This window comes from Rhinolophus ferrumequinum, chromosome 25, assembly GCF_004115265.2.
Source record: "Rhinolophus ferrumequinum isolate MPI-CBG mRhiFer1 chromosome 25, mRhiFer1_v1.p, whole genome shotgun sequence".
Taxonomy (NCBI): domain Eukaryota; kingdom Metazoa; phylum Chordata; class Mammalia; order Chiroptera; family Rhinolophidae; genus Rhinolophus; species Rhinolophus ferrumequinum.
Genome location: NC_046308.1, coordinates 7,063,810 through 7,302,780, shown reverse-complemented (window position 1 = coordinate 7,302,780; position 238,971 = coordinate 7,063,810). Strand labels below are relative to the sequence as shown.

Genomic DNA, 238,971 nt, shown 5'->3' with positions numbered 1-238,971 from the left:
TCCACATCCTGGCCAACACTTGTTTGTTGACTTCTTGATGATAGCCATTCTGACAGGTGTGAGGTGGTATCTCATGGTTTTCATTTGCATTTCCCTGATGATTCGTGATGTGGACCATCTTTTCATATGTCTATTGGCCATGTGTATGTTCTTTGCCCATTTTTTAATCAGATTTTTTTTGGGTGTTACGTTGTATGAGTTATATATATATTTTGGATATTAATCCCTTATCAAATGTATCATTGGTGGTTATCTTCCATTCAGTAGGTTGTCTTTTGGCTTTGTTGATGGTTTCCTCCACTGTGTAAAACCTTCGTAGTTTGATGTAGTCCTGTTTATTTTTTCTTGTTTGCCCTGCCCGTGGAGACATAGCCAAAAAAAAAATAGTACTAAGAGGAATGTCAAAGTTTACTGCCAATGTTTTTTTCTAGTTTTGTGGTTTGAAGTCTTACATTTTAAGTCTTCAATCCATTTGAATTTATTCTTGTATATGGTGTAACAAAGTGGTCCAATTTCCCAACACCACTTATTGAAGGCACTCACTTTACCCCATTATATATTCTTGCCTCCTTTGTCACAGATTAATTGACCATATAGGTGTGGGTTTATTTCTGTGCTCTCTAGTCTGTTCCATTGATCCGTGTATGTGTCTGTTTTCATGCCAGTACCATGCTGTTTTGTCACTTAAGGCAACTGTTTCCTTGTTTATTTTCTGTCTGGATGAACTGTCCATTGTTGTCAATGGGTTGTTCAAGTCCCCTACTATTACTGTATGACTGTCGATCTCTCCCTTTGTGTCCATCATTTGCTTTATGTGTTTAGGTGCTCCTACATTGGGTGCATAAATGTTTACAAGAGTTATATCCTCTTGTTGGATTGATGCCCTTACCATAATGAAATACCCTTGTCTCGTTACAGCCTTTGTTTTAAAGCCTATTTTATATAAGTATTGCTACCCCAGCTTTTTTTTTCATTGCCATTCTCATGAAATATCTTTTCCCATCCCTTTTTTAGTCTGTGTGTCTTTCAATCTGAAGAGGGTCTCTTGTAGGCAGCATATATACAGGTCTTGTTTATCCATTCAGCCACCTGTGGCTTTTGATTGGGGCATTTAGTCCATTTATATTTAATGTAATTATTGATAGGTATGCAGTTATTGCCATTTTATTTTCTGATTGATTTCGTAGTTCTGCTCCTTTCTTATTCTCTTGCTCTCTTGTATGGTAACTTTCTAGTGTTGTGTTTGGATTCCTTTCCCCTTATTTGTTGTATATCTCATAGATTTTTGGTTTGTGCCACATTTTAATGTTAAATGTTAAATTTTCTTTACATGCCAGTATTGTAAATAGTTTTCCCCACAGGGAATCACTGATTATAAAAAGACAACATACCACAAGCGTTCTTATTTTAATTGAAAAGCTAACAAACTGTCTAGTTATATTTCCCCCTAAATCACAAACTATATATATATATATATTTAAAGATGATGGTCACTTAAGTTTGAACACAGTCTGAAATTACAATTTTTACTCACCCCATCATGTTTTATTTCTTTCGTGAATATTTGTGTGTATCCTTTAATTTACATTGGTCTTCCTACTTTTGCCTTTTAACCTTTGTACTAGCATTATCGTTGGTTGATCCAGTGCTTTTACTGTTTGTCTTTGTCATAATTTTCTTTCCTATATTTTCTAATTCATATTTTTTATTTTCTTATAGAAGTCCCATTAATATTTCTTGTAATACTGATTTAGTGATGATGGACTCCTTTAGCTTTTTCTTATCTGGGAAACTATTTCTTCTTCAATTTTAAATGATAAGTTTGCTGGGTAGAGTAATCTTGGTTATAGATCTCTGCTTTTCATCACTTTGAATATTCTGTCACAATCCCTTCTGTCCTGCAAAGTTTCTGTGGAGAAATCAGGTGACAGTCTTATGGGGGCTTCCTTGTAGGTAACTAGTTGCCTTTTTCTTGCTGCTTTTAAGATTCTGTCTTCGTATTTAACCTTTGGCATTTTTACTATGACATGTCTTGGTGTGGGCTCTTCTTATTTGGGACTCTGCACTTCTTGGGCTTGTATATCTATTTCCTTTGCCAAGTTAGGGAAGTTTTCCATCATTATTTCTTCAAATGGGTTTTAAATTCCAAATAGGTTTGCTCTTTCTCTTCTCCTGGTACCCCTATGATGCAAGTGTTGGTATGCTTGATGTCCCAGAGGTCCCTATTCTTTAAAAAAAGCTTTTTTTCTTTTCACTGTTCTGATTGGGTGTTTTCTACTACCCTATCTTCCAGATCACTGATTTGATCTTGTGCTTCCTCCAATCTGCTGTTGATTCCCTCTCATGTATTCTTCATTTCAGTTATTGAATTCTTCATTTCGGACTTGTTCTTTTTTGTTTTCTACCTCTTTGTTGAAGTTCTCACTGAGTTCATTTATTGAAGAATAAACTCACTGAGCATCCTTATAACCAGTGTTTTGAACTCTGTATCTGGTAGATTGCTTGTCTCTCTTTCATTTAGTTCTTTTTCTGAAGTTTTGTCCTGTTTCATTTGTGCCACGTTTGTCTCCTCATTTCAGCTGACTCCCAGTGTGTGTCTCCCAGTCTTGGCAGAGTGGCCTGTGGGCCCAGTCTTCCTGTCACCTGAGCTGGGTGCTCCAGGTGTGTCCCTTTGTGAGTTGTATATGCTCTCCCATTGTAGTTGAGCCACGATTGTTGTTGGCATATCAGTGGGTGGGACTGCCCCTCAAGCTGACTGGCTGTGACTACAGGGGACAACTCTTGTGCAGGGACTGACCCCAGCAATAGGAGTTACTTCAGCAGGCTCTGGTGCCTGCCAAGTCCACCCCTCAGTTGTGTTGTTTGTGGAGTTGGGTGGGTGGTGCTCTGATGTTATCTGAAGCTGGTCACCCAGGTGTGTTGATTCTGAAATCTCTTACGAGGGGCTCCAGTGCAGGACAAGGTCAAATGCAGTTTGAGTCCAGTGTGGGGCCGCCTGGTAGGAGTTGATTGCCACTTTTGCCGAGCTGGGTGGCGCTTGGGAGAGGCTATGCTGTGAACCGAGGCTGGCTGCCACTGTGCTGGGCTTGGGACTCTTTGGTGAGCACCACGACGTAAGCTGAAACCAGCTGCCACTTGTGTCAGGTTTGTGGCCACGTAGTTGAAACTACATTCCCAGTCAAGACTAACCACTGTTTGTGCCAGGCTTGGAGCCACTTAGCAAGAGGTACAGAGCACACTGAGGCCAGCCACTGCTTGTTTGAGGTTTGTGGACCTCTGAGAGATTTTAGGAAAGTCCACAGCACAAGCCATTGCAGCCCGCTTCTGTATAAAAGCCACTGGAAGAAATACAGCCAGGCATACAAATTGGGACAGGGTCGTAGTTATCTACTCTTGTTGAGGAGAGTCAAAGGCCGGTATGCTTGAATGGCTGATACTTAAGCGCCTCCAAGTGGCTAGGAATTAAAGTATAATTATGGTCTGTTGGCACTTGACGTGATTCTTACCCCCTTATGCTCATAAACTACACATTCCCCCAACTCGACCCCTTGAGTCTGTGGTTTTCATATAGAACGTATGATTGAACAGCTGGAAATCCAAGGTCAAAGCTAAACCGAAGCCTGCACGTTCTGCCCGCTCCTTGCCCTGGAGCCAGTCTATGCTTTTGTGCTGGTGTGAGATTTTCCTCAAGTGGACTGTTGCACTGGAAGTCTGGGCCCTCCTTAGACTACATATGCTCCTGTAGAACTATGGCTGACCCTGGAACAATGCAAGTCTGACATGTGGAGATCCACTTGTGTGTGGATTTGCTTTTTCAATTGACCAGTTCAAGCCTACTCAAGGGTCAACTGGCAGTTAGGGATCCTAGTGTCCCGAGGGCTGACTTAAGTTATATGCATTTGTCACTGCACAGGCGGCTGGCACCCCTCACCCCCAAGTTATTCAAGAGTCAACTGTATTTTGTGCAAGAGGGAAACGCAGGGAAGAGGTAAACACTTAGCTCAGCACCACCTTCCGAGATCGACCTCTGTCCTCTTCCGGCACAGCTGTCCCCACCCAGGGTGCCCTGTGGGCTTCACTGAGGGGAATCCAGTCTCCTCGACTCACTTCTCCTCCTGCTCCACAGGAGTCCTCACCCAGACCCACTTAATTCTCATTCTCTGAACTCTGTCTTTCTTGTACTTAGTGGAAGCGTCCCACATATGTCTTTATTGTAGAAAGAGCAAGAAGCCTCTCAGGTGAGGACCAAGCAGCTCTCCTTCTCCTGTTGCTACAAAGTACTGGAAACGGAGCAAAACCACCACTCACTGAAAAGAGCTTGGTCAGACATGAGGGGCTAGGGCGTCAGATGCCTCAGCCCTCTGCCCAGCTGAGCACAGCAAGGATTCTCCTGCTTGCCAGGATGGTTGAGGCCATCTAGAGTTGCCTCTTAAAAAAATAAGTATATTCAAAATTACACCAACTGGGGGCGGCCGCTTGGCTCAGTTGTTTAGAGCGCAGTGCTCATAACACAAGGTCGCCAGTTGAATTCCCACATGGGCCAGTGAGCTGCGCCCTCCACAACTAGATTGAAAAAAAAAAAAAGCTCATGGATCCTGGAAAAACACACTGTTCCCCAATATTCCCCAATTTAAAAAAAATTACACCAACCAAAACTAAAATTACAGCGAGATACTACACCAGCACCAAATAGGGCTAGAAAGACAATACCATGGTTGGGGAAGATGTGGAGCCAACAGAACTGCATCATACGTGCTGTAGGGACTGTAAGCTACAGCTACTTTGGAAATCTGGTACTTCTGTTACCCCGAAAAGAAGACCGAGCCGGACCACCACTTATAGTATAAGTAAAATAGTAAAATAAGACCAGGTCTTATATAAGACTGGGTTTTACATTAATTTTTGCTCCCAAAGACACATTAGAGCTGGTGGTCCGGCTCAGTCTTCTTTTCAGGTAAAAACGGTACATATTCCCCAAAAGACATATACGAGAATGCTCACAGCAGCAATAATAAACAGTAACAGCCAAAACTAGACCCAAGTTGAAGATTCCTCAACAACAGACTAAATGACGGCACACGATGGAACACTAAGGAAGGAAAACAAATCGCTACATGCAACAACATGGGTGACTCATAAACACCGTGATCAGCAAAAGGAACCAGGCAAAAAAAGAGGACTTAATGGTATGAGTTCGTTTAAATGTTCAAAAGTCAAAACTAAGTCGTAAAAAGAAGGTGGTTATTTGGGCCCCAGAGCGAGTGCAGTGGCTAAGAGGGAGCAAGACGGGTGTTCCAGTGTCTTGATACTGTGTTTGGATCTGGGTGGTGGTGACTGATACATGTCCACACCGAGCTGTACACAGCCACGCACTTTTCTGTAGAGAGGTTATACCATATGGATACACGTTTCTTACAAGTACACCAAAATGAGGAAATCAAGAAATGCACACATTCAGTATTCATGAAACCAAAAGACATCTATCATTTCAAAACAAGAGGACAGCTGATGCGGAGCGCATCATGGGCAGCAAGCTTATCTGCCTTCACTTTAAAAAAATAACCAAAACACACTGTAAAGCGAAGGAACTGGCGGTCCCAGGTGTCAGGGAAGAAAAACAAGGACTGGAAATTCATATAAGAAGCAGAAGTTCAAGTCTCCACCACCCTATAAAAGGCCAGAAGTTACATTCTGGAGAAACCACCCAAAAAGCTCATGATTCCAGCCCCACCCTAGGTTTATACAGAAGGCTCGAAGACCCTTCTCTGAACTAACCCAGAGAAAAGACCCACATGATGCGGACACCTGGGGCTCTCCAGTGAGAATGCCAGCCAGCCTACTGTCCTACCGTGAAATTGGACAGTTTAAAAAGCATGTCTGATCACCTTTGGTGCTCCACTCTTAAACATATAGACAAGCCAAGAAACATCTGAAGTTTGAGGAAATAAAATATCAAAACAAAAATAACTCCCAGGAAATAGACAATGGAGAGAGTAGAACAAGATATCCATCCAAGAAACAACTATGGCACAAAGTATAAGAAAAAGTATGACATCCATTAAGTTAGGGGGGGACGGGCTGTGAGAGGATAAAAGACAAAGGTTTTAGAAACTAATTATCAAAGAACTACAAAGATGAAAGGATATCAAAGAAATATAAAGAGGAAAGGATAAAGTTGAGAGATCTCCCATAAGTAGGGCAAAAAAAATATGAAAGAAAATAAAAAATGATCAGCCTAAAAGGAACAACATCCAACTATCACTGGAACTGTGCAAAGAAATAAGAGAAACCTGGAGAGAAATTACCAAAATACTATAAATTCTGAAAAACTCAAGGGGACATGAGTTTCCAGAAAGTGCTCACTAAGTGTCTAAACTATTTAAATGGAAAAAGAATCCACACCAACATACAACATGGGAAAATTTCAAAATACCAGAGATAGACATTCTACAAGGCCTCAAAGGAAAAAATGAGTCACGTGCAAATCAGAATGGCATCAAGACTTTATAACAATCTAGAAAGTAAAAGTAATGCTTTCAGGACACTTCTAATTCTAACCTAACAAATGGTTCTCAAGGCACTGGACATCGGCAATGAAGGACAGAGACCTGAGAGGACTGTGCTGGGCCCTAACATGGCCTGGATAGTTTTCAGACAGCAGCAAGGGAAGGGGACACTCAAGGTGCAACCCAACGGTCTTCCTGGGTTGGGAAGACAAGGCATCTAAGGCAGCTAGTTGGCAGAGCAGAGGACCAGAGAGAGAATTCTAGATCTGGGAGTCCCACTCGAGTACCCAGGTGAGTACCGAGAAGCTCACGCATGCAAGGAAACTGCCAGAGGCTGGGGACTGACCAGCCAAAAGAATTAGAACTGGCAAAGAACGGGAAATAGTTCCTGTTCCCATGAGCCAGTGTGGAAAACTGTATGGGGCATCAATTTTGCCTGAGCAGTGGAACAAAATCAGCCCCAGGCTAATCATGCTCAGGTCCTGATAAAAGCTTAAAAGTTTTATCCAAAAGGATCAAACTGTTTCCAAGGAACCAAGTATGAGAACAAAGTTCAAGAATATTTATAGGAATACAAAAATACCCAGTACCCAAACTGGTAAAATTCAGAACGTCTGGCATCCAATCAAAAACCACCAGGCATGCAAAGAAGCCACAAAATAGGACCTAGAAAAATCTGTCTAAACTGACCCAGAAATTACACAAGTGATACAACTAGCAGTCATACAACTGGATTCTACGTGTTTAAGCAGCTTCTTCTCTGCCGCAGCTGGGGAAAAGGATCCTTCCTCCGGATCCGTGAAGTCGTAGGGGGATTTGTGACGCCAGCAGTGGCCCAAGCTCAGTCAGTCCCGGCCTCGCACCTGAGCCGACCGCTGGCGGGTTTGATTGAGACATAACTGACATACAATCAAGTATGTAAACCTACAGTACATATTCTTTTTTGGTCCAGCTTTTCTTTCTCTTAGTGTAATTCAGACTTGGATTTGAGTCCTGGCTCTGCCATGAATTAGCTGCACGGCCTTATGCAAGTCAATCCTTCCTCTGAAATGGGCCGATTCTGCCTCCCTTCTTAACCCCCCTAGGTTGTTGGGAGAAAAACAAACGAGCTCACAATGACCTAAGGTGCTAGATGGTCCTGTTCAAACTGTGAGGTGCTGAGGGTGAGTGGATAATTCTGCTAGGGCTCAACTCCTCTCAGGATGGAGGCTTTGGGCGAGTCTGCCTTTCTCTACTGAGTCCGAGAAAGCTCCTGCCGCAAACCATCATCAGAGCTGCAGCAACCTGTCCGTTTCCTCCAAGTCCAACAGAAAACTATACGTTGAGTGTCTGGCACTGAGGCGCTCACTGTGGATCTGCCGGCTTCCAGGAAGCACAGAGGAAGCGTGGACCTGCGCACCTTCCCCCACCCGGCAGGCCTGACGCAGCCCCCTCCGGCCGCCCCGAGGTCTCCACAGAGTGCACAGAAGGAAGCACGAGACTCAGCTGAACTCAAGTACAAACTTTATTTCTATTACAAGGGTGTTAGTAGTTATAATAATAATAAAATTAAAAGAGGGAGATGGGGGCTCCGATACTTGGTTTTCAGAGCAAGCCTCGGAGCTCAAGCCTCCGTCCTGATCAGGGCAGTGCCCTTCATGACCCTGGCGGGGATAGGGAGCCCCCCGCCTTCTCCATCAGAAGGCAGTGAAGACAAAGGAGCCATGCTCCCCACCAGAAACAGAAGGCAACGATGCCAGATGCCAAAGAAGCAGACTGTTTTAATCCACTCAACTCTAACTCATCTCATCTCCAAAAGCCTTGTTCCTAACATATATTGCAACTGGCCTGAACACCTGACCCGACTCCTCGACACACACCAGAGGCCCAAATCCTACAGTAGGGAGGGACAGTACACAGGGGAGGATACCCGAAAGGTCCCAAATTTAGGCCCCTGAAGGGAAGAGAGTGACCTCACTGGTGGGTACCAGGTTTCCAGAACCCTCTCCTCTTTCCACCAGGACCACACAGCACCAAGAAGCAGTGAAGACAGTATGTCAAAAGATGGCGCCCTGGTAGGCGGAGAGGCCACACTTACATTTCTGTGTTGCCAAAAGGCAGCAGCTAAAGCTGAAACATTGCTCAACAGCCTCCCTGCTAACCCTCCCTCCAACCCCCAAACTCCCACAGCACAATCTCAAAAGACACAAAATGGCCATAACCTAGAAGAAGTTAACATCCGTACAAGCTCCCCGCCCAGAGCCCGAGAGGCGGGGCCTGAACTGCGGCGAGCGTGGCTGTGCAGAGAAGATGGAACCAAAGTGCGGTTCTCTGCAGACACCATTACTCTTCCTCCTCCTCTGCATCCCCAGCTCCCTGCTGCTTGGGCGGGGTTGCCTGTTGGACAACAGAACACAAACGAAGGAGAGAGTGAAAAGGCAGTACTTCCTTTCAAGCCCTGAAAATGTCCTGCCTCTACAGAAACCACCTCAACAAAAGCCAGAAGAACAGTCCTTCGGCCACAGGCGCCCGATGCCCTGCTCCCCTCTGCCCTGCCCACGTCCGACTCCTCACTGAGCACCTGCGGCTGGATCCCCGCTTACCTTTGCAGTTCTATTGCGATAGCTGGCGGCTGCAGGGGTGCCCCGAGAGTTCCTGCCACCTTCACTCCTACCACTGAAAGAGAAGCATTGGAAACTAGTTCCTGAGATGCCCGGAGCAAAAGTCAGAAAACTCAGAGGGTACAAAAACAGCTGGAAGCAGCTAGAGCAAAGCAGCTCTCTGCGAGCAGACAAAACCAACCAACAGAATAAAACCCACGGAGAGTAAAAGAACATTTTGGAAACAGGCCACAGGACAAGCCAACTCCATACGCCCATGTTCAGAGCTGCTCAAAACCCCTCTCCTGGGCCACGGGTCTTACCTTGCTCCGAATCTCCCTGCAGGCCCACGGGGGAAAGAGGGCACAAGATTTTCTGGGTAGAGATTTCGCACAGGGTGAATCACGGGAACATGCCCAGTGGCCACGGCCCCATTATGGCTGTTGCGACTCCGCCCCCGGATGTCCTGGCCGTCTAAGTTGTTGAGCTTCATTACCCCAGGGGGGCTGGGCTGGCAACCAGGTCTGGAGCCTGACGTGGACATTGACAGTCGGTTATAGGCAGCCATCATATTGTTGATGGGTTTGCTAGGGGGAAGAGGGTAGGTGGGCCCTTTAGCCGTTTCCTGCTTGATATCATCCATGTATCCAGAAGACAGGTCTCCTATGAAGAGAAGAGAGCACCAACTTTAGGGAAAAGACTGCTCTTGCTACCAGTGCTAGATTCAGGGCAGGAACAAAAAGACAGAAAAGGACAGCAGACAGCTGCCTCACTCACATCTAAAGGCTGCTGAAACCCACGTCTCCAGAACTGGGGTGGAAACACTTTGTCTACTAGACACCTGTTACTCAATCCACAAACACAGCCTCCTAACTATTCAACAACAGTGTGCAAGCAAACCTTGAAAAGTAAGTTCTAACTGGCTTTGTAGTGGTTGGGTTTCAAAGGCCATTTACGTGCCCAGGCACGAGGCTCTTTAACAATAATAACGGGGATGGTGATGACTGAGGACCCTAAGCAGATTTCCACCCAAAGCAGAGGCCCAGGGCAGCCACAGGAAGGTCTAAAAATTATCTCCAAACAACCCACTAAGTACACAGACAGGAGTCCCACGCTGAATAAGCACTGAGTACTACGCATGTTTCATGGCTATCCCCACGGCCATCCCCCCAGAAACCTCCGCTCGAGACCGCTAAGTACCACAGGACCACAACTAGCCCAGTGAGAGCCTCCTGTGCGTGGTACTTGGGGATTCTGGTAACCCCCATGCGACAGTGGCCGATGAGAAGTGGGAAAGGGGCCCGAGTCAGCAGCAGACCTGTGGCTTGGCCCAGCCCTGGCCAATACCCTGGTGTCTGACACGCCTCTTGGGTAGCTCTGGTGAGGTCTCTTGAGGCTGGAAATCCTGTCTAGGAATCCCCTCCGTCACATGGTTGTTTGCTGTGGCTGGGCGTTGGTCACACTGGTCCTAACAAGAAAAACCAAAATTAGTACCTCTGGACTGAGTCATTCCTAGGAGAGGAGCAGGGGTAGGAAAGGAAGGAACAGCTGGTTGGGTGAATACACCTTATGGGGGGACTCGGACAACACCAAGAGGAAGGGCCTGGCACTAAGAGAAAACACACTGGGCACTGCGGCCATCCCATCACACCCACGGGACTGAAGTGGCACTCTCTGATTTGCGCAGGGATCAAGGAAGGGCTGGTCTTGCCAGCCCCGAAACGCATGTCTGTATTTTGACTGTAGAGTATTTGCATGGTTGCTTATTTCATAGTCTCCCCTAGGAGACTACAAGCAGTAATCTCTCTACTGCTTGATCCAAAAGCAGAAGTCTTTATTACAGGAATGAAATGTGTGGTGGTCTAGCAACAGCTACATGGCATCAACTGCAGAAATGACCCTGAATAACCCCTACAGTGTGAGCTTCCCCAACAAACAAGATGGGGCAGAAAATGGACTTTCCACTAACAAACTGGAATCCTAGATTGCAAAAGCTGAAAAAGAACTTCAGATTGTCTACTCTAATTCCTTCATTTACCAATGTCTCCAGTGAGGGGATAGGACCTACCCAAGGTCAACCATAAGGGCAAAGCCAGAACTAGATGCCCAGGTTCTCGTGGAATCCAAGCCTCAGACGCCACAACAGGAAGAACCTGCCTGGTCAAAAGCAGAATGTGTTCGTGACTGGGACCTCAGGGAAGCTCTCACCTAAACCCCTCTGGCAAGTGTTCCCTTCCTGCTTAATGGAGTCCTGGCTCCTTGGTCCTCAACTAGCGACATAATGGTTTCAGATGCCAGAAGGCAGAGAAAGTCTGAAGGCCTGAGGTACTGTCAACTTCAGAAAGCTCACAACACCTATGCATGCAGCTGGAAGGCTGAAGAAGCTTTCTCAGCTCTGAAAGCCTCAGGTTCACTCACAGAGGGTCAGCATAGAGTGAAATGGACGGGTCCATCCGGGCCTCTTACCTGGTGATGGAATAGCACCTCCTCTTCCAGCTGTACCCCACAGAATTCACATGGGATGATGATGCTGTCCTCCACAGGGGGTGAAGTACTCAGGCCCATCAAAGAGTCTAGCTGGTTGCTTGTCGCCTGCTGCACAAACTTCTGGAAGAGGACATCAGGGTCCTCCATCACTTTAGGGGAAGTGCTGCCCATATTGAACGAAGGTAAGGCACATGAAGAGTTACAGCTTGTCTGTCTCATAAAACAAAGGATTAAAAAAAAAAAACAGAGGTTAAGGACAAAACATTCCTAAAACATTTTCTAGAAGTCACAAAATTTTAGTAATGCTTACTACTGGGGAGAAGAACTAGAAAGGATCAGGGAATGCAAACAGAACACTCACTTTACTCTTATTTTAAACATTTCTGTGCTTTTATCTTTTACTGTGTTCATGTCACTATTCTTTTTAAATTAATCTGAAGATTCAAGATTCTTCCCATAGCTATACAGTAAAAGACATTTTCTTTGTCATCTGTTAATGAATTTTCTTATGCTGCCCCCAAACCAAAAACTAGGGGTATATTCAAATACTATATTACTCCACTTATGAGGTAATATATATTTCACCCAGAGCAAAGGGATACTTAACAATTTTAGAAATGCCAGACTAGGCCAAACCAGATCAGAGAGAACTAGAGCATTGAGGGAAAAAGTAGTTCCCTTCACGGGGCCATCCTCAAACGCAAAGGCTATTCTCTAATATTTCCTAGATGGCTCAAGAACTTTCAATCATTCAATAAATATCCAACACCTTTCATATACCAGGTTTCAGAAACTAGGAAAACCCAGAACCTGTCCTCAAGGAACTCGGCCTAGTGGTACAGATGGCCTAGTGGTTTGCTTCCAGCAAACCATCTTGAGTGATGCTCTGAAAGCGAGGTCTGACGTCCCACCTGTGTGTGCCCCAAAAGTCCTGTGCCCACTTATTTTTCAGCCTATCACACTCTGATGTGGTGTCTTGATGCCATCATCTGCACCACTAAGCCAAGTTTCCTGAGGACAGGTTCTTGGTTTTCCGAGTTTCTGAATCTCAGTACCTGGTATATGAAAGGTGATGGATATTTATTGAATGATTGAAAAGTTCTTGAGCCATCTAGGAATGATGAGAGAATAGCCTTTATGTTTGAGGATTGCTGAGTGAAGGGAACTTTTTTCCCTTAATACCCTTGGTCTCTCTGATCTGGTTTGGCCTAGTCTGGAATTTCTGAACCAAGTCAAGGAATAAGGGGTCTGTGTATTGGGTGTGTTAAGGAGGCAATGGGGGAAAGCCACACAGCTTCTAGGCAGAAAAAGTCAAGTGCAAAAAGGACCCCTGACCCTTCCAGGGAACTGCAAGTACTTCAGGACAGGTCCAATAATCAAAGTGTGGCATGAGATGAGACCAGATTATAAGATAGTCAGCAGAGATGCACACTAGTCACCACAGTGTGGAGGAAGCAAACAGGGCCTGCTGGAATGAACATTACTTTTTCCAAGAGGGAAAAGGCTGAGTTTACATGCCCCTGTGCCAGTCACACCATAATGAACACGCAGGCATATTCCAGTAGTGTGCTCCAGACCTCACGTGGCCTACACCGCCAGCGAAGGCCTGCACACGTCCCTCCCAGAGCCCAAGTAATTCACAACCCACCTGATGGTCGATCAGCAGCTCCTCTGGGTAGAGCTCCTCACAAAATTCACAAGGCAACATGGTTTCGTCAGCTGCACCTACATATCAGAGGCCACAGTCAGACTCAAAATGAACAAAAACAAACTTGATTTTTTTGTTTTATATAAAAGTCTGACTTCCTTTGGCATTTCAGAGATGTAGCAGTTTGTGGGGCTGTATATGCTCAAAGGGAAACTATCTGAGAGACCAAACCCTAGGTAAAAAATTTGCCACTATGGAAAAAGAGACTTGTCACCATTCCCTGAGTAGTAGTAAAGTAGTAACTTACCCACTAGTCTCACTAAGAAAGAAATTTAAATGTGTAACAACCTGAGGCACTAACCTAAAAGCCCTCTGTGCATTATTTCAATCCTCAGGAAAGACTTATGAAGTAGATCCTACATTATCCTCATTTTACAGATGGAGAAACTGAGGCTTCTATATTACTGGCAGGCAAATAACATGAAAAATCTTCCCAGTACAAAATATCAAAAAAAGATGCTGAAAAAAAGTAACTTAAGTGAGTAAATAAGAGCCATATTAAACTCAGGATTCTTAAAACACAACAGCCTCAGTCAGACTGCTCTGCTCAACAAATGGAGGGTGAACAATGAGAAGAGGGAAGGAAATGTGCCTAACTACGTTTTGGCTCTGGGTAGGAGACACAAAAGTCTCTAATAAAGAACAGTAACTAAAAAAAAAAATAAATAAAAAAATAGAAAAAAGAACAGTAACTAGAGTTTGGCCTTTACATACATGGGTTTGAATCCAGAACCTACATTTCTGTTTTTACATAAATTTACATTTATGATTTTAAAAAGCCCAGGCCAAAAGCTCAATTTAAAATGATCCTAGTTGGTAGTATCCGTAAACACCTAAATAATTTACATATGCATCTAGGGTCCAGAGGAATACAGAAGACTAATGCTAAGAATAAAGAAGACTTAATGCTAATACATACCACAAACATACACACACACACACACACACACACACTCACACAGAGGAAGGCAGCAAGCCACCATGAGTGAGAGACAGCAGAAATAGCAAATAGCAAAAAAAAAACTTTAGCTATACTTCAAACATAATAGAAAAATAAGTATATTTAACATCATTAAGATATGTTACAAAGGGAATTGCAATATGACTACGTATGGTATAAAAGATTATTTTTAAACTGATGACACATTGAAGAAAAAAGAATCAAACAGAATTCAAATAGTACAAATGAAAAATATATTATCACTGAAGTGGAAACTTCAATGAACATATTAAACAATGGATAAGAAGATAGATAAGAAATTACCCTGGATGCAGCACAGGACAAAGAAATGGAAAATATAAATTAAAAAACATGGAGGATAGAGTTCAGGAAGAGACTGCAGGGAATGAAAGACAGGCAATAATCAAAAAAATAGTGGATGACAATTTTCCATATAGATGAAAAATACTAAACTTTTGAATCAGGAAGGCCAGCCAATCCCAAGAAATTTAAAGCCAGAGAAATCTTCAGGAAACTGCAGAATCCCCAAGACAAAAAGGTCTTAAAATCAGCCGGACAGAAAAGAGAGTACCTATAGAGAAATCACAACTAACACTAACAGATGACTTCTCTGCAGCCAACAACGGAAGCCAAGAAATAGAGTAATATCTTCAAAGAACTAAGATAAAATAATTGACAATCTGGAATTTTATGACCAGAGAAACTAGAAAATATTAAGATATTTTCAGACAAGCCAAAATAGAGAATTTACAATCAACAGACACTTTGAATAGAATTTCTAAAGAATGTACCTCAGGAAGAAATTTATTCTAGAAGGCAGTTGTGAGAAACAAGGAAGAATAGGAGAGAAAAGAAAATGGTAAGCACATAATAAAATGATAAATACAAAGAAAACAAGAGAATACTTTCTTAAGTCATAAAGGGATGATCCGAATTCTAAGGTATTATAAAAACTGGAACAAGCGTAGTGTTAATTAAATTTAGTCTTTGTTAAGTTAAATAAACGTGTTGAAATTTCCAGGGCAACCACTATAAGAACAGACAGAGAATATAAAGTCCAAACCAGTAGAAAGGAAAATGGAATGAAATAAACAAACAAAAATCAATAAAGCAAATCTAAGAAATGACCAAAAAAGGAGAAAATAAAGGAAACTACTCTGAAACCACAGTCTTCACTTGTCGGTACTATGCTATCGTAATTTTACTTTCTTCGGCACCAATCTAAATGTTCTGATGAAGTTAATCTGAAAGGCCAATAAGGAGACATTAAATGATGCTGCTCAGAGACTGGAAAACACTGTCTTTGGAACTAGGGCATTTTCCTAAGGGAAAGAAGCAGCAGCTATTAGGTTAAAAAAACAAACAAACAACAGAATAGATCAAAGGTAACAAAAGGGAGAACGTGAGTATCGACATCCCATAAAAGACCACCAAACTCTTAGAAGTGGGAAAACATCCAAAGCCAAACACTGAAAAGCCTTCTTCTGCTCCCAAAAGTTCACAAAGTCTCCCTAATAAGATCAGCTTTTAAACAATCCCAATTATACATTCACATCCTTTAATATACAAAGAACACAAGGTTACCCAAAACCTGTTGGAAGTGGTGACCTCTGGGGAGAACTAGACTATTAGTGGGTGAAGAAGAGACTTACGTTTCTTTTTATTCTCTCTGTCTTAATTTCTTTTAATGATTCTTACCTGTTTTTTCTTTAACAGCTTTATTGGGATATAATTTACATACCATTACAATTCACCCATTTAATGTGCACACAATCGTTTTTATTACATATGCAAATTATCTATTTCTAAAAACCCTCTACAATATAAAAGACATTATTTTTAAGGAAGAAAATACAGCCTAAAACAATTGTTTTTCAACCAATGGGGACATAACCCTCTCAGGAACCATGGACTCATCTTATGCACTCTTTTAATCTACATGTTAACCAACCACTGTCTAGTGTAGATCGTGGAAACAAAATATTTCACGTATATATTTACATTTTTCAAATTAATAGAATTATAGAAATACAAAAATAGTTTAAAAAGAAAAATATGCCATTGTCTATCGAAGTTCCCATTAACACTCCTTTACCAGGAGTGTTATACCTCCTTTAAGCAGGCCACATGAGACCCAAACTGGGTCCAGGACCAGTTCCTGTTTTATCTAAATCAACAAAATGTTAAGAGTTAATCCTACTGTTCTTGGAGTCATTATTCATATAGTGACATGAAGCAAAACCACAGCTGAGGGGGCGGCCGGTTAGCTCAGTTGATTAGAGCCAGTGCTCTTACATGGTGCTCTTAATTAACAACAAAGGTTGCCAGTTCGATCCCCACATGGGCCACTGTGAGCCGTGCCCTCCACAACTAGATTGAAACAACTACTTGACTTGGAGATGATGGGTCCTGGAAAAACACACTTAAAATAAATAAAAGTTTAAAAAAAAAAGAACCACAGCTGAGAGCTGCTTAATTTTCAGGTCCCTACAATCTCTTACACCTTGAGTGTTTTAAATATGATGTGCACCTCTCAAACATATCGTTCTCTAAACAAGAGACCCGAAGAGTGGTTCTCTGCTCATAATCCAACTTTTATTTTTAAAAACTGAGTTTTAATCTATGAGTCCAATACTATTAAGAAAAAAAAGAATTGTTTTTAAATACGGGCAGGGATGAAACAAAGTTCCTTATAAAACAATGACGACTAGTAAATATAGAACAAAAGATAGAAACAGAAAAGTTACCATTTTACAAATCACCATAGTAATACTTGATTCAAGCAAAAACATCAATGAATACTAAAACTGCCAAAGAATGTATGAATATCCTGTTCCCCAATCATCTCAAAATAACATCCTGCATCTAGCTATTATAAGTTATAAACTGTATCCTATACAGTGGAGGTATCTGACAGATCCCACTTTAATGAATAACAGAACAAACTGACACCTTGAGAAGAACACAACAGTGTAGCATTCCTGCTAAAACTGTAACCTGAATCTAAACATGGAAAAACAATGAGACAAATCTAAACTGAGAAAGAAATATTCTACCAAAAAACTGGCCTGGACTCTTCAAAAGTGGTGATGTCCTAAAAGAAGTGAGAGAGAAAGAACGAGAGAGAGAGAGAGAAACTACCACCATAACCTAAAAAGAACTCAACACAATGCATAATCCTGGATTTTGAAAACAAAAAACTCTAACAGCCATTATGTATGAGCAGGACACTTACGTTAAATTTCCTGAGAGTGACATTTACCTGGGAGAATGCCCTTGTTAAGAGATACATGCTAAAGTATGTAGAGATAAAATGTTATGTCTGCAACTTATTCTCAAGTGGTTCAGGGCGAAAAAATTATATATATAAAGATAATAGAAAAATACTAAAATTGGTGCATATAGACGAGTATATACATATCCACTGTTAGTATTCTGACAATTTTTAAACATAAAAGGTGGGAAAAGCGGTGAACAAACAAAAGAGGCAAATTCTATCTCATGAAAAACTTTCAATTTTATATGAATTGTATAGTTTAAGACTTTTTAAAAAATGTAAAGACAGAGGCTAGTGCAGAATAAACAAACCTACCTTTTATGTCATTCAGAGTGTTGGGACCTTCACGGGCCTGGTCTGCCTCACATATGGCCCTCCAGAAGTCCTGCTCTGCCATGCTGGGGGCCTGGCCTTCGTTTTGGAGACTTAGGGCCAACATAAAGTCCAAGTTCGTACTGTCTTCACCACCCTCTTTGGGGGATTGTCGGCTTCTATTCCTTTCCTGCCTTTCTTGTTCTTCCACTGGAAAAAAAAACAAACAGTCCTCAAGATACATTAGAGATGTTGCCATCCTTTAGCTCAAATCCATGCCCAACAAATATTCAGCGTATAGGCATCTATGAAGGAACAAGAGGCCCAGCCCTCCAGTTCTCATAAGACTCCAAATATGAAGATTGCCAAGAGGCTCCATTACTATTCTATTTTATAAATAAGCACTATTATTGAGCTGTAACTATTGAGACAGGCATTGTGTTCAACATTTTACATATATTTTCTGCATTAAAGCAGAATGGTTTAAAGCATGGGGTCGGAGTCCCTGAATTCAAATCCCAGCTCTACCACTTACCTACCCTCATAAGACTGTTGTGAGAATTAAATGAGTTAACAATACATGCAAAGCACTTTGCAAATGCCTGAAGCACATGGGTATACTCAGTAAATGTTAGCCGTTCACAGCACTGGAATCACCACCAACCCTTCTAACTCTAATCCAATGGCAATCCAACAGCAAAGAGATTCTGTTACTCCCATCTGTAGGAAAGTTAGGTATTCTTCCTAATGTTACCTAGCTACAGTCAGGTTTCTAGAACAAAGATCTATTTGGCCCCAAAGCCCTGTTCCCATTTGCCCTGAGATTTTGACACCATTTGTTTTCTAATCCCAAACACAACTCACCTAGATTATTCTGAACTGGAAACTGGGTTGTCATGTTCCTTTGGTTGGTAGTCCTACTCTGGAAAAGATCTGCATCAAAGGCTCTCAGGGGCCTTCGGAGAAGTCTCGTGGGTGCATCTAGAGACTGAATTTGTCTGAGCTGGGATGCAATCCAGATTTCATCTTGACCCCAAAACTCATCATATGCATTAGTTGGCATGGCCATCTCATCTCTCTTTTCCTCCCCATCTTTCCCACAAACTTCAGGGTGAGTCTTCAGATCTTTCACCAGGACATTGCGCCCACAACTGCCACATAACTCCGTCCGGGCACCACAGTAATCTTCATGGTCCTTCAGTTTGAGAACAGAAAGTTCCAAATCACAGTGCTGGCAAAGGGCAAGCCGTAGAGGACACTCAGTCTCCTGCAACACAGAGTAATGAAACCGTTAATATACAAATCTAAGAGAGGCCATGTTTTAACACAGGGCAAGGAAAGCAAAAGGTATTTACTTCAATATTCTCTCCCAACCCAAGCTTCGCCTGCCTGCCATGTTTTTCTATGTATTTAAGAGTCACAGTTTCCCTCTCTGACCCTGCCACCAGATTCTACAAAGGGAAGGAAATTCTTAGAAGGAATCTACTCACTCAGCCACCCTGACTTATCAACATTTTCTGCACCGATTACAAAGTAACTTAAAATCAGCCAGAGAAGCCCAGGAGCAAACGGCAGAAGCATAGCAAATCAGATGTTTGTCAAAACTCCACCAGCCCAATTGCTCCTTACTACTCCTGGTAATAAGGAAAAGAGACTGCCCTTTAGAAAGACACTGAGATTTCTAATCTGCACATCTGTATATAGCACTGGCTTTAAATTGACCAAATAAGCCAGGAATCGCCAGTGAAAATGACCCAAGAGTATAAATGTACTCAGCAGAGGAAGGACAAAACTGTTGTACTTAATTTGAAATTGTCACTAAAGCACTAAAAATATTAAAAAGATATAAATAAATATGTTACTGTGATATTTCCAAAACTTGAGAACTTAAGCTCAGAACTTTAATGTAACATCATTTCAAAAGTTTAGATGCTTTACAACCACTGTGCCAAAGAGCAAGTTTCTTTTCATACAAATTAAACCCAAGTTCTATTCCAAATGCTACTTCAAACATTTTTAGTAATGCTTGTATGTGCTCTTGTAGAAATGCAAGAAACTGATAAAGTGGACCCAAGAATAAGCATGGAAGAGAAACAATTTTTAAATCTATGTTTTTGTGGCTTTAAAATAACCTACCAGGTATTTAACACCAATTCAGAAAGATGTTTTTTAAAAAAAGCTTTATTAGAAAAATGTCACTGATTTAAGTTACTCAGCAGCAAAAAAGCAAGTAATTGTCAACACATACTAAATAATATATATAGTAAGTGCTTTAACAACCCTAAAAGGTGCTAGAAACTCACCACAACAGCGAATAATGTATAAACTTTTTTTTTAAGGAAGATTTTTAAAAACTCTTTAATCTCTAGTCTACAACTGTCATATTATGACTTGCACGAATGTTAGGAAATACTCTGTCCTTGTATCTTTGTAATGACTGGTACATTACCATGTTCATTACTCCCAGAAATATCTGGGGGAGAAGTTAGAAGAGGGGACAAGTGATTGGAGGCTGTTTTATACAGCAGGTAGATGTCAGAACCGGAGAAACACACATTAGCATTAATGAGACCTCAATCATAAACCCCCTTGCTGGTAAGGCCTAGTAAAACACAGGTCAAATGCTTAGAAAAAATAACGAAGGTAAAAGTGCCAAAGTACTTATGAGACGTTTATCTCCGAGCTGTGAGGTTGAGTGATGCTTGTTTTCTTTCTGTATTTTCCCATTTTTTTTCACTGAATATGAATCACCTTTTAAAATTATAAATGAATAAATTGCTCTTTTTTTTTTAAGTACATAGAATGAAACGCACAAATCTTAAGTGCATTCCTTGGTGAATTTTTACATAAATATACACAGTCCTCTGTGATCATCAACTAAATAGTTGTTGGGATTTTTTACCTGACTCGTTCTTTAGCTAACTCGTTCAAAATTTACATATATATGTATGTATGTGTGTGTGTGTATATATATATATATATATATATATATATATACACACACACACACATGCATGGACAGTTTTATCTCAACTAGGGACCAAATGATACTATGTTCTTTCTCACCAAATGCTCTCTGAAGTCCTTCTTTAGTGTAAACAGCATGCTAACCAAGTGATCAAGAAGTCAAAGTGAAATTACAAGATGTAAGTAAGGCAGGCTGTGTGCTAAGGGGGTCATACCACACGGGCTAGCCCAGACTTGGCTTTGCACTCAGTGAGGCTGCCAACAGCCGAACTCCAGCATGACAGATTCAGTTCCAAGGGCAAGGTTCTGCGGCCTGAGCATGAGGCATAACAGCCATGCAGCTGAAATCTGGCAGCAAACAGCCGAAGGCTCAATAGGCTTTGGGAGGCGGTGTGCATGGAGCTGATAGAGAACAAAGACTCAACCAGACTGGCTTTCTGCTCTGCATGTGGCTCTGTAACCTCAGTAGGGTTGACCCCCTGGTAACTCACTCCCTTCACGTTGCAGGTAAACTAACCTCATGATTCTTTAACTGCCTCTTCTCCAACTTCTTGTTACATTTGCAGGTCACCTAGGGTAAGAAGTGAGAACCAATAAATGGGCTTTGTGGCAACATGTCCACTTGCTCCTGCACAACAGCAAGCATAATACATTGATGAACGTTTGAGTACTTGGTGGTTCACCTGACAGTGTTCTGTAGCCATGTGAGTCTCCATGTCGGACTTGGGAAATGGTTCCTTGCAGATAGGACACATACCAATGTTCCTTTGACAGTGGATCTCATGGATGGTAAAATTATACACAGGAATTTCCTTTTTGCTACAGAAATAGATACAAGAAAAAGGCAAGCATTACTGACGGATCTACTCAGTTGTATCACATGGAAATCTGTCCTGTACAAACTTAAGTCTCCATTATTCCTTTAGTGAATATCTCGACTATAAACTCATGCATATTACTACCCCTGCTTTTCAAGAATTAACAATGAAAGTTTTGAATCTTCTGTGCAACCCTAGGAGTTATCAGTGCTGTGCACTTCCTCTAAAAGCTCAGCCTCACGTTCTAGACATCAGTGCTGATCACAACCAACAACATGAAGAGCTAGGCTTTTCCAAAACCATCCCTGCCCCAAACCACAATGGTATGCCCCAGATTAAAAAAAAAAAAAAAAAAAGCCGACAATTTATTTTCACTCTCAGTCTAAGGCAGGTTTAATCTCATTGGCTTTTATTCTACTAAAAGTCAAACCAGGCTGTTGGAGCTACTGCCACCTCTGCGTCTGATCATTTGCAATGTCAGGCTTTGACAACTCAAACACAGCTTTCTACCAGACAACTTATAGCATCAATGACCAATCACAGCAGTCCTATGATTGTGGAGGAAGTGGAAGGCCCTCCAGCAAACAATATGCTGGCTATGATTACTCGCAGCAAGGCCAATTTGTCCCTCCACAATAGCCATACAGTGGGCAGATTTCCCAGTCAACTCAGACATACAAGCCAACTGCATCTCAGCCATCCTATGGAAACAACTTTGAGGAGGAGCCACCTTTATTCTGACCACATCTGGCAAAAAGCACTAACAGTGTTATATCCAAAGTAGTAGATGGCAGCATCATGAATGAGACTGATCTGGCAAGGGCCTTGCTTTTGGAGCCACATTGTTACTGGCTGGAAAAATCCATATGGATGACATCAGTGCAATTGGATGTCGAGGAATGTTTTGTTTATTAAACTTAGGGTATTTTATTTGGATGTGTGGCAAGTGTCTTTGGATATTGTCTTCTTCTTCTCATGATCCTAACTTCCAGCTTTGCAGTGATATTTTCTTGGCAGAATGGTTCAGAAATCATTCTCACTGCTAGAATTATTAGATGGTGTATTTTTTCTGCTTCCAAAATTTTTATTTCTGTATGAGCTAGGGAAGGACAGCAACTTCTGGAAGCATATTGCTGTGCTTTGTTATATGGAATCTTGGCCCTAATTTCCGTTTTTTTTTTTTTAACTGAATTTACCTGGGATGTGGACATTATTGGGCCAACACAAAGAACTTTGGAACTCTTAAATCAGACCAGTAAACTGCTACAGTGCAACTGTTACGCAAACCTAATATTTGACTGTTGGAGCAATGGAAGTAAATATGCATCTTTTCTTCATTTTTATAGAACTTTTGAATACCATACTGAATTTACCTGCATTATGACCATCTTTAAGTGTTTGTGCTCATATAAATAAGTACTATTTCTTTCCTGTTCCTGCAGCCTTTGAAAAACAACTTTTTTCTTGGCAAATTATGTCTTTGATAGATTTTTATCAACTGTGGGAAACTAACGACAGAGCTGATAATTTTTCTTAAAAACAACCCAGTATAGTAAAAAAGACCCAAGATTTATTGCAGAAATATTTTCCCAAGGAATTGGGAAAGAAAAATTGCCTGTATTCTCAAGTCAGAAGCACTTAAAACAAAAAAAGTGATCCCAATGTAGAGTTCTATGAGTTTGCACTGCAAAAATGTGACATTCCTCTAAATTAGCTCATGGAATTTTTGCTAAAATTCAGCTGTACAAGAAGTTCCCAGTCTACCTTATTTAGACAGGAAACGTGGACACCTGTTTAGGTATCAGCATTAATAAACCACAGTGACTTAGACTGGCCACATTAATGCTCATAGTTGTGGGCAAACATGAAATCTTCATGTTTCCCAGGAAAAAGAAAATCTCTAACCTTCTTTGAGAAAAAAATATTTTAAATGTCAGTTTCAGTATTGCAGTTATCAATGTAAACTGCATTTGATGGCTATTAATTAAAATTTATCAATTAAAAATATAAAAATAAAAGTCAAACCAGAAAGAGCAGATGCCAGCTTTGGGATAGCCAGCAGGGTCGGGAAATTGCCTCCTTGATGAACCGCATGCTTTTCAAAGCAGGCTGCACGCTAGTCCGGACCATTTGCTCTGGCTGGGTTGGTATAAACTACACGGTACAACTATACCAAAATGAAGTCCTGCACCCCTTTCCCCAGGCCTGTCTCCTCACTCACTTTTTGCCATTCTCCTTTAGTTTAAGGGATCCAATATCTAAGTTACAGAAAAGGGAGAATGACAATCTGAAGTGAAAAAATAAGACCATTTAAATTTAATAAGAGTGGACTATAGTCATTAATATCGTAATAACTATGCACAGATGGTTACTAGACTTGTAGTGATCACTTCGTAAGGTACATAAATGTTGAATTACTATGTTGTATACCTGAAACTAATATATTTTATGTCAACTATAATTTAAAAATAAAAATAAATTTAATAAGAGTACATATACACTCAAACTAGAGGCACACAGCATTCAAAAGCCTAACTTTTTACTCATTTAGATATGACCACTGGTAAACTCCAATTTCACAGTCCAGCTAAGACTGCATTAAAAGAATGTGCCTATAAGTATGTCACCTAGAATAAAATTTCAGAAAAATAAAATCCCTAACAGGATACATTTATACAACAAATCTTTAATAACCGACTTTGCCTCTGAAGCTGAATACTACAGGAACCCTTCCTCCATGCTAAGTTGTAGGTAGTTTATTTCTTTTACAGTTTTAATCTTCATACAGTCTAAGAAACATTTCAAAGTAGGATGACTGATGTGCCTCCAGCTATAGTTATACTCCCCATATGAAAGTCCAAGACACCAAATAAATTCAGTTTCATCCAATGATGGAACTATCAAGGAAGCTGTCATCATAGCAAAGCCAAAAGGTGACACAGAAGAATAACAGCTGTGAGAAATGGGAAGAAAACGCAAAATACTAAAAAGGGAAACTACCAATGTCTTGACAGATTTAACTTCCCCTATTGCTCCAAAATCCCTAGCTTTCTAAGGAAACCACTGGTTCTAAATTAATTCAGTTTAAATTTCTTAAAACTGTAGAATATTAAAATATGTAGTGGAATAAACTATATACCAGTTATCATCTAAACCTATTAACAAAAATTAAAATTAGTGAATTCCACTACAGCCATAACTCATTTATTGCAATTTGCAGATGTTGCATTTTTACGGACTGAAGGCAAGACCTCTACCAGCAAAAAGATTATGACTCGCTTTATTGCCGTGGTCTAGAACTGAACTTACGATACCTCTGAGGTGTCAATGATGTTGTGAAACTAGATTTTAACACATTACTAATGGTAGTATAAACTGCTTAAATGTAGCCTGAAAATGCATTTCCTGGAGCACAAAATGATATACTCTTTAACCCAGTAATCCCACTCTTGGGATTAGGAAGATTTTCAGCAGTGTCATAAAAATGGTAAAAAAAATGAAAATCATTAAAAATGTTTCAACAATAAGAAACAGCTAAGTTAAATATGGTACACCAACAAAGTGAAAGCAGAGCTATATCATTATTGTAAACCATATGTGCACAAATGCCACGAAAAATTAAAGCCAGTAATTACTGTTTAGGGTGTTGAGAGTCTGGGTTTTTTTTTCATAATTTTGACAATGTTAACAGCAAATATCAAGAAAATAAATGTCGACAGTTTTTATTTTATAGGGCTATTCAGGACAACCTATTGACACAGAGCATTCTATATGTACAAGGCTACTTAAATTTTAGAGTTAAAGCAAAATGTTAAGGACCACATAACCATAAGAAAAAATCAAAGCACTTGTCAGGTATGACTACAGAGCATTTACTATCACACATTTTCACCTCTTGGGAAACCTTGAAAGAAAAAGATAAAAGATATTTGCAATGATTACATGAAACAGTTGTCTGCTGGTTTTGTTTTCTTTTTCAAATGAACTGCCAACATAATCCCACCAAACATTTCAACCAGACAAAATACTAATACAGTCACTTCCTACTTACAGATAAAACCAAGATGTTTTAAGTGAGAACACAATTCCATATAGATAAAACTGCTAGAATGCCAAAGAACTAGCAAGTTAAAAATGAAATTTCATTTTAGATAGAAATGACTGAAACGCAAACCAAGACTTCCAGAAAAATTCCCAGCAGCTTTCCAAATAATACACAAACAAGCCAGAAGTCAATTATTTAACACACACAAAAATAAAAAGCTGAATGAGTTTGTTTTCTAGAACTACATTCTCCCTCTAATCAGAGGATACTGTAAGAAAGAGATAACATGCAAAAACATCTTCAATCACAACAAACTATTCTTTTTACTGGACCAGTGGGTCTAATCGCAGTTCATATTTTGACGAGTACCTTAACTTCTCTTAGAGAACAATAGGAATATAGCTCTAAAGACAAAATTTTAAAACTTGGAATTTAAACAGGGCTACTTAGATGAGAGGTCTGTGCTGGCTTAGTCAGCCTTCCTTGCTAATCTGCTCTTTTCTTTAAACAAATTGTTTTGGCTTTGAATAACCTTGTTTTCATTAGCTTTCCATTAACTTACCCTTTTTAAAAATTCTCTTGGCATAGTTATTTATATATTGTCCTAGGCTTCAGATTCCTTCAGATTGGAGTGGACTGTTATAAGAGGATCTTAACTGATGCTAAACCAATGTTTGTTCTTATAAAATCAGAATAATATTTTCTTGTGATTATTTGTATTATTGATTACTTTGTATCAGTACCAGTACATATTAAACCCAAACAAAGCTAAAATGGTGTTTTAACTGGCAGAAAGTGATAGTGGCATATAGAAGGAAAAACATACCCTGTAAGGCAAGACACCCTCACAGAAATGAAATCTTAACTCCATGCAGAAAAAGAATATTGTGACCAGCAGTTGCTCTGATTATATCCTCATTCTACCAAAAGGCTGAGCAAAAAAAGGCAATTAAAAAAAAAATTGTTATCTGGCCCAAACATTTCATTAATCTGCATCAAACGATTTCCCTTATTCAACTTCTCTTTCCTTCTACCACAATCTGTTAAATTACACATAAACACAGAGTGCTGATTTGTTTTCTTTAGCTTTTAGTAAGAGCACTCGTATTAGCAACTAAAATACCAAGTTCCTGAGAAATCCCCACCAGGAATCAGATGATTAGTAGCTGCACTCCTAAGTTTCATTTTACCAAGAGTTGCTGTTTCTTGTCTCTCACGTGGATTAAAAACACCAAAATAGGAAGCTAAACATTCAAGACTGTGCCCAGTCTTCACTAACAGTTCTGGAATCAGAAAATGATAATGATTAATCTGGACTGCCAGAAGACCATAGACTTTTAATTTTTTCTAAAGCAGTGGAACATTCCTTCAGCAAAATCCTTTATAAAAACAGTTCAGCAGCTCTGGTTGAACTGCTCTCATTACTAGATGGAGAGCCAAGCTCACTAAACCTTGTTCCCAATCAACCCCAAGACAACCAGCCACTGTAGCCACTCAGGGAAATCCCTGCAACACACTTGGAAAAACATTAATCTAGTCCATATATTTTCAGTATCTTTTTTGAAATGTATGATGACATTTTTCAGAAAGACAAAAAATAAATTCCTTTATTTATAGGTCAGAAAAGTGAGACTCCAAAGCAAACAAGTAACTTGCCAAAAGCCATTAGCTAATTAAAGGCAAGAGCCAAAGCCCTGACTCCCACTTTCATCCTATCACTCCAGTCACTACACTATGACACCTAAACCAACCATCTTGTCAAATTACTAAAAAGGCAATTTTATCCAAAAGTGTTAAAAAGGCTTGTCCCATATACTTGCACGACATATTATATGGCTCCAATTTTAACCTGCCAATAAATAACCTAACTGTTTACAGAAACTAGTTTGTCCTCATTCCAGTAACATTTCTTAGATTTAATTTCTTACCAGTTGTCACACAGTCTAATGTCCTGGTCATCTAGAAAGTCAGCCATCTTTAGCTCTTCCTGAAAACTACAGAGAAAGAAGTGACAATTTTCAATTTCATGTCTGCTTTAAGAGTGACAAGCAAAACAGAAAAAGTAGAGCACAGAAAATGGGCATTTAAAGCAATTTATTTAAGACCCAACACATGGGTTTTACCTTATTTTTTAATTTTCATTTTAAAATAATTTGACTTGCAAAATCAGCACAAAGAACTCCTACATACTCCTTACCCAAAACATCATAAATAACCATAGTAAGATTATCAAATGTAGAGAAAACTTAATACTAATACAATACTAGTATCTAATCTATAGATCTCTATTTCACAAATCATCCCACTAATGGGTCAGGATCAAATCCAGAGTCACACACTGCATTTAGTTATTTCTCCTTAATCTTCTTTGATCTGGGATATTTCTTCAGTCTTTCTTCATCTTTCATAACCTTGTCAAGTGTACTGGCTATTTTGTAGACTGTTCTTCCACTTGGGTTTGTTTGATGTCTTCTCATGATTAATATATATTCAGCAAGAATATCACAGAAGTGATGTTGTGTTCATCTCGGTGAACATATCAGGAAGTATATGATGTCAACAGGCTCATAATTCCAGGCGATGCTAACTTTCATCACTTAGTGAAGATAGTGTCTGCCAGGGTTTCTCCACTGTGAAGTTTTTCCTTCTTTTTAAGCAAGGTATCAATGCAGAAAGCAAAGTGCCGGCAACTTTATTACCAATATGTAATCTATTCCTTTCCATGAAGCAAAAATGGTCTTAAAAACTGCTCCCTAATAGGGCTCTTTAATGGTTTTGACATCACCAAACTTTTCAAAACACGTATTCATTCATTCCTTCAACATGTTAATTAAGACCTTAGGGCCAGACAACTGTGCCCTGGCACTAAGAATACTTTGCAAATTAAAAAAATAGTGTCTGACTCAACTGATCAATTTAGTAAAAAAGAAAAATAAGCAAAGTAATACATACACCTTCAGGTGAGCATTTTGATGGAACAGTAGCCAGACAAATGAAGAAGGGAGTGGAGGTAATCTACTTTAGGTAAGGATGGTGAGCAAAGAACTTTCTTACGAGATGACATTTAAACTAAGACCTGAAGTTCGAAAAAGCCAGCCAGCAAAGAGAAAGTAAGATAGCAGATGGGAGTGGGGAAAGACCTATCCAGGCAGTGGGCCTAAAAGGTAATGAAGGAGAATGCAAACAGAGATCTGAAAGAGCGTAATGAAAAAGGGAACGATTCAAGAAGCCTTACTATGTAGGACAGAAAGAATACTGGATTCTATTCCAAACTCAATGGTAAACCACAGAGGGATTTTAAACTAAGAAGTGACATGATTCAAGAGAACCACTCTGATATGAAATGTGAACTAGGGATGGGAAGCACCTAGCTATGAAAATAAATCACGTTCCTAAAAGGGGGAAGCACAGGTACGGTTCTCAGGCCTGACTGATTCTAGGTGTGATCTAGTCCAGCCCATTAAACCCAGGCCAGAGCCTCGGATGAGGAAATAACGGGTTTTCTAGCTGTAAGGGGTTTAGGGATGGAACGCAGGGCTCAGAGTTGGCCACTCTGAGAGTCAAATTCTGCTTCTGCCACTCAGGAGGTACGTGATTTAACCTCTCTGGGCCTCCGATTCCTCACGCAGACAACTGACAATACTTCAACGGCCGTTGTGAGAAGTGAATGCGCGAATGCACGGAAGTGCTTTGCTACAGTAAGTCTTCAGCGGTAGGAGCCCACCCCCACAACCCCCCCAGGGACTTCGGGGCAGCTCCTCAGCCCGAAGGGGCGGAGCTACCACTTCAGGAACCAGACCCAGGAGGCGATTTCCAACGCCCCTCCCCCAGGGAGGTCCGGGTAGAGTGTGGAGAGAGCACCGAGCTTCGCGAAGAGCAGCCGTTAACACTTACGGTGCTTTTATTGTTTGCGGAATGCTTTCCACGGCAATCTTTTAACCCTACCAGGTGAAAGTCAGTATTCCCATTTTAGAGACCGCGAAAGCGGACGTCCAGGAAGACAGTTACCGGCCCCACAGTTGGTCAAAGTGGGGACTCGAACCCGGATCTTTCTGTCAAGAGCCCGTGACCCCTCACGCCGGCAGCTTGAGGATCGGCCCCAGCCCCGAGGTGCTCGGGACGACACCCGCCTCCCATCCGCTAGGGACCAAGACCCGGCAGGGGCCGTGGCGCCGCCGGGGGCTGTTGAGGCTCCGGTTCCCAAAGGAGAAAGCGCGGCCTGCCCCACTGGCCGGGGGAGACGCTGAGACACAGGCATCTTTCTCCTCGCGGCCGCGACCCCCAGGCCTAGAGCCCCCTAGCCCACACCCCGCCCTCGGGATATCGGCCTTTCCCCGAACTAGAGGCTGCTGGAGGTTCCCCAGGCGCGGGCCTCCGCTACACTCACCCCGGATGAGAAGAAGGACGTCAAGCCGAGCCGCTAGCCACGGATACTGAGCCCCCTCAGTCAGCCCCCGCACTGAACAACGGCCCCTAGAGTCGCCTCACCACTTCCGACCGTCGCGAAGGAGCGCGGCCATTGGCCAGGGGCGGTCCAGTTGTCGGCCCATTGGATAGCATCGTTGTCGCTCCTAGGGCCCCGCCTTCTGCGCGCCAATTGGCTCCTCAGAGCTCCACGGGGGCGTGTCCCTGGAAGTCCAGCCCCTAAACATCTGGAATGAGGAGCAGAGATTCAGCTGTGATCCTGGTCTAGGCCCAGCCCCTGCCCATGACACAGGTTAATAATATTTGCATGAATAATACTGTATCAACATTACTAATACACCTAATATATTAAGAAATGAATGTCATTTGTTCTCATGTCATGAGCTATTAATACTTATTAGTCATTCTTGTTGCTATTACAATGCCCTCCTGCAGGACATCTGCAGGGCTCTGCCCATATTTGAGCGCTTTGCTCTTTGTGGTAGACGAGGGAGAGGCTGAGACATAGGTTTGAAGTCCCAGGATCTTCATTTGCTACCTATTGGATTCGCTGAACTCCTCTTCCCTCACGAATTAAAAACAAAAATAGAATATTTAAATATAACCGAGAACATACTTAACAAACTTACAATATGGAAATTTAAAATCATGATTTTATTGTAGATGATTGCAAAATGTTCATGATATAATGCTAAGTAAGAAAAGCAGGTTACAAAGCATTATTTATTTGTAACAGGATAGAATATTTAGTTTAAATAGACAGTATATTCTGTGTAATTCCAAAGATATGAAATTCAAAAACAGCCAAACTTGAGGCCACCTGGTGGCTCAGGTGGTTGGAGCGCCATGCTCCTAACACCAAGGTCATGGGTTAGAGTCCCACATGGGACAGTGAGCTGCATCCTCTATAGCTAAGATTGTGAACAATGGCTCTCCCTGGAGCTGAGCTGGCGTGAGCTGGCGTGGGCTATCGTGGGCTGCCAGGAGCAGCCAGTGACCAGCATGAGTGGCCGGCAGCCAGTGTGGGCTACCGTGGACTGCTGTGTGCTGCCAGGTGCGACCAGTGGCCAGCAGAGCGCAAGGCTCATAATACCAGCGTGGGCCAGGGAGCTGTGTCCTACACAACTAGACTGAGAAGCAAAGGCTTGAACCTGAGGGGGGGCGGGGGAGGTGGAAGAAGGGGAAAAAAAACAGGCAAAAGTAATCTAAAATGAGTGAAATCAGAATAATGGTTCCATTTGGAGGGTATGGACTGCAAGGGAATATGACAAAGATTTCCAAGTCCTGGCAATGTTCTATATCTCGATCTGCAAAGTGGTAAACACAGATGTATTAGTTAATAGTCACTAAGCTGTACACTTAAGATTTAAACACTTTACATTGTATGTTAAAGAAAACATACCATTCAATACTGTTCTGCACCTTGACTTTTTTTAAGTTGACAGTATCAATGTTTCTTTGTTTGTTTGTTTTTAAACTTTTATTTTATTATTTTAAGTGTGTTTTTCCAGGACACTGGCCATGCAGGGAGGGGTCTGGATTTGAGCTCAGTCTCGTAAGCATGTGACCCATGATTTAATCAATCGTGCCTAAGGTAATGAAACTCCTATGAAAACTCCAGACACTTAGGCTCCAGGAGAGCTTCTGGTTGAACACATTGATGTGCCAGGAGCATGACACACAGCAGCAAGCAGGTACAAAAGTTTTGCATTGCCCCTCAGAAGACACCCTAGGTGTCTCTTCACCTGACTGTTCCTGATCTACATCCTTTATAATAAATCTGTAACTTTAAGTACCAGCATGCCTCATTTTATGGTGCCTTGCTTTATTGCGTTTCACAGGTGTTACATATTTTTTTTTTACAAATTGAAGGGAAGACCTTCTACCAACAAAAGATTGCAACTCGCTTTATTGCGATACTCACTTCATGATGGTGGTCTGGAACCCAAACTGCAACATCTCCGAGGTATGTCTGTATAATGCCTGGGTTCTGTGGGTCATTCTAGTGAATTATCAAACCTGAAGGAGTCATGGGAAACCATGCATTTATAGCCAGTTGCTTAGAAGATAGTTGGCCTGGGGACCCGCAAAGGAGGACTCCTAAGATCTGTTTTTCACTCACAACAGTTCACTTCTGACAACAAATGTGTAGTTTTTCCTCATACCAACAACCAATCCTCTAACTCTGGACTTCAGCTGGATATCCTACAATTTAATTGAGTTCTGACACTACCTGAGGAGTTAGCATCCACTCCAAGTTAAGGGCTCAGTCCCACAACACTGCTCCCCACCGCCAGTCAGAAGTCCAGTTTGTCACCTGTGCTTCTGACCGATCCACTCTAAACCCAAGGTTCCCACAACCCCCTCCTCGGGTTTGATTATTTGTTACAACGGCTCATAGAACTCACGGAAACACTTTACTTACACGTTTACTGGTTTATTGTAAACAGTATTATAAAGGATATAGATGAACAGCCAGATGAAGAGGTACATAGGGTAAGGTCTGGATGGGTCCTGAGCACAACAGCTTCTGTCCCAGTGGAGTTGGAATGCGTCACCGTCCTGCTACATGGATGGGTTCCCTAACCCAGAAGCCATCAAATGAATACCATCATTTAGGGGTTTTTATAGAGGTTTCATTACACAGGCATGATTAATTAAATCATTGGCCATTGGGGATTAATTCAATCTTCAGCCCTTATCCCCTCCTTATGTAGAAGGCAGTGGGGTGGGGCTGAAATTTCCAATCTTCTCATCATATGGTTGGTTCTTCTGGCAACCAGCCCCAATCCTGTAGCTATGTAGGAGTCCACCAAGAGTCACTTCATTGATATAACCTCAGGTATGATTGAAAGGAGCTTGCAATATATAACACAAATACTTTCTCACCTTTAACACTCAGGGAATCCCAAGGGTTTTAGAAGTGTTTGGGCCAGGAACTAGAACAAAGACCAAATATATACTTATATCACCGTATCACAACAACTGAACCCTTAAACCTGTGGAGTCGTGGAGTCAGGTGCTAACTTAGGTTGGTCAGCATCAGAATTGAATTAGTATACCCAGCTGGAGTGAAACGGACCACGTGCTTGCGTGGAGAAGCCCTGTTGAGGTATATAACCACACAACCCACAGTGATGTTACTTGAAAGAGAGAAGTCACAGTCCTAAAAATGGCATCACTCATGCTAAAAGTCCATGATACCAAAACTAGATTTAATGCCTGATCTAATTGGAATTTCAACTTCTCCCAGAAACATAATCTAATTCCACCAGTCTGGAATGCTCTGGTCAACACCAATGAGGTAATCTGTTATGGGTGGGGGAGGCTTTCTCCATCCCCACCCCCTAGAAAGAAGAGGCAATCTGCATGATTACAAATCCTTCCCAGTTCTCTTCCCCCAAAGAAGAGGTCTGAGCCCAAAAATAATCCTTTCTTTTCTTTTGTGAATACCTCCCTTGTTCCAAACTTATTCCTATAAAAACCTTCCATTTTGTACAGCCCCTCAGAGGGCCCTTCTATCGTGTTTCCCCAAAAATAAGACCTAGCCGGACAATCAGCTTTAATGCATCTTTTGGAGCAAAAATTAATATAAGACCCAGTTTATATTATATTATAAGACCGGGTCTTATTTTAATTTTTAATTTAGAAATAAAAACGTGTCTTCCCAAAAGATGTGTACAGAACGTTCAAAGCAGCCTTATCCATCTTAGCCAAAAACAGGAAAATTTTTTTTTCCAGTGAAAGTCATTTATTAAACAATTATTATATAAGGTCAGTCAGTAATTAAATTAAATTATCTTTCATATTTTTATGAGTTTGAATTATTAGAGCCCATAGGCTTACACTAACTTTTCAGTTGTGTTTTATGAAGCTATATTATCAAGCAAGTTTGTTAACCTTTAAATATTTAGACAGATAATTCTGACTTGGTGGTGGGAAGACTCATTTTTCCCTGAATCTTCCTTCTTTTATTTCCTCTCTTTATATTCTTTATTATGGCTACATCAAATATACTTTATCTTGAATGTTGTAAACACCCAGTAAGTACATGTGTTTTGACATATTATAAGTGTGACTACAATCAAGATATAGACGAATTTTATCCCTCTTCTGTCAATCCCTGGCCGCCCCTAATATACTTTCTATTACTGCAGAGTGGAGTTCCATATACGTGGAACCATATGGTGTGTGCACTTCTGTGTCAGGTTTCTTTCACCCGGCGTGATATTTTTGAGGTTCATCTGTGCTATTGATAAAATCAATAATTGAGTCCCTTTTACTGCCTAGTAGCGTTCCATACTATGGATATACCACAATTTATGTTGACAGACATTAGAGTTGATTCCAGTTTTTGCTAAGATGGATAAGGCTGCTTTGAACGTTCTGTACACATCTTTTGGGAAGACACGTTTTTATTTCTCCTAGATAAATACTTAGAAGTGGAATTGCTGGATCACATGGTACGTCTATGTTTTAATTTTACAAGAAAGTGCCAAACTGTTTTTCTGAAGTGATTGTACCATTTAACAGTCCTACCAGCAGAATGAGAGTTCCAGTTGTTCCATACACTTGCCAACTTGGTATAAATACATTTTGAATAAATAAACAGACGAATAGTGATCCTGTCTCCCGGGAACAACTAACGTTTTTCTCTTGCATGAGTGACCCAGAAGTTCTCCTGAATGCAGAATTTACAGGGGGAGACAACTTTGTTCAAGGTTGCAAGGAACAAACTTAACCCCCGGGGTGCCTTATTTTTATTGGCCTATATCCAGCAGCAGAAATAAAAAAGATTTACCAACATTTTATTTCTGACCGAAAGAGGCCAGCAGGGCGTGGTGCTTATAGCAGCAGCAGGAAGGATTTAGGTTAGACTTGAGGAAGAACTGCTTCCTGGTTTACTAGGAGGACCATCTGTGAAAAAGAATCAGATGCAGTTCCCCTTAGGCGGTGTTTCTCCAACTAGAGTTAAGGAAACACCGCCACACACACACACACACACACACGCACACACACATACACCTCCCACCTCCTAGTACCGGAATCATTTGAGAGCTTGTTAAAATTTTTAATTACTGGTCCTGGACACCCCACCATCCCTCATACCTGCAAATACAATCCAAATTTACTGAGTCTAAATTTGGGGAGCACAGCCTGAACTTCCTGTCTTGGCTCAGGCAGATTCAGAGTTGACTTAAGTGGGATGTTGATAAAGCCCTGGGAATAGGTGTTGCCCTGTCCTTCCCTGCTCTGCCAAACTCAAGTCCTGTGCAGGATGGGGGAGGGGAATCCCGCTCTTGGCCAAAGTTGTCACTACTCTAAGAAGCCAGCATGGACTTCACTCTCCCCTACACTTCCCCACAACCCCAGTTCTCTCTCTCTCTCTCTCTCTCTCTCTCTCTCTCTCTCTCTCTCTCTCTCTCTCTCTCTCACACACTCTCTCTCTCTCTCTCTCTCTCTCTCTCTCTCTCTCTCTCTCTCTCTCTCTCTCTCTCTCCCCCAGCATCAGCTCCAGGGATTTTCCCTAACTGAATATCTACTGAATGCAGCTTTTCCTTTCGTCGTTAGCGCCAAGCTCTTCCCTTCCTCCCACGTTTACTTCCCAGCAGTGGCCTAGAGTCACATATTCCTGGCTTGATTCCTAGCACAGACTCAGACACGTAGAAGGCAGTCAATTCCTACTTACAGAATGACACCAAGGCGTTCCTAATGGTTACCTCTGGATTGTAGTAGTTGATGGTTTTCTTTATATACTGCTTCATAATAAACATGAAAAAGTAGTTTTTTGTTTAACCAACACCAAATTTGTTTTCAACAACTGGATCTTATTTTCCTTTCTGTCATCCCATCCTTGGCAATTCCCTCAGCCTTTCCCCAGCTCCATCTGTCTTTTAGTTCCCTGGTCCCACCCTTCCATGCTTGATCTTCCTGGCACTTTTTTTGGGTGCAGCAAGGAGCGGGCAACTCTGCCAGTGAATGAGTCCCTGGCTCCCTGCCATTCTGCAAACCCCCACTCCAAATACTGTCTTCCTCTCTACTCATCTTAAATACCTCTGAAGAAAAGGACTACTTTTGTTTTGGTTTGGTTTTTGTTTTAATTTGTATTGAGCTATAATGACACATGATAAAGTACAGAAATCTTAAGTGTATCATGATCATGCCATGAATTTTTTAGAACAGCTTTATTGAGATAGAATTCACCCATTTAAACTGTTTATTGGTTTTTAGTATATTCACAGAGTTGTGCAATAACTCTAGAATATTTTTGGAAGAGTCACTTCCTTTTTCTCGCTTGTCTCCACTCCAGGCCTAGCAGCCACTAATCTACTTTCTCTCTTCATGGATTTGCCTATTCTGGACATTTTATATGAATGGAATCATGTAAAATGCGGTCTTTTGTGGCTGGTTTCTTTCACTTTGCATGATATTTTCAAGGTTCAGCCATGTTGCAGCATATCTCAGTGCTTCATTTCTTTTTACGGCTGAATAATATGCCATTATAATGGATAGACCACATTTTGTTTTTCCATTCGTTAGTCAATGGACATTTGGGTTTGTTATGAGATGAACTGTGTCCTACAAAAATTATTGAAGTCCTAACTCCCAGTACCCCAGACTGTGACTGTATTTGGAGATAAGGTCTTTAAAAAGGAAATTAAGTAAAATGAGGTCAGTAAGGTAGGCTCTAATCCAATATGACTAGTGTCCTTAGAACAAGAGGATATTAGAAGGTAGACACACAGAGAGAAGACCACGTGAAGACACAGGGAGAAGACGGCCATTAACAAGCCAATAAGAGAAGCCTCGGAAGAAACCAACTCTGCTGACACTTTCACCTTGGATTTCCAGCCTCCAGAACTGTAGGAATATAAATTTCTGATGTTTAACCAGGCTGTGGTACTTTGTTATGGCACCCTGGCAAACTAATCAAGGGTTGTTTTCACCTTTTGTCAGTTTTAAATAATGCTGCTATGGCCATTTGTATACAAGTTTTTGTGTAGATGTATGTTTTCATTTTGCTACGGGAAATTCCACCTAAAAGTAGAGTTTTCACAATCAATTTTTACATGTTTATTCACTGATGGATGTTACCACCATCCAGATCAAGAAATAGAATATTTCCAGGTCCACAAAGTTCCTTTAGGCTCCTTCTCTATCTCTCTAACACCACAGAGTAACCAGTCTTCTGACTTCTATTATTTAAGAATAGTTTGTGCCTGTTCCTGAACATGATGTAAATAGAATGATCCAGTATATATTCTTTTATGTCTGACTTCTTTCATGTAATATATATATTTTAATTTGATTGGGGAATATTGGGGAACATTGTGTTTCTCCAGGGCCCATCAGTTCCAAGTCGCTGTCTTCAATCTAGTTGTGGAGGGCGCAGCTCACTAGCCCATGTGGGAATAGAACCGGCAACCCTGTTGTTCAGAGCTTGCGCTCTAACCAACTGAGCCATCCGGCTGCCCCTCATGCAATATTTTGATTGTTATATTCACCCATGTTCTCACATGTAGTGTTAGTTTGTTCATTTTCATCGCTGTATAGTGTTCCAAGTAAATTGTGAGTCTTTCCCTATGCATTAACCCATTCTACTGTTGATGAACACTTGGCTTGTTTCTATTTTGCCAAGAATGAGTAGCCTTGTTCTTGGTTAGATATAACATTCATTTCTGTTAGGTGTACAACCATGAGTGGAATTGCTGGGCTGGACTGTAGGTATACATTTATTATCTTTTGGTTATTAAAAGTTCCAGACACCCAAGTGTACATAAATATCTCCAGCTCTCATGAGCCGGTGATTAACAAGTATTTACAGTTAGTCCCAGATTCCCCCGTCCCCGTTGGCCTATGAATTTCCACAACAAGCTTTGGGGTTCCATCTTCTTAACTTTCTCATTGTCTCTAGGGGGTGACTCAGGCATGCATCTGTTAGCTGGGTACCTGGTGATTACCTAGAGGGGCTTAAAAAATTGACAAGCTGGGAAGGGGAGCTAGGCCTGTACCAGGGAGTAAGGGGTGGGGTAGCTATCAGGGAGGCAACCAACAGTGTCTGCCACAGGTGGGGCACTGACCACACCCACTAACACTGTCAATAGAGATAGGGCTTTCAGAGCAAGCGCTACTCATCCATTTTGTTTGATATTTTGTATAGTCACAAGTATATTCCTCTATTACTGGAGAAATACCTGTGAAACCACTTCTAGAAAACAGGTTCCTCGTAGAGGTGGCAGGCCCTAAAACATGCTGTGGGTGTGTCCCCAGGGGCCAAAATGTTTACACTATTTTGTCAGTTGAGAAGCAGGGGTATAGGAAACTCAGCTGATGTCTGAGGACTCCTTATATATTCATAAGGAACATGGAGATTGGACCAGCGTCCTTAGAGCGTGCTGGGAAAATTTCCAAACTGCCTGGTTACTAGGCAGAGTTCCCAAGAACAGCTACTCCCTTTTCCTGGGGGCTTCCTCATCCCTCAGATGCTTGCACAGAGCCTTTCTTGTGTCCAGAGGAGGAGACTTCTTAGAATCACTTGCATTGCAGTCTGGTTCTCCAGAAAAGCTCTCCATACTCTCACCTCTATGCCACCTAAGAAAGTACTTCCCCTTTCTCAGGGGGAAGAAACTTGATGCTTAATCAGTGTTTTTCAGAAGGTGGTTTGAGGACTGGCAGGATTAGCATCATTTGGAGAGGGGGTAGCGCTTATTAAAATGCAGATTCTCAGGCTTGCTCCCTATCTACTGGCCGCAAATTTTTGTGATGGGGTACCAGAATATTCGTTTTAGAAGTACGTCAGTGATTCCTGTGCTCAGTGAAGTTGGGGAAACCTCTGGCTTGACTGATCAATTAAAGGAAAATTAATGACACAGACATATTCTTGAAACTATATTCAGTCCCACCCACATGCTTCCACCAAATTACATTTCTTGCAGTTCTACCCTCCCACCTCTGTCCCTGCTAGGACTTCGCAAACACTCTTCCTTTCTGCTACAACCTGTCTGACTTTCCTTATCCTTCAAGTCTAGGTTTGGATGTCACATATTCCAAGAAGCCTTCCCAGAATGCTGGGTAGGGTGCCCCTCCTCTGGCTCCCATTGCCTCCTGTTATTAACCCAGAGCTCCTAGAAAGCTGCAGTATTGTCGCCTGAGTAGTTGCCTGTCTGTCTCATTAACCTAAACCAGCTCCTGGAAGGCCGGACTGACATTTTTTTTTTTTTTTTTTCTGGATGGCCATGTCTGGAACCTAGCATAGGATGGGGCACCCAGTAGGCATTCAATAAATGTTGAAAAAAGGGAAGAATGATCTATTATGACTAATGCTTTTTGTGCCCAGTTCATAAATCTTTGTCTACCCTAAGGTCACAAAGATATTCTTCTATATTTTCTTGTAGAAGCCTTATTGATTTCCTTTTTATATTTAGGTCTATGACCCATCTTGAATTAATATTTGTGTATGGTGTGAGGTAGGGGTAAAGGGCTTTTTTGTTTTTTAAGAGATATGCTATTGCTCCATTTACTGGGGTGGAGGGGATTCTTTCTTCCATTGAATTGCATTTGGGCCTTTGTCTTAAATCCAAATGACCATACATGTAGGAGTCAATTTGTGGACTCTTCTACTAATCTGTCGATGAGTATTTGATGCCAATACCACACTATCTTAACAACTGTAAGTCTTGAAATCTGGCAATGTAAGTCCTCCTACTCTGTTCCTCTTTTTCAAGATTATCTTGGCTATTCTAGGTCATTTACATTTGCATATCAATTTTTAGAATCAGTTTGTGAACTTCCTGCCTGGTTCTAATCTCTTATAGGCTTTTTCTTATCAGAGAACTGACCACACAGCAATACTACCTCCCAGAGGCTCCTTCATTCTAAAATCAAAGGCCTGTTTTTGGCATCTAGCAGCTAAATGCAACGGCAAGGCTCTCCCCAGAGTTTAACAGCTTGGAGGCTGTCTAGAAAAAGTCAAGTTTCAGAACACATCCAGCCAGCTTTGAAGACTTCTGATTTATGGCCGCCAGCTTTGACTTGACCTTGAACGGAGCCTGTAAACTGTTCCATGACTAGAAAGAAATATGGAAATTTAGTATATGATAACGATGGCATTGTGTGCTTTGTAAAAAAAATAGGTTATTTGATAAATAGATTTTGAAGCAACTGGAAAAGATAAAATAAAACTGGAACCCTACCTTATTATTCACGTTGAAATAAATTCTGAATAGACCAAAGATTTAAATATTAAAAATGAAACAATAAAAATACAAGGAGAATTCATAAAGTAATTTAAAAATAATATTGGGGTGGGGAAAGGCGCAAGAAACCCCAACATATTTCTTCATTGCAAAAAAACCCCCATATCCTCCAAATCAAAAGGCAAGTAATACACTGCAAAAAAATATTTGAAATGCCTATTTATGGTATAAGGCTAATTTCCTTAATATATAAAGGGTGAATCTAAGTTAGTAAGAAAAGACTAACAACCTGAAAAAAAAATGGCCACAGGACATGATCAGATTGATAAAAGAAAATAAATTATAAATTGGTCTTAAACAGATGAAAATATGCTAAATATCATTCATAACCTAAGCCACATGCATTAGAATTATACTGAAATATAATTTTTCACTGTGAGATAGTCAAAAATACAAAAATTCAAGAGCACACTGTGTTGGCAAGGGAAACTGGCATTTTTACACACTAGCTGTGAGAGTGCAAATTGGGATAACCTTTATGAGATGCAATTAGGAAATATTTACTCAAATATGAGGTGAAATGAGCAACTTACAGAAGTATATCAACAGTATGATAACATTTACAGAGATTTGAAAGGAAACAAAATTATCATATATTGTTTATGGATACATACATATGCAATAAAATGTTAAAACATGGAAGGAAAACGTTAAAACAACCCTGGAGGGACAGGGAGGTGGGGAGATGAAGAAATGTGCATGCAGTATCAAGTCTATGCTTGCAAAATGTTAACATTTGTTAGATCTGTGTGATATGTATATGTGGGTATTATTCTCTTTATTTTTACAGATTTTGAAACATTTCATAATTTTTTTTTCACTTTTTGCAATTATTTTATTCCTGGTGTGACTGCATATATTTTGGGTTTAAATGCCTTTTACTTCACTGTAAATTGTGGCAGTTCTTTACACAGTTTATATAATGAGAGATGAATTCTTATTGTGGTTTTGGATTCCATACTTTCAGACAAAAATTAAAGTCTTTTCACCAGAGTTTTTTACAATTTGACAGTGAATTATTTTACATATAGAGGGTGCCAAAAAAATGTATACACATTCCAAGAAAGGCAAAAACTATTAAAATTGTAACACAGCGAATGACACTAGCATTTATTTGATTAATGCCGTCTTTTGAGTGAACATCATACTACACATTGTTATCGTAATTCAATTCAACTTCGAAAAGTAATACGTAGATGACATCTCTTAAAATGTGTACATTTTTTGGCACCCCTAGTAGGTATGGATGTATTTGGGTGGGATGTATGAAAATTTATAAATTATCTGTGGTGAAACATTTCATAATTTTTTAAAAAATTTTTCTTTAGTTTACATATTATTTTTTAAAAAATTTATTGGGGTGACAATTAGTAAAATTACATAGATTTCAGGTGTACAATTCTGTATTACATCACATTTCATAATTTTTAAAATGACAGCTTACAGAGGGATGTTATTCGGGGTATGGAACTGTTCTAAAATTGGATTATTGAGGTTGCCCAACTCAATAAACTATACTAAAAATCATTAAATTGTGCCCTTAAAGTGGGTGAAATTTATGATATGTAAATCACACTCAATAAATTTGAGTATAAAAATTATAAATAGATAGCTTACAAATATTTCGTATTTGCTGTGTTTTATTAAAAAATAATTTACATGAGATCCATCCTTTCTGATTTGGAAAGTGGCCTGGGCAATTTGGCATTCATATGCCCCCTGGTGGACAAAATTGAAAGTGCTGGGGTGGACAAAAGCTGCACAGGGGCGATTGAGAGAGGTAGAGGGGAACTCAGACCCACCTTCTGTTTTCCTGATGGGAAAAATGAGGCCCAAGATCACATCAGGAATTATTGGCCAAATCAAGACCATAACCCCGGTTCTCCCAAACTCTTAGCTCCCACTTCTGTGTTTCTTTGCCTTGATTTCTGTCTCCCTTTGATTCTGTACTTCGTCCTTTTGGCCTTCTTTATGCTAAGTATTGTGGGAAAGTCCAAGATATTACTCCTACCAGGGGACATGTCAGATGGGGACAATTCCTTTCCTGGTGTCTCAAAGTATCAGGAGATGATTTCTGCAATTTTAAAAGAGGGGAGTCATAACGTTATTATTAATATTAAAGATAGTAATAATACATGACGATTGTTGCTTTCTTTCAGCCTGTTTCTTTACATGGACCGGAGCATTTATTCCTCACGTCAACCCTATGGGGTAGGTCCTTTAAGTATCATAATTTTACAAATGCAGAAACGGAGGTTCGGAGATGTTCAGTCACTTGCTTAGGTTCACACAGTTGATAAATGTCAGAGACCAGACTTGGACCCACGCCCGTTTGATTTCGGAGCCAGGGTTGCTTTTATCCTACTGTCAAAAGTACAGGAAATCAATTATGAACACTATGAAATATGTCACTGTTCTGTTTATTCTGTGAAGGATTAGGATTAGGTATTAGAACATATCTACAAGATGGAAAAGAAAAACTAGAAAAGTCATCGGGTGGAGATACCCACAACCACAACTTGCAGGTAATGCAGCCCCCGCCCTGTGTTCCCCAGCTATTCAGGCACAATGCACCCGTGTGTGTCACTGCACTTGAGTGACTGGGTTTCTCACCAGAGCACATCTCCCATCAAACAGGAGAAGAATGAAGGGCGTACTCCCTAATTCTAAATCAAGAAAATGGAAACCATCATTGAATGAGCCAATGATTTTCCCATGTCCGCTCTTATACATCAGAGTTCTGAATTGTACAGCAAGAAAAATGGGCTTTTGGCTCCCTTGGGGGTCATCTCATTTGTTACCTGAAATGATACATGCCTGCCAAAGGGTGTGGATGGAAGCTGCCTCCCAGGGAGCAGGTAAGGACAGGCCCGGAGCCAGGTCACTGCTTCAGCCTTAGGCTCTGAGGACAACGGGTAGGAATGGGACAAGAGAAAGGCCAATTCATCCTACTTGGATGCCAAACAGGGTTTCAGCGTAGAGGAAAACATTCCACCTGGAACAGTGACTCAAGGATCTAGAGGCCTCTGTTAGGTAAGGTCCATATGCTCTGGTCCGGCCAAGTTCATGGATTGGGGTGCGGAGCCTGTCAACATTCCTCTGGGGCCAGTCCAACAAAGGGAACCTAAGAACCTAGCTAAGTAACCACAGTCTTGGCCAGGAGCCTCCTCTGTGCCCCCTTGAAGGTGCTGTATTTTTCCATTCTGGGAAATTCTTGAAACTCAGGTGACTCACCAGCTCTTTCATTAGTGCCAAAGATGAACAAATGTTATTCCTCTAAGCCCAACCTGAGTTCTGGTCTCCTCCCTCGTCTCCCCTTTACCAGCCTAACCTGAGCCCAGTCATACCTGGCCACGCCATCTCAGAGTGATCCTGGGGTCAGCTTACCTGGGCTCCTGACTTGCATTCTTGCTGGTTAGGCTGATTTCGGGAGCACGGAGATCTCGTTGGGACAGGGTTGCCAGATTTAGCAAATAAAAATACAGGACACCTGGTTAAATGTGAATTTCAGATAAACAATATCATCTTAGTATGCGTACATCCCAAATACCACATTCTTTTTTACCTGAAAACTCTATCCTGGGAGTATTTAAGTGCCTTCAATCCATTGTCCTAGAGCAGGAGTTGGCAGACTTTTTCTGTTAAGGGCCAGATAGTAAATATTTTAGCCTTTCTGGGCCACATGGTCTCTGCTTCAATTGCTCAATGCTGCCATTGTGCCAGCAAAACAGCCATAGACAATGCGTAAATGAATAGGCATAGCTGTGTGCTACAAAATTTTACTTATGGACACTGACCTTTGAATTTTATATAATTTTCATATGTCATGAAATATTGTGGGGACAGAGCCCCAAAAAGCAGTTTCCAGGCTCTCGGCCTCACATAGAAAGGTGCTGGCTCAGGTAGTAAATGGCCATCGACTGTGATCAAATGGCCATCAGCTGTGGCTAGTTGGCCATCAGCTGTAACCAGTGAGCCATTGGCCACTAATATAACTGCTGTGGCTACGCTAGCAGAATATGGGGGCTAGCAAGAAGATGGTGGCTGAGTCTGCAAGTGGAGCAGTGAGGGTTGAGAATTGTGTGGCTCCTGTTTCCTGTGTCTCCAACCCAGCCACCAGCGAGAATATAGTGGTGTGACTCCCCTACCTATGGCTCCGTGGGTGTTCCTTTTTGGCCTCACCATGTCCTGCATTCTTATGTGGGGAGCAGGACCAGAGACCCCACAGATCCTGCCGGGCACCCCGCACGACAAATATTCTTCTTTTTTTGACTCTCACAACCATTTAAAAGTGTAAAAGCCATTCTTAGCTGACAGGCTGTATAAAAACAGGTAGTAAGCTACATTTGGCCCATGGGTCGTAGTTTGCCCACCTCTGACCCAAAGCAGAAGAATCAAATTTCTGTCTGAATGCAAATCACCAGAGGATTTGTACAAATACACGTTGCTGAGCCCCACTCCCAGAGTTTCTGGGCGGTGTCTAAGGATTTGCATGTATAAGGAGTGATCAGGTGATGCTGATTTTGCTGATTGGGCATCACACTTAGAGACCTCTGCCCCACCCCCCAACCTTTCTATCTGGGGTATTTTAAAGCCTCCTCAGCCATAGGAATAATTTTTCAAGAATTACAGATTATATCTTTATTGAAGGGAACTTGTTCTCAACAAGACTTTCTCTGTGCACTTGCTACTAGAATTTTCTTTTAGTTAGCCTTGGGACAGAGCTGGGATGAAAGTTTGTAGTGCATTTGGTTTTTTAAAAATAGCCCTCTCCCCGATTATTAAAAATGGTGTATTTAAAAATCTTTTATTTTGGAATAATTTGAGATTTACAGAAAAGTTGAAAAGAGGGTATAGAAAGTTTCCATGTATTCCTCACCCAGTTTTCCTTAATGTTAATGTCCTATATTACATTTGTTAAAATAAGAAACCAACATTAGCACAATATGTTCAAACAATAAGGACAAGTTGAAAGAATGAAGTAAATAGGCCCCTAAATTCCATCATTAAGAGATGAGGAAGCTTAACATTTGTTAACTATCCTTTCAGACCTCTCACTAGATGCATATGACATCTGTCTATGCTAGCTAGATAGCTACCGGTCCATATATTTTTTTTTCATGCTATACATACTCTTCTATAACTTGCTTTATAAACTCAATATGTCATGGGCATCTTTCCATATCCATGAATGAAGCTCTACTTCATTAATTGTAACGGCTGGCTTTTTTCCATTTCATGGTGTATCATAATTTATTTCACCAGTCCCTATTGATGGACAGCTAGGACCTTAGGCTTTTTAGGAAACAATCTCTAGTTTATGTTTTTTTTGCACTCTGTTGATTATCTCTTTGGAATAAAAGGATTTTATTTTGGACTAAAAGCCTTCACATTGTTTACCTTCTTGTGTGTGTGATATTTTTGTAAATACAAATTTTAAAACTTTTTGAAAATTAAAAATGTAATAATGCTCATTGTAAACAAATCAGACAGTGCAGATGTATATGAAGTAAAAAGAGAAAACATCTGCCGTCCTAAGTGGTAACCACTGTAACACTTTGGTGTAATTGCTAAGAGTGTGGATTTGGGATTGAGACCACCACAGATGTCACTACAGACTGCACTACGATCTTGGGCAAATGACCTAACATCTCTATGCTTCAAAATTCTCATTTTAAAATGAGGATCACAAAAGTACCTTTTCCACTACTTTATGAGAATGAAATGATATGACGTATGTACAAGAGTCTTAGCGCAGTTTCTGGCACATAATAAGTGCTCAATAAACTTAATACTAATACTATTATTGTTACTATTACCATTACAGTTTTTTTCTAGGTATGCATATTTAAAATTTTGATGACAATGGCTAACTTGCTCTTCCGGTGGATTTTAAAGACTTTTGGTCTAGATCCCTTAATTAGTAATTTTCACAGAGTGGTCTTCAGATTGAATCCGAATGTCTGGGGGTAGAATCCAGGAAACTCATGTTTATCAAGTTCCCCAAGGGATTCTGACATTCACTAAAGTTGGAGAATCATTTTCTTGGACACTAAGAGCCCCAGAGAGGGGGAGGGATGGAACATCAGCAGAAGGGGTCAACCGCAGGGGGTCATGGCTGCCATTGGGACATTGTACTGGGCCTGAGACAGTGTAGTAGAGGGGTTGGCTTCAGTTCTCTCCTCAGAAAGACCTCTGAATCACAGTGACTAGTGTGGCCTTAGGACATGACCCTGCCGAGCAGGTCTGGCTCCCTCCCTCTTCCCCTTCGTTTAAGTCTTTGACAACTGTCACTTTTTCAGCTAGGCTTTCCCTTACCACACTGCGTATATAAAATTGCCTCCTTTCTTCAACTCCCAGTCCTGTCTATTTTTCTCACTATCATTTATTACCATCTAAATACATGTGTTGTACTCATTTGTCTGTTTCCCCCACTACAAGTAAAGCTCCACCAAAGCTTTCACTATCTATTCATGTACCCTCTGTCCCTAAACCAGAGCATGCCACATAATAGGCACTCAACAATTATGTGTATGAATAAACCCATTGGTAAAAATGAAGATACTATCCACCTCCTAGGGAGATACTAGGGCTGTTATGAGTATTAATAATACATTTAAAGACCTTGCAATACAGTGTCTATGGCACATAGTAACTGAATTACTTTTCTCCTCCAGCTTTATTGAGGTATAATTGACAAATAAATTGACTGGATTACTATTAACCTAGGCTGCTTCTTAGTTGGCTGAGCCCCAAGAGAGGGGTGAAGGGATCCCGGACTTTCCTGGCAGATTTTTACTGTTGATCAGCCCCTTACCCCTTCTGTCCCCTGGGTCATTCTCCCAGAGGAGTTCCTGGTTCTTCAACAATTAATCAAAGACAAGTCTAACTGGACCTTCAGCACAGAGGATAAATAGGGTAAGCACGAGAAGCCCAGCCCTAACTTTGACTAAGACTTTCTCCCCTCCTTTACTCACACCCCACTAGGTGACTCGGAAGAGATTTCATTAACAACAGCCGCCTCTCTAGCTAGGTGGATTCCACCATCACAGGGGAGGAAAAATTGTATTGAAGAGGCTATTGGAGGGCGGAGGTAGGGTGGGGGTGTCGTCCCTTTGGCGTAGGTGCGTTGGGTCGCAGCTCCGCGACTATCGCGATAGACGAGCGAGATCGGCGCTGCCCCTTTAACAGCCCCTTCCCGGGGGCCTGTCCAGCGCGTGCGCACTGTGGTTCTGCGCTTGTCATCATGGCGACGCGGGGCCATGTGCAGGACCCTAACGACAGGCGCCTCCGGCCCATTTACGGTGAGTGCCTGGGGCCAACCTGGTCGCCGGCGGGACGCGCCGAGGGCTGCCGAGGCCGGGGCAAAGGCCCAGGAGGGGCGCTGAGGGTCCGGGAGTGGGGCTGGCGGGCATGGGGGGCGGGCCGCGCGGGCCTCTAGGCCGCAGCCACCGGCCTCGCGTAGGCACCGGCCGGGCCTTCCTGAGCCCTGAGGTGGTAGCGGCGCGGTCGTGGCAGCGTCAGGGTCGTGGCAGCGGCGGGATCGTGGCAGCGGCAGGTCGGTAGAGCTGGCCCGACCGCCAAGGATGCGTTGTTAGGGAGGCCCGAGATCTCCCCGCAGGTGGAAGCTGGCTCCGGCGTCAGGGTGGGACACTCTACTGGAGGGAAAATACCTCACTAAAGACTTTTTACTTATGGGAACGTGGCCTAAGGGGGTGTTTGACTAGCTCTGTTGGGTGCACAAGAAGAAACAGGTCCAAAGAGGGGAAGGGGCTGACACAAGGTCACCCAGTCGAATCAGGAGCGGGCCCTTCCTGTTCAAGGCTCCCAATCCAGAGCTCTTTGCTGGAGAAACAGCTGCTGTGGGCACACGTGGGAGGCGGCGGGGGGTGGGGGCGAGTGGAGGGTCTCGGGCCCAAAATAGCGGTGAAGAGATTGTGATAGCTCCTGTCTGAGAGGCTTGCAGGGCTGCTGCAAGGGCTTTTCCTTTCTGCAGCTTTTCTGTGGGTTTTTTTTTTTGTGGTTTTTTTTTTTTTTTCCTGCAGCTTGTCTTCGCGTGCTAAGTGGATTCCCCCTCCATAACGCTTCCTCGCACCGCAGGAGGACCTTGTTGTCATCCTGCTACCCTGGTTGTAAAAAGGCACAGATTGAGTCAGGCAGAAACATCTTCTCAGGAATCGAGACGTTCTGTAGTTGAACAGTGGTTCCTTTTGCATTTTCTTTCCTTTTAGATGTTTGTATGGTTTTGGTCTATCTCAGTTAATGGTGAGGAAGGCTTCAAGGTCAGTGGTTTTTGCAGAATTAGACCTGGTGTTTCTAGTGTGAATGTTACTCAATGGAGGCTTCTCCACATGGCCGAGATCATTTAACTTTTGCGGGGGGGAAGAGAGAACTTTATGTTTCTGGCACAATTAGCCCTGCTTTTATTTTGTAATTTGTATGATGCCTTATTTACTCTGACATCTCATTTGAGCCTAGCAACAACTCTGTGAGACAGGTAATAATAGTGTAGCTAACATGCACAGACTGCTAATATGTCAGTCACTGCCCTTGGTTTTTCCATATGTGGGTTATCTCATTTAATCTTCACACATTCTTATGAGGTGGGTAGTTTTTTCTAGTCCCATCAACGCCCCCCTCACCCCCATTTTTTTCGCAGGTGAGGAAACTGGGGCTTTATTGACGTGCAATTTGTCTAAAATCACTCAGCTAATATTTGGTGGAGCTAGGATCTGAACCCCTCTGGACTGTCCCAGGCTCACCCTCTTAATCACTGGGCTAGAAACCATCTCACTTTGAGCTGAAGACACTGACTTGCCAAAGGTCACACAGGTGGTGAACGGCCGAGATAGGACTCTGATTTCCATTTCCCCAGGGCTGCATATTCTTTTTGCCCTCCAGTATATACTATTTTCAGAGGGAAAGGATGAAATATGCAATGGTGATTGAGGGTAAGAACTGAATCCATGGTTCACAATTTGTGGCTCATTACTGTTCTGTGCAGCAGCTGCCTGAGATCTTTTTTCTAACTAAAAAGATTCAATATTAAAAAAAAATTTTTTTTCTTAACTTTTATTTATTTTAAGTGTATTTTTCCAGGGCCCATCAGCTCCGAGTCAAGTAGTTGTTTCAATGTACTTGTGGAGGGCGCAGCTCACACTGGCCCATTCGGAGATCGAACTGGCAACGCTGGTGTTACAAATCATGCTCTAACCAACTGAGCTAACTGGCCTCCCCAAGATTCAATACTTTTAAGAATAATTGGGTTTCTAAAATTGTTCTTGAGGACCAAAGAAAATGCCTTTGGTGTTACATAAGTCATTTAGAATTCATAGTGTTTTGAACTATCCAAAAAGAAAAACCTTGTCCATTTCACATTGCTAAACATCAGGACATGTTAACCAGAAGTGACAAGTCATATTCTCAAAGCGGAAGCCAGAAGCCAGAATTATATAGCTTTTGTTATAGTTACATGGGAAGAGTATTAGAAGAGGCTTTCTTTAGGAATTCCAGGGCGATTACTATAGACTGGCAGAAATAGCAAAAGAAAAGGTACAGACTGTCCTTGACTTTAGCACTTTTGCCCTCCAGACTTTGGAACAGCCCCTGCTTTTGTGTTTAAATACATTAGTACCTCAAACCACTATAGTTCCTTAGATTCAGACATTCATTGGCTGACAGATGAAGAAGCTCACCCCACAGTGGTGCTTGCTCACCAGCCAAAAGTTCAATGTTAGCATTGAGTGCTTGTTTGTGTGCTAACTATCCTGTTAGGTGGTAAAATGATTGTGTTGGTAGGGAACTAAAGGCCAGAGATTAACTTGCTCAGAGCTGCAGCTACTAAATTGTAGAGCTGGGATTTGAACACAGGCATTCTTACTGGAGAGGCCAGACCTTTACCAAGTTTAGATTCAGCAGCATCACTATCTTTGTACGGCATTATTTGAATTGCCAAGGTTTATGATTTTACAAACCTTGCCAGTGATCTCAGTCAGCTCTTGCTGAATATTGTTCAGGGTAGAAGTAGACAGGGTGAATAATTGCGAAATTGTGGATTGATGAGATGTGGAGGGTTGAAATTCTATTTTTGGGGTCTTAAGTTTGGAAATGCTTTTTCTGTGCAGAACATTGATTAGTTGAAACATCTACAGAGTGCATCTCATTCCTCATAAATTGGTTAGTTTCGGTATGGTAGTTTTGGTTTTTGAAAACCACCCATGACCTTACTAGAACACCTACTGTATTATTTATTCTCCTTTTGCTAAAATGATTCTCTTGTGCTATGTGGTTCTCAACAGAGTTTGTACTCTTGTGACTTAGTGGGCACCAGTGCTTTCTTTTACCATTATTATCCATTTTAAAATGTTGTTTTAGTGGTTAGGAAGAGTGGAGGGGTGGAAGTGATGGTCAGCTATGGCACTTCATAGGTTTGTATAGAATACAGGAATAGCTAGGTCAGCATTCACAAAATAGAAATAGAAAAGTGTGAAAGAAAAAAAAATTCCCATAGTCTTCAGAACACACGCACACACATATATTTATATTTACTTTTCTGGTGCAAGATCCTTTGTTCTAATCTGTGTTACTAGCTTTTAGTCTTTCTCTAGTCTGGATCAGGTGTGACATTTCCAGGAGGATGGCTTGCTCATTTATTCAACAAATTTTTGTAATCCCTTGCCAATGATGTAACCCAGTGTTTCCCAAATTTCTGTCATTCTTTTTTACCCAATCTGATGATCTTAGCGTTATTATAGTGTTATCTGTACTGTTATTTACTTAATATTTTTTTCTAAGTTGATTTTTAAACTTAAATTTATTTAAAAACAATTTATATCATTACCATTCATGGAAAGACTGTCACTGCTCTGAGAAAACAAAACCATAACAATAAGTACATATGAACAATAAGTACAATGAAAACAAGACAATGTTATTAAAGTCTTAACTAGATTCTGATACTTGTGAAACTGTCTGTGACCTGTTTAAAGAAAAAGACATTAAATTAGCAAATATTAAGTGGCAGGCTAGCACCAAACTGAGACTATCTCCTTAATATAAAGGAAGTATTAGAAAAGAGATGAACTTTCTCACTGTATTATCTAGTGCTGTCTGCAAGGACCACCTAAAAACATTTCAGTTGCCATGGTACCCGTACTTAGAAAAACATTGCTTTAACTGATGCATCATCATCTTATTGTTTTCTCTGCCAGATTTGTGGGTGGCTGATTTGGGTTTACTCCTGTTATTAAGGGAACAACAGCAATCTACATGGTTAAACCACACTTACCCTTGAGTAAGTTTTAAAGACTTACTAAAAAGATAGACTTAGGATATTCTTTTCATTGGCCCGTTTTCTGCAACGGCTACATAATTTATATTCCAGAGTCAGTAAGTAAAATGAAAATAAACTTTTCCCAAAAGACTCAGCAACCAATTAATCAGTAGTCACTGAGGGAGGCAGCCAGGAGAGGGGAGCCTGACAGCAGGCTGAATGTGTTGGAGTGTCTTAGTTAAAACTCTTGAGTGCAGGGAACAGAAACCCACTGACACCACCTCGGGTAAAGGGGGGCTGCTGTAAACCCTTGTGGGAGCAGGGCAGGAATGCAGCGAGCATTCCAAGGCCTCGTGGAAACTGGAGAGCTGTCAGGATCTGAAGCTCATCTCTGCTTTGATCTGTGTGTCTATCCTTTTTTCTGCTTGGTTCTTCAGACTGTTGTTTTCTACTTACTTATCAGTATACCCAGGGCCCAACACATTGGCTTTTCGGCCACACCAAGTTGTGGCTAGAGGATGGAGAGGTCTTTAGCCTCTCTTCACAAGCTTAATCAGTACTGCCCTGCCCCCATTTTTTTTTGGATAAAGATAACTGACATTTTTCATTGTTTTTATAAATGTTATGTGAATGAAGTGGCAAGAGAGAACTCCTTCACTCCCCATCAACTAACTTGCACCGCCTAAGGCTTCTTCAAGATGGAAATCCCGGAGCTGCTACTGATAACCTCAGACCTATTTATTGCCTTCCAAATGAGCTTTAGCTTTCCTAGAGCTTTCTGGCTCCAGCTTTCAGTGTTGCAGTTACAGATTACCAGGCAGAAACCTGATTTATCCAGGTTGGGCCAAATGTCCACCGCACTGGGCTACAATGACATGGTCTAGACGTGGTCATCCAGTCCTGCCCCTTCGGCAGAGGCAGTGGAAACCAAGCCCATAGAGGACCTGGGCAGGTAGGAATAGTAATATCAACCACAGAGGGAAAAGTGAGGTGTTCTTGTAGTCCTGAGCCCTGGTCTGATTCGTTTATGGGCAGATCCTCAGATCTGGGGTCTCAGCTACTCTTTGAGAAGGCTTCAAGATACGTTCTGGAAACCTGGAGTCTTGCAGGACTGAGTCAGAATGTCTTAGAACTGACTCAGAATGAGGTCAGCATCGTGTCTTTAGGAAGAGAAGGTGTTACTTAGTGAGCTGAAATATCTCTGTCATACTCTGTGAAGGACAATGAAGGCCTATTGACTGAGCTAAGGATTTAAGAAAACTGGTATTAGATATTTGGGTATTCAGGCCAAGGTTGTATGCTTCTAGATTTCTGTGATTCCCCTGTCTCTACCTGAGTGTTGTCTTTGATCTTCCTTTCTAGGTTGTGATTCCTAAGGCTCTTTTTGACTTTCTCTCCTAGATTGTGATTCCTTCCAGACTATAAGGCTTCTTGATCTTTTTACCTAGCATTGTTGGCTCTCATCAACATGAAGCGCATTGAAGACCGAAGAGATGAAACTCATGTGTTCATGTGGCTATCTGTTACAAATTTTAGTATTCATTGGAGACAAATTGAAACCATTAGGTAAAATGATAGTCTGTTTCAGTTCTTTGGGCTGCCAGGGCCATAGACCATTTTGAGTTGTTTATGCCTTCTCTGTCCCTGGGCTGATTTGGGACCTTGATGAGCAGAGAGGGACCAGTAGTGGTAGGAGATTGTGAACTGGTCGATGTTCAGTCATCTTTCTGTATTGTAATCAAGCTACCACCCTCTTTCCCACTTATTACACTTCTCATTTTCCTTCTCTGGAAATTAATCTTCACTTTTATTATTGTTATTATTATTTTTTTAAAGATTTTATTGGGGAAGGGGAACAGGACTTTATTGGGGAACAGTGTGTACTTCCAGGCCTTGTTTCCAAGTCAAGTTGTTATCCTTTCAATCTTACTTGTGGAGGGTGCCATTCAGCTTCAAGTTGTTGTCCTTTCAGTCTTAGTTGTGGAGGGCGCAGCTCAGCTCCAGGTCCAGTCGCCATTACCAGTTGCAGGGGGCGCAGCCCACCATCCCTTGCGGGAGTCACACCGGCAACCTTGTGGTTGAGAGGACGCGCTCCAACCAACTGAGCCATCTGGGAGGCAGCTTAGCTCAAGGTGCCGTGTTCAATCTTAGTTGCAGGGGGCAGAGCCCACCATCCCTGGCGGGACTTGAGGACTTGAACAGGCAACCTTGTGGTTGAGAGCCCACTGGCCCATGTGGGAATCGAACGGCAGCCTTCGGAGTTAGGAGCATGGAGCTCCAACCACCTGAGCCTCCGGGCCGGCCCCTTCACTTTTATTATTTTTAATTTTAAATTTATTATTTTTTTATTAACAGACTTTATTTTTTTAGAGCAGTTTTAGGTTTACAGAAAAATGAGCGTAAAGTACAGAGTTCCTGTATGTCCCCACGCTCCTGCCTCCCCTTCCAGTTTCCCGTTATTAACATCTTGCATTAGTATGGTTTCTTTGTTACAGTTGCTGAGCCAATATGATATGTTGCTATTAGCTAAAGTATTAATACATAGTTTACATTAGGGTTCATTCTTTGTGTTGTGTAATACGTTCTGTGAGTTTTGACAAATGTATGATGACCTATATCCATCATTACAGTATCAATTACAATATCATACGGAATATAGTCTCACTGCCTTCCAATCCCCTGTACTCCACCTATTCATCCCTCCCCCGGCCCCTGGCAATGATTGTTCTACTGTCTATTTCCAGAATGTCATATAGTTGGAATCATATAGTATGTAGCTTTGTCAGACTGGCTTCTTTCACTTAGCAATATGCATTTAAAGTTCCTCCATGATTTTTTAAAAAATTTTATTGGGGAATATTGGGGGACAGTGTGTTTCTCCAGGGCCCATCAGCTCCAAGTCATTGTCCTTCAGTCTAGTTGTGGAGGGTGCAGCTCAACTCCGAGTCCAGTCACCGTTTTCAATCTTGGTTGCAGGGGCCACAGCCCACCATCCCATGCGTGAATTGAACCTGCAACCTTGTTAAGAACTCGCTCTCTAACCAACTGAGCCATCCGGCCGCCCCTCCGGCAGCTCAGTGGCAGCTCGTTGTCTTCACTGGTTGTGGAGGATGCAGCTCCCTGGCCCATGTGGGAATCGAACCCTGTTGTTCAGAGCTCGTGCTCTAACCAACTAAGCAATCCGGCCACCCCCACTCCATGATTTTTTGTGGCTTGATAGCTCATTTCTTTTTATCACTGAATAATAATTCCATTGTATGGTTGTACCATAATTTGTTTATCCGTTAGCCTATTGAAGGGCATCTCGGTTGCTTTGAAATTTTGGCAATTTTGAATAAAGCTGCTATAAACGTGTGTGTGCAGGTTTTTGTGTGGAAGTAAGTTTTCAGTTCATTTGGGTAGATACCAAGGAGCTCAATTGTTGGGTCATGTAGTAAGAGTATGTTTAGTTTTTAAAGAAACTGCCAAATTCTCTTCCAAAGTGGCTCTACGAGTTTGCATTTCCACCAGCAAGGAATGAGAGTTGTTGCTGCTCTCCCGTTTGCTGTTGCTCTCTCATTGTTGCAGGATGGATTATTTTGAGTTCTGCCTTGTGTATCCATCCCTGCGTGGAAAGAGGGATCTGGTGTTAGTAGTAGATTGTGGCTGGCCTGTTGTTAGTCATCTTTCTATATTTAGAATTGACAACTACCACCATTTCCCGTTTAAAACACTTCTCATTTTCTTTTAGATCTTCTTATCTGGAAATTAATCTTTGCTTTTGTTAGACTATTGAGTAATAATTGATTGCTTTCCCCCTCTAACACAATTTTATAGCAGATCTCCATATTCCTTAAAATCTGGACTGGACATGCACTATGTAATTAGGGAACCTAGAAGTCAGTTGTTCTTCAAAGTCAGTGCTAGTTGTTGTTTCAACCAGTGTGTTTGAAGGTGCTGTTGTCCCCACAGCCTTGCCCACTCCCAATATTATTGGGCTTCATCCCGCCACCCCCCACCGCATGGGTAAAACTTTCTCTTAATTTTTTCAGCGAATTATACTTAACTCTGTAGTAAAATAAGTACTCATTAAACATATTTTATTGAACTAACATGGCCCATTTGGTAGATTTAAAGCTTGAACATTAGAGAGGGTACTTTTTTTTTAAAAAAAATTAATTTTGAGGTGACTAAACTTGTTTATTTCCCATAGGTAAAAATATTAATGTCTATCATCTAAATACGTTTTGTCTTGAATCTTCATTAAGTACTAATAGAACTGGGTTATAGTTCTTTTGGATGAGAGATGACTATAGGTAAGCTTGTATTTTGGACCATCCTAGTCATTTAGAGTTAAAAAATGTTTTAAATATGGAATTAAGGTATTTTCTGAAACATCTGATACCAGCCTGTGTGTTTTTCGTATTTGTTGTTGAAGGAATATAACTATCATAATTTCTGTTTTCATAGATTATCTTGATAATGGTAATAATAAAATGGCAATTCAGCAAGCAGATAAATTATTGAAGAAACATAAGGATCTTCATTGTGCTAAGGTAAGTTCATTTGCCCTTGAGTTACTTATCTTTAAGTGGGTTATATATTGTAATTTTTACTTTAAAGGGAAAAGATATTTAATTAGTCTCTTTAGTTACTATGTGTGTTTTTTAAGAGTATTTTTTTAGGCCATTTATTTTCTTGATCACTTAAATGCTGTAAATAGTATCTAGGTAAAAGCTAGCTATTTATTTCTTTGGACATAACTCACCTAATTTAATTATTTTATTTTTGCAGAATTTTTTTTAAAGCAATGTTTTGCTTTCTTAATATGACTGAAATAGGAAAGAATCTTGATTTGGCCGTGTTTTTATAAAATGGTTTAGTTGATTAGCAACCAAGGCAGACCTTACAACTTATCTAGTACTTTCAAATCAGCTTTCTATGGTTTATATTTACTTTTCTGTCCTTTTAAACCTGATTTATCTTTTCTTTCTGTCAGGTTTTAAAGGCAATTGGTTTACAGAGAACTGGAAAGCAGGAGGAAGCCTTCACCTTGGCACAGGAGGTGGCAGCCCTGGAACCCACAGATGACAACTCTCTGCAGGCACTAACTATTCTTTACCGGGAGATGCATCGACGTATGTTTCTTTTCATTGCTTTTAAACCTGAGTTTAAGGGTTTGGCTATTTTTGATTGAGTTCTCTATTTGTCTGATTTACTTATCACTGGTGATTTGATTCGGCAGCCAAGGTAAAATAATGCATTAACCATGATATCCGAAGACTGTAAACAGAAAGGATGTATTACGCGTATTAGGATCCTTGAATAGGAATGAGGACTTGAGTTTCGTTTGTACATTTTGATTTGCTAACTGGAAGGGTTACCCTTTTCTTCACTTTTTAATGTGGAAAATTTCAAGCATAGACAAAAACAGAATAGCATCATAAATCACATTGTACCCATCACCCACCTTTAGCAATTAGTGACAGGTGGCCAATTTTATCTGTACCCCTCGTCCTGCCAGACTATTTCCAAGCATATCATAGGTAGTCTGCCATTTCATCTGTAAACAAGTATTTTTATTGTTGATTTCTTAAATATTTTATTGTGAAATAATACATATTTTTTATAATATATATGCTAGAAGAATATATTTTATGTATCAGTGGACAGTTTGATGTGGAATAATGAACATTCATGAACCTACCGCCCAACTTAAGAAACAGCATTATCAATACTGAGAATGCTTTCTGTATGTTCCTCATCAATTTCGTTTCCCCGTTTACCTCCCAAGAGGTATTTGCTGCCCTGAATAATTTTATTCTCTTGCTTCTCTTTAAATCTTTATCACATTTGTTTTTCTAAGTAATGCATTGTTAGTTTTGCTTAACTTTGAACTTAATATAAGTGGATTCATACTACATGTGTTCCGTGACTTGCAGTTTTCATCTAGTATCCGCGTGGTTGTAGTTATTGAGGGATGACGTTGATTTCGGTATATGGATTCACTCCCAGTGTTTTTAAAAGATCATTTATCTATCCCACAAGTATTGGCTGAGTGTTTCTCTATGACAAGTATTGTATCAGAGTCAAAGATGAAAAATGTTACTCAAAGCCTATAAAGGGAAGTAGATTATGCATTATATATTAACAAATGCTCTAAGGGTTATTTAAAAGATTTAAAGATGACAGAAGGAAGCAGTGATCAAACTGGGCTGCAGGAGCACAGGTGGTGTTCAGGGAAGGATGACATTTGACTTTGTAGAGGTCCTTGTGGAGAGGATTGTATTTGAAGTGGGTCTTGGATGATGTTCACTGAGGAGAAAAGAGAGGAAAGGTGAGTCTAGGCAGAGGGAGCAGTGTGGAGGCTGGAGGTGTGACACTGCACAGGGAATCTAGTGGGACTCAGATAGTTGGATGTGGCTCGAGCATAAAGTGCTGGGGGAAAGAGTCAGGAAGGAGACAGGCTGGATCCTGCCGGGTCTCGTATATTGTGAATATGATGGGGAGGCCCGACCTATTTGATGTTTCACTGAATAACACCTACCCAAGAGAAGAATAATGATCAGATGAGGCGAAGTAAATACTTTCTTCTTCCTTATGAGAAGAGACATCTATTTCCTCCAAATGGGAAAAAAAGTAAATGCTGTTACGATTTAAGTTATACTTGAACAATGAAAGAAAATCCTATTTCTCTTTATCTTAGCGGAGTTAGTTACAAAACTTTATGAGGCAGCTGTGAAGAAAGTTCCCAATAGTGAGGAGTATCACTCTCACCTCTTCATGGCTTATGCAAGAGTGGGCGAATACAAGAAAATGCAACAGGTAACTTGACCTCCAAACCTCCTGGGCGGTGGGACTTGCTGTCAGGGGTGAAAGTCTCTTCAGTGTGATTTAACTGCAATGGTGTGTGCATGTGTGCATGTGTGTGTTTGCATATGTGTGTAGAACTGAATTATGTTATTTGTGTGTGGAGATCAGCCAGTTACTTTCTCTGTGTGTTTTAAAGATGAACTGTTATTCATGTTTTTAAAATGTTTTATTTGGGGAAATTTGATTACAGTGTTCTTTTGTGGCCTGATTGTAGGTTTTGTTTGGTTCTGGTAAGTTGGCTTCAAAATGTCCCACTTCAGTTTGTCCCAAATTGCTGTAATAGTTTCAGAAAATGGGCAGAAATCCCAGGGCAAAAAATGAACAGATTATAGAAATATTAACTTTCAAGTTTACATCTGATTTGTAAAATTAACTGTTTATAGCCTGCTGAAGATTTTTAAATCCACCAGGGGTAAAAATCCCCATTGCTTGGGATACTTGATTTTTTTTTTTTTCGGGAGGCAGCCTGTTTGCCAGTTAGTACATTTTAGGTGTTCCCTGTATACATGTGTGGGAGCTGCATTTGGACTCGTTTGGACTAGTGGGTGGATACAGCTGACAGGCGGGAGAAATGAAACCTGTGCTCTTAAGCCCATAAAGGATTATGATGTCATGCTAGCTTTTTTTTTTTTTAAAGAAATGCTTTGTTTGTGGGTATAATGTCCTCTGAAGGCAGTTTTCTTACCTGGGTTTTTATTTTGTCTTATTCTTTCCTTTAAATATCAACCTATAACAGTAGATAAAACAAGGAGGGTGGAAGGTATTAATATAAGCCCTTCTTAAAATTAATCTTTTTATTTGCTTATGCAAGTTTTTAAATTGGAAGAATTTTTTTTGGCCCAAGTATAATTCTTTGAAGAAATTTTATCATTGTTTTATTTACTGGTGTGGATTCTCAGAAAAAGTATTCAGAGGTTATAAATTTTCTTTTAACAGAAAATGGGTATATTTTAAAAAATTAGCAGCACTAACATAAGCGTGTAAATCATAATGATTTTTACTTCTAGGAATATGTTTTGAGCAAAGTATATCAAATGTTCATTAATACTGACATAGTTCAAGAAATTGTGGTCCATCTATATGGTAGAATAAAAAGGAATATCCTATCCTTCCCAAATGGTAGTGTGTCTTTATTTGCTGATATAGAAAGATGTTCCCAATATATGTTAATTGAGAAGAGACTGATGTGAAATGGCCTCCTCCTCCCGCTCTCCTCACATCCACCCCTCCTTAATAAAGTATGTATCTCTAAGGGTATGTACCAAAATGTTACCAGGATACAGAGTAATGGGTACTTTTCATTTTACATTCTTTTTTTTAAAGCACGTGTTCATTTCATGATCTCACAAAATATAGTTTTGAAATTTATATATACACATATATTACATAAAATAACAAAAAGGACAAATTCATGCAAAGCAGTATTAAGGTAAATTTTGAAAAAAAAAGGGAAAAAAATCTGCCTCTTGAGTAGATTTTATTTCTGTATAATTTAACTATACCTGTTGCCAGAGATACATACAATTTTGCATCTTATTTTTTGAGAAGTTGCTTTGATGTGGCTTAACAGTTACAGTTCCTTAAGATGTTTGACCTATAGCTTGCTTTTGCATTATTCCATTATCATGTATTGAAAGAATGGAGGAGTACTCTAGTGTTAAATGTTTTAGAATATGACATCTAATTTTTATCCTACCTTTGTTGCTGTTTAAGGTAGTTACAATTTCTTAGCTTATATGTATGTTTATTTTGGAAGTATGGGGTAATAGGTGTCTTACAAATTAAATGTCATTGTTTCATGAAGGTGAGGGCTTTTGTTTTGTTCACTGCTGAATCCTCAGCTCCTTTAATAGCATCCGAATGATAAATATTTGTTAAATAAATGAATGATTTGCATAAATTGGTGGAGGTAGGAAGGAGGGAAGCCAGGGAATCAGAAAACTGAAGGATTTCTACTGCCCTAAATGACATCTCTGGCAGGTCAAAAGAAAAAAACAACAAAAAACCAAAACCATCTTGAACGAAGAGTTGCTAGTCATTCACATGATGATTAGACTTTCCTTTTTCTATAAATGACATTCTCATTCTGAGTCACCAGCTTACAGCCATTTTTTTTTCAAACTTTATTAGCAGAATGTTAGTGTCTGTAAGATAGGGTATAGGTATGAAATTTTTGTCTTCTCTATTAAAAATTCATATTTTATACTCTCTTTTATTTCTGCATGTCATTATAAAAATGTTTTCTTCCCTCCAAATTATCAAGTAAAATTGATTTTCTAACACTTTCTGTTCCATTCCTCCCGTGTTTGGTGTTGGAAGCAAGGCTCTCAAGCCATCTTAGGCTCCTGTGTCCTGTGTGTCTGTGTTTGTCTCCGTTTTGATTCTACCTCTGCGGTGTCTTTGAAGTCTCTTTTCTATTATATTTGATCTATCTCTTCCTTGGTTAGTTCCTCATCACCTCACTTTTTCCTTTCTATTTTATTTCTTCACTGCTAAATTACACTCCCTAAAAGAGTATAGATTTATACTCATGGCTCCCTTACTCTGTAAGACTCCTTTTTGAACGCCTTACAACAAAGGTGCCTTTCAGCCCTTTTCCCTACTACCTGCCCTGTTTCCCCAAAAATAAGACCTAGCCAGACCATCAGCTCTAATGCGTCTTTTGGAGCAAAAATTAATATAAGACCCGGTCTTATACTATATTATATTATATTAATTATATTACATTATATTATATTATAGATCCAGTCTTATAGTAAAATAAGACTGGGTCTTATGTTAATTTTTGCTCCAAAAGACACATTAGAGCTGATTGTCCAGCTAGGTCTTATTTTCAGGGAAACACGGTACTCCTCTTAATCCTTTGTTTTAGCTAAATGTCCTACTTCTTCATGTCAACATATGTCTTTTCTTTCTTTAATGTTTTTATTCGGATTCATTTTACTCCTACCTAGAATCGATGACTTACCCATTCACCTCAAATATATTTGTATGTGTATCCTTACCCCTCGTCTTTGCCTAAAGACATTCTGTTTGAACCTCAGGGTCCATCTGAAAGGCTGCTACTTCGGAGAAGGCTTTATTAATATAATTCCCTTTCCTACGTTCCCTTGAAGAAGAAAGGAATAAGCAAACTTAATCTTGCCTTCTTTGGAAACATCCTAGCATGATGTTTTTGTATAGGACATTTATTTTTATTGCCAAGTGTATTTTAGTTGTTTGTGTATTTGTCTTATCTCTTTTCCTAGCTTTTAAATGCCTTGGGACTAGGACTCAATCTTTGTATCCTTGGCAGGAATAGGCATTTCCTTCCACTTAATAGGCGCTCCGTGTAATTTTTAAAGTGGATTGAAGATAGCAGAAGATTAAAAAAAATATTAACTCTGATAATTAGCTGACGGAATTCCTGGCATTGATTACTAGTTGGCTAATTATGGATAGGTTCTCAGTAATGTATGAGTAGGTCTACTTTCCTCCTTGTTATGTCCCTGCTTTTAAGTATTTGTATATTATACATTTCTCAATGAAAGGGTTCCATTCTAATTGATGGCATCTTGAAAGAACCTGACTATTTGCCTAACATTTTTAAATTATATCAGAGTGATCTTTTCTGATTCTGAAGTTTAAATATGCTGTCTGGATTTCTTTGCTTATTTGTTTTACTACTATAACTGGTTAGTGTGATATCTTCAGTAAAGTTTGTTTACTGATGTACATTCATAATCCAAATTTTGTGTTTGGTATTCTATTGAAACTATCGGCTTACAGTATTTTCTAGAAATACTGGGTTTTACTTTGAGACAATCTGGTTCAAAAGGTGAAATATTCCTGATGTTGTAAAAATTCATGTTTGTGATTACCTCTGTTGCTCGCCAATAGAGAATATCCATCAAGTAACTAGGTACTTACAGTAACTGGGGTATGTAAATGTGTTGCTATTTGCCGAGGATACTTGCTGCCACATATCTGGATCATTAATTGCCCTCTATGATGTTTTCTAAATTAAGTATTTATGGCTCTCTGTCTTTCAGGCTGGCATGGCTCTATATAAGATTGTCCCCAAAAACCCTTACTACTTTTGGTCTGTGATGAGCTTAATTATGCAAGTGAGTATGGCATTCAGAATGGGATTGAGATTTGTTTTTATTTTTGTATATAGTTATTGTCCTTAATGTGTCTTCTGAATGTCTTGGGTAATGTGTTGCAGCATGTGTCAAACAGACTTTTCATATTGTTAGTTGACGTTTTGAGTTGGGGAGTTTTGGTATTCTTTATGAGTTGGTATATTGGTTTATTTGTGTGTAGCACAGACTGTATTTCCCCTGAACCTAGATCCGTTTCTAGGTTATTTGATCAAGTATGAGCCCTGAAATGTTTGATATTTTGACTTGAGGTTTGTCTTTACGACATTATTGTTGGTTAGTGAACAGGTAATTGAAGTGGGTGGCCTTGTTTTCTCATTTCTGCATTATGAGCCTCAGTTTGCTCTCTTGCAGAATGGAGATGCTCGTCTCCCAGAGCTAATGTAAGGACCAGAATGAGACGCTGTGGGAGGGGATGGGTGGTAGGAGTTAGAATGTAACGGTTAAGAACAGAGAGGCTGTGGGTTCAGACAGGTACGTGTTCCAGCATTGGCTTTACCACATGTCTTGGAGAGCAGTGGGGAATATTAACTTTATCTGTAAAATGAGCATAATAGCTATTTTGAAACGTTGTTTACAGGGGGTGAATGAGCTCTGAGCAGAATCTCTGGCAGTTTTAAAATTATTAATACCAGGCATCAATTTTAATTATCACTCTAGGGTAATTGTAGCTAATAGTGAGCTGTATAAACAATTGGCATTTTCCTTCTAATGTGTGAACATCTCAAAAAAGACATCTGAAACACTTTGTAAACACTTGATGATACCGTTTATATATATAATAATCAGTATAGGCATACCTCCTCTTAACATATTTCTAGAAAAATGTATGAGTAACCTATTTAAAAGTTAGGTCATATTGTGGAAGAATGCGTAGGATAATGAGCCTTTAATAAATAAATCTCCTGTAGCGCCAACTACTCTCTAATGTACTTTATTGACAAGTTCAAATTAGGTCTGATAGTTGACATGTTAATAGAATGATATTTATGTGCTGGAGTCACAGTAATGGTCTGCATGGCAATAACATAAATAGATAAAGAGTGCAAGCAAGGGAGAAATTAGCACGAAACATTTTCTTTCTCTTCTAGTCTATATCAGCACAGGATGAAAACCTCTCAAAAACGATGTTTCTGCCCCTTGCTGAGAGAATGGTAGAAAAAATGGTGAAAGAGGACAAGATAGAAGCGGAGGCTGAAGTGAGTTAATTAAGCCCAACTTTTGTATGTACATGATTTTGATACTGCTACAATATTCTGTTACAATATTATGAACTATTGCTTTATTCCAGTTAGACAGCTGGGTCCTCAGTCTTGCCTTTTGTGTAAATGCAAAGCTTCGGAAGCCCCCAGCTTAGGTATAATGAACATTGAATTGTTTTCAGCAAGCACTTTAGTCTGAGATGTATACAGATAAGGGGAGATACTGTTGTCTGATTCTTACTGTTAATTTTATCTTATTTGAAAATAGTGTTCTTTTCTAATGTTTTAAAAACACAAATGACCATCTTTTTATTATTGAAAAGTTTCAATGGTTGCACCTGTTTGTTTGTTTTTTTTTTTTTTTGGTAAGGTTGAACTTTATTATATGATCCTGGAACGTTTGGGGAAGTACCAGGAAGCCTTGGATGTCATCAGAGGAAAATTAGGAGGTAATTTTGAAAGTTTTCTTAAAGTATTTTTTTCTTGTTTAAACATGAAAAATGTTTATTGTGGAAATTTTTTCCTCATACAGAAACATAAAGATATAAAGACATTAAAAAAATCACTTGTGATCGTTTTATGTTCTGGACTTTTCTGTGTTGTACATTTATTTCTTAAGAATATTTTTAAATTGAAAATAATTCGTGGATTTGTAACATTCAAGGAGTGTGAAAGGTTCTACCCCAGATCTCCAGCCTTCTACCCTCTAGGTTCTTCTCTAGGTACTTGTTCTGTATGTCCTTCTAAAGATGTATCTCCCTCCAACCCCTCTTTTAAACCACAAATGAGAACATACTGTATCTCGCCCACAGACAAATCTTAATCGGTTAGCACAGATTTTTATTTATAATTTTTTTTTCTTTTAAGATTTTAAGATGTTAATGCCTCCAGTTAGGATTTGTGCTCTGATACAAACATTCTTTTTTTACTTGTCCCGTGAAGGCATTTGAGTTTGTGACCTTTGTTCTGCATTCTCTTATAGCCAATTGTTTGGTTTTTTTAACTTAGATTATGTCTTAGAGATACACTTCATTAGCGCACTCTTTAGTGACTGCCCAACGTCCCATAGTATAAATGTAGAGGATTTTCTTAACCAGTCCTTGAAGGATATTTAGGCTTCTTTGCAAGAGCCATCTTTGCTCTAAACCAGATTGCCCTCCAAGAGGCTATTGTGTGTATTCCTCTCAGCTGTGTTTATCAGTATATAATAGGGCTTGTTTCTTTGCATACTTACCAACCTGTATTATTAAACTGTTTATCAAACTTTTTAAGTTTTTTAATCTGAAGGGTAAAACATATTTTATAATTTTTAATTTAAGAGGGAGGATAATTATTTTTTCATTTATTTAAAGCCATTAATCTTTTCCTCTTCTCTGAGCTGCTTTTCCTATTTCTAAAAATTTGATTAATCTCCTTTCTGATTTGCAAGAGCACTTTATATGTTAAAGAAGTTAGTTCTTTTCCATTGTGACAATACTTCTTCCTTTGTTGTTGGAACACTGATTTGTACAAACTTCATAGATTGAGTTAACGATTCCCCTATTTTAGAAATTTATGACCATGATTTTGGTTCCTAACAATTTACACGTGTTTGATGATTTCCTTAGGAGAAATTCCTGGAAATGCAATTATTGTTTTGGTAAACCTGGTCTTTTAATTGTAGCTTTACAGTCATTGGGAGTAACTAACTGTAGATGAGTAGTCCGAGATCTCTCATTAGGGATAGTCTCTAAAAAAACTTTGTGCTATATGTACTATATATCCTTTACTAGATAGTGCAGTCATATAACTGTCATACTAACTGATACTTAGCTACTTTAATTATATAAAATGGAGGCGGGTTTTTTTTTTTTTTAATGTTACTTACTATCTAACTTTAGCCTTCTTGCAGATGGATACAAGTCAGCCTTTCTGTTTTTACTCATCTACATTGTAGTTCTATGTGTAATTAAAATTTAGATACTTAATAGGAAATTCATAATGTAATTGTCAGTATCCTTAATCTGCTAATCTGTTCTAAAAGGACAGGGCAAATTTAATTTGGTCAGAAATATAGTCCTAGTTTTCCTGTTCCCAGCTGTAGGGAAAGAGTTTGTTTTGTTCATTTCTATTGTTTTATTCTTTCTCCTAACATCTCACCTTGCTCATCCCATTCTAGTCCAAGCTTATTTGATGTTTTGGAACTGTGTGGATGGGAAGTCTCTCTGGACTTACTATACCAGTTCCGAGGTGCTGTTAGAGTTTTGTAAGTGTATCCCACATACTAGATCCTCAACTTAATACATTCTGGATCCTTGTATTTTACAGAAAAAAAATTATTATAAAAGTTTAGGATCTGAAATGTACTTTTTCTTTTCAGCAAAATAATCTTTAGTAAGATAGTAGTTTGTATTAATAGTGGCTCCATTTTCTAAGAGAGTAAATAAGAAAATGTGGTATTTTCCTTCTTGTGCTTGGACTTTGTTTTGGTTTCTGAGCAGAAATGAAACTGGCTTACCAACTATTATAACTTTAATTGTAGAGAAGTTGACGAGTGAGATTCAGAGTCGAGAAAATAAATGTATGGCTATGTACAAGAAGTTGAGCAGGTGGCCAGAGTGCAATGCCCTTTCCCGGCGCCTCTTACTGAAAAAGTGAGTAGATGCTTTTTTTTTTGGACTATGAGATCAGAGTGGGGCTTTCAGGTGTTAGTATTGACATTTTTATCTGTCTTTTGAGATTTCTGGACACAAAGTGAAAAATTATTGTAGTGTGTTCTGGATGTTTAAAAAAGCTTTTGATGAACCTTCATCTTTCAATAAAGAGGTATTCGGTCTTTAGAATGAACGCTGAAAATCATTAATTTGTCAAAAATTTAATATTCAGTGTTGGTCTAAAAGAGAGACCTCTCCCCCCTTTAGAAAGTGTTAATGGGGGGAGTTTTCTGTTAAGAATATTAGTTTTTTAGACCTGGTCATTTTATTGAAGGGAAGAGTAGTCTCTTAAAAGTTTCTTCACTTTGTAAATGTCTCTGGTGTGCTGTCCTTTTAGGGCTGCAGAGGAAACCCCGGGAGGGGGGAGGGTCTCTCCTAGTAAAGCCTAAAATATAACTTAGAAAATAAGTTGAATATCGTGGTTCCTAAGGCAGATTTGTCACAACTTGGGTTTAATCCTGTGTGCACCATTCAATCTGATTTTAGCTCAGATGACTGGCAGTTCTATCTGACTTATTTCGATTCTGTCTTTCGACTGATTGAAGAGGCCTGGACTCCTCCTGCTGAAGGTGAACAGTAAGTTGTCTTTCCTGAATTATAACAACACTTTTTAATATGTTGTAGCAAAACAGTTTTATTGTAAGCCTAGTTGAATTCTCTATTTCTGTTTAAATAATTTATCTCTTTCAAAGTAAGATTCACCCCCCCCATTTTTAAAATGGTAAAATAAATACATGTTCATTGTAGAAAGTACCCATTCTTTTTTTAAGAGGTAGAGGTGGTTAGTCACTACAACAATCAAATGCCAAAATTGGGAGTAATCATATGCCATGTTATCTGCCAGAATATGCTTACAGCTTGCTTTTACTCCCATTTGTACTCTAATTATCGAAATGCTTTTTCTTTTTGTTTCTTGAAATCAACTTTGCTTGACTTTAAGTTTTGGGAGTGACAATAGAGGCACAAAATGCCTTTTTCATGTGTTTATACCTAGCTCTTTAGAAGGAGAAGTACATTATTCTGCAGAAGAAGCTGTGAAGTTTATAGAAGATCGGATAACAGAAGAATCTAAAAGTTCTCGCCACCTTCGAGGACCACATCTAGCTAAACTAGAGCTGATTAGACGCTTACGGCATCAAGGTTTTAATGATGAGTACAAACTGGGTAAGAAACTGTAATGATTTGGGGGGACCCCGGAGAAGGTACAGGAATGCTCCCGATACCAAGTGCAGTATTGATTATCTGAGTCCTACAATGACTGACAGAGTCATGTTTGAGAAGCAGACATTTCAAAACCTGAAAATATTTACTAATGAATGGATCAGTTATAAAATTAACCCTCAAGCACATGTTCAATTTGACTTAACATTATCATTTCTCTCTATTCCATCAGTCTTCGTCAGGCATTCTCTTGCTGACCCAACAATTATGTCAGAATCAATTTCAAAGTAAAAATAGCCAGTTTTGTAAAAGTTTCAGGATTTCATGAAGTGGACAAAAGCTTTCTTGAAAATCTGCTCCCAGCACTTACAAAACCACTGATGAAAGAACATTTGGCTGAGTTAGAGCCATTAACAGTCGAAGAGAAAATTTATAAGGATAAAGACAAAGTTGGAAAAAAGGATGATTTTGATGGTGAAACAGTAAGAGAGGCCTTCAGGAAATTTGATGGCGCCCTTAGATCTTTTTGTACAATGGTTCTTTTTGAGCTTACTACGGGAGAAGTGAAGGGTGTCATATTGTGTTAGTTTATAATTTTGTTGGAAAAAATGTTACCCCTTCCCCCCAAAAGCAGTGATTCTTTGCTCATACTAAGCATTAGCTTATAGTAATTATACTGTAAATTTTGTTAAGTTTCAGGTAATAAACTTTAAGTTTTCAATTTCATTTTTTAAGGTAAAGCTTCAAAGAAAGCTTTTCTCCTACTCATCATTATAGAAACTTTGTTCTCATTAAAAGTTGATAAACTTTAAGAGGATGATGGTCACTAAAACCTATCCTAGAACATCTCTGGACATTTCGATCATCTAATTAATGTTCTCCAACTAATTATGGGCTTGTCTCTATCATTCCCTTTCTACATTATTCACAACCAATTTTGAATTCCATGTTGACTTCTTTCTTTGGGTCTCTCAATAATCTGTCTATGTTAGCACCTGAATTGCAAATGAAAATTTCCATGTGACCTTCAGCAAAATATTGTTAAAATAGATTCCAAAGCTGGACAACATAAAAGTATCTGGATCTGCTTTGACACTTGCTATCTTCTATCTTTCTCATCCTTCTTACCAGTCCATACCTTACAAATTTGTGAATTTGTCTAGTCTCCACAAAATTTGTTTTTACCAGACCAGTGAGTGATTCTCTTTTGGATCACAGAGTCCTGTGAAAATCTGATTAAAGCCATCGATCTCTGTTCCCAGAAACAGGAATTGGGACCTAAATTCTTACAGAAGCCCTGGGTTAAAAATCTCTGCTTCTTAGATCTAGCTCAGTCTGAGAGCATTTTATTTTTATTATTTTTATGTTTTGTTTTTAATTTGAGGAAAAATAAAATGAACTGGTAGCTTTCTGTTTCCAGGTTTAAATTTTACGTAGTGATTGACTTTGTTGGAATTACTGGCCTGTGGTTCTTCCCATGTATTTTCTCTTCTGTTGGTATGCCTGTTAACAAACACATACCTTTCATTTAGTTAACATTTATTTGATACTTATGAAGTAGTTTAGGAACTGTTGTGGTGAGAAGCATGTTTGTTTAATGTTTGCGTATAAACTTAAGTCTTTATTTAAACTTTAATGAAAACTTTTTAACTATTTAAACTTGAATCGAATAAAAAGCTTCACATTTCCTAAGTGTAATAATAGGTAAACTGAGTTTGTAAGATTTACCTCCTTTTTATTTTGTTTGTATTTGTTTATTTTTAAATGGGCAAGCCATCTTCTAGCCCTTACTTACTGTCATTCTAATGCATTCTCATTCTCATTCAAGCAAAATTTTAATTTAATTGAAAGAAATGTTTTTTAAATCAGACCTTTTACTTAAATTAGAAATTGCTTCAGTCCATGAATAATTTAGTGATTTTTTTTTTTTCCTCTCTTAGGCGATCCAGAAGAATTAATGTTCCAGTATTTTAAAAAGTTTGGGGATAAACCTTGTTGTTTTACAGACCTCAAGGTGTTTGTTGACCTCTTACCTGCTACACAGCGTACAAAAGTAAGTACGATTCAGCATTCTTTTGGGTGCCTGCATTTATTGTAACTAGGTTAAGTGTTTAGGTTTCCTTTCTAAAATGTGTGAGAGTGCCGAACATGAGATATCAAGATAGCTGCGCTATCAAGCCAAGTACCTAGGGGCTATCAGATTAAAGGCATGATTTCTTGTTAAGTTAAGCCACAGTGAGGATAAGCCCCTGGTAGATAATTGGAATCTCCTTTTTTGCTTTTAGGTTTTTGAGATAATTGTAGATTTACATGCAGTTGTAAGAGAAACAATACAGAGTGCTCCTTATACCCTTCACCCATTTTGCCCCATTGGTAACATTGCATAATTATAGTGGTATAATTAGGAAATTAACATTGATACAATCCACTGACCATATTCAGATTTCACCCGTTTTACTTACATTCATTTGTGTGTGTGGTGTGTTTTGTGTGTTTTTAGTGCAGTATGTAGTGCACATGGATTATGTGACATCACCGCAGTCAAGATACAACCTGTTCACCACCAAGGTCCCGTATGCTGCTTTTTTGTACCCATAGTCACCTCCCTTCACCTTCCCCTTTCCCCATCACTATACTCTGACACCTACTGTTTTATGTTTCTATAGTTTTGTTATTTTAAGAATGTTATATAATGGAATCATATTATGTGTAACCTTTTGAGGTTGGCTTTTTTTGCTCAACATAATTTCCTGGAAATTCATCCATGTTGTTCCATGTAGCAACAGTTCATTCCTTTTTATCGCAGAATAGTATTCCATGGTATGGGTACACCAGAGTTCTTGAACCTGTTTCTACTTTTTGGCTATTGCAAATAGAGTTGCAATGAACATTTGTGTGCAGGTTTTTTGTGTTACTCAATAAGTGTTTTTGTTCAATAAGTGTTTTTTCTCTGAGAAAAATGCCCAATAGTGCAATTGCTGGATATTATGGTAGCTGCATGTTTAGTTTTCATAAGAGACAGCCAAACTTTTCTGCGGTGGCTATCCCATTTTTAACTCCTGTTAGTGTATGAGTGATTTAGTTTCTTTGTATCCTCATCAGCATTTAGTGTTATCACTGTTTTTTTTATTTTAGCCATTCTGAAAGGTTGTGTAGTGGTATTTCCTTATGGTTTTTATGTGCATTTCCCTACTGGTTAATGATGTTGAAATCTTTTCATGTGTTTATTTGATATCTTTAGATTTTCCTCAGTGAATTGTCGATGTCTTTTGCTAATTGTCTGGTTGATTTGTTTTTGTTTTTCACTATAGAGCTTTGAGAGTTCTTGAGATAGTTTAGACACAAGTCCTTTGTCAGATATGTGGTTTCAAATGTTTTCTCCCAGTCTGTAGCTTGTCTTTTCATCCCCTTAACAGGATCGTTTGCAGAGCAGTTTTAAATTTTGATGAAGTCTACTGGACTCCCCTTTTATTGTCTTATCTTGGATTTGCTTAAAACTATAACAGTTTATTTCAAATCATGATTTAATCTTGCTGAAGCAGTTTAAAACGCTAAGTCTTAAGGATTTAAAAAAAATAAACTTTATTTGGAATATTTTTAGATTTACAGAAAGGTCACCAAGGTGGTCCATGAAATTACACTGTACTTTTCACCCAGCTTCCCCCAATGTTAAGATTTCAAATTACCACGGCACGTTTGTCAAAACTTAAGAAAACTGACATCGGCCCATTACTATTAACTAACCTCTGGACTTGGTTTGGATTTCTGCAGTTTTCCATTAATGTCTTTTTTTTGTTCTGGGATCTAATCCAGGGTACCACATTGTAGTTAATTGTCATGTACAGTAATCTCTCTTATCTGCAGGGGATACGTTCTAAGACCCCCAGTGAATGCCTGAAACTGTGGATAGTACCAAACCCTATGTATATACTATGTTTTTTTGCAATATACACACCTTTTCATTTAAAGGAAGCACATTACGACATCTCTTTGGCATATATGAATTGCCAGCATTGCTACTCTTGTGTTTTGGGGCCATTATAAATAAAATAAAGGTGACTTAAACACAAGCACCGTGAGACCACGACAGTTGATCTAATACCTGAGTTGACCACTAAGTGACTAGTAGGTGGGGCTTGACTAACACAGCGTGGAGATGCTGGACAAAGGGATGAGTCATGTCCAGGGCGGGACCTAGCGAGACCGCACAAGATTCCATCACACGACTCAGAATGGTGTGCAATTTAAAACTTATGAATTGTTTATTTCTGGAATTTTCCGTTCAACATTTTTGGACCACTGTTGATTGTGGGTACCTGAAACCGCAGAAAGTGAAGCTGAGGATAAGGGGGGGACTGTTATATTGGGAGCTTTTGACATGAGTGAACCAATATGAGTCAGTTAGATACCGAGATGGAGAACTTTATCTTTAGGCTCCTCATCCACGGCACCATTGATGGCAGCTTCACACTCTGTTCCACATCAAAGGTTTTTAGCATTTAGCCCAGGTGTCCTTGGTAATGGGCAGTTGGAGTACTCTACAATTTGAAGAACAGAGAGCCTGAGGGAGGGTAGAGCACCATATAAAGACATATGGGTGTGGATAAAGAAAGCCTGTGACTGGTCAGCTTATTCAGACCTCTGTAATTAATGAAGGGTTGAAGTCTTCTTATCACAGGGCTGCCGCCATCTGTGGTTCCAGAAAGCCTCTGTCTTCCCCTTGTGGGATGGACGAAGTGCATTGGGACACAGTGGGCGGTGACTGGAGTATTTGGTGGTGACTGTGTCATCAGTCCACCAGGGCTCGATAGTGTGGCAGGACTGAGGTTTCACATCTCGGGCAGATGGAAGCGTGCATTCCCTAACTGGTAAGTAGCCTGTGGTCTCTCTGGGTTCTGAAATGACCGTCACCATTCACTTTGGTTTTAGGAAAGCTATTCTTGGGATGCTGTGCTTACAGTCTTCAGGCCAAGCTCTGGATAAATTGTAACATATCCAGGGGTCTGGGTCGTAGGAGGACTTGAAGGCAGCTGGGAGAGAAATGGTTGAGTGGAAGAGAGAGAGGTTTGCTCTGGTGGGGACAGAGTACTTCCTTTCTCATCTTTGAAAAGCTCTCTTGTAGGAAAGGGTTGAGTACTGGGACTAGCAAGTTGTTGCAGGGAATTCAGAATTTGGCTCAGTGAGAAAAAGATCTTTTTAGTAGCCAGAATTCTCTAAAAATACAGTGTGTGAGTTTCATGGTAGAGAAGAGATTTAAGCAGAATCTAGAACCATGTGGGAGAGATTCATTCATTCATTGTTTGTTGCACATACGTATTATGTGCTAAGTGCTAAGATAGGGAACAACTGACCATGTGGTGCAGTGCTTACCGTCTTCTAAGTTGAAGCATCAGCTGATAGCGCTGCAGTAGAGGGAAACTTCTATTGCCTTCAGCTGACATTAGTAATGGTTTGCTAATACAAATCTAGTACCAGTAGCTCTCCTTTATTGGTGTGTTTGAAAACCTTGGGTCATCTCATGTGACCCCATCATCGTAACCTACTGAGAGGAACTCTCTAGAAATGCTGGAATACTAGTAGTGATAAGGTAGTCATTGTTCTGTGAGACAAAGGATTTCAAGCTGCTGCAAAGAGTTTTGTAGTCCCACGTACATTTTTCAGTGAGAGGGGTAATTTTGCTGCCACAACCTTTTAAATGTGGGAGGACTTCAATAGCTAAAAATTCTGCCACTCAGCAGTATGTTTGTCAGAGGACTACAAACTGTTCGAGTAAGGTTCAAGCTGAGAACTTCGTCCTAATGAAATAGGAGCCAAGTCCTTTGAAAATGGGATTAGCCCCTAAAAGTGGGCCAGTAGAGTTCGGTTATCCTGAAGTTGCTCACCCAGGGTGATGTTTTTATCTTTTGTTTCCTTTGCCTTGGCATTTTAAGCTAAACATTGGAATGATTCCAGTTTTTAAAGAAGCTTTTTGCATAGCAGTAAAACTGTACCAACTAGCATAAAGAATGAATTGAATGTATTGTTTCATAACAAAACCTGTTTGGAAGATTCTTCTTCAGCATTCACTAAAGAAGGCATTAATAATAAATGCAATATATAAAATGACTTACAAGAATGGAAGAACTGGCAGTAGAAATTATGTAGACATTTAATCAAAAACATGACAACCAGTGCCGCAGTTTCTGTTACAAATGATTATTTGATCATAATAATTAAAATGCATCCAATTGAAGCAAAGTTGTTACAGATGTGAAACTGCATGATTTAGTGGGATGTTAATTTTAATTTGTATCAAAAAATTACATGTATAAAATTGAAAAAGTCAAATAGTACTACAAGGCTTCTGTTGAAAAACAGTAGCAGCTCTTGGCCGTCTCTACCCCTGGGTCTGGGTCTTTACAGGCAAATCACTTTTAACTCTTAACTGTATTTTCTATTACGTACCTCCGTATGTCTAAATTAAAGACTTACATAGCTATTTGTTTATTTTTACAGTCATAGTCTTCATCTATTGGTGCCCCACTGTGGGTGGTGGTCATTTCATTGATAACATTCCACTTCTCCTCTCACATACTTCCCCCTGCCCCGATATAGTTTAGTCGTTATTCAGTATTATATTTTTATGACGAAATATTCACAGCCAAGCCACTTTGTATATGGAGATTACTGTTTTTGCACAACTTTCTTGGAGTAAATCTCTTTTTGTTCAATTCACCCCAATCAATCCGAAAGAACCATGGAAGTATACAACTCCTCTTAGTATAGTCTGAAACTCGAGGTACTGTGTTTCCCCCAAAATAAGACCGGGTCTTCTATTAAGTTTTGCTCCAAAAGATGCACTAGGGTTTATGTTCAGGGGATGTCATCCTGAAAAATTGTGCTAGGGCTTATTTTCTGGGTAGGCCTTATTTTCGGGGAAACACGGTGGTAGATCTGTAACATTCTCCCCCCAGCCTCTCCCCACCCCATCTCTTACTTCAGAAATACTTTTCATAGAGCCTCTTTGCCACCATCTCTGTTTGGGGACCTAAACATTTGCCTGGTAGCATTCTGGGATCTGGTTCCGAGTAGGGGGAGGGGAACTTAGGCTCTCATCACTGAATAAGCATTTGTGCTTTATCCCTGTTTCCAGCTATGCCTGCTGTCTCTGAGTCCATGGTGCCTCTGGTTCAGCTACTGGGAGTAAAAGCCCAGGCTTCTCCTGGATTTAGGAAGTTCGTCTGTGAGCTTAGGAGGGACAGAATGAGCACATTCTCCCATTTCAGTGCCACTAGCACTTTAGCTTTCAGAGGCCCCGGTGTCCTTTAATTTCTGAGTCTTTCAAGGTTCTGTGGCTGACGAGGCGTGCTGCTAATTGGGGTCCTCCTCGTTGCTTACTGTACACTGACCACCTGCCCTTCTGCTTTTTATCTTGTTAGTGGCTTTTATTTGTTGTCATCTGTTCACGTGTTCTTGATCCATATGGGTTGATTCCTGTTTTGTTCTTTACTCTCATCTTAACGGGCAGAGAGCGCAAATAAGCCTGTGTTTAATAAATGTATAACTGGACCTGGTGTTTTAAAAAAAAATTCTTACCAAATTTAAAGAATTAAAGACATGTTAATGCAAGATGTTGCCATTGAGAGAAACTGGGTGAAGGGGACATTTCATTTTCTTATAACTGCACGCAAATCTACAATCATCTCAAAATAAAAACTTAATTACAAAAGTGATTTAAGGCCACTGACATGTTATAAGTATGCCTTTCAATGTATAACATTTCCTTTAAGAATTTATTTGTATGTCAGTATAATTGTAGGTTGGTTTGTTTTTTGGTAATCTCTTTTCTACAGTCTTACTAAAGTTTTTTATTGCTATGTTATATATTAAGTTGGCGTGCTATAATTTATGACACATTTTCACAATTCTTTTAATCTTTTAGTGCATATAATACAAGGTATTGACCAACTACTTTTGGCCAGCAATGAATGAGTGTGCCAGATTCAGTGGAGTATCACCAACATTATGTTCCTTTAGAAATTCTTTTTTGTTTTAACAATTTCGGTAGATAGAAAATGGTATGCTAAAGGGGTTTTAATTTATATTTTTTTCTTGATGCCTTTTTCTAGACCATTTCAGTATTTGTTAATTATGGCCTACTAAAGACTTCTGTTTTGAGACCTGTCCTCCTTTTTCCACTCTGCAGTTTATTAATCAGTTACTTGGAGTTGTTCCTTTGTCGACACCAACAGAGGATAAACTGGCACTGCCTGCTGACATCAGAGCCCTGCAGCAACATTTGTGTGTGGTGCAGCTGACGAGGTTACTGGGCTTGTACCACACTATGGATAAAACTCAGAAATTGAGTGTGGTCAGAGAATTGATGATAAGGTATCAGCATGGACTGGAATTTGGTGAGTAATCTTTCAAAATGTCCTTCCCTGATCTGCTAAGGCTTAGAAGTCAGTTTTTTGTGTTATTATTATTTTTTTTTAATCACAGCACCCTATTTTAATGAGTTTGGCAAGGAGAATATTTTGTCAAGTGGGAAGACTAGCCAAGTAATGAAATGCAAAGGCTTTCTTAAGCTTGGAGTTTTATTATTACTATTTTCTTCCACATTTCATTTTTCAAAAATTTAAGTGTGGTTGGCACACAATATTAAGCTTGGAGTCTTAAATAATTATAGTTGGCTTCCAGTTGTTTATATTCTTCCCAATCTGCTGAGCTAGCTCTATGTTTCATTGGGGCTCATATGAATTGTATAGTTTATGATAATTGTCATATTTTCTGCTTATAGGCCTTAATGTTAGTAATATATAGACTAAGTGAACAAAAAGAATGTTGTAAATGATGAGATAAATATTTAGATTAGAAGTAGAGACTCTTCAGATTGCTAGATATATGTGATAAAATATAAATTATCTGATTAGATGATATCAGTATTTCTCTAACTGTATTGTAAAAAATTAGGTGAAGTAATGAGTGTATTACTTCAATTATACATGGCCCTTGCTTTTGTTCTTTTCTTCACCTAAAGCCTCCTTCCAAATTTTGCTACTTTCCTTTTGGGACCATTTTGGATACCACCTCTGTTCAGAACTCTTCTGCTCCAGCTGAGTCTGGTCTCACCTTCTTTTGAATCCTTTGATTCATGGCTTATATTTTTCTTCTGGCATTATCCCATTCTTATTTCATTTCCTCTCTCTCTCTTCTCCTTCCTATCACTTTCCTGCTGTAAAAAACTTCTTTGGGGCAGTAACAGTTAAACAAATGTTAAAATACAGATATGAATTTTTTTTTCCCTTATAGGGAAATCCTGTTTGAAAACCGAATTGCAGTTTTCAGATTATTACTGTCTCCTTGCTGTCCATGTGCTTATTGATATATGGAGAGAAACAGGTAAGGAGCAGTAATTTCAGTTTAATTTTACTCTCTCTTTTTGTTCACTATACATCCTTAGACTAATTTTTTAATCTAAGAATTTGATTTATGCTTTTAAATTTTTTACTTCCTTGCCCTTCTCCAGGGTGCTTCTAGAAGAACCCAAGTCTCCAAGTATTCCCCTCCCTGTAATCAGGAAAATCTTAAATCACTGGATATCTGTTTTGTTTTTAAACATCTCTGAATAGTGAGTAATGATGGTAAACAACCTATTATAAAGTTATAATAATTAAAATACAGAGAAACTGATTCACAGATAGATGTATAGGCCCGTGGAATGGAATAGCCCTCTTATTCACTTAAAACATTTACAGGGCCTGCCCGGTGGCTCAGGTGGTTGGAGCACCATGCTCCTAACACCAAGGTTGCCGGTTTGATTCCCACATGGGCCAGTGAGCTGCACCCTCTACAGCTAAGATTGTGAACAATAGCTCTCTCTCGAGCTGGGCTGCCGTGAGTAGCTGGAGGTCGGCGTGAGCTGTCGCGGGCTGCCATGAGCTGCTGTGGGCCAATGACCGGCGACCGACTGCCTCAGCCGGGGGGGTGGGGGGGGGGGAGCGCAAAGCTCATAATGCCAGCATGGGCTAGGGAGCTGTGTCCTACACAACTAGACTGAGAAACAACGGCTTGAACCGGAGTGTGTCGGGGGGAGGCGGGAGAAAGAGAGGGAAAAAACCATTTATGTACAGGAAAATGACCTCTTTTTGGAATGCAGTTCTAATTAGCCCATTTAAGACAAAAATATAATATACAGTAAAGGAAGCATCATGTGTCATTGAGCAAGAGGATGGATGATTCAGCTGATGTCACTGAGATTGCCTTTTCTTTAGGTCACCCCCTGACATTTTCTCTTGTTAGTAGTTTTTTGGGGAAAATAATGTTAGATACTTACTGCATATTATTCACTGGAATAAACTATAGCAGAAATAAAGGGCTGGGGAGAGTGTGCAAGATAGACATAACCCCTGCCCTTGTGGGTCGTTTCACAGAGAATCAGTTTTGATTCGAGAATCAGTTTTGTCATCCTCATGCTTACAATTCTCCAGAGGCGCCCTGTTTTCCTGAGGACAAAGGTCGACTTTTCAAGTAGAGCGCTCTTTATAATCTAGCCTTTGCCTGCGTCTTCAGATTCTTATGTACTTACAGTCCTGAATCTATTCTTTTCCCCCCATCACTGAACATCATGTTGCCTCTGTTTGAAATAACTTTCTTAACTCTTTCATCTCACTTTTACTCAAACAGTGCCTCCGACAAGCCTGTCTTGATTCCATCCCCTCCCTCATTGCGGATTTTATGCCCCTTTTGAACTTTTGTAGAACATTGTATGTACCCAGATGATAGGACTTGTTACACTGTATTGTATTGGGGATGGAGGTAAAATCCTTCTTACCAGCATATTTGTCATCTGAGCCCCAGATTCATGAGGTTGCATAGGGCGGTAAAAGTCACCCTAATGTAAAAACCATTAATGAACTAACTATTTAGCAACCTGATCTCTACTCAGATACCCTTCCCAACTTGTCCCTAATATCCATTCTTGCTGATAGTGACAATGGCTTTGTTAATCTCTTGTTTTTTTGAGCAAGATATTTGACCATTTAATAATAATAACAGTTGGTTATCAGGCACTTGAAAGTACTACACATAAATTAGCTAATTTAAACCCCATAGCAGTATAGTTAAGATTGTTATAGTTTTACAGAGAAGGAAAATACAGCATAGAGAGAAAGAAGTTAGGCTAGTTGTCCAAAATTACACAGTGCAAACCCATGGGAAATTGCAGATATTATAAAGATGCAAATTTTCTTAAAGTCAGTGAAAGTGATGTTGAAGTGCTCCAATCAGGCATTATCATTGTTCAGGGTGGATCTGGCAAAAATTAGAAATTTAGAGAGCATTGGTGAGGATGTTGAAAGAGACTGATTTGAATATGAAAGGTTTAAGGAGAGTGCTTTAGGAAATTGATGATGCTCTCAAATATGTTTGCAAAAAGGTATCTCTTTATGGTTATGCCGCAAAAGTAAAATGTAGAGTGAAGATGACATTTTTTTCCTCTCCTATTTTATTGTGATATAATTGACACATTGCATTGTATTAGTTTAAAGTATACAACATAATGATTTGATATATATATATATATATATATATATACACACATATATATATATAAACGAAATGATTACCACAATAAGTTTAGTTGTCTGTCACCACACATAGCTATAAAAATTTTCCTTGCGATAAGAACTATTAAGATCTACTCTCTTAGCAACTTTCAAATGTATAATACAGTATCGTTAACTATAGTTACCATGCTGTATATTATATTCCAAGAACTTATTTATCTTGTATTATTTTGTTATATTACAAAATTTAGTTAGAAAAAATTTGTCCCAAAAAACTTCACCAACCTTTGGTGCTTTTTTATTTGGTGAAGAATTTGTGTAGAGTTGTAGTTATAGCCTAAATTTTGCAAAATAAAGTAAAATGATAAAGCTTCGTAATGTTTGGTTTAATAGTTCAGAAAGAAGTATAAATTAAACTTTTTTTTTGCTATGTACTTTGAAATTTTGTTTCCATTTTAAAGAGATCTTTAAGAAAGTTTTTTTTTTCCTTATAACTAGTTATCTTTGATTAACCAGGACTTCTTAAAATGATCTATTTTCTGTATTGTTCAACTATCTCTTCTACTCAGTTCTGAGCCTCTTTAGGCCAGTGACCACCTGTGACTCTTATCTCTGGGTCTTATATATAGTGTAGCACAGGTTTAGGTAAGTGAGTATTGAATTAAATAAAATTTTGATTGTAAAAGACCAGCTAGCAACATGGGAAAACACTTAAAAGTAAAAGAGCAGAATACAATATTGAATGTATGCTATGAGTACTACTGTGTAAAAGTAATTATAGTTCAAAAATAATAAGTTAAAATCCTTATGGTAGTTTAAGTAGATTTTGGGTAGTTTGGATGATTTGGATAGGATTATGGATGATAATTATCTAAAGGTACAATTTTTGGTTATTTTGTTTCTTTTCTCTTGGAAAAAGGCAGATAGAATATAATTTATTTTCTCTTGTTATTAAAAACTCTTCCTTAATGTCAAATGGTTGTATGATGTTTCTGTGTGTGGGTGTTACTGTAATTTACTTAATTATCCCCCCATTATTAGTACAATGAATATTTTCGCATATAAAACTTTATTTGCATTTCATATTATTTTCTTTCGATAGATTCTTAAAAGAGAAGTTACTTAATTTTTAAGACTTGATACATGTGATCTTTTTGAGTTTTGGTAGGCCAAAAAAACTTATATTTTGATGATTAAAGAGCAGTTGTTTTCAAATATTGTTTCACATCCCATTAGTAGAGTTACATATGGAAGGAAAATGATGTCTAGAGAAAGCGTCTGCCTGGGGTCTTACAGAGACAATCCTATACTGGGAAGGTTGGTGGACTCCAGTTCTCTTTCAAAGTCCATCTCTTCTTGGAATCTAGGATTCTTTGAGATTCTGTAACTTCTCTCCACAAGACCTGGTGGTTTAAAGTTTGTATCATTTAGGCAGATGCATGTTTAAGAATTGAGGTAACTATTGAGGGGTTCTTTGTTCAGGGAAATTCCCTGTTTTGCTTACATGTGTGTATCTAAAATTTGTTCTCTGCCACCTAAGCATTCTGAGAATAGTCAGGGGAGGTGATGATGTCAGTAACTTTTTGTTCTCTTCTTTTTGAGAAACTTCCATTTGCTCACAAGATCTGGGGATAATGCTATTCTATTTTGGTTCTAGGTGACGAGACTGCTGTGTGGCAGGCCTTGACTTTGCTGGAAGAGGGATTAACCCACAGCCCTTCCAATGCTCAATTCAAATTGCTGCTTGTTCGAATCTACTGTATGCTGGGGGCCTTTGAACCAGTGGTGGATTTATACTCCAGCCTCGATGCTAAGCACATCCAGCACGACACCATTGGGTTGGTAGTATTCGCTCTGAATATTGAGCCGCCGGCTGCAGCAGGGTGGGCCCTTACGCGTACAACTTGAGCTTTCCGATTTTAGCTGGCAAGTTGTTCCTGGTAGTAAGCCTTTTAGATGAAGTACTCACCTGTTATGACCCATTGCAAAGCAGAAAAAGTTTTAATATCTCCCAGCATTTTGTGGGAATTTAAAAATTTGCACAGTTTAGAAATAGTAAGAAAGTTTTCGTCGGAGACAGCAAACAGCTCTATACTTTGAACCCTTTTTCTTTGAACCCTTTTTTCTTAGTTTCAAAACACAGGGTTTTGAAGTCTTCTGCCTTGCAGTTGAGGTTGACACATGTACTTTATTTGTTGACCTCTGAGATCCTTTGAATTTGTATTGTGACTATTGTTTGTGATGAATCAGATTGTATTGTGACTGTTCTTTGTGATTTTTTCTATCCCCTGTAGAGCTGTTTTAGGAAGATAGCCTTCTATTCTCTTACAACTTGTGTTCCGTTCATTGTCCGAGTGTAAGAAAGCTGGGTGGTGAACACACAATGCAATATATAGATGATGTATTATTGAAATGTACACTTGAAACCTATAGAATTTTACTAACCAATCTCACCCCAATAAGTTTAATTAGAAAAAAAATTTAGGTCTCCCACAAAACTGAATTAACTGCTTTTTTTTCCCCTCTTGACATTTGATTCGGTGACTTAGATCATTTCTGTGGCGGGACGTTTTAACTTTTCCGTATGCATAGCTATTTCTCTGCCATAGTAATTTGAGGTGTAGTATGTATATGATACTAGAGGTGGATAAGTATAACGTGTTTTTCCTTTTCTTCTGACCTAGTTATCTTTTGACCCGCTACGCTGAATCCCTAGGTCAGTATGCTGCTGCGTCCCAATCCTGTAACTTCGCTCTCAGGTTTTTCCACTCCAACCAGAAAGATGTAAGTGAAAAGCTTTTTTTAATATGGTCTTGCCTGCTGAATGCTCATGATTCAGAGAGCATCTTCCCTCGTGTCGCCTGCGCACACGTTGAGGTGTCCCATGCTGCACTTGTCAGTGCCCTTGGGCCACAGCTTATTGGCCAAGGCTGTTAGGTAGAGGTGAAGAGTTATTTGTGGTTATTAGAATGGGCATGTTTAATAATAGAATCCATGCAAAGGTGAATTTAAAACTGGGTATTAACAGAAAAAGATTGCCTCTTAGATCTTTTAATCTCTAAGAGACTTTTTCCAAGGGAAAATAGCCCATAAGAGTTTATAGCCTGGGATTGCATATGAGATTCTGCAATAGCAGCTGCTCTCTGTTACCTTGATTTATTTCTGAAGTCTGTAACCACTGTTCTTTGTCAACAGCGAGCACACTTATGTTTTCTTAGGAGTATTGAATTGAATTGACTCATTGAATGATGTTTCAAGAAACTTTGGCCAGTAGCATTTCTTTCTAACTAGAAATAAATAAGATAGAGTTTCTATGTGCCATAATGAAAGGATGGGATTTGCACCATATTTTTCATTGCAAACAGACTTGGTCTCCACTTGTCAGTTAAGCAGAAGTTTTTGTGGAAAAACCATACATATGGTCTCTACTCAGTTGACTAGCTATGCAAAACCACCCAGGAACATATGTTAAAGCTAAGGCATGTCTTTAGGATGGTCGCTGCCTAGTTGGTTCCCATGTGTTTTTAAGACTTACCGTCTGGAACCGGGCCATACCACATATCTGCCGATAGCTTTCCATTTTCATGGTCTAACAGCAGGTAAGGAATGTGGCAAGGAAACTGATTTTTGGGGTTCTTTTTGGCAAACACTCATGAGGATTAAAAAAAAACAAGCCCTTTTGTAACTGTAACAGCTATGGCTCATCTATCTTCCATCTAATTCTTTGGGAGTGTATTAAATAGAAGGCAGGGGAAGGGCAGAGCATTTCTGAACATAGAGTTTGTTGTGCTCAGCTTGCGATCATTATGTCCTGACAAGTTTCCGGGAATGGCCTAGAGGGCTGGTGTAGCACAGGGTGGTTAGCTGTGCTTCATCAATTGGCTTTTAAGCCCCTTTCCTTTCCCCTGGCTCCTCTACCCCACAGCGCTGGTCTCCCTTTTCAGACCTTGTTTTGTGCCATAGCTGCTGATCAAGGAGAGAAGGAAAATGGGCGTCAGCATCTGAACATACTGCTTAGAAGGTGCTGGCCTGCCTTAGAGGGCAGAGGGCACCTCTAGGAACATGGGTCTCTAAAATCTCTTTGCACGAGTGGGCAGTTGAGTTACAAATCTGAGTTTTCATTGTGTGTTCAAGTATCTGTGCTTGCCCTTCTCTGTTTTCAAGGAGTTTCACTAACTCAAAAAAAGAAAAAAAAAGAAATCAAAAGAAAAGGGTTCCTTAAATCTCATTATTCTGGCTCTCATTTCTGTATTTCTAAGGAAGAGGTTAAAGAAACATTTGGTTTCTGAGATAGCTTCGAGGTGGGAGTGTGGTGGTAAATAATGGTTTTGAGGCCAGGCCTGGCGGCTGGTTTTACTTGTTTCTAATCATCCAGCATTCTTAGAAGAACCATATTGTTCATGATTTGGCCAAGGAAGGCACATTATTTTTTACTAATAAAAATTAAGCTTTGTTGTTTTCCCCCACAAATATTGCATCTGGAGAATTGTTTTGAAAACAAAACATGTACACGCGCGCACACTCACACACACAAAATAACTGAAAGTATTGTAATTGGGAAAGTAGAGCACCAGGAGCGATTTGAGAGGGCGTGTTGTCCTCAGTGGCTTTTTATATCTCTGTTTTTGATGTTTTGCTGATGATTGTGTGTGGCAGGTGTGATAATTCACCTGAAAGTTTGTGATGCTGAGTCTGATAAAATTAGAGTATTTTATTGATGTGGGACTAGGACTCTGCTTGAAATTTATCTTTATTGCTATTAACTAAGAAGATAAAAGCTTATTTAACCATATTAGGTAGATAATCTTTGCGGGATTCTGGAGGCAGAAGCAAAACAATACAGTGAGGAAAACGCACCTTAAACTTTAGTGCCTAGTCTGAGTCCCAAAATAGGAAAATGGAGACTGTGGTGTGGACTATTGTTTCCTATAGGAATTTGAGGCTAAGAAGGATCACGGTTGTGTGGTATGTGTTAAACCTTCTGATAGTATGAGAAATATCTCTCGGACTCTACGCTCTGCATCTTTTATTCTTGGTAGTTTGGCGGACCTCCAGGTGGTTTTTCCTTGAGTGACTGATGTATTTCAATTCCTAAATAGCTCTTTGAAAGGACACTTTTACTCCTGAGTGGAAAATCCAGTGTTTTGCTTTGTAATGCTTTGTGCTATGGAATTGAAAGTTATATTTGGAAAGTCTACACAGGGGTTTTCTTTCTGGAAAGGTCATTGTCTGCTTTCATTACTTCGGAATAAATTTTTACAATATGAGAATTAGAGCTAGATTTTTATATCTCCAAAAATTGCTTATATATTTCTACTTAAAAAAAAATTTCCTTTAAAAGTCTCTATTTTAGGTATTCATGAAAGCCATTATTCAGGGTTTTGGTATCCATATATTTTGCTAATTTTTACAGTGACCAGGGTTCATTTCAGGAATCCAAATGGGATCTAAATAGCTTCATTGGTTTATAAATAAGTAGAAATAGGTACGGAAAACATTCTCTTATATTGAAAGGCTTTCAAGTGCCCGTGGCTTCCAGTTTTGCCTGCAGTTCCAGTAGGGCGTGTTTCTTCACTTCGTAGTCCTTTCTTAGCCTTTGTCCTGTTGGTAGCTGCCCAGGCCCTTTCCTAGCTCTGCAGTGATAGTTTACTGCAGCATTAAAGGAGGACTATCTTAAAAAGAGCAGCCGGAGAACTATAGTTACCTTCTTAGTTTGTTAAAGGACTACATTCCCTCTTTGTTTCCCCTGATTTTTCTCTTTTAAAGTTATTGCCTTTTTTCTAAAGTGGTAGTCAGTGGACCACTCAGAAATTAAAAATGCTTCTACCCTCGGTAAAGCTGGGTCCTTTCCTTTAATCATGACATACTTTGGAACTGTAATTCATAAATTTGATTGGAACCACCGAAGTCCTATTTTTATCCTGATTAATTGCGGGATCATATGTTCCTAACCAGTCAATTTTTTCAATCTGTAAGTTCCTATTGCAAGGGCTGATGGTAAACCTTGCTGTATCTTCCAAGCCAAGAGGCCATCGGATAGGTATATGTGTTTCGAGTATCCTGGCCTCTCTCGATGGGCCTATCACTGTCCTTTAATCAGGCTAGAAGGTACACTTGAGCTTTTTTCAGATAGTCCTTCTTTAAACCTGCAGGATCACAAGTAATCTTTTTAATTTTCTTGTGTCCGTCCGTCTTTAATTTCTCCAGATACTGCAGGCAAACAGCTCGCCGAGGTGTCCCATGGGGGTTTAAAAGCCGCATCGAATGCAGTTGAATTAGCGCCCGTGGCGCAACCCCGCGGCCTGAAATGAACCCTGCGAGGCTGTATATCAGAGGGTATGTTGTTAACTATTGGCCTATTTTCCTACTGGGCAAATTATTCGGACGTTATGGAGATGGGGGCAGAGCTGACTGAGGCTGTGCAAAAGGACTGGCTTTTCTAGAAAGGATCTTTGGGGCAGACATCAGCTTTGAAATGAACACTTTCCTTGACCCAAAAGGGTGCCCTCCTGACTTCTGGTCCTGATGGCATAGGCCCACCCATGAAATGTTCTTCCCTGAGATTGTCTTCTATTGTGCCAGAATGTCTGTTTAGAATTCTTTATCTTGCCTCTGTTCACAGTGGTTCATCTGTGTATGGGTATTAATCTAAAATTCAAGCACACGTGGTGAGAATTGCCTTCACTTACTTGTTTATGGAATTTTCCAGCAGAGGTCTTAGGTAGTTTGGCTGGACAGGTAATCTGGTTCTTGCAGTCTTTCTGTCCTCAGGATGGATTATGACATGAATTTTTATAGGTTTTTTTGTTTGGCGCCTGATTTCTATCCTGCTGTACCGCACATATGCCCTATGTTTGTGATACAGTATCCAGAAATAAACAAAACCAAAGAGTAGCCTTTTCTCTGAAGGAGAGTGATTTTTATTTGGGGTGGTGGTAGGGTGGTTATATTGTTCTGGTATTTTTGGAACCTTTGTATACAACAGTGTATCTTAGATGCAGAAAAACATGGAGTAACATCCCTTCCACAATGGCACGAACCAAATTTTTGACTGATGTGGTATAACAAAACCTCCAGTCCTGTTGAACTGAAAGGCATAACTGCTAAGAGAAAGTCTGTGTGGTGGTAGCAGCAGCTAGGTATTATTAGTAATAATACTAGTAAAGAAGACATTTGACTCTGGCATAGGAAAGAAGAAAAATAGCATTTTAATGCTGATATTCTACTTGGTGACCAAGGCCTTTAAAGATTAAATTCAACCTCTTACTTAATTTTAGTTTGAGTGTTGCATTTTGGTTTGGCTGGCAATGAAGGTTTGCCTTCATTGTCTGACCTGTGAAATATTTATACCAAGGTAATGTCTTTCCTTCCCAGACCTCAGAATATATTATTCAAGCTTACAAATATGGTGCATTTGAGAAGATCCCAGAATTTATCGCTTTTAGGAACAGGCTGAATAATTCTCTTCATTTTGCACAAGTCCGTACTGAACGGATGTTGCTAGACCTTCTACTTGAAGCAAATATGTAAGTATTGCACAAGGTCTAAAGAGGAACTAAGGAGTTAGATCAGATGCTAAGAGCTTTTAATGGGCTCCTGGGTGACACTAGCGGGATTAACCTAGGGAAAAAACGAGAAAAAAGAGCATGTGTGGGGTGGAGTGCCGGGAAGGGGGGAAAGAACCTGTACATGTCATGGGGAATGAGAGAATACTGGCGGCACCATCTCCGGTCGCATACGGAAGCCAGCTGGGTCATGGCCAGCACCACGGTCCATATTGTGTTTACAAAGATCCCTGTAGACCCAGGATTTTAGGAATTAACGTCGATCCACTTTATTTTGGTTGGGCTTCCAGATGCAGGCCAGCATGATCTGTGTCTGGTTCTCTTTTACCTTATATGAGCCTTTTCTTCTTAATAATAAATTCTTCCTCCCTTCCTTCCCTTTTCCTTTCCTTTCTTTCTAGTAAAACAAAGTCCTAGCTAATATGTCTTCATGGCTGTTTTACCATTGAAATAATACAGAAATAAACTTTCTATGTCACAGATCAGTCAGCTTAGCAGAAAGTATAAAGTCAATGAATCTTCGGCCAGAAGAAGATGACATTCCATGGGAAGCCTTGCGAGACAACAGAGACTTAAATGTTTTCTTCAGCTGGGATCCAAAAGACAGGTAACTGGAAGTACTCCCAAGTAATTTATTTTTAAGGAATTAGGATCAATCTTAAGAGTTGTATTTTAAAACCTTTTTTTCTTACACACAAATATAATAACATGTTTGTTGCAGGGATCAAAAAATATAGGGAAGCCAAAGGAAGAAAATAAATCACACCCTATGTTGGGATTACTGGCCAATCTAAAAGTGGGATCCTCCTTTACAGCATACGTGAAAACAGATTCCAGATAGATTATAGGTTATATGTTAAAACTCCTTAGAAATTCTAGGCGAAGATACAAAACTTTTAAAACATGGTTGGGGGAAGCCTTTCTTAGCATAACATCAAATCTGGAAACATAAGGGGTTTGACCTCTGTAAATGTTAGCCTTCTAAGTGGAAGGAAATTTGTTAACAAGTTCTAAAGGTATATGGTTAATTGGTAAATTTCATACATATTAATGTCCTTCATATATGGAGAGAACTCTTAATAAATCCGTGAGAAGAATATAACTAAATAACAAATTAGGCAAAGGGTTTAATAAGAAGTTCAAAGTAGTGTATCATACAGCAATAAAGATTTTAAAAAACTGGACAAAGATAAAAAAGATTAATACTTGTACTCAGCAAAGTTGTGGGGAAAAGGGTTGTGCCTCTACATGGGGATAAAACTTTAACCTTCCCTAACCAAGGAATTTTAAAGATATGTATGGAGATTGAAAATGCCATAAGGGAGCGGCTGAATGGCTTAGTTGGTTAGAGCGTGAGCTCTCAACAACAAGCTTGCCGGTTCGATTCCCGCATGGGATGGTGGGCTGCGCTCCCTGCAACTAAAGATTGAAAACGGCAACAGGATTTGGAGCTGAGCTGCGCCCTCCACAACTAGACTGAAGGACAACGACTTGGAGCTGATGGGCCCTGGAGAAACACACTGTTCCCCAATATTCCCCAATAAAAAAAAAGAAAGAAAGAAAAGCCATACATTACTTAGTTTAGCAGATCTGCTTCTAAGAAAGTGGAACCTAACGAAATAAGTGCCTAAGCATACAGAAATGTGTATATGAGGTAGTTCTGAATATACTGTGATTTGGGGGTTGCCAAGACTACCATCAGTGATTTGCTAGCACTCATGGGACTCAACGTATAGTTCCATTCACAGCTAAGGTTTATTACAACAAAAGGATACATGACAAGATCAGCAAGGGGAAAGCATACATGTGGAGTCTGGAGAATCCCATGCACAGCCTTCCAGTGCCCTCTCCCTCCTGTGAGGGGCCATACCGAGCATGCTTCTTTCTCCAGCAGCGAAAAATTCAGTAATGTGTGTGCAGTGTTTCTGCTCGGGAAGCCCGTTAGAGATTTGGTGCCCAAGGTGTTTTTTTTCTGGCTACATAGGCATCCTCTGTCTAGCATGTACCAACATTCCAGATTCCCAGAAGGAAAGCAGGTGTTCACCGTAAACCATAGGGTTTGTGTAAACAGTCTAGGCACCGTGAGCCGCTCTTGTCATTTAGGGAATGGTTGGAGTGCCAAGTTCCCAGACATCAGCAAGGGCCAACCTTATAAGCAGGTCCTTCTAAAGATAATCGTAGCCTCAGGCTTGCCGTGTGAACTTTTTCTTGCACACACTGTCATAAAAAAATGCAGTTTGGAAAATAGTATAAATACCGTGAACCCATTTTATTTGTTTAAAATATTTACGTAAATATTTTAGGTGCATTTTTATACATCTTTATTGCAAAAATCTGAAAGGCTCTATACAGGCTTGTTAATATTATGGGTGCTTGGTTATCAGGGCATGTTTTCCCTCCAATTTTTACTTTTCTGTCATTTGATTTTTTTTTTAAATATCATGTATTTTATCATCAGAAAAACAAGTCTCACGTAAGGGGAAAATGACCTGTTAGGTAAGTTGTCATTCCCATTTTATGGATGCCGAAATGGGGACTTTGGTGATTTTGGTTTGTCTAAGATGAATCAGCTATTCAGTGAAAGTTGGGACCATTCAAAGATGTCTTGTCTGATGAAAGTGAATTTTGAAATTTTCAAGGCAACACATTGAGTAAAAAGGTTGGTTTTGGGTTTTTTTTTAAAAGGGATATTTCTGAAGAACATAAGAAACTTTCCCTGGAGGAGGAGACCATGTGGTTAAGAATCCGCTCCTTAACACTGAGGCTGATCAGTGGGCTTCCAAGTCTTAACCACCCTGTGGAGCCAAAGAACTCCGAGAAGACCACTGAGAATGGCGTGTCCTCCCGGATTGATGTTCTTCGTTTGCTCCTTCAGCAGCTGGAGGTGGCCCTGGAGACAGGAAAGCGATTTATTGAGAAGGAAATTCAGGTATCATCATTATGTATTTACCATCGAAGTTGCAATAATCTATAACTGTCTTTTTAAAAATAGGAATTTTTTTGGTGAATAATAAAGAATAGTGTTCTGTCCCAGTTTATGGCATGTGTAGGAGAAAGACAAATATTATAGACTCGGGGAATTGCAGGCTTCCTCAATATTCAAACTGTATAGTAAAGAGAAGCAAAATAGCTTTTTGTGTATGGTAAATTTTTAATAGCTATCAACAAATTAATACAGTGTTTCTATTTTTATCCTTAATGGTTTAGTTATTACAGGAGCCCCTTTTAGCCATGGTTTCACTTTCCACAGTTACGTTTATCTGCAGCTAACCACAGCCCAAAAATGTTAAATGGAAAATTCCAGAAATAAGCAATTCATGAGCTTTAAATGGCTTGCTGTTCTGAGTAGCATGATGAAATGTCGCACTGTCCTGCTCTGTGCGGTCCCTTCCTGCCTGAAGGTGAATTATCCCTTTCTCTGGCATATCCACGCTATGTACACTGCCTGCCCTTTAGTCACTCAGTGGCTGTCTTGGTTATCAGGGTATTGCGGTGCTTGTGTTCAAGTCACCCATATTTGACTTCATAAGGGCCCCAAAACACAAGAGTAGTGATGCCAGCAATTTGGATATGCCAAAAGGAAGCCATAAAGTGCTGCCTTTACGTAAAAGGGTGAAAGTTCTCGACTTAATAAAAGCAAATCACATGCTGGGGTTGCTCAGATCTACAGTAAGAACAAATCTTCTATCCACAAAGCTGTGAAAAAGGAAAAAGAAATTTGTACAATTTTTCTGTCACACCTCATACTGCAAAAGTTACGGTGACAGTGTATGATAAGTGCTTAGTTAAGATAGAAAAGGTATTAATTTGCGGGTGGAAGACATGAACAAAACACGTTCTGATGCCGGCAACGTTTTGCTCCAGAAAGCACTGAGCCTATAGGAGGACTTCAGCAGGGCGTGCCCTGACCTGAGTGACCACAGTCACATAACTCTTATGGTACATTGTTATAATTGTTCTATTTTATTATTACTTACTGTTAATCTCTTACTGTTCCTAATTTATAAATTAAGCTTTATCCTAGGTTTGTATGTGTAGGAAAAAACATAGTATATACAAGGTTTGGTACTGTCTGTGGTTTCAGGCATGCATTGGGGTCTTGAAATGTGTCCCCCACAGAAACGGACAGTTTGCTAATTAGTGGTTTGTAACTTAATCACCAAGATAGATTTTTATCCAGTAGTTACAGTCCCTTGTTTTCTTATTTTGTATGAATTTAAAGGACATCACTTTTTTGTCTTTCTTTTCCAGTATCCTTTCCTTGGTCCTGTGACTACCAGAATGGCTGGATTCTTTAATTCTGGCTGTTCTCAGTGTCAGACCAGTTCTTTTTATCTTGTTAGTGATATTTATGAGCTGGATATCAATGGTTTAGGTAAGTGTACATTAGCATGAGTGTATTTACCCGGTCTTTGTCATTGTAACATTGCACCTAGTAAATGCAACAAAATATCTATAACCCCGCTTATTTGGAAAAATTTGGAGGAGATGGAAGCTGTTCTGGAAATGTCTGGTTTAATATACAAGAAAGTACATTCACAGGTTACAAAGTCATGTTTTAGAAGCTTAAGTCTTTTTCATGCTTGAAATCAAGTTAGGTTCAAAGGTTGAAGAAATTCTTGGTTTGTTGAAATATTGTTGCATTTCAGATTTAGTTTCTTACTTAAAAATGAAGCCCTTTGTGGAGAGCAATTTCTGTTTGTTTGTTTGTTTGTTTTTTATAAGCTCTCAAACCAATGAGTCACAAATACCTTATAGACTGTGGCTTTTTTTTTTCTTCTAAATCATGAGGTTTGTAGTAGTTCCTGTCATTTAGAGTATCTGAAACACATAGATTTCTAGTTCTAGAGAATTGTAGGTAGTGCTTTTGACAGAAGGTAATTAATACCTTGTTTTCTTCCCCCCCCCTTCCCTTTCTCTTTCCTTTTCTCCTGCCTTTGTCTTTTCCTTTTTTTCATCTTTCTCTCTGTCTCTCAGAAAGAGAATTTAGGTGCTGATGGGTATTAAAAGAAAATGTCTTTGCCTATGAGTTGCTTGCAGGTATTGATTTTGCTAAAAAAAAAAAAATGAACATTTTTCATTGTTTTTCAATTTTAGAGGATACAGTGGAGATCCAGGAGCGAGTAGAGAATAGTCTCAAGTCTTTAGTAGAACAGTTAAAAGGTAAATAAATGTTCTTACCGTGGATTCCCATTTTGTAACTGATTAATAACATCTCATTTTTAAAGTGGAAACTTGAAAGTAACGCATACCTTTGGTAGTTTTAAAGACTTGTTTTTAACTTTAAAAAGTTTTGATTATAAAAGTAGTAGATATCTATTACAAAACAGTACACGAATGTGTATGGTCTTTCTGCCTTTCCCAACCCCATTTCCCCAGAGATAAGAACTATTAAACTTTGGAGTCTGTACTCCTAAGATACCACCCAAACAGAAAGCCATGCATGGAAATACATGATAATGATTGTTTTTAACATATGAAAAGGTATAATGCATGCTTTTCTGACTTTAGTTTTTAATTATGTTGGATATCTTACCACATCATTTATATACCGGGGGTGCCAAAAAAATGTATACACATTTTAAGAGATGTTATCTATGCTCAAGCAGTAGTTCGCCGTAATCTGAAGTGTCCGGACGCTGATGGTAACCACTTTGGGCACCTCTTGTAATTTCAGAAGTCAAACGTGACTTGTATTCATCTTTTGTTACTGGTATATATTAAGTATTACAAGTAATACAGTTTTTTTCCTTTCTTAAAATGTGTATACATTTTTTGGGCACCTTCTGTGTATACTCCATTCGTTTTAATGGCTGCATAATATTTCATCATCTTGATATCAGTTTACCAAATTTATTTATGTATCCCCCATCGAATGCATATTATGCACTTGAGTTATTTGTAACAGTATTTATAACAGTATATTTATAATAATGCTGAAATGATATCTTGGAACATAAGTGTTTGAGTACTTATTTTCTTTCTATTAAATTCCTAGAAATGGAATTATTTGGTAAAAGGGTACACATAGGCATTTTAAATCTATAAGGGTCTTTCTTTTCAGGGAACTAAAAACAGTCTTATTTCATGGCCCAAATAAAGAACGAGAATTTAAAAATGATGATTATAAGAATTAAACGTGGTACTTGGTATGAAGGTGCATTTCTATCATACACTTTAGTCTTTTAGTACTTAATGGCTCAAGTTCTTTTAAATCATTCACTTGGCGTCTTTATTGTGCCAGTTGCATCTCTGTGGAAAGGCTTAGCTAGTGTTTAGACCCTAGAATATGTAATTAATAAAGCCACCTTTTATATTTTGAAGACAATAGAGCACTAGTCATGTGACTTTTTAAAGAGCTTAAAATAGATATTCTTTGGTGTTTGGTTCATTGTGGGGGAAAAAACTTTCTGGATTAAGCTTTTATATTTGCTTTTTCTTGAGTAGATTCTGCATTGAGTTCCTAAAATTAGTGTTGGAACAAAACCTGAATAAATATTTTTCTGTTTTCAGATGTCTTCAGTAAATGTAAAGGTGACCTGTTAGAAGTTAAAGATGGTAACATGAAAACACACCCTACTCTTTTAGAAAATCTAGTCTTCTTTGTTGAGGTATGTTTTGTTCTCTTCCTGAAAAACTTGATTTTCCTAAGTTGTATGCAGGATTAATTTTTCAAAAATGTCACCTTATACCTATAATCCCTCACCCTTGCCTTTCATTAATTGAAAAACAATTCAAGTCGTTTTCTGAATGAACTCCTTCCAAGAATACCAAAAAGATTTCATTCATAATTTTTAGGTAAAACTTCTTGAAATTTGCTTTCCTTATCTCTAAAGATTCCTCAGATTCATTCCAAATCTAGCGGTTTTATGTTTATTTTCCTTTTTGACTCTACTATTACGTAGTTTAAATTAATTCCCCCAGCTTCTTTTATTTGTTGTTGCTGTTTACTAGTTACTGAGATTGTACATTATGAAGGAGAATCCAGGAGCTAATGTTGCAAAACTCTCTCCTCTTTTTTAACAGAGAGGAGGATCACAAACACTCATAATCCAGTATCTTTCCTTTGATTTCTATCGCATGTTTGTTTACTTTTTTTTTCACTGTGTTCTCTTTTAGGGAGGTTTTTTTTTTTTTTTTTTTTTTTTTAGGAGGGCACAGCTCACAGTGTGCCAGGAATCAAACCGGCAACCTTGGTATTACTAGCACTACGCTTCACCAACTGAGCTAACTGGCCACCCTGTTTGTTTACTTTTCTTCTCCTACTATTCTGTAAGCTTCCCGAGGGTAGCGTTCTCTGTTCTGGTGACTGGCACATTACAAGTGCCTAAGATACACTTAATGAATGAATGAGTGATAATTGCACGTATATGTACATGCACACACTGGAGCATAGGAGAAGACGTGTAAAAATCTAACAATACAAAGGAGGACATGTGCCAACCAACTGGGGAGGTTTCTCCAGATATATTTAAGTTAAGGTTTGCAGGTAAGGCAGTATCTTACCTGGTTAGAGAGGTGGGTGGTAAAAGGCATATTATAATGAACCTTTGGATTCCATGTCTGGGAATTTGGACTTGTCACTTGAGTGAAAAGGATGTTAGATTCCCACTTCCTACAGGGAAGGGAAAGGAAACTGGATCAAGTGGTTTAGAGGTGGGAGAGCGAGAAGAAAGAATCAAGATTTAAGCTGTTCCAGTATTCTAAGCAGGAGATGATGAAGGCCTGAATCAATTTGGTGATCATAGAAATTGGAGAGTGGAGAGTTGGGGGAAAATTTGAAGAGATTTGTGTTGAACTGTCAATTTCTTTGTTTAATCCATTACATTTAACTGTTCCAGATAGATATCTTGAGTGTAATCCTTATTCTTGATTTGTAACTTTTCCTCTTTCAGACTATTTCTATTATCCTTTGGGTGTCCAGTTACTGTGAGAGTGTCCTGCGACCATACAAATTAAATTTACAGAAAAAGAAAAAGAAGAAAAAAGAAACCAGCATCATCATGGTAATAACAGAGTAAACACAAGTAATAATCTGACTGCATATTGCTTTTTTTTTTTTCTTTCAGTTTTCCTGCATGTTGTAACAGACCTTAGGATCCTATATTCATTTATTTTCTCTCCTTAACATTTGCGTTGTTTTTTAAAATTATATACCTATAGGAAAGCTGAAAGACTAGTAAGTATAACATACCCAAGTATCCTTATCTAGACTCACCACTTGTTAACAATTTGCCACATTTGCTTTCTCTCTCTCTCTCACTCCCCCCTCATTCATTCATTCATCCCCCACCCCCTGCTTGCTGAGCCATTTGAAAGAAAAATACGACTTTGTGATACTTAACATACCAGGATAGAACAAGGGCAGTCTCTTACAAAACCACAATACTCAAGAAATATAGAACAAGACCTGTCTCCTACAAAGCCATAATACTCAAGAAATGTTCACACTTAAGAAATTTAGTAATGATACAATAATTAATGTCCTTTATAGCCTTTTTCAAAAGACTAGAATCCTACTAAGGATCTAGTAGGATTTTTAGTTATGTCTCTTTACTATCTGTTAATCTAGAACACTTCCTTAGCCTTTTGTTTTGTCTTTATTGTTGAAGAGTCTAGGTAGGATTTTGGTAGAATGTCCCACAATCTGGATTTGGCTAATTGTTTCTTCGGATTTAGACTAAACATAGGTATCCTTTTTAGCAAATTAAATCAGGAGGCACTGATGTTGTGATGTCCCATTATTGGTGATTTCAGATTTAATTATTTGATAAAGGAAGTGTCGACTGGATATCGTTATTGTAAAGGTGCCTTTTTTCTCCCTGTGATACCGAATAAGTAAGTCATCTATGGGATGAGACTTTAAGACTGCATTTCCTATTTCCCACCAGCCTTTCACCCCCTGGTTCCAGCATCCATTGTTCATCTAACTTGCATGAATGTTTATTACATTGATGGTTCCACAGTGGTGATTTTTAAAAAATTCTTTCAATCTCCTATCTTTACTAGCTGGCATTATTCTATAAAATAAAGCTGTCCCACCTCCATTCTTATATATATTTGTATGTATATTTTTAACATCACTGTCTATTTGCGTATCACTGTGAACTCATTCTTTTCTAAATTTACCTTACGATCCATTACCATTATTTTCTTTTGGACGTTCAAATTTGGCTAATGGGAGTCACTTTAAGCGGATTCATTTCTTTGAGCAGGTCCTCATCAGTGTTTGAGCCCTTACTTTTTGAAACAGCAAAAATCCTCCAAGCACTTTGTACTTTTCCTTTGAACTGAAATCAGATGTTTTTTCAAGGAGCCCTGGTTCCTTTATATGGGGAATGGTATTTCAAAACCAAGATCTAGGTGTTAGGTGTACTAATTACTATTGGGGTTTCATTGCTTCTAGTTTATGGCAATGGAGAGAGACAGGAAGTTTATTACACACACAAACACACAGTTTTAAATAATTAATTCCTACCGATACCTCCAGCTTCCGTCCAACATCACTTCTTTTATTCCTTCCCTCATTCCATATTTGTAGCTTCCTGTTCGCAAAGTGAGAACCCTGGTTCCCAAAAGCATAAGTATATTTGTTCACTTGCTGTTTTACAATAAATACCAAATAATTTTGGAATTAGTACGTGCATTCCACTACTAGTTCCAGTAACAAACCCACTAAGTAAAGTTAACATTTCTTGCAGTTCTTTTTTGTCCTTAGAATATGTTGCAGTGAATGAATGTGGACAGTTGAGGTACTCTGTAAAAGCACTGGAATTAAAAACAGATTATGTTATTGGTGGGATGTAAATAAAGTTCATTTATATCTGTTTATATTTGATTTTGGAGTTTCTTCCCATCTTTAATTTTTGAATGTGTAAAACATTAACATAATGTGTATCTTTTTTTTAAAAGCAAAGTTATTTAGGAGTCATTCTACACATGACATGCTGTTTTATTAATGTTTGAATTTATCCTATCATTATTAATGGGAAAGTTTTGTTTACTGTAGCAATATAGTAGCCACTGTCACTTGACAATGTTGATGATTTTAGTAGTAATAAGGATTTCATGCACAATTCACTAAGAATTCAGGAATAACAAATGCAGGAATTGTTTAGATTTGACACTATGCTGGGTGTTACCATTCATTCAGAAACAAAGTATACTTAGGTTTGGATGAGGAGCTAAATGAAGGAAGCTTCTCTCCTTCACTTTGTTAATTTAACAGATCGTAAGTGCAAACTTTAAAAGTATAGATCAGAGTTGCTGTTCCTCTCTCTTTTAATGAAAGCCTACACTCCTAGAACTTGTTAGATAGTTGTTTGATATTTAGGTTTTGTATTTGTTGCTTTTCTAATTTCCAAAAATGAAAATAGCTTTGCTATTTTTTTGATTATCAAAGTAACCTAAAGGTGTGAATAAAGTGAAGGTCACCCATATTCTCACCGACCAGTGACAGCCACTGCAAACAACCCAGAATCATGCTCTGTAGAAGGTTCTACCGCTTGCCTTTTTCATTGTTTTTGTTTTCATTTAATAGGATGTCTTGGACATCTCATTTCAGTAAATGTGTGTGTGTGTGTGTGTGTGTGTGTGTGTATCTCATGATTTTTAATGGTTACATACCATTTTGTTGTGTTAATCTATCTTAGACTAGTTTACTTTCCTTCTTTGTCGGTTTATATACCACTACCATCTGGCTTTAATGTAAGTTTATTATATACTCTAATATCTATTAAGGCAAATTCACCTTAACTTCTCTTTTACAGGATTTTCTTGGCTATTGTTACCCATTATTATTTCGATTAGAACTTAAAATACTCTGGTTCTGTTATTAACATCAGAGGAAATCTCAAAGACCTAAAGAGAAGATATGAGATCTTAGTTCCTCTCACCTCCTTTAGTGTTCCAGGACTTTCTCAGCCCAAAGTTGAGTAACGACCAACTAAAATATTTTTCTATTGGAATTTCATCTCCAGTTCTCCAGGGTGAACAAAAAAATCTCATTTTAAAAAATGCTTTAAGTCATCATTGCTGAGTTAGCATTATTTGGTGAGAGTTAAATTTACCATGGTTTGAGAGACTGTGTTGACATCCAGAGTTCTGTTACTGTTAATAGCATTAAGTAATGCTACAGTATAAAATTAGCATAGCTTATATGATGTAAGCATGGGAAATATGTTCGGTAATTTTTCAACTTTTTAAAAATCTTTTTTCCAGCCACCTGTCTTTACCAGTTTCCAAGACTATGTTACTGGTCTTCAGACTTTAATTTCCAATGTCGTGGATCATATTAAAGGGCTTGAGACACATCTAATTGCACTTAAACTTGAAGAACTTATTTTAGAAGACACTTCTCTCTCACTGGTAAGAATGTAGGCAATCAGCAATAAGATATATAGATATTCAAATATCCTTATCTTTATGACAAGGACACATTAATTTTCAATTCATTATTCTCCCCTTATAGGAACTGTGATTAGAAGGTGCCTACAGTAGTAGTTGTGGTGGTGGTGGTGGTGGTGGGTTCCCTTCCTTCTTTCTGTGTATTGTGGGGGTTGTTCTCTTACTATGAAAACTAACAACGAATTGGCAGGAATAGAATGAGTACTGTCCCTGTTTTAAGCACCAGAGGAAACCAGCCATGTGTTTGCAATCCAGGGATAATCTGCTTGAGTGAGAATTTACTGCTGCTGGGTTGGCTGGCTTCTTTACCACCCTAGCAGTTATCACCTGAGAAAGGAAAGATGCTGGACATCAGAAATAATTGTGTCAATAGTAATTAGGCGAGAGCAAGTGGGCCAAAAAAGGAACGGAACCAAGTATGGGATCAAAGGTAGCAGTCATCCGATTTCTCTTGGTAATTATTTTAGGCTGGTTTCTTAAAATGCTATTAGCAAAAATCCCCGTAAAGTCTTTCGTGTAACATGTGGATTCTTTTAAAAAATGAAATAAATAAAAACTTTCAGTCTGAAATAGCTGAAGGTTTAATGGTGTCAGGTGAGTTAACATTCACCCTCCTGGAGTAGGTATAGGGCAGTGGTCGCACTACCCGTTTTCTACCTAGTTGCTCCAGTGATAAAAGTCCGATCGTGAAGAATGCTTCCCTTGAGTGTGTGTCCTAAGCCTCTGCTGATGAGAGAACTCGTCCAGTAATCTGAGGGCAGCCATCATCCTAGCCCCAGACTTGCCCAGGGAAGGAAAACAAGGGAATCTTGCTTGGCAAACCATCTGTAAAAAATTGCAAACCCCTCTTTTGTAAAGTTTCAACACACTAGAGCTTTTAGCGAGGGGCTTACTGGGGTAGGGGCTCAGAGCATTTAACATTTCCAAAGTCTGGATAAAGGAAGCAGACGTGTTGTGAGGGGAAACTAGAAGTTTGGTTTTAGCCAGGTAAGCTGTATATTCAGCGGCTTTCCTATGTATATCAGAATGAATATAGACTTCAGTGGTGATTAGAAGTACTAGTTGATGCATTATTTAATTCTTTAGTATTTTTGTCTTCCTTTTTTTTAAGCCTTTATTTTGAAAAGTAAAATATGCACATGGTAAAAAAAAAAGCAAAATTCAAACTGTAAAGAAAGACAATATAGTGAAATGCCTTTCTCCCATTCTAACTTGTTCCTTAGTTCCCTTTCCCAGAAGGAACCACAATCATCAGTAGTTTCTTATGCACTCTTCCTGAGTTAGGTAACCCATCTACAAGCATATTAAGTCTATTTCCCTCCTCCTCCCATGTTCTCACCTTTAAATATGAATGATAGCATCCTTCCTATACACATTGTTTTGTCTCTTGCTTTTTGTACTTGGTCTCTAGGGGACCATTATGTATGAGTAATTATCTACTTTATTCTTTTTAACCGCTCTGTAGTATTTCATCATTTCTTTACATGGAAGTGTTTGTCACAAGAGAATTAGAAAATAGACTAGCACCTCCCAGTTCCCAGCCTCACCTCAGTCCCAGTCCCACCATCCAGAACCATTCCCATATTTCCTCCTTCCTTGTAACGCATTTGTATCTGCCATTAGCTTTTTTTTATGACTTCCAGGTACTTGTGTATCCAGTAAAGGCCTAGTAATTGAATCCTAGAGAAATAAGGTACATCCTGGGTAGGATTCTTGCCTTCTACCTCCGCTTGAATAGAGAGACACTTGTTGGTCTTTTTGGAACACCTTTACATATATATATATATAAAGAAATCTGATCATTTGTGGTAATAGATTTGGAGCTGTTTAACTTTCTGCTTTTTAGAACAAACCTAAACTTATTCTGTATTCTGAACTCATGCCCTTTCATGAATACTATAGAAAAACAAAAACTCAAAATTATAGTAACTATTCTTAGAAAAAAACAAAAAAATCTTGAGGGTTGCAGACTTGAACAAATGTCACATGGCTTCATGTGGTTGAGCTTTGCTGGGTAGCTTTGAGATTTTTAATAAATACATACCAATTTATTGAGCTCGCTGTTGTTGGGCTTGTAGAAATGTAATGACCAAAAAGACCTGGCTGTACAGAGATGCATAAAACTTAGTTTAAGTTGGAGATACAATGTAGGCACAAAAATCTGAGCTAGTCAAAATGAGTCACTGGAGAGGGGACATTTGAGGATTAATACGTTCTCACCAGGCAGACAGGAATGGATGGAAGGAATTGCGGGCAGAAGGAGGCAGACAAAAGCACAGAGGCAGGAAAGTGAATTGTGTGAGGCACCATTGGTCAGTTGGCAGAGCCCCGAGCACGTGGTATGTGGGAAAGACTGTCTGATGTGACGGTGACAGGCACACCAGCCCTGCTGTAGTGACTGTGAATAGTTGTTCAAAGATTTATCTGCCTCCTGAAATGGGGAATAAGATTTCTCTTTTTGAGTATTCTAGAGTTTACCCTTAACTTTGGGCTACTCTCTAGATTTTCCAAGCCCTGAGTCTCCTCTTTTGACCTTGGAAAAGTTGCTTAACCTTTGGGTCTCGATTTATTTATTTTTTTTAAGATTTTTATTGGGAAAGGGGAACAGGACTTTATTGGGGAACAGTGTGTACTTCCAGGCCTTTTTTCCAAGTTGTTGTCCTTTCAATCTTTGTTGTAGAGGGTGCTGTTCAGCTTCAAGTTGTTGTCCTTTCAATCTTAGTTGTGGAGGGCGCAGCTCAGCTCCAGGTCCAGTTGCCGCTGCTAGTTGTAGGGGGCGCAGCCCACCATTCCTTGCGGGAGTCGAACCGGCAACCTTGTAGTTGAGAGGACTTGCTCCAACAAACTGAGCCATTTGGGAGCTCAGCGGCAGCTCAGCTCAAGGTGCCGTGTTCAATTTTAGTTGCAGGGGGTGCTGCCCACCATCCCTTGCGGTAGTCAAGGAATTGAACTGGCAACCTTGTGTTTGAGAGCCCACTGGCCCACGTGGGAATCGAACCAGCAGCCTTCGGAGTTAGGAGCATGGAGCTCTAACCTTGCCTGAGCCACCGGGCCGGCCCGGGTCTCAATTTTTAAACAACTGTTTAGTATTCAAAATATGAATGCACCACAGCCATTGAACATTTTAGGTTGTTTCTATAATTTACTTTCTCATACATCACTGAATGAAATGTATTTGTACATACTTTCTTATATACACTTGTATTTCTAAGGTAGGTTAGGTCTCAAGTAGTAGTATTGTTGGGTCCTAAGATGTGCTTACCTGGTTGTTTCTGGGCTTTGCAATACTGCCAACCTCAGATAAACCTAACCAGTTCTCAGCCAGCCTCATTTCTGGGTTTGAACACTCCATCCCCTTTATTTTTTGTGGTGTCTACCCCAGGTCAAATGAGCAGCAAATAGTGTAGGGTTAGGAAAACTTTGGTGTTTTTTTTTAAAGTAATACCATGTTTCCCTGAAAATAAGACCTAGCCAGACCGTCAGCTCTAATGCACCTTTTGGAGTAACAATTAATATAAGACCTGGTATTGTATTATATTATATTATATTATATTATATTATATTATATTATACCTGGTCTTATATAAAACCCGGTCTTATAGTAAAATAAGACCAGGTCTTATATTAATTTTTGCTGCAAAAGACACATCAGAGCTGATGGTCTGGCTAGGTCTTATTTTCAGGGAAACATGGTAGTTTGGCTTCTGGATCCCAGGGACTTTTCAGTATGGAGGGAGACCTGGCAATATTGTAACTAAACAAGATGATACTGGTAAATTTGATGCCTTTAAAAAGTGGCTGTGATGAATGTCCAAATTAATAAATTTCTGCTTTTTTTCCTAATGAAACTAATAATCAGAAATCTCACTTTTTTCACTCTGTACAGCTCAGAATAGTGATTTTATGTCCAAACTAGTAATAATTTTCTACTTTTTTTCTTGGTCAAAACTATTAATACTAATCAGAAATGTTAGCTCTTTGGCTTTATATGACATAATAAAGGTTACTTGAAAGAATAATGATGCTAAAGCAATAGGGTATTAGTGAAAAATGACGTGGAAAAATACACCTCTGTGATGGCTTGAGCCTTCTGTGCATCTTATGAAATTGAAAATGATCCAGTCTATTCTGATGGAGCTTGCAATGAGACCAAAGGTAATGGTAATTTCAGTTTGTATCTGAGGAGCCGTAATCCGGGGGAATGCTTTCTGAGCAGGACCACTAATTCTTGTCTCCTTTGTAGGAAGAGAGAAAATTTTCAAAGACTGTGCAAGGGAAGGTGCAGAACAGTTATCTGCACTCACTTCTGGAAATTGGGGAGCTGCTGAAAAAAAGACTTGAGACCACAAAGAAACTAAAAATTTAAGGAAGTGTGAACCACAGGCACTGAGACTCTACAGCAGAAAATGACATCATCTTCCCAGGCAAAATCTATATCTGGTTGACCATCATTTTAATCCAGAACTTCCTCATAAAATGCATGAAGGACTTTGATCGTGAATTAATTTTTTAGGTATTAAATGTATACAACTGATTAAATTATTGTATATAAACCAGAAGCAGGACCCTCATCTGGGTTTGACCACTTTTTATACATGTTCATATGCATATGGCAGCCACAAGAGAACCCCCTTTTCTTCTTCCCTTCTATCACCAGAATCATCTGGTGTGGGGAGGGTCCTATAAAAGCAGCAATAGAAATTAAGCATAAAGCATCAACCTCAGAGCAGCTGACTGGCCCTACCATTATAGCAGTGGACATTTTGGTCTTGTCCTGAGCCTTAGGAAGCAAAAAGGAGAAATAGAGGGGACCATGACCGGAAGCAGGCCCTCTTCACATCAGCAGTTTAGTTTCGTGGCTTCTTCAGTTGCTTGACTCCCACAGAACCCAAGGCAGGTATCCAAAGGGCCTTAGATGCAATTTGGCGTAAGCACCTGCTGCTGAAGGGCACCACTCAGACGACCACAGGTGCTTATGTTGTGGCTTCATAGTTCCCTTAGCCCCTTCTGAGCCCTGTGTGAGTTCCAGCCCAGATAGGCTTCTGTTAACTTACAGCTGTTAGGAGGGAAAAGCAGTGCAGACCACTTACAAGCCTGCTGAGGACTAGCTTGCTGTCTTTCATCCATTTGGGAAAGATGGGAATCACTTTCAAAGAAGAGAGGTGTATATAATTTATGCAGGAAAGTCTAATACCAATGTCATTGGTTTTGTGAGATATATATATATGTATATGCTTTTACATATATATGTATATTTTCAAGCATATATGTGTGTATATATGTATGTGTGTATATATATATATATATATATATATGCTTGAAAATAAAGATAATACTGTAGTGTTTTTTTTAAGTGGGGGGGTGTTGGGAAGGAAGGAAGAATGTATATTACAGACTTAAGGTAGGTTTTAAGTTTTAGGCAGGCAAAAGAAATGTTATCCATTGGGTTGGAGGATCAGTTTACTTTCTTCAAACTTGAGAATTTCACCAGGTTGGTGTTTACATTGTTCACCTGGAGCTCCCCAAGACTATGTAACTTCAGAGGTAGGTCTGACAGAAAAGAAACATTGCTCTTGAAAATGTTACAGTTTATACAATTGCTTTGGCAACCTGTTTTTGTGTTTGAATCTGTGCTTCTGTTTTTGGTCTTTGTTACCCAAATACTGTTAAACTTAGTGATTTTATAAGAGCAAAGAAATTAATTTGATCAGGAAATTCAAGCATCTGGTGGATTGGTCTTGAAGACCTAAAAGGTCCTTTCCAACTCACTTCTCCAGTGAAATGTGATACTTTTTTCTTTCAACAGCAACCAAAAGAGCTTGGAAAGTCTATGCAAAGCAATTGCATTTTGTCTCCTCATCTTGACTTTCTTAGACTCAGCAGTTTGATAGGGTGATTAATAACTGTTTAAACATCCAAGGAAATTTTTTAGAAAATTACTACATTACCTGTTCAAAATAAGACTTGTTGGAAATCCTAGTCCATCAAGTAATTTCAAAAAATTATTTTTGAAGTAAATTAGTAGCTACAGCTGTCACACCCCATCCCAAAAGGAAGAACTGATGAACAAGATGAACTGAAAATTCTGATTGATTCCAAGTGACATCATAATTTTGTAAAACTGTGGCGTACATGGAATCTTGTGTATTTGTGGGGGTGGGGGTATATGTGTATGGCATGTGTTGTTGAAATAATGTTTTTTTGAATGTCCAAAAATACTGTACATATAAATAGAAACGCTCTTTGAAACAAGTCTATCATTTGACCATGATCAATCTAGCGTATATGGTATATGTGCGTGCTCAGTGGCTGGCCTTGGTCTGCATGGACAGGGCGTGACTCCAGCGGTCTACCTACCTAGTCTCTTGCCCAGGGCCATCTGGCACCTCTACTAAGAACTCAAAAGGTGGGTGTTAGTGACAATGTTACATCGAGGTTATGCTTCCTTTGTTACTTGCTGATTTTCCTACTAAATGTAGCATTTCAATTAGATCCAACCTCTTATGTTTTGAGAAAATTGTAAAAAGAATGAAATTATGCAGAAATAGCCAGTATCTTTTATTGATCTGTTCTTTTGGAAACTGTCATGCACTATAAATTGTGTACAGTTACAAATATATATATATATTCTTACATGAGTAAAAAGCACCCTCTCCAGCAATCGTATGTCATTGGTATTTGAAGAGAATTCCCAAATAACCCATTGCTGCTGCTGCTGTTTTTGGTTTGTGTGGGTTTTTTGTTGTTTTTGTGTGGTAAATTGCTATTTAAAAAAAAAAAAAAGGAGAAAAAACACGACTACTGTTTACAGACTGAAAAATTACTGCTTTTTATACTACTGAGATCCTAAGTTAAGACTCTCCAAAGCAAACATTTGGTTTAAATCATTTATCTGATGTGGATAAAAAGTAGAGAAGTTTTTAGTGTTCTCCACATAATGAAAAATGTACAAATGCCTAGTTGTGTTGCCCATCAATTTTGTATATTTTCATAATTTTAATTGTTTAAAATTGCATTATATTTTGCAATCACTATGTTCAATCTGGATTTGTCTTTCATTTTAACTTTTAATATAAAAAAGGGTTTCAGTGTTATCTACAGCCTTGTTGTTGAAACTTCCTACTTATTTGATGTGATTTATTAAATTGGGAAGTACATATTCTTCCTTCTTCAGAATTAAGCATAGCAAATATACTTTAAACTGGATGGGTTAATTTATATAAACACTTTTATTTTAAGTTGGCATTTCTGCCTGGTTCATTTTTGTTCAAATTTCTAGAAGCCACCTTTTAAATGGTATAATTCATCTCAATTTTGTATTGAGTGTTACATTCCTCAGCAATAGTATTTGTGAATTTAAAATTTATATTCCAAGGCCATTAGACTTTTTGTTTAAAAGTAACACCTTGCATGCTAGCATTACTTCAAGATATATGTAATGAGTACTTACTTACTATGTGCAAGATTCTATTTTAGACTCTCCTGATATAATGGTAAATGAGACCATATCCTAGTTAGTGGCTGAGGTGGGGACCGTGACAATAAAAATATTAGTTTGTAATTAAGTCCTGTTTAATATATCAGGGTATGTCATAAGCTGGGTCATGACAAGACCCATTGAGTGGTGCCATCTGACCGGAATGAGGGAGAGTCGGCCATGGAAAAAGGAACGGAAGTCCAAAGTCCCCAAGGCAGGAAACAGCTAAGCATGTTCCTGTGACTGAAAAATAAAAGGCTCAAGTGGCTGGGACTTAATGAAAGGAATGGAAAGGGTAGGAATTGAGATAGAAGAGTGGGGATCAGAGCAGTAAGGATTTGTTGCCAAGGGAAGGAATGAGATTTCTAAATTTAATGGGAAGTGGAGGATTCCAGACAGTCTGATGACGTGATTTATCTGAGTATGTGAACTTCACAGGCTGATATCAAAAGTTTATTCAGACACACTGACAACAGCGGAAAGAAGAGATGTTTGTTTTTCCTCTCCTCGTTTCCTTTCTGTTCTGTGATACCATGTTTCCCTGAAAATAAGATCGGGTCTTATACTGATTTTTGCTCCAAAAGACTCATTAGGGCGTATGTTCAGGGGAAGTCATCCTGAAAAATCATGGTAGGGCATATTTTCCAGTTAGGTCTTATTTTTGGGGAAACATGGTAGATACTAAGTGCTCTTATTTGAGCCCTGAAAAAAGTCAGTTTTTACCTGCTTCCATCCCAATGGTCTGTTTTCCTTTAGCAAAAGGTGGGTACCTGGATATACCTTACTGCCATTTTTAACTTTTCCCCCCAGATGGGCTCAGGGTTATATTTTTTCATGTTCCCTGTTTTTTAGATGCTGCCACTGCCTTGATGCAGACATGTATTTCATACAAGTCAAGGGTAAGCAACTGTTGTATCAAATGCTTATAAAAATGATTTGTGGGTTACCTAATTTATGCTTGAGCACAGAGCCTTTTTACAACCTCCAGCATCTACATATTCCAGTCAAAGTGGGTCCCAGATAATGTACTATTTTACATGAGAAAAGTAGTTGTTGCATACAAGGTTACTTAAGACCACCCAATGAGGTAAGGGTTGAGTAAGATTCAAACTTAAGTATTGATGAAATGAGCTAAAATCCAGACACCCCCCCCCAATCCCCAATCTCACAGTCTTAGTTTTGATGGCCGTGTTCAAATTACCATTCTATCTTGGTTCTCTATTGAATAATCAGACTCTCTTGATGTGATTCTAATGCCAACATTTTTTTGTGTGGCACCAATTACTAAGGACTATTTGTAAATTAAAATGATTCTTTGCACTATTTGAGATTACTTGCAAGTTACTTACTCTCTGTTGGTTCCAGGGTCTCATCTGCTTCAGGTTATCTGGAAAGTCCCTGAAAATTGTATATATTTGTTTTGATTCTGGGAAGCCAGTCCATAGCTTTTTTAGTCTGATTAGCAGCATCTGAGCCACAGTATTATTTAATTAGATGCTAAGAATTAGAAGGAATCCATTTGTCTTAAGTGTCAGGGAAGACTCAATTTTATGTAGCATATGCAAACCACTTCACTCTTGAACTAGAAACAGGGCTCATCTTTAATGAAAAATATTTGATACAACGAGCCTCTGATGTACAATCTAGTCCTGCCCAACAGCCCATGTTTCTTCAACTGAAGACCGGGGGCTTACAATGATCCCTGGCCCAGACGCACCCAGTGAAGTACCTTCGGTGTTGCCACCTTTCTTTCCTCTCTATTGAGATGAGACCACATTCAGGGACTGTGGATACGTTTAGTTTTAGGGTTCTTTCCCTATCTGCCATTTGTCTTACTCTTAATTTCCATAAAATAGTGAATAGTTAGTTCTGAGGAAGTGATTGTTTTAGGTACATGAGAAAAAACTAGAACAGCTAAAGCAAGTTTACCAGTGAGAAGCATTGAAAAAGATCTCCCCAAATTTTGTTAGAATTGAAATTAGTAGGGGAAATACTGAAATTATTGGGCCAAATACATGTATTCTTGTCAAATGTTGAGAATATCTATGCTGGTTACGGGCATGAGTTTAGGTTTGAACATTTTTTACCTAGTTGAATTGTTAGCCTAAGCGACCACAATTGTTTTTGGTCCATCCAATTCAACACATGAATTTTCCTCCATATTTTTTTTTTGTTTCCAGTGACTTTAAATAACAATCTGGGGGAAATGAAGGAACATAAACAATTTAAGATTTTATTTGCCAGCTCCATCCAATTTATATTTGTGTGGGTGCAACTAGACATATTACAGGAGCTGTCTAGTTTGATAATTTCAAATAGTTAAATATGAAAGTAGGGATATTATGAAGCTTACCATTGCAGGTCCTGCTCATCACTCCTGAGAACAGATTTCAAAGTCACTACAATGCTCCCTGTTTTAAAGTTGGTACTTACTGCGTGAAATGACAAAGTAACTTAAATGACAAACAATCCCCCCATTTTTAACTTCCAAATCAGACTGCATTGTATCGTTTAGCTGTCTAAATCAAATTCGAAAAAAAACTATCAGATTATATCAATAAAACTAAGAATTTGCTATGTATCTCATGGAGTATGGAAAATAAATATACTGAGGTTCATTAACGTTGCCATTCAATTTTAAGGACAATAAAATGGACAATGCAATATACGACCCACAATCAGTCCACTTGAGTCTGACACCAGTGGAAAGAAAGGTAGGCCTTCAGCTGGGGCCCATTTCCAGTGTTACCAAGATAATCTGTTACCCTGGTAGAGTGGAGTCCATACCAGCTTAGATTAAAAAATAAATTCAAAGGAGAAAGCAGGCCATAGGCCAAAGTATAATTTGTAAAAGAAAGTTGAATGGCTTCAGATCCACTTAACCAAAACACAGAAACTTTAATTAGATCAGAATTACACCTGTCAAGGACCTGGGCAGTACACTCTTTATAGCACCAATTCCTTCTGAGGGAATTTCATAAGCTATCTGAATATTCCAGCTATACTCAGACTGGCTACAGAGATGTCCCAAGCATGGTCACAACATCAGTATCTGGGCATGCTGGTTTAGGGTCACTTATCCCACCACTCCCTTATATCCCAGGAGGGTCTCACAGGCAGCAGGTAACTCTCCCTCCCCATCCCCACCAAACTCTGGAAAACCCTAGAGTGCCTTTTTACAGCTCCTCCTTCTCGGCACCCTTCTTCTGAAAGGCAGTCAAGATGTTTAAGCTCTTCTGGAGCTCTTCCTTCTTCCCGTCGCTCATCTTGTTCTTCTCAATCAGCTTGGTGATCCGGGTCATCTCTGATGCTGGGAAATCCTCACCCTGGTCTAAGACCTTCCCCATGATCTTCAGGTACTGCTCAGCCCACTTCTTCTCAGTCTCCTTCACACCTGAGAGGTTGTCCTGCCCCCGCTTTAAGAGGGCCTGTCGGGCCTCCACGCTAGAGGCCTTGATGAACTCTGCAGCAAGGGTGTCATACGTAGGCAGGCAACCAGGCATCCCTAGGTAGACCCCTTGCCCTTTTAGCCAGCGCTGGATGGCTCCAACCTTAACTGCCCCATTATACAGGACCGGGTTCTCAAAGTCCCCATCCCGGAAGAGGTAGAAGACTGGGTACTTGTCTTTGTCCAGCTTGTATTTCTCACTCAGTTCCATATTCAGCTTGTCACCATAATCTGTGAACAGAAACCAGATATGGGGTGTCAACCTCAAGGCACTTATATTCTTCTAAGGGTTCGAAGAAAGATAATAAACAAACCTAAGTGATTAGTGCCCTGAGGAAAATAAAACGGCGGTGTGACTGGGTAAGAAGGCCCACCTGGAGATGACAAGAGCTGAGACCTGAGGATCAAGGAGCCAGACGTGTGAGGATGTGGGAACTGTCTCAGGTAGAAGTCCTTCCGAGGCGGGATGAGCTGGGTGTTATTTAAGGATTACAAAGGCCAATCTGGCTGGAGTTGAGAGAAAGGGAGCCTGTGAGAGGTCACATCGTCCCTACCACACGAGGGCTGTTGTAAGGACCCAATGAGGGGATATGTGCACTCCACCTGGCAGAGTTAAGCCCTTCGTGTGTGGTAGCTGTTAGTATTTGCTGTATCCTCCCTGAAAGGCAGCAGCTGCCACAAGGGCTGACGCTGTGATAACTGGTTTCTCATACCCTGTCAAGAAGAAATGGCCCAGACCACTTATTCGGAGGCAGGAGAATAAGAAGCATGGGGTTCCAACCCTAGTTCTGCCACTAAACTTTACGATCTTGAGCAAGCATTGTTTCTTCATCTGAAAAATGGTGGTGGTGGGTCACAGCACTTCCTTTATAGTTTGTCCCAAGGATGAAATATATATAAAACACTTAGCACAGTGGCCTGGCACACAGTAAACATTTGATAAATGTCATTTATTATTCTAAAAGCCCCAAGGGAGTGAACTTACAGCTGAGTCGGAATTGACCGACTGCCCTGGAGAAGTGTGCCAGCTATCTGTACCCAGGACCAGACTCTCACACTTACTAGGGACTGAGGTATTTCAGCTGGAAGGAAGCTGAGAGAGGGAAGAACCCACTGCCCTTGGGAATAAACACTTAGGTGGAATTCTGGATGAACCACTTTCTACCCCACAGCCTTGAGCTTCAGTTTTCCTTAGGTATAAAATGGAGATAGTAGTATGTCTCGCTTCTCAGGCGGGGTTCAAGAGAAGATTAAAAATGCAATGTCTGTGTACATCTTTACAGACTATAAACCACTAAATGTTGGCCACTATTATTAAAGCTGTCATTGTGGTTGAGAGCTGACCTTGGTTTAGTGGCAGCTCTGGTGGATTTGAGCTAAAGCCAAATCCCCATAGTTTTGTTACCAACGAGCTGAAATGAAGATGGAAAAATGGACTATGCTGACCCCTAGGGGGCAGGGCACCCCCTCAGCAAAGAGAGCTCCAAGTTCTCATATTGTTTGGTGTCAGTGGAGGGTAGAGGATAAAGGATGGTGGATTCCTTCCCCTCAGGCCCCTGCAAGGCTGCGCTGAGGTTTTGTGGTCACAGAATCTGCCCAAGCTCATTGCCGGGGACACCAGATTCCTTGAAAGGCCATGACCCTGTTTACATGTGGGGTTCAGACAGAAAGGCGCTGGGATTCCCCCGACAAGTAGGGAAGTCATTCCTGGCTTCCTCCCTCTCTGCCCTCCCCAGTCATCTTGGACTTGTCATACCTGAGATCCCCACCTCTGCCACCAAGAGGTCATCACTGGAGGCCGAGTTTTCAGCCAGACGCTTGAACTCATCCTGCTTCTCACCGTAGGGGTACTGGGTGTCGAACTTCACCAAGACGAACTTGCTTTTGGGAATGACCTGAGGGCGTATAGAGCTGAGCAAGTAGGGGTTCCAGGGAACTTTGGGGCTAATTGCTTTTCCCAAAGGTTAAGAAATGGAGTAGTACCAAGTCCACAAGAGAGACAAACTCTCACATACCAATATTCATTCATTCATTCATTCACCCATTGATTCATTTAATAATTTAGTGGTTCCTGCTATGTGTTGGGTACCCTATTAGATACTTGTTCACACTAATCAAACACATATACAATCCAGTCTAGAATAAATCTGTAGATGTATTAAGGCTTTCTCCAGTGGCTCTTCTGGTAAGGCTAAGGAGACCCTTAGCACGCACTATGTTGGCCCGTAACGCCCATCATCCCAAGGGCCCTTTCTCAGTAAGCACTGAATCAGAAACGTGACAAAAACCAACCAACCAACTAATCAACCAACCACCCATCTATATAAAGGAGTCGGTACCATGGAGGAAGCATTGGCTAGGGAGTCCAGAGCTGCACTCTGCAGTGTCAGGGTTCCAGGGAAGTTCCTGAGATGCCAGGCTTGGAACAGTGTCCCCTCCCTAGACCACTATTTACTTTGGCTGGATTTCTAGGTCCTAAACTGTTAGGGCCAAGATTTTTAATTGTAAAATTCACATGACCATTTTAGCCATTTTAAAGTACACAATTCAGTGGAATTTAGTATATTCACGATGTTGTGCAACCATCACTAACATCTAGTTCCAGAACATTTTCACCAGCTGAAAAGGAACCATGTACCCAGAGCCATATACCCAATTAAGCAATCATTCCCCAGTCCTCCTTCCCAACCACTAATCTGCTTTGTTTCTATGGATTTATCTACTCTGATGGAATCATATAATACATGGCCTTCTGTGTCTGGCTTCTTTCCCTTAGCATGTTTTCAGGGTTCATCCATGTTGTATGCACCAGTATTTCACTCCTTTTTGTGGCCAAATAAATATTCAATTTTGCCACATTTTTACTACATTTTGCCTAAGCATTCATCAACTGATGGACATCTGGGATGTTTCCACCTTTTGGCTATTTGTGAACAGTGCTATTATGAACCTTCATGTACAATTTTTTGTTTGAACACCTGTTTTCATTTCTTTTGGGTACATATCTAGGAATGGAACTACGGGGTCATGTAGTAATTCTATATTTAACATATTGAGAAATCCCAAGGACTTCCTTTTGACAGTTTCTTTCAATGCATAGATTTTATCTAACAAACTGTCTTTGGTCAGTAATACTGCCTTTTCTTCCTCTTACATACAACCTTTTGTTCTTCTAATCAGTGATCACTGCCGGTCAGTATTTCATCACAGGCCATCATAATTAAGTCCAGCCGACATCATCCCAGTTTTTGTAATTCCTTGTTCCTTATTGTGTGCTGATGTCCATTTGGTTTTAGGTTTGAGAAAAACATTTAAAAACTGCCTAGAAACACAAGGGAAGGGGCAGAAGCCACCAGAACAGGTAATCTTTAAGTGGTCATTGACCCCAAAAATTCTGAGCTCTGGGGGCCTAAAAGCAGGGAAGACTTAAAATATAAATGAGATCACATCCCTCCGGCCCAAATGGCCTTATTTCAATTCAACACACCAAACTTATTCTTACTAAGGGCCTTTTCATTTGCTGTCTCTGCTGTCTGGAATGCACTTTCCTCGGTTCATTCCATGGCTGTCTATCATTCTAAGCTCACTTCAAATACCCCCTCCTAATGGAGAGGCCTCCTCCACCCACACTATCCAACACTGCTTCATTTCCATCACACTCATCCTTTATCCGGCTCTACTTTCTTTCTGCATTAATCACTCTCTGAAATCCTTATTTGCTTGTTTGTCCTCCCTACTTGAATGTACATTTGTGAGAATTAAGGACCTTGTCTGACCTGTGTTTTGCTATGTCCCTAGTGCCCAACAGTACCTGTGTGTAGCAGATGCTCCAAAAATATGTGCTAAAGGAACAAAACTAGGGCAGACTTTGGTAGCAGATGCTACCAAAGGGGGAAAACAATTTAAAAAGCACAACACAGGATCCCTACCTGCAAGGGGCCTACATTAGTATTATGCAATAATATTAAGAATCGTACAGTGCTATAACATTGAAATAGAATTGAGAGGCCACCATCTTTTACTTTCACCATTCTTACCCTTGGCAGAATGGTTTTGAATGGCAAGCATTTGCACAATGAATTTTTTCTTGTTTTTTTTACTCAGTCTATACCTCTTAATTGCTTTAGGACTCTCTCTCCTTCCTCATCCTTGAGGAATCGGCTCCACCGTAACATATAGGCAACTTGCTTCTTCAATGGACAGATGAATTCATTATTCATTCATTTACTGAATAAAAAGATACTGAGGGCCTATCATGTGCCAGGCACCGTTCTAAGTGAACACAGCAGGAAAGAAAACAGACAGGGTCTCTTATTTCTAGTGATGGTGGAGAGCAAGAAACAAAAAAAAGGCATTGGAAATCACTGAAAGGCAAAGCATGGAACGAACCTCCTGGACACAACACTAGGAAGCTCTCCCTTTTGTTCAATGGTATTAAAGAGAGTGAAATTTAGAAAGGGATTGAAGAAACATTTGTTCATTCATTCAACAAATTATTATTGAGCATCTTCTAGGTATGTGACAGGTAAACTGCTAGGTTGTATAGTTGATCAGTGAACAAAACAGGCAAGCTAGTTTTTCCCAAACATATAATATTCTAGTGTGGGAATTGATATAATAGACAAGAAAAAAAAAAGGCTGGGGGAGGGGAAATCATGGAAGGGCTCTGAGAAGGTAACGTTTAACCTAAGCCTGAATGATGAGAAGCAACCAGACTTTCAAAGATGGAGCAAAGAATGTTCCAGTCAGAAGTGCAAAGGGCCCACTGCAGTAATGAGCTAGGAATATTTAAAGGACAGAGAAAGTATGGCTGGAGCAGAGGGGACAAAAAGGAGAATGGTTAAGAAATGAAAGAGGGAAGCAAGATCAGGTCATGTAGGACTTAGGTAGGTTACTGGAATGATCGCCTTGACCAGGCTGTACCGGTAGCAGTAAATATGGAGAGGCACCAACTGATTAGGAAATACTATTAACTTTATAGTGCACAGATTCCCTCTAAGTCACACTTGGTCTGTGATGTTATCCCATTTCCAAGTTTGAGGGGGTAGGAGTGTCACTTTGCCAATAAAGGCCCCCAAAGCACAGGTTGCTGTGGGGTGTGCCTGACAACCATACCTACACTTTTACATTCTTGAAACTTTGCCTTGAATGAGCCACAGGTGCCAAATCCACAAGACCCTTTTGAAAATAGGAAGAAGCCAACCACTTCAGACAGATTTAGAACCACTTTTTGGTTTCACTTCCTAGCAATGGGTACAAATTAAGAAACTAAAAAGATGGGCTCTCTCAAAGCCTTAGCTTGCCCATCTTGTAGGCAAAGTTAAAAGCTGCCAGTGGGTGAAGACAGGTGCAAGAGCAGGGGGTAGAGCCTGCATTCAGCCTTCAACATTTCCAACGACAATTAACCAGGCCAGGACCCCAAATTCTGTAAATAATGGAGGTAGAAAGTAGTGGTGAGTCCTTCCATGCTTTGACCCGATTATATTCATTTTTTCCCCAGGCACAAGATATTCTCTATAGGGGGGGTTGAACCGAAGCTTATTCTTAACGCTTGCGCTTTTCAAGGAGACTCAGGCTGTCTGCACGGTGTTTGCACATTGCAAATTAGGCTGCAATCCACGCCAAGGGAAGAGGGGCGCAGAAATGCGTGCCAAAACGCCGGGTTCCCACCCCGCAGCCCAACCACAGCAGGAGCTGTGGCGTCCGCCTTGCGCCGCCCTCCGAATCTCCCACTTGGGACTCGAGGATTGGATCTTGTCCGGCACCGCCCTCTCCCCATAGGTGAGGGGAAGGGGCACCCGGTTCCCTCGGCTCCATCTCGGCAACTCTTTTGCAAAAGAGGAAGCAAGTACAAATACTGCAAAGGCAAGGGTGCGAGGAGACCGTGGAGCATGGTCATGATACGGCTTCGGCCCACAGTCCATCAGCCCTATAAGATGGTGGGAAGCCCTGATCGTCGCCACAGACCACCACTGGCTAGACCTCTGTCCCCTGCATCCCCCACAGGTCTACGCTCCCCTGGGCGCTCTGGCTGCACCTGCGTGCGATGTTCCCCGCCCCCGTTACCTTGTAGAAAGTGACTGTATCCAGGGGAAGGGCACCCTTGGTGTGCAGGCCGCTACCGCCCTGAGGAGCGGAGAGGAGCAGGAGGAACAAGAGGGGAGGAAACAGTGGGGAGAGAGAAGCGGCGCCGGGAATAGCGGCAGCCATAACGCCGGATTCTGGCAGTGGGAGCTAGAAAGGCTGTAGTACAGAAAGCGCGGAGTTGGGAGTCACGTGACCAGGAGGACCAGCCCCGGAGGCTCGCGCGCGCCTAGGGTGAGAGGGAGGGGCCACGAGAGGGGCGGAGAAATGGGGCTGCCGCGCGCGCGCACTCCGCGAAGCTCGCGCCAGCCAAAGGTTAAAGGGAGGAGCGACGTGGGGAGGGAGGAGCGACGTGGGGTGGGGGGGTCGCGGAGAAATAAAAAGAGGCGACAGGCTGCCGCGCACGCGCACTCTGCGAGGCGAGCAGCTGGCTTGCGCTTTTTCTGCGCTCCGCGTGAGGAGAGGCACTAGGAGCGTGCTTGGCGTCTGTGCGGCTCCTGGTTCGCTGTCTTTTCTCGTCTTCGAAGATGACGACGCCAGCCACCATTTTTTCCTGCCTTTGGTCTGTCAGGCAGTCGGCTGGGATCCGCTACTACCTTAGGTTAGTCAGTCAGTCTGACTATGCTACTCCCCCTCCCTCAGTTGGCCCAGTATTTCCCTGAGTCAGTCGTACTCCACTTCCTCCCTTAGTCAGGCCCCGAGTTGGTCAGCCAAACTCTTCTGGCAGCATGGCGGTCAGGGCCACTCCTGCCCACTGCCCAGTCTGATAGTTGGGTCTACCCTGGGGTGAGTTCCTCACCTGGGAGGCGCTAAGCTTTACTGAAAGCTGAGGACTCGCCCAGCTTATCTCCTAGGGCCCAGGAAAGAAACAGGTTTTTTAAAAATCCTAATAGTGTAATTCAACAGGTACTTCTGCAGGGTATAGTTGGTTTACACCAGACGCTGGGTTTGCCTGCGAGGCGAATGAGCTAAAGAGACAGAGCTCTGTACTGAAGGAACTCAAACAGTGGTGGGGAGGAGGAGACATAGGAATAGTAATTGGTAGAAAATAAGGCTATGAAAATACAAATGGAGGTTCAGTCAGTCCTGCTCAGGAGTGTCCAGGAAAGTTACAGACAGGAGATGACTTTTGAGCTGGCTCTTGAAAGAAGAGGCATTTATAAGGTAAACACCAACGGATAGTTCTAGCAAGGGGAAAAGCATGATGAGTCTGTGAAAGTTACCGAGGGCACATTGCAAAGGGTCTCACCAAGCTGAAAGGCTTGGATTCATCAAAGGTTTTGACCGGGGGAGTGACTTCAGATTTGCTGTCACTCAGGAGTGAAGGGAAAGGATTGAAAAGAAGGCGGTTGAAGGCAGGGAGAGACGGGTCTATTGCCGCGGCCGAGGTAGGAGCCGATGAAGTCCTGTAATCAGACATTAGAACAGTAGAGTTGAAGAGGGAAGGATGCAGTTGACAAACTTTTGCAGGGTAGGATTCACAAGACTGGATGAACAAATGGATGTGAGGGTAAGAGAATAAGTTAAATACCGCATAATAAGGGGTTTAGCACCATCGTGGCCATTGTGTGTGTCCAAAAAAGAGTGTGTGTGTGGAAAATAGTGAATCATCCAAGATAATAGGATCCAATCTTGGGCAAGGAGTTTGGATAAAAATTTTGAGCGAAAGACTGCAGTGTGTGTATGTTGGGGGGATGTTTGGAAAGTTTGATTTTGAGTTTGCCCTAATACATTATTAAGTGAAATGAGTTACATAGACAAGGAATGGAAGTTAGAGGAGGGGAAAATTACTGTGACCTCAGGTGGTTAAAGAAGACGTCATGTAGGAGGTGGAAATGGAGTTAAGCTTTAGAAGAAAGAATATTTTAGGTGGAAAATAAGTGAAAAAGGAGCAGAGGTGGCAATGAGCATCATGCTTTGGGAAACGATGGGCTTGGCTGCAGGGAGTTCTCCAAACAGCAGTTAGTAAAACAGTTTGAAGCTCAGGTAGGGGAGAGTCTTGAAAATCAAACTAAGAACTTCCTATTTTGTCCTGTAGTCAAGAAGGAGCTATGAAGAGTTTTTAGAACCATTTAGAAGTCATTTAGACTGTTTTTGAAATTATTCACTTCTGAGTGTATAAATGCTTTGGGTACACCTCGTTAGTATGGTTTTGAAAACAGTAAAGGAAGTGGATTGGTTGGAGAGGGAGGGCTTATATTGGTACTTTTTCTATGAGTTGCAAAAGTACAGTGATTATCTCAAAGCTTCCTTTTAATAGCACTCTGGTCCCAGTGAGTTACCTCATGATATGATTAGATTTTTGGCTTCAGGATCCTGACAGTCTACACAAATAAGCCAGGTATAATTATCCGTATTTAGGACGTCATAAAATCCCACATTTGACACCGATGTGGAAAAATCAAAAAGCTGGCCCTGAGAATTGTATGGAGGTAGGGGGTAGGAAGCGAGGCATGTTTCATGAGTGTGCACATGACTCAGTACAGCAGCTGGAGTAATGAGGAAGAAAAGGGGCATGGTCTGCTGAGGCAGCTGTTAGGCTGGTGCAAAGTAATTGTGGTTTTTGCGATTATTTTGAATATTTTAAACCGCAGTTACTTTTGCATGAACCTAATAATATGTAAACTCTCCCATTTTTTTCTGTCATCAAGCCAGTGAGTCCCCAGTCTCACTGACCTCTTTGCTATTCCTTGTATATACAAGGCATGTTCCTGCCTCAGGGCCTTTGTACTGGTTTTCTCCCTCTAGAGCACTTTTCTTATGGCTGGTTCCTTCACTTCCCTTAAGTCTTGGCTTAAATGTCATCTTCCTAAGATCTACCCTGACCATCCTTTAAAAAATTGCTCCTCCCTGATATCTTCCTGCTTTCTATCTCCCTACTCTGTTTTTTCTCTATAGCACTTTTCAGATTGTTAACATACTATATAATTGGCTTATTTTTAAATTATCTGTTTCCTATGAGGGGTGGGTTTTTGGGTTTGTTTTTATTTTTTTTTTTGTCTGTATCCGCAGCACCTAGGGCAGTGTCTGGCACATGGTAAGTGCTCAGTAAGTACATGTTGAGAGGAACTTCTCCATGGTTGTCTCTTAAAATTCCATTGTTCTTTCCTACGTTTCCTTCTCAGACCCCATACTGTTCTTCAGAGATCCCTTAGAGCTAATGGTTTGTCCCCTGCAAGGTTTTGTTGATGTTAACACCAATTCTTCTGACACAGATGTCTTAACACTTGAAGCATATTTCATCTGTTAAAAATGGTTATGGAGGGAAGATTTACTCCACAGTATGATTTTTCTCCAAGCCCCATCTTTGTTTAAGAATTATTTCAATATTTAACAACTACTTACTGAACATCTTTCATGTGCCATACACTTTTAGAAGTAAGGGTTACACTGATGAACAAAGTAGATGTGTTCCCTGCAGTCCTAGTGGGAGAGACTGACTGTTAAATAATTACACAAATAAATATATAATTACAAATTGTGATACTTTCTAAGAGAGAAAAGTGGAGGGCCTGTGAAAGAATATGATAGGGGGATTAATTTGGGTTAGAATTCATGGAAAACCTCTACAAACAGGTATATTTAAGCTAAGGGCTAAGGGGTAAATAAAATTCAGCTTTCAAGGAACTTTCATATAATGAGACAGACATTAAATAATTATATAAAAATATAAAAATGTAGATTGTTTTATGTTAGGAAGCATTTTAGGAAAATAAAACAGCATGCGCAAAGTTTCTAAGGGGAGAAAGAGCTTGAAGTATCTGAGGAACTAAAAGAATTCCACTCTGGAATCTGTCCTTTAGAAATAAAATCATCAGCTCAGAAGATTATATGTGTAGGGATGTTTACTGCAGCATTGTTTGAAGAAGCAAAGAAGGAAGAAAAGAAAAAAAAAATCTGAAAACAACCTACATGTCAATCATGAGAGGAAGTGTTAGATAAATGATCTTATGTGGAATATTATATAGCTATCAAATTAGTTAGAACTATTTCAAAGTGAAGAGATATCCATGAAATAATAGATGAGAAAAGCAATATGTACAGAAATATATGATCCCTTTTTTAAAAACCTATTACCGTAACAACAACCTCCAAATATGTATGTATGTGTATATTTGGGTATGTCTTAATGAGCGTACAGAAAGATGTAGAGAAATACACCAGGCTGTTAGCATTGGTTACACTCCAAGGGAGTTGAGAGAAAGAAAATAAGACTCTAACAAGAAAAAATATTATTATGGAATAATGTTGAGCAAAAATGTATAATATAAAATGCTAGCTGTGGAATTACTATAATGTAAAAGTTGAATATGCATATGGACAAAGACTTAAAGTAACATCAATAAATAAGACATTATTTTGACTAGATGATAAGATCGTAGGAAACTTTATTTTGAATTTCTGTTATTTTAATTTTGTTTTTCCAGTAGTATAGTATTAAAAAGCTAATAGAGGTTCTTAACATCCTGGGATCAAATCATTTCAGCAGAGATATTTTTCTTTCTCCTTTTGTCCCACTTTCAATTCATGTTATTTTGTCTTTATGTATTCGTATAAGCCACACAAACAAACATTTTAGAATTTCATAAATGTTAACATCTCTGTGGTGAGGACATTTGAGCTGATACTTGAAGGATGAGAAGGAGCCAGTCATGTGATTATCTGGGGGAAAAACATTCTAAGTGAGAGGGAACAGCTATTACAAATGAGCTGAATTAGAAAAGTACTTGACATGTTGGATTACACAAGAGTGGTTGGCAGACACTAAGATGGCCCCCAATGAGCCCTGCCTCTTGTGTAATCCTCTCCCCTTGAGTGTTGGCAAGATCTGTGATTAATAGAATACAGGAAAGGTGATGGAATGTCACTTCAGTGATTTGGTTACATAAGATGTGATTTCCATCTTGCTAGGAGGACATCTTTTAGAAGCCCACATAGCGAAGAATAGAGTGTAGCCTTTGGCCAACAGTTAGTTAGGAACTGAGGCCCTCAGACCAGCAACCCTCAAGGAACTGAATTAGACCAACAACTACATGAACTTAGAAGCAGACTCTTCCCCAATTGAGTAGACCCAGCCCTGATCGACATCTTGATTATTAACTTTGTGAGAGGCACTGAAGCAGAGGACCCAACTAAACTATTCTTGGACTCCTGACCCACAGAAGGTGTGAGATAATAAATTAGTGTTTTAAGCCAGTAAATTTGTGGAAATTTGTTATGTAGCAATAGATAAGTAATACACACAATTTGATAAACATGCCTACTATATTTTTTTTCAAGCCATTGATGAAAGTGTTCTACAGAACATTGCCAAGTCAGAATGCTGATTCACTCCACTGGAGGTCACTCCTAAATTAATATTGATCAATGAATTAGCTCTCCCTTTGGTTTATTTGTTCAAGAAATGCCCTCAGTTGTGCTTTTACTTGATCTATCTTTCCTTATGTTTATATCATGAAATTTCTCACCAAATACTTTGTGAAAATGCCATATAAATCCATGCTGACTTAGTGGTTATATTTTTCTAATTGTTTAAAAACATCTTTTGGATAGTTTATTCTAGAATCTTGTCTGGGATTAATGCTAAGATCTTTCACTTATGGTTTGCAGATTCTTTTGTTTCTCCTTGTAAAAACAAAAAAAAAAATTTATCACCAGTTTCCTACAATTTCTAGTAATTTTCCTGTTTTTACATGAACTCTCCAGATTTCATTGAATGGTTTATTGGGTTAACCTGCACATTTTATCAAAGTCCTGGAGTATAATTTGTTCAGGCCAGGAGTGGTGGGTTCATTTCGAGCAGTCAGGTGCTCTCTTATAATCTTGATCTTCAGTTCCCTCTTGCAGTGTTTATTTTACACTTTTTAATCTAAATATTTTTCTTTTCAATAGGAAAGACAAAAACATTTTATCCATTAATTATTACACCATGAATTTCAGCAGTGGGACATTTCCTTCCCTGTTTTGTCCCAAATATTTTTTTGGCAACAGCTTTATTGAGATATAATTCACCAACCTTACAATTCATCCTTTTAAAGTTTACATTTCAATTGTTTTTAGTGTATTCACAGAGTTGTGCAACCATCACCACTGTCTAATTTTAGAATAGTCTTCCCACAGAAAGAAACCCTGTGCCCGTTAGTAGTCACTCCCCATTCCTTCTCAAACTACCTTCCTAGCCCTAGACAACCACTAATCTACTTCCTATCTCTATAAATTTGCCTATTTTAGACATTTCATATGAATGGAGTCCTACAATATGTGGTCTTTTGTGACTGGCTTCTTTCACTTAGCATAATGTTTTCAAGTTTCACTCATGTTGTAGCATGTGTCAGTATTTCTTTCCTTCTAATTGCTGAATGATATTCCATTGTGCGGATAGACCACATTTTATTTATCCATGCATCAGTTGATGGACATTTGTGTTGTTTCTACTTTTTGTCTATTCTGAACAACACTGTTAAGTTTTTATGAGGACATATGTTTTAATTTCTCTTGGGTATATACCTAGGAGTAGAATCTGATTTATACCTAGGAGCTGAGCCTTATAGTATATGGCTAACCATTTGAGAAACTGCCAAAATGGCTGCAGTATTTGACATTCCCAGCAGCAGTGTATGAGGGTTTGTATTTCTCCACATATTAATCAACAACTCTTGCTATTATCTTTTTATTATAGCTATTCCAGTACATGTGAAATGGCATCTCAATGTGAATTTCCCTGATGGCTTATGATGTTGATCATCTTTTCATGTGCTTATTAGTCATTTGTATATTTTGGGGGAGAAATCTCTGTTTAAAATTTTTGCTTATTTTCAAATTGGATTTTATTTTTGTTATTGAGTTGTAGGGTTCCTTATGTATTCTGCATACAAGTCCCTCATCAGATACATGGTTTACAAATATTTTCTCCTATTCTGTAGGTTGCCTTTTCACTTTTTTGAGGGTATCCTTTGAAGCACAGAAGTTTTTAATTTTGAAGAAGACCAGTTTATATCTATTTTTTCTTTTGTTGCTTGTGCTTTTGTTGTCATATCTAAGAAACAATTGCCTAATAGAAGAATTCTCTTGATATCATCTTAATTTTTAAAATTATTTTTCCATTTTCTCCCATTAACCAGTTCCTTGTTAGAATACCGTAGGTGTTAAGAATGAGAAGTCTGACTGAGTTTGAATCTTGGCATCACCACTTGATAGCTCTGTAACCCTAGGGAAGTGACTTGACTTCTTTAAACCTTAGTTTCTTCAACTGTAAACCTCAGTTTCTTCATCTGTAAAATGGGAATAATAGTACTTCTCACCTCAAAGGTTGTGTTGAGGATTAAAATGCTTAGCATAGAGCATTACACATAGAAAGCACTTGATAATTGGTAGTTATTATTACTGGAAATCTTCTTTGAATTGAGTATTTTTGTTTAAATAAAAATATTTTACTAGGTAGGTGTTGTTCTTGACTTTGTATCCACTGCATTAAATTCCTCATTGTAGAAATTGGATGAATATCTGTTAACTTAAATTGATACGTAATATATATTAGCCCATTATGTGAAGTGAGAGCTGGGATGTTTTTGAGCCTGCTAAAGAGATAAGTAAAAGAGGAGAAGAGAAACCGAAAATAAGTATCACCCACTTCATCATTTGGGCTCAGGTTAACCCTTGTAGAAAAGGAAGATTGGAAGATTATGTTTCCAAAGACATTTCAAAGGGGGACAGTGCTGAATATTCAGAAGGCAGAGGACTAATTTAGAGAGGAAAATGGAAAAGTAAATCCCGAAATGTTGTCTGGTGGCATAAGACATTTTAGAAGAGATGCCACGAGAGAAAAGTTCTATGAAGAGCAGCAGACTGATTTGGCATGGCTGTTTTCTGAACAATTTGAGATGTGTTCTTGACTGAGACAAGAATCCTTTGTCCAAAAGCATTCTCTTATCCCTTGGTGAGACTGTCATTAGTCCCCTCACCCTTATTACATAGATATATGATTAGAGGACTCAAAGCACTCCCTAAGACCTATGATAGGATTTCTGATCCAGAAATTTACTGGAATTTTTATTTATTTGTTTAACAATTTAAGCAAAGTGATTAGAGCCTGCCTCCACTTAATGTCCCATGTTCTACTCCACATTGCACTTGTATTCTTAACCTCATTTGAATAAATGAGTCATATATTTAAATTACTCAAGCCATGCAAATGATCTAATTTATGTTATCCATAAACATTTGTAGAATGTATGAAATACAGAAGTGAGTATGGTTAGATGAAATAAATGGTTACATAAATGAAATGTTCTTCCTTCTGCTTTCTCCTTCCCCCAGTCTTTCTCTAAATTTTACCAGTTCTTACAAATACCGTTTAAATGCCAATCAGTGTATATTATTTTTGTGTGCAGATAATTTGAGATTTTGGTATGTATTTTCCTAATAACAGAATTGTTATAGGATATGCTTATAAGCCATTTTTCCTACCATATTATAAGCTTCTGGAAGTATGGGTCTGTATGTTATTTGTCTTTCTATCTTCCATAACACAAAGTTGATATATAAACATTAGTATATTAATTGAATTGTGTAATTATATACTATATTTCTGGTGGGAATTTTGGGTACAGAATATTGAAGATGTTAGTATTAAACAAATATGAGACAATAGTAATAGCCCCTTTTCTACACAGCCTTTTCCTGGTATTACTAAAAATTTATTGAACGAGTGAATATGCACGCTCGCTTTCTCATCACAGGCTTCTGTCTCAAAACAGGCAAGTTTTAAGCAGACTTCCCTTCTTCCCTAATTTTCTCTCTCACTTTTCTGTTCCATTTCTCTCTTGCAGCTCTATTTACCTTTTCACTATGACTTATTCTCTCCTTTATTATTCCTGCCTCTTACCCCTTCTTACAATTCCTAATGCTTTTTAGAATTTGTTTCCTTGTCACCTGTTCTATTTTTGTTCTTTCTGCTTGCCTTTCTCCTCCACTTGTTGCCACCTTCTTTCCTTGCCTTCAAGACACAGGGAAGGATTGGAGAGGGAGGAGCCCAGCTGGGGTAGGGGTGGAGCCACCTGTTTCACTGCTTGGGGAGTCAGAACCTGACTGAGAAGGATCCGGCTGCTTATGTATAGCTGGGACTCAAGTCCTTATGGCCTTCCTGCCGGAGGCTAGCATTCTGGAGGACAGTTTGGACTTGGTGAGATTAGAAGCTGTCCCTCTCTTCCTTTTTGCTTTCTCACTTTTCCTCTCTGTTCTGTATTTTCCACTCACATTTTCTCTCTCTCTCCATGCTATTAACTTTTCTTCTTCCTATTTCTCTGTTACTTAGTATTCTATTTTCCTGTTTGTCTAGTTCTGTCAGTCCACTGTATTTAGTACTTGTTTGCCTTTCCTGTTACCCTGTTACCCATTTTTTCCATGCATCTGTCTATTCTCGCTAAAAATTTAACTTTTCCTATCTCTTCTCCATTTTATTCTTCTCTTGATTAATTTTCTCATTCAACTCTGTTTTTTTCACTCAGCCATTTTCTATCTACCTCTTTATTGTTTTTATCTTACTGTTTCACAGAGACGCAGCAATAAGGGAGGAAAAAAGGAACCACCCTGCCTTTCCATGGGCCTATTCAGCCTTTCTGTTTATTCTTAGACTTGTAGTGTGTTTTGATTAGGTACTGAAGAAGAGTTTGTGCTCAGCACACATAGTTAATAAACAGTGAAACTGGAGTAAGGTTAAATATTAAATGTAAAAGATTATTAAATGTAAAATGTTTATTCTCGTTTTCTCCTTTTATTTAGGCTTTTTCTGCAGTACAGTGGATACAATTTGTTATGGCCACTCTGAGGTAAGTTTATTTAATTTCATGTAATATGACTGTTTAAACTAGTACTAGTAAACTGGAGAATTCTGAAGTTTCCTACATTGCCCCCTGCCCCCGGGGATTTGCTTTTATTCTTTAGTCAGAGAGAAATGCTATTCTTTACCATGTTGATATTTTCTGATTAATAAAGTGTAACAACGTTAACGATAATAACAATTAAAAAACAGGTGACATCTGAAAACCAAAGGACAACTTTGGTTGTCAACAGGATTGGCTTGCAAAATCAATTGTTTTGGTAAAACTGGAACGATACAGAGAAATTAGCATGACCCCTGCGCAAGGATAACACCAATTCGTGATGCATTCCGTAGTTTTAAAAAATGTGTACAGTTTATTTTACATCAGTGATATGTCAGTAAAGCTGTAAAAAATTCAATAGCAAAAATGAAGGAGTCTCAATTGTCCTGTTTTATTGATCATCCTTTATCTCTGTCAGTGTTATAGGTTCAAGCTCACTTATTGCCTATGCTGTATTCCAGAATATACAGAAATCTCCAGAGGTGAGCAATCTCTTTTTTCTGTTGGATTTAAACTTTTAGTGACTTAGCCTTTGATATAACTGAAAGAGGTGTCACCTATAAACGATGGAATAATTCTATGAATTACTTGTATATTTGCCAGTATGATACATTGAGATATTTTAGACACTGTCAATATGTCTCCCTTTTCTTCTAGGTAATTATTTTAACTATAACTTTGAATACTGAGGGATTGACTACTATATGTGAATTTCTTTTGTTATGCATTAATTAGTAAGGTTAAGGAAACAGTGTTGTTTGAAGCCGATACTCACTCTAAGCATGGTAGAGTCCTGCTTGGAAATGAGTTTTCTGATGTTGATAGGTTGGTAAAATTGCTAGTGGGGCTAGGAAATAGTTCAAAGATTTTGCTATACAAAAGGTATATGTTTTGTCATTCTCGCCTTCTAGGCAATTACAATTTAAATGGTGAAAACAGAGCAAAAATACATCCTGTGTAAAACTATTCATTCCTAAAAGATGAAGTCAAAAACCTTCCTTTTATTAAGGTATAATTGACAAAAATTGTACATATTTAAGGTACAAAAAAAATAAAAACAAACAAAACACTGTCCCGATTCAGAAAGGACTAGAAGAGTGATGAATTTGCTAACTCAGAAAAGATTTTAAGAGAAATGTAATAACTGTTTCTCTAACCAGGCCAAATCGCACAAAGTTAGGCAAAATGTAGTTTAGGATACTAATGGGAGAACTTTTGTATGTGGAAAATGTCATTGGGTTTCATTGGGCTCACTTTAATAATAAAAGTAGCTCTGTTTGTTGAACACTTACTGTGTTCCAACTATGCTGAGTGTGTCACATACTTGATCTTACTGGTCTTCATAATTCTCCTATGAGAAGGATGGTGTTAGCCCCATTTCACAGATGAGGAAATTGAGGCTCAAAGTCATGAGATTAACTTGTTCAAGTTACACAGTAAGTAGCAGAGCAGATTTTCAAAAGTCTAGCTCTTAACTACAATCCCTCTTCAAATTAAACACAATTTTTAGTGTGTATTATATTCCAGACACGTGCTCAGTGTGTTTCAAATACATTTTTCATTTAACCCTTAAAACCACTCTGTGTGGTAGATATTATAAATCTGATACTATGATGACAAAATGGAGTCCTAGTAAGGTTGATCTTATAGCTAGTAAGTGGTAGAGTTAGAATTTGAGTGCAGTCTTGTCTCGTTCCAAAGCCTCTCCTCCCATACGGTTTTTAAACCACTGAAATATGCTGCCTAATGAAAAGAGAATTTTGAATTTCAGACGTAGAATGTGACTTTAATGTAAGTAAAACTAGAAAGTAGAAATCTTGATACTGTATTGTCATCACCTGCCAAAGTAATCTTAGGCCTCACATCTTCCTGTGATTCAGATTGCCCTAATGTTTGTCCCTTTGCTGAAATTTGAGCTCAGATGTGATTAAGTTCATAAAGTATGAGTTACATCGTGGAGAGAGCTAAGCAGAGATTCTGGGTCTCAACACTGTCTGCCTTTTGGGCTAGATAATAATTTGTAGTGGGACGTTGTCCTGTGCATTAGGGTATTTAGCAGACTTTACCCACTAGATGCTGGTAGCGATATCCCGCATCCCCACCCCGGCCCAGTTGTGACAACCAAAAATATCTTCAAATATTGCCAGATGTCTCCTGGGAGAGGCAAAATTGTTCCTGGTTGAGAACCACTCTTATGAGGCGACCTCTGACATGACAGTGGGTTAGAGCTTTATAAAAATGTAGGGTCTGCTTTGACTTAGAATGTGACCTTTAATTTCTCTGGCTTCAATTCTCACACCTTTACATAACCAGAGCCTAAAGGACCTTAACAATCACTAGTTCAGTGGTTCCCACACATTCTATTTTCTTGACTAGGAAAAATTCCAATTTTTCCACGTTAAAAATGTCAGCCATACTTTGCTGTTTTCCTTTATTTCTTCATTAAAGAACGTTTTTAACAGCAAAAGCACATGCAGGGCATAATCTGAAAAAGACAAAAATAGTCTATTAATAGAAAAATAATTATAGTAAATTGGGAAAATCCATGGGAAATCTTCGAGGGGACTAGCTGATTAGACAGTGACTCAGAGACAACATGAAAAGAGAAGAAAGTGGCTCAGGCCAGCCAATGTTAATAAAAAAAAAACTCAAGGCAGATATACTTCACTGCACTTACGTGACTTCATTTCCTCATAAAGGTCACTTTTGATATTCTTTGTGACTTGATTTCACTTGACTAGAAATACTGGGGGAAGCAGGGTTTTAGAAGAGTATTAATATGAGTTGTTTTAAGTTTTTCACCTCAGCAGAACCTCCCTAGGGAAAGGCTTTCACACAGTGCATCCACCCCTCCACCCCGCATTCTGCACTTGATTTAGATTAGACAAGTGCACATGTGTGTGTGTGTGTGTGTGTGTGAGAGAGAGAGAGAGAGAGAGAGAGGGAGAGAGAGGGAGGGAGGTTTTTTAAAAGAGTTTTTGCTTTCATATTTAGGACCCTGTCTTATGCTTTTTGTGTCTTCCTTATTACCAAGCACTGTGCTGATGATGGTATTTTCCTTAAAGCATGGGCTGTATCATAGATTTCTTTGTATTACCTTCAACATAGTATTTTATTAAACATAGATAGGAGGGGCGAAATCTTTCCTGATTTCAATAATAGGTAATCAGTTAATTTTTGTTGTTTGATTGATTTTTATCTCCTGTTATAGAACTCATGGTTTTCCAGTCATGAGTGAAAGTATATAAGCCTCTTGTTCCCTGATGAAGACTTTAGGTTGGCCCTAAAGGACCAACAGCTCCCTATATATAGGCTATTTCTTCAATCAATGACCATAATTATGTTCTTGCTCACAAAAGCCACTTGGCTGCCTTTTTCCTCCAGAGTTTATTTTGTAGTTTTAATTTTTTACGCATTAACAGTTATAAACTTGTGGTAGGTCATACATAGGCCAGTTGAATCTATGAATGTGCCATCTGGCTATAATTTTAGGAGGCTTCCCCAGAGCGAAAGCTATATATGGGGAAAATAATACTATTTGATATTTGTTAAATACAGTTTAAAATGTTATTAATTCACTTGTTTTTGTTTCTTTCCATTAGCCGAGGCAACTTGACTGTTTACCCCTATTAGCAAGGTATTAGCATCTTTCTTCTCATTGAAAGCAAGGTATGAGAAAAATTCCCTTTTGTACAGGTGAAGAGATTTGTTTTTATATTAGGTAGTATCTGATGATAACTTACAATTTTTTAAATTTACTTCTTCTTGGGAGATATACCAGACATAGATTAGAATGCATAAAACATATATTTACTATTTAAAAAATGATTATAAACAAACAGTAGGAACAAGAAATAGAAATTGCCTGTACCTGCTTATGCTCCTTCCCAATTACAACTCTCCCCCTAACCTCTAGAGGTAACCACTATCCAGACTTTTGTGATAATCATTTCTTTACTTTTATGTACAGTTTTACCAGTAATGTATATATCTGAACAATTTAGTTTTGCTTGTGCTTGACGTAAATGAAATAATACTGTATGTATTTTTTTGTATGTATTGTTTTGTGATTTGCTTTTTTCCCTTAATATTGTTTGTGAGAGTTATCCATGCTGTTGTATATAGTGCTGGTTCATTTCATTTTCATTGATGTTTAGCATTCTATATTATGAACATACCACAATTTATCTGTGTGCTATAAATAATCTTGTACATGTCCTCTGGTGCACACATGCAAAAATTTCTCTAATGTATTTTCCTAGTAACAGAATTGTTATAGGATATGCTTATCTCCTAGATAATGCCAAACTTTTCCAAATGGTTGTGCCAGCAGTGTATGCAAGGTCCCATTACTTCATGTTCCCATAATACTTGATATTGCCAGACTTTAAACATTTTTGCCATGACTGTGTAATTTGTTTCTTATTGTGGTTTTAATTTTCATTCCTTGATTATTTATGAGGTCAGGCATATTTTCACGTGTTTATAGCCATTTGGATTTCCTCTTTTCTTAAGTACCTGTTCAAATCTTTTGCCCATTTTTTTTCTGTTAGGTTTTCTTATTGCTTTGTAAGGTTTTTGTTTGTTTTTGTTCTTAATATTTGGATTTTGGCCCTTTGTCACTTATATGTGTTGCAAAAATCTCCTCCCATGTGGCATGTCTTGTCACTTTCTTTATGGTGTATTTTGACATATACATTTTTCATTTTAATGTGATCAAATTTTTCAATTGCTTCTTTTAGAGTTTTTTGTGTCGTATTTAGGAAATCTTTACCTAAGTAGAAGTTGAAGACACTTTAGGTCTCTAAACTAATTGGAACTGATTTTTGAGTGTGAGGTAAAAAGTAAGGGTCCAGTTTTATTTTTATCCATATAGATACCCAATTATTCTAGCATCATATTTTGAGAAAACTGTCTTTTTTTCCATTGATCTAAAAAGCCACCTCTATCATATATCAAGAGTCTAAATATCCGCTTGGCTTTACTTTAGGTTGTCTAGTGTGTTGCATTGCTCTGTTTATCTATCCCTGTACTTAGTACCACAGTATCTGCATTCGAGCTTTGAATTAAGTTTTAAAATGTGTTGGACAAGTTCTCCTTCTTGTTCTTCAAGAGTGGCTTGCTTGATATTTCAAGAGGTTATCTTGATATTTTGTATATCAGATTTAGAGCCATCTTGTCAAATTCTAAAAGAATGTTGAGTTATGATTGAAATTGCATTTCAATTATATGTAGATGTACATATCAATTTAGGGAGAACTGACATTTTCATAATAGTGGGTCTTACTGTCCATGAGCATGGTATATTTCTTCACTGTAGAACTTCTTTTGGAGTCTCTCATTAAATATTTTATAATTTTCTCCATAGAAGGATCAAAACTATTTTTAGAAAAGTGGGAGTGGGGAGACCAAAAAGAGAAGGATACTAGAAAGTGAGGAAGACAAACTTTACCAATGTGGTCCGAAATTGAAAGACAACATATACAATTTATACCAATATGTTCCCCCACCCAGACTTTTCATTGATATGGCAACTCATGTTATAAGATAAATAAGTGTCGTGTCCCGCGCGATGAGGGTTGTGGGGAGGGTTGTGGGGAGCGAGGAGGGCGGCACAGGGTTAAGAAAAGACTGTAGCCATGAATAGAGTGAAGCGGGGCCAAGGGGACTCCAGCCTCAAGGACTGGGCCCCAAATTGGGCCTACACATAGTTTTTATTACTTAGGTGAGGAAGTAAAGGAGATAAAGCTTGTCAATCTCAAGATTTGTGAATCCCACACATCATAATAGGAAACTGATTCAAGCCAATCACCCTTGCCTGCAGGCAGCAGAACCGTAAGTCTCAGGATGTATGTATTTCCCCAAGGGACAAAACCTTTATAGATGTGAATAGATGGAGAGCACATCATTGAATCTCTTCCCCTGCAGGTTGTGGGAAGGAATGCAGCCACAGAGGCAGACGCTCTCCTTAGCCGAGGGAAGGTGGGGGGCTGTGCCCACCTCTATGAACCCCATGGGTTCTCCTGTTGGTCCCCACTCGACTGCGCCTGGCTTGAGTTGTCCCCCCCACCCCATGTGGGGAATCTTACTCATCATTGGCTGACCAGCCATCTTTCTGGGGCCAAACAGGGAGACATAAGGTGCAAGCACAAAGGTGATGCAGAGTCCCTGAAAGGATCTGTCTCACAGACTCTCCTTTCTTTAGGGACAGGTACATGGAGACAGACGGGTAGGCTGCTGTGTGGCAACAAATAAGGTCTGAGGATCTAGTGTGTAACATAGTATAACTATAGTTGATAACACTGTATTGTATAGTTGAAATTTGCTAAGTGAGTAGAACTTAAATGTTCTTAACCTCCCACACACAAAGGTAAATATGTGAGGTGATGGATGTATTAGTTAACTCGGGAAATCCTTTTACAGTGTATATGTATATCAAATCTTCATGTTGTACACTTTAAATGTCTCACGATTTTATTTGTCAATTATACCTCAACAAAGAAAAAAAGAAAAATGCACATTAAACTATATTAAGATTTAAAAAAAAAAACTGTTTTCATTTTCTTTGGGTCCTCAACCATATCCCTAAACACTCAACTGATTTTGTATTGTTAGAGGATATTGGCTATACAACTAGAGTACTTTCAAGTTTTCATTTGTGGTATATCTCCATTACAAAATTTCTCATCTGTCCATTCTTTCCTTTGACCCTATATCTGAAGAAGGAGTGTCTCTATGAGGAAGAAGTTCCAATGTAATCCATCGATAAATACTCTGATTCCAGAATAGTTGGGATAGTTGTGATTATAGATTCTTTCCTACCTGGTGAATTTCTTTACATTCCCCACAGTCAGCCAGCGGAGGCCCCAGAAAAATGATGTCCAGTTTTCTACAAGAAAGGTAATACATAAAAATAAGTCATTGTTAGCATCGTTTATGAAAAGAGGCTTTTGTTGCTTTAACAGATGAGGCCACTCTTTTATCTGAGTTTCTCTGACCTCCTCCTGGGGATATGCTGGCTCATTGAGGCACTTCTCTATGGAACTTCAACAGTGAATAAGGACATTATCTGCTATAACCTGCAAGCAGTTGGACAGGTGAGTACTACTAGATTGTGACTGTACCTTGTAAGAAAGGCACACTCAGATAAAGGGGAAGCAAAGATAATACATCCTGTGAAGTGGGACCCTTTTGTGTATTGTTATACTTCAAAATAATGGCTTTTATTTTTTTTCCATTCTAAAAAACACTACTTGTTTATTATAGAAAATTTGGGAAATTTAGAGAAGCAAAGAGATAAATAATAAAAATCACCCAGATATACTCACTCTTTAATATTTCTTTTACATTGTATATCTTTGCAGTCTTTTCCCCTGGAAGAATATGCATTTTAAAACAAATATAATAATACATTAAGACTTTTTGTAATTGGCTTTTCTTATTCATCATATTGTGCCCATATTTCCATGTAATGAAATAGTCTTCTATAACACCTTTTGAGATTACTGCATGGTTTTTTATTATAGGGATACGATAAACATTGGCTTTTGAAAATACGACATTTGGTCACATATGGGTTTTATGTTCATAGATTTTATCAGTGGATTAATCCACACAGTACCATCAGTATATAATGTTTCTTCTGTATTTCTGAGACTTGCAGTTTGAAAAAACTAGAGGTTCAAATGCAGTCTGTACTCAGTGCTAGATGTTTCCTTTGGGATTTGTTACTAGAGGGAAAATTTCTTTCAATTAAGTAGGAAAATAATAATACGTAATTGGTGGTATGAAATCCATGTACTAATATATTACTTATCTCATATGAATTCAAATATCTTAGACACATATTTTACTCAATCCTGCTAATAACCTCATAAATTAAATAGAGTTAAGGTTGTATTGTTTTATCAGATAAGGAAAAAATATTTTAGTCTTTTTAAATTAATTTCAGATGTACAAAACAACATAGTGATTAAACATTTCTATACCTAACAAAGTAATACTCCACTACATCTGTTACCCATCTGACACTGTACATAGTTATTAGAATACTGTTGACTATATTCCTATGCTATATAATATATCCCCGTAACAATTTTTTTAAATTATAGTTGACGTTTAATGTTATTTCATATTAGTTTCAGGTATATAGCATAGTGATTAGACATTTATATAATTTATGAAGAGATCCCGCCGATAAGTCTAGTACCCATCTGACACTATACATAGTTTTTACAATATTACTGACTATATTCCCCATACTGTACTTTACATCCCCGTGACTCTTTTGCAACTACCAATTTGTGCTTCTTAATCCCTTCACCTTTCTCACCCAGATCCCCAACCCCCTCCCATTTAGTAACCATCAGTTAGTTCTGTGTATCTATCGGTCTGTTTCTGTTTTGTTTGTTCATTTATTTTGTTCTTTAGATTCCACACTTAAGTGAGATCATGTGGTATTTGTCTTTCTCAGTCTGACTTACTTCACTTAGCATAATAATACCCACTGGGTCCATCCATGTTGTCCCACATAATTTAGAAAGTAAAAAAACAATCTGCATTAGAATCCTGGACCTGATTAACTTTGTCACCTTGAGCCAGTGTTTAATCTTTCTGAACTTCAGTCTCCTAATCTGTACAATGGTCATTAAAAACATTTACCTTGTGCTTGGCATAGATGTGATTAATGTTACTTTATTTTTTATAACTTTACTGAGCTATACATAAAATAAACTTCATATGTTTAAAGTGTGCAATTTGATCATTTTTTGTATATGTATACACTCCCATGAAATCATCACCACAATCAAGATAAAAAACATTTCTATTTTCTTCAGCCCCCCAAATAATTTTAAGTGTATTTTCCTTTACTTCTTGAACCTTATGAATTATAATAGTTGCTTTTTAAAATATTTTTTGGGTATTTCCAATGTCTGAGTCATTTCTAAGTTGGTGTCTTTTGATTGTCTTCTTCCATGAGAATGGGTGACATTTTTTTTTGTTCTTTGTATGTCAAAGTAATTTAGGATTTCATCTTAGACATCGTGAATACTATGTTGCATAGGCGCTGGGTCCTTTAATTCTCTAGAGAATGCTAATGTTTTTGTTTAGCAGGCAACCGAATTAGATTTAGAATTTGTATTTTGTCTAATCATCTTTAGGCAGTATTTCAAATTTTAATCTAGTTTTCTAAGGCTTGCCTGTGCTTGTTTGGGACTGTTAGGTGCAAATGTGATGCAGGGGTTAGGCTGAGACTTGCAGGGAATCATACACAGAATTAGGGCATCTTCTTTTCTGGCTCTGTCACTTCTGGGATTCCCCGCCTCCTTTTGCTGCCTGAAAGTGGCTCTTCTCTGGTTTCTATGGCCTAAAAAAAGGGTTTCTACAGTAGAGTTTCAAGTGCCTTCATCTCAGAGCAGCATCAGGATTAGGGTACACATTTGAGGCAAAGCTGTGAGAGAGAAAGAGTAAAACAGTTTGGGAAACTCATTTCTGTGCAGTTTGCTTCTCCATGTTTGATTCCCTTCCACAGTCCACCTGTTTTTGTTTCTGAGTCCTCCGGCAGTTGCTTTTTATATTTTCCCCAGAGTTTTCGTTTGTAACCCGTGGGAGAGATGGGTTGTAGAGGGCTTGGACACACTATTTAGTTTGTTTTATTTTTTTAATTGTAAACCATACATAACGTAATTTACATTTTATGATTACAAAATTTTTAAATTGTGGTAAAACCACATAACATGAAATTTACCATCTTAACCATTTTTTCCCCTCGTAACCATTTTTAAGTACACAGTTCAGTGGCATTAAGAACATTCATGTTGTGAATGTGAACTATCACTGCTATCCAGCTCCAGAAATTTTCATCATGCTAGAGTTTGTATCCGTTAAACAATAACTCCATTTTTCCCACTTCCCAAACCCTGGTAACCACTCTTCTACTTTCTGTCTCTATGAATTTGACTACTCTAGGTAGTTTCTGTAGTTTTACCTTTTCCAAAGTATGTAGTTGGAATCATACAGTATATAGTCTTTTCTGACTGGCTTCTTTCACTTAGTAATATGTATTATATTTAAGGTTCCTCCATGTCTTTTTGTGGCATGATTCCTCACTTTTTTTAATTCATTGTATGGATTTACCAGTTTTTTAACCCATTCACCTATGGAAGGACATCTTCCTTGGTTGCTTCTAGGTTTTGGCAGTTAACAAATAAAGCTGCTATAAACATTCGTGTGCAGGTTTTGTGTGCACATAAGTTTTCAACTCAATTGGGAAAATAACTAGGAGCATGATTACTGGATTATATGGAGTCCGTTGAGCTTTGTGAAAAACTGCCAAAGTATCCTCCAAAGTATCTACAGTCATGCTCCCTATAAAGATGTTTCAGTCAACAAAGTACTACGTATGTGATGGTGGTCCCATAGGATTCCTGTCGGCTAGTGACGTCGTAGTCCATGACCCAAAGGATTTCCCACGATGAGGAGGTTGCAAATATCAACAAGGCTGTGGTTGAAACGGCAAAGGACCTGAACCTGGGTGTGGGTGAGGAGGATGCCGAGGAGTCCTAGAGGCGCTGCCTGAGGTACTGACCGATGAGGAGGTGTTGGCACTGGAACAGAAGCTCACAGGTGCAGAAGAGACAAGAGAAAAGGAAACTGCAGGAGAAGGAAAGGAACAATCTTCAGGACAATTCACAGTGAAGGATTTATCAGAAGCTTTTGCAGACCTCAGCAAGTTTGAAAGCTTGGACCCCAACACTGAAAGGTTTTCGTTAATAGAGGGGAATGTTCATGGTGCAGTATCTGCTAACAGGCACATCTCTGATGAGAAAAGGAGCAAACCAAGCAAGCCTGACACTTCTTCAACTAGGGCCTCAGGCAGGCCCTTCAGGAAGTATTCCAGAAGGAGGCCTTGTTGTCATAGGAGATGACAGCTCCATACTAGTGCCCCTGGAGACCTTCCAGTGGGACAAGATGTGGAAGGCAGTGATATTGATGGTCCTGACCCTGTGTGGGCCTAGGCTCGTGTGCATTTGGGTCTTAGCTTTTAACAAAAGAAGTTTAAAACAAGAAAGATCAAAATGTAAGACTAGAAAAAGCTTATGGAATAAGGACATAAAGAAAGAAAATGGATGGAGGCAGCTAGCGTGAGGCTGGGGAGCGCTGAGCCGCGCGTCGTGCCCTGCGCTGCCCAGACTAGCGAACAATACAGTCAAGATGGCTAAAGGTGATCCCAAGAAACCAAAGGGCAAGATGTCTGCTTATGCCTTCTTTGTGCAGACGTGCAGAGAGGAACATAAGAAGAAAAACCCAGAGGTCCCTGTCAATTTTGCAGAATTTTCCAAGAAGTGCTCTGAGAGGTGGAAGACAATGTCTGGGAAAGAGAAATCTAAATTTGATGAAATGGCAAAGGCTGATAAAGTACGCTATGATCGGGAAATGAAGGATTATGGACCAGCTAAGGGAGGCAAGAAGAAGAAGGACCCTAATGCCCCCAAAAGGCCACCGTCTGGATTCTTCCTGTTCTGTTCAGAATTCCGCCCTAAGATCAAATCCACAAACCCTGGAATCTCTATTGGAGATGTGGCAAAGAAGCTGGGCGAGATGTGGAATAACTTAAGTGACAGTGAAAAGCAGCCTTACAACAATAAGGCGGCAAAGCTGAAGGAGAAGTATGAGAAGGATGTCGCGGACTATAAGTCTAAAGGAAAGTTTGATGGAGCAAAGGGGCCCGCCAAAGTGGCCCGGAAAAAGGTGGAAGAGGAAGACGAAGAAGAGGAGGATGAAGAAGAGGAGGAGGAGGAGGAGGAGGAGGACGATGAATAAAAAAACTTTGTCTCCTTGTGAATACCTTAGTGTAGGGGAGCGCCGTCATTGACACAGCTCTTACCCGAGGCGTGTCTGTTGCCCTCATTAGGATTAATTACACAATTGGACCATGATCATATAGTCGTCTCTCAGAGTGCTCGAGAAATTGTCAGTGGTTCACGTGAAGTGGCCATGGGTGTCTGGAGCACCCTGAAACTGTATCAAAGTTGTACATATTTCCAAACATTTTAAAAAGGAAAAGGCTCTTGTGTTCTCCTCACTCTGTGCACTTTGCTGTTGGTGTGACAAGGCATATAAAGATGTTTCTGGCATTTTCTTTTTTTATCTGTAAGGTGGTGTTAACTATATGGTTATTGGCTAGAAATCCTGAGTTATCAACTGTACATATCTATAGTTTGTAAAAAGCACAAAACAACCGAGACAAGCTCTTGATGTTCCTTGCTTGGCGTTGAGGTTGTGGGGGAGATGCCTTTGGAGGTGCCGTAGCTCAGGGCGTGCACTGTGAGGCTGGACCTGTGGACACTGCAGTGGGCATCCATTTAGCTTCAGGTTGTCTTGTTTTTATATATAGCGACATAGCATTCTGCTGCCATTGTTAGCTGTGGAAAGGGGGGTCAGCTGGCATGAGAAGTGTTTGGATCTTTTTTAGTTAAGTGCGGTAGTTTTAAACTGTTTGTTTTTCAAACAAACTGTAGAACTCTTCATTGTCAGCAAAGTGAAGAGCCACTGCATCATGAAAGTTCAAGAACCTTCTGTACTAAACACAATTTGCAACGTTTTGTTATTTTTTGTATGTTTAGAATGCTGAAATGTTTTTGAAGTTAAATAAACAGTATTATATTTTTAAAAAAAAAGAAAGAAAGAAAATGTTTTTGTACAGCTGTACAATGTGTTTGTGTTTTAAGCTAAGTGTTATTACAAAAGAGGCAAAAAGTTAAGAAACATTAAGAAGTTTAAAGAGTTACAGGAAGCTAAGGTTAGTAAAAAAAGTTACAGGTAGCTAAGGTTAGTTTATTATTGAAGAAAGAAAAATTTAGTGTAGCCTAAAGGTACAGTGTTTATAAGGAAGTGTACAGTAATGTCCTGTCTCTCACCACTCAGTCACTGACTCACCCAGAGCAACTTCCAGTCCTGCAAGTGCCATTCATGGTTAAGTGCCCTGTGCCCTGGACCATTTTATCTTTTATACCTTATTTTTATTGTACTTTTTAATATTTAGATCCACAAATATTTGCCAGTGTGTTCCAGTTTCCTACAGTATTCAGTATAGTAACGTGCTGTACAGGTTTGTAGCCTAGGAGTATTTATCATATAGCCCAGGTGTTAGTGGGCTGGACCATCTAGGTTTGTGTAACTGCACTTCATGAGGTTTGCGTAATGAGGAAATTGCCTAATGACACATTACTCAGAACATAGCCCCTCATTAAGTGACACATGACTGCATATAGTTTTGCAATCCCACCAGCAATAAATGACAGACCCTGTTGCTCTGCATCCTCACCAGCAGTTGGTGTCAGTGTTGTGGATTTTAGCCATTCTAATAGTTTATAGTGTTATTTAATTGTTTTAATTTGCAGTTCCCTAATGACTTATGATATTGAGCATCTTTTCATATGCTGATTCACTATTTGTGTATCTTCTTTGGTGAAGTGTCTATTCAAATCTTTTTTTTCCCTATTGTTGCATTTTAAGAGTCATTGGTATATTGCAGATACAGTTTGTGAATCACCTGTTTTGAGAAATATTTTCTCCCAGTCTGTAGCTTATCCATTCTTTTAACAGTGTCTTTTGCAGAACAGATATTTAGAATTTTTTGAATTAAATGAAATTCACATAACATGTAATTAACCATTTTCAAGTGAACAATACAGTGGCATTTAGTACAGTCACAGTGTTGTGTAAACATCAGCTCTCTGTGGTTCCAAAACATTTTCATCGCCCTAAAAGGAAATTTCATACCCATTAAGCACTTACTCTTTCATCTACCCTACCTCTCTACCAGCCTGTGGAAACCACCAGGCTGCATTCTGTCTTCTTTCTTCTGGATATTTCATATAAATGGAGTCATACAGTATGTGACCTTTTATGTCTTTCTTCACATGCATTATGTTCTCAAAGTTCATTTATCTTATGTTATCAGCGCTTTCTTTCTATGGCTAAATAATATTTTATTGTATCGGTATACCGTGATTTGTTTTTCCATTCATCCGCTGATGGACGTGTAGATTATTTTCACCTTTTGAATAGTGCTACTATGAATATTTGTGTACATGTATTTCTTTGAATACTTGTTTTTTCTTTTATGGATCATGCTTCTACTGTTGTATCTGAAAGCTGTTCTCCAAACCCAAGGTCACCTAAGTTTTTTTCTCCTAGTTTCCATAGTTTTGTATTTTACATTTAGGTCTGTGATTCATTTTGAGCTATTTTTTTGTGAAAGGTGTAAGTCTTTGTCTTCATATTTTTTCATATGGATGTCCAGCGGTTTCAGTACCATTTATTGAAAAGAATGTCCTTTCTCCACTGAATTGCCTTGGCTCCTTTGTCAAAGATTAGTTGACTGTATTACTGTTAGCATGGTGTATCTTTCTCCATAACTATTTTAAATCTGTTAGGTTGGTGCAAAACTAATTGTGGTTTAAAAGGTTAAAAATTGAGAAAATCGCAATTACTTTTGCACCAACCTAATACTGTACTATATTTAAAGTAGGATTTTTGTGGAAAACCTATATAGTTGGATCTTGTTTTTTTTTAATCCACTGTGACAGTCTCTGTCTTTTAAGAAAGTTTTTGTTGAAATGTATTTGACGTAATATTGTTAATTACAGGTATGCAACATAATAATTTGATATTTGTATACGACATCACTAAATGATCTCTACAATAAGTCTACTTAACATCTGGCACAATACATAGTTAACAAAATTTTTTTTCTTAATGATGAGAACTTTTAAGATTTACTCTTTAACAACTTTCAAATATGCAATACAGTATTTTTAACTATAGTCACCATGCTGTACATTACACCCCCTTAATTTATTTATTTTATAACTGAAAGTTTGTACCTCTTGACCCCCTCCACCTATTTTGCTCATCTTTTACCTCTGCCTGTGGAAACGACCAGTCTGTTCTCTGTATCTATGAGCTTTTTTTTAAGATTCCACATATAAATTAGGTCATGTAGTATTTGTCTTTTTCTGTGATATATTTCATTTGGCATAATATCCTCAAGGTCCATCTATGTTGTCGCAAATGGCAAGATTTCATTCTTTTTAATGGCTGAATAATAGCCCATTTTGTGTGTGTGTGTGTGTGTGTGTGTGTGCGCGCACACAAATATACCAATTTTCTTCATTCATTGATGGACACTTAGGTTTTTTCTATATCTTGGCTATTGTAAATAACGCTGCAATGAACATGGGGGCGCGCATATGTCTTTTCAAGGTAGTGTTTTTGTTTCCTTCATATAAATATCCAGAAGTGGAATTACTGGATCAGATGATAGTCTATTTTTAATTTTTTGAGGAAGCTCCATACTGTTTTACATAGTGGCTGTACCAATTCACGTTCCCACCAACAGTACATAAGGATTCCCTTTTCTCCATATCCTTACCAATACTTGTTTCTTGTTGTCTTTTTAATAATAGCCATTCTAGCTGGTGTGACATGATACCTCATTGTAATTTTGATTTGCGTTTCCCTGATGATTAGTGATGTCGAGCACCTTTTCATGGATCTCTGGATATGTTGGCCACCTGTATTTCCTCTTTGGAAAATGTCTATTCAGATCTTCTGCCCATTTTTAAATTGGATTGTTTGTTTTTTGTTCTTGAGTTGTATGAGTTCTTTATATATTTTGGATATTAGCCTCTTATCATATAATTTTTCCCGTTTGGTAGATTGCCTTTTCATTTTGTTGATGGTTTCCTTTGCTGTGCAGAAGCTTTTTAGTCCGATGTAGTCCCCTTTGTTTATTTTTGTTTTTGTTGCCTTTCCTTTTGGTGTCAGATTCAAAAAAGCATCACCATGACTGATGTCAAGGACCATACTTATGTTTTCGTCTATGAGAATTTTGGTTTCAGGTCTTACATTCAAATATTTATTCCATTTTGAGTTAATTTTTGTGTATGGTGTAAGATAGTGGTCCAATTTTATTCTTTTGCATGTAGCTGTCTAGTTTTCCCAAAATCATTTATCAGAGAGACTGTCCTCTCCCCCTTGTATATTCTTGGCTTATTTGTCATAGATTAATTGACCATATGTGTGTGGGTTTATTTTTGGAGTCTCTATTCTGTTTCATCCATCTATGTGTCTGTTTTTATACCAGTACCACAGTATTTTGATTACTATAGCTTTGTAATATAGTCTGAAATAAGGGAACATGATGCTTCCAGCTTTGGTCTTTTTTCTCAATTGCTTTGACAGTTTGGGGTCTATTGTGTTTCCAATTCAAATTTTAGAATTGTTCTATTTCTGTGAGATTTTGATAGGGATTGCATTGAATCTGTAGATTGCCTTGGGTAGTATGGACATTATAACAATATTAATTCTTTCAGCCCATGAATACAGAGTATCTTCCCATTTATTTGTATTTTCTTGTAGTTCTTTCATTAATGTCTTATAATTTTCAGTGTATAGGTGTTTAACCTCCTTCATTAAATTTATTCCTAGGTATTTTTTTCTTTTTGATGCAATCACAAATGGGATTGTTTTCTTAATTTCTCACCGTTATTAGTGTATAGAAATGCAATAGATTTTTGTATATTGATTTTGTATCTTGCAAGTTTACTGAATTTGTTTATTTTAACAGTTTTTTGGTGGAGTTTTTAGGGTTTTTTATATTTAATATCATGTCATCTGTAAGTAGAGACAGTTTTACTTCTTCCTTTCTACCTGAATGTCTCTTATTTCCTTTTCTTGCCTAATTTCTCTGGCTAGAACTTCCAATACTATAAAAGTGGCAAGAGTGGACATCCTTGTCTTGTTCCTAATCTGAGAGGAAAAGCTTTCTGGTTTTTTTACCATTGAATATGATGGTAGCTGTGGGCTTGTCACATATGGCCTTTATTATGTTGAAGTACGTTCCTTCTATACCCACTTTGTTGAGAGTTTTCTATTTGATCATAAATGGATGTTGATTTTTGTCATACAGTTTTTCTGCATCTATTGAGATGATGATATGATTTTTGTCCTTCATTTTGTTAATGTGGTGTATCACATTGATTGATTTGCACATCCTTACATCCCTGGAATAAATCACACCTGATCACGGTGTACAATCCTTTTAATGTATTATTAAATTCAGTTTGCTGATATTTTGTTAAGATTTTTGCATCTATGTTCATCAGGGATATTGGCCTTTCTTGTTGTGTCTGTCTCATTTTGGTATCAGGGTAATGCCACCTTTGTAAAATTAATTTGAAAGTATTCCTCTTCCTCCTCCTCCTTCCTCCTCCTTTCTCTTCCTCCTCCTCCTTCCTTTTCCTCCTCTTTCCTCCTTCTCCTTTTCCTCCTCTTTCCTCCTCCTCTTCTTTCATCCTTCTCCTTTCTCCTCCTCTTCCTCTTCCTCCTCGTCCTCCTCATCATCCTTCTTCCTCCTCATCCTCCTTCCTCTTCTTCCTCTTTTTCCTCCCACCCCTCCTTTTGGAAGAGTTTGGGAAGGATTGGTATTCTCCTTTGAATATTTGGTAGAATTAATCTGTGAAGTTACCTGGTCCTGGATTTTTGTTTGTTGGGAGGTTTTTGATTACTTGTTCAGTGTCCTTAGTAGTAATCAGTCCGTTCAAACTTTGTATTTCTTCATGATTCAGTCTTAGTAAGTTGTATGTTTCCAGGAATTTATCCATTTCTTCTGGTTTTCCAATTTGTTGGTGTTTAATTCTTCATAGTAGTCTCTTATGATCCTTTGTATTTCTGTGATATCAGTTGCAGCATCTCCTTTTTAATTCTGATTTTATTTATTTAAATCTTCTTTTTTGGTGAGTCTAGCTAAATGTTTGTTAATTTTGTTTATCTTTTCAACGAACCAGTTCTTAGTTTCATCAGTCTTTTCTATTGTCTTTTAAATCTCTATTTCATTTATTTCTACTCTGGTCGTTGACATTTCCTTTCTTCTGCTTACTTTGGGCTCCATTTGTTCTACTTTTTCTGGTTCTTTGAGGTGTAATGTTAGGTCATTTACTTTAGTTTTTTCTTATTTCTTGATGTAGGCATTTATCTCTGTGAACGTCCTTCTTAGAACTGCTTTTACTATATCCCATAAGTTTTGGTATTTTGTATTAACATTTTCATCTGTCTCAAGGTGTTTTTTGATATTTCTTTTGATTTCTTCTTTGACCCATTGACAGTCACTGTCTTATAATTGTTGTATTTAGACCATTCACATTTAAAGCAACTATTGACATGGTTAGATTGATATCTACCATATTTATAACTTTTTTATTTGTTGCACCTGTTTTTTTATTTCTTTCTTTATTTTCCCCTCTATTTTTTCTTTCTCTGGTTTTAATTGAGCATTTTATTTGATTCTGTATATATATATATTTTCCCCCACTGGGTACTTTAAATTTTTCTTTTAAAAATGAACAATTTAATTATGATGTGATTTGATATTATTTTCTTCATATTTATTGTTCTTGGGATTAATTGACCTTTTGAGTCTATGAGTTTATAATCTTCATCAAATTTGGAAAGGTTTTGTGTATTATTTCTTCAAATGTTTTTTTTTTGTTCTCCTCTTCCCCACCACTTCATTCCTTGCAGGCCTCTTATTATCTGTGTATTAGGCTGCTTGAAGCTTTCCCAGTTCACTGATGCTTTTTTCAGTTTTTGGACTCTTCTTTTCTCTGTGTTTTTCATTTTGGGTATTTCCTATTGCAGTGCTTTCAAGCTCACTAGTCTTTTCTTCTGCAATATCTAATCTGTGTGTGTGTGTGTGTGTGTGTTAAAATCTCATCTATTGTAGTTTTTGTCTCTAGCAGTTTAATTTAGTTCTTTTAAAGATATGTTCCATGTCTCTATTTAACTTACTAAAAACGTGGTATACAGTTATAATAACTTTTATTATCTTTTACTGCTAATTCTAATACCTGTTTCAGTTCTGGGTAGGTTTCAGTTGATTGATTGTTTTCCTTAGTATGGGACATGTTTTTCTCCCTCTTTGTATCCAGTCTTTTATTGGATGCAAGACATTTTGAATTTTATCCTTTTGGGAATTAGATATACCTGTACTCCTATAACCATTCTTGAGTTGTATTCTTGGGTGCAGTTAAATTACTTGGAAATACTTCAGGTCTTGCTTATATGATTTTTTAGGTAGGTCTGGAGCAATGCTCCGTTTTAAGCTAAATTATTTCTCACTATTGAGTGGCAAGGCTTCCCTAGTACTCTACCCTATATACCCTGTTGAATTGTCAGGTTTTTAAATGTTGGTAGTGGAAAAAGGCACTATTTTTGGTTCTGTGTGAGCTCCAGATATTGTTCTCTCTAACCCTTTTAGATGCTTCTTTTCTCAGCTATGGGTAGTTTTCTTACATAAATGCATCAACCAGTACTTGGCTGAACACTCGAGGAAGACCCTCTGTAAGTCTCTAGGATTCTCTGAGCAGCTCTTTCCTCTCTAGCATTCTGTTCTATGAACTCCAGCTGCCTTGGTCTCCCTAGATTCTCAGCCCTGTCTCCTGAACTCAGAGTCCGCCAGGCTCTGCCTCAGTTTACCTTTCCTGTACTGCAGTATGGAAACTCTCTCTAGGAAGTAAGCTAAGGGAGACATATGGCTTGTCTTATGTTTTCCCATGTTTCACAGATCACAGTCCTTTGTTGTCTGATGTCTAGTGTCTTGAAAACCATTGTTCCAGATGTTTTATGTGTTCCAATTATTTGCCAAGGAGGTAAATCTAGTACTTTTCACTTCATCTTGGCCAGAAGTGGGAGTCCCAGTTTATTTTTTAGCCACTTATGTGATGACATTAGGGCAGGTATCTTTGTGTCATTTTTGTAATATCAAGTGTTTTTATCAAAGCTGTTTGGTACAAATTTCATAATTAAAGCTCAGGGACTGAAAATATGTTAAAAAAAAAAATTCAGCCTTTGGGTATTCAGGGTTAATTTAGAAATATCAGGAGAAGGTATTGTTTAAATAATTCTTAATAAATATCTAAATTATTCTGTAGAATAGAAAATAAATATCTAGACACTTCCAGGTTAAAGTGAAATATTCCCCATTGTCTTTCCTCCTAATAAATTATGCCAGTTTGGAGGGGAAAAAATGGCTCTTTTCTTTAGAAAATTGAGACCCACAGTTCAGATGAAATAGTTCAACTAGTCCATTTATTCAATTTTAGGAGAGTAATAATAGTAGACAATGAAATATACCTAGAGTTAGGAGACTTGGATTCTTAGTTTCTCTGTTAAAAATCTATATGACTTTGAAAGTCATTTGATCTTTATCCCTTTTTTCCCCTATAAGCTGAAAACCATTATTGCTTGTCCAATCTACTTCATAGAAATTTTTGAAATATTAAATAGGATGTCTGTTCATATATTTTGTAAAATTAAAGGTACTGTATGAATATATGATGTTTTTATAGATTTCACTGTTTGAGCAAGGGAATCAAAATTACTAATCTAAGTACTACACCACAAGTGGTTGCTTCTTCCCAGTCCTGAAAGTAGGTTCAGTTTATTACTCCGTTTGGAAAGGTTTCTGAACCTTGTTTTGGGTAGTTTCCTATGGAGAGGTATGTTTGATAAGACAGAACCTCTAGTCTGACAAGATAGGTTTGTTATGATGATGTGTCAAGGAATTAGAGCCTCCTTTTCCCAAAATTGGTTTGTAAATGGTCAAAATGTTCTAGATGTTTTAGCTAGATATAAGAAACCTGGAGTTGTTCAGGGAGGAGAATTAGCTCGGTACAGCCGAAGCACCTTTATGCCACTTCACTGAAATGGAACAGAAGAAATCAAAATCATTTACCCACATCTCACAAACCCAAGGTAAGCTGTGAGACGAGAAAGTATTCTCCGACTATATAAGCCGTCAGAAGAGAAATAGTAGTGCCCTGGACCAGAGATTATGAGATCTTGGTCAATACCGAACCAGAACTGTATTTTATCTAGTTTAGTGCCTCTTTTAAGAGTTAAGGTACTAAGTACCCAGCAAGACCCTTCTTGTCTCTGAATTCTTTTTTAAAACGGAAACAGTAGCAAAGCCTGAAACTTCCCAAGTCTAGCTTAAATTTAGTTTTCCACGAGTCCTAGGTAAATAGGCAGAGCCATTTTCTTATATAGCCTGTATTGATCTTCTAATAATCCATTACTGTTGACCTATTTAACTTGACATTACACCCAGGCATCAGTTTTACAGAATCAAATTTTCCTAGAGTTAGTTTTTAAGTCCCTGAAAAGATCACCTTAAGTCTGGTACCATAGCTGAATTTCTGCTTAGGCAAATTAGGATGAGAATAAATCTTTAGCGCCTAACTTTCACATGTACCTGCTTCCTATTTTTTCCCATTTTAGAGCAGGGTATTAGATGTTATACTTGATTATTCTATTATTCCATTAAAAAGCTAAAGAAAAACTGTTTCTCTGCTCATAACACTTCTAACACCGAATGTGTTGTCTCTACACCAACCAATTCCCCAACTTTCCAGACACCAACTGGGTGTCCTACAATTCAATTTTGACACTAACAACCCGGAAAGTTAGCACAGATCCCACAGGTTAAGAGCTCAGTCCCACAAGACTGCCTTCTACTTCAGATGCCAGTTACAAGTAGTGGGTCCCCAGCTTACCCACACTTCTGTCTGACTTGGCTACAAATCAAGGGTTCCCATGACCCCCTCCTCAGGTTCAATAATTTGCTAGGATGGCTCACAGAACTCAGGGAAATACTTATATTTACCAGCTTATTATAAAGGATATAATTAAGAATACAGATGAACAGCCAGATGAAGAAATATATAGGACAAGGTTTGTAAGGTTCCTAAGCGCAGGAGCTTCTGTCCCCATGGAGTTTGGTTGTGCCATTGTCCTAGCACGTGGATTTGTTCACCAACCCAGAAGCTCTCAGTTCAGAGATTTTTTTTATGGAGGCTTTATCATGTAGGCGTGATCAATTATTAACCCAGTCTCCAGGCCCCTCCTCTCCCTTGGGATAGGGCTGAAAGTTTCAAGTCTCTAATCATGGCTTGATTTTTCTGGTGACCAGCCCCATCCGAAGCCATCAAGAAGCCCACCAAGAATCACTGTATTAAAAGAAAAAATGCTCCTCTCACCCAGGAATCTCCAAGGGATTTGGGAGCTGTGTGTAAGATGCTCCTATCACTTCCATCACTCAGGAAAGTCCACAGGTGTAAGGAGCTCTGTGTCAGGAACCAGGGGCAGAGACCAAATATATATTTCTTATTATGTCACAAAACAAACCCAAACTTGACTCTTTTCTCTCTCTCCATGTTACTGGAGCTTCCTGGTACCTAGTTCAATACTCTTTAGAGACCTCGAGACCAAGACAGAAATACATACTTTCCTCAAAAATGGAACATTTTCATTTTTTAAAGTTTTTCAATTAAAATTCTTGGTATGTATAATTTATAAAACTGTATAATTTATAAAAATAACATGTTTTCAATAAAAATTTAAAAAGAAGGGTATACAGGTAAAAGGTAAAAGTTTGCCTCTTATTTTTGTCCCTGATTTTCACAGTTTGATTGGTTCAGATCAAATGTCTCTACTTTTCAAAATTCTCCTCTAGCTGCTTCTTGAGAAAAAAGTTGGGAGTGAGAGAAGGCAAGGGCATTCCTTGTTTGCACAAGCAGGTGAAGAGCTCCTAGATTTTCCAAGAGTCATAGTAAAGAAAGAGAACCAGTCACCTGATCTAAACAAACAAGGTATCCAAGTTTCAGAATCTAGATTTCCATTTCCATTCTTTGATCAGGAAGATGCTTTTTGAAAACCGGTGCCAGTATTTGTAAAACATAGCAGCTATTAATCATTTCCATTGATTCGGAATGAAAGAAAATGGGCTTAAGCAGTAATAGGAAAGAATTTAGTTTGGGTAGAAACCTTGAAGATTGCTACAATAGGAATAAATAAATCATCAGGGTCACTTTGGTGTTCAGATGTGTCCATATTATTCATCTGTGTGAAATGTATTTGCTATTTTTACATGAAGTCCAGGTGATACACTAGATAAGTGGTGCAATGCTTCCTAGACTTTAGGATTTTAGAAATGAAAAAAACTTAAAAAAAAAATGTTGCTAACTTTATATTTTGCTAAATTGAGAACACTTAAAAAAAACTATGTAATTTTAGAAAAGGAATAACAATTGACACTAAAAACCTAGGTAAAATATAATCTCAGAATAAAGGATGATTTCTTTAAACAAGTAAATTTAGCTATATGAAAAACTTATTACATTGCCTATATGTTTCTCAATATTTTTTAGACCAGTGACTATTTTTTCAGGGATCAGCACTAATTTTGGAACCAGCATTTAGAAATTATTGCACTAAATGGCCTTTTAAAGTCCTTTTCAGTTTTAGGATGCTAATAAAGCTTCAGGACTCATGAATATTTTTCTGGTTTGAGCTTTTCTTCCTCTGCTGGGTGGGTGTGAGATGCAAATTAGAATCAGGCTTATTCACCTATTATAACTTCATTGTTTGCCAGCAGTTATTGAGTTCCTCTCTGATTTAGATAGAAGAATTTTGTGGGAAACCCAGAGCTGATCAGGGGGTGGGGGCGGGGAGAGAACTGGCTCAGTACAGCTGGGGCACCCTTGTGCCACTTCACTGAACTGAAAAAAAAGAAATCAATCATTTACCAAGAGCTAGTCTTTTTTTCTGGAACTTACTAAGAAGCCAAGTGAATTTGAGAACAAAGCCATCAAATAAGTTGAGATGTGTTTCTTTTGTGAACTCAGCTAACCAGGTATTACAGTGCCAGAATAACATTTGGATCAGAAGGCTTTGTCTAGACAATAGCATCTGGCTCTGAAAGATGGAATCTGATCCATAGTCTAAGATGCTGAGATTTTTTTATTCTATTAGATGACAAGTTCTGTACTGAGAGGATTGATTTGGTTATATATGATTGTCCCCCACATCAGTCTTGGGGTCAGGAGCAAATTCAGTGCTTTTTCCAAAAGCGTCTGTGAGTATTGTTGTAATGATATTTCTCTTTATCAAAGATAACTGCTATGGAGAAACAAGATAATGGGAAAGTGACTGTCAGACACGGTCCTGGTCAGCCTCTCTGTTTACTCTTGGCTAGTTTAGTGTTGATTTTGACACAGGTTGAAGTATCAGCAGTCATCTTTTCTTAGTGAATGAACCCAGTTTCATTTCCTGGAAGAATATGTTAGTCAGGTACTTTAGAATATGTTAGTCAGGTACTTTAGAAACACTAGTTTGGATTGCAAATGAGTTGGAGTCAAACATACTTACGTTCAAATCCCAGCTCTGGCATGTACGGTATTAGCTGGGTGATTTTTAAGAAAGTTAACTTCTCTAAGTTTTAGTTTCCCCAAGTAAAATACTAGGAATGATGATAGGATTTTTAGGGTTGTTGTCAAGATTAAGTTAGACAACAAATGCATAGTGCTTGCTTGCCCTTAGTGTAAACTGTTGTTGTTCTTCTTATTTTTGGAGGGAAAATAAGATCTCTTCCTAACCTCCTTAAGAAGAGAATTCACTTGCAGGCCTTTCATTTCGTTCACATACTTATTGATCCATTACTTGAAGAATCTACCTGACAATAGGAAGCAAGGCCTATTAAAAATATTCTCTCGGCTAGGATTGGATTTAACTCTTTTTGCTTGTTAATGTATTCTCACTGCCTCTCTGACCTCTTGGACTTAGCCTGCCCAACTAACTCCAAGGCCTAAATTTTACAGTGGCTCGGGGTTTATAGAACATTACTGCTGTGATTTTTAGGATCTTCTAATAGTTTAAATGTCATAGGAGTTCAAAGAAACTTTTGCTAATTTGATAGCTGCTTTCCCTGGATTTAATCCCACGCTTAGAGGCCCTTCTACATGGGTGGATTTTTTTTTAATTTTTTTGAAAAAGATTTTATTGGGGAAGGGGAACAGGACTTTATTGGGGAATAGTGTTTACTTCCAGTACTTTTTCCAAGTCAAGTTGTTGTCCTTTCAATCTTGGTTGTGGAGGGCACAACTCAGCTCCAGGTCCACTCAGCTCCAGGTCCAGTTGTCGTTGTTACTTGCAGGGGGCGCAGCCCACCATCCCTTGTGGGACTCGAGGAACTGAACTGGCAACCTTGCGGTTGAGAGCCCACTGGCCCATGTGGGAATCGAACCGGCAGCCTTCAGCATTAGGAGCATGAAGCTCCAACCGCCTGAGCCACCAGGCCAGCCCCTACATGGGTAGATTTCTGATCCTAGTCCCCTAGGTTCACTTTTATCTCTTTTAGCCATGATATACTAACCAACATCTGATTAATGCCATGGCACCATGTCTGATCCGTGACAGAACAGAACAGATTTATAGAACAGATTTGTGTCATAACCAATCAATCCCCTTTGTTGGGAGTAAGTACTCTTTTTTTTTTTTAAATAAGTTTTATTGGGGAATATTGGGGGACAGTGTGTTTCTCCAGGGCCCATCAGTTCCAAGTCATTTTCCTTCCATCTAGATGTGGAGGGCGCAGCTCAGCTCCAAGTCCAGTCGCCGTTTTCAATCTTTAGTTGCAGGGGGCGCAGCCCACCATCCCACGTGGTAATTGAACTGACAACCTTGTGGTTGAGAGCCCACGCTCTAACCAACTGAGCTATCCAGCTGCCCCTCAGGAACCTCAGCAGTAGCATGTTATCTTCAATCTAGTTGTGGAGGGCGCAGCTCACTGGCCCATGTGGGAATCGAACTGGCAGTTCTGTTGTTCAGAGCTCGTGCTCTAACCAACTAAGCCAACTGAGCCATCCGGCCGCCCCAAGTACTCTTAACAGCAACAACAACAACAAAAATCCCTTGTACCCTAAGTCCATGTACTAGTAGCTTTACCTGTCATCCTAAATGTTTTGGGTGATCTAGAGTCTACTTTGGAGTAATTTTCTCATATTGTTTTCCGTTGCTCAGAAAATAGGTTATGTCTACATAGACATATGTCTCTATAAACCATAGAGACAGGAAGGAAGTTGTTCAAAAAAATCTCATCAGAGTATTTTTATACTTGATTTGTATTATTCTATGATGAGCTTGAGCTGCCATCTTTTCAAGACAATTTTACAAAGAAGTAGAAAACCATATGTTTGAGATAGTTTTAGGTACGGTATGTTCATCTTATAAGGAGTGAACTAAGTAAGTTATTGAGGTCTCATTTAGTCTCAGGATTCAATTAAACAAAATAAGGTCTGATTTTAAAACTAGGACTCTGCTTTAGGATCCTGTTGGATCTGCTTTAGGCTGGTGTAGGGGAGATGTTAGACAAATAAATTCTTACATTAGTTTTTCATTCATTTAATAATAGAAGCAAAATAGTTTCTGCCATGTAACAGACCATAAATAAGTCAGTTTAAAAACGAATTCACTTATAGTTTTTGTTTTCTCATCCTAAAAATATTAATAGGATGAAATGTTAGCTATATGTAAAAGTACTTTTAAGTTATAAAGCATTATACAAATATAAGATTAGGTAGAGGGCTGTTGTTTGTCTTTCCTATTATAGATTCTTCTTAATACAGGGTAGTCATTCTACCTATTTGCCTCACTGGGATTTTAAGAGAATAAAGTTGATGAGTGTTAGGTTTCTCAAAAGAATACAAAGTAGTTAAGGTGATAAATTTATAATTAGTCACTTCTGTTTGATATTGAAGAATGTTAACATTAATCACAATGGTTAAGGTTACTAACAACAGTATCTTTCAGGCTTTAAGAAATTTTTAAATCTGAAAACTGCAAGAAAAGCCAAATTTAGAATGTTTATGTATCTAGTGTGATGGTGGAGGAAGTCTATCAGATGTAGTGACACCCTGGTTCCCTCTACTGGGCTTAAATGAAATTACCTATTGCTTCTTAAGACTTCTGTTTTTTCATCATAGAATGGTCAGTCTGAAGTGGCAAGAGGAGGGGAAGGCAAGGGAATCAGACCAGGTTTCAAATTTTACTGCCCATATTGGAGACACGTGTAACTTAGAGGACATCACTTCCTACTATAAACCACCACTTCTCTCACATGTTCACCTTAGTAACAATGGAAAAGTTTGGAGGATCTTTCTCTACAGATTTTCTTAAAAAACTAAACTTGCATCTCTGCCTGTGGCCTTGGATAAAGGTACTCAAGTTGTTAGATAAATATTTATTGAGTGTTTACAATGTTCCAGTCATTATGCTATACTCTGGACCACACATTGATGAACAAGATAGATAAATTTCCTACCCTCATGGAGTTTACAGTTCTAGCAATAATTCATCTCAAATTGTTGAGTGCCTGCTGTATATGAAGCTCTGAGCTAAGCTGCTAGGTGAGGATGGCTATTTGTATGATGGTCTAAATATAGAGACAAAATATGATTCCTCACCTCAGGGAGCTTAAAGTCCAATGGGAAGCTAGACATATATATACTTTATATAAAACATTACAGTACAAAGCAAATTCCGTTCTTTAATAAAAGTAAGAATTAACTAGGAATACAGAAGAAGTGATTGGTTCTAACTGGGACGATTAAGAAAAGTATCACAGAATGGGTAATCAAACCAAAATTTCACCTAATCATAAGTTTCAGCCTCTCATTGTATCTCTTAGGAGCAAAATACATCTATCTGATGTTCCTTGTATTTTTTTTCCTGAGCAATTTGAGCAGTAAAATGGTCTAAAGTCAGGCAGTATAAGGAAGGAGGTCCATTCAGGTCTCAAGGTCAATGGTGATGGCAATAGTCTCGGTCTGCGCTGGAGTATGTGGCCAAAATGGAGGCCTGGCATTTTTACTTAGTGAGCCTGTTCAGGATGATTTTACACGAACTCTTGGGTAGTTTGCCTAAATTCTTGCCACTAAATCTGCTTTCTAACACTGAGTCAACACCTATATTTTCGTGACTCTCTCCGACATCCAGTGTCTTCTGTTATTTTAAAAAATAGCTTCCCTGTTAGTTTTCTTAAATGTCCCTACAGGGTTTTGCAATACCCCTGTAAACAATGACACATACTTATTTTCAATGCTTAAACTATGTGCCATGTACTATAAAAAGTACTTTATGTGCTCGCTTCGGCAGCATATATACTAAAAGTACTTTATATATATTATTTCATGTAATTTTTACAGCAACCCTATAAATGTAGATACTTTCATTCTCATTTTATAAATGAGAAAACAGGAAATTTAGAGAAGTGTAGGTAAAATGTTAAGAAAAACTTCTTTCTCTGTCTCTGTGGACAAATTTGACCTTGGATTAACTTCCTACTCTATTCTCCTGCAACCCTGATAAGATGGAACATCACAAGTTGTGTTACCACGCAACATTGTTTATGGTAAAAATGACCTCTGGTAGATAAAATGCACCTAGACTAGGAAGATTGTAAATAAAGTATAAATACCTGTCTTTAGGCTTCTCTGAATAATCTTAGAATTAGGCATGTTCCTTACAGGGACCCTGGAATCTAAATTCAGAAGTATTAGTTCCTGTGTGGGACCTAAGCCAAGATAGCCATTCCCTTGATAATGGCATGTGATTGTGTCCTCTCTTATTTAAGCTGTCACTTTGGCTGCCAGGAACTAGCTCCCGAAGAGCTGCAGAGACTTTCAATGAAGAGAAATGCCTGGGGCTGCCCTGCTGGTGCACTGTGTCTCCTGGCCTGTATCTTTCTGAGCCAGAATGTGGCTTGTGATTGTCATGTGAGTTTGATTGTGTGGTTGAGCCTGGTGGGCTGTGCAAGAGGTGAAATCATTTGACCCACAATATATGTGAATGGGCAGTTCCAGGAGGAAATACAAAGGCCAATAAATGAAAGTATGCTTAGTCCCATTAGTAATTAAAGTTTAAATTAAAATGATAATGAGATGGCAAAAATTTTAAAGACAGGTAATGCTACCTGGTGAGAATGTGAGAAAACAGGCATATTTTCTGGTAATATAAATTAGTAAAAAATTTTGGTAGGCAGTTTGGTGATATTTCTCAAAATAATAATTTTTCATATCTTATAACAATTTTACTTTTAAGAATCTATCCTATGGAAATATTTGCACAACTGGGCAAAGATTTGCAAGGATATTCATACATTACTTTTTGTAATAGCAAAAAGTTGGAACCCAAATATCTATTAGTTAGAGAATGATTAAATAAATATTGGTATATGCAAATAGTGGAGTAGTATCCAGCCTTTAAAAGTAATGATCCTCAAATGATCAACAGATATAAGTATTAAACACTGATGGCTGCTTATATTACAAAAAGAGAAACTCTCTGATATTATGTGCCCCTTGATGGAAGCACACATCACAACCTATGAAGTATTACTGCCCAAAAAAAAAAAAAAAAAATCAAACCTGAATTTGACCTATTGGGGTGGTGTTATGTATCTAACCACCAATACATAAGAAATACAGATACAGAAAAATATGATAAACTATACCATAGGGATGCAAGCAAATTGTGGGAAGCTATAGGATAAAAAATATGGTTTCTTCAATAAATAAATTAAAAGAAAACACCCAAAAGATGGAAGGGGAACCTAGCGATTAAAACAGGTTTTTAAAAAAGTATGTCTCAGAGGTAGGATAGGTGATGGAATAGCTTGGCAGATCCTCTCCCCAGTGAAACAACTATTTAGCTGTGAAAATTATTAAAACAAAACAAAACCAACCATTTAAAGTCCTTGGAAATTGTCCTAAGGACATATAACAAATGGAGAAATATTTATTCAAGAAAATCTACTAAATCTTGGTAAGAACAATGAGAATGTGTCACATTTGAGACATGACTTGTTTCCATTCCCTTCCTCTCAGATGTTTGTGATGAAAGCTCTAATTGAGTTGTTTGTCTTTTGGTTGTTGAGTTGTAAGAGGTTTTTTGTTTGTTTGTTTTTTTAATATATTCTGAATAATAGATCCATAACAGATATATGATTTGCAAATATTTTCTCCCGTTCTTTAGGTTATCTTTTTACTTTCTTGATAATATCCTTTGATGCACAGATGTTTTTAAAAATAATTTATGCAGGTGTAATTCACATAACATAAAATTAACCATGTAAATTGAACAGTTCAGTGGCATTTAGTACATTCACAGTACTGTGCAACCACCATCTGTATCTAGTTCCAAAACACTTCTATCATTCCAAAGAAATATCCCTCACTCATTAAGCAGTTTCTCCCCATCTTCCCTACACCCGAATACCTGGAAACAACCAATCTGAATTCAGTGTCTGTGGCTATCTATTCTGGATGCTTTGTATTAACAGAATCATTTAAAATGTGACCTTTTGTGTTTGGCTTTGTTCACTTCGCATAATGTTTTGAAGGCTCATCCACATTGTAGCATGTGTCAGTACTTTATTCCTTTTTATTAATAATATTCCATTGTGTATGTATACATCACAATTTGCTTATCCATTCATCTGTTTATGGACACTTGGGCTGTTTCTACCTTTTGGCTGTTGTGCAAAATGCTTTTATGAACATGCGTGTATGTGTAATTGTTTTCAGTTCTTTTGGGTACATACCTAGGATTGGAATTGCTGGGTCATACGGTAATTCTACCATGTTTCCCCGAAAATAAGACCTGGCTGGACAATCAGCTCTAATGCCTCTTTTGGAGCAATTAATATAAGACCCGGTCTTATATTATGTTAGATAAGAACCAGTCTTATATTATAGTAATATAAGACCGGGTCTTATATTAATTTTTGCTCCAAAAGATGAATCAGAGCTGATTGTCTGGCCAGGTCTTATTTTCGGGGAAACACGGTATGTTTAACTACTTGAGAAAGCACCAGACTGTTCCCATTTTTGGTACTTGTAATTTCTTGTGTAGATCCAATGTCTATGTTACCACAAGTTTTTTTATTTTATTTTATTTGCTTGAGAGGCTTTTTAAACATTTTTTATAGTAATGGTTTGCTTCAGTTTATTCTCTCAGATTTTGTTTGAAGAAGTCCTTATTTTTGTCATTTTTTTGAAAAGGTATTTTTTATTATATATGGAATTCCAAGTTGACAGATTTTTTTTCACTTTCAGTATTTTAAAGAGGTTGCTCTTATGTTTTCTGGATTGCATTTTTTTCTGATAAGAAATCCACTGTCATTCATATTTTTGTTCCTGTGTACAGAATGTGTCTTTTTACTCTGGATGCTATTGGTGTTTTTTATCACTGGTTTTCAGTAAGTTGATTATGATGTGCCTTGATGTGTTTTTGCATGTTTCTTATGCTTGGTTTTGTTAAGCTTCTTGTGTATGATGGTTTATATTTTCATCAGATTTGGAAAAATTTTTGTTATTATTTCTTCAGATATATTTTCTGTTTCTTCTTGCCTGTCTACTCCTTCTGGAATTCCCATCTGTGTGCATTAGCCTGCTTGATATTATCTTGCAGCTCACTGAGTGTTCATTTTTTTAAAGTCTTTCTTCTCTAGATATTTCATTTTAGGTTGTTCCTATTTTTGTGTCAAGTTTACTAATCTTTTCTTGTGCAGTTTCTAATTTGCCATATTTTTTATTGTATGTCTTATATCTTTCATTTCCAGAATTTCAGTTTCGGTCTTTTTTATATCTTCCATTTCTCTACGTGTCATGCTCATGATTTCCTCTACCTTCTTGGACATACGAGGTGTGGTCAAAGAATATGGTGAATGTTTAAATTAAAAAAAAGATTATAGTAAAAGACACATTGCCATTAATCCCCCTCAAAATACTCCCCCTCGCTTCAAACACACTTATCCCATCGTTCTTGCCACTTTCTGAAGCAGTTCTGGAAGTCCTCTTTTATGAGTGTCTTTAGTTGTGCTGTCATGGCTGTCTCGATGTCCTGAATCAATTCAAAATGTTTACCTTTCATGGTCATTTTGACTATGGAGAAGAGCCAGAAGTCGCACAGTGTCAGATCTCGTGAATAAGGTGGATGAGGACACACCATAAGGACACACCTGTTTTATTTGACAGACATTGCCGTACCAGAAACGCTATGTGACATGGAACCTTTCCGTTAGATCAAACAATATGGTGAATGCTGCTGCCGAGAGTCATCCGATGGAATGGCAGGGGTCTCCAAGCAGCGTGTAGCACCGTAGTAACAGTGTGTGACAAGTTTCAACTTACTCAGTGCAGTCAGTAGGTTGTGAGCTATGGTTGAGAGAAGATGTGTTTTAAAATGTGCCGTAAATCATCCTCCATCATGACAGCACTCCGTGCCACACGTCACTTCTGGTATACGACAGTTTCTGTCAAATAAAAACATGATGGTGTTTCCTCATCCATCTTATTCACCAGATCTGGCACCATGTGGATTCTAGTTCTTCCCCAAAGTCAAAATGATTCAGGACATTGAGGCAGCCACGATAGCGCCACTAAAGACAGTCATGAAAGAGGACTTCCAGAATTGTTTCAGTAAGTGGCAAGAATGATGGGATAAGTGTGTTCAAAGCGAGGGGGACTATTTTGAGGTAGATTAATGGCAATGTGTCTTTCACTGTGGTAAATTTTTTTTAAATGTAAACATTCACTGTGTTTTGTGATCATACCTCATATATTTGTCCAAGTATATTTGTAATAATTCCTACAACATCTTTGTCTACTAATTTTTATAATCTCTGTCATTTCTGAGTCCATTTCTATTGATTAGTTTTTCTCTTGGTTATAGGTCATATTTTCCTGCTTTTTTGCATGACATAATATTTTATTAGATGCCACACATTGTTAGGTATTAGATTTCTATATATGCATATACATTAGATTGATGCAAAAGTAAGTGCAGTTTTTGCAGTTATTTTTCTTTTTTTTTTTTTTTTAAGATTTTTTAATTGGGGGAGGGGAACAGGATTTTATTGGGGAACAGTGTGTACTTCCAGGATTTTTTTTCCAAGTCAAGCTGTTGTCCTTTCAATCTTGGTTGTGGAGGGTGCCGTTCAGCTTCAAGTTGTTGTCTTTTCAGTCTTAGTTGTGGAGGGTGCAGCTCAGCTCCAGGTCCAGTTGCCGTTGCTAGTTGCAGGGGGCGCAGCCCACCATCCCTTGTGGAAGTCGAACCGGCAAACTTGTGATTGAGAGGTCGCGCTCCAACCAACTGAGCCATCTGGGAGGCAGCTCAGCTCAAGGTGCCATATTCAATCTTAATTGCAGGGGGCGGGGCCCACCATCCCATGCGGGAATCGAGGAGTTGAACCGGCAGCCTTGTGGTTGAGAGCCCACTGGCCCATGTGGGAATCGAACCGGCAGCCTTCGGAGTTAGGAGCATGGAGCTCCAACCGCCTGAGCCACGGGGCCGGCCCCTGCAATTATTTTTCATCTTTTAAATTGCAATTACTTTTGCACCAATATGTGTATATATATATATATATATATTATACAAAACAAAACCCTGAAATTAAAATATATATATATGTAACATATATAACATATATAACACGTAACATATGTAACATATATATATATATTTTTTAATTTGAGGGTTTTGTTTTGGATGTAGTTAACTCAATCTATTTGATCCTTTAAAGGCTTGCTTATTCTCACAAGCGTGCTTTTAAGCTTTGATTAGGACAGTCTTCCATATACAGCTAATTTGGTCCCATTAGTGAGGCAGTACTCTTATTATTATTCTACAGGGCTGTCATTCTTTCACCTGTATTAGGAATTCTTTCCACTCTGGCTAATGGGAACACAAACTATTCCTTTGGGGATTCCATTGGAGATTGTTCCAACTACTCCTTTCTGGTGGTTCTTTTTCTGGTCTTCTGGGTTTTCTCTCCATATACATAGATCAGTAGTTAATCAAAGACTTGAGGGTACCTCTGCAAATCTCCAGAGCACTATGTCTTTATGTGGCTCCCTCCTCTCTGATAATCTGCTTCATAAATTTTAGTTGCCTTGCCCTCCCCAAACTCTGAACTCTGTCTTCTCAACTCACCAAGGCCTGTCTCTGTTTGGATTCCCCATCACTGCACTCACTTTTTTCAGCCAGTGAGCTGGGGCACTTGATAGGCTCAACCTGTTTGTTGTTCTTTTTTCAGGGATTACTGTTCTACACTGATTGTTATTCAGTGTTTGAAAACTTGTTCACAAATAGTATTTTTATATATTTTGTCCAATGTTTAGTTTTTAAGACTGAACAGCAAATTCTATTCCTGTTATTTCATACAAGATCGAAGCAGAAATTCCTTCCCTTAGATTTTGTCCTGCTGGATTCTTGCTATCTTGTCAGTTCTTTGATGCTTTTAAAGATTTAAAAACCATGGGAAGTCAAAACAGAAACAAAATATGTTTGAAGAAATAATAACCAAAATTTTTCCAAATTTGATTCAAATATAAACCATCATATACAAGAAACTTAACAAAACCAAGCATCAGAAACATGCAGATAACCACTGTGCTGTACACCTGAAACTAATATAATATTGAATGTCAACTGTAGTTGATGGTAAATAAAGTTAAATTTAAAAATAAAAACAATTATATTTTATAATATCTCAAAAAAAAAAAAAGAAACATGCAGAAAATACACAAAGGCACATCATAATCAAATTACTGAAAACCAGTGGTAAACAGAAAATGTCAATAGCATCTAGCATGTTAAGTTCTTTTGAATGGAAAGTTTGGTTCATATAGCCTAAGCTATCATTATTAGAAATGGAAATCCGTATGGCCTTTTCAATTAAAAAATAAAATAGAAAAGATTCTATGACATCTTCATAAAAGTAGAACTTAGGTGAGAGGAGTTGGATTACGCTCTGGTTTCTCTGAACAGACAAAAGGATAAAATAAGGAAGCTGGGACATGTTTTAGGTAGTCCTGGATAGAATTCCCACATTTTATGTGCTATGGATACCAGGTGGTAAGTTACTAATAGACCAATAGGTAGGATTCTTTTTTCCCCCCCCCAGTGGGCAAGGATAATCAAGGAGATTGCATTTGTTATAATCCTGATATTGTTAAAATAGGCATCTTTCAAATCATCATAGAAAATAAAGATATACTAGTATATTTGAAAATCTCTCATAGATGGCAGGTACAAATGAGGAATTCATTTATGTTAATACGCTCAAATTGCAATGTCTTCAAGTCCCTACTTTCATCGCTAGAACTAAACGGAGAAGCAAAATTTTTCTCTAACAAAAAAGTCCAGGGTGACTGAATTAAAATGTAAATGAGGGATCTCAATGATCTAAATGATATTTTGACAGTTGGCAGGACCTCATGCCGCCATTTTGATGATGTTTCCCAGTAGGATTCTTATAGTAGAAAATAATGGAATAAATTGAAGGAAGTCATAGTGGGGCAGTTATGATGGGTTGTTTTGTTTTCACCTAGATATTCTACATTTCCTCATTTCTCTACACTGTCAATTACATCTGGTATCTGTACAAAGAGCTGAGGATGAAACACAACCAGAGTGGACAGAGCACATTTCCCCTGGTAAGTTTTATTCAGAGCTAATGGTTAAGAATGGTAAGAATGCTAAAACAAATCCATTTGTCTGTAATAAACAGTGCAAGCACTCAGCACTGGCTAGGTGAATTCATGGAGGTTAGTAAAAGAAAAACCATGTTTTCACTGAGTTTCCATTCTGTTGACATGATTTCCTCTTCTCTCAGCCACCAAAAAAAAAAGGGGGGGGGCGTTGATTATAGGAAATGTTATTTACAGTACTGTCATTCCTGCTTGGGTCTACTCAGTAAGGGAAGTAGTCCTTCCTGGCTCCATGCCAATACATCATTGTTGCTAAAGACAAAGATCTTGGAGAAATTCAGGGAAAGTGCTCGGTTTGCTAACATGGGATTTGAACTATGGGTACTGGAAAGGGAGAGTGTTTGTTCTGCTCTGCTGTATTTCTTCAGTATGTGTGGATAACAGATACTCCTGGTTTGCAGGAGGGCAGAGGAATTAATGTGTGGTAATCAGAAAACAAGATTAATGCAGGGAGCAGTTGTCTTCCCTTCTTTGGTTCATAAAGAGTTTTAGGCACTGTCTACCATTACAATTATAAAAGAGAGGAGAACACTAGGTTCAGTACATCTGGATTCTTTTCTTTGTATATTTATATTTTACATAACACATAATTCACCTATTTCAAGTGTCCAGTTCAATGGTTTTTAAAGTAAACTTACCAGGTTGTATAATCATCATCATAAAACAGTTTCAGAATATTTTCTTTACCCCAGTAAAATCCTTCATGCCCATTTACTATTAATCCCCTTCCCACCCTCTGCACTGGGCAGGAACTATTCTACTTTGTCTCTATAGATTTTCCTTTTCTGGACATTTCATATAGATGGAATCATACAATACATAATATCTTGTGTCTGGTTTATTTCACTTAGCATAATGCTTTTGAAGTTCATCTATTGTAGCATGTGTAAATAATTCATTCCTTTTTATTGCTCAATACTGTTCCATTGTATAGTACACTTTGTTTCTTTATTTCTGATTCTTTCAGTATATCACTAAGTGGTCTTGGCAGAAGACATTTTTATGATGTTAGCAATTTTAATTTATTTAAATGTCTTTATATTTTAATCTTATTGTACATATTTTACTAAGTGTTCCAGTCTCCTTATTTCTGCAGTTTCCATTCTGTTGTGGGTTTTCGAAAGGGAATTTTTTTTAAGGGCACCATGGAGTAAAGGAATCTGGAAGGCCTCCCAATATACCTTCCTCTAGAGCCTACAGATTAGTTCTAGAACAGATGAAAGTGGTATATTTTCATGCACATGATGAAACTCAATAAATAGTTCTTGAATGAATAAGCGGTACTAGAGCATTGTGAAAAGAGTATTTGAAGCAAATCAGGAGATCTGTATTTTTAGACCCAGTTCTGTCATTGATCTCCTATATGATCTTGGGCACATCATCTCTCTTTCTTGGGCCTCAATTTTTCATCATAAAATGATGTGTTGGTTTATGTGATCTTTAATGTCTCTTCCAGCTCTAAAATGCTATGATACTCTTAAGTCCTAATCTGACTGACTTCTTAAGAAGATAGTCTTTTCTTCTTAAGAGAAGAATTACTTTTTTCTAGGCTTGTTCTAGATACACACTGTTAGAGAAGAGCAGAGGCACAGAATGCTTTTAAAACTTTTTGTTTTTTTGCTGTAAGGAGAAAGGACAGTGGGGAAAGCATTGAAAAAATAACATAAAGAGACCCCCTTATGCAGCATCCTTAATTATTGAAGTCTATACAAGCACTGTTCAATAGAATTTTCGCAGTGATCAAAATATTTTGTGTTTTGTCCAGTTCAGTAGCCACTAACCATATGCAGCTATTGAGCATTTTAAATGTGGCTGGTGTAATTGAGCAACTGAATTTTTTATTCTATTTTATCTTAATTTTAATTTAACTACATTGTATTGAACAGCACAGGACTATATTCTGGCGCCATTTTCTCCTGTTTACCTTAGGGGATTCAACACTTATAATTTCTCTTCCATATTTTAAACTTGTATAGTTTCTAAGCTCCGTACAATTTAGAAATGATCTATGGCTATATATCCTTGTACATGTTTGTCTGCATAATCCTAGAATTCTAGAGCTGGAAGATACTACTACAAAGAAACAGTTCATTTCCCTCCCTTCAGGCAGATGAATGTCTAAAAAGTTCAACAGCCTTGTAGGGGTAGTATGTCGAGTTTTTATTCCTTTGTTCACTCACAAACTAAGAGACTGACTGGAATTTGGGAGATGTTATTCAGTCACAGAATCATTCCCTGAAGAAGTTGCCATGATGAGACCGGAAGCCACGGATGGGGACAAAGTGGGGGAGTATTTTTCCAAGGCCTAGGCTCCTGGCAGGAAAACTAATCTTTGAAGAAAAGGGAGGGAGAGACATTAGATTAACTGTTACATGTGGTATTCTATGGCTTTCTATGCATACAAAGGCACATACTGTACTTTTCTTTATATAACACATGCTGTGACACTAATTCCAAGAAGATAAACTGTAGCCAAAAGTTTAACCCCACTGCCTATTATTCTGTCATACTTTATACTCGGAGCCGTGAAGTTATTTTCTTTTTTTCATTTTTTCATTTTTGAGTCCTCTTTTAAATACTCTAGCAGGACTTCTGCCCCAAACTTTTATCAATAAGCTTTTTACCAGAGATTCATTGACAGCCAAGTAAGAACAAGAATTAAACACAGGATAGCCACCTGATGGATAGAGGATAGAATAAAAAGAGGAGGAGGAACGTGGATGAGAGAGGTCATCAGAGACTAATTTTACGTATTTCCCGTTTTACCTAAAGTCAGCACTGACTATCCTACTTGAAATCATTCGCTTTTTAAAATTTTATTGGGTAATATTGGGGAGCAGTGTGTTTCTCCAGGGCCCATCAGCTCCAAGTCATTGTCCTTCAATCTAGTTGTGGAGGGCGCAGCTCAGCTCCAAGTCCAGTTGCCATTTTCAATCTTTAGTTGCAAGGGGCGCAGCCCACCATCCCATGTGGGAATCGAACCGGCAACCCTGTTGTTCAGAGCTTGCGCTCTAACCAACTGAGCCATCTGGGCACCCCGTTATTTGCTGTTCTTGATTCAAAGTTCTTAAGGAAAATAAAGTACCCATTTCTGATTATTGTTTAATTTATCACTTAATGCTTATTGATCCCTAACAATGCCATTCCAGATGTTCTCTTCCATAAAATAGAAAACAAAAAACAAACCCCTTGTTTTCTATTCTCTTATCTTTTTAAGGTGTTCTGTTCAAAATCTTTCATCATAAATTTCTGGTGGTTAGGGACCACTCTTGTGTAAGTTGTTTTACAGTGTCTAACACAACTGGATATTTTTGAAATATTCTTTTAGAATCTAACAGGTCTTGAAGGACTTATAATCCAAAAGGCTTATTTGTCCCTGCCCTTATTATGTACTAACCCTGGCCTATTATGCTTTGTGCTGGTCATCTTATACGTACATATACTTTCACTCCACCCGTAAGGTCTAAAAAGCCCACACCTCCGGGATGTAAAAGAGGATTAAACTTGTGTAAATTCCTATTTGCCTTTCTTCATAACAGAATTTTTTCTGGTATCCCAGTTTTATATTAAGCTACTTCCTGCAGGTTCTCTCTGTAGCTATTGTTACTTTTTAGAATATAGTAATACAAATAAAATTATCTTAACCTCCAATGCTAAGGAACTGTCTATTTCATTGAATTTTATAGCAAGTATTGCTTAACTAAGCAAGCTGGTTCTTGGGAATTTTTTGTTCTGTCAAGTGGTAAATGATGACCTGGTATTTACTATAATATGATTGGCAATATCCTAAGACAATACTCACGTTTATTCTTTTCATAGGTTATAGATAATACTTGTCGAGTTGGTCAAATAGTCATCATTTTGTCAAGGTAAGATTTTTGCTTTCCTTCCTAGCAAAGTGTAGACTTATTATTCTGGATTCTAGGTGGGAACAAATAGGGGAACAGTGCCCTTTGAGTCTGTCATGCGTAGGTCCTCGTGGAGACTGAGTAGGAAACAACAAATATGTGATCATTGGTTCCATTCTCTCAGATAGAAAGACAGGCAGTTTGAAGTTACAGATTTGGGTTTTAGCCCCAATTCTGTCATCAACTTTGTGACCGTCAACCAATATTTGCCTTTAAATCTTTGGACTCCTCCAATTCCTTTTAATATATCATAAAGAGTTGTATTGGGTGCCTTTTAAGATCTCATCCACCTTTATAACATTGGGTGTTACAAACTCTTAAAAATTTTAAGCCTCTAAAGGGTCTGGATTTCACCTAAGTGGTCACATCAGAATTGATTTTAGATTTTGTAACTTTTATTCCTGGATCTTTTCCTCTGGATAAATAATTAGTTATTTAAAAGTATGCTTTGGAAAAGTTCCCAGGAAGGGTCTGATGACAATGAAGTTATTCCTGGTCACCATGGGAAGTAAAACAGACTGAGCGAGCACAGAGCTTCTTGTTAGATTTTTTTCTTCCACTTCGACCCACTTAGATTTTTATCTGACCACACAACCCCCAGAGACTCTCTATGAAACTGTTAGGGTTTCATTACCCTTCGTATAGAATGTATTCCTTACTCCACTTCCCGGGAACTGGAAAAGAAGTTATACTTAAGGTTTTTGAGGTATTTTTCTTGAAGAAATTACATGTGTAGTATTGGTGGAGAGTGGAGGGGTGATGGAGGTGGGAGGAGAACAAGATAATATTTTGCAAATGAAAAGGGCATGAAAAAGTATGAATATTAGGGTGATACGTTTTTTTCCTCCCAGCCTGATACCTTTACTATTGATGATACCTGTGTTCTGTCTGGGAAATGCCAGCGAATGCTTCCGCAACTTCAGCCAGAGCCACAGGTAAGTAAGGACCAAATCTCTCATTTTCATGGTGGACTACACCTATTCTTTCCTATAAAGAGAGATGGAAGAAAACTTTCTATGTACATTCTGGCCAAGGTGCTTGTATTAGAAATGGGCTGTGGAACACAGTATAGTCAAGGCTGAAAATACTTAAGTAGAAATATAATGCAAAGTGACTAGAAGATAATGTGTCTATGAGAAGGAACAAGGTGTTATGGGCAAGGGTTAGCAAAATGATAAGTAAAATTGCATACTCCTTACCTTTTTTAAAATAAATCTTATTGGGGAATACTGGGGAACAGTGTGTTTCTCCAGGGCCCATCAGCTCCAAGTTGTTATCCTTCAATCTGGTTGTAGAGGGCGCAGCTCAGCTCCAAGTCCAGTTGCTGTTTTCAATCTTTAGTTGCAGGGGGCACAGCCCACCATCCCATGCAGGAATTGAACCGGCAACCTTGTTGTTCATGGCTCGCACTCTAACCAACTGGGCCATCCGGCTGCCCCTCAGGAAGCTCAGTGGCAGCTCATTTGTCTTCAGTCTAGTTGTGGAGGGCGCAGCTCACTGGCCCATGTGGGAATCGAACAGGCAACCCTGTTGTTCAGAGCTCGTGCTCTAACCAACTGAGCCATCTGGCCACCCCATACTCCTTTAGTGCACTGATAGGCCTCTCTCTAGTCTTATATCTGTAGCAATACTCTTGTCCATTGGTTCTCTTCCTAGGTGTATCCTGATATACTCACCACCATCAGCCATGGCTGAACTCCTGCCTTCTGCCAACACATCCATCTGCAACACGCTTTATTTTTATGGGCTCGCCATTTTCCTGGCCAGCTTTCTACTCAGCCTCCTCACCATTTTGGTATGGTGCCACCTTACTACCTTTATGAAAAGAAGGGGTGTAGGGAGGAATGGGGCAGTATTCCCAGGGCCTGGGAAAGATGGGGTGGAGAGGCACTTTCTACAGTCCTAGAACTAAGAAAGTGGCTAGGAGATACTGACAGTTTAATTACTACCTCAGTCTTTCAGACTTTCCAAGATCAAATGATAAGTGCAGAAAAGAGCCTGTATTCATTTTGTGGGAATTATTCTTATGGCAGATCAGACCAGAAAACTAGTATGTGTCAAGTATATCCTTTATCTAGAGTGACACTCTGGAACATAGAACATGTGCTTTGGTTTAGTTTTCCAAATAATGAAAGAATTTTTGCTCAATTTTTTTGTTGGCTATAAATTTGCATTTATGCTCTGTCTGACTGAGCTAAGTGGCTCAGGCAGTTAATTAAATATTCATTTGACCTCATCAGAATGATGTACAATGAAAATAATCAACTATGGAATGAGACAATACGTTATTTAGTGTAACTGCCTAGTACAAAGTCAGTAAGCAAGCAAATACGCCTTTTTATTTGCCGTATCTACTTTTTTAGTATAATTTTCTCCTTTCTTCCTATTTCAGGGATTACAAACTGTCTTTCTGCAGAACAAATTTATCCCACAAATATGTTTTGTTTTCTAGCACAGCTAGCACATGTGAACCACATATAATTGTGTAGAATTTCCTTTGACAACTCAAAAAGAAGTTATGGAGATAGCTCAAATCAGCAACTTTGTGAAGAGTGCATAGTGACTAATTTATATTAAAATGGCTTTGATGGTTTACATTTAGAACTGATTGACAAGAGAGACAGGTAGCCTGGCACCCTGGGGATTCCTGTTTTCTTCTTCGGAATAACCTAGGCGTCAGTGGGCATTCAGAATTAACATTTTCTGATTCTTTGTAAATCAACAGATGGTGAACTGATTCTAATAGACAAATATTTTCAAATTTAAGTTCAAGCCTCCTTTTCATTCCTATGTCTGTGGGGAAAGGAAACTACGTGGCTAACCTTAATTAATTACTTATTAATTTAGAGATTGGATCTGGATAATTAAAGAAAAGTTTCAGATTTGATCAGATTTGTTACCAGGATTATTACCTAATTTACTCCCCACAAAAAGCATATTGGACTTCTGAACTGATTTATATTTCTTTCATTTGCTAAACCCTGTAAAGATAACCCCCAAAAGGAAGGGAAAAACCAATCTATTTTCTATTTAAGCGCAAGAAGAGAATTTTTTTTTTTTGCTTCGAGTTGAGAATTGAAGCTCGGCCATAATGCCAAAGTATTTATTTTAAGGGTATTAAGCATAGAACATTTTCTAACACAATCTCTAATAAAGTGTTTTAAGAGTTTGATTAGATCTTAGTTTTAACTTCTCATATATATTGTGGTTAGCTTTAGCGAGAAAAAAAGCCTGAGGGCTGATGTAAGGTTCTTGTATTGAACATGGTAACCACAAGTTTGACTAATATCGATCCATTTCCCTAGTCAAGCAAAAGTTCATTCTGAAGATAATTTTCTCTCAGAAGAAGCCTGGAATCAGATAGTAAAGACAGAAGAATGGACTTTCCTGCTGTCAGATCCTAAGAATGATCCCTCTAAAATGACAGGAGGATAGACTTGGGAAGTTTTACTAAGCTTTGGGCAGGCTACTCATTGCTGTATCCATGTCTAGGTCTTACTCATCCAAGCCCAGATGCTGTATAAGAAGTTTGTGAAATCAACTGGCTTTCTGGGGAGTGAACAGTGGGCAGTGATTCACATCGTGGAGCAGCGAGTGCGCTACTACCCAGTGGCTTTCTTTTGCTGCTGGGGCCCAGGTGGGTATCTTAAGGGACAGAGCTGGGCAATGAAGAGGGAACATGTTGAGTTCCAATCAAGCAAAGTGGTCTTACGCAGAAGGATGACTGCAAATTCCTGTCCAGCTTGTAAAATTTATGTTGGTCCCATCCAGATTTCCAGATTTTCTCAACCTCTGTAACGTTTTTTTCTTTTTATGTTTTATAAATCAAGAGAATTAGACATGAGATGCAACCTGATTTAAGAGGAAATGTCCTGACATAACTCAGAGATATTAACACCTGCCCTTCCTACTACATAAAGTTGTAGTGAGGATCAGATTGGATAATGTTTATGAAAGAGCTTGGTAAACTCTAAAATGCTAAAAAGTGTAACTTACTATCTTGCTGTAGTATGTCTTGCCACCATAGCTACACTAATATCTGCAAAGTTTAATCAATGAGGACTAAAGGTTGGAGACCCAAGGCCCAGTGGTTTCTGTAACTGGTTAATCTTACTGCTAGCCTTTATTATGCCTACAACTTCCATTCTCACAGGGTTTAGATATATATACTGAAGAATTTTATGCTCAGGCAGCCAGGACTGGCAACAAGATTTATACTTTGTGTTTTCACAGCTGTCATTCTGATGGTCATAAAGCTGATCAAGCCACAGGACACCAAGCTTCACATGGTCCTCTATATTCTCCAGGTAACACCTTCAACATCCAGCATCTCTGTTCTCACACCTTCTTAGCCTATTCTCTTGCACTGTCATTACTCAGTTGCACAGTTTTTCCCCTCATGGTATTTATTTCTACACTGCAAAAGAGACAATGTATGATTAATATTTAGTTATGAAGAATATGAAATTTTCCTCACAGATAAGGTATATATTTTTATGAAAATGCTGCCATGCATTTCAGAGCATATGTACGTCTGGTCAACTTCATTTTATTGATGTGTTTTTTAAAGAATGAGTAACAAAAACCAAGATCTACCAGATAATGTTCTTGTGAAACACTGATAGTGACATGATTCTCTCGCATCTATAATGAATTAAGTGGGATTAAATAACTATTCTAGGTGAATGGGGAGGGACTAGTAGAGGGGTGGAATGATTCTCTCTTTTCCTCCTTTATCAGATTTAAGAAGGCTTTTTGGGCTAACTATGCTGATAGGGCAATTTTCTCAAACCTAACCTGGGAAATGGGGCGATAAAGAGGGGCATTGAAACCATGTCATTGTCCTTTTGTGTGTGTATAGTAAGAAATATGACCAACTCTGAGTCATTCATGACAAGGTACAGTGTGAAGAGTGAGTTCAGGAAGAGCTAGAAAAAGATTAAAAACTGACACCAGCTCTTGATGTATGAGCTAGAGGAAATATACCAATGCTTTATAAATCAGGAGAATGGGGACTATTCCCGGGATCTCTGAAAACCTGAAGGATGGGCTCCATTACCCTTCATCTCCTCCAGGCTCTAACAGCATCATCCCAGGGTCTGCTCAACTGTGGAGTATATGGCTGGACACAGTACAAGTTCTTTCAACTAAAGCAAGAGGCTCGGCGTGATGCAGACACCCAGACACCATTATTATGCTCACAGAAGAGATTCTATAGCAGGGGTCTAGATCCACTGGAGTCTACCCTTACTTTTGCTACCAGCTCCTCCACCATTCTTTGAAACTATAATGCTGAAATATCCAGGAACTAGAGTTATTCCACACTAAGGGATTGGGAAGAATGTTGGAGAACAACATCTTAAGTCTTTTCTAACCACACCTAAACTATGCAAAGGAAAGGGAATATATTATAGTACCATGGTTAGCAGCTGTTTGGTGAATTGGGCAGAATCTCTTCATTCTCAGATTCACTAGTGATTCTTAAAGTCTTTGTTTAGGGAGATGAAGCCATTTTCCATCTAAGAGAGAGAAACTCATATTACCTCAATGAATATTAGATTTATGTAAGCCTTTTCTAGACAAAATTAATTCCAGGTTGTTATTTTTACATGCCAATTCCAGGCTCTCCATGGTGCAGGGGAAGTAGGGTGGCATGCAACGATTTGCTCAGAGTTTGTCATTGCTATTACTGTCTCTGAGGCTGGACAAAGGAAGTTCTGGGTTTCTGTTCTTTGAAGAGGTTTAGAAACTCAGAAGAAGCAAGGACAATAACTATGAAAAAAGTGGGATCCTCAGATATACTACACCCTGGTCTCATATGGTCAGTGCTCTTCTAGGTCTTGGCAGTAGGGTCCATCCTACTTAGAAAATTAAGGCCAATCTTTTGAAGTTACAGAGGATAAGATTTAAGAGAAATCATGACTAAAGGAAACTTTAGTAATCAAAACTCTAAATTGTCATTTACAAGCAGAAATCCAAAGTAAGTTTCAATGCCGGTACATTAAATTAGGTTGAACCATATGAACTTGCCAATGTAGGTGAAAGTGATCTAATATCATCAATTTTACATGGTTCAACCTAACAATAACTGCTAAATATGTTTATAGAATAAATGAATGAACAAATGAATGAATGAATAATAAGTAGAATTTGAACCTTGGGGGAAAGAAAAGATTTCTAGACTGCAGAGCCTCATTTATGAGTAAGAATATCTAATCTGGGATACCATCCTTCAACTCCTTATCATCCCTTCTATGGTGTAAAAAAACTGCACCCCAACACCATGTGTCTTGCATGGGGAACTGGGTGAGGGTTTGGTGTTTTTCAATGAGTGGAAGCCTTTGGATGTTTTCACATAGCAGCCTCCCACATTTTATATCTTTGGCCTTGCACTTGCTGAAGATCTTAAAAATCCCTTTAGATTCGCTGCCAGTTTCCAAACCTGTCCCTCTTGGTATTCACGTAATTATAGCCACTTTCCCAGGCAACCTTTGTGCCCTTTCCAAAGATTTTAACACACTGATTCTCTAGGCCTCACCACTGGTCCAGGTAACAGTAACCTTGTTATTTGCAAAGGTGCCATCTTGCTTATAGGTATTTGTTTGCAACACTTGGAGGTCCCATTACAGTATTCTTGGAGGTCACACTCATCCACAATGAGGTAGCAGGGTGTGGTTACCTTTAAAAATTTGCAATTTTTGCAGCAGGATCCAAATGCACAATCTGAACCCTTCTTTAGCCGCATGAGGGCAGACAATAGTAATCGTTTTGATAGTTAAGGATGCTGCCACAACCAAATCACTTTCTTCTTTATTCATTCTCTTATTCCCACTGTATGACTTTCCAAAGTAGCTTTGGAGCTAAGGTTTATGAAACAGGCAGTCCTCTCTGTGCTGATGTAACAGCTGGTGGAAGTAATGGAAGCTGCAGTTGCTGAAGCCCATATCTGTAGTAATAAGTTCGTGCATACTACAGAGGTTCTAGCCATGGCATTGTAGGTCACGTGGTCATGCTTCATTCTCAAGTTGTGGCCAAGCTCATGATCCATGAGGGCTGTGTAATGTGCTATAGCTTCCTGAGAGAAAGATGCATAGCAGTGCAGATACCACTGAGAAATACATATCCATGGTACTTCCCGAGACTGGCCAATAATCACATGAGCAACATCACGCTTCTCCAAAGATACCAGTCAAAATTTTGAAGTATTTCCTGCAAATTCGGGGAGATTTTTCACTCGTTTTCTCTCTGTCCGTATCTCTAACCCAGTAAATTCTGCTTTCACATTTAGCTCCTTATGTTCCTGTTGACTAGGACATGGGCATCCATTATCATCTGTGTAGTCTTGGTAACATTATTAATTGGAATTGTTTATTGTCAACCACAGAAAACATTTTTACATACTTGGGAAGTATCCACATACAGGGCATAGGAACTGAAGAGGGTTCTATTCTGCTCTGAAATTGTGAAGTGGTTAAGAGCTCCTTCTGTTCATCTCCACCAGCTGCACAAAACTCACCTGATTTTAAGGATAGGCTGTAAATCATATGCTCAAAATTCTTTGAAGTTTATATAGGCTTGATGTAAAAGACAGTGCCATGTAAGGTCAGGATTCCCTTTAGCCCTGTGCAAGTGCTGATAGTCACAAGAGAATCCAGGTCACCCTTTGAGTATCCCGTTATCCTGAATAAAAGGCATGTCCAAGTTCTTGACAAATAATACTTTCTTTTGCTTCAAATTAATAATATGCCATTTTCCTTGTATAAGCAGGACATAGGCCACCTTTTCTGTTTTTTCTTTCAGTTCTCTGAACATCACTAGGTTCCTAAGCATGACTATTTCATAATAAAGATATAACCACTTACAGTGCATCCATTGAAGTATAGTTGCTATCAGCAATAACATGACATGCAGATTAATATGGGGAGGGCCCATTCTCAAGTGTCCCACCTAGGGATCCCTGGAAGACAAATCACTCCAAACCTTACCTATGACCACTTGATTTCATGGAAGAAAGGGCAGGGGGGATGCAAAGTAACTAACTGGGATTGTCATTGTCATGGCCCAAGTGAAACAGCTAGTGACCCAGACGTCTGTCTCTCAGTTGCCTTCCCTGAGATCCAAATCTTTGTGACACAGTTGTTTGGCCAAAGCTCCAAGCTGTGCTGCATCCCAGAAGGACAGCTGCTCCCACCCCGAGTATTACATGACGACACCTGCCTTTTGCCTGTGTCTTTTCCTATTCCTGTTGTGTGCTCTCTCCTCAGGAGTGTCCTTACTTTGCAGTCTCCCTCAAAGAACAAAAGTATTGTGCTCCTTAGCTGCACTTCTGCTGTCTTAGTAGAGTAGAGGGGTATACCAAGGAGAGGAAACTTTCAGAGGCCCCACCAGTACTATGACCCAGAATTGGGCCTTGAGAAAAGAGAAAATATAACCACCTTCCTTCAGTCCTTGTCCCCATGGAACAGCCTTCCCCTCCTGTCGTCGGTTATTCTTTTCAGTCATTGAAACAAAAGGTTCCCGAGCAGGGGTTTGAGATTCCTGAGTGGGTCACGGGCCTCTGCTGTCCAGTGCCTTTTGCACCATTTCCTACTCCGTACCATACAGCCCATTTCAAACCTCTAATACTTTTCCTTTTTCCCCCCGTTATTCACAATGTGTTTGTTTATTTGTTCGATCCTGTAATACATGTAAAGTATTTTTAGAATAACTAACCCATGCATCTGTGAAAAGCAAATATACTAACTGGAGAACAGTATTTGTGTTCAGTTATTTTTGTCTTTGGCCTTACGGTATGAGATCAAAATAATGCCTTCAAAAATTATTTAGGTTATTACTTTTTCTTCTAGACTGATTCAGTGTGGTTATATTTTTCATTTTTAATATAGTCAGGCTCACATATTACTGTTTGTATTTCCTTTTGGTTTGTAAAATGTTACTGTGATTCTAAGTGAGTACTGTACAAAAAAGTATTCAGAGTACACCTCTTGGAACCTTTAATCTGTTCCCATGTCCTCATTCTTTGCACCCAATTCTACCCACGGATCTCAATAGTACTTAGTTTGTTTTTCCTGTATTCCTTTCTGCACAGATTAGCAGAGATGTGTATATATTTTTTTACCCCCTTTTTTCTTAGGTAAATGTAGCATAATATTTTACATTTTCCTTTTTAAACTGAGAGATACGAGTATATCCTACAAATCACTCCATATCAGTTTGTAGAGATCATTCTCATTCTGTTTCTACAGCTGTGTTAGTACTCCCATTTTGTGGGTGTACCATAATTTATTCAATCGTTCTTCTATGTGTGGGCCTTTAGGTTGTTTACATTGTTTTGAAATTACACACAATGCAACAACAAATAATTTTGCATGTATGTATTTTTTTGGAGGCAAATTCCTAAAAATGGGAAGGCAGTGCTAACTGCATATGTAGCTTTGTTTGATATTGTCAGAATCCCGTTTAGAAAGGTTTTGCCAGTCAGCATTCCCACTAGCAATATATTACAGTGCCTCTTTCCCCACAGTCTAAGCAACAGAATATGTTGCTATGCCATACATTTTAATTTTCACCAAACTGATAGCTGAGAAGTGACATTTCAGTGTTGTTTAATTTGCATTTTTCTAATTTTGAGTGAATTTGAACATGTTTAAACATAGTTAGGGACCATTTTTATATTTTTAAATAATTGTCTGTTTATGGATTTTCCCCTTTTTCTATCAAGGTTTTGGTCTTTTTTCTCAACTTTTCCCCCCTGGCTTCATTGAGATATAATTCACAAATAAAATTGTATATATTTAAAGTGTACAACCTGATGATTTGATATATTTATACACTGTGAAATATTTATTTATTGTTAATATAAATTTTCTAGCAGGCAAAGGAACTAGAATGGTTAAAATAATTTTGGAAAAAAATAACATGGGGGGAACCATGTTAAAAAGAGTGGGTTAAAAAAGAGTGGGTTAAAAAAGCCCACTCTTTTTAGTTGCAAGACTGTGTAGAATTGATGGGATAGACACATAGATTAGTGAACAGAATAGAGAACCCAGAAACAGAGAACCCACACATGTATGGCCAGTGGATTTTTGACAAAGGGGCAAATGCAATTGCATGGAGGAAGGACAGTTTTCAACAAATGGGTGCTGGAAAATTGGATATACATAGACCAAAAAAAAAATCATCTTCAACCTAACCTCACACTTTACATAAAAATCACCTCAAAATGGGTAGTAGATTTAAATGTGAAATATAAAACTTTTAGAAGAAAACAGAAGAACATCTTCAGGATCTAGGGCTTTGTAAAACAATTCTTAAACATGACACCAAAAGCATAATTCATAAAAGAAAAACTATAAATTGGACCTCATCAAAAGTAAAAACTCTTGCTTTGTTAACAACTCTGTTAAGAGGATGAAAAAACAAGCTACAGACTGGAAGAAAATATTTGCAAACCACTTATCTGATAAAGGGCTCATACCTAGAATATATAAAGAGCTCTCATTACTCAACAGTATCAAACAGTCCAAGTCGGAAATGGATAAAAGACATGAAGACACATTTCACTGAAGAGGATATATGGATGGCAAATAAGCACATGAAAAGATGTTTAACATTAGTAGACATTAGAGAAATGAAAATTAAGACCCCATGAGAAAGTACTACAGACCAATTACAACAGCTAAAATTAAAAATATAGAGACAATGGTAAACGTTAGTGAGGGTGCAGAGAAACTGGATCTTTCAGAAAATTGCTGATGGGAATGTAAAATTGTATAACAACTATGGAAAACAGGCAGGTTCTTAAAAAACTAAACAAATATTCCAGTAAAGAATGGGATGTAGTCATGGGCTGCATAACAACATTTTGGTCAATGACGGACCGCATAATATGCTGGTGGTCCCGGACATAAGATTGTAATGGAACTGAAAAATTCCTATCACCTAGTGATGTCGTAGCCACTGTAAACTTGTAGTGCAATGCATTGCTCATGTGTTTGTGGTGATACAGCAATAAGCTGTATCATATAGCCTAGGTGTGTAGTAGGCTAGATCATCTAGGTTTGTGTAACTGCACTCCACGATGTTTGTGTAATGATGAAATCACCTAATGACACATACCTCAGAATGTAACACCATCATTAAGCAATGCATAACTGTATACACAAAATGTAATAGTAACAAGCTTGATATTTTATACACACACACGATTTTGTTCCCTACAAAAAGTGCATTTTCTTTTCTTATGCTCACTGAAAAACTGTAACAATCAGTGATGGAAAAAATCATGAATTTTGCAATAAATAGTCAGGAAGACATTAGCAAGAGGGCAGAATAGCTAGCCATGGACCCCTCAGTCCCCTCACAAACAAATTGATCAACAATTTATAGACAGTTCCCTTTGTGAGAAATCCAGGCACTAATTGAAAGGCTCCTGTATCCCAGGTGAACATGAAACTAGATTCACTGAAGCCAGTAGGGAGATTTGGGACACATTCTTGCCACAATCTACCCCTGGCACAGCGCTGTATGATCCAAAAGAGACCACTTAGCTCCTAGCTTCTGCCCCAAATTGAAGAGTGAAAAAGCCTTCCCAATTTCAGGTGGGTTTTTTTGTTTTGATTTTTTTTTTCAAATTGGCTCACTCAGCTTTCCAGTGAGTGTATCTGTTGGATACTTCGGGGTTTTCCTGTTTCAGGTCCAATAGGCATCCCGTTACTTCTGTCTGCCCACTCCCTGATGAATACTCACACCACTCGGGTCTTGGAGCCATCAGTAGTTTTTCCTCATCCACCTGTACTTTGAGATTTATAAAATGCCATAGCACCTTATTTTTGTTGTTTGCAGGTTTTAATTTTACCATCCTAGTGCTTTGTCTGTTTTTATGGAGTGATTTGAGGAGATTTTTAAAAAACTACACTGCTGTGGCCACCTTTTGAAAATCTCCCTTTCTTCCTATATAGTTAAATTTTTTCTCTAGCCATTAAAAAATAGAATGCTACATCCTATGGTAAATCAACTTTTTCCATGGACTGTGATATGGAGATTTAGTAAAAAATAAATTGTTTTTTAACCTAGAAAACCCGAATTCAAGTCCCAGTTTTGTTATTTGCAAATTCTGTTATTTTTGCCATTTAATCTCTTTGAACATCGGCTTCTTGTTTGTAAAGTGAAAATAACAATATCTTTATGAGCTTCTCTGATGATTCAATAGATGTGTAACAATGCTTTGTAAAGTAAAAAGTGATATACAAATACAAGCTATTATCATTGCTTCCGTCATAGGTTCCCTTTTGACTGAAACCCAGGATTTCCGCTTTCCCATGCATTTTTATTTTCAAAAAGGTTTTTTTTTTAAGTGAAGATAACAAAGTTCTTGTCATCAGGAATATTTAATCCATCATAGAAGCCCAGGCATGAAATCCTTTGCAGAATGCCTTTCCCCAAATATCTTGATGCTGCTTTATTTGAATTACATCAAATATATAATAAGCATTTATAACGCCCAATATCCTACCACAGCACTTCCTTTGAAGAGCTAATGTATAATATGGACCCACATCCAAACATAATGACTTTTTTATAGGAAAAGCATGATACTATTTGAGATATATATATATATATATATATATATATATATATATATATATATACTTGTGTATATAAAATAATACTATACATTTTCTACCTAAAAGAAGGTCTGGAAATAAATACACTAAATTGGTAATTAAAAGGGAACTTTAGCCTTATATTTAATTTTTTTTTTACTTTGTAAAATAGTTTTATTGATGTATAATTAACATACTATAAAATTCACCCATTTAAAACTTAAAACTCAATGGTTTTTTTTAGGATATTTACACATTATGCATCCATCACCATAGTCTAATGTTAGAGCATTTTTATCACTCCAGAAAGAAACCTGTGCTGGTCAGTAGTCACTTCCTATTCTTCCTGTTAGCTTTTTCCACCCCAGCTTTCTCTATGGATTTCCCTTTTCTGGACATTTAATATAGATGGAATTATACAATATGTGACCTTTTGTGACTGGCTTTTTTCACTTAGCATAATATTTTCAAGGTTCATCCATACCGTAGCATGTATTAATCCTACTTTCCTTTTTATTGCTGAATAATGGTCCAGTGGTATGGCTGTTCCACATTTTATTTATCCATTCATCAGTTGATGAACTGCCTTGATGTCTTGAATTGATTCAAAACGTTTACCTTTCATGGTCATTTTGACTTTGGGGAAGAGCTGGCAGTCACATGGTGCCAGATCCGGTGAATAAGGTGGATGAGGACACACTGTAATGTTTATGTTGACAGAAATTGCCGTACCAGAAGTGATGTGTGACACAGAGTGTTGTCATGATGGAGGATGATACTGTTTGCCCATTTCATGTTAATGCATTGTTTTGTTTGTGATCCATAATTTACGGCACACCTTAAAACACACCTTCTCTCAACCACAGTTCACACCCAACTGACTGCACTGAACAAGTTGAAACTTGTCATACACTGTTACTAAGGTCCAACACGCCGCTTCAGGTATTGATCCCTGCCTTTCCATTGGATGGCACTCAGCAGCAGCATTTGCCATATTGTTTGATCACACGTCGTATATAAAATTATGTGACTATGAAAAGTTGTACACTAGGTTAGCAGTGATTGCCAAGAACAAAGTGAGGAGAGCTGCAGCCAGGGAAAGGGGTAAAAGAGGAGATGGTAAGTGAAATAAATTTTAAGCCAGCATGTTATTAAAGGGAGGGAGTCCAAACTAAAAGGAGCATATAGGATAGTATCCCACTTTGTAAAAGTATTTGTATCTGAACTTTCTAAAAAAGGGATTCCAGCCCGGAGTCTTTACCTTGTAGACGCTGAGCGGTCGCGCAGCTGCGATGCCGCGTGGAAGCCGAAGCCGGACCTCCCGCATAGCCCCTCCGGCCAGCCGGGCACCTCAGATGAGACCTGTGCCCAGGCCAGCGCCAGCAGCTCAGCCACCAGCAGCAGCTCCACCATTTGCTGTTGGCTCACCTGCTCCGGCACCCCGGCAGCCAGGTCTGATGGCCCAAATGGCAACCACTGCAGCTGGTGTGGCTGTGGGCTCTGCTGTTGGCCACACATTAGGTCATGCCATCACTGGGGGCTTCAGTGGAGGAAGTAATGCTGAGCCCGCAAGGCCTGACATCACTTACCAGGAGCCTCAGGGAACCCAGCCGGCATACCAGCAGCAGCAGCAGCAGTTTGGCCCGTGCCACTATGAGATGAAACAATTTTTGGAGTGTGCCCAGAACCAGGGTGACCTGAAACTTTGTGAGGGTTTCAGTGAGGTGCTGAAACAGTGCAAATTTGCAAATGGATTAGCCTAATGAAGTTCAAATTGAAGATACGGAAACTCATCTCTCATGACCATGTTAATTTAGTATAAAAATATAATTGCTAGTGAAAGTGTAAAGTATAAAACCACCAGTTAAACCTTTCCTCCAGCATTAATGGCTTCCTTGCCACAGAATTGCAATGGACAGGGTGTTTGTAACTGTCCAGAAGTTAATTGAGATGATAGTGAGTTTGGGGCTGAGCAAATGTTTGTGTGGCCTCCTTATACAAGCTTTTGTGATGTTATTGTTTGTGAATCAATTAGAATAAAGTGATTTTCTTCCAAAAAAAAAAAAAAAAAAAAAGGGATTCCAGTTCAGAAAGCAGGAGATAATGTATGCTTGACATAATGCTTCAAGCTTCCAAGGGTCTTTGTACTCCAGAAGGGGTACCTTACAGCATTCTTGTGCCTCAGTCCTTTACCTGGACCCTCTTAAATAAAGTCCAGGTTCCCAACCTCCAAATTTTGTCTAAAAAAATTTGCCGTTTCAGTGATCAACATCACAAAGAACTCTATAGGAATGTAACTTTACCTATAAATCCTAAGTTGGAGCAATTCATCTACAAATTTGTGCTATATAAATCATGTCTCAGGCACTCTAGTGAAAAGTAGGCCTTGAGTTTTACCTTTAAATAAAATCTCACTGAAAGAGTCTCCCACAAATAAAGGAAAAAATTGCCTCCACCTCTTATTAAAGAAAAACTGAGAATTTGAAATGTCTGTAAATATAGTTCATTATGTCACAGGTTTCAAAGACACAGGATCTATCTCACAGGTAAAGTCACGATCAAAGTATTTAGCTCCTTTTCTCCCCAACAGACTCTGGAAGTAGGATGATTTTTCCATAACAGTACATAAGGTGGTGGAGTATGCATATTTGTGGGGAGGGTTATGGAAGCTTCATCTTCCCATTGCAGATTAATCACCTGGAGCCATGCTACATATATAATGGGGGTGTAATAAAAGAGCTCAACATTTTGACAGCTTTATGTCGAGAAGCAGGGTAACAACTTGTTTTGACGTTGTTCAGCAATTTCACTGATGGAAAAAAATTGCTTGCTTTTTTTTTTTTTAAAGAAAACACTTCAGTGAGACTTTTGGTCCACACCCCACCCAAAGTGACAAAATTCTAGTCAAGAATGAAGTTTGAACCCGCAGCTAACATCATAGTCAATGGTGAAAAGCTAAAACCTTTCCTCTAACATCAGGAACAAGACAAGGATGCCCACTTTCACCACAGTTATTCAGAATAGCATTGGAAGTCCTAGCCAGAGCAGTTAGGCAAGAAAAAGAAATAAAAGGCATCCAAATTGGAAAGGAAGAAGTAAAACTGTCACTACTTGCAAATAATAGTATATATAGACAATCTTAAAGACTCCAGCAAAAACCTGTTAAAACTAATTAAAACAAATAAAACTAATAAACGAATTTAATAAAGTTGTAGGATACAAGATTAATATATAAAAATGTTGCATTTCTATTTAGCAGTAAACTATCAGAAAGAAAAAGAAAACAATCCCATTTACAGTTGCATCAAAAGGAATAAAATACCTGGAATAAATTTAACCAAGGAGGTGAAAGTCCTGTCTAGAACTATAAGACGTTAATGAAAGAAACTGAAGGGGTAGGTAGCCGGTTAGCTTAGTTGGGTAGAACATGGTGCTGATAACATCAAGGTTGCTTGCACCCTCCTTAGAAAAAAAAAAGAAGAAATTGAAGAAGATACAAGGAAATGGAAAGATATTTCATGCTCGTGGGTTGGAAGAATTAATAGTCAAAATGTCCATAATACCCAAAGCCATCTACAGATTCAGTGTAAACCCTATCAAAACTCCAGTGGCATTTTCACAGAAATACAACAAACAATCCTGAAATATGTGTGGAATTACCAAAAAACCCCAAATAGCCAAAGCAATCTTGACAAAGAACAAAGCTGGAAGCATCACACTTCCTGATTTCCAACTATATTACAAAGCTATAGTAATCAAACCAGTATGGTATTGGCATAAAACATAACACATAGATTAAAACATAAAATTATTTTAATTGATTGGCATAAAAACAGACACATAGATTAATGAAACCGAATAGAGAACCTAGAAATAAACCCATACATGTGTGGTCAATTAATTTACAACAAAGGAGCAAAAAATATACAATAGGGAAAGGACGTCTCTTCAGTAAATGGTTGTGCTAGAGTGTCAAGAAGCATCCTGCCCAGGGAATGAATCTGGCCCTATATTTTAAGGTTAGCTTTGTTTAGATCATTTACTTGGTAAACATCTATTAAGCATCTACAATGTGCTGGGCCCACAGCACTGGATATGATGGCAGCCTGCCACTCCATGGTCAGCATGTAATAGGAAAAAAGACATTTTCATCAATAATGACTACACAATTTGAGGATTCAGAATAATGGTCAATTAAGAACACTGAGTGTCTTCTTCATCACTTTTTTACTGAAGGCAAAGGCTCATGAATTAGTAGAGAATGTAGATTGAGACACGCTTGGGGAGAGATGCAGGTTCTACGACTTTACAAGCTCTAGAGCAAATTTTCTTTGTTCTATTTCCTTATATACACAATGGAAGTTTCATAGGTCAGTTGGGAGAATTAAATAAAGACAACGTAAAGTGTTTAACACAGTTACTGGCACATAACAAATAGTGTTAATATTATACTTGCTTTGAGCTTTCTTCACAGAGAAGTATCTACCACCTCCAGTGTTCTGTTACCTGTAATTGGAGAGGTTCCTTCTGATGTAAAAAGTCAGCAAATTATTAATTTCAATAAATAATAAAAATAGAAAAGACAAAATTTTAGTTTCATACATATACTCAGCACTGTGATAGGGCCTCTATACTGTTATAAAATTAATATAAAGTTAGTTTTCTAACTCTAGGTGATATTAACCAAACATGAGATATCTGGATGTCTGAAAATCATCCCGGGAAGATTAGTAAAGAGGAAGGGCTATGAAAGCTGCTTTAGAAGAAAAATAAATATTTTGGGTAGAAAGGGAGTATGGCTATAGGAAAGACCCGGAAATACTGGGAAGTAATAAATTGAATATACATAAATAATGTTAAACATCTGCCAGATTTCAAAAGGTGTGTGACTCCAACACTGGCCTCTTGACCCTGGAGTGGTCAGGGTCTTCTACTTCATCAGATACAGTCCCTCCACAGAGTCCCAGAACAAAACGGACTCAATGAACTACACCATATACAATCTGAAGAGATGTCTAATCTGAACAGGGTTTTCTTTATTTTTGGATATAAAAACTCCTTGTTTCATGAATGCACATTTATAGGCAAAGTAGAACAATCGATCACATAAACAACTGTCCTCATATAATAGGTAGTTGTTACTTGAAATAAAAATCCAAGTGATAGTAATAAATGCAGGTACATAGAATAGTGTATCTCAAACAACTTAGGTGAAAGATAGCATGTCTTGAAAAAGTTTCTGGTGGTTGGAAAAATTGGCCCAAGACAAGGACATTGATGTCACAGATGCATGTGGAGAGTTCATATGCAATGTGAAAAAGCAAAAACTAGTAAAATGTTTAACATATTAAATAAAACCTTAATTACTAAAATGAATAATAAAAATGAGAAAATTCCTCCTCCTGCATTAGTATATTTCTGTAGACTGTTTAATCTTAGTCACTGCCAGCTATCAGTTCCCACTTCACGTTTGTGTCACCAAGCTTCTAGTTCCCTCTCAGTGCTTGAGGTGTTTCATATATTTGGCTTCTTCCTCCCACTACTTGTTTTATGCCTCGGCTTCATCTGCTTCTACTTCTTCTGGGGCAGACCCTTCTAATGGAACATCTTCTGGGGTAGCCTCTTCTGGGACAGCCTCTTTGGAGGCAGCCTTTTCTGGGGGAGTTTCTGTGGGGGTAGCCTCTTCTGGGGCACCTTCTTCTGGGGCAACCTCTTCTGGCGCAGCCTCTTCTGGGGCAACCTCTTCTGGCTTGGCTTTTGGGGGCTTTTCTGCAGCCTCTTCTAGGCCCATTTCTGTGAGCTGTACTTGTGAACTTTTATAAAGGAAGTACATGCAAATAAGTATCATTAATAATAATATGATAAAAAATATAAAGAAGATTGAGATCATCTTGTCTAATACACGTTCATTTTCGTCAGGTTTCTGAGTGATCTGACTTCCACTTCCACCTGTGTGTCCTGCACTTGACTCACCAGGAGGGCCACTGTCCACACTACCTCCGTTACCTAAGTTTTTGCAGTCAGGAGGCGCATAGCCATTGTCACAATGGCAGTGCTTTAGATTGTTGCATACTCCTTTCCCGTTACACATTTCCTCTGGTTTGCAGTCATAGTTGAGCTCGGTATAATCAGTGCAGGAGCTATTCATGCAGACTTTGTATAAGGCACAGAGAGTGCCAGGTTGCGTGTCCCCATCATCAGGGACATCAGTAGTGTTATAGGCATCCATGCTCCAGCAGTAGTCATCTTCGTAAGGAATCTGGATCAGTGTATGATAGGGTTTGATTGATGGTAGCTGTTTAACAAGTGTACATACAATCTTCCCACAAAATATATTTATATTTTCACACTTAACGTATCCTAGGTTATTTGAGGTATGAACGCCACAGTTTCCAAACCGGTCCCCTTTGCGGTTTATCAAACTATAACACAGCTCTGGAGCAGACTTTGCATGTTCCCCAAAAATCTGTGCACATTGATTATCAGGGTTTCTGCACACACCATGGGCACAATAGAAATATCTATCACACAATGTGCCATCTTGCTTGTAGCTGTCTGTGGGGCATTCGCTAGAGGAACCATCACAGTACTCCGGGAGGTCACACTCTCCCTCAGCAAAACGGCACGTGAATCCCTTTTCTTGAAATTGGCATGTTATATTACAGCAAGGTCCAGGAATGCACACTGCATCTTTGATCAGCCTGCATGTGTGGTCACAGCATGAATCACTGCCACACTGAGTACCACAGTCACACTGCTCACTGTCCTCCACCACGCCATTTCCACACACAGCAGCCCGACGCCAGCGGCCTCTGCGCCGAGGGTTGTTAAACAGGCAGGCCCCTTTGTGCTCCCGCAGGAACTGGGAGAAGTAGGCAGAGCTGCAGTTGCTGAAGCCACTTTCTTGACTGATGGTCTCGTGCATGAGGCCAAAGGGTCTGTCTTCACAAACGCAGGCCGAGTGGTCGTGCTGAATACCCAAGTTGTGCCCAAGCTCGTGGACCATGAGCGCCGCAAACAGGAGGACATCTTCATGATGGAAGGATTCAACGGCCGCTGCAAAGCTCCTCGAACAGGCACCACTGAGAAATGCCTGTCCTGTGCCCTCTTCAGGATGCTGTCCAACAATCATGTGGGCAACGTCATGCTTCACCCGACGGAAAAGCGTCTCCTGTCTCCAGCTATTGAAATTCCTGAGTGTAACTTGCAGGTCCCCTGGCACCTCTACGAGGTCCCCCTCGCTCCAAATCTCCATTCCAGCCAGCACCACCTCTGTGTTTATTCCCCTCGTGAAGCTGTTGGCCAGAGCAATGATGTCCACCACTCTCTGGACCGTCTCACTGACGTTACTGCCCCACATCTGGAACCGCTGGTGGTTGACCACGACGACCATCTCCACGTACTTGGTGTGTGACCACAAGGAGGCCAGCGCCTGTGGACTGCCAGGCTTCCCGCTCTCGTGGTGCCGGCTGCTGGACGCCACCTGGCTGTCTTTGGCGGCGACACTGCAGGACACTGGAGCTTCACGTGCCATGGCGTACAACACGTGTTCAAACCGTTTGGAAGAGTTGATGGGCTGGATGCCGTAGGATTTTGCCTCCTTAATCAGGATGCCCCTGAGGCCCGAACAGGTGTTGACAGAAACAAAGGACCCCGGGACTCCTTCTATGTAGCCTTCATAGTGACAGTCGTGTGAAATGAAAGGCGCTTCCTGCCTCACGATGCCATTGTGGTAGCTGAAGACCGGAAAGTTAGTCACAAAATAGTCTCTCTTCACCTTCAGGTGTATCAGCTGCTTCTGGCCCTGCATAAGTATCACATAGGCTGCCTCTCCCCCTGGCTCTTCCCCTCCCTCAACTGTCAGACTCCTGGGGATGACTGTTTCATAGGCAGAGTAATACACTGATGCCAGGTCACAGTACATGCTCGGCAGGAAACTCAGTACCAACACCAGCATGATCCTCACCCGGACACGCGAGGATGCTGGCACTGGCCCCAGCCTCAAGCCCTTCATTTGCAGAGCCCACGTCTGAAACATTATCTTACCCTCTTCCAAGGCCACTTGGTTCTTCCATAGAGAAGGCAGTATAGAGGCAGGCTGTGTCACAGAGGCTGCCACTGACATGGCCCCAGTGAACCAGTGGAGGACGCAGGGCCTGTGTCCATCAGCGGCAGCTCTCCCTGACACGCGGAACCTGTCACAGGTGTTAGCTCCAGAGGTATGTAGGCTGGCTGCATAAAGGGTGGCCACTGCCTACCTCTGAGAGCTGCAGCCTCTGGCTGTGTCCTTTCTGGCCTCTCGGATCCCTCAGTTATCCTTCAGAGAGTGTCCTTTCGCTGTGACTTCTTTCCGCAGCATCAGTCTCAGTGATCCTTGGCTAAAGTCCTTTTGATATCATGGTGATGTAACCGAGAAGGACTGCAAACTCTCGAATCAAGACTATATATACCTTGAGAGAGGAAAGAAAAGCCCCATGCCTTCCTCAACTGTGCCCCACGGAACACCCCTGCCTCCCTCCCCCTCCTGTGTCCGTTGCTTGGCTAACTCCTAATGTTCCAGAGCAGGAGGCTTGGAGATCATTGGCAGGCACACTCCACTGCCCATTTGCCCTCTTCTGAAATGGTTAATACAAGGACATTCGCAACTCAGGGCATTCTTGATCTTTCAGTGAGGCATTAGTCATATGTACATCTCGCAGGCCATACTGTTAGATAAGGCAAAGGGATGGCTGTCCTTTGCCCAAGATAGACCCAAATGGGTTGGTAACCCATGGGATAAGGGACAGTACTTCTATTTTTTAACATCATCAAAATTCAGTGTCTGAAGTTCTATTGACAACACTGTCCAAAAGCCTGTATGGGAGATGTAAACAGAGCAGTCTTATGAGTAATTTTCATGGGCACATTGGCTGGTATCTCAGGCCCACACCCTTCTCGGGATGGCCCTGACATATCGGTGTCCTAAGATTATGCCTGTTGAGGACCAGATATCCTAAAAGTCTCTCTTGTGTTTAAAATATGACCTCCGTGTATTCACTGACCACTTTTTTTCATTCATCCTTAAACGACCAGGTTCAAGAGCAGATGAACAAGAAAATTTATTGAATGAGTAAATGACTCCCAGCTAAGGATGTTGTGATATTTCATCTGTAGAATGTTATTTTTTTGTACTTGCTTCATGCCTGCCCAGAACGGCTAAAATGTGTTCAGAAAAACCCACCACCACGTTGCCGAATGGCACATTCTTGATCTCAAAATGCACCTTCCTACATTTTGCTGGTCAGTTCACTTGCCTAATGAAGCCTCATATTTTACTGAGAAAAATAAAAGCAATACAAGAGTAATTCCACGCGTAGACACCACGTGAGTCCACCTGCATCTGAATTTCCCTCCGACGAACTGGACAGATTGTCCACGCTCCAGTCTAAGGCCAGTCCTTTTACTTGTGTGTGGGGTCTTCTTCCCTTTCAGTCTCATGGACTTCACTTTTCCAACTGACCCTTCTGACTCTGACTTCTTGTATATGTTTGTCCATTGGATCCAATCATTATACTCTGTAATATCTCCCCTTTATAAACCCATCACTCTCAGCCTACATCAGTCTCCAGTTACCATTCAATTTCTTGTTTTACAATGAAACTCTTTCAAAGTGTATATACATTCGGATCCAATTTGCATTACTACATTTTTCTTTTCTGAAATTTAAAAATTTGAATCATAGCACAATCACAAAATGTGCAGAGTACATAAATGTATTTTTCAGTAAATTATTAAAAAGGGAACAGCACAGCTAGACACTAAAGGACAAATATGATTTCATTTATATGAAGTTCCTGAAATAGTCAAATTCATGGAGACAGAAAGTAGGATAGAGGTTAGGGGGTGGGGAAAAGAGTAATGCGGAGTTATGTTTAATGGATACAGAGTTTGACTTTAGGATGATGAAGATGTTGTGGAAGTGGATGGTCATGATGGTGGCACAACAGTGTGAATGTACTTAATGCCACTGAACTGTACACTTAAATAAGGTTAAGGTGGTTAATTTTATGCTATGTGTATTTGAGAGAGAGGGAGATGGAGTTGGAGAGGGAGAGAGAGAAGAGAGAGAGTGAAAGAAACAGTTGTGTGAATATAACCTTGATCAAGTAATCAATAGCTTTAGCTCAATAGAAGTCACTCATGTGCTACTGCCAATCTCACAGCCTCCTGAGATAATCATGATCCTGTCATTTATGGTGACTATTTTGTCACTTTTATCGTTTTGCTTCCTAAATATGCACCTCAAAATTAGGTAATTTTATTTCACTTGTCTTTTAATAACACCTTTATTGAGAGATAATTCACATACCATAATATTGATCCTTTAAAGACGTTTGTGGTGTGTTCAGAAAATTATGCAAGTGTCAACACAATCAATTTTAGAACATTTCCTCAGCCCTAATCAAAACTTCTGTATCTATTATCAGTCACTCCCATTCTCCCCACTTTCCCCCCCACATCCAGCTCATGGCCACCACTACTCTCTACTTTCTAGCTCTGTGATTTTGTCTACTCTGGACACTTCATAGCAGTGGAATCCTACATGTTATAGTCTTCTGTGACTTTTTATTTCACCTCGCATAATGTTTCCAAGGATTAGCGAAGTGGTAGATTGTATCAGTACTTCCTGTCCTTTGGCCAAATAATATTCTTTTTGTATGGACATAGCAGATTTTATTTTTTGATTCAGCAATTGATGAGCATTTTGGTTGTTTCCACCCGTTGGCTATTATGAATAATACTGCTCTGGACATATGAGTACACGATTTGCATGGACATAGGTTTTCATTTCCTTGGGTAGATAGGAGTGGAATTGCTTTGTCATATAACTAACTCTAGGTTTAGCCTCTTGAGGAACTGCCCAACTGTTTTGTAGAGCAGCTACACAATTTCACATTCCAGTCAGCAATGAATGAGGGTTCCAATTTTCCACATCATCACTGACATTTGTTATTGTCCATCTTTTTTATTATAGCCCCTCTAATGTGTCTGAAGTGGTATCTCATCGTATTTTGATCTATACTTCCCTAATAATTAATGATGTTACACATCTTTTCATATTCTTATTGGCCATTTATAGCTTCTTTGCAGAAATGTGTGTTCACATCCTTTACCCCTGTAAAATTGGATGTTTTTTTCTTGTTGAGTTGTAAGACTCCTTAATATTTTCTAGGTACTAGTCCCCATGATTTGCAAATGTTTTCTCGCATTCTGTGGGCTATCTTTTCACTTTCTTGATAGTGTCTCCTTACTTTTTTTCTTCCAATTTATTTTACCATCTTAACCATTGTTAAATGTACACTCAGTCGTATTAAATACATTCATAATGTTGGCTATCATCACTGCTATACATCTTCAGACTCTTCATCTTGTAAACCTGAAATTCTGTACTCAGTAATCTATAAATCCCCATTGCCTTCTTCCACCCAGACCCTAGCAGCTGCCATTGTACTTTCTTCTCTATGATTTTTTGACTACTCTGACTACCTCATATAGTGGAATCATACAGTACTTGTCTTTTTGTGACTGGCTTATTTCACTTAGCAACAGTATACGAGGGTCGCAATTTTCTCCACATCCTCTCCAATACTTATTTTCTGAGGACTTGTTTGTTTTTAATCGTTGCCATCCTAATGGGTGTGAGGTAGTATCTCCCTATAGTTTTGATTTGCGTCTCCCTAACGATTAATGATTGTTGAGTATCTTTTCATGTGAGTAGAGGTCATCTGTGTATCTTCTTTGGCAAAATGTTTATTTGAATCCTTTGCCCGTTTTTTGAATGAGGTTTTTTAATTGTTGTTGAGATTTAGGATTTCTGTATATATTCTGGGTATTAATATCTTACCAGATATATAATTTGCAAATATCTGCTCCCATTTTGTGCTTTGCCTCTTTACTGTTCATAATGGTTTTCAATGCTCTAATTGTGTTTTTTTCATGAAGTCCATTTTGTGTATTCTGTCTTTTGTTGCTTGTGCCTTGGTGTCATATGTGAGAAATCTTTGCCAAATCCAGTGCCATGAAACTTGTGCCTTATGTTTTCTTTTAAGAGTTTTAAGAGACAAGTCCTGTAAATGGGGATTTTGTAAATTAGTAACAATTCTATGGTGATAAGGCTTTTGAGCCAGCTCCAAACTTTTCTGCCCATTCCACTGGGTACAAGGCAGCCTGCTTTCCACAGCTACTGTAGTTGAGATGATGTGGTTTCCAAGGCTTGTGGGGACCTGAGGAGAGGGATACGGCTATAGGGCAATTAAAACTTCACATAGCATGGAAACAACCAAAGTGTCCTTCGATAGATGATTGGATAAAGAAATTGTGATATATAAACACAATGGAATACTATTCTGCCATAAGAAAAGATGAAATAGTACCATTTGCAACAACATGGATGGATCTTGAGATTATTATGGTGAGCGAAAAAGAGTCAGAAAAAGTCGAGGACCATATGATTTCACTGATATGTGGTGTATAAAAATGAAAACAACAAAAGAACAAGACAAGTAAATGAAGAAACAAAAACTCATAGACACAGACAATAGTTTAGTGGTTACCAGAGGGTAAGGGGGGAGGATGAGGGTAACGGGGATCCAATATATGGTGATGGAGAAAGCAACAACAACAAAAAATTTCACATAGCTTACTGCTGTTGCCAAGATTCAGCTGTCTTATTGTTTTTGTTTTTAAATAAACAAGTTTACTTGAGATGGTTCAATGACTTTGATTACTTTCCATACTTCAAAAAAAAGTTGATTTGCACTATTTTTGCCAGTGTGATAACAGCCTTTATGGAGGAGGGGATTTCTGGAGAACCTTACTTTAACATTTTGGAAGTGATTCCCATGGTACCTCTTAACTTCATATAAACCCATATGAATGTAGTGTTTACATGTGGCCTCTTTGTTCCACACAGTATTTAAGTTTACTAACAGTGTTGGTGTGCTGCTATAGTTCCTTCCTTTCCATTGCTCTACAAGTTCTGCCTGTGAAGTGCATAAAATTTCCATGTGCACTTCCATTGGCAGCACTGTACAAACAGCTCAGTAAGGCTTCATAACCTTGGTATATTAGTGTCTCACAGCTGTGTTCATATCGACATGTGGTGTCTTGTTGAGTGCCATTCATTATTGTTGCTGCGTGTTTTTGTGTGCCATTGTGAGAATGTCTGAGCTTGAATTAGAGCAATGAACACACATTAAATTTCCTGTTAAACTTGGAAAGAATGGAAGTGAAATCAGGGATATGTTAGTTCAAGTTTATGAGGATAATGCCATGAAGAAAACCGCAGTGTACAATGGATTAAACGTTTTTCTGAGGGGAAAGAACATGTCACCGATGAAGCGAGGTCAGGGTGGCCAGTAACAAGCAAAACTGACGAAAGCATTGCAAAAATTTTTCAAATTGTGCACCAAAATCGTTGGCTGACTGTGAGAAACATAGCCGACCAAGTAAGCATCGATAATTAGGAAAATCTTAATTGAAAATGTTGGCATGAGAAAGGTGTGTGCAAAAATGGTCCCGAAGTAGCTCATTGATGACAAATGCAAAGGAGAGACGAAGTTTGCCAAGACCTTTTGGAGAGGCAAGACGATATTTTGGGCCGTGTTATCACTGGTGATGAAAGATGGGTGTACCAATATAACCCTGAAACAAAGCATCAAAATGCACAATGGAAGTCAGCCAATTCTCCACGACCAAAAAAGTTCCTTCAGTCCAAATCAAGAGTCAAAACAATGCTGCTAACCTTTTTTAATATCAGAGGGATTATTCATTATGAATTTGTACCAACTGGAAAACAGCCAAGTTTACTATTTGGAAGTGCTGAAAAGGCCGCGTGAAAAAGTTAGACAAACACGACCTGAACTTGTCACCAATAATTCATGGCTCTTGCATCATGGCAATGCATCAGCTCATACGGCACTGTCTGTGAGGGAGTTTTTAGCCAATAAACAAATAACTGTATTTGAACACCCTCCCTACTCACCTGATCTGGCCCCAATGACTTCTTTTTATTTTTATTTTTTATTTATATATATTTTTTAAAGATTATTATTGGGGAAGGGGAACAGGACTTTATTGGGGAACAGTGTGTACTTCTAGGCCTGTTTTCCAAGTCAAGTTGTTGTCCTTTCAATCTTAGTTGTGGAGGGTGCCGTTCAGCTTCAAATTGTTGTCCTTTCAGTCTTAGTTGTGTCGGGTGCAGCTCAGCTTCAGGTCCAGTTGCTGTTGCTAGTTGCAGGGGGCACAGCCCACCATCCCTTGCGGGAGTTGAACCGGCAACCTTGTGGTTGAGAGGATGCACTCCAACCAACTGAGCCATCCGGGAGCTCAGCGGCAGCTCAGCTCAAGGTGCCGTGTTCAATCTTAGTTGCAGGGGGCGGAGCCCACCATCCCTTGAGGGAGTCGAGGAATCGAACTGGCAACCTTATGGTTGAGAGCCCACTGGCCCATGTGGGAATCGAACCGGCAGCCTTCGGAGTTAGGAGCATGGAGCTCTAACCGCCTGAGCCACTGGGCCGGCCCTGACTTCTTTCTTTACCCAAAGATAAAGGAAATATTGAAAGGAAGACATTTTGATGACACTCAGGACATCAAGGGTAATACAATGACAGCTCTGATGGCCAATCCAGAAAAGGAGTTCTAAAATTCCTTTAAAGGGTGGACTAGGCGCTGGCATTGGTGCATAGCTTCCCAAGGGGAGTACTTCGAAGGTGACCATAGTAATACTCAGCAATGAGCTATATAGCACTTTCTCTAGGGTGAGTTCGCGTACTTAATTATCAGACCTCATACACTTGTATTTCTCTGTGACTCCATCGCAGTTTAACATCCTTGTATTATCTGTGAACACAGGGTTCTTTCCTTTGGCATTATTCTAAAGAGTGCTCCTATGACCATTATTGTCCAGTAACAATAAGCAGGAATTTCTAGGGCATTTACGTAAAATAGCTAAGTTACAGGGTACTTGAGACTTCGATTTAACTAGAAAATGAAAAGTCTTAGTTCAAAGTGGCATGCCAGTTTACATTTCTATAGCAGTTTCTGAGAGCGTCCGTGTTCCACGGTAATACTCGGAATTTTCAGTCTTACACAGGCAGTCTTGTGGGTATGTAGTGAGATGTCTTTGTGGCTAAACATTCTGCATTCCTCTGAATCCTAATGGGGTTGAACACCTTCAGAAATGTTTTGGACTCGTTCTTTCTATTCTAACTCCACTAGAATAAGCTTTCATCCCCACCCATCCATCCAAACTGCTTTATTCCAGGATACCAGTGAATAACTCTATCGTCAAATCAAATGATCAGACTCAGGCCTCACCTTACGGACCTGTCAGCAGCATTGAAAAGATAAAATAATGGGTATGTTCTGACTTACCTTTGCTGGGTGGAAAAGAAGCTCCTGGGGGAGCCAGAGTGGAAGCGAAGAGAGCAGCTGAAGACTTCTGCAGTTGCCTAGGAGGGAGTTGATGGGGACTTGCAGTGCATTGGAGTTGCGGGTGATCAGAGGTCACATTCTGGAGGTCACATTTGAAGGCAGAGCCAAGAGAGTTCATGAATGGACTGGATGTGTTGTGTAAAACTTTTCTAGAAACACTTTCTTCTCATGGTTTTCAGGACAACACTCTCGGTGGCCCCCCAACCACACTGACCCTCTACCTCCCACTTCTTTCCTGAATCCTCTTCATGCTCTCAGCATCTACACATGGAACGCCCTGGAACCCAGTCCTCATGCCGTCCTGGGATCTCTTCCCTTCTAGCATCACACTCCCTGGGCAGTATCACCCGGTCCCATGGCTAGAATGTCATCTATACTCTGACAACTCTCAAGTACACATCTCCAGCTGACTTCTCTCCTGAATTCCAGAGTCACTCAACTTGCTACTTGGCGGACAGGTCCACTTGGGTGTTTAATAGGCATCTCAAGCTAAACCTGTCTAACACCTGCCCTTTCCACACGCATCCCCATCTCACTAAACGGCAGCTCTGTTCATGCACTTGCTCAGGGCAAAGCTGCTGGAGACGTCCTTCTTTGCTGCCTTTTCTCAGTTTCCATCTGCTCCATCAGCACATCCTTTAGCTTTACCTCACAGTAACCAGCTCAGCCTCTTCTCACCACCACCACTCAGCCACTCTCCTGAAGGCTTCCAACAGGCCAGCGTGGCACATTTCAGGACTGTCTAAGGGTTCTCTGCTGCTGCCCCTGCCTGTTCCTTACTTACGTAGCACATGGAGTGATCCTTCCATCCTTCTCAGCTCCGGTCACTCCAAACCTCCTCGGGTCAGGTTTGTCATTTTTCAAATTTTCATTGAATCAGTGACTTTGTCTTTTTTTTTTTTTAATCTATTGGGGTGACAATTGTTAGTAAAATTACATAGGTGACTTTGTCTTAATTCCTACTATTTCCACAGTACTAGAACAGTTCGTAGGTACAGATCAAGAGCAGTGGAAGAAAGAATGAATGAGTGAATGAATAGCGAGTCGCAACATGTATCAGTCCCTTAGACTTCTGTAAAAAGCATGAAGCTTGGACAGCGGGCCTAGAATGTGCACAGACACAGACTGTGCTGAGCCATTTGCACATGAAGGACAGATGATATGGTCAGAAGAGGAGAAAGCTGGAATGCTTGATGTAGGATCCAAGAAGCAGGATTGCTTTAATGGTTAATGCCACCATGGTGTTGAGGGGGGCTGTGAGGACAATAATAAAGTACCTCTCAGTCTTCCCCGTAACGAGGCCCAAGGCAGTGATTGTACATTAACCACATCAGTTCCTCACCCCCCGGGATTTAGTTTAGCAGAAGACATGGCATATGTTTGCAAATGACCACGTGGTAGGTCAGAATATCAAGGAACTTCAGATTTATGACTTGGTTGTGGATCTATCTAATCCTTTCTCAACAACATATGATTAGTAATTACATCGATCATCCTGTTTGATTTTCGATCTTCTCAGCGCTGGAGCCTGCGCTGTTTGCCAGGCTGTGTCCTGGATACCAGCACACACGGTACCTAATTTAACTTCTCAAGCACTCTGTGAGAGGCATCCTTTGTATAGCCCTTTCCCGAGGAGGAAACCCAGGCCCACGGAGGCCGAGTTCCTTGTCTGAGCCCAGTCAGCCAAAAGGTAACAACTGGGACTTCGGGACAGCAATGGGAAAGCCCCATCATTCCCAAGAAAGGTGACTTTGTTCTTTTAGAGTGGGCTATTTTCTGCTCTCGGGATTGGATTTGTTAGGCTGGAAGAACACAAGTCTCAAAGCTCACATAGACCTCACGCTCTTAGCATCCAAGAACAAAAGAGCTCTCTCATACTTAGGAGAGGTGCCCTGTTTTCTCTTAGGCTTGAGTTATTTTGTCAAACAGTTTTAGGTGGTTACATTGGTTATAAAAACACCTAACATATGACAACAGAGACAACAGATTACTGGAATGAAAGTCTGAATAAAACTAACAGGTTCTTAGGTTGGATGCTGTGTTATATAAAATGTAAATACTTCAGTATAGACTCTCAGTAGTTGATACTGTGCTGTTGCAGCTGCTTTATTGTTCCTATAAAGACTCCTGTCTGTAAGCTTTCCTTAAATTGTGACATGGCAGTTACCTCAGTGTTTGTATCCATTCTCATTTGTAAAAAGCAAATAATTACTTGGTAGCCTTTGCTTTATTTGGCATATTTGCATTTCTGTACTTTTATAAGCACCTAATTTATCCATGGAGCTCTGTGTAAAGGATGGCCTTGAATGGACAAGGGGAGAGCCTATTCTCCTTTGCCCTGGCACTGACACTTTTCATTTCTATTCTTCATGGGAAACTGTCTGCACTACCGCCCAACCCATGATTATTAGGTGACTGAAATGCATTACTAGGAGAAATGTGGTTTCAGAGTTTATTCCTTTGTCTCCTACAAGGTTTTCTTCCCATTACTCCACTAATGCATGATTACCTCCAGAATTTGAGATTTTGAGAACATGTTCCATGAGTAAACACATTTCTCATTCTCGAAGTACCAATTGGAAATTTCACTCAACAGCAAGGATACTTATGTACTACTCCCTGTGCTATAGGAAACAACCACTTGATGGTCTGTTTCAGACTAACTCCCCTATAGGTTCTTTCCATGAGTGTCCTCAAAGAGAACCCATGTTTCATCCAGAAGAGTAGAGAAAGGTGCACTTTGAAGAGCCTCACTGGAGCTGTGCGAGTTGCACTCAATAGGCCTGTGGAACAGTAAAGTAGTTCAGTGGAAACAAGGCTGTGATGAAAAGCCTAGCATGGTAAGAGGATGTGGTGGGCCACGAGGACAGAGGTTCCTGTTAGACATCCTGATACGTATGAGGAAAGGCTTACTTTCAAAAGTCATGGGGAACAGTTGGAAATGGACAAGAGGAGGGAATTGTCAGTTTTTGAGTACCACAGCAAGTTTACATTTTCTACTTTGGATAAGGGAGGGGGGCGGGGAGTGATGGAAGTTCCTGAACTCCAGACCGTGGGGACAAAATTAGTGTCTAGGGAATCTTACGAAGGACATTACAGAGCCCAGTTAGATTACAGCACTGCAACAGGCATGAGGCTGCAAACACTTGGTCAGTCATGATTCCACCTCTCGTGTTTTCTTCTTAAACGATTTAAAAAATATTTACTAAGTGTGAGAAGAGTCACTGTGGCTTTGTCACTTCACACAAATTGATTCAAGATCTTCCTATCCTCATGTATTTCATTCCAGCATAGACTCATGGAAGACTTCCATAACTTTATTAAATAACAAAAGTGGAATTGGATCTGTTTAAAAATTTTCCCTACTTCAAAAACATTTAAAGCTCTCAAGTGATGACCAACTGTGTGTTTTCATCATGAATCTTGATTTTCTGGCATACAACATTCTGAGATTTGGTTACAGCAGGTCTCGTGACCTGGAAACTTAACATAACTGAAGGCGTGAAGGCTTGAGTTTGGATTTTGCTCTGAAGTTTAGTTTTGTCCCACCAAAAGTAATGAACATGAGCTTCTTGAAAGCAGAAACCAGGTCTTATTCCTCTTTCGTTTGCTCTTTTTCTGCTCACATAGGGTGGATAGTTAGCAGAGGGACTCAGCACCTGTGCTGCCAGGGACTGATGCTCAGTAACTTCCCTGAGATTCAGAGTAGCCAACCGGTAGCAACACTGCACCTGAGCAAGGTTTTGGCTGTGCCACACCTAGGGCTTTGCCAGTGGCAGCCATGGAAGTTACCCTATTTTAAGGTTGACTCTCGTTATATCCTTCACTTGGGCAACATTTACTGAGCTCCTCAGTGATACAAACCTGCCACTCTATGTCAGAATGTAATGGGGAAGATGCCACTTTCACCGATGACTCCACAGCGAAGTGGGTCATGACAGAGATCGGCATCCATTTGTAAGGCGTTTGTTTCACTAGTCACCGAGGAAGAAGCCGTGTTCTGGGCAAGTAAGAACATATTGATATTCTTCCCGGTCACTTACTTTTCTACTTAAGGAAAGGCTCAGGAGACAGGGGAGAACGTGGATTTAGTGATACCTGGGGCGGGGTATAGATTCCACCTCTTATTAGCTCTAGAGCAAAACTCTGGTCTCTGTTTCCTCAGTACAAGATGGATGTCACATAGCATGAATGGGAGGATAAAATTAAGATAAAGAATAGAAAGTGTCTATTTAGCAGTGTCTTGCACAGATGAGTAATTTTATCACATGCACTTTGTGTTCTCTTGACAAATAACTACCATGTCAAAGTATTGTTACTTGTATTTGAGATATTCCTATGAATTGTCAGTAAACAAAATAATCAACTTCAATGTAGAATTTAAGAGAAAAAAAAATCAAGGGAAAGAAACAAATGCTCTGACGTGAACTCAGTACTTGCCTGGATTGGGTACTCCTGCCTCAGGCTCCCAGACCCAGGGTGATCAGTGCCATGAATCACATATAACCCTTTCCCGAGACTCCCAAAATAAAGAAACCCCATGTACTAGGCTGCATGGAGTCTGAAGTGATGCTTCATCTGAAAATAACCTTTTATTTATTTATTTTAAATTACCTCTATGTCATGAATAGAAACTTTTAGGGCAAATTACTCAACAGATGATGTTCCTAAATTAATGCATTGTTGTCACTGGGGTGAATAATCCAGTGACAATAATATATGTACAGATAATACATTATGTCAAACAAGGTAGATGGAAGATGGTATGCCCCAAAAAATAATTTCACGTCAAAAATTGGCCTATATGAAACAAGACATTGATAGCAATGATCCATGAGAAAGGCTTAAATACATCATTTCATGAAATGAGAAAAAGCAAAAATATAGAATGTTATGTACGATTTCATATGAATAATCAAATTACTAAAATAATGCTTCTGTAGACTGTATGTATAGTCCTGTCAGAGCCTCTGGAGCCATCAATTCTCACTTCACCTTGGCCTCTCTAAGCCTTTCATTTCCACTCAGTGTTTGAGGTATTTGGTGTTATTTGGGTTCTTCCTCCATACTCTTCTTCCTTTGGTTGTTCCTGTCCTTCACCTGCTACTGATTCTATATCAGACTTTGCTGGGGCCTTGTCTGGTGGTAGAGACCTCACCGTTGATAGGAACCCCTCTGATGGGGCATGCTGCAGTACTGAAGATCTCTCCAGTGATGGGGCCCTCTCTGTGACTGCTGATTCCATTTCTGATTCCTTTGGTAGGAGAGTCTCTGACTTTGCAATGGATTCTTCTGAACTCTCCCCCCCAGGGGGCTCTACTGACTCAATTCCAGCACTGAGGGCAATGAAAAATATTATTATCAACAATATCAATAAAAGAATTGACGGGAATACAAAAATCAAAATGTTCCAATATGGTCCTTCAATGTCATGTTTAGCAGGACGGCCACTTCCATCTGCACTCTGATTTTCATCAGGTGGTTTGCTAGGGGGACCACTGTCCACACTGCCCCCATTACCTGGAGTTCTGCAGTCAGGAGGCGCATAGCCATTGTCACAATGGCAGTGCTTTAGATTGTTGCATACTCCTTTCCCGTTACACATTTCCTCTGGTTTGCAGTCATAGTTGAGCTTGGTATAATCAGTGCAGGAGCTATTCATGCAGACTTTCTTTGGGGAACAGAGAGTGCCAGGTTGCGTGTCCCCATCATCAGGGACATCAGTAGTGTTATAGGCATCCATGCTCCAGCAGTAGTCATCTTCGTAAGGAATCTGGATCAGTGTATGATAGGGTTTGATTGATGGTAGCTGTTTAAGGTCTGTGCATACAATTTTCCCACACAATGTGTTATCATCAGAACACTTCAAGTATCTTGACGTTGCTGAGGTGGGACGGCCACAGTTTCCAAATCGGTCCCCGTTGCTGTTTACTAAAATATAACAGGCTTCCGGGGCAGACCTTGCAGGGGACCCAAATATATCCATGCATTGATTATCAGGATTCTTACAGCGACCCGCAGCACAATAGTAAATTCTGTCACACGATGTGCCATCTTGCTTGTAGCTGTCTGTGGGGCATTTGCTAGAGGAACCATCACAGTACTCCGGGAAGTCACACTCTCCCACAGCAGGACGGCACGTGAATCCTTTGTATCTCAGTTGACAGTTAGAACAGCAGAGTCCGTCGCTGCACTCTGCCCCCCCCCGCAGCTGACACATGTGGTTACAGCACGGGTCATCATGGCAGGCAAAACCACAGTCACACTGCTCACTGTCCTCCACCACGCCATTTCCACAGTAGGAATCCCGACGCCAGCGGCCTCTGCGCCGAGGGTTGTTAAACAGGCAGGCCCCTTTGTGCTCCCTCAGGAACTGGGAGAAGTAGGCAGAGCTGCAGTTGCTGAAGCCACTTTCTTGACTGATGGTCTCGTGCATGAGGCTAAAGGGTCTGTCTTCACAAACGCAGGCCGAGTGGTCGTGCTGAATACCCAAGTTGTGCCCAAGCTCGTGGACCATGAGCGCCGCAAACAGGAGGACATCTTCATGATGGAAGGATTCAACGGCCGCTGCAAAGCCCCTCGAACAGGCACCACTGAGAAATGCCTGTCCTGTGCCCTCTTCAGGATGCTGTCCAACAATCATGTGGGCAACGTCATGCTTCACCCGACGGAAAAGCGTCTCCTGTCTCCAGCTATTGAAATTCCTGAGTGTAACTTGCAGGTCCCCTGGCACCTCTACGAGGTCCCCCTCGCTCCAAATCTCCATTCCAGCCAGCACCACCTCTGTGTTTATTCCCCTCGTGAAGCTGTTGGCCAGAGCAATGATGTCCACCACTCTCTGGACCGTCTCACTGACGTTACTGCCCCACATCTGGAACCGCTGGTGGTTGACCACGACGACCATCTCCACGTACTTGGTGTGTGACCACAAGGAGGCCAGCGCCTGTGGACTGCCAGGCTTCCCGCTCTCGTGGTGCCGGCTGCTGGACGCCACCTGGCTGTCTTTGGCGGCGACACTGCAGGACACTGGAGCTTCACGTGCCATGGCGTACAACACGTGTTCAAACCGTTTGGAAGAGTTGATGGGCTGGATGCCGTAGGATTTTGCCTCCTTAATCAGGATGCCCCTGAGGCCCGAACAGGTGTTGACAGAAACAAAGGACCCCGGGACTCCTTCTATGTAGCCTTCATAGTGACAGTCGTGTGAGATGAAAGGCGCTTCCTGCCTCACGATGCCATTGTGGTAGCTGAAGACCGGAAAGTTAGTCACAAAATAGTCTCTCTTCACCTTCAGGTGTATCAGCTGCTTCTGGCCCTGCATAAGTATCACATAGGCTGCCTCTCCCCCTGGCTCTTCCTCTCCCTCAACTGTCAGACTCCTGGGGATGACTGTTTCATAGGCAGAGTAATACACTGATGCCAGGTCACAGTACATGCTCGGCAGGAAACTCAGTACCAACACCAGCATGATCCTCACCCTGACACGCGAGGATGCTGGCACTGGCCCCAGCCTCAAGCCCTTCATTTGCAGAGCCCACGTCTGAAACATTATCTTACCCTCTTCCAAGGCCACTTGGTTCTTCCATAGAGAAGGCAGTATAGAGGCAGGCTGTGTCACAGAGGCTGCCACTGACATGGCCCCAGTGAACCAGTGGAGGACGCAGGGCCTGTGTCCATCAGCGGCAGCTCTCCCTGACACGCTGATCCTTGGAGACTCAGGTATTATCCCCAGCTCTGTGCTGGTTCCCTCATGGGTGACTGCTGCCCAGCTCTGCGTCTTCCAGACTTGGGGGCTATGTTTCTATTCTTGCTTCTCTCTCTCTTGGCCTTCAGTAGTTTCCTTACTATGTGACTTCCTTCCAACTGCAACAGCTTTAAGGCTCCTTGGCTATGTTCCCTTTACTCTCACAGACACACATACCGAGAAAGCCTGTAATGCTTCATCCAGTTCTCTAAGTCTGGCAAATGCCCCTTACCCTCAGCCCAGGGAACACCACTCCTGATATCCGTTAATCTGCTCATTCTCAGAAACCCAACATTCTGGTAGGAGGTTGGGGGGAGGGGACAGGGATTCCTTGGGGACCTCTGAGCAGGACAAAGTTCTCCGTTGCCCACTAATACTTTTACTCATTTCTGTAGTATTCAGGGTACTGTTTGTCAGTCCAACCCCTTTGTCAGTGTCTGACTTTTTTTTTTAACTCATAATGTGACTACACAAATTCTCCCTCAGTAGCCTTTGTTCATAACAGATGAATTTAGGCATTTTATATCTGCATAGAAACATAATTTTTCTCTACTAAGAAGTTTACACAGATACAGTAATTGTTAAATGAAATGAGCTCCGTTTCACATAGAGGTATAGAAGTGACTAGAATCAAAGTTCAATTCCTCCCAACTGTCCCAAAAAAAAGTCTGATTAGCCAGGTATCTAGTTACTATTTCATCAAGAAAATAAAAGTGGACTCTATAAGACCTTTTAAAAAGATTTCTTCACTTTTGTAACTAAAATTGAACTGTAATGTCTGTGGAAGTCCTGGGATTTGGTTTTGATGTCAATTTCCTGGTATATTTAGCAGTACAAATTTAAAGGGCACGCCCTACCCACATTCCTTGTCCAGTCATTCTGCTGTGCATTCTAATAAGAAGTAAAATAAGACTCTACATCTCTTATCTTGCATAAAAATAATTTATATTAAGTCAAATATTTACAATATAAAACCTTTAAAGGTTATGAGTACAAGTTTGACACTCAGAAATGGGGAAATGCCCTATCTAATTCAAAAAGGAATGGTATGCTACCACAGGATCTCAGATATAAGCATGACAGCATATCAACTCATTAACTACCCCACATTAATATTTAATTCCTAATATATTCGTAGATGATAAAATTTATCATTAGCATCTAGCAAGAAAACGTATACTGTCATATCACAACCCCATTAAAAAATTTACAGAAAAAAAGGTGAAATGATTTCTAGCTGGATTTCTTTTCTTCTTGTATTTTATATGAGGAAAGTCTCTTAAAATTATATGATTTAGAAATTATCACAGATTTAAGGTGTTTCACTGTGTCTTAACCAAAACAGGGAGGGCAGATTAGGTTAAGTCATTTTGTGGGATGAAAAAAAAGCAAATCAATAATAAAAGAACACCTCTATTTTTTAAATAAATAAAAATATAATTAAAATTAAATACCCAATTTTCCAATTCTCAAATTGAAACACATTTTCTTCAATAAATAACACGCGCACACAGGCATTCATACACAAGAGCTGATTTAAATGATTTGACTTCTTTAACCAATAATTCCTTCGAATTGTTCTTTCTCGAATGAATACAAGAACAAAACTCTTTTTAAAAAAGCAGTTCTTCCTATTTATGTTTCAGGCAATAAATTTCTCCAGATATTCTCCTATGCTTATATATTAGCCAGAAAGATATACAAGTTGTTCTACATCAAGCAGATGTGTAACTGTGGTTTTAGTAAGCAGAGGGTTAGCAAATCAAGTGGTAAAACTGGAGACTCTAACCTCCTGCCTGAGAACTGATCCTACAATGTGAACTTTTCACAGGTATAGGCATTAGAGAGACATGCCAGAAGAGACAAGAATGATTTTTGTCTCCTACGTACATGTGAATTTTGCTTCATCAGTAAACATTACTGGTATGTTAAGGCAGGGCAGTATTTGGTACTAACATACAAACAAACTCCACAAAGAAAACTCCACTTTGAAGACCAAACAGTGCTGAGTCCTTTAGGAGCTATTGTTTTGTCAAGGAGCTCTGTCCAGGATCGGGTAGGACCCACTTTTGAGTTATAACAGCTGGAGCATCGTCCAGGGAATTCAAACTTCCAGCTTGGTGCTCATCTGGACATGTCTGGACATAGCACACATTTGGGGACCAGATTCATTCAGCCTGAAAACAACTGAAACATGGGTAACTGCTATTCAGAGTAAAAGGAAACATCATTTTGAATACCCTTTCAGATCATGCCTAAAATTCACTACACATTGAAGGAAAAAAATCATCCTGAGCCTTTAGAAGAAACCCAAATAAACTGGAGAAGTTGATGGTAGACTGGGCATGCTAGAGGTTTACTCTGGAAAATAAAAAGGATAACAAAATTAATTACTGCTTTCCTCTCCACAGTGAATGCTGAACCTTTACTCTAAGATAAGAAAAACAACAGGTGTTCAGTTGTTCTAGAAACAAGTACAGTTTTTCCTGATTGCAAGAAGTGGTATGTAGGGCATTTCACTGAAAAATAGAATAATTTAATTCAACTCTCAGCTGAGTTTTCTGGTCGGTAAATAAGGAAACATTTTGTTTTTCTCTGCTGCCTAATTCTTAAATTTTGCCACGTTTAAAAGTATTAAATTCTCCTGACGGGATATCCATTTATAACAGTTATCAGTCACCTAAGATTAGTGAGCCTTACCTCAAAAACTACCTTGAATTACAAATTCTCCAAGATACAGGGAACCAATGTAATAGGTAATTCTTAAAAGATACTTTGTATTATTATCATATATTTCCATAGTCAGGCACACACATATATGAGGCATACTAACCAGCTGTAACCTTGAAGACATACTCAGCAAAATGGAAGAGTCAGAAAATAAGTTAGCTCTGGGCGGCCGGATGGCTCAGTTGGTTAGAGCGCGAGCTCTCAACAACAGGGTTGCCGGTTCAATTCCCGCATGGGATGATGGGCTGTGCCCCCTGCAACTAAAGAATGAAAATGGCAACTGGACGTGGAGCTGAACTGCACCATCCACAACTAGACTGAAGGACAATGACTTGGAGCTGATGTGCCTTGGAGAAACACACTGTTCCCCAATATTCCTGAATAAATAAAAAAATTTTTTTTAAAAAAAGAAAATAAGTTAATAGCTCTGTGGAATAGATTTTGATTGAAGAGAATGTGATGGGATAAAACTGAATAACTGAGCCTACTCATCTTCCTGTTCTGCCAATTGGAGTCTGCCTATTGGCTCTTCTATTTACCAACAAAGGTACCCACCAAAAAGGATAAAAAGATAAATAAATAAACATGGTCTGTTATGGAAGCCCATTTCCACAACAAAAAACCAGAAAAGCACCCAGCCTTGTTTTCCATTCAAACACCTGAACTCTGGACCAGAACTATGCTTCCTGAAAATGAAGGTTACAGACAAAATAAATACAGCCAGGGGATGCCAACATGATACCCAGGTATCATGCAATATTACTGCAATATTACTAAGAAAATGGCAGCTTTAAAAGAAAGAAACTGGACCATCTCAGATGCTAATCCAATAGTCTAGTTTTCATGATGTGTAACTTTCTCAGAAAAATCATCCCATAACGGGGTCAGAAGAACATGAACAGGAAATAAGAAGCAGTGCAGCTGGGGAAGGGTGCACAGAAGGAGGGAGGACAAAGTAGTCTCTCAGGGAGAAGGAAACTGAAGCTTTGATTAAACATGAAAAGAATAAATTCAAAAGAGAATCCATCAGATTTAAGAAACACACCAATACCTTTTTAACAAATACGACAAAAAAGAAATGTTACCACTTTTCTCTTGGGAATTAGGGACAAGAGAAATGAAGACTCAACTCCCTGCCTCTTCCGTCATGGTAGATGGCATCCTGTGAATTTCAGCAGGTAGTCTGCAACATGGATCCACAAAAATTTCTTGGCACCAGAGCTAATCTACCAGTAGTGCAAAAAGTAAATACACAGGGCAACTGAAACCAAATTCCACAGTATTTGATTCAACTGTTTACTAAGCAGAAAGATCAGTATAGTTGGTCCTTTGTCTACCACTGGCAAATGGTTTTTGTATACTTTATTACAAATAAAACAATCTTGCTTGACAATATCATCTGTCATCTTACAAACATATGACTAAACAGTCCTAAAGTAATAGCATGTCTCTAGGAACTGAGCTTTTCTTATAAACAAACAAATGAATTATACTATTAGTAAATACTGTATCTAAATCTATACAGCATCTTTAAGCAATGTGAAAATGAAACTATGATTTATTAATTTACATAAAAATTACTTTATACATTAAAGAATTTTTCAAATTGTAAAAAAACAAAGTCTGAAGCTGTCATTGGGATTCATGGGACGTGGTTTGCTCTTCTATCACCTGCTTCACAATTTCTGCCAGTTTTAATCGATCTACCTTATCTGTGAATCCACGACCTGAAACCCAAAAAAGAAAAAGGTCAATCTCCAAACCATTTGGGAGGTCACAGATTCATAATAGGGACCCAATAAGATACACCTTACCAGTGTCAAATTCACCCTCACCAATGGACTAACCATCCCTAACACTGATCAAAAGCAGTTCAGATCCCCCATTTTGCAGGAAGCAATTTAGCAGTTCCATTAACCTGACAGTAAAAATCCAATGTTCACTACAACAGCAAAGAAGGAAACCATGAAGAGAAGGATCTTTGTTATAGGTATGCTGACAAAGGACTCATATCCAGGTTACATGAAGAACTCCTACACATCTCTAAGAAGGATATAACTCAACAGAAAAGGCACTTCACAAATGAGGAAATCTAAATGGGCAATAAACATTTTTAAAGTGCTCAAGCTCATCAGTCGTCAGGGAAAGGCAAAGTAAAATGACACTGCAATGTTAGTACATACTAACCAGAATGACTAAAATAAAAAAGACAATAGCAAGTGTTGGTATGGAGGTAGAATAACTAGAACCCTCAAACACTGCTAGTAGAAGTATCAACCAGTACAACCACTTTGAAAACTAGTGGCAGTACCTACTAAAGCTAAACCGATGAAAACCCCCATGAACCAGCAATTCCAATCCTAGGTATGTGAGAAATAAGGTCATCAAAATATTTATCAAAAGATATACACACGAGCATTCATAGCTGCTCTTTTCTTCATTACCAAAACCTGGAGGCAACCCAAATGTCCATTCAACAGAATATATATACGTATATGTATATGTATATGTACATGTATATTATATGTGTATATGTGTTTACGTATATGTAGATACATATGGTGTGTATATGTGTGTGTGTGTGTGTGTGTGTATATATATGTGTGTGTGTGTGTGTGTATATATATATATATATATATGAGAGAGAAATATATATTGAGAATATATGGACAATGAAAATGATTTTGCTGCTACACACAACTATATGGCTGACTCTCACAAATATAAAGTTAACTAAAGTAAGCCAGACACAAAAGAACACAGACTTGTCTGATTCCATTTACATAAAATATGAAACCAGGCAAAATTATAATGCTAGCAATCAGGATCATAATTACTCCTTGGGGAAGGAGGTAGTGATTAGAAAAGGGCCCACGTTCCACTGCATGTTCTGGGTGCTATTACAGGGGAGTGTTCACTTTGTGAAAATTCATTAAAAGTGCAGACTTCATTTTCTTTTCTGTACCAGTATTTCAAAATCTTAAAGAAAAAAAAAGGGAAGCTAATCTTTTCCAAGTATGGGAATGACCAGGCCAGCACTTTGGATTTCTCATGGCCAAGAGCCACGCCAGGCAATGAAGTCAAAGAGTTTACTCCCTTCCCCAAGCATCCTGTAGCTTAAGTCTAGTTTAGTCCACTAAACTAGAAAGACAGTACAAAAAAGCAGTTCAAGAAATATAAATCTACCTTGTTTGCCTGGGAAATTTCAACAAGCAGCAGACTTGGAAAACTCTCTCCTCTTTAGTGAAACAACTCTTCTCTAAGCTTAGCAGATCAGCAAGGCGGACTTCTGGGTATTTTGCCCTTTCTCCCCTTCGGAGTATACTGCTCCTGAATGATCTGGGGAATAGCTCAGGTATCTAAGAGAGTTCTGAGATCTGAGGGGATTTTGCCCAAGCTGTGTGTGACAGGGGCTCTACTGTTGAATCTGCAACACATAATTTGAACTGTGGAAAATAAGTGAAAGGGCCAGATGTCCAGAGAGCCTAGACAGTTAATATAGGGCTAACCCTTGCCCCACAACATTCCACTCACTTTTCAGCCTCATGTCACCTGAAAACAGCCCCAGTTCAACCCCCAGAGATTCTACATGTTCTAAACATAATCCCTTCCCTGCATTCCCGGGGAAAGAAGTGATGAGGCGCCTACCATTCCAGCTGAAGCTTTGCAGAGTATCTCTTAGGAGTTTGCATTCCCGGTTATACTTCCAAGCCTCTTGCATTACTTCATTCAGCTTCTCATCTTCATTCTCTCCTATTGATAAAGATGAAGAAGGAGTTGCACTTCTCTGCAGGCTCCTGGGACTTGAGTGTCACAGATGGAAGGACATGATGTTCAACTTGTTGAGAAGTGCAAACTTTAGCAGATACTGTTGTCACCCTACACTATACACAGACCACTTCTGGTCTTTGAACTCTTCTACTGGTACAGCCTCACACAAATCCTCTGATGGCCTCAGAGTCTTAGCACTGGGGGATGGGAAACAGGCAGTGTCAGACTCTACTGCTGAGCAAAAACAGCTTAGGTTTCTGGTTAACCTAAGAGACCAAGAAGGGAGGGAGAAAAGGCTGGGTAGGCTACCTTCTTTCTCCTAAGCTCATTTCTTCTGGAAGTCTATGTGACATAAACTATGTGAGCTCTTTTAAAATGCAAGGAAGCTAGGAAGACAGGTCAACCTAACAGTTTTCTGGCCTATTACTTGAAGCCTCTCATGCATCTGCTGAGGAAAGCCCATCACACCCTGCCGAGTGGAGAAAGAATATACTAAAAGCGAGCTCACACTCAAAAGAATCCACGTGTAAATCACACTCTACCCATGACATGAGTAGCAGCAGAGGCCACTTCTGACCTTGGGGGGTATTCTCTATTCACAGTTAATAAAGGCTCTGGAAATGAACTTTCCTGACCCTGTCCCCATTTCCCATTCTCCATCCCATGCCCTCATTAACAAACTAAGAAAGTATAAAATTACATGCTGTACCAGACATTGGCAATTAAACCTAAATTAGAAATTTCACAGAAAACCTAAGGAAGGGTAGAACTTACCACATTTTTGAGTTCCTACCATCCACTCTTTTTAGTGGGCACAAACTATATTAATGTAGTTATTTTCTTACACACAAATATGAAACAGACAACCTCAAATTAAACCACTCCTTATGTCACGTGCATGTGTGCACACACACACACACACTCACACACATAGCATTTGTAAATGGTGTGACCTTTACCAGCCTGGGGGAGAATACACTGAGCAATCACATCTCGGAGCTTTTCCAAGGCAACATTTGAATCCTCGGCTCCATTCTCACGGTCGTGGATATAAACACCATCCTTTGGCTTAGTGCTTTAAAAGTTTGGGAGAAAAGTAAAAACAAGGTGAGACCCCCAAGACCCAACAGATGTTAGCTCTAAGCATAAGGCAACAGATTTTTCAGACAATTAACTATAGAATATCTCCAATTTCTGACACTATTTAAAGAGCTTCTCCCTTCCATCCTCTTAAGAAGCAAGAGAAGGACAGACCCCTGGCTGACCTTTCCAAAGTCTACACTGAGCCACTTCAGCCACGAAGGAGAACCAACTAAATAAGCTCAGTTACCCGAGTAACTTCCTCTTCCTCAGAATGGGGTTGTTCACAGAGTGCAGGGGCTTGAGGCTGACTTTCAGGTCCTGGATTCGCATGTTGGCCAGCTGCTCTGCATGGGCCTGCTGGATTCCTGCAACCACCGCCTGCATGCAAACACTGTCGTCAGTTTCTCCCATTCATGTCTGAGCACCCACAAACCCAATCTAAGAGTGGAAAGGAGCCCTCTAAAAGAGGGCAATTTCACTCTAATGCTGGCTGTATACAAATTTAGATCAAGCAGAGGATTCTTCCCCAGGGATCAGCATGGCCCAGGGAATACTAGCCCTTCTTCCCTGCGGGGGGGCAGGGGGGACATGGAAATGCAAGTAAGCAATGCTAACAAGTCATTGGCAAGAGCAAGTGTAAAGAAAGGCACACATGTCCACCAGGGAAAAGGCTGGCAGGCTACAGCCGGAGACACCTCCCAGACTGGCATTTACTCACCGCCCCCAGTGTAGATAGGCACCTCAGCCATGCTGGCTCAGAACCCCAACCGTTTTACACTGAGCGTGGCAGTTCCTCAAGAACTGAGCTATAAGCCAGTCAATTAATTTACAATGAGAAATAACCATCATGAAGTGTAGAAAGTCTTGAAGTCTGTGTCTTTATGACCAGTACATGCTCACTATGGGCAGACCAATGAGGGGAGGCAAATACACAACAGAAAGTTTGGTAAGAATGAGATGACCCCGTTTTCGTATTTTAAAAAAAGACAAACTCTGAGTGTGTGTGTGTGTGTGTGTGTGTGTCCCCAGAAAAAGATTAGGAAGGATACATCAAGCCATAGATTACCTCTAGGGGATGAGATTGAAGCAAGGGAATGAAAGGGAACTTTTGCTTTTTATTTTATATATCTCTGTATTGTTTAAATTTCAACAATCAAATTTGACCATTTAAAAACGTAGCTCCTTGGTAAGCACACATGAGATAAGGAAGCGTTCAGACTCATTTACAGGAACTGTGATAGCTGGCCCTCACTATACCCCTCTGGACCCTCACATCTATCTCTTCAGTAGTGATGGCTCAGCCAGAAAGATGGGCGTAGTTCAAGGTTGTAAACTCAGGCTCCATCTCCTAGGCAGGGCGTAGATGGACACTATTCAACATCTGCATACGTGGCCATTTTTCTATACTTCCAAAGCTGACCAACCCACATTATGACCACAACATTCTTTAAAAATAGGAATATACTGTCACATTGCAGTTTCATCTTAACAGACCCAAAAGCCAGTCTTTCTTATTAAGAAGATTCTATTTATCCATAGTTGGCTTCATTATGCACTAATTTTAAAGTAACTACAGAAGGCAATTATTTCATTTCCAAGATCTTGAAGAAGCTACATCAGCCACATGTGCGATGACCAGAAGATCTAAGTAATCCCTCTGTATTTTGGACTGACCAACCAATTTTTGGACTAATAGGCATACTTAATCTAGGAAGATAACTGTATACAAATCAGGATAGCAGAGAACTTGGTTCCTTCCAGCTTTCCTTTCTCTTCCACATTCCAGCTAAACTACAGGAGGTCTTAGCATTCTCTTTTCCTATTAGCTTATTCTTTGTCACACTTCAACACCATCCCTTCTAAGCCGGTAACATTCAAGTCTATGTCTTTGCCTCCTGGCCACACTCTGGTTCCACACCACACATCTCATTCAAGTGTCCATCTGCCACTTTATATAAAACCTAGGACACTTCCCTTCACTCAAACCAGCCTCGTTCTTGATTTCCCTGTTTGTCGATGGTATCACCAGATGTGCCAACCCCTGCCCCCTTATACCTAATCAGTCACCAAAAATTGTAGAAATTTGTCTTCAAGAGTACTGAGCCTACTTATTCATCCATCACTACTTCTCTGCTCCTAGAGCCACCTTCTTGATTACTGCAGACGTCCTAGGTTGGCAAGCCTGCAAGTCTGTCTGACCATCCCATACCTTCCCTGTGGCAAATCTCTTCATAGGAATCTACAATGGCCTCTCAATAACATCCTAAGACAACACCCCTATCTACTTTCAAAGCCTGCCACACCTGTTCACCGACTTCCCATGAAAGAAGCCAGGCCATTTTTCCCACTGATGGTCATAGGGAGGGTTCTCTTTTGAGTGTTGTGTTCCCTTAGTGAAGATTTACTGGGCTATGATCTGGTCTTTTATGGAAAGAAGCTCTTTATTTCTGATCCTGATTTTCAGGAAACCAGAGATGATTCTCTGGGAATGACTGTATGTTCTGTATTGTTTTGTCTGTAACCCCTCACTGAGTTGAGTCCCAGCATTCCTTCTCAACACAAGCCTTTTTAGCTAACAAAAATAAGCGTCATTGAAAACCTTATCCATCATCAGCTGAGCAGAAGGTAGCACGTTATCCAGGGCCTCAGTTGAGTTTAGCCAGGGGTGGTCCAACACTCCCTCGATGGTGAGTCTTTCCTCTGGTTTCACCTTCAAGAGCCTGTGGAGAAAGGGCCAACAGGGCTGCCACGCACAGTTGCTTCCAGAAGGCCAGGAAGGTCCTGGGTCTGGCTCTAACCAGCTCTAGCTTCTGACTTTCTGCCAGCTTCTACAGGCCGAGGCTTGCCACCTGCAGGGCAGGGGTGGGGTTCTAGTCCCTCACCATGTCCATAGGTGGTCCTTCTTCTCTGTACTAGATAAAGTGAGATCAGAGTGGTAGGAAAAGGCTTAGTCCAGTGACACTTCAGACTGAGTTCTGGGTTCAGTAAGATAACCCTACATATGGCTTGTAGTTCCTGTAACCTTTAATCTCCATATTGATGTTTCCAGGACTAATGGACTAAGAGTGCTCTTTTGGCTGACAGAGGCTATCGAATTAGTCAGAGGGTCTGGAGGTTCTAAACATCCAGGATGTTACCATGTGGCAAGAAATGAACCCTTTACTCCAGAGACATAGAAAGCTAAACATCTAGAGTCTGAGAAAGGGATGGCATTTCCTTCTAAGCCTAATGTGGTGCTCTGATCCTGCTTCTTTACATGTCATCCATTCATGCTGATGCAATTCCTAGCTCACCTCAGCATGTTCCCTGGGCTATTTGTGGCATCTCCTTCCAACTACATATCCTCCCATCCCAAATGTCAGGGACAGACAACAGTCCTACTTGCTCTTGCAGGTTCTCTGCAAAGTTCTGGCTCATTCTGAACAAAAAGCTTCGGATTCTAAAGAAAAGGTTAATTAAAGAAAAGAATCCCAAGGCTGAAAGAAGATAATGTTGCTCTAGGGACAGAAAATATATCCTACAGAACTGGCAGAGAACTACTCAGAGGAGACTAATGTTTTGGTTAGGCAGGTGAGACTACAGCATGGGAAGACAGATGATCTCAACAGTGCCTCCACCCTCCTAAAACACTTTCACTTGTGTGTTTTAGAAACTAGTCCCTCTTTGTATACACATAGACCCCTAACCAACAGGATAAGCTCCCTTTCGAAAGGGAGGAATCTCCACAGAGAAAGGGCTGTGCTGTCAGGAGACAGTTCCCACGCTGCCCCTTTAATGCCCATCTTCATCACATTACAGATGAAGAAACTGAAACCAAAGAAGGAGAAATTGCTCAGTGAAACCCAGCAGTAGGAATACCAGAACACTGCCCAAATCCCAGGCAGCTGAGCCTCCTACACAGGTGAGCAGAAAAAGCAAAGGTACCTCAAATTTAGGTCTGACATTTTACCTACTCCAGGTACCAAAGGACTCTGAATGTTAACTCTCCGTCATCTACTCACTAGCCCCAATTCTAAATCTTCCCATCTTAATATATATCAGAGCAACCAAGTAGCAGTGAGAAGGCTGGAAGGTGGGGTCCCTCAATCATATACTCCCATAGCAGACAAGGAATGAAAAGCCAGAAGCATTGCTGTCACCTTAGCACCCTAGTTCAGTTCCTGGCATCATGTCTGTTCCAAATGGCCGGCTTACACGAAGAGGGCACACCAGGGGGGTCATCATTTAAGGTCCTGTATTAATGCTCACAGAGGCACTGGCTACCAGAGGGAGCAAGGCTCCCTTTTCACTGAGGTGTAGACACTGAGAACTCTCATCTCAGGCTCCAAGGATAAGATTTCTGTGATGCCAGACAGGAAGGAGCATGCCTGGGAAACAAGTGACTTTTCCTACCCACATTCCCTTCTGCTCCGCCACGTTAAGGCCTCCTTGGTCTCCCTGCCCAGGGACCCGGGGACTCACTTCCTCACAACATCTTTGGCCATCTCTGAGATCTGGCTCCACTCTTCCTCTGGGAACTCAAAACTGCCTGTCATGATCTTTCTCCGCATGTCCTTTGGGATAGTCCGACTGTGGTGTCTGGAGTAAAAAGGAGGATATCCGCACAGCATCACGTAGATAATCACCCCTAGGGACCACAGATCACAGCTCTGAAAGCAAAAAGAAAATGTTCATTCATCACAGAAGCACAGCTCCAAAATAAAAGCCCCAGGATTGGTCCAGACATACACAGGCTGGTATCTCCAAGGAGTCACTTAATAGAGACTGGAAAAGTTTCAGGAAGTCTTAGGAGAATAAACCTTACACTCCATATTTTTAATATGCCGCCAACACTACATATATACACACTAGCACACTGACAAGGCCAGTGTGGGGCAAAGTAAATAGTCACTTTAGTTGTCAGGGCTTCGGCCCAAGCTGCATTTTGATCATTGGGTACAGATGCAGGATACTGTCCCCAGCCAGAGGGGTAACAGACAGAAGCCAGTTGGTTGTGAAACATATACTCTGTCAACCGGGGCAGGGTTGTGGGTGCAGGAACAGAGCAGGTAACATACAGGTAGGCTGACATCTTAATACAACACAAGTCCTTTCATAAAGGCCCAAAGCAGTTTGACACAGATCAAAGAGGCATGAAAGGGAAGACCAGGAAAAGCATTCCTGAGATGCTCTGAGAGAAGCCTGGAAAATGGGGTGTCTCAGCTACTCTCACCGATGTTTTGGCATCAGACTAATGGATGTCTGTGGATGACGTGACCCACGCTGTAGAACACAATGATAAAATTATAGAGGTGAAAGGAATCTTGAAAATAGTTCAAATCCCTCACTTTACACATGAGGAAACTGATACTACAGAGATCTTTTCATCTCTAAGATCATTTGTCAAGAGTGAAAGTAAGTGACCTAACCAAAATCTAGCAGCTCAGTAGTGCTAGAGCTAGAGCAAGTTTCCTGGCCTACTGCCTCTTTTTTTCTTTTTTTTAATTAAGGTTGATGTATTTATTTAATTTTCAAATATTTAATTATATCTCATTACATATTTTTATTAAAAAATTGCATTAAAATTATTTGTAAATGTAGTATTCAGTGCTCACTTAATTGCCAATATAAAGATCATATCTAGACCAATATACATACACATTCAAAAGTAATATGAACTATTCATCATTTCAACATTATTCATCTGGAGTGGGTAATTTTTATGAATGCCATGCTAATTCATGAGCACCAGTAGATTCACAAAATGAAACAGGAAGAGAAGAAAAATAATACTGGGAAATAACATATCACACATGAATCCATTGCGTTCATGCTGAGATTTTAGCAAGTAAATTAATCTGTTACCTGAGTGCTTCTACTACCCAACTTCTGCTCACACTGGGAAGCAAGAAGGAAGCAGTTTCTGACTCACAGACTCAGATCAGCACAGCCCTCAGACCTCAGTAGATAGGGGCCAGCTGCCCATAGTCTGCGTTTAAAAGGCAAGAACCTGTGCAACAGTGATTACTTGGGGACCAAACAGTGTTAATCATGAAAGCAGATGTTGAAGGTTCTGGTCACTCTATGCCAGTGTTAAGTGCAGGGGCCTGAGTGGCAGAGGAGCATGTGTGCACGTGTGTGTTAGGACTATGTGGGGCCCTCGAAAGTGTGGGACCTAGGAAGAGCTGGCCTACTGCCTTTTTACCATTCTCAGCTCCTTGTGTCATCTAAATCCAGCCTTGAGTCCCCAAGCAGCATCATTTTTTCCTGATCTATTCGGCAACTCCAGGACCTCCATTATCTGTTTCAAGAGGGCCTAACTCTTGTGATTTAGAACCGAGAGGTTTGATGTGTGGGCTACAGGGTACACATCAAACTACCTGGTACAACTGTGCTGGTACCAGGTAATGCTTAGGGGCACTTGCGATGTGTACTAGACACTATTCCAAGTTGGGTATTTTATGGGGTAAGAAAGAACGGTACTATAAATGGCTATGGAATGTTCTCAGAAATGGCCTTCACTTCAAAAAAGGACAACCCTGTCTTTCAAATGTGGTCACTGCATCACTGGATGCAGAAAATGGAACAGAAAGAAAAGAAAAATAATACTGGGAAATAATATATCACAGGAATGCATTGTTTCCTAATAAATACCCTACAGGTGAACATAGCCCTTGGTTCCTGCAGCAAAACCTAAATTGGTTAGAATCTTATTTCATCAGACAAAAACTTGAATTCCAAATATTAGGCTGGTGCAAAAGTAACTGCGGTTTAAAAGGTTAAAATAATTGCAAAAATCGCAATTACTTTTGCACCAACCTAATACTATTCTGTGTGTGGCTGCTTGCAGCCATTTGGACAGGAATATAGGGGATAAGAATGGAATTAGCCACATTCTCAGAGGGCCACAACACCTCATAGAAGAGAGGGTACACTCGAGGGGTGAAGATAAATATCTCTTCCCCTACCTTGTTATAAGTGTAGGGCGTTGGCGAGGTAGGTATGATGCCAGATTTCTCCTTCTGATGCCTTCTCTGTGCCTCTAGTACCTGTCAGAGTCAAACCAAAGGGGATACTTACTGAAAATCACACCAGTGACACACAATTTCAGACAGACTGCTGCTGGGAGGCTGAAAAGGGTAGACACTGGAAAGTCAACAGTCAAAAAAACTCCACATAAACCCAGTATTTTAAAAACCTTTTCCCCCTCTTACAACCAGCAATTTATCAGTGTTTGCCCAGTCAAGAACATTAAGATCAAGTCCCCGGAGGAGACTTATATCTTCTTTCTGCCCATCGAGGCATCTGAGATCACTGACTTTCTCCTGGGGATGTCCCTTCTGCCTGTGTAAAAGCAGACCGGTACTGGCCAGCAGATCAGGTTCACGGTACTTGTCGCCGCCGGGGACTGTAACAGTCCTGTAGGTCTGGGTGTTAAATGCTCTAAGGAGGTAACACTGCCGTCCATAGGGCCGGCACCTTGGCCAAGCTCTTCACTGTCCTGTGAAGTGGGACTCCTGGGGGAGTAAGACTAACAAACCCCACACGGCTCCTTGTGAGGTGACAGGGTACAGCGCCTCTGTCCTGTTTCCTCCGTTCTCACACCCAGACCCACTGCTACTGTCCTGGCCCCCGTGCCTACAAAGCTGCTCCTTATGGCCAGTACTGAAAACTGTTACACCTCGGACATGGGCTGCACTGCCACCAGGGACAACTTTTCCAAGGCCACCTTCAATGCTGTCTCTAAGACCTACAGCTTATCTTCCCCTGACCTCTGCAAAGAGACTGCTCCCTATCAGGAATTCACCGACCATCTCATAAAGACCCACACCAGAACCTCCATGCACAGGACCCAGGTTCCAGCTGTGGACACCAAACAGTGTTTTTACACAAGAAGAATAAAGTAAATTAATTAAACGTGAAAAGGAAAATGCCACTTATGACAGAATAAAAAATATTAAGGACAAATCTAACAAAAGATGTGAAAGACCAGTACACTGAAAACTACACAAATATTGCGAAGCAAAACTAAAGACAAAAATAAATGGAGCAATATAGCTTGCTCATGGGTCGGAAGGCTCAATATTGTTAGATGTCTGTGCTCCTATATTGAACCATATCTCTAAAACAACCCTCGTCAAAATACCAGCAGGCTCTTAGTGGAAATCAATAGCTGATTCTAAAGTTCATATGGAAATGCAAAGAAATTAGAATAGCCAAAACAACTATGAGAAAGAAGAACAAAGTTGGAGGGCTAACACTACCTTATTTCAAGAATTATTATAAAGCTATAATAATCAGGACAGTATGATATTCGTGTAAAGAGAGACAAAGAGATCAATGGAACAGAACAGAAAATCTAAAAATAAACCCACACAGATACACCGAACTGATTTTTGACAAAGACTCAAAAGCAATGTAGTGGAGAAAAAGCCGTTTCAACAAACGGTGCTAGAACAACTGGATATCCAAATGCTAAAAAATGAACTTGGATCCATACCTCACACATTATATAAAAATTAACTCAAATGTATCATAGACCTAAATGTAAAAACCTAAAACTATAAAACCTGTAGGAGAAAGTCTTTGTGATCCTGAGTTAGACAAAGATTTTTTTTTACACAGGAAACCAAAAGCAGACTCCATAAAAAACTTTTTTAAATTGATAAATTGGTTCTCACCAAAATTAAAATCTTCTATTCTTTAAGAGACACTATTAACAGAATGAAAAGATAAGCGACAGACTAGAAAGAAAATCTTTCCAAAGCATATACCTGATAAAGAACTTATATCCAAAATATATATAAAGAACTCTCAAATTCAGTAACAAGAAAACACACAAACTGATTTTTAAAAAACGGAAAAAATGTGAACAGACACTTCACCAAAGAAAATATACAGAGGGCAAAGAAACACCATGAAAAAGATGCTCAACATCATTAGTTGCTAGGGAAATGCACATTAAAACCATACTCACTAAAGTGGCTAAAATTAAAAAGATTGTCCATACCAAATGCTGATACAAATGTGGAGGACCTGAAACTTGCATACACTACTGATGGGAATGTAAAATTGTACAACCACTTTGGAAAACAGTTTCTAAATAAGTTAAACACATCTACCATATGATCTAGCCATTCTACTTCTAGATATTTACCCAAGAGAAAAGGAAATAAATGTCTATACAAAACTTGTACAGAAATGGTTATAATAAGAGCTTTATTTGTAATAGTCAAAAACTGAAAATAACCCACACGTCCATCAATAGATGAATGGATAAACAAACCATGGTATATCCATATGATGGAATACTTCTCAGCAGTAAAAACAAAAACTATGGATATGTGCAACAACATGGATACATCTTAAAGTAATTACACTGAGTGAAAGAAAACATCCAAAAAGAAACTACTGTATGATGTGCTACTTTATATAAAAATCTACAGAAAATGAAAACTAATCTATAATCATAGAAAGCAGATCAGTGGTTGCTTGGGAATGAGGGGATAAAGAGAGGCCAGGAAGGATTACTGAAAGGGCACAATAAAACTTTGGGGGGTGACGGATATGTTCACTACCTTGATTGTGGTGATGGTTATATTGTGGTAATGAGTATATATATTTATGTCAAAACTTACAAATTATGTGATTTAATTATACATAGTTTATCATATATCAATTATACCTCAATAAAATAGTTTCTTTGTAAAGACAGCTTCTTTTGTAAAACAAATCTTAAAAAGAATAAGCACCAGCTATCTAAAAAACAAATGATACTCTGGCCATGATGGATTTACCAGTATGACTTACATTCCCCCCATATGCAACTAGAATACTGGGCAAAATATAAGAAATAACTGTTTTCTGACATTGAACAATAAGCAGTTCAGGTCAGTGAACCCTGAGAGATATTACAAGCATATGTGGTGAGCCCCAGGATCTGCGAAGAGGCACTTTCCGGAATGCAGTGCAGGGAAAGGGGGCACAGGAGGCTCACGGAGTTCAGCAGCATGGTTGAAATTTGTAGGGCAGAGTACTGACTGTGCGAAGGTTCACAAAAATCTGTGTAAGGATCCCTTTGAGTCTTTGGCTAAATAGTACGCTGCACAAAGTAAAGGAAGACTCCGTAAGGCCAGGGAAGCAATCAGGTCCTAGAATGACCACTGGGGAGCTGTAAGCTGAATAATTCCCAGTTCACAGAAGTCGAGGAGATATCTGAGGTCCAACTAGCCAGAGGAGGCCTTTTTGAACACCTGAGGCCTCAAGAGGACCCAGAAATGTTTCATCTGGGTAGTTGGGCTGAAGTAGCCCCAGAGTAAAGTCTAATCTAGAGTAGCCTGACAGAATTTAAAAACAAGTTTCAAAACAATCAAGCTGATCCACAAATAACCACTCGCCAAAACAACCTTTAATATTCTTAAATGACAACAAAATCCAGACATTCACCAACATAATATTATAACATCCAACATCCAATAAAAAATTATTAGACATGCAAAGAAACAGGAAAATGTGAACCAGAATCAGGACCTGTGATCTATAACCAGGAAGGAAAAAAGAAAAAATCAGTCAATAAAAGCAAACTCAGAAATGACAGAGATGATGCAATCAGCAGACAAGGATTTAAATCAGTTATTAAATATGTTGAGGTACTTAAAAGGTAAACATGAACAAAATGGGAAGAGAAACAGAAGATATAAAGCTGAAAGAAATTTACAGATTAGACAATGGAGAAGAAAAGACTAGTGAAATTGGAAAGCTAGAAATAGAATGTAGCCAAAGTGAAGCAGATAGAAAAGAGGGATGAAAAACGATAACAAAAAAAGATAAGAACTTCAGTGCTCTGTGTGATCTAACATACATGTAATTGGAGTCACAGAAAAAAAGCTGAGAGAAGATGAGCAGAAAAATACTTGAAGAAATGTCTAAAAAATACTTAACGAAATGTCAGGAAAATGCTGTAATTAAGTCCATAATGAAGTAACCACATACTTATCATATGACTAAGATTACAAATACGAACAAACATGAGCTGGTGGTAACAACGTGAAGCAACTGCACCTCTTTCTTATACATTACCGGTGCATATGTAAAATGATAAAAACCATTTTGGAAAAAGATATTACTTAAGGGTGGAAATATGTCCCCCAAAACTTGTAAATGAATGTTCCCAACAGCTTTATTTATAGTAGCCAAAAATGGGAAACAAGCCCAAATGGCCACCAGTCAGTGACTGGATAAACACACAGCTTAGTCACTGGCTGGAACACCACTCAGCAATGAAGATAATGCAGCAGCAGGGATGAATTTCAAAAACATGTTGAGCAAAAGTGAAACACAAAAGTACATGAATTCCATTCTTATGAAGTTCTACAAAAGGCAAAAGTAACCAATAATAACAGAAACCAGATAGGTGGTTGCCGGGGGCTAGGGGTTACGTTGGGAGCAGAATGACTGGAAAGACGTACCGGCCAGCTTTCGAAATGATGGAAATGTTTTGTGCCTTTGTTGTGGAGGTGATCATACATGAGTATCCATCTGTCAGAACTCATCAAACTACACTTCAAGTAGGGGTATTTTATTGTCTATAAATCATACCTCAATAAAGCTGATTTTAATACAATACAATGCCTACACCAAATGAAGCTGCCTGTAGGTTTCTGAAGCTGAGTTCTCCCCTTCCCACTTGTAATACACGCCTACTTGGGCTATAGAATAGACATGAGTCAGGCACATGGTGATACAACCTATGGCAGAAACGGCACACACTTACCTGAGGTGCTACATAATAAGGGGTGAATTGGGGTGTCATCAAGTCACCTTGGTCAATTTTGGCAAATCCAAAATCACACAACTTCACTGGGGCATCCTGAAATAAAAGAAATAGTCCTCGGTAAACATTAAAGGAAAATTCAGGCGCAAGACATGTTACCTTGAGCTCTTACAAGTTCCTGGCTGAGACCTGGGCCTATGAGTAGTATGTCCTCAGGTCTGGAGATAAATGATTCATATTGAGGAATTATTCTTAGTAATAGAGAAGTAAGGACGTTCTACCCACTCACAGATAGCCTTGTTTCATAACCTATACAGGCAGCACTAAAATCACAATCTTAGCCAAACACCCCAACTCTATCTACTGGCCCATTAACTCTCATCAATCCAGGGTGCTGCTTCACTCATCACACCAGCTTCATGACAGACTTATTTCATGGGACAAGGTGCAGGGGCAGGGGGATGGCTGGAGGAGAAAACACACCTTATCAGGGTTATCAGCAAATAGAACTGTAAGCTTTCAAGGTAATATATAACAGTATATAGATTCCTGATCCTCCCAAAGTCCCTCCAAATAATATCCAAAATCTTAAGTCCTACAAATACATAGTAGCACCCAAAATTATCAATGCCAGGGGTATGGTACAATTTCTCTGAGCCTCTAGCAAGGGAACAAGTGAGAAAAATAAGCTGCTTGAGGCACCGTGGCCTAAAGCCTCCTCACTATGGATTCAGAGCACTCCAAACACATACACACCTACACACCCATTCCTGAATTATGCGCGAGTGGCGGCGCAAAAGGGCAGAAAAGCAGGGCATCTCACCAAAGAGTTATCCTTGAAGAGAAGGTTCTCAGGCTTGAGGTCTCTGTGCGCGATGTTTAACATGTGACAGTGCTGTAGAGCCAAAGCTATCTGGAAAAGGACATAATGGAGCAACCGCATCTTAGAAGAGTTAACTCCTTAATGCCCCTGGTTTAGAGAACTCAGGATGTTTCAAAATGATGCTTAATTAAGTCAATTAACACCGTGGTCGGTTTTCAGTTTTAAAGCAGAAATTAAGTAAGACTTTTTGGTACCAAGAAATGGACATGAATTAAGCTTAGTTTTAACTGCAACCTGTATTTTGTTCAACAAAAAGAAAAATACAGCAGTAAAACAATTCTTTATCAGAATAAACTGATGGTTAAATCTTGTACGAAATGGGGAAAATGAAATGTTTCCACTTCCACTCATCTGCGACGTGCCAAGCACTGCAGAGAGAACTGCCAGGCAGTCTTCAGCAGGCCTGGGGTCCCCCAGCAGGGCAGCGGGCTCTAACACCTGGCTCGGAAGAGAGCTGTACTCTCCAGGGAGCTCAACATCAAGCTCTGTCTTCAAGAAAAATGGAAAGCAGCTAACTGGATTTTTCCATCTGATGTTCCAGTGTGCTCATTCCACTGGTTGAAATGTTGCCTGTTTAGATGGATTAGAAGGGTTTTGTTTTGCAGAAGATTATCAGAGCTCACCCTTAGTCCTTATAGTTGAAAAAACACAAAGTATAATTTTAAAAATTAAATAGGAAGAGCAAATTCTACTTGTTCTCCAACTCTCAGTATGGATTCTCTTGGTTTTCCAAACCAAAAGGGAGGCATCAAAAACTGCTCACAGAAAATTTCGAAGAATTTTTTATTAAGAACCAATGGGCTATGCTTTCTGCTTTTCTTTGCCTTGCTTGTTTGGCCTGAAGATAAGCCTTGATGGTTTAGCTTTTCACCTCCTCAAGACATCATTTCCAGTTGGATTCCTAGTATTGCTTGTTTTATTTCTTTAGCAATAAAATGTGATGTCAACATAGACATAACCCAGAATTACAACGACCTTAGAATACTATGAAAATCTGGTATCTGATGACAGAAAGGTGACTCATAAGCAGAGATTATCTTATATTCAACTGTCAGAACATATTTTTACACCATACAATCTTCCAGATGGTACCAGCAGCGTTTTATCTCCAAGTCCAATAGCAGTGCTTGGAAGCTATATGTCCAAAGATATCTACAGTCTACAAAAGAGTTAAGATTACCTTCCTTCCAGAGTTTATTTAAATCTATAATAAACAATTGACAACCGCTTAAGAATACAGTCCCCCCCCAAAGCATAAAAGGGGTCACGTATCTCCTGTCAAGGCATCTTTTCTGATTACATAACAAAGCAGGCAATGAGAGATCAAATAGAGCTCTTCTTCAAGCTGTCTTTTGTTCCTCCCCCCGCCCAATGAAATTGTGCTTGTTAACCAACATTGTTGGCAGTTTGGTACCCGGGGTTAACTTGCCTGCTTTGTTACTTGGCTGGCTTGCTTCTCTGTAAAGTGCCGGTGCTGGCTGATTCTGTGAAATAGCTCTCCCCCTTCCATCATCTCCATTACAATTAAGAGTCGAGCCCTGTTTGAAAGCATTTGATTTTGTTAAGTAAAAAAAAAAAAAAAAAGAAACTGAAACATCAAGTAACTAACCTAAAGATACCTCATCTACAAAGTGTGTAAGTACTTCCTAAGTCTATTCCTACCAAGCCCCTTGGAGTTGGACCTCTTGTCACTACCAACTGGACACTATGCATAAGGAATATCCCTGACCTAACACTTTCTAAGAAGCTAAAATAGGAGTAAAAAAAACAAGTTTTGAAGACAGTGATCCTTTTGAAGCTACTGTAGTTAATTTGTTACTACTAGATGTTAAAGACGGGATAGATGATTTTTTAAGTGACATGTTTCCTATATGTATTTTAGGGCAGCTAGACTGAAAGTGTATTGAAAACAGAATGTGACTTTCTGTAAGACATGAATTTCAAGTCATCTGGCTGAATATTGGGCTGTCTTAGTTATTCATTCTGTGTGTGTGTGTGTGTGTGTGTGTGTGTGTCCATGTCTCCATTCCCCATCCCCACTCCACTAGTTTCCCATGTGGCCCACAGCATGCCCAGAAAGATAGATGGACAAGGTTACATAGCGACTAAATAAAAGCAAAAATACTCCTGTTGTAAAAAAAAAAAATCTGAATTTTGGTTACCATCCTTTGATATAAATGCTTCCAGCTTCTATCCAAATGCTTTCACCAACAGAGCACAGTTGCAAGAAATAATCATTTCATTTCCTATTTGATTTTACAAATCTGTCTTCTTTCTCCACCTGAAAAACTTCTACCTACCCCCTTCAACTCCCAGCCCTGCCACATAACCACTCTGTGAGACAACTGCCTCCCCAGCTTACCGTTAACAGCTCTCCTCCTTTGTAAGCTCAAAACATTTTATGGATGCCCCGCCCTGGTACCTGTCACATTGCTATGACAGATTTATATCTCAGTCCCCTCAACAGAAACCATACCTTATTTCATTTTGAATTCCCTGGAAGAGACTTTAGAATGCCACCCAATGGGCTTGCCAAACACTTCTCCTTTAAAAGGAATGTCAGACTAAGCAATAAGGGCTTTTTGCCGTATCAACCTCTAAGACATTGCCTAGAATAATATTTGGTCTCCTTTCGCTAATTTGAAATAGAATCTGTTTTAATTCCACATTACATGCTTTTTTAAAATGAAAGAAAGTACTCAGAATAATTGGGGGCCAGGAGAGCAGATGGAGTATAAATGAAATAAGACTGCAATGAGTTGATAACTGCTGATGCTGGGTGACAGGTACCTAGGGACTCATGACATAATTCTGCCTGCTTTCACAAATGTTTGAAATTCTCTAAAACAAAACGTAAAGGAGAAAAAAAGAGAGGGGGAGGAGGCAAGCAGGGAAAGAGGGAAGGAAAGAAGGGGGTGGGGCACAAGAGAGGAAGACCCCACTATCCCTTGGCCTACATAAAGAGAGGTGGGCATGTGGCGATGACCTGTGTAGTCTTACCTGGGGCTGGACTCATGAGGAAACTGTACACTGTTAGCAAACACTTCAATAATTTGAACTATATTTGGGTGTGTGGCACACATCATGTGCAGACGTACCTTAAAGAGAACAGAGGAAATGTTTCTGTACATAGAGAATGCCAACATTTTCTCTCCAAACTCCGCCCCTGCCCCCCAGAAAAACTGACCACACTAGGCACAAGGGGATAAGCCTATTACAGTAAAAAATTCTTACCATCTGGAATGATGTTTAAAAAAACAAAAAACAAAAAGAAAACTTTTCACAGATTACCTCCTTAATGCTCTTTCCACGAATAAAACCTAAACAATAGATTACTTTCTACTGTCCTATCTATTGGCAAATGAAAAACTGGGCAAATAATTCATTTTATTTCAGATATTATTCATATATCTCTAAGCAAAAGAGTAAGTCCTTCACTGCACATTATTAACAAGTCATCACCGTATCCAGATAACTTAAAACAAATGTTTATTTTTAAAAACTAGAAATACGTCCTCCTGCAAGCACACTTTCAAGATACTTCACCAGCCCCTTCCTTGTATTATTTTATCTCCACTTTTCAAGGACTTTTTTCAATAAGCAAAAGCTGAAGTAAACCTGAATACTTCAAGGTACAAGAATCACATTAATTAAAAAGAACAAGAGGTGGCTGAAAGGAAATAAGATTCAGTACTAACAGCCTTGACTACCGATAGATACAGGGTTGCTTGGAATAACATGAATAGGGAAAAGGGGTACGTATGGATTTAAAAAAAAAACAAATTCTTTGTGCATCTCTCCAGGAACCCGCCTTACTGTAAAAAAAATAATTCTTACGCACTTCAAATATCTGGGCAAGTCAAGGCAATAAAGGATCATACCTCATTTCTAGCTTTTGGACGATCAAAAAGAATTTTCAGTGCAAATCGTTCTTGGGTAGAGTTCTTCACACAGACTCTAGATTTGGAGAAAACAATTCAATCAGAAATTATCAATGTTACAGTGAAAACTAATTTAACAAGTTTGTTCTTTGAGAATTGTATTCTAATCAAGAGTATATCCCGGTGCATCAGAACAAACGTGCCCCCACAGCTAGCAGGTGGAGAGGCAGAGAAGCACCTCACCCACTTTTCACAGGCCTCAGCTCTTGAGCCTCCAGCCTCGTGAAATCAACTCAAGGTTGGCAGAGAAAGAAAGAAAGAAAGAAAGGCCTCTGCCGGCTACATGGGAATCTCACAGTGGGTGGCTCTATGGGATCAACATGTTATAAGATTTTGTTACAGGCCATGTGACTTGGTCATTTAAATATATTTCTAAATGGATGAGAAACAGCCTAACATAAATACCTCCACTTGTTAAATTAAGGCTATTTCACAAATCTGGCACCCTCTGATCCTTCTAATTTAAGATGTATTTCAAATTGTCCTTTTCAGAGCAATTTTGTCATAGTTCGCACAAAGGTCTCTTACCTAACTGGACCACTAATTCCAGCTCCCAGTTTCTGAGTCCAATTGATATTATATTCCTCTAAAATGGAGGTTTCCTATTAAAATAAAAGAGGGGGCAGAGAATAATTCTGCGATTAAAAAGCTGAACAATTAAACAGAGGTGGGACAATAGAAGACCTTACCACCCAACATCTCACCTTCTGAGAGAATCTGATAAGCACAGGGTTTTGTGTTCTGTGGGGCTTTTAGACATTTTGTCTAAATGATGAGGTTAGGCATTGTTTTCCAACAAGAGAGAAAGCAAAATGTTTAGGATAAAAAGAAATTCTTCAGCTCATCTACAAGGTCCATTTGAGTAGATACTCAGTGTTTTGTTTTTATCTTTGGAGTGTTGGGGGAAGATATCTTTCAAAATGTCTCACTAAATACGTATTTGCTAAAATGGTCAGGTGTATTTCCTGAGATTCCAGAAAGACTGGTCTGATATATGCTGCTACAACAGAAAGGCCTATATCTTTGAACAAGTTGACCAAATTGTTGGAATAACTGAATAAATTAAGACTTAAAAAGTTCAAATAAAATAGTAGTAAATATCATACTAAATTTAATTTTCAACAGCAATATTTTGAGTACAAAGATGTTCTGTCATATTGTGCAACTATACTTTTTATATTTTTAAAAAGATTTTTAAAATAGCTTTCAATAGTTCCAAATAGAGCCTCTACAGTTTAATGAACTTTTTCATGGAATTCCTGTGTAGTCACTGTATGTGAAGCTTCTGTTGCCATACATCATTTTTAGGCAAGAAAGCTATATATTTAAATTGTAGTAGGTTAAAATTAATTTTCCAGAGTTCCATATGTGGAATAGGAAACCAATTGCAGACCTTGAAAACTTAGGCCAAAACTCATGAGACTTTCAAATTGTTTGGTTACAGTAAAAATCTGATAGACTGTCTTTACCACTAGAATCCTAATTCCCAGTGTCTGAGAACAGGTTATTTGTCCATGTAACACACACTCATTGTGCAGATAATACGTGCCAGACACCAGACTAAGTTCAGAGATGAAAACAAAGCATCGGCCCAATGAATATGCAGATGTCTAAAACAAGCTTAGAATAGCTTCATCTCCATACCTGTCTGCTGCCCAGTCTTGATAAAGGTTCTTATATAGGAAATGATCGACAATTATAGAATAAATGACTAGAAAGGTAAAATAAGCCAGATGATGGAGGGATATTGATTTATGAGGGACCAGCAAGATCGTGACATAAACTCCCTTCTGAAAAACTGTACCTCGAGGTTAAGAAGCTTGTCAAGATCATACAGTACATTACAGGCACTAACAAGGCTAGAATCTATGGCGTTGGCTTCTTCCCTAGCACCATTTCCGCTATCAAGGGTAACTGTCCAGGCCTCGGCATGAATAGGGACAAATCTTGCCGAATGAAGGAGGGAAGTCCCAGGCGCTGTCTCTACTAACCACCTCCTAAACAGAATTCAAACCTATCCATGTAATCTATCTACCTCCTTCAGTTTCCACTGCATGGCCTGTGGGTTTAGAAGATGGGGAATAATACACGACTGGGAAATGGAGTTGGAGCATGGTCTAAGCTTCATGGTGGAGTAAAATCATTTGCCAAACCCCTCCTCTCGTCTACTCTGATGAAAACATACACTCCTCATAGGAGATTTGATGAAAAATAAAGACTTGTTCTACAGAATTATTTGTTATAATCAGATCAAAGGATTGTTCATATGCCCAGTTCCAGAGATGTGAAAATAACATTAGACCAAATTCTTCACTGTACTAGTGCTTATTAAGATGGCCCTCTACTTAATGGACAGCCAAGACAGTTCAAGGTGTAGAGGCTCTGACTGGAGGTTTGACACTTGGCTTTGCAGAAGGTAAGAGAAGCACTACCAGGCCTCTTCGGTGCGCTGATTTCTGAACCCTGTTTTTCTTACACCTCTTGTCCTCTCCCAGATTTAATTCTGGCACATTTGTGGTTGCTGCCATAAATACTAATCAGTGCTAGGGCTTCACCAAGCTCAGATGGACAAAAGAAGGACCTGTCAACTCTTCAATGTGTCGATGGCATATTTTGTCACATATTTTAATGACAAAGGAGAAGGTAGGAAGGCATAGGTCAATTAAAACACTTCTGTGCAGGAAATTAGGGAGTATTTCAAAGCTCCACATTGACACGACACATTGTGACAAACACATTGACTGGGTTCTGCTAAAGAAATATACACATTACCTAAAATTAACAAGGATATAGAATAGACACATGGAAGGAATTCTTGAGAATCCTTCTAGACCAAGGGTTAGCAAATTATAACCCACAGGCAAATCTATCCATTCCTTGTTTTTGTAAATAATATTTACAAAATAATGAATAAATAAATTTCTGCATAACAAACATCAAAATAAAATAATATAGTAAAAAATAATTATTTACTGGGTTAAAAGGAAAGATCCAACTATATGTGCTGCTATCTATGAGACATACTTTAGATTCAAAGATGTAAACAGGTTAAAAATAAAAGGATTTCAACAAATGATCATGGGAAAACGATATCCACATGCAAAAGAAGGAAGTTGGACCCTTAACACCATATACAAAAATGAATTCCAATGGATCAAAAACCTAAATGTAAGACCTAAAACAATAAAACTCTTAGAAGAAAACATAGGGCAAGAATTTCACAGCATTGGATTTGGCAACAATTTCTTGGATACGACACCACAGGAACAGGCAACAAAAGAAAAATAGACAAAATGGACCTCATGAAATTTAAAAATTTTGTGCATCAAAAAACACTATCAACAGAGTAAAAAAGACAATTTACAGAATGGTAGAAAATATTTGCAAATCATACACCTCATATGGGATTAATATCCAGAATAGAGAACTCCGAAAATGTAACCACCCCGCACCAAAAAAAAAAAAAAACCCAATTCAAAAAATGGGCAAAGGAAAAAAAGTGGACAAAGGACTGGAATAGACATTTCTCCAAAGATACACAAATGGCCAGTAGCACATGAAAAGATGCTCAGCATCACTAATCAAGAAGAAAATGCAAATCAAAACTATAACGAGATACCACCTCACACCATTAGGATGTGAACCACCAGAAAATAACAAGAGTTGGTGAGGATGTGGAGAAATTGGAACCTTTGTGCACTGTTGGTGGGAACATACAATGGTACAGCTGCTGTGGGAAATAGTATGGCGGTTCCTCAAAAAAAATAAAAATAGAACTACCATATGATCCAGCAATTCCAAGTATATACCCAAAAGAAGTGAAAGCAGGGTCTTGAAGAGATATTTGTACTTCCATGTTCACAGTAGTAGTATTCACAACAGCTAAAACATGGAAGCAACCTAAGTGTCCACTGACAAACGAATGGATAAGCAAAATGTGGTATATACATACAATAGAGTATTATTCGGCTTTAAAAAGGAAGCAAATTCTGTAATATGCTACAACATGGATGAACCTTGAGAACATCATAATGTGAAGTGAAATAAGCCAGTCACAAAAAAGAAAACACTATATGATTCCACTTATATGAAGTACTAGGAGTAGTCAAAATCATAGAGACAGAAAGTAGAATGGTGGTTGCTAGGGGATAGGTGGAAGGAGGCAGTGGGGAGTTAGTGCTTAATGAGTGTGTTAACTTCAGTTTTATAAGATGAAGAGTTCTGGAGATGGATGGTGGTGAATTATGAATTATAAATGTATTTAATACCACTGAACTGTACACTTCAAACTGGTTAAGATGGTAAATTTTATGTTATGTGTATTTTACTATAATTAAAAAAAGAAAAAAAAGTAAAAGGATAGAAAAACATACACCATGAGTAACCGTAAGAGAGCTGGAGGAGCTAGCTATACTGACAACGGACAAAATAGACTTTAAAACAAAAGATGTTAACAGAGAAAGAGAGGCACTTTTTATAATAATAAAAAGGTCAATTCACCAGGAAGCCATGACAGCTATAAACATATGTATGCATGCATGTACCTAACAGAGTCCAAAAACACATGAAGCAAAATTTAAGGAAAAAACAGACAATTCAGAAATAACAGTTGGAGATTTCAATACCTCCACTCTCAATAATAAATAGAAAAACTAGACACAAAATCAGCAAGGACAGAGAGGACAACATTATCCACACCTTGACCTAACTGACATCTGTAGAGCACTCCATCAACAACAGGGGAATATAGGTTCTTCCCAAGTGCACATGGAATATTCTCTAGGATGAACCATAGGCTAGATCGGAAGTCTCAATACATTTTTAATCATGGATTAGAGGACAATGTTAAGATGACGACTGTGCCCAAACTGACCAATAGATTCAATGGAATCCCTGTCAGAATCCCAATCAGCCTGCTCTCAGGTAGGCAGCAGAAGTTTTAAGTGCTATGGTTACAGCCCAGGAAACAGCTTTTCCAGCTGAACTCTAGAGGTCTCAGTTCTCTCCATTTGAGGGACGGCCTCAAAAACTGCAAGACAATGAATAAAACATAATGCCACAGACCAAAAGTTTTATTTGATGTGATGCTGGCTTGCTTCCAAGGGAGTAATCCTAGTCAGTACTGGTTGTCAGTTCAGATATTTTCAATTCCACTCTATTGGTTGGGCACATCCAAATTGTAGGAAGATTTACCAATGACTTGTCAAGTATGCAAAGAAAGGCTAAAAAGGCAGGAAAATTAGGTTGGGCAATAGTGACCACATGAAGAAAACGGCGACTCTTTCTGAACCACTCTTAAATTGCTATAAGCTAATACTTGTCAAATTTTACTAAATGTTAGCTATTGTTATAATCACATTTAGATGTATTGGCTCATTAAATCCTCAAAGCAACCCTGAGCTGGTGAGTGTTTTTATCCCCTTTATACGGATAAGGAAACTAAGGGACAGAGAAGTGAAGCTGACTTAAGGATACAGTTAATGAATGACAAGGCTGAGATTTCAACTCATGAGTCTACCAGGAGAAACTGCTGCCTCCCTATTTATAAATTTGCCCACTAGTACAATGTCCCTCTTCTGCTCAGAACTCTTCCTGAGTTCCCCTGCTACTCAGGGTCAAAGCCAAAGTTCTTGCAATGGTCTATAAGGCCCTATGTGGTCTGGCTTCCCATCGCCTCTCTATAACATAATCTACACAGACCCATTACATCCCCACCACCTTGCTGCTCCTGGATCACACAAGACCTGCACCTACCTGGTGCCTTTGTACCTGCTGTTCCCATTGCCTGTGATATTCTTCCCCCAGACAGTGGAGGTTTGCTCCCTCACTCCCTCCAGAGTTCTATGAAAATGTCACCTCCTCAGAGAGGCCCTTCCTGACTACTCTTCCTAAAACAGCCCTCCTCACCTTTTCCATACCTCTTCATTACAACCACTTGGCAATGTGTATTACCTAACTCCACCATCTAGAATATAAGCTCCATGAGAGCAGGTACATCCAGGAGGCCGGCTTTGTACCAAGAGTGTCTAAGACAGCAGCTGGCACAAATGAGACAATACTTGTTGAATTTAAAAGTCTGTCACAATGCTTTGATTCACAACCCAGTCATATAAGCTTAGGCAACAATTCTTGACCCTGTATTGATAAAATCCAAACCAAAAGAAAAAAATGGATATATCAAAGCAGTCTTTTAGAACCTTTATTTCTTTTATTTAAAATTTGATCTTCCTTAATCTGTACATTATATTTTGATGTCTTCTTTAAAAGGTGAAGTTTCTTTGGAATGACTGATGATTTCTATAAACTTTATCACCCCCAAAATTGTTAGAAGTGTTAAGTACTTAGTGATAACAGTGATTGTGTCTTGAAGGTAGAAATAACCCTAAGTTGCTAATGAATGCCTGTCCCTCAAGAGAAAATGAAATTCTTAAATGCACTGAGTTGACTTAACACTGTAAAAAGGTAAACAATGTCTATCAAACTTAAGCGTCATGTTCAGTTTACATAAGACTCTAATTTCCTAGCTACAGCTACATGATAACTTTCTCTTTAGTGCCGTAGTGCCTCAAAGTTTGCCTGTTAAAAAAAAAAAAAAGGTAAAAATGAGGTTTTAGAAGACTTATTTTATTTGGGTCATTTTATAACACATATTTACTTTTCTTTCGGTTAACAGAGCAGTAAATTACAGGACACCGTTAGCTCTTCCTAAATAAACTCAATGCTCGCTAGGAGGAGAGGAATGAAGAAAAGGGGAGAGGAACACACAGAAAGTGAGAACAATCTATTCGCCAAAGGACGGGTTTTGTAAGAAGGTGAACCACCTCCTTCGGAAACTGCAAATTTCCAGGAGGCTGGTTTCAAACAAATCGGAGGGATGGGTAAAGTCCAGCTCTCCAAGTGCTGTTGCAGTAGATCATCCGGAAACGTAAGCTGGCCGCCCTTTGGATCTCTTGGGGAGCGATCCAAAGAAGAGTATTAGGGCCCCCTCCGTCCCAGTCACATCAATATCTCCACGCCACTCACCTCCCGTTCTAGCTGAACATAAATCACATCCCCGCTTCAATCGGTTAGCTGGCGAAGTGGGACATCCCTCCCTACAACACAAATCCTTCGCCCAGGGCTGTAAAACGCAATCCACGGAATCCGGGGAAAACAAAACCCGGGAGTCCCTGGAATCTCCCACGCCCAAGTTCTCTCCGCTTTCTCGGTGGGAGCCGAGAGGAATGCCACAGGGACAAAGCGAGGAGGAAGGAGGCCTCTCCCTCTTACCTTGATGGCTTTCTCCATGTCGCTCTCCTCTGACATTCTCCGTGGGGTCCCTACGGCCCGGTGCGGCGGAGGCTGCGCAGCTGCCCGGTCCCACCGCAGCCGAGGGAGCACGGGGCTTGGCGCTCCAGTCTCTGGGCCTCGGGGAGACAGGCCGCCCCCAGGGGCCAGCGGGGATGAGGGCCCCGGCGCCGGCTCGGCTTCGGCGGGCGGCTCTAGGCCGGCGGCGGCGGCCCCTGAGGATAAGCCTTTGTGTTGGGCCCTGCGCGGCTGCCTCCCGGCCTCATCCCCGGCCGGGGAAGCAGGCTCCCGGGGCAGGGCTAGGCGGAAAGGGCCCCGAGCGCTGTGCAGGGGCCTCGCAGGGCCGCCGCTTAGGCCCGGGCTCGCCAGGTCCCGAGGAGGAGCCTGCGCCTCCGCCTCCGCCGCCGGCACCGCCGCGAAGTCGAGGCCGAGCCCGCCGCCGCCGCCGCTGCTGCTCCCGCTGCCGCTTCAGCGCCACACATCGCCGGGACACCCGCGCCGGGCAGCCCCGCCCGCCGGCGCTGTGCCCGCCTGAGCTCCGGGCAGCCCCGCCTGCCGCCCGACTCTGTGCCCCCGCGGCTCCACACGCCCCTCGCTGCCCTCTGCTGGGGTTTCCGAGCCGCCCCCGAACCGCGTTGTTGGTTTGCAGGCGCCGGCCGGGGCCTCCCTAAGAGGCGCCATAGCCAAGACAGGGCCCCGGGCCTTCCGCAGCGCTGGCGCCGCGCTGATGACTCAACGGTCCGGGGCCCGACGGGGCGGGGCCGTTGAAGAGGCCACCAGATTCGAAAGGTTGGCTGAGCGTCCGCACGTCGCCTTTTCGCCCCACGCCGCTGAGATGCTAGAAACCCTGCGGAAAGGAGGCGGGGATGTCTACTCGTGCTAGAGAAAGGGAATCAGGCCCCGACGAGTCCTGCGGTAAGAACAGAATTGTGTACAATCATAGCTATAATAGTTCAACGTACGGAGCGTAAATTTTACGTGAAGTTCTTTTCCTCCATTCTTTTCTTCTTTACAAAGTAGGCGTTTGGCGCTGAGAGGTAAGTATGTTATAATCCCCGCTTACAGATTAAGTAACCGAGTTTCAGAGCCGAACTCACGCACACCTGAGAAGTGGTCCAGGTTTGTGCTCTTCACTCTATACCAACAGCCTATCAAAGGACCTTGCAGGAGCTTTAAGCTGATCCCCTCTTCATGTTTCTTCATTCATTTACTTATTTACTGAGCACCCCTGTGTGCAGGCCTATTCGACACGGGGGAAACTGTGGGAACAAGGCACGGGAGCTGCTCACAGATCTTACTTTCTGGAAAGAGAAGCAGAAAATAAACAGGGATTGAAACCTTTGTAATTTTACTAACCATTGTCACCCCAGTATATTTTAATTTAAAAAAAAAGGAAAAAAAAAAACAGGGAAATACACGGTTTGTAGATGCTAAGAAGGAAGTGAACAGGATGCTGAGGTAAGAGAATAACTCAACATTGAGGTAACATTGAAGCTGAGACCTCTGAGAAATGAGAAGGAGCTGTCTATTGGAAATCGAAGGAGGAGATTTCTGAGCAGATGGAACAGCAAGTGCAGAATTCTCAAGGTGGAAATAAGCCAAATGTGTTCAAGGAGCAGCAAGGTCATTGTAGCTATAGCAGAGTAGGAGAGAGAAAGGATGCGGTTGGAGAGGTGGCAGCATCTGGATCATATACACTTTAGGAGTCATAGTGAGGGCTTTGGATTTTATTCTATGTCATTGGAAGGTTTTAAAGTAAAGAGTGATATGATCATGTTTATGTTTTAAAAGCTCACTCTGCTCTATAGAGAATGAAATATGAGCAAGCAAGAATGGAGGCAAGGGAGCTAGTAAGAGGCTATTGGAATAATCCAGATGAGAGATTATTATGATGCTTGAACTAAGGAAGTGGCAGTAAAGATAGAGTAGATGGATTTATGATATGTTTTAGTAGAGTAGCCAGGACTTCCCAAAGGATTTGATGTGGAAAGTGAGAATAAAAACTGAATCAAGAATAACTTCCAGGTGTCTGGCTTAAGCAACTGCATGGATGATGGTACCATTTGGTGAATGAAGGACTTGGTGCGGGTGAGGGTGGAGAACCCAGAGTTGTTTTCTGTCTAGGTTAATTTGAGGTTCTTGTGCAATATACCAGAGGATAAGTCAAGTACGTAACTGGATATCATGGTACAGGTATAATTGTACTGTTTGTTGGCAATATGCCTACTGTATATTCCTCAGCACCCTTAAAGTAGGTGTGGCCATGTACCTATGCTCTCCCTGGTGGAAAGTAAGCAGAAGAGACGTGCAGTTTCCAGGCTTGGCCCAGACAATCCATCAGCAGGTGCTGCTCTGTGCTCTTACTTACTCTGCCAGCTGGAAGGTGATAATCAAGTTCTGGAGAAGGCAAGGCCTCAAGATGGAAGATTCCTGGATTGAGAGGAGAACTCTGCTCCATCGACCTAAACATCCACTCAAGACTGTTGTATGAGAAGAAATAACAATAAACCTCTGTTGTGTTGAACTTTTATGTATTTGAGTCTTCTTGTATTTTATGTATTTGAGCAGCTTTGCCTGTGTTACCTAATACCAACAAGAACAGTGATCCAGCAGTAAACTTTGGGAGAAATTTTCTAAATGACTTGAATTGACATTATCCATAACAGTTAGGAAATAGAAGGTGCCTTGGATTCATTCATTCATTCATTCGGTAAGAATTTATCAAGTGCTTCTCTGTGCCAGGCACTGTGCTACATAATAGAGATGCAAAGATGAAGAAGAGACCAGGTCCCTCTCTTTAAACACTCTGAGTCTGGCAGCTCAATTTATCGGCTGTTATCTGCACGTGCTTTCCCTCTACCTAGAAACTTACTCTCCCCTCCTAACACACATACACAGCCCTAATTTCTACTTCAACCACATTCTAAATACCATTTTATCAGAAAGACGATGCCTAACCCTCGTCCTCAATCTAAGTCAAATGTTCCCGTTATCTCATAACTTCTTTGTACTTATCACAATTTTTATTTCTATATTCATTTGTTTTTTATTCTTTAGTGTCCTCTTCCCCACCAGACTATAAATAATCTCGACAAGGAAAAGAATCTTATCTGCATTATTGGTCATATCCTCAACATTCAGCCCGCTGCAGGTGCTTAATAAATAATTGTTGAAGGAATCAATGAATGGGGAAAGCAGAACCCTAAGGAAGAAGTTTCCTCCATTTTTTGCTAGGGAAGTGACATTGGTAAGCAGCCTCTAAGATGGCCTTCTGCGATGCCTGCCTCTTAGTGTTCATGACCTTGTGTAATCCCCTCACCCTGCTTGTGGGCTGATCCAGTGACTTGCTTCTGATGAAGGAGTGTCATGTCTAAGGTTAGGTTACAGGGGCTGTGCTTCCATCTTGGGCGCCCTCTCTTCCTCTCTTGCTCGTTTGCTCTGAGGGAAGCCAGCTCAAATGTGAGCTGATTGATTAACTACCTGGGACTGCCATAACAAATTGCCACAAACTGGGTGGTTTAAAACAATAGAAATTTATTCTCGTGCAGTTCTGGGTGTTGGCAGGGCTGTGCTCCCTCTGAAGGCTCCAGGGAAGCTTGCTTCCTTGCCTATTCCAACTTCTGGTGGCTCTTAGCAGCCCCTGGCATTCTTTAATTTATAGGTGCATTACTCCCGTCTCTGCCTCCATCTTCACATAGTCATCTTCTCTGTGTGTCTCTATGTGTCCTGTCCTCTTACTAGGACACCTGGCATTGGATTCAGGGCCCATCCTAATCCAGTATTAATTGCGTCTGCAAAGACCCTATTTCCAAATATCCCATTCTGAGGTTTCGTGTGGACATGACTTTGTGGAGGGATACTCATCGGCCCACTACAGTGGCCCAATAGAGGGCCCACATGACTCTCGCCAACTGTCTTTCCAGCGGTCTTGGAAGTAGAATGAAGTGATGGTTGCGTTTCGTGAATGCACTAAATGCCACTGAATTGTGCACTTTGAAATGGTTCATGGCCAATTTTATGTTACGTGAATTTTACCTTAATAAGAAAAAATACCCAATATGATGCTTGATTAACCCCAGTACTCTCAAAAGGATCTTTCCTTTTAAATTAAATCAGTTAATAACACACTTAAAAGTCCGTTTGAAGTATTAACAGACCCAGGCTACCAGATGCCTTCTCTAAGTGCTTAGAACAAGGGTGGTGAACTTCTGAGTCTTACACGTTTCACCATCTGACTTACTGGATAATCTGCTTGAGTAATTGCCAGGAAAGCCTGTCCACTTCATTTCCCCTGCTGACACGGGATAGCTCTCATTCCTAGTGGAGTCTTTGAAGACTGGCCATGAAAAAGCAGTTGAAAACCATACAGTCTTTCTCCCTCTCCCCTCCCCCATTTTCTTTTTCCCTCTAGTGGGTTTTCTTGTCCAATTTCAGGAAGCGTTGTATATGTCATTTTTAAGAAGTTGAACAATTGAGGAGTTAATGCAGAAAGTGAAAGTCTCCTAGAAGCTCCCCCCACAGAGGCAGACTTTCTCCTCCTCTCGTCTGAAACCAAGTTTGCATTTTCCTGCTGCTGCATAGCACCCCATAACCGCAGCTGGCTTTGTGGGAGACACAGCATACCTCCTTTCCAAAATCTCCACAGAAACCCATTACAGCTCAGCCTTGCCTGCCTTAGACGTGCACCAAACACTTACATTAGCTTACAGTTGGGCAAAATCGTCTACCGCAAAGCCTATTTTATAATAATGTGTTGAATAGCTCATGTAATTTATTCTGCGTATCGCTTTCCCACCATCATCAAGTTGAAAAATCATAACTCTGAACCATTGTATGTTGGGGACCACCTGTATGTTATCTCAGGCTATTGTAACACACGTTCACTGAGCACCTACTGTTGGGATACGGAGTTGGTCTCTACCATCTAAGAGTTCACAGTCTAAGAAGGAAGCAGATGGAGCACAGCATAATACAGGCAATATGTAGAAGTGTGTACCATGTACAGTAATTCAAAGGAGGAAGTGATGCACTGGGGCTGGAGAGAGGATACCCAGCTTCCCAAAGGAAACGAGCTCTGAGTGCCTTTCCGAAGGAGACGTGAGTCGGGACCAGCATTGATGATATACAACGTTGTCATGACTAAACGGATCAACAACATGTTTGCTGGAGCAAGCAGAATGAATGGAAAGCTCGAGGCTTGTGGTTGTCAGATCTCCAGGAGAGCTGAGGCTCCACTGCAGTCAAGCTCAGCTCAGGCTTGGACAGGTCGTGGAATCCCTGTGGGCAGTTAGAGACTGGTGAGCAGCTCGTCACCAGTCAGAACACGAGCACTTCGCTCCGTTGTGTGGAAATAACAGAGGCCCAGAAGCCCACAGATCCTCACACTCCTGAGGGACTCCTCCTCCAGGAACATGAAAGTTCTAGTAACAAACTGGAAACCAACATGAGAAACCCAGCGGCTTTCTGTTGTGGTAGTGTTCTCTTCTTTTGAGCTATGATTTTTAAAATGAACATCTCCCTATTGTGTTTGCTGCTTATAAAAATAATGTTCTATAACCTGGATATCTATTAATAGAGGGTTGGTCAATAGCTTGTGATATACAGTCATGCATTGCTTAACGACAAGAGGTATATTCTGAGAAATGTGTCGTCAGGTGATTTTATCATTGTGCAAACATCATAGAGTGCACTTACACATACCGAGGTGGTCTAGCCTACTCCTCTCCTGGGCAACAGGCCTGGACAGCACGTTACTGCACAAAAAAACGAGATTAAATCAAGCATGAGAGAAAATGATGGAAATCAAGACACACAGTAAACTTGTATGAGGCTGCTGCCAGTGAAACACGGCATACTGTTTTACAGCCAACTTGTTTATAAGCAGAAAGAGTACACTCTCAAGTAATAAAAAGTATAGTATAGTAAGTACATAAACCAGTAGCAGTCATTTATTATTACCAAGTATTATGGCTTGTACATAATTGCATGTGCTATGCATTTATACGACTGGCAGCGCAGTAAGTTTTTTTACACCAGCATCAATACAAACACATGAATAATGTGTTGTGCTATGATGGTACAACGACATCTCTAGCCGATAGGAATTTGTCAGCTCCATCATAATCTTGTGGGACCACCATTGCATACATGGCTGTCATTGACCAAAACATCACTATGCGGTGACTGTGTTTGTACATTAAGTAACAGTGTAGCCATTGAAAGGAGAGGCCTGTTACATGCACTGAAATAAAAGATGCTCAATAGTAGAACAAGTGGGAAAAAGTAACTAAATAGTCTGGATAAAGGCAATACATCTTATTGTAAATAATGAAGGATTATATAAAAAAGAAAGTAAAGGTTTATTATGGATGCACAATTTACTGTTCTTCATATGTCTTTATATGCACTTATAAATGTGTGTGTTTGTTGTATGTGAGCTAATCAAGAATGTGCAGACTAATGGGAACTACAATCATTTGTGGTAGAAAAATGATTTATCATTTTCAACTACCACCATTCCCCAACAAGCGTCCTTGATTTGCTGACTAAGGTTGAGGGTGGGTGAGAGGGTACGAATTATGTATGACAGATGTGCTCTGCGTTAGGAAAGGTGGGGCAGGGGATGCAGGCAGAGAGGGAGAGGAGGGGCTGTGTTGGGCGAACAACCAGGAAAAAGGAAACCCCGGGCTAGGGAAAGGGGAGGACACCTAGGAGAAGATGCGTGTCTGCGGATTGGGAAGGACAGGAATGACAGGCTGAACCCCATGTGGTGTGTCACTCCCCTTTGACCCTCCCAAAATCTTCTGTAAGGATTGCTTCAGGCATGTGTTTACTTTGGAGAGGCCCTGGAAAATTCTGAGTCCTGTTTAAGGTCAGCACTGGGCATTATCCAAAGCCAGGGCCCAGTCACATCTGAGTTTCTGTCATGTGATTTTTTTTTTTTTCTTCTGAAAATGGAAGTCTAACCCAAGAGAAATGGACACATCCGCACAAAAACTTGTACACAAATGGTCTTAGCAGCATGATTCATAATAGCCAAAAACTGGAAACAACAGATGAATGGATAAACAAAATGTGATATATCCATATAACGGAATAGTATTTGGCGGTAAAAAGGAATGAAGTACTGATACATGCTACACTGTGCATGAGCCTTGAAAACATCTTGCTAAGTGAAAAAAGACAAACGTACACTGTATGACTCCACTTATAGGAAATGCCCAGAATACACAAATCCCTAGAAACAAAGTAGATTAGTGATTGCCAGGGG

At 39.5% G+C, this 238,971-nt stretch overlaps 9 protein-coding genes and 2 pseudogenes across 17 annotated transcripts; 6 read left to right on the top strand and 5 right to left on the bottom strand.

Moving 5' to 3' along the window:
• Nucleotides 1-7,992: 7,992 nt before the first annotated feature.
• Nucleotides 7,993-30,197, bottom strand: TRAFD1 (TRAF-type zinc finger domain containing 1). Of its 3 annotated transcripts, XM_033098180.1 has the most exons (12): nucleotides 30,048-30,197; nucleotides 27,589-27,654; nucleotides 21,481-21,616; nucleotides 21,315-21,368; nucleotides 18,695-19,097; nucleotides 17,834-18,040; nucleotides 13,221-13,297; nucleotides 11,552-11,782; nucleotides 10,433-10,553; nucleotides 9,409-9,748; nucleotides 9,089-9,161; nucleotides 8,498-8,882 (listed from the first exon to the last, which is right to left on the bottom strand). In XM_033098180.1, exons 2-12 carry the CDS (start codon nucleotides 27,633-27,635, stop codon nucleotides 8,829-8,831), a joined length of 1,743 nt encoding a protein of 580 aa, XP_032954071.1. In that variant the 5' UTR covers nucleotides 27,636-27,654; nucleotides 30,048-30,197; the 3' UTR covers nucleotides 8,498-8,828. The 3 variants fall into 3 exon arrangements, with proteins under 3 accessions (XP_032954073.1, XP_032954072.1, XP_032954071.1); XM_033098182.1 differs by lacking the exon at nucleotides 27,589-27,654 and having other exon boundaries at nucleotides 7,993-8,882; nucleotides 30,048-30,188; XM_033098181.1 differs by lacking the exon at nucleotides 30,048-30,197 and having other exon boundaries at nucleotides 7,993-8,882; nucleotides 27,589-27,641.
• On the top strand, nucleotides 21,980-24,912 carry LOC117017786 (protein YIPF5-like; annotated as a pseudogene).
• Nucleotides 30,198-47,536: 17,339 nt separating the features above from the next.
• On the top strand, nucleotides 47,537-105,422 carry NAA25 (N-alpha-acetyltransferase 25, NatB auxiliary subunit). Its single transcript, XM_033098314.1, has 24 exons — nucleotides 47,537-47,645; nucleotides 56,063-56,148; nucleotides 56,592-56,730; nucleotides 58,299-58,417; nucleotides 62,497-62,571; nucleotides 63,699-63,806; nucleotides 64,180-64,258; nucleotides 66,331-66,442; nucleotides 66,989-67,078; nucleotides 67,497-67,666; nucleotides 69,604-69,716; nucleotides 75,849-76,056; nucleotides 76,955-77,044; nucleotides 80,867-81,047; nucleotides 81,894-81,993; nucleotides 86,584-86,735; nucleotides 87,256-87,381; nucleotides 89,460-89,703; nucleotides 91,026-91,149; nucleotides 91,872-91,937; nucleotides 93,288-93,385; nucleotides 94,670-94,780; nucleotides 97,995-98,141; nucleotides 102,424-105,422. Exons 1-24 carry the CDS (start codon nucleotides 47,588-47,590, stop codon nucleotides 102,544-102,546), a joined length of 2,919 nt encoding a protein of 972 aa, XP_032954205.1. The 5' UTR covers nucleotides 47,537-47,587; the 3' UTR covers nucleotides 102,547-105,422.
• A 3,108-nt stretch (nucleotides 105,423-108,530) lies between these two features.
• ERP29 (endoplasmic reticulum protein 29) lies at nucleotides 108,531-115,371 on the bottom strand. Its single transcript, XM_033098320.1, has 3 exons — nucleotides 115,172-115,371; nucleotides 110,862-111,000; nucleotides 108,531-109,336 (listed from the first exon to the last, which is right to left on the bottom strand). Exons 1-3 carry the CDS (start codon nucleotides 115,313-115,315, stop codon nucleotides 108,834-108,836), a joined length of 786 nt encoding a protein of 261 aa, XP_032954211.1. The 5' UTR covers nucleotides 115,316-115,371; the 3' UTR covers nucleotides 108,531-108,833.
• A 246-nt stretch (nucleotides 115,372-115,617) lies between these two features.
• TMEM116 (transmembrane protein 116) lies at nucleotides 115,618-174,176 on the top strand. 4 transcript variants are annotated; one of them, XM_033098318.1, is made up of 12 exons: nucleotides 115,618-115,790; nucleotides 124,970-125,016; nucleotides 125,489-125,552; nucleotides 128,673-128,739; nucleotides 132,036-132,167; nucleotides 160,365-160,469; nucleotides 164,343-164,392; nucleotides 165,283-165,366; nucleotides 166,088-166,226; nucleotides 167,924-168,068; nucleotides 168,665-168,738; nucleotides 169,507-174,176. In XM_033098318.1, the coding sequence occupies exons 5-12, from the start codon at nucleotides 132,036-132,038 to the stop codon at nucleotides 169,711-169,713; spliced, it is 936 nt and encodes a 311-aa protein (XP_032954209.1). In that variant the 5' UTR covers nucleotides 115,618-115,790; nucleotides 124,970-125,016; nucleotides 125,489-125,552; nucleotides 128,673-128,739; the 3' UTR covers nucleotides 169,714-174,176. The 4 variants fall into 4 exon arrangements, with proteins under 4 accessions (XP_032954209.1, XP_032954208.1, XP_032954207.1 ...); XM_033098319.1 differs by lacking the exon at nucleotides 115,618-115,790 and adding an exon at nucleotides 124,350-124,370; XM_033098317.1 differs by lacking the exon at nucleotides 128,673-128,739 and having other exon boundaries at nucleotides 169,507-170,033.
• Nucleotides 125,271-125,367, top strand: LOC117017910 (uncharacterized; annotated as a pseudogene).
• Nucleotides 136,207-136,907, top strand: LOC117017752 (high mobility group protein B3). Its single transcript, XM_033098321.1, has one exon. The coding sequence runs from the start codon at nucleotides 136,285-136,287 to the stop codon at nucleotides 136,891-136,893; it is 609 nt and encodes a 202-aa protein (XP_032954212.1). The 5' UTR covers nucleotides 136,207-136,284; the 3' UTR covers nucleotides 136,894-136,907.
• A 4,112-nt stretch (nucleotides 174,177-178,288) lies between the features above and the next one.
• On the top strand, nucleotides 178,289-179,111 carry LOC117017531 (coiled-coil-helix-coiled-coil-helix domain-containing protein 2). Its single transcript, XM_033097884.1, has one exon. The coding sequence runs from the start codon at nucleotides 178,329-178,331 to the stop codon at nucleotides 178,797-178,799; it is 471 nt and encodes a 156-aa protein (XP_032953775.1). The 5' UTR covers nucleotides 178,289-178,328; the 3' UTR covers nucleotides 178,800-179,111.
• A 2,611-nt stretch (nucleotides 179,112-181,722) lies between these two features.
• On the bottom strand, nucleotides 181,723-200,262 carry LOC117017707 (disintegrin and metalloproteinase domain-containing protein 1a-like). The gene is made up of 2 exons (XM_033098213.1): nucleotides 200,203-200,262; nucleotides 181,723-185,217 (listed from the first exon to the last, which is right to left on the bottom strand). Exon 2 carries the CDS (start codon nucleotides 185,159-185,161, stop codon nucleotides 182,585-182,587), a length of 2,577 nt encoding a protein of 858 aa, XP_032954104.1. The 5' UTR covers nucleotides 185,162-185,217; nucleotides 200,203-200,262; the 3' UTR covers nucleotides 181,723-182,584.
• LOC117017706 (disintegrin and metalloproteinase domain-containing protein 1a-like) lies at nucleotides 197,078-200,206 on the bottom strand. Of its 2 annotated transcripts, XM_033098212.1 has the most exons (2): nucleotides 200,068-200,206; nucleotides 197,078-199,757 (listed from the first exon to the last, which is right to left on the bottom strand). In XM_033098212.1, exons 1-2 carry the CDS (start codon nucleotides 200,094-200,096, stop codon nucleotides 197,525-197,527), a joined length of 2,262 nt encoding a protein of 753 aa, XP_032954103.1. In that variant the 5' UTR covers nucleotides 200,097-200,206; the 3' UTR covers nucleotides 197,078-197,524. The 2 variants fall into 2 exon arrangements, with proteins under 2 accessions (XP_032954103.1, XP_032954102.1); XM_033098211.1 differs by having other exon boundaries at nucleotides 197,078-200,206.
• A 3,492-nt stretch (nucleotides 200,263-203,754) lies between the features above and the next one.
• Nucleotides 203,755-232,425, bottom strand: MAPKAPK5 (MAPK activated protein kinase 5). 3 transcript variants are annotated; one of them, XM_033098209.1, is made up of 14 exons: nucleotides 231,684-232,425; nucleotides 224,943-225,016; nucleotides 224,355-224,430; nucleotides 223,474-223,571; nucleotides 221,903-222,011; nucleotides 220,414-220,503; nucleotides 219,591-219,686; nucleotides 214,786-214,866; nucleotides 212,300-212,487; nucleotides 210,438-210,558; nucleotides 208,086-208,216; nucleotides 207,715-207,830; nucleotides 206,633-206,737; nucleotides 204,257-204,711 (listed from the first exon to the last, which is right to left on the bottom strand). In XM_033098209.1, exons 1-14 carry the CDS (start codon nucleotides 231,717-231,719, stop codon nucleotides 204,617-204,619), a joined length of 1,416 nt encoding a protein of 471 aa, XP_032954100.1. In that variant the 5' UTR covers nucleotides 231,720-232,425; the 3' UTR covers nucleotides 204,257-204,616. The 3 variants fall into 3 exon arrangements, with proteins under 3 accessions (XP_032954101.1, XP_032954100.1, XP_032954099.1); XM_033098208.1 differs by having other exon boundaries at nucleotides 204,528-204,711; nucleotides 207,709-207,830; nucleotides 231,684-232,158; XM_033098210.1 differs by lacking the exon at nucleotides 223,474-223,571 and having other exon boundaries at nucleotides 203,755-204,711; nucleotides 207,709-207,830; nucleotides 220,414-220,499; nucleotides 231,684-232,162.
• Nucleotides 232,426-238,971: the final 6,546 nt, after the last annotated feature.

Excerpts from the sequence above, each read along its gene's own strand:
- TRAFD1 (XM_033098180.1), bottom strand. The coding sequence starts at position 27,635 with ATGGCTGACTTTCTAGATGACCAGGACATTAGACTGTGTGACAACTG. Across the intron at positions 9,749-10,432 it reads GAGGCGTGTCAGACACCAGG|GAGACCTGTCTTCTGGATAC; the intron begins GTATTGGCCAGG and ends TTCTCTTCATAG. Across the intron at positions 8,883-9,088 it reads ATCGCAATAGAACTGCAAAG|GCAACCCCGCCCAAGCAGCA; the intron begins GTAAGCGGGGAT and ends GTTGTCCAACAG.
- NAA25 (XM_033098314.1), top strand. The coding sequence starts at position 47,588 with ATGGCGACGCGGGGCCATGTGCAGGACCCTAACGACAGGCGCCTCCGG. Across the intron at positions 81,048-81,893 it reads ATCCAGCACGACACCATTGG|TTATCTTTTGACCCGCTACG; the intron begins GTTGGTAGTATT and ends CTTCTGACCTAG. Across the intron at positions 94,781-97,994 it reads AAGAAACCAGCATCATCATG|CCACCTGTCTTTACCAGTTT; the intron begins GTAATAACAGAG and ends TCTTTTTTCCAG.
- ERP29 (XM_033098320.1), bottom strand. The coding sequence starts at position 115,315 with ATGGCTGCCGCTATTCCCGGCGCCGCTTCTCTCTCCCCACTGTTTCCT. Across the intron at positions 111,001-115,171 it reads ATACAGTCACTTTCTACAAG|GTCATTCCCAAAAGCAAGTT; the intron begins GTAACGGGGGCG and ends ATACGCCCTCAG. Across the intron at positions 109,337-110,861 it reads GGCAGAGGTGGGGATCTCAG|ATTATGGTGACAAGCTGAAT; the intron begins GTATGACAAGTC and ends TTCTGTTCACAG.
- TMEM116 (XM_033098316.1), top strand. The coding sequence starts at position 124,323 with ATGGCCTTCCTGCCGGAGGCTAGCATTCTGGAGGACAGTTTGGACTTG. Across the intron at positions 124,371-124,969 it reads TGGAGGACAGTTTGGACTTG|GCTTTTTCTGCAGTACAGTG; the intron begins GTGAGATTAGAA and ends CCTTTTATTTAG. Across the intron at positions 125,553-132,035 it reads ATATACAGAAATCTCCAGAG|ATGAGGCCACTCTTTTATCT; the intron begins GTGAGCAATCTC and ends TTGCTTTAACAG.
- LOC117017752 (XM_033098321.1), top strand. The coding sequence starts at position 136,285 with ATGGCTAAAGGTGATCCCAAGAAACCAAAGGGCAAGATGTCTGCTTAT.
- LOC117017531 (XM_033097884.1), top strand. The coding sequence starts at position 178,329 with ATGCCGCGTGGAAGCCGAAGCCGGACCTCCCGCATAGCCCCTCCGGCC.
- LOC117017707 (XM_033098213.1), bottom strand. The coding sequence starts at position 185,161 with ATGTCAGTGGCAGCCTCTGTGACACAGCCTGCCTCTATACTGCCTTCT.
- LOC117017706 (XM_033098211.1), bottom strand. The coding sequence starts at position 200,146 with ATGTCAGTGGCAGCCTCTGTGACACAGCCTGCCTCTATACTGCCTTCT.
- MAPKAPK5 (XM_033098208.1), bottom strand. The coding sequence starts at position 231,719 with ATGTCAGAGGAGAGCGACATGGAGAAAGCCATCAAG. Across the intron at positions 224,431-224,942 it reads GGAATTAGTGGTCCAGTTAG|AGTCTGTGTGAAGAACTCTA; the intron begins GTAAGAGACCTT and ends CTCCAAATCTAG. Across the intron at positions 204,712-206,632 it reads GCAAAGCTTCAGCTGGAATG|GTCGTGGATTCACAGATAAG; the intron begins GTAGGCGCCTCA and ends TTTGGGTTTCAG.